At 43.8% G+C, this 206,550-nt stretch overlaps 5 protein-coding genes and 1 non-coding gene across 14 annotated transcripts; 3 read left to right on the top strand and 3 right to left on the bottom strand.

Annotated features, from left to right (window-relative positions):
* Positions 1-7,501: 7,501 nt before the first annotated feature.
* LOC144720637 (scavenger receptor cysteine-rich domain-containing protein DMBT1-like) lies at positions 7,502-88,997 on the top strand. 5 transcript variants are annotated; one of them, XM_078597537.1, is made up of 33 exons: positions 18,463-18,541; positions 22,284-22,592; positions 22,767-22,817; positions 23,039-23,350; positions 23,901-23,951; positions 24,064-24,375; positions 24,551-24,601; positions 24,714-25,025; positions 25,199-25,249; positions 25,471-25,782; positions 26,333-26,383; positions 26,496-26,807; positions 27,360-27,410; positions 27,523-27,834; positions 28,010-28,060; positions 28,173-28,484; positions 28,658-28,708; positions 74,506-74,817; positions 75,500-75,550; positions 75,772-76,083; positions 76,636-76,686; positions 76,799-77,110; positions 77,663-77,713; positions 77,826-78,137; positions 79,955-80,263; positions 80,391-80,541; positions 81,990-82,153; positions 82,645-82,698; positions 83,418-83,547; positions 84,892-85,151; positions 85,323-85,450; positions 86,261-86,463; positions 87,904-88,997. In XM_078597537.1, the coding sequence occupies exons 1-32, from the start codon at positions 18,478-18,480 to the stop codon at positions 86,423-86,425; spliced, it is 5,727 nt and encodes a 1,908-aa protein (XP_078453663.1). In that variant the 5' UTR covers positions 18,463-18,477; the 3' UTR covers positions 86,426-86,463; positions 87,904-88,997. The 5 variants fall into 5 exon arrangements, with proteins under 5 accessions (XP_078453667.1, XP_078453663.1, XP_078453664.1 ...); XM_078597538.1 differs by lacking the exon at positions 22,284-22,592; XM_078597539.1 differs by lacking the exon at positions 25,471-25,782.
* LOC144720639 (uncharacterized) lies at positions 9,690-16,136 on the bottom strand. The gene is made up of 2 exons (XM_078597545.1): positions 14,687-16,136; positions 9,690-9,909 (listed from the first exon to the last, which is right to left on the bottom strand). The coding sequence occupies exons 1-2, from the start codon at positions 15,956-15,958 to the stop codon at positions 9,898-9,900; spliced, it is 1,284 nt and encodes a 427-aa protein (XP_078453671.1). The 5' UTR covers positions 15,959-16,136; the 3' UTR covers positions 9,690-9,897.
* On the top strand, positions 52,006-52,077 carry TRNAA-CGC (transfer RNA alanine (anticodon CGC)). The gene has a single exon. It is a non-coding gene; the product is annotated as a tRNA-Ala (tRNA).
* Positions 88,535-98,717, bottom strand: LOC144720638 (uncharacterized). Of its 3 annotated transcripts, XM_078597543.1 has the most exons (4): positions 98,186-98,717; positions 97,619-97,738; positions 92,198-93,844; positions 88,535-91,814 (listed from the first exon to the last, which is right to left on the bottom strand). In XM_078597543.1, exons 3-4 carry the CDS (start codon positions 93,539-93,541, stop codon positions 91,275-91,277), a joined length of 1,884 nt encoding a protein of 627 aa, XP_078453669.1. In that variant the 5' UTR covers positions 93,542-93,844; positions 97,619-97,738; positions 98,186-98,717; the 3' UTR covers positions 88,535-91,274. The 3 variants fall into 3 exon arrangements, with proteins under 3 accessions (XP_078453669.1, XP_078453668.1, XP_078453670.1); XM_078597542.1 differs by having other exon boundaries at positions 92,198-97,738; XM_078597544.1 differs by lacking the exon at positions 97,619-97,738.
* Positions 98,718-113,063: 14,346 nt separating this feature from the next.
* LOC144720636 (uncharacterized) lies at positions 113,064-145,686 on the top strand. 3 transcript variants are annotated; one of them, XM_078597536.1, is made up of 8 exons: positions 113,064-113,233; positions 119,961-121,699; positions 129,730-129,882; positions 134,651-134,756; positions 135,857-136,083; positions 138,468-138,562; positions 139,923-139,999; positions 145,171-145,686. In XM_078597536.1, the coding sequence occupies exons 1-7, from the start codon at positions 113,197-113,199 to the stop codon at positions 139,972-139,974; spliced, it is 2,409 nt and encodes an 802-aa protein (XP_078453662.1). In that variant the 5' UTR covers positions 113,064-113,196; the 3' UTR covers positions 139,975-139,999; positions 145,171-145,686. The 3 variants fall into 3 exon arrangements, with proteins under 3 accessions (XP_078453662.1, XP_078453661.1, XP_078453660.1); XM_078597535.1 differs by lacking the exon at positions 113,064-113,233 and adding an exon at positions 114,507-115,052 and having other exon boundaries at positions 138,471-138,562; XM_078597534.1 differs by lacking the exon at positions 113,064-113,233 and adding an exon at positions 114,507-115,052.
* Positions 145,687-148,344: 2,658 nt separating this feature from the next.
* Positions 148,345-203,960, bottom strand: FRAS1 (Fraser extracellular matrix complex subunit 1). The gene is made up of 46 exons (XM_078597533.1): positions 203,215-203,960; positions 195,657-195,816; positions 192,602-192,783; positions 191,701-191,823; positions 190,969-191,080; positions 189,250-189,387; positions 188,945-189,076; positions 187,627-187,755; positions 186,759-187,009; positions 186,503-186,654; positions 185,605-185,767; positions 184,104-184,236; positions 183,307-183,485; positions 182,310-182,463; positions 181,946-182,206; positions 180,178-180,393; positions 179,743-179,862; positions 179,211-179,390; positions 177,771-177,895; positions 175,624-175,764; positions 174,843-175,091; positions 173,971-174,084; positions 173,042-173,192; positions 171,780-171,939; positions 171,161-171,329; positions 170,035-170,281; positions 169,424-169,635; positions 168,842-168,974; positions 168,370-168,530; positions 167,821-167,968; positions 167,087-167,292; positions 166,532-166,688; positions 165,705-165,905; positions 164,809-164,996; positions 164,067-164,342; positions 163,484-163,716; positions 162,106-162,257; positions 160,190-160,404; positions 159,150-159,300; positions 158,923-159,030; positions 157,723-157,882; positions 156,167-156,283; positions 155,129-155,295; positions 153,190-153,395; positions 152,915-153,061; positions 148,345-152,540 (listed from the first exon to the last, which is right to left on the bottom strand). Exons 1-46 carry the CDS (start codon positions 203,275-203,277, stop codon positions 151,899-151,901), a joined length of 8,184 nt encoding a protein of 2,727 aa, XP_078453659.1. The 5' UTR covers positions 203,278-203,960; the 3' UTR covers positions 148,345-151,898.
* Positions 203,961-206,550: the final 2,590 nt, after the last annotated feature.

The raw sequence follows: 206,550 nt of genomic DNA, 5'->3' as shown, positions 1-206,550 counted from the left end.
GTCAGACTTCCCACTCGATCGCCCGCCCGCCATTGTTTGAGACCCTCGTGTTGATAAAATCTTATTGCTTTTTTTGCAGTGATAAAGTGATTTTACTTCCCTCATTATCTCATCCAACCAACCATCGAGTGCTAGTGGCCTTATTGGGCAAGTAGTGCGGCATAAATCCATCTCTCTGGAAACGAAATTCAGATCATAAGGAGCGTAGAGGCGGGATAGATTAAAACGTAAGCAGCGCCTTCGTTAGGATTAGCACAGTCCACATCTTAAACGCCATTTTAAACCAAACAGACAGTGAAGGCTACTGTGCAGCAATGTTTTCCTATTGTACCTCCTTCTCTGAAGTCCTGGAACGCATCCCTATGCTTCCCATGTTATATCTATCTCTGGTCATGAAGTTTCTAATGACGAAGTGACACTGTGGAACGCATCTACTTCGTTAACCGAGGAATACCTGTATTACCAATTGCAATTACCATAGACCTGAGTCATCATTCAGGATTTGATGATGGGTTAGGGCAGCTTCATGTGAAATGCTGAACATGAGGACCAGTGCCCAGGAAACATTTTTGTTTTTTTCTGTACCAATTTTCCACGACTAAACGTGAAATATGTATTCAAGGTTACAAACCACGGAAGAACATGAAATATATATTTGTTTACAATATGCAAGAATAATGATGATTTGCAAATGAGGAGAAAGAACACAGAGATATGCACATTGAAGGAGAAAAAAATACAGCCTGGCACCCAGCACATGTGTTTCACATCAGAAAACTCAAGGCAGCGCAGGCCATACGGAAGAGGCCCTAGTCAGACCGGAGCTGAGCTTCATGAGAGGGAATAATACACCACAAGAAGCAGTTAAGGGAAATCTGTGTTCACACGGATTCTGGAGAAGAACATACTTTCCCGAGGACCTCCTCGTAGGATGTGTCAATTGGAGAAAACAAAGCCGCTTCATAGCACTGGGTGCCAAAAAGTCTGGAGAAGCCAACCCAGAGATCAACTTAACACGTAGGCTTTCACGACCAAATTATCCATAATAGGGGTTTTTGGGTTATATTGCTTAAATATAAATGTGTCGTTACGTAAACAAAACATAACATTTGGCTGTGTTGGGTGTGGCTTGCTGGCCTTGAAATTTGCACTTTAACTATTTTTTACCAGTTACGGCCCACTGAGATACGTATATATTTTTTGAGAAGCGCCACAAATGAGAGCTCAACGAAGTGGCTTATCATGTGGAAACTTAAAGCAGCCAAATACTCTAAACACATGTGTCTAAATGTGGAGGGAAAAACCAGAGGACCCGCAGAAAAATCCACGCAACTACGGGGAGAACATGCAAACTCCACATATCCAGGCGTCAGTCGGGATTGAATCTACAACCTCCTGTATACCAGGCGAGGCAGTTAACATCTCGCCACAGTGGCGCTCCAGATGAACATATTTTGCCATACACAAGAATAGAACAGAAGTGTATTCTTGCAATAGTGGTCGGATAATAAGGTTTACTAATAAACCAAATACAAAGCTTGCACTGTTAAAGAGAATCCTTCATGAATTGTCATGTACTCATGTCGACCAATACATCAATGTTGTACAGCTTTTAGGTGGCTTGCCTGACATACAATCTTACAGTTTCAGGATACTGTTTACTACTAGACTTACATGTTTAAATGTAATTGAATCAAGTAAGAAATTAGACACTACCTTATTTCTCAACTTAGGAAACTTAATCTACTGGGAGATGTACTTGAAACAACATGGGTATTGCTATGAAATTGAAAGCTATTTAAACGAAAAGATAAAACTATGCCTTAATAATAACATTATTATCAACATTATTGTTAGTAATTAGCAGCCCCTGATCAAGCCACTGCTGGATAAAGGCCTCCCCATGCTGTGAAATGTCTGTATAGGTAATACAGTAGGTAGGCTGAATAGTAATGTTTTTAGTACTTATGGCTAATGCCACCTCCATTTCCACTCAGTGTGTTCAGAAAATGTTGTAAGATATCTTTACATATAATTAATATTTTCAGTCCTGTATATCCACAGCTGGATGACCGCATCCCATCCATATGCATCATGAGGGTTGTTTACAGGTTGGTGAAAGGTAGGGGAGGCCCAGGATCTGTTCAGATATCACTTACCGCTTATGTTAACCATAGCTGGGAATTTCACTTATGTCCCAGAGTTCATAGCGTATTGAAATTACTGCACCGCCTCCCCACCCCAAATTTCTTTAGGTAACCAGAAACCTAAAGGGTCAATTTGCATGACCAGTCAGCTCTTTTCAAAGTATACAAAACTAAACACAACAATACTGGTTGTGAAAGGTTCTGTTCGCAGAGGACGTTAATTATTTTGTAATTCTAGTAGGTGTTTTATTTAAATGCAGGTTTTGTTTGCACAATACAGTTTTTCACTTCCTAAAACATAGTGTTCCACTGAATGCTGAATATTGCTAGGCAACACATTTCCAATGAGGAAATATAAAGTGTTAAAATGTAAATGTGTTTAAGACATGATTGATACACTGTTTATTTGAAGGAAGTAAAACACATATTAGAAGGTAATTTAAATGAGGAAACGTGTTTTGGACATGGCCAACATTATTAATTGTGACGTTATAGTGTTTTCAGAAAAATCCGTTGGAGAAACATAGGTATACAGAAAAATAGAAAAAAATGCTACAGAGTGGAACTAGAGCGAAGTAAAAGCAAAACGAAAGCCATGTGCAACACGTTTGCTAAACAACTGAAAATATTTTTGCCAGAGGCACAAATGGAAACTATTCAGAGTATATATATTGAAGGCAGACCACAATCACCATGATAAAATAAAGAGATGGAAAATTGTACTTGATAGTCAAAAGCAACTTCGCAACGTGCCTAACGAAGAATTTGTTTAATCAGTATATATCATCTGCTATGACATATGAATCACAAACTTCAACATTGACAGGGGAAATTTTTTACAAAATCTGAAGCATGTGCCAAGTAGAGTGGAGTGATGCATGTTAGTTATTGTACTGAGAGACATAGTAATACATGTGTAATGCGAGCGCAAGCGGGGTTCGCTGTTGGCCTTTGGGCCAATCACATGGGCCGGGGTATTGAGGGGCGGAGCCAGTATGGGGGCGTATGCGAAGGTCCCCGCTTACCTCGGGTCCAATCGGAAGCGAGGTGAGTGGGGGCGGAACCTAGGGGCGGAGCCAGCAGGGCGCGATGGAGGGGCGAGATCTGGAAGGTTCGAAGGCACGTGGTGTGAGGGAGGAGACAGGGTCACGTGGTGAAGGGGATATAGGTGGGAGCCCGGAAGGGCTCCGGGTCAGTTGTTGGAGTGAAGAAACGGGACCACGTTGGGTGGCCGGAGGGATTCTGCGCCATCAGCCACGTGGCTGCACGGGCTCAGCACACCGTCGGCCAGCGGTGTGCGGAGCGAGGGGAGCTGAAAGACTGACGGAAGAGCGCGTGCGGGGCGCGTCGCGAGGAACAGCTGGTCCGGTGTTGGGACCAGCGGGCTGTGGGTGTTGACCTCATAAAGAGTGGACGGGGACCAAGCGAAGCGTGGCGAAGTCCTTTATTACACATGGTTAGTAATACCTTAGATACATCGTATTCACTTAATGCAGGCAAGTCACCTTTGGAAGGACACATCGCTAAAATGGATTATGGCTGACATGAATCACACCCAAGACGACATTCAACGTGGAGATGGAGTTATTAAATTCGCTTGCATTGCAGGAGCTAGATGGATTGTTGCATCACAAAACTATGAGAGATGGTTATGGTTTTGATAGAGTCAATGTGTAGTGTCTTCAAAAATTACTCACACCGACACGTTGTAACAGGTCACCTGCTTACATTTTAGTCACCTATTCTTGCACCAGTTGTAGGCACTCCTGCAACTAACGGTCACTTATGTTTAACTTCTCCCTACTCTTATCTACCTTTCGCCTCCCTTATCCTGCGCTCAGCAGCTCTGCTCTCGGAAACTTCACACCCAGCGACTCCGCACAAAGCGTCTTCGCACAAAGCGTCCTCGCACGCAGCGTCTCCGCACACAGCGTCTCCGCACACAGCATCTCTGCACACAGCGTCCTCGCACACAGCATCCTCGCACACAGTGACTCCGAACACAGCGTCTCCGCACACAGCGTCTTCACACACAGCATCCTCGCACACAGTGACTCCGCACACAGCGTCTCCGCACACAGCGTCTTCACACACAGCGTCCTCGCACACAGCGTCCTCGCACACAGTGACTCCGCACACAGCGTCTCCGCATACAGCGTCTTCACACACAGCGTCGTCGCACACAGCGTCTCCGCACACAGCGTCTCCGTACACAGCGTCTTCGCACACAGTGACTCCGCACACAGCGTCTCTGCACACAGTGTCCCCGCACATAGCGTCTCTGCACACAGCATCTCCGCACACAGCGTCCTCGCACACAGCATCCTCGCACACAGCATCTCCGCACACAGCATCCTCGCACACAGTATCCTCGCACACAGCGTCTCCGCACACAACGTCTCCGCACACAGCGTCTCTACACCTCCACCGCTGCCTTCACCTACGCTCCCTCAGACCCGCTCACCCGTCTGTGCTGGGCAGGGGGATCAGCCAAAACCCGCCCTGCAATGACGTGAGGGTTGAGGTCCCATTGACGGCTGGAGCGGCAGCGGCGAGATGCCTTCACACTTGGTCCCCGGCAACAATTCCCCGCTCCGCTCACGCACACGCCCTTATATTCCTCTGCTAATTATCTGAGACCTCTCGCGCGTTTCTTTTAGCTCTCGCCAGACTGGCGCCTGTCGGCCCATCAATCAACCCTTATCTCCTGTCTCCCTGGCAACACCTCCGTGCAAACCTCACGTGCACCTGTTTGCCCTCAGTTGCCCTCAGTTAACTATGCACCGCGTATTTCATTACAAATGTAATGTTGCCTTGAGTGATTAAGGACTTTACCAAAGCTCATAAAGCCTGGCAGGAGAAGTGAAAATGCTATGCGATATCACTATTGTTTAATTGGTGGTGTATTAATTGCATTGCATCAGAATTTAATTGTTGGGACTTTAATTGTAACTTCAATTTCAGTCGAGCCCCACTTTTGTTGACACATACAAAGTACCTGTATGGCTTTCATGTTTGTAGTCTTTTGCTCATTCATATCTCATAATAAAACATGAATTGTTCATATGTAACTAAGTACATGTTCTTGTAGGTTCTTTGGTAATTATTATGTTATATAATTCAGATGCTGCCATGGTGTGATGGATAGCACACTTGAGTTGCAATTCAGAGAACACTGGTTAGATTAGATATCCCAACTCAAAGGCAAAAACAATCAAGTGCTTAAAATTCCCCCAAATTGGTCCACCCAGCAGTATGAATGGGTACACCACAGTTAGTCAATCAGCAGGTCGTGTGTGGTGGGTTACAAGGTGTTGTGTTCCCACCTCTTGCAAGATATCTTGCCAGCGTGGAAGAATAGGCCAAATACCTTCTAGAGGGGCTCTCTAGAGCAACTTCTAGTGAATGTTGTGCCAGCAGTGGTAAGAACAAGCATTTGCAGAGCTGAACCTTTGTCTTTTATAGAATGACAACATGCCTTATGATTTTGTGTAAGTACAATGCTGAGTTGTTGGAAGGAGGAATAACAAACCTGTAAGATTGGCGTTATGGCTAATTTGAGAAGTCCAGAAAACAAATGTTGTCGGAGGGCTGAGATAAAAATGTAACTTCATTTGTTCTGAGTAATTAGTTTGTAGAGTGGAGAAGTGGTGCAGTAGTTCAAATGCACTACACTATAACATGGCCCCTTGAGTTAAATTCTTGACAATGGAAAGTAATCCCTGAACCAGTCATAGGCCTCCCTTTTACACCAACTTGAACTGACCAGCATGGTCAAGTATGACAAAATAACCCCCATGACAAAGAACCTCAATCAGGAGTGGACTTACAAAGAGCTGAAAGTTGAAGTGATACAGTATTTTTAACTACACATACTTGGCTCACATTGCAAGCCAATTAGTTGTCGGTTGACTTAGAAGAAGTTCTGTTGGCTCTAAACAATAGTTTAGCAGGTGTCGGCAACTTGTGGCTCCGTAGCCGTATGCGGCTCTTTAAGGACTGCTTCGTGGCGTTATTTATTAAGGATCGCCGTCTCACATTCGAATGTCTTTAAAAAAATTTGATTTTTTCACAGAAAAAATGGTTATTCTTGTTATTTTGTTGTTGCCGAACCCTGCACATGATGAACAATCTCATATTTGTTAAATGTGGTTTGTATGTGACTTATGAGTTTCTTCACAATATTTATCTATAAATATAAAAATAGGCAAACGTAAAAATAAGTAAAAAAATTGACTGGTTGCTTCAAGGAGACTTCCCAAAGAAATTGTCAAAGAAACTTTGACAGGCCAAAACATTCCTGGCTGCTGCCATTATGTGAAATATTATAGGAGATTAAGACTTATTTTGTTCTATAGTTGTGTGACCATACTACCCCATTCTTGGAAATGCACAGGGCGCTATATACATCCGAAATAGAATAGAATTGGTGGAGAATGGGGCGGGTGAGCCAAGGACCGGTTTAGATCTCAATCGCCATTTATATGCAAAGTCGGGTGACGTACATGCAAAAAGACCTGGCTCTGTGATTCGTCTATATAAACAAGGCAGGTGAGAGGAGCAGCCAGAGCATCCGACGTACCTGATGCTCTTTCAACACTACGTCGTCAGGTGAGCGTTTCATTCGGACATAAAATAGAATAATCTTCACACAAGCTAGCTGCAATCAGGCACGCAGTACTATGTGTGTATCGAGCATGTAGTACGTGATTTTTACCCCTCATGGTGAGGTACAGGAATTAGTAATATTTCAATGAACATCTGTTTTTATAAATTATGTTTATATCTCTGTTTCAATGCCATGATACACTTGAGTGTATGTGCTAACTATATCTTAGCATGCACTGTGTTCTTTAAGCCATTCAGGAGGGAGATTTGATTGCATTCCATGAATACTTATTGTATTTTATCGGGCAATCACCTAGTTATAAGATCGTGTATGTTATTTATATTTGTATTTATTGTATTATTTTATACGTAGTAGTTATAACAATTCTAAGTGCTGAGTCGTTATAATGTAGATAACTTAGCAATTTGTATTACTATTTAAAGTGTATATCACAAAACATATGATGTATCATGGCTTGCCATGCTGTTTTGTTGACACCATGTATACATTCTTACAGGCTATATAAGTATGCTGCATAGATATCGCATACAGTGTGAAACTAGGTGAAAGCTCATTGAGCTTAATAAAGTAAATAATGGGAGGTAAAGTAATTTATGTAACAGATGCATGCAAAAAAGTGTGTCCCAAGCATATATTTTTTGTACTCTAGATATTATTATGATTTTCCACTTGTTTGTAAGTTACGGTTGCACATCAAGCGGCTAATTTTTTGTATTTCTTTCAGTGGAAAGGCATTTCCTAAATTTGTACTTCCTCAACAAAGATGTATGTACAAAATCAATAAGCATAAGATTCAATATTTAAACAAACATACATTTTCAATGTGATAATTTGCAACACTCATCTGCTCTTTATGTGATACATTTTTTAAAGCATTAAATAAGTGAAATATAAAGTTGGAGTAACAAATTTAGTATCTTCATTCTAAACTTAATTGTTGTTAGAGTATTTGTGTACGAAATTAAATGAAATATTGACCATAAATGTGAAGGTAATTGTCACCTCCTTTGTATTTCTATCACTTTACCTTGAGTGATTACTCCTTTTCTCTCTCAGATATCAACTTACAATGTCCGTGGATGTAGAGACATAAATGCCTAAATATTTCCTTCTTAGGAAGTTGGATAGCTTCTTTGTTAACACAAATTATCAACCTGTGCAGTGCAAACATCACATCTTTTGGATTTCCCACTCGCTTAGGCACAATCTCTAGCCACCACCCTCTTGCCCGATGCGGCAACACCCCCTCCACCCCTCTCGGCTCGAAATATAAGGGGCCGTCCATAAATGACGTCACACACCTAGGGGGGGAGGGGGGGTCAGACATTTGTGACGATGTGTGACGAGGGGGGGAGGGGGAGTTTGAGAAATGTGACGTCACGTAAAAATGTGCAACTTTAAATAAATATGAATTCAATAGAATTCATATAACAACACTAATTTTGATTAATTTTCATTATTAACTATTTTATTATTTTAATTTACTAAGGTCACCTTTTATTTATTCCATGAAGCAGCATTTTGCTTCGCCATGGGAGAATGGAGAAGCATACATTTTGTAAATGTTTTCATGATTGTTATTAAACATTTTGATTTTAATGATTCTACCAGGGCTTTTCATTATGTGGAATGAATATGTGATTATTATAATTGTACTCTCCATTTTGCTTCGTTCTACTACAAAGTTTCAAGTATTTTTGTATAGTTATAATTTTTTTAAATATTTTATAATTATAAGATAATTTCAATATAATATTCTGAACATCTGCAGTATTAGTTAGACGAATATTTTCAAGTGAACTTTATGCTAAATTTCAGCTTTCCAACGCCTCCTTTTTAATACGTGTTTTCTCCTACAACATCAGAGTGCAGCGCCACATTAAATACGCACTACAATGACAAGAGTTTAAAGCGATTTGGAGCATGTTTTATTTTCAAAATGGAAATATGGTTTGGGGGGGGGGCAGAGCTTCGTGACGTTATATTTGAGGGGGGTCTGACTTTTTGTGACGCCGTGTGACTAGGGGGGGAGGGGGGGGGGGTAAAAAATCGGCCAAAATCGCGTGATGTCATTTATGGACGACCCCTAAGGATTTGTTTCAGCAACCTGTTTCTCTCTCCCACCTGAAGACGATTGCTTGTGTGGCGATCGAAACATCATGATCTATTATAAATCTAGCGAGAGAGCTACTGCAGCCAAAGGTTATATAGGTTTGTTAGCAGTTATTTCCGACTCTCTGAGTTACATTACCTTGGTAAATGTCTTTACATTAACAAGCTAAATGTCGCACTAACATCGCTGCTGCTCCCTTTTCTTCGATGCGGCGGTGGCGCTCGTTGTTTAATATGCTGAATATCTCTCATTAACACGTTCCTTCGGAGTGGGCAGGTAGGAACTTGGTTGGACAGCGCATTCGTGCACGACAGACAGACAAATAATCCCTGGTGGGCAGTGTGGAACCTGTTGTTCCTACCTGTATGTATAACAGGACCCTGCGGGGTGGGCTGGTAGGAATAATACTAATACCGGTACAGGGATATCGACCGCACACACACGCGCACACACACACGCACATACACGTGTAGAGAGGAGCCGACACGAGATTGCAGGGGTCTCGTCCTTTATTCCTTTCCTTCCATTCACACCTGTCGCCAGCCGTCCCAATCCCGTTCCCGCCAAAGGCCCCCCTTTCCCGCCCGTTCTCTCCTTATATCACCTCGATCACCCCTCCCCCTAACCCATCTATTGGTGGGAATCCTTCCCCTGACACCCCTACATCACCCCCCCCCCCCCGGAGAAAAAATAACCGTCCTCGGTTCTGCCTCCCCCATGGACCATTTAAGTCTCCCCATGCCTCCCACCACTGACAGTGACGACAGCCCTTACCCCCCCCCACAACCATAAAATGCAATATAACACAACAAATCAATTGCGCGGCCTGCCCAGGTCTCCAGCCAGCATCCCGTAACAGCCCGGACATCCACAGGCAGCAGATGACCGTGGCGGCCCCCTCCTTCGAAGGCCCTCTCGTCGCGGTCCCTGGTTCGGTGGTGCCGGTGTCGCCTTGCCTGGCGCCGCTGTCTCTCCGGCCCCCGCTCGTGCCGCCGCTCCGTCAGGCCTCACATGGGGTGCTGTAGGTGACAAGGGAACACAGGGCACCGAACCCCCTGCCGGTCGGCGCGTGGTGGTCGGCGACCTTGGCCTGGGTAGGGATGATGATGATGTTGGCAGTGATGTTGGTGGTGATGTTGGTGAAGATGACGGTGGAGAGATGTATGGCTTAAGGCGGGTGGGGTGTACAAACCATCGTCGCTTACCCAGTTGGACCTGGACGCACTGCGGTCGGAGTGCTTTGATGACCTCGAACAGCCCTTTCCAGGGTCGGTGCAGCTTTGGTGAGAGGCCAACCGGCACCTGAGGACAGTGTAGCCATGCCTGTTCCCCGACTTTAAAGGGCTTGGCTGTCACTGTCCTCTCCCGTATCCGTACATTACTCTCTTGGCTCGCGGCCGATGCGGCCTCGGCTGCTTGGCGGGCCTCTCTCAAATAAATGAGGGAGGTCTTTAGTGCCTTCGGCCATGCGTCGGCTCTTGCCGGAATGTCCGTCAGCTGCACCTCAATAGGCGGAACGGGATCCCGTCCGTACATCAGGAAAAACGGCGAGAACCCCGTCGCCGCGTGTGGGGCCACCCTGTACGCCGCTAAGACCGATGGAATGTGGAGGTCCCAGTCGGAATGGTTTTCGTCCACCACTTGGGACAGCATGGCCGCTATGGTGCGGTTAAGCCGCTCTACCATCCCATCGGTCTGGGGATGATATGGAGATGTTCGGACCTTTTTAGTGCCCAGGATAGAGCAGACGTCCTTCAATAGCTGTGAGGAGAAATTCCTGCCCTGATCCGTGAGCAACCGCTCCGGTGCCCCCTTATCAAGGACATAGCCTCCCACGAAGGCATCGGCGATGGTCTGTGCCGTTTGGTCCGGGAGGGCCCACGCCATCGGCCACCTCGTGCAGTACTCGACTCCGACCAACAGGTATTTATTTCCCCGTGGCGTGACCGGCAGCGGTCCCAAGATGTCCAACGCAACCAATTCGTTGACCCTGGTCACCGTGATGGGCTGTAGGGGCGCCCGGCTTACCCGGGGTGGCGGCTTTCGCCGCGCACATTCGACGCAGGTAGCGACCCATCGATGCACGTCAGCGGTCATACCTGGCCAAAAGTACCGACCCTGTAATGTGTGCAGTGTCTTCCGCCCTGCCAGGTGCAGCAGCTGGCGGTCGTGTACGTCCATAACCAATTGTTGACGCAGCGACTCCGGAACTACCAGGCATCGCCGGCGCCCTGTCGGGTCCCATCGCATGAGGAGATCCTCCCATACGATGTACTCCTCCCCCCCTGCCTCTGCTGAGGCGCGTAGTGTTCACAGTGGGGCTTCCTCCAGCTGTAGCCGTCTCCAATCGTCCAAGGTCAGCCCCAGGTCGTGGTCGGTCAGCTGGACCTCACCCTGTGCGCCCTCCGCCGTGCGTACGGGAGCGATGACCGTCCCCTCCGGCCTCGCCTCCTTGCAGCGTGCCCCGCCTGTGGTGCATGCACAAGGGCCCTGGGGCACCAGTCGGGACAATGCGTCTGCGTTGGCATGTCTGGTCCCTTTGCGATGCACTACTTGGTACCTGTACTCCTGCAGGCGTTCTATCCATCTGGCCAGCTGGCCCGAAGGCTGGTCGATGCGGAGCGAATACTGCAAGGCCGCGTGGTCAGTGCGGACCGTAAATTTGCGACCATACAGGTAGGGTCGGAATTGCTGCACAAAGTGAACGACTGCCAGGAGTTCCCTACGTGTGACGCAGTAGCGCTGCTCCGCTGATGAAAGCACGCGACTACCATAGGCGATAACCACCTCCCGACCCTGCTGGACTTGCGACAAAACACTGCCGATGCCCACATCGCTGGCGTCCGTGTCCAGGATAAAGGGGAGGCCAAAATCCGGAAAGGCCAATGGTGGTGCATCTGTCAGACGTGAGCGCAGCTGCTGGAATGCCTCTTCCTCCAGAGGGCCCCAATAAAACCTCTGGTTCTTCGCCGTCAACACGTGCAAGGGCTTGGCAATGGTTGCGAAGTTGGGCACAAACCGGCGGTAGTAAGAAACGAAACCCACAAACCGGCGTACCTCCGGAACCGTTGTGGGAACAGCCCAGGCCCTCACGCAGGCCGTCTTTTCCGGGTCTGTAGCCACTCCCGACTCACTGACGACGTGGCCCAAGTAGCGTACCGACGACTGCATAAGGTGGCACTTCGACGGCTTGAGCTTCAAGTTCGCGTTCCGGAACCGCAGGAACACCTGACGCAATCGGTCAATGTGTTCCTCGAATGATCGGCTGAAAACAATGACGTCGTCCAGGTAGATGAGGCACGTTTCCCATTGGAGGCCTGCCAAGGCCAACTCCATTATGCGTTGGAACGTTGCCGGCGCCGTCTGGAGGCCCATAGGCAGGCAGTTGAACTCGAACAGGCCCTGTGGTGTCCGGAATGCTGTTTTAGGCCGGGAGTCCGCGTCTAGTGGGACCTGCCAGAACCCGGACAACAAATCCAGCGTACTGAAAAATTTTGCTCCCGCCAGTGCATCCAATGAGTCGTCGATACGTGGTAGGGGATATGCGTCGGCCAGCGTGACGGCATTGAGGCGTCGGAAGTCCACACAGAATCTCAGTGACCCATCTGACTTCTTGACTAGGACCACCGGTGCCCCCCAGGGACTCGAGGATGGAGAAATTATGTCGGCCCGCAGCATCTCCTGCACCGCTTGTTGAATGTGCCCTTTTTCCATTGGGCTCATTCTATATGTGTTTTGGCGCAGGGGTGCGGCATCTCCCGTGTTGATGTGGTGCTGTGACAGATTTGTGCGCCCTAGGTCGAACGGTCCCCGGCTGAACACGTCCGAGAACTCCTGCAATAACGAGTGCAGCTGCTGTTTCTGGTCGGGCGGCAATCCCGGCTCAGGCCCCGCCAGCTGGTCCATCCACGATTTGGCCCCTCTGTCCTCGGACTGGCTGATGCTGCCTACAAGCTCGGGCTCTGTCCCTGGGGCTCCTAGTGACAAGGGACTAACGTGGGCCAGAACTGTTCCCTCCTGCACCGTCGCTGTTCTATCGGAGGTGTTCAGCACCTGAATGAACAGATGCTGGTTCCTCTGTACAATAGTTTCGGCTCCCACCAGCGCATGACGATCCATGGCCGCTGATGCCGGAGACACCAGGATGGGTGAGTCTGGTCGGGCTGTCACGAGGGGGGACCGATATTGCAGCGGAACCAGCATCTGGGCTGCCGGGGGAATGGAGACAGACTTACTGACCAGAGCCTGCACGTAGGGTACACCCCGGCTGGCCCCCTCCGCCTTTAGGAAATGGAGATGCGTTCCCTGGACTTCCACCCGCCCATTGGCCAGATCGATTTTCATTGGCATCCGCCTCAGAAAGTCCGTCCCCAACAGGCAGGGTACGGGCAACGTTGCGGAGACAAGGATGGGTCCTGCTACCGAAAGCTGCCCAATCTGTATCGGGGCTTCAACCTGGCCCAGGAAGCCCATGCTGCCTCCATTTGCTGCAATGAACGTTGTCTTGACGGGGACTAAAGGTCGGATTTTATCCGGCAGCATCTCATGCATGGTGCTCGAGATGATCGTGGCTGATGCCCCCGTATCGACCAAGATACGTGCCGACACTCCCGCGATTTCACCGACCAGGACCGAGGTTCCTGACGTGGCCGCTACCACCCGCCTTGCCAGCTTCCTCCATTGTGTGGCTGAGTCCGGCCACTGACCAGGCGGCGTCTCGTTATCCTGTGGTGCATGGTGAAATGATGGGGGATGGGTGTGGATGGACTGAAGATGGGGTTCCTCCCTTTGGAGTGCGTCACAGCAGGGTGAACGCGCCCTTGTTACATAGTGTGGGCTTACCCCTGGGTTGCGGGCTGGGCTCTCTATGTAGTGCAAATTGCCCCCCCTAGGTGACGTAGGATGGGCCCCCCTTGTGGTGTGGGGGGGCCCCCCCATTGTAGGGGGCGGTGGGGACTGGGGGGTGGGCCTTCCCGTGAGCCCCTCCCTTTCCTTTGTCACGGGGGCGTGGTCCCCCTGGTTCCGTCTCGCTCTGTCGCAAAGCGGTGGTGAGGCGGGTCGTGGAATTGCTCCAGGGCGCAATGTCAATCGTGTGGGCTGCCTCCGCCCCCGGGCCGTTGCCCCTGGCAACTCGCCGGCGTTGCAGGTAACTGGTGATGTCACGCCCGCCGGCGACGTCACGCCCGCCGGTGACGTCACGCCCGCCCGCGAACCCACGCCCGCCCGCGAAACCACGCCCACCCGCGACGTCACGCCCGCCCGCGACGTCACGCCCGCCCGCGAAACCCCGCCCGCCCGCGACGTCACGCCCGCCCGCAAAACCCCGCCCGCCCGCGACGTCACGCCCGGCATCGACGTCGCTGCCGGCCGCGACGTAACTTCCGCCCGCGACGTCACCTCCGCCCGCGACGTCACCTCCGTCCGCGACGTCCCTCCCGGCGTCGGCGCGACTCCCGGCGCGGTCCCCGGCCTCGGCGCGATCCCCGACGCGGTCCCTGGCCCCGGCGCGATTCCCGGCGCGGTCCACGGCCCCGGCGCAATTCCCGGCGCGATCCGCGACACCACTTCCGGCCGCGACGTCACTTCCGGACGCAACGTCACGTCCGTTCGCGACGCCACTCCGGGTCGTGATGCGACCACAGGCCCCGGCGCTATCCCCTTCCCCCGACCAGAACAGCGGGGACCGGGAAACGACACCTCCGGCGCCCACCCCGAGGAGACTCCCGGTGAGTTTGCGGCGTCGGAATTGTAATTACCCGGCCCGCCCGAGAGGCCGGGTGGGACGGCGTCACTCGCCTGGCTCCTGTCGGCGTTCGGCCCCGGCAGGTTCCAGGTGACGTTGGCGGCCTCCGGCTCCGTGCGGCACCCCCTCGCCACATGCCCCTCGCGACCACAACGGTGGCAGACCCACGGGGCGTTGCGTCGGGGGGGCTCGGCGCGATGTTGTAGAGGCGGCTGCCAGCGACGCGGCGGCTGGTCCCTCTGCTCCGCCAGTCCCCGGATCGCCGCGTACACCTCCCGCAGCGATGGCTCCGTCTCAGACGTCGGCGGTCCGTCCCCAGATGCCCCACCGGCAGCCTGTGGTGACGGTGCAGGTTCGGCGGTTAGTGTCGCTGGACCAAGTAGCGCCGCGGCAACGGCTCGGCTGTTCCCCCCCGCCGCGCCAGCCACCGGGCCCACGGGTGGCGCCCGGCCCATGACCTGCTCGTGGGCTTGGATGGTCCGGGCAGCCCACAGCGAGGTGCGTTCTTCCGGCGTCACTACGGGCATTACAACGCCGGCGCGGCAAGCGTAGGCGATGAGGTGCTCGACCACGAGGTCCTCGAGCGCTTCTTCAGCCAGGCGAGGGAAAGCTCTCCTCGCCAACACGAGCAGCGCCCCCCTGTAGGCTAAAGGGGATTCTTTAGCCCCTCGCTGGCGATCCTGGAACCGTTTAAAGGCTCCTTCCGCCGGGCAATAGATCTCCCCCAAAGCCTCGTAGGCCGCCTGTAGCGTGGACTTGCTGTGCGAGGGAAGGGAGGTGTAAGAGGAGAGTGCTTCTTTGCCCAGAACAGATGGCAGCGCTCGTAGGGCCTCTTCGTCTGTCCACTCGAGAGCGTGGAAGGCAGCCTCGAATCGGCGGACAAACTCCTCCCAATCTTCTTCCTCAGCCACAAACTTGTCGACGGGCCCCAGCCGACGCGGCCGTCCGGCCACCTGCTCTCCGTGTTGGGTGTTTAGCCCTGGGGGTTTTGGCGGGAGCGGCGGCGGCTGGCGTGACGAGGTTGGTTGCGGCTCCTGCCCGGCCGGCTGGTCGGCGTCCGGTTCCCGTGGCCTCTCCTCCCGTAGTACGCGTGGGGGTGGGGGTCCCGGTGCCGGCGGGCCCCCCATAGGGAGCCTCTGCAAGAGCTCCTGGAGCGCCCTCTCCACGCGGGCCATGCGGTCCTCCATGCGATCCTCCAGGCGATCCGGGCCCCCTTCTGCTGCTTCTGACAGCAGGCCCCCTTGTTGCCCAGGATGTGAAGGATCCCCGGCCCCTGCTTCCTCCTCCCTCGGCTCCCTCCCGCGAGGATTCTTCTTTGTAGCCATTAGTATCCCACCGCTGCCACCAAATGTAGAGAGGAGCCGACACGAGATTGCAGGGGTCTCGTCCTTTATTCCTTTCCTTCCATTCACACCTGTCGCCAGCCGTCCCAATCCCGTTCCCGCCAAAGGCCCCCCTTTCCCGCCCGTTCTCTCCTTATATCACCTCGATCACCCCTCCCCCTAACCCATCTATTGGTGGGAATCCTTCCCCTGACACCCCTACACACGTACACACGCACACACACACACGCACACACACCGCACGCACGCACACACACACACGTACACACACATGCAGGCACGCACACGTAATGAAGTTGTGTTGCTACGCTTCCAGTTCGCCGTGAATAACGATCCGAAGCCCAATAGCGCCTATTCATCACGCCGCTCGAGTGGGCCGGACACGCACACACGCACGCACACACACGCACACAGTCACACATATACACACACGCACGCACACACGCACACACAGACACGCACACACACGCGCATACACACGCGCACGCACGCAAACACACGCACACACACGCGCATACACACGCACACACACGCACACACATACACACGCGCACACACACACACGCACCTCTCACCTGCAAGGCAGCGGTCGCCGCTTCTCCTCCCACATCTCTCGTCGCGGCAGCTGTAACGATGGTGCAAGTTTGTTTTTATCATCAATTCCTCCTCCACCCCTCCCCGCCACTGTTCACCCACCAGAATAAATGAGTTCGCCCATAGTCAGTCGATCAAAAAGTTTCGCCGTGAGGCGCCGGAAGCGACGGCCATCTTGTTTAATTCACATCGCAGGGGGAGCGGGCGGCCATCTTGTCGGACAGGGTCATGCCAAGTGTTTGCAGTAGGGGGCGATGTTGATACACGGACGGACGGACGGACGGACGGACGGACGATATAATCTATTGGTGGTCTGGTCCACTTCGTTCCTACCAGTAAAAGATAACTTGACTTTAGGTAGCCAGGCAGACAGCCCCTTAACTATCGCCCCCCCCTCCCTTAGGCACCTCCCCCCTTAGGCCCCTCCCCTGACCCCCCTTCTGTTAGGCCCCTCCCCTGACCCCCCCCTCCCTCAGGCCCCTCCGCTGACCCCCCCCTCAGGCCCCTCCCCTGAACCCCCCTCCCCCTCAGGCCCCTCTCCTGACTCCCCCCTTCCCTAGGCCCCTCCCCTGACCCTCCTCCCTTAGGCCCCTCCCCTGACCCTCCTCCCTTAGGCACCTCCCCTCTCCGTACCCGGCAGTAGGTCTCCACCAATCAAAGAGCTGTTTGTAAGGTCTCCACCAATCAAAGAGCTGTGTGTATTATATATTTATTTATGCACGACAGACAGACAGTCAGACAGACAGACAGCTAATAATCCCTGGTGGGCAGTGTGGAACATTGTTCCTCCCTGTAACATATTGTTCCTACCTGTAACACAGCCGCTGCTGCGGGAGCCGTCTCACATTGACATGCTAATCTCTAATCTCGAGCAATACAATGGCTTCTTCAGCACCGTGGGGTTACATTAACAGATTGAGATGCTAATCTCTAGCAACACAATAGCCGAGGTATACCTAGCTCTGCGATCTTACATTTACTTGCAAATTCCATCTCTAGCCCCGCCCACTTACCCTTGGGTTGTACCCATCTCAAACCTATATAACCTCTTGTTGCAGCAGCTCTCCCGCGATATTTCTCCTGCCTCAGCAGTTCACCTGTTGTATTTTTTCACCTGAAGACCATTGCTTGTGTTGCGATCGAAACGTCGTGATTTTTTTCTTTGATTATTTTTGTATCTACGTGACTTTACCGAAAGACCCAAAGAGTATGAATTCCTGGAGTCACGAAAGCTTTAAGTCGCTATTCCAAATTAAAATTGAAGTATTTCATAAATTCAATCATCGATGTTCATTGTACATTCAAATTAAGCGAGGATGGTGAATATGATATATTGATGCTTTTCATTGCAGTTTAAGGTAATCTACCTGACTAAACCTCGAACCACGAACAAATAATTTGGCATCACTATTGAATAATTTATAGAGTTTGATGTTCTGAGATGTCGATATCCAGAAAGGGTGCATTTTTCAATAATCTTATCTCTTGCCATAAATCAACAATAGATTGCCCAAGTGGTTTCCAATTTCCTAGATTCATGACAACCAAACATGGCATTTTGAATCCCATGAACATTGGCTCAATTGAATGCTATTTATTCGTCCAATGTGGATGTTTTCTTAACATACTTCTCTCAGTAACTAAAATAATAATTGTGCTTTTCTATCTACATGATGAACAAATTAATATCAGTGACTGATATCTGATCCGGTTCTGGGCTACCTCGATCGACTCAGCCTCAAATGAGGACCTGGTGGGGTGTATAAACATCAGAACTGGGGAGAAAAAAGTGGTGCTGACCATCAACCCTCTATTGTGCCGTGTCAAACTTCATAGGTGATATGTAACAGTGCTTGCCCCAACAGTGGGGGTCTTTGTTTAAACCAAGGTGCGAGGAAAACGAGGGCATGATGTTATCTGGTGTCATTTTGCTCCTCGTCCTCACGATCCAGGCTGTGGCAGCTCAACAAGGTATGATTATACAATCCCACCACTCTGAAAGAATGTGCAATTCACGCTCTATACAACACTCATAAGGATGTTCGATTTCACGGGACAAGTTATCACAAGCCTACTGGCTATCAACAAAAATTCAAAGATCTGTTCATGAATCCATACATATATACATACACAGAGACAATTTCAACCGAGAGGAAGGTTATAGACTGAGCAATCATTGGAAATATGTCATCAACCACTTTGGGTCATGACTTGATTTGTGTTTTCTTGTCAAACTCCACCGTCAGCAGTGTGGGTGTGTGGAGCGCGGTGCAATGCTTTGATTGGTGTAGACCTACTGCCGGTGTAAAAGCTTTCTTCAACATTATCATTAGCTGCCCCACCCATCTCTAAACCTTTATAAGCAGCTTGCCCTCACAGGCTAACCTCCCTATTCCTGATGACGATCGCTTGTGTTGCAATCGAAACGTCGTGATATTTTTATTCACTTTATTTTTATTATTTTATAATTATTTTTTCTATCTACGTGACTTTACCGAAAGAACCATAGAATATAAGTTATCACAAATCAATGCCTTTATGATACAAATATAGAATTCATAAAACCATGTACAAGCAATCCACCACATAAATTACAATAAAGCAATATAACTTTTTCCCCTTAGATTCATGCTAGTATCAGATATTGACATGCACTTGGACAACAGATTGAAAAGTATTTATTTAGAACAGATGTTTGTGTTTAGTTTGTTTTCCTTCCCCCGCGCCTCTTATTAGCACGGTTGGCTACGTACGGTGCGAAAAGAAGTTCAACATACATGCATACAAGATGCTTGTAATTTGCAGGGATATGCATGTAATTTAAACCTATGCATAATACATATTAAAGATTATTCAGATTTTATCAATGTACAACTCAGTTACAGACGAGTCATCCTTGGTAACTGTATTGTTGCATGCAGCACAATGCATACTCTTGTATAAGCTCACTCTTCTGTGAAAACGCCCTAATCACACGTCACACCCCCTTTGTATGAACTCCTCGATCCTTTTGGAACATTCCGGAAAGTCCTTCTACTCTTCTCCATCTCTTTTCCACCAATCATGTCCCTACTCCGTCTCTCACTCTCCCCTCCCTATTTTCTCTTTCCTACCAAATCGCATTCTCCAAGTCTTCAACCAATCCCATGCTTTCCTGCGCCTGGCTATGCACCAGCTGTCGTTGATTCATTATTTGTTCAAGGTGTCCTTACATGACCCTTTCTCAAATATGACTCAACAACTCTATACCTCATGAAAGTATACATTTTATAGGTTTTCCGGTTAGATTGTGTAAATATAAATGTTTTGTTAAACTCACCACCACCTGACACAGACAATTCGTAAGGCTTGTTACAAAAAACAAAACGATGTGTTACTATTTAGATTTACAGCTTTTGTGACTGCAGGGATTCAAATTCTTGGTTATTTCGGTAAAGTCACGTAGAAGGGAAACAAACAAGGATGTGTTACTAGTTCAGCACACCGGTGTTGAAGAGTAAACCCACAACATTTACCATTCGAGTACAAAGTTCCGTTGGTAATTACAACCAGTCTCATCAAGCGACAGCCAGAGTTGCGGATGCATCCTCTTTTTCTCTTAAATAGAAGAATACATGTGATGTTGTCACTTGTGAGCCAATCGGGTGCAAAGAAAATAAGGGAGAGGGTTAATGTAATCCTTTAAATTGCAATGGATCTCTATTATTGGTTGGGTTATGCACAGTTAATCACCATAATAATTTGCATGCATGACGGGCATGCGTGATGCACATGCACACAATGCATGCACATCCGGCCGTTTTTGGGTGCAAAAAATCGCAATACCTGTTGCCTTGTATTGTGATCAAAACGTCGTAGTTTTTAGTTTTCTTTCAACCTATCTACGTGACTTTACCGAAAGACCCAAAGAATATGAATTCCTGCAGTCACGAAAGCTTTAAGTCAAGATTTTTTGCTCACAGTTAATCACCACCGGCGTATGGTGAGCTGTAAAGGCATGAAGTTAAACAGTGTATGACTTAAATTTCGATTTAAAGCTTTCGTGACTGCAGGGATTCATATTCCTTGGGTCTTTCGGTAAAGTCACGTAGAAGGGAAATAATAAAATAATGCAAATAAAACAATTAAATTATCACGATGTTTCGATTGCAACACAAGCAATCATCATATCAGGTGTGAAAACCACAGCAAGAAAATAAAAAAGTGGCGTTTTTTTCTTAACGTGTATGACTTGATAATATGCTTCCAAGCAGCACTAAGCCTATATCTATCAAAACAGTTAACATAATTTTAATTTCTCTCAATTTCAATAGATTATCTAATTAGTCTTGGCTATTTGTAGCTATCTTCTTGGTTCAGCGTCTGAATGTCGCCTCGACAGACCTGGTTTCACCTGAGGACGGCTGCTTGCGTTGTGGCCGAAACGTCGTGAGAATTATTTTATTATGTTTTATTTTTATTATTTTATTACTTCCCTTCTACGTGACTTTACCGAAAGAACCAAGAAGATGAATCCCTGCAGTCACGAAAGCTTTAAATCGATATTTGTAACTATATTCTTGGTTCTTTCGGTAAAGTCACATAGAAGGGAAATAATAAAATGATAAAAATATAAAACAATAAAATTCTCACGACGTTTCGACTGCAACACAAGCAATCATCATCAGGTGTGAAACATTTGAAAAAAGTGGCGGTTTTATTTCTAACTTCAGCACCATGAACAGGGATTTGCCAGTTGGTCAGATGGACGAGTCCATCTATGTTCGGAAAAGAGGAGGGGGAGAAGAGAATGGAATGTGGTCTAAAAGTCACCACGGTCGGAAAGTCACCGCATTCTATTCGAAAGAACCAAGAATATGAATCCCTGCAGTCACGAAAGCTTTAAATCAATATTTGTAACTAGTTTTGCACAAAACCTCAATATTATAAAAATCAATAAAGACAGCGTAATGATTAATGACACTAAATCATTTTCCAGTCAGAACTTGCTCAGAGTTACGTGTTGGGAAAAACCGTGTTCGACAAATAATAAACCTTATGGGAACATTTGGTTTGTGTTACAGAGTTCTAAACGACCACCCCCTCCTTCTTTATCTAATTCTATATGATTTCCGCCCTTGATATTGTTCTAAAAGATACCGAGTCTCTATTTTTTGTGTGGGTAAACTCATTATTTTTCAATCACACCTCAACACAAAATTCATCTCCATTACTCTTCCCACTCCCTAGCACTGAATTCCCAGCTAAAAGATCGCCCCTAATATTGTCACTTGAACGTTCATGATTCACCACCTAGTTTTCTGAATGACTAACGTCTTCTACGAAGGGGCAGCTAGATGCGTGTTGAGTGTTACATTATCACACGAAAACAAAAAAAGTATACACTGCATACATTGTAAATGAATCGTTCTCAGTCCAATTCACACCTTTCAACAGATTCAGCACTCTCACAGTATTACTTGTCAACACGAAGATGAGAATAGATGAAACACCAACATTGTAGTCCGAAAAACATACCTCATTTGGTAAACTGTGTATTGCAGAAAAGCGCATTTTATCAAAACGCGATGGGCAAGGAATTCCTGTATTTGTATATTAAATACATGTGATGTGAGAACCAAACGACAACATTTTTTAACAAGTATATTAACATATTATTGATGAGTGTATTGAGGTGACAATTATTTTAATGCATTTCACACTTCCTCTCCAGAATCAGCCATTCGCCTGGTTGGAGGAGGCCCATGTCAAGGCAGAGTGGAGGTCCTCTATGCTGGTTCCTGGGGCACGGTCTGTGATGATTTCTGGGACATCAATGATGCCCAGGTTGTCTGCCGCATGGTCGGCTGTGGAGCTCCTCTTTCTGCCCCATCAAATGCCGACTTTGGTCAGGGCATTGGAACCATCTGGCTGGATGATGTCAGATGCAATGGTTCTGAATCCTTTCTGGGACCATGTTCTCATCGCCCATGGGGACAGCATGACTGTAGTCACAGTGAAGATGCTAGTGTCATTTGCAGCGGTGTGTACTTCTCAAAATATATTTTAATAAAAGTTCCAAATGTTATTTGTTCTAATATTAAATGGTAATGATTTGCTGTATTTTATATTAATGACATAATGTTAATTCAGTTTTTTTACTTTTGTTGGTAAATTAAATACAACTTTTAAAGTGAGAAATCTTAATTGGTTACAGCTCAAACAAGTGCATCAACCACGACAAGGCAGCCAACAACTCAAGCCCCTGGTGAGTATAAATTTGTCAATAAATGGCGATGCAAATTCATATATTTTTCAAATCAAAAGATGGTTGCAAATGGAGGTCTACGTAACATGCGAAACAAAAACACATTTTAAAAAGGTTGACTTTCAAATCATCAAAGTTAGGAAAGAATAAACATAAGAATCTCACAATGGTATATAGTGAAGCTTGCCAATTTATTCAGTGTACATTTATTTAATCCACAGAGACAGCCATTCGCCTGGTTGGAGGAGTAGGCCCATGTCAAGGCAGAGTGGAGGTCCTCTATTCTGGGTCCTGGGGCACGGTCTGTGATGATGGCTGGAACATCAATGATGCCCAGGTCGTCTGCCGAAAGCTTGGCTGTGGAACTGCTCTTTCTGCCCAATCAAATGCCTACTTTGGTCAGGGCAATGGCACCATCTGGATGGATGATGTGACATGCAATGGGTCGGAGTCCTCTTTAGGAAATTGTCCTCACCTGCCATGGGGGCAACACAACTGTTTTCATGGTGAAGATGCTGGTGTCATTTGCAGTGGTGTGTACTTCTCAAAATATATTTGTTTAACGCTTTAGGTGCGAAAATGCGTCTAATATATAAAGGTAACATTACAATGACAGAGTTTATTAAATATAGTACTGTAAATATGAATGGCATTACTTTTTGGTTCTTTCAGTAAAGTCAGGTGAAAGAAAATAAATGAAATAATAGAATACAACGTTTAGATTGTAACACAAGCAATGATCATCAGGTACGAATGAATGAGAAAAAACAAACCTAATAAACTTAGAAATATAATGCAATACAACACAGAGAGTCGGCTAACATAACAGTCAACACCCTACCTGGTTGATTACGTTCTTCCAAAGAGTGTTAAATTGGAAGTTAAGTGTGACATTTTAGAGAGAGACAAGACACAACACGGAGACACATAGACAGACACACAAGCAGAGAGAGACAACACAGAGACAGAGAGAGAGAGAAAACTAAATTAAATCCTCCCCATAGAGGTGGTTTAAATTTGATTTGGATTTTCTTAACCTCAGATGAAGGAAACACATTTTAACATTCACTTTATTGGTTACAGCTCAAACAAGCTCATCACCCACTACAAGGCAGCCGACATCTCAACCGATTGGTGAGTTTATACTTTTGAATTTATGTAAAAATGAAACGTCCTGCAATGAAAGTTTGGTTCCAAATGGTAGCATGTGTGATATATTGACTTTCTACAATCACTTTCTCTCCAGAATCAGCGATTCGCTTGGTTGGAGGAGGAAGCTCATGTCAAGGCAGAGTGGAGGTCCTCTTTGCTGGTTCCTGGGGCACGGTCTGTGATGATTTCTGGGATATCAATGATGCCCAGGTTGTCTGCCGAAAGGTCGGCTGTGGAGCTGCTCTTTCTGCCCCATCAAATGCCTACTTTGGTCAGGGCATTGGCACCATCTGGCTGGATGATGTGACATGTAATGGGTTGGAGTCCTGTTTAGGAAATTGTCCTCATCTGCCATGGGGGCAACACAACTGTGGTCATGGTGAAGATGCTGGTGTCATTTGCAGTGGTGTGTACATCTCGAAATATGTTTCGTTAAAACTTTAAGTGCTAATATGTTTCCAATATAAAAAGGTTATATTACAATGACAAGTTTATTATAAATAGTACTGTATATATGAATTTCATTGGGCATATCTCAGATAATGGAAAACACATTTTAACATTCACTTTATTGGTTACAGCTCAAACAAGCTCATCACCCACTACAAGGCAGCCGACATCTCAACCAATTGGTGAGTTTAGACTTTTTAATTGATGTAAAATTGATAGGTCCTGAAAAGAAAGTTTGGTTCCAAATGGTAGCATGTGTGATATATTGACTTTCTACAATCACTTTCTCTCCAGAATCAGCGATTCGGCTGATTGGAGGAGGAAGCTCATGTCAAGGCAGAGTGGAGGTCCTCTATGCTGGTTCCTGGGGCACGGTCTGTGATGATTTCTGGGACATCAATGATGCCCAGGTTGTCTGTCGCATGGTCGGTTGTGGAGCTGCTTTTTCTGCCCCATCAAATGCCCACTTTGGTCAGGGCAATGGCACCATCTGGCTGGATGATGTCAGATGCAATGGTTCTGAATCCTTTCTGGGACCATGTTCTCATCGCCCATGGGGACAGCATGACTGTAGCCACAGTGAAGATGCTAGCGTCATTTGCAGCGGTGTGTACTTCTCAAAATATATTTTAATAAAAGTTCCAAATGTTATTTTTCTAATATTAAATGGTAATGATTTGCTGTATTTTATATTAATGACATAATGTTAATTCAGTTTTTTTACTTTTGTTCGTAAATTAAATACAACTTTTAAAGTGAGAAATCTTAATTGGTTACAGCTCAAACAAGTGCATCAACCACGACAAGGCAGCCAACAACTCAAGCCCCTGGTGAGTATAAATTTGTCAATAAATGGCGATGCAAATTCATATATTTTTCAAATCAAAAGATGGTTGTAAATGGAGGTCTACGTAACATGCGAAACAAAAACACATTTTTAAAAGGTTGACTTTCAAATCATCAAAGTTAGGAAAGAATAAACATAAGAATCTCACAATGGTATATAGTGAAGCTTGCCAATTTATTCAGTGTACATTTATTTAATCCACAGAGACAGCCATTCGCCTGGTTGGAGGAGTAGGCCCATGTCAAGGCAGAGTGGAGGTCCTCTATTCTGGGTCCTGGGGCACGGTCTGTGATGATGGCTGGAACATCAATGATGCCCAGGTCGTCTGCCGAAAGCTTGGCTGTGGAACTGCTCTTTCTGCCCAATCAAATGCCTACTTTGGTCAGGGCAATGGCACCATCTGGATGGATGATGTGACATGCAATGGGTCGGAGTCCTCTTTAGGAAATTGTCCTCACCTGCCATGGGGGCAACACAACTGTGTTCATGGTGAAGATGCTGGTGTCATTTGCAGTGGTGTGTACTTCTCAAAATATGTTTGTTTAACGCTTTAGGTGCTAAAATGCGTCTAATATATAAATGTAACATTACAATGACAGAGTTTATTAAATATAGTACTGTAAATATGAATGGCATTACTTTTTGGTTCTTTCAGTAAAGTCAGGTGAAAGAAAATAAATGAAATAATAGAATACAACGTTTAGATTGTAACACAAGCAATGATCATCAGGTACGAATGAATGAGAAAAAACAAACCTAATAAACTTAGAAATATAATGCAATACAACACAGAGAGTCGGCTAACATAACAGTCAACACCCTACCTGGTTGATTACGTTCTTCCAAAGAGTGTTAAATTGGAAGTTAAGTGTGACATTTTAGAGAGAGACAAGACACAACACGGAGACACATAGACAGACACACAAGCAGAGAGAGACAACACAGAGACAGAGAGAGAGAGAAAACTAAATTAAATCCTCCCCATAGAGGTGGTTTAAATTTGATTTGGATTTTCTTAACCTCAGATGAAGGAAACACATTTTAACATTCACTTTATTGGTTACAGCTCAAACAAGCTCATCACCCACTACAAGGCAGCCGACATCTCAACTGATTGGTGAGTTTATACTTTTGAATTTATGTAAAAATGAAACGTCCTGCAATGAAAGTTTGGTTCCAAATGGTAGCATGTGTGATATATTGACTTTCTACAATCACTTTCTCTCCAGAATCAGCGATTCGCCTGGTTGGAGGAGGAAGCTCATGTCAAGGCAGAGTGGAGGTCCTCTATTCTGGGTCCTGGGGCACGGTCTGTGATGATGGCTGGAACATCAATGATGCCCAGGTCGTCTGCCGAAAGCTTGGCTGTGGAACTGCTCTTTCTGCCCAATCAAATGCCTACTTTGGTCAGGGCAATGGCACCATCTGGATGGATGATGTGACATGCAATGGGTCGGAGTCCTCTTTAGGAAATTGTCCTCACCTGCCATGGGGGCAACACAACTGTGTTCATGGTGAAGATGCTGGTGTCATTTGCAGTGGTGTGTACTTCTCAAAATATGTTTGTTTAACGCTTTAGGTGCTAAAATGCGTCTAATATATAAAGGTAACATTACAATGACAGAGTTTATTAAATATAGTACTGTAAATATGAATTGCATTACTTTTTGGTTCTTTCAGTAAAGTCAGGTGAAAGAAAATAAATTAAATAATAGAATACGACGTTTAGATTGTAACACAAGCAATGATCATCAGGTACGAATGAATGAGAAAAAACAAACCTAATAAACTTAGAAATATAATACAATACAACACAGAGAGTCGGCTAACATAACAGTCAACACCCTACCTGGTTGATTACGTTCTTCCAAAGAGTGCTAAATTGGAAGTTAAGTGTGACATTTTAGAGAGAGACAAGACACAACACGGAGACACATAGACAGACACACAAGCAGAAAGAGACAACACAGAGACAGAGAGAGAGAGAGAAAACTAACTTAAATCCTCCCCATAGAGGTGGTTTAAATTTGATTTGGATTTTCTTAACCTCAGATGAAGGAAACACATTTTAACATTCACTTTATTGGTTACAGCTCAAACAAGCTCATCACCCACTACAAGGCAGCCGACATCTCAACCGATTGGTGAGTTTATACTTTTGAATTTATGTAAAAATGAAACGTCCTGCAATGAAAGTTTGGTTCCAAATGGTAGCATGTGTGATATATTGACTTTCTACAATCACTTTCTCTCCAGAATCAGCGATTCGCTTGGTTGGAGGAGGAAGCTCATGTCAAGGCAGAGTGGAGGTCCTCTTTGCTGGTTCCTGGGGCACGGTCTGTGATGATTTCTGGGATATCAATGATGCCCAGGTTGTCTGCCGAAAGGTCGGCTGTGGAGCTGCTCTTTCTGCCCCATCAAATGCCTACTTTGGTCAGGGCATTGGCACCATCTGGCTGGATGATGTGACATGTAATGGGTTGGAGTCCTGTTTAGGAAATTGTCCTCATCTGCCATGGGGGCAACACAACTGTGGTCATGGTGAAGATGCTGGTGTCATTTGCAGTGGTGTGTACATCTCGAAATATGTTTCGTTAAAACTTTAAGTGCTAATATGTTTCCAATATAAAAAGGTTATATTACAATGACAAGTTTATTATAAATAGTACTGTATATATGAATTTCATTGGGCATATCTCAGATAATGGAAAACACATTTTAACATTCACTTCATTGGTTACAGCTCAAACAAGCTCATCACCCACTACAAGGCAGCCGACATCTCAACCAATTGGTGAGTTTAGACTTTTTAATTGTTGTAAAATTGATAGGTCCTGAAAAGAAAGTTTGGTTCCAAATGGTAGCATGTGTGATATATTGACTTTCTACAATCACTTTCTCTCCAGAATCAGCGATTCGGCTGATTGGAGGAGGAAGCTCATGTCAAGGCAGAGTGGAGGTCCTCTATGCTGGTTCCTGGGGCACGGTCTGTGATGATTTCTGGGACATCAATGATGCCCAGGTTGTCTGTCGCATGGTCGGTTGTGGAGCTGCTTTTTCTGCCCCATCAAATGCCCACTTTGGTCAGGGCAATGGCACCATCTGGCTGGATGATGTCAGATGCAATGGTTCTGAATCCTTTCTGGGACCATGTTCTCATCGCCCATGGGGACAGCATGACTGTAGCCACAGTGAAGATGCTAGCGTCATTTGCAGCGGTGTGTACTTCTCAAAATATATTTTAATAAAAGTTCCAAATGTTATTTTTCTAATATTAAATGGTAATGATTTGCTGTATTTTATATTAATGACATAATGTTAATTCAATTTTTTTACTTTTGTTGGTAAATTAAATACAACTTTTAAAGTGAGAAATCATAATTGGTTACAGCTCAAACAAGTGCATCAACCACGACAAGGCAGCCAACAACTCAAGCCCCTGGTGAGTATAAATTTGTCAATAAATGGCGATGCAAATTCATATATTTTTCAAATCAAAAGATGGTTGTAAATGGAGGTCTACGTAACATGCGAAACAAAAACACATTTTTAAAAGGTTGACTTTCAAATCATCAAAGTTAGGAAAGAATAAACACAAGAATCTCACAATGGTATATAGTGAAGCTTGCCAATTTATTCAGTGTACATTTATTTAATCCACAAAGACAGCCATTCGCCTGGTTGGAGGAGTAGGCCCATGTCAAGGCAGAGTGGAGGTCCTCTATTCTGGGTCCTGGGGCACGGTCTGTGATGATGGCTGGAACATCAATGATGCCCAGGTCGTCTGCCGAAAGCTTGGCTGTGGAACTGCTCTTTCTGCCCAATCAAATGCCTACTTTGGTCAGGGCAATGGCACCATCTGAATGGATGATGTGACATGCAATGGGTCGGAGTCCTCTTTAGGAAATTGTCCTCACCTGCCATGGGGGCAACACAACTGTGTTCATGGTGAAGATGCTGGTGTCATTTGCAGTGGTGTGTACTTCTCAAAATATATTTGTTTAACGCTTTAGGTGCTAAAATGCGTCTAATATATAAAGGTAACATTACAATGACAGAGTTTATTAAATATAGTACTGTAAATATGAATGGCATTACTTTTTGGTTCTTTCAGTAAAGTCAGGTGAAAGAAAATAAATGAAATAATAGAATACAACGTTTAGATTGTAACACAAGCAATGATCATCAGGTACGAATGAATGAGAAAAAACAAACCTAATAAACTTAGAAATATAATGCAATACAACACAGAGAGTCGGCTAACATAACAGTCAACACCCTACCTGGTTGATTACGTTCTTCCAAAGAGTGTTAAATTGGAAGTTAAGTGTGACATTTTAGAGAGAGACAAGACACAACACGGAGACACATAGACAGACACACAAGCAGAGAGAGACAACACAGAGACAGAGAGAGAGAGAAAACTAACTTAAATCCTCCCCATAGAGGTGGTTTAAATTTGATTTGGATTTTCTTAACCTCAGATGAAGGAAACACATTTTAACATTCACTTCATTGGTTACAGCTCAAACAAGCTCATCACCCACTACAAGGCAGCCGACATCTCAACTGATTGGTGAGTTTATACTTTAGAATTTATGTAAAAATGAAACGTCCTGCAATGAAAGTTTGGTTCCAAATGGTAGCATGTGTGATATATTGACTTTCTACAATCACTTTCTCTCCAGAATCAGCGATTCGCCTGGTTGGAGGAGGAAGCTCATGTCAAGGCAGAGTGGAGGTCCTCTATGCTGGTTCCTGGGGCACGGTCTGTGATGATTTCTGGGACATCAATGATGCCCAGGTTGTCTGCCGAAAGGTCGGCTGTGGAGCTGCTCTTTCTGCCCCATCAAATGCCTACTTTGGTCAGGGCATTGGCACCATCTGGCTGGATGATGTGACATGCAATGGGTTGGAGTCCTGTTTAGGAAATTGTCCTCATCTGCCATGGGGGCAACACAACTGTGGTCATGGTGAAGATGCTGGTGTCATTTGCAGTGGTGTGTACATCTCAAAATATGTTAAAACTTTAAGTTCTAAAATGTGTGAAAGTTTGGGATATATTTGGTACTGTATATATTAATTGCACTGTCTGTAGCTCAGCTAAAGGGAAACACATTTTAACATTCGCTTTATTGGTTACAGCTCTATAAGCACATCAACCAATGCAGGGCAGCTGAACACTCAACCTATTGACGAGAATACATTTGTCAATAAATGTACATGCAAATGTATTCATTTTTAAATCAAAAATTGGTTATAATTAGAAGTATACGTCATATCTGTAAGAAAAAACCACCCATGAAACATCATTAGCAGCCAGATTTCTATTTATCATTGTCAACATCATGCATAATAATTGAATAATGTATGGCCATTCTCAATCCACTGCTGGATAAAGGCTTCCCTTTGCCATGTCAGTTATTGGGTTATTTGACAATCCATGACCATCTTCGTTCATTTTGGTTAAGTTCTTATTCACCTATAATTTTAAATAGTATCTGTATAATATCACTTAATATTATATGCAATTAAAAGCCCTGCTTTAAATTTGTATTCTAAAATCCCTGTGAAATGTGCTTATAAAAATATCCTATTCTGGTCATTATCTTTAATGGTTTATGATGTAAAATTATACATAAAATGCAGAATACAGCAGGAATCCAATAATCCACGTTGGTTTGGGGAGAAATAATTGCAGATCTTGTCATCGGTGCCCCACCAACATTCAAAGAAAATATTTTCGCGCCAATGCGGTGTGGTGTGAGTTGTGTGATGAAAGAGCCACGTGATTCTACAAATACTAAAAATAAAAGATGGATTACAGTGCAAGCACGGCACATGACTAGCGGCTCCAATTAATCTTCTGTAAATTTGTGGGTTGTAACATTTTATAAGACCCAATTGGTGCAAATCGATCATGAGCGTATGGTATAGAATTTTTTTAGCATTTTTTAGACCTCAAATCCAAGATTTAGAAATGCAAACAAATATTTTCTCCTAATAATATCACATCAGCACGACTAGTTTCTACAGATGTAAAACTAAAATGTCGCTGAATAATGTTTTGCCAAAATCTTAGCTCATTTCCCTGCAGCTCTGCCCCTGCAGTTCCACGTTAGCTCTGGTCACTTCGGGAGAACGTGGTTCGCAGTGCCACGGTATTCCACGGATTCCAGGAGCAGTCACAAATCACCAATAATCTGTGATTTACAGGGATTCACAGATCATTGCATTTCTGCTCTATAGTAAAGAGCTGTTTACCTTCGGTCGAATACGGTCACATGACAGGGGGTACATGACTCCATGTAGTTTTGATGCTCGGCTGGTTTTATAAAGAAAAAAACACGATGTTAACCTTTGGATCGTCTGCGTGTTATCATTAGGTAAAATTAACATCAATAAAAAGGTGTAAAAATTGTTGTAGTTAAATGTTTGTTCGTATCACGGTTGGCTACGTATCGTACGAAATCAGTTCAATGTCCATCGTGGCTCATTGACATGTTATCTAAGCAATAACTTTTCTGCATTCTGTTTACTCCAGATTCAACCATTCGCCTGCTTGGAGGAAGCCCATGTCAAGGCAGAGTTGAGGTCCTCTATGCTGGCTCCTGGGGCACGGTCTGTGATGATTATTGGGATATGAATGATGCCCAGGTCGTCTGTCACATGCTCGGTTGTGGGGCTGCTATTTCTGCCCCACAAGTTGCCTACTTTGGTCAGGGCAATGGCACCATATGGCTGGATGATGTCAGATGCACTGGTTCTGAATCCTCCCTGGGATCATGTTCTCATCGCCCATGGGGGCAGCATGACTGTAGCCACATTGAAGATGCTGGTGTCATTTGCAGTGGTGTGTATGTTGCTAAATCTTTCACTAGAATTTAACTAAATGTTCGTATGTGATAACTTAATTTGCATGTTGTATTATTTCGGTGTCATTCAGTAATGATCGTAATCTTTTATGCGTTTGTCAACAGCCAATCGCTGGTGCTCTACATATCTTAGTAATGCAAATGGAAGCATTCTTTCAAGTAACTTTGGCAGCCAGTGTGGTGCGAGTACCCCTTACACGTGGATGATAAAAGCATCTCCTGGCAAAGTTATACTTCTTCAGTTTAACTTGTTTAGGTTTGTATACAATACACCCCAAATGTCACGTTTTCCTATGGCTAAAATACTATGTACATGCCTGTTCTCTTGCACATCTTGGAAGCGACTCAGGGTTGAGCCTGGTTAACATTTGGATGGAAGACCACCAGTGCATACAAAATATTGTAGGTGTGGGGCTGCAGGTCGCCAACATATTTCAGTTGAGCAATGGATTGTTAAATCTATCAGTGCAGAGCTTTGAATTGAACCCTGAATTGAAAAACAGCATTCTCATGCTCAGCGATCGTTTCTTGTTAATTAAATAGCATTACTTGGATTCACACCGTTTTACAGTTTAGAAGAATGTACTTGTTTATTGTAAATTTTTACAATATCTTTTTCTATTCAACTTCAACGTTTCTCACGATAAATAGTGAATATCAACTTCCCTTGTTAAAATAACATTTTAACAAAATTACATTTTAACGGAAAAATAAGCTCTGCATTTCACACATTAGCGCTTCAGAGCAGAAAAAGGCAGGAATATTGACTGGCTTGTCGATTGAGTTGTGTCTTGAAAACACTGAAGTTGCAAGAAATATTTTATATGAAAGGTCTGATGAGTTTGTTTCTGTACGTTTTCATAATTTTGTCACACGGATTTGCAAAAAAATGTATTCCAACTAATTAATGTACTATTTAGATTGTCGCCCAAACATTGTACCAAATTGGTGGAACCCCATGAGCAGAGCCCTTACAAAAACAAATTCAGAGCCAATCGGTATCTACGGGATTGCTGAGGAGATTCTGCATATTTGCAGAAAATGTAATCCACCATAAACCACTTACTTTGAGCCATTCCAAAATTGTATCATAAGCAATGGCAGAATGGTTAGTTTCTTTCGTAGAATTGGCCATCATAATTCCAAAAAAGTGATACAAAAATAGATGATACCCAAAATAGATAAATTAATCTTGATTTAAAGCTTTCATAACTGCAGTAATTCATATTCCTTGGGTCTTTCGGTTAAGTCACGTCGATAGGTTCAAATACATTTTGTTGTTATTTTCTTTGAACCTATCCACGTGACTTTACCGAAAGACCCTAAGAATATAGATAAATGAATCCTGAGCTTTGTAAAAAAAGAAAATAATAGGCTTTACCCTTTTTGGAAATAATACAGGTATTAAGATGTTCATAGACATTTTAGAGTTTTAGTTAGTAGCGAATTCAGCATAAAGCAAAGACTTCAACAATAATCCTAACAACTTCAGTCCTTGTCAAATATCTGAACTTGTCTCAGATCAATTTTGCCTTAAATGAGCATCTGGCATGGCATGTAAACATCAGCACTGTGTCGTGGTCTCCAGTTTCTGTGCAATATCCGCAGCAGTCGGTGCTTGCTATTCGCATTTCCCTCTATAGCCTATTAGGCTAAATGGCGGATCTCTGTCTGAGTTTACGTGTGTTTGTGTTGTAGTCTATCCAGTGACTGCTTGAATGAACGTGTGGACATTTACGATGGAAACATCACAACTCCTGACACTAAATTGGCAACATTCTGTGGATCAGATGTCCCACCTGCAATCAGATCTCTCTACTCTAACGTAACTTTGGTTTGGACTAAGCAACACGTATTGGCAGGTTTGTTCCATAACATTTTCCACATTTTTGGCACTTGATGTTATTCACTGTGACTGCGTTAATTATTACAATGACAATTATGACCCCATCGGTAGGAAACAATGGAATTTTTCGCATGTGAAAGCTACACACCGACTGCCTTATAAAATGTATCGATGTACACCAGGCCTTTATCATTCACTCACTCTCCCCCAGCAGATTAATTAATTGTCACGATCTGGGGTCAAGAGTCGATTTAAGAACCAATTTGTTTAATCCCATGATTAGTCTTGTTTGTATTGTTTGTTTTTATTTCTGCATTTTTGTTTGCTCAAGTAGAGTAAATGCAGCATGAGTGTAATTTATATAATATACATAAATAATGTATCGATTTCCATCAATGCATTGTTACATATCCAGTTTGTACATATTCATTATTTTCATTTGCAGGTGTGTATATGTTTTCATGTTTTTTTAAATTTGTTATTCTTATTTTGTTGTCTGATTCTAGGAAGGGGGTTTCAAGTGTCATATACGTCCGTGACACCCTTGGATCCCATTCGTGGTACGCTCTTTATTGCATATAATTGTAACATAATATCAGTCTGCACAGATAATATATACAGGTGCCATTAGTCTGTGGTTGTAATTCAGGTGGAAATGCAGCTCTTGTATTAGACGAACATAAGCATCATGGTCAATTTAATGGATCTAGTGTCATCCTCATAACTGAGCATTGATGCCTAATGACAGATACTTTCCACCATTTATGAGATTCAGCACCACACACATTTTCCACGAACTGGTCTTCTTTTTCCCCTTTCCGATTATAATTTCTCTATATAGAACCATACTCATAATTTTTAAAACACTTTAATAATGTTTCCTGCTTTTCCATTTGTTTAAAATCAGACGACAGCTTTTTCTGGTTGTAGACATTCTCTCTCAAAATGTATTTCATGATAGCAGATAATTTTTTCAATGTTTCTGTAACATCACATTTCAAACACATGACCTCTTTTCTTGTCACACTTGCTCCATGTTAATGTGTTATGGCATATCCCGCTACAATTCACACCAAAGCCTTCGTATCGTAAGTCTCACTTTCCAATTTATTTGTTTTGATATGTAAAATATGAAACCGTTTCCAATATTTAGATCAATAATTTAATATTTTAAAAGGTAGCTGGACATTTAAGGGTTATGGTTAATGAATGGCCTTTGAATTGTTAATGTATTTTCTGCTGACATCACTCAATCTTTTTTATTCTTTTATTTTTCAGCATGTGGCCAGGGCTCTCTCATTCAGACTCCTTGGCTTGCCAGTCTAGTCAATGGAAACGTTACATGTGATGCAACACTCATCGGTGATAGGTGGCTGATAACAGCCGCTCACTGTACCCAGAATACCAGGTATTTTGCCCCTCTTCTGTAACTCTTTATGGTAACTCTTCATGGTAACTCTTTATGGTACACGACCATTCTTATTATACAAATTACTCATGTACTTTATATTTTATATATGTGTAGGGGATTAACGCGCTCCAAGGGGGGAAATTGGAAAGACGTGTGGGTTATGGACAGTGGGGTCGCATCAGGGCAAGCAGGTGTTGCTGGGGGATAATGGCCGGAGAGAGACGGCTCGTTAGGTGATTATGGGATGCAGAGCAGTGATTGGCCGGATGTTGTTGTCAGGGACAAGCACGTCTGGGGATGAGAGCAGGTGGCGGTGGGGACCGCAGTCGCGGCGCGTCGGTGGGGACGCCGGGTAATTAATTGGTAATTAAGAGGACGGGGATAAATACGGGAGCGGCAAAGTGAGACGAGGAGTTGTGCTGGGAGCTGGACGGAGACAGTCGAGGACAAGAAGAAGAATAGGTTAGTAGTAGAGACGGAGAAGAAGAAGATATGAGAGATAGAATAGGTTAGCAGTGGAGTAGGAGAAGAAGAAGAGATGAGAGGTAGGATAGGCTAGCAGTGGAACGGGAACAGAGAAGACACGAGAGAGGGAGAGAGACAGTCGGAGTGAGATGGAAAAGCCGAGAGAGAGCGACAGTCGGAGTGAGATGGAGAAGCCGAGAGAGAGCGAGACAGTCGAAGCCGAGACAGGCGAAGCAGAGAGGAGAGTCGGGGAGAGAGAGATGGAGAGAGAGAGGTAGGGAACGGAGCGAGCGAGGCGAGCAGAGAACACGCTGAAGTCTCGGTTGTGGAATGTAAAGAGTTTTGTGAGATAAAGTGACGACGGAAAAAGAAGAAGTTGTCCGCGTAAAGTTCAGCACTACATATGTGTAATACATAGTTTCGAATAGCACAGTTAAAATGGACACTAATTATTTACTGCCCTATACATCACATCAAACATTTTAAAGGGCTTCTCCTCTACAGTAGCAGCTGTCACTGTGGACACAAGCTGATTCGCTAGTTATAATCCAATTTGGTCTTTAAACGTGCAAAAACTCACTTTGTCATCGATAAGTGGCAGCCAATTGCAATTTAAGACATTTATGGAATCTGTGCTTTGCAATTAGCAGAAGCCTCTGATAAATGCAATGTCAAATGTATTTTTTTTTTGTAAAAGCTGGAAACAAATGTGGCTCTTCAGGTGTGGTCTTTTTGGTGAATCTGTGTGGTGAGCATATCTTCTCTAAAGTTTTTTCCACGCACTACTTCGGGCATCGTCAGGAGTTGAATGCAGGTGAAGTGAAGATGTCCACAGTAGTGCGTGGCACACGCTTTAGAGAACATGTGATCAACACGCTGTCTAACATGGAAGACCACACTTGCATTAGGAGTGGGTGAAAACACCTACTACGTGTTCTAATGCAGTGCTGTGTTGTAGCCTGCAGATTCAAGGTTGGCAGGCTCTGCTGGGCCAGTACCCAGTCAGAGGTGTCATTCGCTTCCTACACAAGTTCGCCGTGCAGAGAATCATCGCACACGGGCAATTCTCCACATCACTCCCACAGGACTATGACTTGGCACTGGTGGAGTTGGCACGCCGTGTGCCAATCTCAAACATCACCTCACCGGCTTGCGTCCCATCAGACAGCCCCAGTTTCCCCAGCAGCACAACAACTTGCTACTTGACCTCCTACCCCGGTGAGACTTCGCTCGGTCAATGTCACCTGCAACTGAACACATACAGCACGAGAACTGCAGCACCTGACTTGCTGTCAGGGCTTGAGATGTGCAATTGAAAGACGTTTAATTAATTTTGTGCCGTTTATGCATGTGTAATGCGAGCGTATGCTGGGGGGGTCGCTGGTTGGTGGGGTGGGAACCGCCGCCTCAGCCTCTAAGCCAACCAGGCGACACGCGGGCGCTAGGGGGTGGTGCTATCTGGAAAGTTCTTAAGGGGCGTGACGAGGGGCGGAGTCTGGGTGACGCGGGAAGGGGATATAAGGGAAAGCCGGAAGGGGCTCGTGGTCAGTAGGTAAGGGCTGGAAGCGGGGCCACGTCTCGGGTCTCCACGAGCCATCGGCCACGTGGCGACGCGGAGACGGCTCTCAGCGCGCCGTCTGCCAACGGTGCGCGGGAGCGGAGGAGCAAGAGGGAGAGCGGCGTGAGAGCGGGACACCAGCTCACGCGACGCGCCGCGGAACGACGGAACAGAGCGGAGCGCGAGCTGTCCAGCAAACGAAGAAATAAACACGGAGACACAGTCGCTTATCGTTGACCTGGTTTATTACACATGCAGTAATTCATGCTCGTGTAAAATGTAATATTTTTCAGCCTTTACAAGCGGTGTTACAGTTCGCATCGTCCCACAAACAACCTGTGCCTCGTCGAGCAATTATGGATCATCGGTGAATGTGAGGATGCTCTGTGCTGATGTATCAGGTCACCCATCTGCATGTTGGGTAAGTCACATCTTAGATGCTTTTTAAACAAAATCCCTTAGCTCAAAAAACTGTGTTGTAATTGTGTTTGTAATTCTACACGCTTTGAGATATCGGCATTTTATAACGATTGTTATTTTTTTGAAGTGCTGAAAGGATGGTTCGTTAATCAAAAGTTAACTTTACGGTTTGTAAACATTCTGTATGTAGTATTCACTTATTTAAATCAGTGCACGCCTTTACAATATCACACTACTTGTCGCAGCATCTCATTATGGCTCCTAGCAAAAATATGCTTTATTTTGATAAAATATGCATACATATATAAAGGTCTAATGTGATAGATCTAAAACGCATTTAACATTTATTTTGGAAACGCATTTACTTTGGATGGTCAGATGATGCTGCTCATCATTAATGTATTTTGCCATTATTTCCCTTCTTGGCACAAAGAGCCCAACTGCTATGTAATATTGCATGCAGTGTAATACTGCATAGAGTTAAACTTCTCTCATTCATGTCGTAGAATTTCCCACTACTGCTGGATGACTTATCTTGTCTGTGCAGAAAAATGCACATAGTAGGAAGAACACAGCACATCAGCGTGACTTATCTATGGATAAATGAACAATATAGATTTAATTTCCCACCACCTCCTGGTGACTCATTTGCAAAGTTACACAGATGTATATATGTTGAACTTATTTCACACCGTGCTAATCGGGGGTGCAATTAGCAAATATAATTTCTCACATATCGTGCTTGTCCACGGATAATGGGAGTTGTGAGTGATAGGGCCATGGATAAGAGGAGTGTCACAGTATTTCTTTTTTGTCATGGCAGGGCAACAAAGGAGGGGCAGTCTCCTGCTTGAACACTGATGGGCGGTTGTACGTGGTGGGGCTTGCCAGCTGGGGCCGGCAGTGCTCCCAGCCAGGCACTCCAGGAGTGTTCACCTTTATCTCCAAGTACAGCACCTGGATTAGCCAGCAGCAGCGGCAGGTGTAGAACAAACATTGGTGGAATCCACCTGCAGTACTGCACATGTAAGTATGTGCTCTAATAATAATGATTCATAATTTAAACTTGTGTTGCGGTGCAATTTACGACTCGGAGGCAGGTTCCGTTAGGGGCTCACGCCAAGTTTATTAAGAGCTTACGCCGAACCATAATCACCCTAGCCTATAACTCCCCAGGGGAAAGGGTACTGTGATCCCTACAACCCCGGCTAACTCGGCTCTCCTCCCTGCCCCGGGCCGGGACTACCCCAACCTCGGCCGGTCGGGCGGAGTAGCCTCCCCTAGCCTCGTGTGAGGATCACCTACCCCGAGTCCCCACTCCTACCCCCGACGAACCCCGGTTACATCCTGGGTCCCCCTTTAAATACCCCCCCCCCCCCCCCCCCGGGGGCATGATGTCACCATCCCCCAAGGTCCGCCTGACGTTACGTTCTGCGACGCCACTCTCTCGGATGGCGAGCGTGACATAATGTCACCCACTACTCCTCTACATTACCCCCCCCCACCCCCCCGTGAAAAAAAACAGCTGACCCGGCTGCAATCATCATGAGAGCGGGGACATGCGTGTGCCCACTAGAAACCCACAACATTAGGGCAGCACGGCACATGATAAAGTCAGGACAGGGCACCCCCCGGACCATGGAAAGAGGCCACGAGGGTTGGGAATGGAGAAGCCGGCCCGCCCCCGGCCGTCAGTGGATACACATGCCCCTCGAGCGTGTGTGAGCCGCCGGCCCGCCACCCCGTGCTTCCCCGGCCGTCGGAACTGGCGGCGTGCCGGCAGGAAGCGGGCGCGCCGCTGGCACATCCGCCGGTGTAGGCGCCCCTGGCGGCGCCGTCGGTGGGGGCACCGGCGATGCATCCACGGGCAGGCCATCGTCGGAACAGGCGGATCGCCCGCCGGACCCAGGTCCGTTGCCGGCACCCCCCCCCCCGTGCGGCCCGACGCTGCCGGCTTCACCTGCGGGGGCTCTGCAGGCGCACACACGGGCAGGGCATCGCGCTCGTCATCAGAACCCACTAAGCCCGGCTTGTCATACGCATCAATCGGCGGCCGCTTCAGAAGTGGGGATGAATCCGGGAGGCCCGGAGGTACAACCCGCTTGAGCTTAGACGGGTGAACGATCCACCGGCGGTGAAACAACCTAATACGCACACACTGTGGCCGACGAACCTCCACCACCTCGATGGGACCCTGGCAAGGGCGATGCAACTTTGGGGACGTGCCAACAGGTACTTGGGGGCAGTGCAGCCAGTCCAACTGGCCCCTTTCCCACGGAAGGCCAGCAGCCTGGTGTTTTAGCTGCCTGCCGGCTGGTCGAATTCGCCTTGCGCAGCCGATCGAGCGCAACCCTCATGGACGCAGGGACAGGCGAGCCCTTCCTGGAAAGCCCCAGGTCCAACTGGACATGCATCGGAGTCTCGGGTTCCCTCCCGTACATGAGATAAATCGGGGAGAACCTCATCGAGGCATGAGGAGCCAACCTGTACGCGGCCAGCACCCCAGGATGAACAGGTCCCAGTCCCATTGGGACGTGCTCACGTGATGGCACAGCATAGAAGTGAGCGTACGGTTCAGTCGCTCTACCATCCCGTCGGACTGCGGGTGATAGGGCGAGGTAAGGACCTTATTCATCCCAAGGAGGTCTGTGACCTCCTTGGGACGAAGACAGGAGGTCACAGACCTCCTTGAGCAAACGGGAAGAGAAATTCCGCCCCTGATCCGTCAAGAGCTGTTCTGGCGCCCCCTTATCGAAAACATACCCCTGAACGAACGCCTCGGTGATGGACGAGGCCGAATGGTCCACCAGAGGCCACGCCATAGGCCAACGTGTGAGGTACTCCACCCCCACCAAGAGGTACCTGTGGCCCCGTTTGGATGCAGGGAATGGCCCCATAATGTCGAGTGTCACAAGCTCATTCACATGAGAAACCCGGATGGACTGCAGCGGGGCCTGATTTTGACCCACTGGGAACTTCTTCCGCGCACAGTCATGGCATCCTTTCAAAATAAGGGCCACATCATCCTCCACTCCCGGCCAATAGTAGTCCCATTTAAGGGTCAACAAGGTCTTATGGTAGCCGAGGTGCATAAGCTTCTCGTGAATGGCCCTGGTCAACTTACCTCGCAAGCCAATGGGCACAACCACACAATGGCGTTCCAACTGGGCATCCCAACGCATGAGGAGGTCGTCATGTACAGCGATCACCGGGGCGGCCGACGGAGCGGAACTCCGGGCCTTTGAGCCCACCCGGCGTCGCAGCCTCAGCAGAGAGGAATCCGCCATCTGCAACCTGGACCATACCTCCCGGGGGAGTCCCAGGCTGAAATCAATAGGCAATGCCACACCTGGAGGGGGTGACCATACAAATACGGCTGGTAGAGCTGGACAAAAAAAACAATAGCCAGCAGCTCCTCCTGGTCACGCAATACCGCTGCTCAGTGAGAGACAGTACGTGGCTGCCGTAGGCCACCACCCTTTCAACCCCGTCGATCACCTGGGCGAGAATAGCCGCAATGCCCGTGTCACTGGTATTGGTGTCGAGGAGGAACGGCCTAGAGAAATCTGGGTACCCCAAAGGCGGCGCACACGCCAAGGCCCTACGAAGCGCCCCGAAAGCCGCTTCCTCCTCCGTCCCCCAGCGAAATTTCTGACCCTTGGCGGAGAGAGCGTGCAGTGGCTTCGCAATAGTCGCAAAATCGCGGACGAAGGGGGGATAATATGACGCAAAGCCAACAAAACTACGCACCTCAGCGACAGATGTGGGAGTCAGCCACGTCCGAACACAAGCAGTCTTTTCCGGATCCATGGCCACACCTGACGCACTCACAATGTGTCCCAAATACTTCACCGATGGCTGCAACAAATTACACTTCTGGGGTTTGAACTTCAAGCCCGCGGCACGTACCTTGGCGAACACTGCCTCCAGACGAAGCAAGTGCTCGTCAAATGTGCGACAGAAAACAATCACGTCGTCCAAGTAGATTAGACAAGATTCCCACTACAGTCCCGCCAAGACCATCTCCATGAGATGCTGGAAGGTGGCCGGGGCCGAATGAAGACCCATAGGAAGCCGGGTGTGCGGAACGCGGTCTTAGGTCTAGAGGCCTCGTCAAGTGGCAACTGCCAGAAGCCCAAAAGCAAATCTAGGGTCGAAAAGAACCACGCACCCGAGAGAGCGTCGAGGGAATCATCCATGCGAGGCAATAGATATGCAGTAGCCACTGAGATCTTGTTCAATTTACGGAAGTCGACGCAGAAACGGAGACTCCCATCCCGTTTCTTGACCAACACAAAGGGGGCACCCCATGGGCTGCCAACATCTCATCAACCGCGGAGGGGACATGATCCTTTTCCGCTGGGGTAAAGTGGTGTGAATTTAGCCGAATAGGGGCCGAATCGCGCATATCTATGTTATGTTCCAGGAGAGTGGTATGTCCTAGTTCGAATTTACTCTGGCTAAACACATCGGTGAACCTGACGATGAGATCGCGGAGCCGCTGGCGCTCCTTGGAGGACAACGAGACATTCTCGTTGCACAACGCATCGATCCCCGATGCGTCGGTCCTCCCTTTGGGCAGCACGCCTGCCACAACCCCTTTCGGCGGCCTAGCGCCATCGGCCGGAGGACCTGGGATGGCGTGCGCTAATACTGCACCCACTGGAACAACGACCGGCGAGGGCCCCAAATTCAGGACCTGTAAAAAGGGGTCCCGGCTTGCCGACACGGCCGTCAAGGTGCCCAGCAACCCGTCGGACCTAGAGAAATAATTGGAGGGAGACAGGAGGATACCTGTCCCCGGGGACTCCAATTTCAATGGACTGTGCAGCCTGAGGGGTACAAGACCTGAGACCCGGGTGGAACGGTGACAGACATCGTGGTCAGGGCCCGCACACACGCGGTGAAGGATGGCAACCCAGAGGGGGGTTGCAGAAAATGCAACCGCCTTCCCGACGGCATCTCCACGCACCCCTGGTCGACCAGGATCCGCACGGGCATCCTGGCCAAAAAATCTTTCCCTAGAATGCACGGCACCGCTAAGGTCTTTGAGACCAGAATGGGCCCCACTAATTCAATTTCGCCAAGTGTGATGGAAGCGACGACGTGACCCACAATACCCAGGCTGCCGCCGTTCGCGGCCACACAAAACCCACGAACCGGACACAGCGGGCCGACGCTGCGTGGCAGCAGCCGATAAATGGTCTCCGAAACCATGGTGGCAGATCTGTATCCACAAGGATCCGCACGTCCACCCCCTGCACGCGTCCCGCAATGGCCGAGGACCCCGCAGCGGCAGCCACAATGCGATGTGTGAGGGCCCTCCACTGGTGCGTCCATCTGGGCCACCCAACCGCCATGCCCGACCACGCAGCCCACGAGCCCGACCCCTTCGAGATGACCCCCTGAGGATGAACCCTAACTCCGCTAAGTGCGTGAGGTGAAGGGAGTGGCCGCGCGATTGATGCGTCGCGACTCACCTGTGGGCGCCAAGGCCCCGCCGTCGGAGACCCGGTGGCAGAAGGGGAGGCCCGTACGAAGGCCCCGAGGGCGTAATTACAGCCCCGCTCGAAGTGGCCCTGCTGGCCACACCGGAATCAGGTGACCTGCCCCATGACTTGCGGACGAGGAGGTCCCGCCCGCCACTGCCTCTCCGGCTGGCGAGCAGCGGCACCCCTCCCACGGCGGTCGAAGATGGCCACAGCTGCGAAGGTGCCCCCACCCTGGGTTGCGACCCCCGCCGCCGGCGCCGCCGGTAGCGGGACGCTCGCGCATGCCGCCACCACGGCCGGGCATCGCAGAGCGAGGTGAAACTGCATGTTGTGCACCACAGCCAGCGAAGTTATCTTGGCCTCCTCCGGGATGGACAACACGATGCCAAGCTCAGCCATGAGGGCCAACAACCTGTCGAGGGCCAGGGAGTCCAAGCCCTTTCCCTCCAGGTCGGGGTAGGTGGCCTGAGCCAGCGCCAGGAGCGCACACCTGAAGGCCAAGAGCGACTCCCCCTCCTCCCGCCGGCGCGTGGAAAATTTGAAGCGTGCCCTCGATGACGGCTCAAATACAGCAGTCATCTGCTGACAAGCCGCCTGGAGCATTGCCCTGTCAGCTGGCAGGATGCTCCGGTATGCCTGGAACGCACGCGCGTCTAGGCAGGTTGGCAGAGCCCGCAGCACCTCCTACATTGGCCAACCCACTGACTTGTAGGTGACCTCAAAACGGCCCTGGAAGTCAAGCCAGTCGCCCCCCTTCACGGTGAACGGCGCGACAGGGGGCAGCCGGTGCAGCTGCGGCCCTCACGTCAACCCACCCGGCCGCCACTCACCTCAAGACCCGCCCGACGCCGTCCCCACAGCAGCAGCGACGTCGGACCGCCGGGTCGCCTCTGGCCCCGCGTCCAGCTGGGAAGCCGCGGCGAGTTGCGGAGCCGTGGTCGCGTACGCGGCACGAACCGCAGTCACGGTGCGCCGCGCAGCCGCGCTCATACCGGCGGCGCCGGAGGGCGAAGCGGCGCTCATGGGCGCGGCCATGACAGCGGACATGGCGGCCAACTCCGGCGTCGCACGCAACATGGCCGCCGGGTTGTGCGCGGCACGCAAAATGGCGGCCGGTTGCGGCGTCGCTTCCAAAATGGCGCCCAATTCCCATGTCGCGCCCGCCGATGAGCTGGCGCGAACCCTGGATTGGCTGGGAGACGAACCGGCAGGAACTCCGCGCAGTCCGTCGAACCCCGTGGCCGGTGTGGGTACGCGACTCCCCACCTCGGCCATGGTGATAACGAGCTGGCCCAGCGTGTGCTGGAGCATCTCCAGCTGCCCCGCGATAGCCCCCCACGCGTCTGGCGACGGTGCGGCAGCTTCGTCTCTTGCCGGATCGTGACATAGTGGCGAGGGACGAAGCCACACCTGACACCAGTTTTTGCGGCGCAATGTACGACTCCGAGGCAGGTTCCGTTAGGGGCTCACGCCAAATTTATTAAGGGCTTACACCGAATCAAAACCACCCTAGCCTATAACTCCACAGGGGAAAGGGTACTGTGATCCCTACAACCCCGGCTAACTCGGCTCTCCTCCCTGCCCCGGGCCGGGACTACCCCAACCTCGGGCGGTCGGGCAGAGTAGCCTCTCCTAGCCTCGTGTGAGGATCACCTACCCCGAGTCCCCACTCCTACCCCCGACGAATCCCGATTACATCCCGGGTCACCCTTTAAATACCCCCCCCCCCGGGGGCATGACGTCACCATCCCCCAAGGTCCGCCTGACGTCACGTTCTGCGACGCCACTCTCTCCGAGGGCGAGTGTGACGTGATGTCACACACTACTCCTCTACACTTGTAATGCACTGCACAGTATTCACTCGCTCTCGAAGAGAGAACGACTCCTGAGGCAAGAGGAACCACAGACGAGCGGGAAAGCATCCAGGTGGTGAGCCGGTGCCAAATTACCCCCCCCTACCCCCCCAGCTCTGTGGTCATCTATGTATTGAGATGTTATTGTCAGTTCGTAAGGGTTTATATGCGGGAGGAAACTCACCTCCATACTGCTGGTATACAGACATGCACCATCGCTGCACCCAATTGCACTTTGCACTGTGAGAGCTGACCAAATGGATTGTAGCTGGCATAGCATATTATCAATTAATTACTTCTGAGAAATGAATGGAATAGTGGTGGACATTATCCGTTGTTGTTGGTGATGGTGAATGCGTGCTATGTCATGGCCATGGAAATGCCATAATTTAAACACAAAGAGTCTGCAATTTGTTTGATCTATTATGTTCACCACTATATGTTATGTAGGTGTAAGTGTCTGAACTAGTTTTTAAAGATCACTCGATAAACCGCATGATATTTTTGCTAATGATTGCCAGTCAATACGTGAAAAATTTTCATAAGTAGACTGTAAATTGCCTGATGCTGTCTTGTCCCTGAAAAAGCCGTTACTAATGTCAACAAAAAGTCGATTATGTATGTATTAACTTGTGCGTGTTAAGAAAAGGTTGATCGCAGTAGATCAGAGATCATAGCCTGCATATATTGTTGTTTCTTGATGAGGACTTTTCTCTAATTTTGTTTTGTGTTGTTCCTGTAGTCATTTTCCGTCGCTTGGGGTTGTGGATCAAGTACTCGGACAGCAAACGGAATAGCAAAGAATGTGCACTCACCACTCCCTATTACAACGTACCCCTCTACAACATTGCTTATTGCAATCACGCCCTTGTTGTGCTGCACACCTCAAACTCGTTTTAGTAAGGCGTCATGTCTAAATGTTAACGATTGACAGACTAACCAACTATAACTGGTCGAAGGTTAAAAACAATAAACGAATGCATGATCAACCAAAATACTGAAAACGTGCAATGTCAAAGTGTGCATTAAGTATATATAATGCTGCTTGTAGACTAGTTGTTTGTTAAGATATGTTTGACACATAATCGACATTTGCATCCTTGTTTTCGCACGATATGCTTGATTATCTAAGAATTATCTGTCATTGTCAAAACCCATTTATCTACTACCCAATTTACAAATTCCTCATCAGTGCTGTGACGGATGTAAATTCTGTAACTAAATGCAGATAATGCCATCCAATTTAAAATAACTCAGTCACTCAAATGTCACCTTACATTGCGTCGTATTACATTGTATAATACAATTAACTTTGAATACATGTAAGTAGCCATTCGACATATAATGGGCACCACGAAATTATCTACATAAAATTATATTATCCACTCAGTGCAGCATATTCTCACAGTAAATAATTCTACATCAGACATGATCCACTTCACTGCTACTCCATTCTAGTCTTTTGATGAGGCAATATATAGCATTGCCATATGCAATTATTACTTAGATTTACGTAAATGTAGCATGTAATCCTAATTAACCCAATTTAAACCTTAAAATAATCTTGAAGTACTATATTTCACTAACTTCCTTATGCAATTCGTTTTTGTGAGGAAGTAAAGGCATCTTAAATCATGTCAAGCATGGTATATTTTGTTCTCGTGTGATTTCACAATGAATATATTCTGTCGTTTAGTGCATCCACTGAATCTGAAACGTATATGTTTACTATGATTTTACGATGATTATTGGTGAGGGAATAAAATAATATATTAGTTTTTAATAATAATTACATAATTCAGTGTATTATGAATATAGAATAAAGCAATACAAAACATTGGTGTGTGTCTTCGCGTCTCCATGGAGCAAAATAAGGAAAATAATAATGGAAAAGTGAAATAGTTGTTAAATATTTAAATTCACCAAGTGTCGCATTCACCAACTTCTCTTGTAAGCACCACAACAACAGTTCCCATTAGCCACTAAGTGGCGTTGTCATTACCATGGTGTTTGTGCCAGGCGATATGCACCTTGAGGCCATGTGAAAAGTATTAACGGCTCACTGGCAAGAGGCTATGAGACAGACGCAGGCTTTATGCGTTAACTGAGATGACCGGCATTTGCAACAACCCCACACTCGCCACTGCTGGCTTGCTATGATGTCACCACCAGACACGGCAAATTTCTGCGAGTATTTTATTCACATAGATATAATTTCACCTATAGAATAAAAATGTATGTTTTATGCATTAAATATCATTTGAATACCGATTAGAAATGCTATGACAATAACACAATTAAAAACAGAAGCTTTAAGGTATTTAAAAAATGTAAAACGTGTAAATGCAATTGCTATAGGCTGCAAAAATATAAATATATTAGTATTAACACTCAAACTAAATATTGCAGAAATTTAAAAAAAAATACTTTAATAGAGCAACACTGTTATAAGTTACAATGTAAGTTAAATAATATGTTTAATATATGAAAAGTGTAATCAAACATACCTAAATGCGATAAACATTTGCAACTTAGGATGGTATTAAAAGAACGTGACACCAAGTGAGCCGCGGTGTATTTTGAAATACGACCCTGAACATCTGATTTACATTTTGGTTAAGTGCTCTGTTTTGTTGAAGCAAATGTAGAAACATAGAATGATCCAGCAGACTTGAATGGTCGCATACCAACATACGTAACCTCCACTGTAGTTATATGAATTTGATTGTGTTTCAGGCACATTATTTTTGTATACTGGTAGGAACCTCCTGGTTACACCAGCCCATCGGGGATTATTGTGTCCGTCCGTCGTGCAGGGAGGGGCTGGGTGGGGAGAGAGGAGCTTGGTGGGGAGGGTAGGGTGGGGAGGGGCCGGAAGGGGAAGGTGGAGAAGGGCTGGGTGGGGAGGGTGGGGCTGGGTGGGGGGTGGGAGGGGTGGGGCTCAGTGGGGAGGGGCTGGTCACCCCGTGGTGCCCTTATAAAACTCAACGTTTAACCTACTCACTCCGGCTCTTGCTCGCCCTCACAGTCGGGCATATTTGCGGAATACACCACGCCGCCGTTGACCCTGGCCATTGACCGAGCAACCCAACGTTCCTACCAGCTCCCTCCGCAGGAATGTGTTATATCAGCACATCTTTCAAATTGGCACTATATTTCGTCTGATTTGTGATAGATTTATTGGGCTAGACCAGGGGTCCCCCCAACGCCCGGGTCGCAGACCGGTTACCTTTTAGGAATCGGGCCTCAGCAGGAGGTGAGCGGTGGGCGAGCGAGCGAAGCTTCATCATCTGTATTGACAGCCGCTCCCCATCGCTCGCATTGTCGTCTGAGCTCCGCCTCCTGTCAGATCACCGTCGACATTAGATTCTCATAGGAGCGCGAACCCTACTGTGTAAACTGCGCATGCGAGGGATCTCGGTTTCGTCTGATTTATGATAGATTTCTTGGGTTAGGCCACTTAATTGTCTGACAAAATTCGTGCTGTTAAGAAGCCCCCACCACCTGACACAGCCAAACAAATTGTCACGTTGTCTACTCGCATCTAACTTGCAAATGATTATTGTTTTGGCTCACCGGTGAGTTCAAAGGAAATTACTCACAACCAATTTTAGCAATTTGATATAACGCTTTGTTTGAAAATATATCACAATTTAAAACTTTTTAATTACCAGGTAGGCTCACTGAACTATAAGCTCTTTTTCAGAAGCGACCTGGCCACAAATGGTAGCTCAACGAAGTGGCTTACACGTGGAAAGTCATAACAGTCAAATACAGTTCTCTAAACGCATCATCAGGACAACATCCAGATATTCAGAGTAGCAATCCATATAAACTCAAGAATGTTTTGACTTTCTTGGTTGTGGTAAACATCATTATGTGGCCTTACACAAATAAAAAATATTATCGTAATATTATATGGTTCTTTCGATAAAGTCACGTAGATAGAAAAAAATAATCATACATTTATTATTTTTTATTCACTTTATTTTCATGTTTATTATTTTATTGTTATTTTTTTCTTATAAGCTGGGTTAGAGGAAGAGAGTGCTTAAATATACGCTGCCAAGCTTGGTGGTGTTCATTCGGGCGCTGTCTTTCCGACAGCCCTGTTCTTCACCTGAGGACGGCTGCTTGCGTTGTGGCCGAAACGTCGTGAGAATTTTATTTTATTATGTTTTATTTTTATTATTTTATTATTTCACTTCTACGTGACTTTACCGAAAGAAACAAGAAGATGAATCCCTGCAGTCACGAAAGCTTTAAATCGAAATTTAACTCGCTGAGAGTTGCCGCGTGTGGATCAAAACAGTGTTCGACAAACACGTTCCTTCGGAGAGAGCAGGTAGGAACTTGGTTGGACAGCGCATTCGTGCGATCCGTGTCACCTGGCGCAAGCTGCGTGGGGCGGCGCGTCACGTGGTGCTGAGCCCGCCCGAAGCGCTCTAGGAAATACAAATCGAGGGCGTGGCTATGCACGACAGACATACAGACAAAACACGTTCCTTCTGAGTGGGCAGTAGGCCTCGGCAAGGTAAGGTAAAAGTTAAAACGTAAAAACAACGAGCCGACCTTTACCCTACCTTTTACCTTACCACAATACAATCACTCTACCCTACCTTTTACCCTTTAGCAGGTAAGGTAAAAGGTAAAAAGCAACGAGCCTACCTTTACCCTACCTTTTACCCTTACCCCATACAAATTACCCCATTACAGGGTAATTACTGGGGTACTACTACACATGTAAAAGGTTTATAACGGTAAATGCTAGGTAGAGCGCTTTATACATATAAAATACTCTCGATGTTTCCAATTTTATACGCTGTTGTTGTCGTTGTTGTCATTGTTATATCCTCAAATTTTGTAACTCAATTTTTACCCACTTCCTAATGTGGTATCGACTGCAAACTTGGTATACTTATGTCGTACTAATGACAATATATTCTATCATAAAAATATATTTGTAAACATTCTTTTTTATATGTTATGTTTCGGCTTGGGTCTAATTGTCCACGCTCAACTGACGTTGGCTGTAATTGGCCACGGCCCCTTACGTTATGGCAAGCCTCGGGGCCACTTCCTGGAGTCGTGGAGTTTTCCCATTACTAGTACATTTCATTAAAGCGTGTTTTTTTTAAAAGTCTAAAAAAATATTACTTATTAAATGGAGGCCACGGACTGTGCCACGGAGCTTTTAGCGGTAAACAAGGTACCGTATTTACTGGGTAATATTTCGCGCTACCTTTACCCTACCGGGTAATTCTTCCGAGCGACCTTTACCCTACCCTTTACCTTACCCCTTGGCATGTCGACACCTTTACCCTTTACCTTTACCCTTTTACCCGGTAAAAAGGGTAAATTACCTTACCTTGCCGAGGCCTAGTGGGCAGGTAGGAACTTGGCTGGACAGCGCATTCGTGCATGACAGAAAGCTCGCGGTCACGTGATGCACTTCAACCAATCCCGGAACGTACATGTTTGGGAGGGGCTATGCACGACAGACAAATAATCACTGGTGGGCAGTGTGGAACTGTTGTTCCTACTTGTATAATTCAACTCGTTGAGTTATCCTTCAGCGATGAGGACTCCAGACTGATTTTGGTCTCAACCACTCCGTTCGACCACCACTCGGCAGGTCATAACATTTTCTCTCGGCTTCCTCCACGCACTGCTCGAATTTGGAAGTCCATCCTACAGTATCAAGTCTAATAATACAGATAGGAACAATATGTTCCACACTGCCCACCAGGGATTTTTTGTCTGTCTGTCTGTCTGTCTGTCGTGCATAAATATAATATAAACAGCTCTTTGATTGGTGGAGACCTTCTGCCGGGTTCGGAGAGGGGACGTGCCTAAGGGAGGAGGGTCAGCGGAGGGGCCTAAGGAAGGTGGGAGTCAGGAGAGGGGCCTGAGGGGGGGGGGGGGGTCAGAGGAGGGGCCTAAGGGAGGGGGGTCAGGGGAGGGACCTAAGGATATGGGGGGGTGGTCAGGGTAGGTGCCTAAGGGAAGGGGGGTCAGGGGAGGGGCCGAATGATATGGGGGGGGGGGTGGTCAGGGGAGGGGCCTAAGGATATGGGGGGGTGGTCAGGGGAGGGGCCTAAGAGAGGGGGGTCAGTGGAGGGGCCTGAGGGAGGGGGGGGAGGGGCCTAAGGGAAGGGGAGTGGGGGGAGGGGCCTAAGGGAGGGGGGGGTAAGGGTAGGGGCCGATAGTTAAGGGGGTTGGCTACCTACCTGGCTGCCAGCGTGGTGGGGATGTAGCTCAGTGAGAGAGCACATGCTTTGCATGTGTGAGGGCCCGGGTTCATTCCCCGGTATCTCCATATTGGAAGCTTTTATTTATTTATGTTTCCAACAGAGGTTGATTTCCAAAATTAATTGGCTGTGTCCATGTCCCTGTAATCGGGGTACACGTGAACTCTCGTAAATATTACCCGATATGAACGATACCTTCAGATGAATTTGTCTTGATTTCCGGAACTTGCTGTTTGTATAACTACCGATGCACACAGTGATCAAATGGTTTACTTAAACATTTGGAGATGAAAACAAGTGCTTAGAAGTATCCAAAACACTTTTTTATTTCCGAATAAAAAATTTCCAAGAATAAATAAATTGGGAAAGCATTATAGTATCCATCCACATGTATTCTTGTTATTTATTTTTGTTTCAAATAAATACATTTTGCTTGGACTCTGTGCAAACACGATATGTACAGGGCCCAGGGCCAATAGCAGAGTGAGTGGGGTGACAAGGGAGAGGAAGAAGCTGATGACGAAGTACCCCGGATTGAGGTGGAACTGCGCCCAGGTAGAACCAGAATGGGGATGTAGCTCAGTGGCAGAGCGCACGCTTCGCATGTGTGAGGCCCTGGGTTCAATCCCCGGCATCTCTACTAGGTGATATTTTATTTAATGTTAACACAAAAAGGCCCCTTCTGATTGGAACCACGTTGACAACATTGCTTCTGATGACTCGCTGTCAGCCAAATGCAAAGCTAACTTGATCTCTAAATTCAATCTCCTATCAAATAACAAACCAGAGCCACACATCACAAAGCTGGATGTCAACAAGACTGTTATTAATCAGAGTAACATCCCAATTTCTGACCATCTGAAAACGGTATTGGCCAAAGGACTAAATTTCGCTGTCACCCCTAAACATATACCAGTAAAGGATGTGATTTCTCAGGTTGATGTAGCCCTCAGAGGTATAGGACACATCCATGCGGATGTAGCAAGAGCTGAAATAGCCACTATTCTTAAGAACGCTAAGAAACCCACTAGCAACATTAGCAAAAACGAACGCTCTGAACTCGCGAACCTAAAAAAGAGAGATGACATAGTCATCCTCTCAGCCGACAAGGGCAATGCTACGGTCATCATGGATAAAGGCTCATACAACAACAAAATCCTGGATCTACTCAATGATGGGAGTTACTCCAAAATTAAAAACGATCCTACTAATAGTCTAACGACAAAAACCAACAAGATCAGTGGCGGATCAAGCCCTACCGTTCAAGACATCCTCAAGCATTGGGCAAAGTGTCATCTGTACTCAAGAGTACAATAAGATCCTCATTTGACCCACAGCTATAGAAACACCAGTATAGCAAATCTGGGACTACAAGCCTTTCTGAACTCATGCAGAGACACTCCTGTGGGCCCAGAAGGACGTCGGTGGTTGGTAAACAAACGCTTTTCTGCAATGACCCTGACAAGGAACTTATTGGATACAGGAATTGCCTGGCAATGACCTGTGCATAAACAAGTTTGAACAACACACAGCAGGTGCAACGGTTTCTATGACATATCGAAACTTAAAGTCACCCTAGTTGAATGAGGTGAAGTCTAATCCTGTTCATCACGTAGTTGACAACTGCTCAATATACACTTATACAAGAGTTATGCATGCTATTCATCAAGCAACTCCTGATGCCATTGAATGGATTAAACACAACTCCTTTTGCCGCAAAAATGCATAGGGGCTGTTTGACCATGCTTCACCATGCAAATGTGCTACATAGTTGGCTCATATTTAGCACGGTTGCGAACGTAGTTCAACGGAAGTTCAACACACACATAGTATGTTAAGATGTAAATGGCCAGAGCACTACACATCCTTTAGGTTACCATTTAATGCATCCAATTAAATGTTTGGCTCTTTGACACTTGTGGCCCCATAGTTTAGGATTATAGTCCCCTTTTTCAGAACTAATATGGCATGCGAGCTTAAGCAGAGTGTACAGAGGGATGTTTTAAAGTAAGAATGCCAGTTTTGTAAGGTTGGCTCTTGTCCAAGAACCCTTTTGTTCTTTCCTTGTAGATGTTTAATGCTAATTGGAGTGTGGAGTCGTGCAAGGACTGAAGCGATGTACCTTACCTATAGCCCATTTGTAATAAATGCCCTTATACTGGGATATGTGCCCTCAAATAAAGGGAATAATCTGTTTGTGAACGCTGATTTGGTTGAGTGTTTGCTCTGTAAATTGTCAAATTTGGACCACGTTCATTCAGATGGTGTATCAACTTCTCGCTAGACTGGTGGAAAAGTTTCAGTTTCAGTTTTTTCATTTATTTGGTATAGCCCTGTGAGCCATTCGGCTCTTGAATCGGGTGCAACTGCAACAAACGAAAAACAAAAACATGAACAAGAAAACATTTTAAAGTGTAAGTATTATTGTACAACTCCCATGACAGATGCTCTTATACCACAACCCCCATCTCAAGTTGTCTCTGATCGCAAGCCATGGTGTCTGCTATGGTGAAAGAGAGCAGGAGTGATACTTATTACTGAATCTAAAGTCTGCTGGATTTGACTGTAAAATTTCACCTTTTGCTCATTGTTCTTGTATAATATAGATATATTTGTAATTCACTGTTTGATATGTCTTGTAACATGGTGATTTACAAATTTGACTTGGTGCCACACCACTCGGTGTTGGTTTGGTTGAGCATGATATCCAGGAGTGGTTCACACATTCTTGGTCCTTACCGGTTGGTCTAAAGTACGATCCAAGATTGTAAAATGAAAGTCGCCTTGCTGTGAGAGTGAAGTGCAACCTGACCCTGAAATGACCACTGTCCAGGATGTACAAGTTTAATTCCTGGCTATGGCTAACATCCGTGGCAGGTAATATTGGTCCTGGGTCCATATGACCAATACAACATGGGGATAAACTCATCCGGTAGTGGACTGACAATGGGCTGTAAGTTTACACTTTCTGTTAATAAGTTTATAGACTTGGCATATACATTTGCAGTACAAGTCAAATGGTTGGCTACATTGTGAAAAGGAATTTAACACGATTTGGCCTGGAAACGGAGCTTTATTGTGCCATGGAAAGTGTGCCTCACATTTAGTGCTGATAGCTGATTTGGATGTTTGGATGCACACATTTGAGTATTTTTTTTTCAATGTACTCAGGAAGATGTGTGGTCCGTGTTGGAATGTGCCTTTGCAAAATGTTCACAATCTAGCTCAACATATCTGCCTTTAAGTCTCAAGACAACATGCCTCGCTGCAAATGTTAGTGACTTGTCCCTGATCTCATTTTTTAATATTTTATTTTACCCCAGGTATATTTAAATTGTGATCTAGGTGTCATGTCACGTAGAGGAGGTTGCCATTCAGAACTATGCAGTGAATCAAAGTGTCAGGTCTTGCAAATATTAGTTTTTTATTACATTGATTAGTACTTGTTTACTTAGTCTTCTTCACTCCCTGTGGAGCATAAGGCTGCAACAAGCCCACGTCATGCCAGATGGTCTTTAGCAGCTTTCTCTGCTTCACCCCAAGACAGCCGAATGGTCTTTAGTTGGTTTTGAATGATGCATCGCCAGGTGGTCTTCGGCCTACCCCGTGGTCCCATGATGTAGTTGTATTTACAAATGAAATATCAGGAAATGTTTACAATGTGTGGTGCATTATTTTGCATTCATTTGTATTGTTTGAGTGGGTTTGGGGAATTTGTTTCTTGTTTATATGCTGCCATCAAACATTCGGCAACATCACTGTATTCAAGAGGACAGAGGTAGTCCTCTACTTACGATGGAGATGCGTTACGACGACCCCATCGTAAGTCAAACATATCGTAAGTCGAAGATGGCCTAGCCTACCCAGGAGTCTTAAAGAATGGTGATAATTTAGCAAAACAGAGCAATTTACAGTACCGTACTGTATAGACTATGCACTGTATGTATTTATTAATTACAATACTGTATTTCACAGTAAAATGTAAAGTAAAAAAAACAAGGTAAATTCTTAGACTACCTATATGAACTGCAATTTAATATAAAGTTTTTTCAGGAAACAATCCTATCTGCTATAAAAACTTTTAACATGCATTGAACGTATCGTATCGTGGTAACCTTAAAATGAAATCGCTAAAGCTACGTATCATACATGCATTGACCGTATCGTAACGTATCATATTGTACTGTACTCGCCAAGATGCTGTCCGTCGTCTGCATACTTGAACGATGTTAGGTTGTTGATGACAATTTTGTCGTATCGCTATCGCCATCATAAGATCGAAATATCGTAAGTCCGACCATCGTAACTCGGTGACTACCTGTGCAATTATAAGGACGGTATGGGGCCTAGTGGCCGTAAATAATGATTGCAGTGATGAGGACAGGCAGGGTCAAGTGAGGTAACTGGGTGAGGAGTCGACACGGGGATAGAGATAGAACCCCCGGGGTGTTATATTGAGGCAAAGGAGAGAGTTCGGGGAAAGGGGCGAGGCAGAGTCGAGGGGAAATAAAAGGCAGCGCGGAACGGGGCTGCTGTTGGGATGAGGGGGTCCGGACCGTCGTTGCTGTCATCACGGGGGATCGCCCTCATCGTCTTGGAAGGCTGGGAAGGAAGTTATATTTCTTCGCAGTGGCTACTACATCGACGGCTCCTAGATAGTAGTCGAGACAGCTATATAGTGAGCATCGTGTAGCAGCTACATAGAGTCAACCTGCGTCCACCTGAAAACATTTCATCGAGTCGGGTGGACTGTAATATATAATAAATATATACATAACTTAAAGCAAGACAGCGTCTCTGAGTGCTACATTACACAATTATAAATATACTAGGAGATCAAACATGTGACTACCGAGCCAGCTCCGATTCACACGGTTGGTTACGTATATGGTGTGAAAGAAGTTCAACATACGTACAGCTGAATTTCTGCAAACCTTTCTGGACGTATGCAGGGACACTCCTGTGAGCCAAGAAGTACGTCTGTGATCTGTGAGCAAATGCTGGTTGACCTGAAATGGCACACGGACAAGAAGCTCGTCGAAGATCGGATGCAGGAATTGCCCGGTTTCAGCCTGCGCAGAAGGGAATGGGCTGCGCATCATTGAGTTTGAACAACACCGGGGCGGCTAATTCCTCAACATATCTAAAGTGACAGTCACCCCCAGTTTGAATGAGGTGAAGTGCAATCTCGTTCATCACATAACTGACAACGGCACTTCCATGGGTCAGTCATACGGGTTGTTTTACCATGCTTCACCACGCTGGTGAATGCAAGTTGGTTCAACGGAAGCCCAGGTCTAAATATCACTGATCAATGAAGATAGCCATGGTTGGGAATCGAGCTTATGTGGCCAGACTCCGAGTGCAAGTGTCACATGATTTCATTGTCCTATTAATTTATTGTAGACCTGTATTATTAATCAACTCTAATACCCCAGATTCATAATTCTGGCTGGCGGTGAAACTCATTGGTTGATGATTAGCCAACTGTCACAGTCGGAGGGCATGTTATAGCCAAACCTGCAACAAAACTCCATGAATCTAATCTATCACGGCAATTTTATTAGACCCCTCAAAACACTGCATAACATAGACTATAATTCATATGATGCTATACAGCATGCTAGCTACTGCGCCACCATTCCACTCAATGCCGACATATTTACTCAATTTAATATTACGAAACCGCCTATGTTTGCTATTTAAGATTTTGATTAAATGTGCTTGTGGATCACTGCCATTCAACATAATAAAAACGCAAAGTCTATACCTTAAAATTACATGCAATGTATGTGATGTAAGGGAATACTATTTTTGAACGAACGAGACCTTCCATTATTGTACAAAAGGCGTGTGTCCATATAAACTTTTAAATACAAAAAATAATTTTGCTTGGATGGCATAGATTGTGAAACCCTGACCACGGCCATTCAGAGGGGTAACAGTCCCGAATACAATTGACAACGTAGTCACCAAACAAAACGCACTTTGTAGAACTTAAATGTTAGTAATAACTTACAGAATCATTGCAACTCCATTCTGAGTCGCAATGTCTTCTTGCTCTGCTTGCCAGGCTTTCACCCATCATGACTCCCAACTGGCTCCTGAACAATTCGGATTTTTAACTGGCCGTAGCTGCTACGAACAGGTTGTTGCTCTTACATTTCACATAGCATGAGCAGAAAACTGGTACAACAACGATTGACCTCTCTGCTGCCCATGATACTCTTTACCGTCATGGCCTGCTGTTGAAGTTGGCCAAATTCATCAGACACCGTTTAACTGTACACCTAATCGACGTGATGCTCCATCAAGGTTCAATATCAGCACCGGAACCTTTTAGCATAAAATATCAATTACCTGCCATGTACATCATCTTGCAAGTTCATATATGCAGATGACATAGCCGTTGCTACACAAGGCACACACCTAGAACGTTGTCAATCTAACAGCTGATATAATTTTATTGGAGGCTTCCGTCACTGGAGACTTCGACCAAATCTTTCCAAAATCACCACAAGCACTTTCCATTTGAATAATTATGCAGCAGACGCCATCCTTGATGAGTCCGTCTGTGGTATCCTAGTGTGATTTTACCTCTTGCCAAGATATCTAGGGGATATCTTGGACAGAAGGCTGACCTTCCAGCCCCACATAAAATATTTACGTGAAAAAACAAATTGCCCTGCTATAAAAACCTACAGGAATGACCTGGGGTACCTTAGCTGATGTCTCAAATTGCCAGCCTGTGCTGGAATCTCGTTCACAAAACTTATAGATGCACAATTCAATTAAGAAATGCGTTATTAGCCATAACACTGAAACCGAGACCAATCTGCGAACATTCTGCCACCAAATATCCACGTAGACATTCAAACTGCAAGGGAGTTTACACGTTATTTTTCCCAACGACAACCAACTACCCATCAACCAAGACGTCAATAATGTACCTCGCCACCAAATCAAGTCCCGATCCTTCTTTTCAGATCACACTGTCACCATCCTTGAATCTCATCCATATCCAGAATAACACTAACAGAGTGGAATAATGCAGATGTCCAGAATAAACACTTCATTCTAAGACCCAAACATCACACCTTCTGACTTTAGAACGTTCTCCAGTTCGCCTTTAATGTCGCTAAAATTTGTGCGTACGAGTAAAATAGCAGTGCTCGGCAAACTGGAAAACGTAAGAGCTACCCGGGATGAGGTGATGCAACGTTTCTGTGTGCAAAGCTCCCAGTGCGACACAGGGCCGTATTATCCAATAGGCACAGTAGGCACTGTGTCTAGGGCCTACGAAAACTAAAGAGCTGACGAAAAAAATGTGACTGTTTTTTTGTTTGTATGATAAAAAATGTAAACAAGATTTTTTCTTAGCAATGATAGGCACAGTGTATATACAAACAGGCAGAGCCATGTCAATAGTTTATTTTTTATATAGGGTGAGAGAAATTAACAACGGAGATTAATTTTTCGAGATTTTGTTATTGCATAACTATGTTATTGTTGTCTTGGCCAGTAGTAGCTAGATTTTCACAAAACTTCAACATTATCAAAATCAGTTGAGTGACCTTGTTGGCACGCGTGTTCTGCTACTGCTGACGGTTGCATTTGGGAGAATTTAATATTTCTCTGATGTTCTTTTAGTCTCGTGCTGATCATTCGTCCTGTTTGCCCAACATAACATTTACCACACGTGCAGTTAATCCTGTACACACATTCTGTTGATAACTTCGGTAATACATCTTTTGTACCAGATATAAATTCTGTATTTTATGAACCGTGCCAAATCTGACTCAGATGTTTTGTTTTTCCAAACATCTGGCTAGTTTATCAGTTACTCCCGCAATGTACGGTATTTTGATCGTTTTAATTACTTGGGTAGTTTCAATGATCTTGCTAGTTGAACAAAAACCTCCATTATGGATATTGGTCGCGAAAGCCTACGTGTTAAACATCTTAAAATGGTGTCTTTCGCACAATCTCATTCTCATTAGAAAGTAGTGCGAGTGAAGACAAGCGTTGTCTTCTGTTTGATCGGAGACAGTCACACGGGTAGTATAATCTGTAGATAGTTATTATTGAAGGCCTACGAAACAGAGGTGACTAGGGCCTATAAGAACATTAATCTGGCCCTGGTGCGGCGTCAGAGTCACGGCTCTGTTGTGCTGCAGATTCCCGAGGACTTTACAAGCGGCTATTTTTTTGTGTGCACCGCTACAGCTGCGGTAGCAAACGAGACTCGCTCAATAAAAACACGTTCCTTCGGAGTGGGCAGGTAGGAACTTGGTTGGACAGCGCATTCGTGCACGACAGACAAATATGCACGACAGACAAACAAATAATTCCCGGTTGGGCAGTGTGGAACCTATTTCGATTTAAAGCTTTCGTGACTGCAGGGATTCATCTTCCTGGTTCTTTCGGTAAAGTCACGTAGAAGGAAAATAATAAAATAATAAAAATAAAACATAATAAAATAATTCTCACTATTATTTTATTATGTTTTATTTTTATTATTTTCCTTCTACGTGACTTTACCGAAAGAACCAAGAAGAGTGTGGAACCTGTTGTTCCTACCTGTAAAACAATTCAAAAGCAGCCCGCTGACATTCCTCAGATACTTGGTGTAAACTATCATCCACGTCAGAACATCAACAGGACCGATGCGCACATCTGCTTCCCGAATGGAAAATTTAAGACAAACCACAGTGTGATTGTGGCCATGTAACAAAGGCCATGCGCCATGTAGTACTGTCGTCGGCGCTCCTTCAATGGAGGAGGAAAAGGAAAACTACACGAACTCCATTCTGAAGTGCTCTTGTGACTTGCTGGCCTTGAAATTTGCACGTTAACAATTTGTTACCACTTTCGTGACTGCAGGGATTCATATTCTTGGTTATTTCGGTAAAGTCACGTAGAAGGGAAATAATAAAATAATATAAATATAAAACAATACAAATTATCACGACGTTTCGACTGCAACACAAGCAATCATCATCAGGTGTGCTGTGGATTTGATATTTATATTATTTTATTATTTCCCTTTTACGTGACTTTACCGAAGGAACCAAGAATATGTTTTACCAGTTACGGCCCACTGAGATATATATATATTTCAGAAGCGCCACAAATGAGAGCTCAACGAGGTGGCTTATCATGTGGAAACTTAAAACGGCCAAATACTCTAAACACATGTGTCTAAATGTGGAGGGAAAACCCAGAGGACCCGGAGAAAAATCCACGCGACCACGGGGAGAACATGCAAACTCCAAATAGCCAGGCGTCAGTCGGGATTTAATCTACGACCTCCTGTATACCAGGCGAGGCAGTTAATATCTCGCCACAGTGGCGCTCCAGATGAACATATTGCCATACACAAGAATAGAACAGAAATGTATTCTTGCAATAGTGGTCGGATAATAATGTTTACTAATAAACAAAATACAAAGCTTGCACTGTTAAAGATAATCCTTCATGATGTGTCATGTACTCATGTCGACCAATACATAAATGTTGTACAGCTTGTAGGTGGTTTGCCTGACATACAATCTTCCAGTTTCAGGATACTGTTTACTACTCGACTTGCATGTTTAAATGTAATTGAATCAAGTAAGAAATTAGACACTACCTTATTTCTCAACTTAGGAAACTTGATATACTGGGAGATGTACTTGAAACAACATGGGTATTGCTATGAAATTGAAAGCTATTTAAACGAAAAGATAAAACGATGCCTTAATAATATTATTATCAACATTATTGTTAGTAATTAGCAGCCCCTGATCAAGCCACTGCTGGATAAAGGCTTCCCCATGCGTTGAAATGTCTGTATAGGTAATACAGTAGGTAGGCTGAAGAGTAATGTTTTTAGTACTTATGGCTAATGCCACCTCAATTTACACTCAGTGTGTTCAAAAAATGTTGTAAGATATCTTTACATATTATAATAATATTTTCAGTCCTGTATATCCACAGCTGGATGACAGCATCCCATCCATATGCATCATGAGGGTTGAAAATTGTTTTTTTTAAACCAATTATCATATTTTTTACTGGCAAATGAGGTTTCAATGGTGTAAATCATGAGGGTTGTTTACAGGTTGGTGAAAGGAAGGGGAGGCCCAGGATCTGTTCAGATATCACTTACCGCTTATGTTAACCATGGCTGGGAATTTCACTTATGTCCCAGAGTTCATAGCGTATTGAAATTACTGCACCGCCTCCCCACTCCAAATTTCTTTAGGTAACCAGAAACCTAAAGGGTCAATTTGCATGGCCAGTCAACTCTTTTCAAAGTATACAAAACTAAACACAACAATACTGGTTGTGAAAGATTCTGTTCGCAGAGGAAGTTAATTATTTTGTAATTCTACGTGTTTTATTTAAATGCAGGTTTTGTTTGCACAATACAGTTTTTCACTTCCTAAAACATAGTGTTCAACTGAATGCTGAATATTACTAGGCAACACATTTCCAAGGAGGAAATATAAAGTGTTCAAATGTAAATGTGTTTTCGACATGATTGATACACTGTTTATATGAAGGAAGTAAACACATATTAGAAGGTAATTTAAACGAGGAAACATGCTTTGGACATGGCCAACATTTTTATTTGTGACATTATAGTGTTTTCAGAAAAATCCGTTGGAGAAACATAGGTATACAGAAAAATAGAAAAACATGCTGCAGAGTGGAACTCGAGCTAAGTAAAAGCAAAACGAAAGCCATGTGCAACACGTTTGCTAAACAGCTGAAGATATTTGTCAGAGGCACAAATGGAAACTATTCAGAGTATGTATATTGAAGGCAGACCACAATCACTATGATAAAATAAATATATGGAAAAATGTACTTGATAGTCAAAAGCAACTTCGCAATGTGCCTAATGAAGAATTTGTTTAATCAGTATATATCATCTGCTATGACATATGGATCACAAACTTGAACATTGACAGGGAAAATTTTACAAAATCTGAAGCATGTGCCAAGTAGAGTGGAGAGATGCATTTTAGTTATTGTACTGAGAGACATAGAAATATATGGTTAGTAATACCTTAGATACATCGTATTCACTTAATGCAGGCAAGTCACCTTTGGAAGGACACATTGCTAAAATGGATTATGGCTGAGGTGAATCACACACAAGACGACATTCAACGCGGAGGTGGAGTTATTAAATTCGCTTGCATTGCAGGAGCTAGATGGATTGTTGCATCACAAAACTATGAGAGATGGTTATGGTTTTGATAGGTCTTCGTTGAATAGTTGATAGATCGTGGCTGGTGGTGAGTGCTTGAATATTAAAAGAGGGTCAGAATCCACAAAAAGGAAATTATATAAATAGAGTCAATGTGTAGAGTCTTCAAAAATTACTCACACCGACACGTTGTAACAAGTCACCTGCTTACACTTTAGTTACCTATTCTTGTACCAGTTGTAGGCACTCCTGCAACTAACGGTCACTTATGTTTAACTTCTCCCTACTCTTATCTACCTTTTGCCTCCCTTATCCTGCGCTCAGCAGCTCTGCTCTCGGCAACTTCACACACAGCGACTCCGCACAAAGCGTCTTCGCACACAGCGTCCTCGCACACAGCGTCTCCGCACACAGCGTCTCCGCACACAGCGTCCTCGCACACAGCGTCCTCGCACACAGCGTCCTCGCACACAGCGTCTCCACACACAGCGTCTCCGCACACAGCGTTCTCGCACACAGTGGCTCCGCACACAGCATCTCCGCGCACAGCGTCCTCACACACAGCGTCTCCGCACACAGCATCTCCGCACACAGCGTCTTCACACAGTGACTCCGCACATAGCGTCCTCGCACACAGTGGCTCCGCACACAGCGTCTCCGCACACAGCGTCTCCGCACACAGCGTCTTCACACAGCGTCTCCGCACACAGCGTCCGCGCACACAGCGTCCTCGCACACAGCGTCCCCGCACACAGCGTCTCCGCACACAGCATCTCCGCACACAGCATCCTCGCACACAGCGTCTCCGCACACAGCGTCCTCGCACACAACGTCCTCGCACACAGCATCTTCGTACACAACGTCCTCGCACACAACGTCTCCGCACACAGCGTCTCTACACCTCCACCGCTGCCTTCACCTACGCTCCCTCAGACCCGCTCACCCGTGTGTGCTGGGCGGGGGGATCAGCCAACACCCGCCCGGCAATGACGTGAGGGGTTAGGTCCCATTGACGGCTGGAGCTGCAGCGGCGAGATGCCTTCACACTTGGTCCCCGGCAACAATTCCCCGCTCCGCTCACGCACACGCCCTTACATTCCTCTGCTAATTATCTGAGACGTCTCACGCGTTTCTTTCAGCTCTCGCTAGTCTAGTGCCTGTCGGCCCATCAATCAACCCTTATCTCCTGTCTCCCTGGCAACACCTCCGTGCAAACCTCACGCGCACCTGTTTGCCCTCAGTTGCCCTCGCTTAACTGTACACCGCATATTTCATTACAAATGTAATGTTGCCTTGAGTGATTAAGGACTTTACTAAATCTCATAAAGCCTGGCAGGAGAAGTGAAAATGCTATGCGATATCACTATTGTTTAATTGGTGGTGTATTAATTGCATTGCATCAGAATTTAATTGTTGGGACTTTAATTGTAACTTCTATTTCAGTCCAGCCCCACTTTTGTTGATACATACAAAGTACCTGTATGGCTTTCATGTTTGTTGTCTTTTGCTCATTCACATCTCATAATAAAATGTGAATTGTTAATATGTAACTAAGTACTTGTTCTTGTAGGTTCTCTGGTAATTATTATGTTATATAATTCGGATGCTGCCATGGTGTGATGGATAGCACACTTGATTTGCAATTCAGTGAAAGACTGGTTAGATTAGATATCCCAACTCAACGGCGAAAACAATCAAGTGCTTAAAATGCCCTCAAATCGGTCCACCCAGCATTATGAATGGGTACACCACAGTTAGTCAATCAGCAGGTCGTGTGTGGTGGGTTACAAGGTGTTGTGTTCCCACCTCTTGCAAGATATCTTGCCAGCGTGAAAGAATAGGCCAAATACCTTCTAGAGGGGCTCTCTAGAGCACCTTCTAGTGAATGTTGTGCCAGCAGTGGTAAGAACAAGCATTTCAGAGCTGCACCTTTGTCTTTTATAGAATGACAACATGCCTTGTGAGTTTTTGTAAGTACAATGCTGAGTTGGTGGAAGGAGGAATAACAAACCTGCAAGATTGGCGTTATGGCTAATTTGAGAAGTCCAGAAAGCAAATGTCGGAGGGCTGAGATAAAAATGTAACTAAATTTGTTCTGAGTGATCAGTTTGTAGAGTGGAGAAGTGGTGCAGTAGTTCAAATGCACTACACTATAACATGGTCCCTTGAGTTAAATTCCTGACAATGGAAAGTAATACCTGAACCAGTCATAGGCCTCCATTTTACACCAACTTGAACTGACCAGCATGGTCAAGTATGACAAAATAACCCCCATGACAAACATCCTCAATCAGGAGTGGACTGACAAAGAGCTGAAAGTTTAAGGTATTTTTTATCACTATACATACTTGGCTCACATTACAAGCCAATTAGTTGTCGTTTGACTTTGAAGAAGTTCTGTTGGCTCTAAACAATAGTTTAGCAGGTTTCGGAAAATTGTGGCTCTGTAGCCGTATGCGGCTCTTTAAGGACTGCTTCGTGGCGTTATTTATTAAGGATCGCCGTTTCGCATTCGAATGTCTTTTAAATGTATAGATTTTTTCACAGAAAAAATGGTTCTTCTTGTTATTTTGGTTGCCGAACCCTGCACATGATGAACACTCTCATGTTTGTTAAATGTGGTTTATATGTGGCTTATGAGTTTCTTCACAATATTTATCTATGAATATAAACATAGGCAAACGTAAAAATAATTTTAAAAAAATACAACTGGTTGCTTCAAGGTGACTTCCTAAAGAAATTGTCAAATAAACTGTAATAGGCCTAAACATTCCTGGCTGCTGCCATTATGTGAAATATTATAGGAGATTAAAACTTATTTTGTTCTATAGTTGTGTGACCATACTCCCCCATTCTTGGAAATGCACAGGGCGCTATATCCGAAATAGAAAAGAATTGTTGGAGAATGGGGCGGGGGAGCCAAGGACCGGTTTAGATCTCAATCGCTACTGATATGCAAAGTCGGGTGACGTACATGCAGAAATACCTGACTCTGTGATTCGTCTATATAAGCAAGGCAGGTGAGAGGAGCAGCCAGAGCATCCGACGTACCTGATGCTCTTTCAACACGACGTCGTCAGGTGAGCGTTTCATTCGGACATAAAATTGAATAATCTTCACACAAGCTAGCTGCAATCAGGCACGCAGTACTATGTGTGATTTTTACCCCTCATGGTGAGGTACAGGAATTAGTAATATTTCAATGAACATCTGTTTTTAGAAATTATGTTTATATCTCTGTTTCAATGCCATGATACACTTGAGTGTAGGTGCTAACTATATCTTAGCATGCACTGTGTTCTTTAAGCCATTCAGGAGGGAGATTTGATTGCATTCCATGAATACTCATTGTATTTTATCGGGCAATCACCTAGTTATAAAGATCGTGTATGTTATTTATATTTTATTTTCTTATTGTATACGTAGTAGTTATAACAATTCTAAATGCTGAGTCGTTATGCTGTAGATAACTTAGCAATTTGTATTACTATTTAAAGTGCATTTCACAAAACATATGATGTATCATGGCTTGTCATGCTGTTTTGTTGACACCATGTATACATTCTTACAGGCTATATAAGTATGCTGCATAGATATCGCATACAGTGTGAAACTAGGTGAAAGCTCATTGAGCTTAATAAAGTACATAATAGGAGGTAAAGTAATTTATGTAACAGATGCATGCAAAAAAGTGTGTCCCAAGCATATATTTGTTGTACTCTAGATATTATTATGATTTTCCACTTGTTTGTAAGTTAGAGTTGCACATCAAGCGGCTGATTTTTTTTATTACTTTCAGTGGAAAGGAATTTCCTAAATTTGTACTTCATCAACAAAGATGTATGTACAAAATCATATAGCACAAGATTCAATATTTAAACAACATACATTTTCAATGCGATAATTTGCAACACTCATCTGCTCTTTATGTGATACATTTTTTAAAGCATAAAATAAGTGAAACATAAAGTTGGAGTAACAAATTTAGTATCTTCATTCTAATTGTTGTTACAGTATTTATGTACGAAATTAAATGAATATTTGACCATAAATGTGAATGTAATTGTCACCTCCTTTGTATTTATATCACTTTACCTTGAGTGATTACTCCTTTTCTCTCTCAGATATCAACTTACAATGTCCGTGGATGTAGAGACATAAATGCCTAAATATTTCCTTCTTAGGAAGTTGGATAGCTTCTTTGTTAACACAAATTATCAACCTGTGCAGTGCAAACATCACATCTTTTGGATTTCCCACTCGCTTAGGCACAATCTCTAGCCACCACCCTCTTGCCCGATGCGGCAACACCCCCTCCACCCTCTCGGCTCGAAATATAAGGGGTCGTCCATAAATGACGTCACACACCTAGGGGGGGGGGGTCAGACATTTGTGACGATGTGTGACAATGTGTGACAATGTGTGACGGGGGGGGGGTTAGAAATATGACGTCACATCAAAATGCGCAACTTTAAAAAATATTAATTAAATAGAATTGTTATAACACTAATTTTTTTAAATTTAAATTATTAACTATTTTATTATTTTTTATTTACTAAGGTCGCCTTTTATTTATTCCATGAAGGAGCATTTTTCTTATCCATGGGAGAATGGAGAAGCATAAATGTAGTTATTTTTTTAATGATTGTTATTAAACATTTAGATTTTAATGATTCTACCAGGGCTTTTAATTCTGTGGAATGAATATGTGATTGTTATAAGTGTACTCTCCATTTTGCTTCGTTCTACTACAAAGTTGAAAGTATTTTTTTATAGTTATAATTACTTTTAATATTGTATAATTATAAGAGAATGTAAATATAATATTCTGAACATCTGCAGTTTTAGTTAGACGTTGAATATTTTCAAGTGAATTTTATGCAAAATTTCAGCTTTTTAATACGTATTCTCAGGTTTTTTCGGTAAAGTCACGTAAAAAAACCTGAGAATATGAATCATTGCAGTCACGAAAGCTTCAAATCTAGAATTTTTTAATACGTGTTTTCTCCTACAACATCAGAGTGCAGCACCACATTAAATACGCACTACAATTGCAATAGCTTAATAGTTTAAAGCGATTTGAAGCAAGTTTTATTTTCAAATTGGAAATACGGTTGGGGGGGGGGGAGCAGAGCTTCGTGACGTATTATTTGAGGGGGGTCTGACTTTTTGTGACGCCGTGTGACTAGGGGGGGAGGGGGGGTCAAAAATCGGCCAAAATCTCGTGACGTCATTTAAGGACGGCCCCTAAGGACTTGTTTCAGCAGCCTGTTTCTCTCTCCCACCTGAAGATGATTGCTTGTGTGGCGATCTAAACATCATGATCTATTAGAAATCTAGCGAGAGAGCTACTGCAGCCAAAGGTTATATAGGTTTGTTAGCAGTTATTTCCGACTCTGAGTTACATTACCTTGGTAAATGTATTTACATTAACAAGCTAAATATCGCACTAACATCGCTGCTGCTCCCTTTTCTTCGATGCGGCGGTGGCGCTCGTTGTTTAATATGCTGAATGTCTCTCATTAACACGTTCCTTCGGAGTGGGCAGGTAGGAACTTGGTTGGACAGCGCATTTGTGCACGACAGACAAATATGCACGACAGACAAACAAATAATCCCTGGTGGGCAGTGTGGAACCTGTTGTTCCTACCTGTATAAAAGATAACTTGACTTGAGGTAGCCAGGCAGCCAGCCAGGTAGCCAGCCCCCTTAACTATCGGCCCCTCCCCCTTGCTTAGGCCCCTCCCCTTACCCCCCCCCCCCCCATATTCATAGGCCCCTCCCCTGACCCCCCCTCCCTTAGGCCCCTCCTCTGACCCCCCCCCCCCTCAGGCCCCTTTCCTGACTCCCCCCTTCCTTAGACCCCTCCCCTGACCCTCCTCCCTTAGGCACCTCCCCTCTCCGTACCCGGCAGTAAGTCTCCACCAATCAAAGAGCTGTTTATATTATATATATTTATGCACGACAGACAGACAAAATATCCCTGGTGGTCAGTGTGGAACATATTGTTCCTACCTGTAACACAGCCGCTGCTGCGGGAGCCGTCTCACATTGACATGCTAATCTCTAATCTCGAGCAATACAATGGCTTCTTCAGCACCGTGGGGTTACATTAACAGATTGAGATGCTAATCTCTAGCAACACAATAGCCGAGGTATACCTAGCTCTGCGATCTTATATTTACTTGCAAATTCCATCTCTAGCCTCGCCCACTTACCCTTGGGTTGTACCCATCTCAAACCTATATAACCTTGGGCTGCAGTAGCTCTCTTGCTATATTTTTTCTTGCCTCAGCAGTCCGCCTACCGTATTTTTTCACCTGAAGACGATTGCTTGTGTTGCGATTAAAACGTGATTTTATTTTATTTTATTATTTTTCTATCTACATGACTTTACCGAAAGACCCAAAGAGTATGAATTCCTGGAGTCACGAAAGCTTTAAGTCGCTATTCCAAATTAAAATGAAATCATTTCATGAATTCAATCATCGATGTTTATTGTACATACAAATTAAGCGAGGATGGTAAATAGGATAAATTGATGCTTTTCAATGCAGTTTAAGGTAATCTACCTGACTAAAGCTCAAACCACGAACACATAATTTGGCATCACTATTGAATAATTTATAGAGTTTGATGTTCTGAGATGCCGATATCCAAAAAGGGTGCATTTTTCAATAATTTTATCTCTTGCCATAAATCAACAATAGATTGCCCAAGTGGTTTCCAATTTCCTGGATTCATGACAACCAAACATGGCAGTTTAAATCCCATGAACATTGGCTCAATTGAATGCTATGTTTTCGTCCAATGTGGATGTTTTCTTAACATACTTCTCTCAGTAACTAAAATAATAATTGTGCGTTTCTATCTACATGATGAACTAATTAATATCAGTGACTGATATCTGATCCGGTTCTGGGCTACCTCGATCGACTCAGCCTCAAATGAGGACCTGGTGGGGTGTATAAACATCAGAACTGGGGAGAAAAAAGTGGTGCTGACCATCAACCCTCTATTGTGCCGTGTCAAACTTCATAGGTGCTCTGTAACAGTGCTTGCCCCAACAGTGGGGGTCTTTGTCTTTGTTTAAACCTAGGTACGAGGAAGACGAGGGCATGATGTTGTCTGGTGTCATTTTGCTCCTCGTCCTCACGATCCAGGCTGTGGCAGCTCAGCAAGGTATGATACAATCCCACCACTCTGAAAGAATGTGCAATTCACGCTCTATACAGCACTCATTAGGATGTTCGATTTCACGGGACAAGTTATCACAAGCCTACTGGCTATCAACAAAGATTCAAAGGTTTGTTCATGAAGCCATCCATATATACAGACACAGAGACAATTTCAGGAAGGGAATAGACTGAGCAATCATTGGAAAGATGTCATCAACCACTTTGGGTCATGACTTGATTTGTGTTTTCTTGTCAACCTCCACCGTCAGCAGTGTGGGTGTGTGGAGCGAGGTGCAATGCTTTGATTGGTGTAGACCTACTGCCGGTGTAAACGCTTTCTCCTACATTAACATTAGCTGCCCCTTCCATCTCTAAACCTTTATAAACAGCTCTTTGCTTGGTGTAGACCGAGGCCTCGTCAAGGTAAGGTAAAAGTTAAAAGGTAAAAACAACGAGCCTACCTTTACCCGACCTTTTACCTTACCACAATACAATTGTTCTACCCTACCATTTAGCAGGTAAGGTAAAAGGTAAAAAGCAACGAGCCTACCATTACCCAACCTTTTACCCTTACCTCAAATTACCCGATTACAGGGTAATTACTGGGGTACTACTACACATGAACAAGGTTTATAACGGTAAATGCTAGGTAGAGCGCTTTATTCATATAGAATTCTCTCTATTCCAATTTTACACGCTTTCTCTGAACTCACTGTTGTTGTCGTTGTTGTTGCCGTTGTTGTCATTGTTGTTGTTGTCGTTGTTGTCGTATCCTCAAATCTTGTAAATTAATTTTAACCCACTTCCTAATGTGGTATCGACTGCAAACTTGGTATAATTCTAGATTTGAATTTGAATTTCATTTTTTACCTACGTGACTTTACCGAAATAACTAAATTTGGTATACTTATGTCATACTGATGACAATGTATTCTATCATTAAAAAATATGTATTTGTATTTTTTTTTATATTATTTTTAATTTGTTATGTTTCGGCTTGGGTCTAATTGTTGATGGTCAACTGATGTTGGCTGTAATTGGCCACGGTCCCTTACGTTATGGCAAACTTCGGGACCACTTCCTGGAGTCGTGGAGTTCTGCCACTACTAGTACATTTCATAAAAGCGTGTTTTTTAATAAAGTTTGTTTTAATATTACTTATTAAATGGAGGCCACGGACTGCGCCACGGAGCTTTTAGCGGTAAACAAGGTACTGTAGTTACCGGGTAAAACTTCGTGCTTCCTTTACCCTACCGGGTAATTCTTCTGAGCTACCTTTACCCTACCCTTTACCTTACCACTTGGCATGTCGACACCTTTACCTTCACCCTTTTATCCGGTAAAAAGGGTAAATTACCTTACCTTGCCGAGGCCTATGTAGACCTACTGCCGGTGTCGAGCCCTCTCTTACATTCACATTAGCTGCCCCGCCCATCTCTAAACCTTTATAAACAGCTCTTTGATTGGTGTAGACCTACTGCCGGTGTCGGAGCCCTCTCCTACATTAACATTAGCTGCCCTGCCCATCTCTAAACCTTTATAAGCAGCTTGCCCTCACAGGCTAACCTCCCTGTCCCTGATGACGACCGCTTGTGTTGCAATCGAAACGTCGTGATATATTTATTCACTTTATTTTGACTTTACCGAAAGAACGATAGAATATAAGTTATCACAAATGCCTTTATTATACAAATAGAGAAATCATAAAACCATGTACAAGCAATCCACCACATAAATTACAGTAAAGCAATACAACTTTTTACCCTTAGATTTATGCTAGTATCAGATATTGACAAGCACTTGGACAACAGATTGAAAAGTATTTATTTAGAACAGATGTTTGTGTTTAGTTTGTTTTCCTTCCCCCGCGCCTCGGATTAGGATGGTTGGTTACGTACGGTGCGAAAAGAAGTTCAACATACATACAAGATGCTTGTAATTTGCAGGGATATGCATGTAATTTAAACCTATACATAATATATACGAAAGATTATTCAGATTTTATCAATGTTCAAGTCAGTTACAGACGAGTCATCCTTGGTAACTGTATTGTTGCATGCAGCACAATGCATACTCTTGTATAAGCTCACTCTCCTGTGAAAACGCCCTGATCACACGCCACACCCCCTTTGTATTAACTCCTCGATCTTTTTGGAACATTCTGGAAGGTTCTTCTAATCTTCTCCATCTCTTTTCCACCAATCATGTCCCTTCTCCACCTCTCACTCTCCCCTCCCTATTTTCTCTTTCCTACCAAATCGCATTCTCCAAGTCTTCAACCAATCCCATGCTTTTCTGCGCCAGGCTATGCACCAGCTGTCGTTGATTCATAATTTGTTCAAGATGTCCTTACATGACCCTTTCTCAAATATGACTAAACAATTCTATACCTCATAAAAGTACACATGTTATAGGTTTTCCAGTTAGATTGTGTAACTATAAATGTTTTGTTAAAACCCACCACCACCTTACACATACAATTCGTAAGGCTTGTTACAAAAACAAAATGATGTGTTACTATTTTGATTTAAAGCTTTCGTGACTGCAGGGATTCATATTCTTGGTTCTTTCGGTAAAGTCACGTAGAAGGGAAAGAACCAAGGATGTGTTACTAGTTCAGCACACCGGTGTTGAAGAGTAAACCCACAACATTTACCATTCGAGTACGAAGTTCCGTTGGTAATTACAACCAGCCTCATCAGGCGACAGCCAGAGTTGTGGATAAATGATATTTTGCTCTTAAATAGGATACATGTGATGTTGTCACTTGTGAGCCAATCGGGTGCGAAGAATGGAGGGGGTTATTGTAATCATTTTAATTGCAATGGATCTCTATTATTGGTTGGGTTATGCACAGTTAATCACCATAATAATTTGCATGCATGACGGGCATGCGTGATGCACATGCACACCATGTATGCACATCCAGCCGTTTTGGGTGCAAAAAAATCGCAATACCTGTTGGCTTATGTTGTGATCAAAACGTCGTAGTTTTTTGTGATTTTCTTTCACCCCATCTACGTGACTTTGCAGGAATTCATATTCTTTGGGTCTTTCGGTAGTCACGAAAGCTTTCAGTCAAGGTTTTTTGCTCACAGTTAATCACCACCGGCGTACCTGTAAAGGCATGCAGTTAAACAGTGTATGACTTAAATTTTGATTTAAAGCTTTCGTGACTGCAGGGATTCATATTCTTGGTTCTTTCGGTAAAGTCACGTAGAAGGGAAATAATAAAATAATAATAAATTATCACGACGTTTCGATTGCAACTCAAGCAATCATCATCAGGTGTGAAAACCACAGCAAGAAAAGTTTAAAACAAGTGGCGTTTTTTCTTAACGTGTATGACTTGATAATATGCTTCCAAGCAGCACTGAGCCAATATCTATAAAAACAGTTCACATTATTTTTATTTCGCTCAATTTCAATAGATTATCTAATTAGTCTTGGCTTTTTGTAACTAGTTTTGCACAAAACCTCAACATTATCAAAATCAATTAAGACAGCTTAATGATTAATGACACTAAATCATGACAATGTCCAGTCAGAACTCGCTGAGAGTTACGTGTTGGGCAAAACCGTGTTCGACAAATAATATACTTCGATTTAAAGCTTTCGTGACTGCAGGGATTCATCTTCTTGGTTCTTTCGGTAAAGTCACGTAGAAGGGAAGTAATAAAATAATAAAAATAAAACATAATAAAACAATTCTCACGACGTTTCGGCCACAACGCAAGCAGCCATCCTCAGGCGAAGAATGAAACACCCCAAGCTTGGAGCGTATATCTAACCCAGCTTAAATATACGCTCCAAGCTTGGGGTGTTTCATTCTTCGCCTGAGGATGGCTGCTTGCGTTGTGGCCGAAACGTCGTGAGAATTGTTTTATTATGTTTTATTTTTATTATTTTATTACTTCCCTTCTACGTGACTTTACCGAAAGAACCAAGAAGAGAAATAATATACTTTATATGAACATTTGGTTTGTGTTACTGAGTTCGAAATGACCACCCCCTCCTTTAACTAATTATGTATGATTTCCGCCCTTGATATTGTTCTAAAAGATACCGAATCTCTATTTTTTGTGTGGGTACACTCTTTATTTTTCAATCACACCTTAACACAAAACCCGTCACCATTACTCTTCCCACTCGCGGCCATTGCTCCACCCTAACATTGAATTTCCAGCTCAAAGATCGCCCCTAATATTGTCACTTGAACGTTCATGATTAACCACCTAGGTGTCTGAATGACTAAAGTCTTCTACGAAGGGGCAGCTAGATGCAATGTGTGAACATTTGCTTTGTGCCATTATGCGTGTTGAGTGTTACATTATTATACGAAAACATCAAAAAATATACATTGTATACATTGTAAATGAATCGTTCTCAGTCGAATTCACACCTTTCAACAGATTTAGCACTCTCACAGTACTACTTGTCAACACGAAGATGAGAATAGATTAAACACCACCATTGTGGTCCAAAAAACATACCTCATTTGGTAAACTGTGTATTGCCGAAACACGCATTCTTATAAAGACGCGATGGGAAAAGAATTCCTGTATTTGTATATTAAATAGATATGATGTGAGAACCAAACGACAACATTGTTTAACAAGTATATACACATATTCTTAATGAGTGTATTGAGGTGACAATTATTTTAATGCATTTAACACTTCCTTTCCAGAATCAGCCATTCGCCTGGTTGGAGGAGTAGGCCCATGTCAAGGCAGAGTGGAGGTCCTCTATAATGGCTCCTGGGGAACGGTCTGTGATGATTACTGGAGCATCAATGATGCCCAGGTTGTCTGCCGAAAGGTCGGCTGTGGAGCTGCTCTTTCTGCCCAATCAAATGCCTACTTTGGTCAGGGCAATGGCACCATCTGGCTGGATGATGTGACATGCAATGGGTCGGAGTCCTCTTTAGGAAATTGTTCTCACCTGCCATGGGGGCAACACAACTGTGTTCATGCTGAAGATGCTGGTGTTATATGCAGTGGTGTGTACGTCTCAAACTATGTCTACTTTTAATAATTTTTGCATGTTGTCCAGTCTGGAAAGAACCCACATGGCAAATTTCAAGTTCGTTGCATGTCAGGAAGTACGCTAAACATTTTGAACAGACACACATTCACAAATTTCCCTTTTATATACTTAGATAAACTATTGGCTTTTTACAATCACCATCCCTCCAGAATCAGCGATTCGGCTGATTGGAGGAGGAAGCTCATGTCAAGGGAGAGTGGAGGTCCTATATGCTTGTTCCTGGGGCACGGTCTGTGATGATTTCTGGGACATCAATGATGCACAGGTTGTCTGTCGCATGGTCGGTTGTGGAGTTGCTCTTTCTGCCCCATTAAATGCCTACTTTGGTCAGGGCAATGGCACCATCTGGCTGGATGATGTCAGATGCAATGGTTTTGAATCCTTTCTGGGACCATGTTCTCATCGCCCATGGGGACAGCATGACTGTAGCCACAGTGAAGATGCTAGCGTCGTTTGCAGTGGTGTGTACTTCTCAAAATATATTTTAATACAAGTTCCAAATATTATTTTTCTAATATTAAATGGTAATGAATTGCTGTATCTTTTATGAATGACAAAATGTTCATTCAGTTTTTTTTACTTTTGTCGGTCAATTAAATACAACTTTAAAAATGAGCAATCTTAATTGGTTACAGCTCAAACAAGTGCATCAACCACGACAAGGCAGCCAACAACTCAAGCCCCTGGTGAGTATAAATTTGTCAATAAATGACGATGCAAATTCATACATTTTTCAAATCAAAAGATGGTTGTAAATGGAGGTCTATGTAATATGCATAACAAAAACACATTTTAAAAAAGTTGACTTTCAAATAATCAAAGTTAAGAAAGAATAAACATAACAATCTTACAATGGCATATAGTGAAGCTTGCCAATTTATTCAGTGCACATTTCTTTAATCCACAGAGACAGCCATTCGCCTGGTTGGAGGAGTAGGCCCATGTCAAGGCAGAGTGGAGGTCCTCTATAATGGCTCCTGGGGCACGGTCTGTGATGATTACTGGAGCATCAATGATGCCCAGGTTGTCTGCCGAAAGGTCGGCTGTGGAGCTGCTCTTTCTGCCCAATCTAATGCCTACTTTGGTCAGGGCAATGGCACAATCTGGCTGGATGATGTGACATGCAATGGGTCGGAGTCCTCTTTAGGAAATTGTTCTCACCTGCCATGGGGGCAACACAACTGTGTTCATGCTGAAGATGCTGGTGTCATTTGCAGTGGTGTGTACATCTCAAAATATGTTTGTTTAACGTTTTAAGTGCTAAAATGCGTCTAATATATAAAGGTAACATTACAATGACAGAGTTTATTAAATATAGTACTGTAAATATGAATGGCATTACTTTTTGGTTCTTTCAGTAAAGTCAGGTGAAAGAAAATAAATGAAATAATAGAATACAACGTTTAGATTGTAACACAAGCAATGATCATCAGGTACGAATGAATGAGAAAAAACAAACCTAATAAACTTAGAAATATAATGCAATACAACACAGAGAGTCGGCTAACATAACAGTCAACACCCTACCTGGTTGATTACGTTCTTCCAAAGAGTGTTAAATTGGAAGTTAAGTGTGACATTTTAGAGAGAGACAAGACACAACACGGAGACACATAGACAGACACACAAGCAGAGAGATACAACACAGAGACAGAGAGAGAGAGAGAAAGCTAACTTAAATCCTCCCCATAGAGGTGGTTTAAATTTGATTTGGATTTTCTTAACCTCAGATGAAGGAAACACATTTTAACATTCACTTTATTGGTTACAGCTCAAACAAGCTCATCACCCACTACAAGGCAGCCGACATCTCAACTGATTGGTGAGTTTATACTTTTGAATTTATGTAAAAATGAAACGTCCTGCAATGAAAGTTTGGTTCCAAATGGTAGCATGTGTGATATATTGACTTTCTACAATCACTTTCTCTCCAGAATCAGCGATTCGCCTGGTTGGAGGAGGAAGCTCATGTCAAGGCAGAGTGGAGGTCCTCTATTCTGGGTCCTGGGGCACGGTCTGTGATGATGGCTGGAACATCAATGATGCCCAGGTCGTCTGCCGAAAGCTTGGCTGTGGAACTGCTCTTTCTGCCCAATCAAATGCCTACTTTGGTCAGGGCAATGGCACCATCTGGATGGATGATGTGACATGCAATGGGTCGGAGTCCTCTTTAGGAAATTGTCCTCACCTGCCATGGGGGCAACACAACTGTGTTCATGGTGAAGATGCTGGTGTCATTTGCAGTGGTGTGTACTTCTCAAAATATGTTTGTTTAACGCTTTAGGTGCTAAAATGCGTCTAATATATAAAGGTAACATTACAATGACAGAGTTTATTAAATATAGTACTGTAAATATGAATGGCATTACTTTTTGGTTCTTTCAGTAAAGTCAGGTGAAAGAAAATAAATGAAATAATAGAATACAACGTTTAGATTGTAACACAAGCAATGATCATCAGGTACGAATGAATGAGAAAAAACAAACCTAATAAACTTAGAAATATAATGCAATACAACACAGAGAGTCGGCTAACATAACAGTCAACACCCTACCTGGTTGATTACGTTCTTCCAAAGAGTGTTAAATTGGAAGTTAAGTGTGACATTTTAGAGAGAGACAAGACACAACACGGAGACACATAGACAGACACACAAGCAGAGAGAGACAACACAGAGACAGAGAGAGAGAGAGAAAACTAACTTAAATCCTCCCCATAGAGGTGGTTTAAATTTGATTTGGATTTTCTTAACCTCAGATGAAGGAAACACATTTTAACATTCACTTTATTGGTTACAGCTCAAACAAGCTCATCACCCACTACAAGGCAGCCGACATCTCAACTGATTGGTGAGTTTATACTTTTGAATTTATGTAAAAATGAAACGTCCTGCAATGAAAGTTTGGTTCCAAATGGTAGCATGTGTGATATATTGACTTTCTACAATCACTTTCTCTCCAGAATCAGCGATTCGCCTGGTTGGAGGAGGAAGCTCATGTCAAGGCAGAGTGGAGGTCCTCTATTCTGGGTCCTGGGGCACGGTCTGTGATGATGGCTGGAACATCAATGATGCCCAGGTCGTCTGCCGAAAGCTTGGCTGTGGAACTGCTCTTTCTGCCCCATCAAATGCCTACTTTGGTCAGGGCATTGGCACCATCTGGCTGGATGATTTGACATGCAATGGGTTGGAGTCCTGTTTAGGAAATTGTCCTCATCTGCCATGGGGGCAACACAACTGTGGTCATGGTGAAGATGCTGGTGTCATTTGCAGTGGTGTGTACATCTCAAAATATGTTAAAACTTTAAGTTCTAAAATGTGTGAAAGTTCGGGATATATTTGGTACTGTATATATTAATTGCACTGTCTGTAGCTCAGCTAAAGGGAAACACATTTTAACATTCGCTTTATTGGTTACAGTTCTATAAGCACATCAACCAATGCAGGGCAGCTGAACACTCAACCTATTGACGAGAATACATTTGTCAATAAATGTATATGCAAATTTATTCATTTTTAAATCAAAAGTTGGTTATAATTAGAAGTATACGTCATATCTGTAAGAAAAAACCACCCATGAAACATCATTAGCAGCCAGATTTCTTTTTATCATTGTCAACATCATGCATAATAATTGAATAATGTATGGCCATTCTCAATCCACTGCTGGATAAAGGCTTCCCTTTGCCATGTCAGTTATTGGGTTATTTGACAATCCATGACCATCTTCGTTCATTTTGGTTAAGTTCTTATTCACCTATAATTTTAAATAGTATCTGTATAATATCACTTAATATTATATGCAATTAAAAGCCCTGCTTTAAATTTGTATTCTAAAATCCCTGTGAAATGTGCTTATAAAAATATCCTATTCTGGTCATTATCTTTAATGGTTTATGATGTAAAATTATACATAAAATGCAGAATACAGCAGAAATCCAATAATCCACGTTGGTTTGGGGAGAAATAATTGCAGATCTTGTCATCGGTGCCCCACCAACATTCAAAGAAAATATTTTCGCGCCAATGCGGTGTGGTGTGAGTTGTGTGATGAAAGAGCCACGTGATTCTACAAATACTAAAAATAAAAGATGGATTACAGTGCAAGCACGGCACATGACTAGCGGCTCCAATTAATCTTCTGTAAATTTGTGGGTTGTAACATTTTATAAGACCCAACTGGTGCAAATCGATCATGAGCGTATGGTATAGAATTTTTTCAGCATTTTTTAGACCTCAAATCCAAGATTTAGAAATGCAAACAAATATTTTCTCCTAATAATATCACATCAGCACGACTAGTTTCTACAGATGTAAAACTAAAATGTCGCTGAATAATGTTTTGCCAAAATCTTAGCTCATTTTCCTGCAGCTAGAGGTGGGACAAAGTCATTGTTATGCAAGTCCAAGTCGAGTCGCAAGTCATCAAATTCATGACTCGAGTCTGACTCGAGTCCAAGTCACATGACTCGAGTCCACATCTCATAGGTGGGACAAAGTCATTGTTATGCAAGTCCAAGTCGAGTCGCAAGTCATCAAATTCATGACTCGAGTCTGACTCGAGTCCAAATCACATGACTCGAGTCCACACCTCTGCCTGCAGCTCTGCCCCTGCAGTTCCACGTTAGCTCTGGTCACTTCGGGAGAACGTGGTTCGCAGTGCACGTAGCATTTTTTATTTGCCACGGTATTCCACGGATTCCAGGAGCAGTCACAAATCACCAATAATCTGTGATTTACAGGGATTCACAGATCATTGCATTTCTGCTCTATAGTAAAGAGCTGTTTACCTTCGGTCGAATACGGTCACATGACAGGGGGTACATGACTCCATGTAGTTTTGATGCTCGGCTGGTTTTATAAAGAAAAAAACACGATGTTAACCTTTGGATCGTCTGCGGGTTATCATTAGGTAAAATTAACATCAATAAAAAGGTGTAAAAATTGTTGTGGTTAAATGTTTGTTCGAGATAAAAAAAAAAACTAATTGTATCACGGTTGGCTACGTATCGTACGAAATCAGTTCAATGTCCATCGTGGCTCATTGACATGTTATCTAAGCAATAACTTTTCTGCATTCTGTTTACTCCAGATTCAACCATTCGCCTGCTTGGAGGAAGCCCATGTCAAGGCAGAGTTGAGGTCCTCTATGCTGGCTCCTGGGGCACGGTCTGTGATGATTATTGGGATATGAATGATGCCCAGGTCGTCTGTCACATGCTCGGTTGTGGGGCTGCTATTTCTGCCCCACAAGTTGCCTACTTTGGTCAGGGCAATGGCACCATATGGCTGGATGATGTCAGATGCACTGGTTCTGAATCCTCCCTGGGATCATGTTCTCATCGCCAATGGGGGCAGCATGACTGTAGCCACATTGAAGATGCTGGTGTCATTTGCAGTGGTGTGTATGTTGCTAAATCTTTCACTAGAATTTAACTAAATGTTCATATGTGATAACTTAATTTGCATGTTGTATTATTTTGGTGTCATTCAGTAATGATCGTAATCTTTTATGCGTTTGTCAACAGCCAATCGCTGGTGCTCTACATATCTTAGTAATGCAAATGGAAGCATTCTTTCAAGTAACTTTGGCAGCCAGTGTGGTGCGAGTACCCCTTACACGTGGATGATAAAAGCATCTCCTGGCAAAGTTATACTTCTTCAGTTTACCTTGTTTAGGTTTGTATACAATACACCCCAAATGTCACGTTTTCCTATGGCTAAAATACTATGTACATGCCTGTTCTCTTGCACATCTTGGAAGCGACTCAGGGTTGAGCCTGGTTAACATTTGGATGGAAGGCCACCAGTGCATACAAAATATTGTAGGTGTGGGGCTGCAGGTCGCCGACATATTTCAGTTGAGCAATGGATTGTTAAATCTATCAGTGCAGAGCTTTGAATTGAACCCTGAATTGAAAAACAGCATTCTCATGCTCAGCGATCGTTTCTTGTTAATTAAATAACATTACTTGGATTCACACCGTTTTACAGTTTAGAAGAATGTACTTGTTTATTGTAAATTTTTACAATATCTTTTCCTTTTTCTATTCAACTTCAACGTTTCTCACGATAAATAGTGAATATCAACTTCCCTCGTTAAAATAACATTTTAACAAAATTACATTTTAACGGAAAAATAAGCTCTGCATTTCACACATTAGCGCTTCAGAGCAGAAAAAGGCAGGAATATTGACTGGCTTGTCGATTGAGTTGTGTCTTGAAAACACTGAAGTTGCAAGAAATATTTTATATGAAAGGTCTGATGAGTTTGTTTCTGTACGTTTTCATAATTTTGTCACACGGATTTGCAAAAAAATGTATTCCAACTAATTAATGTACTATTTAGATTGTCACCCAAACATTGTACCAAATTGGTGGAACCCCATGAGCAGAGCCCTTACAAAAACAAATTCAGAGCCAATCGGTATCTACGGGATTGCTGAGGAGATTCTGCATATTTGCAAAAAATGTAATCCACCATAAACCACTTACTTTGAGCCATTCCAAAATTGTACCATAAGCAATGGCAGAATGGTTAGTTTCTTTCGTAGAATTGACCATCATTATTCCAAAAAAGTGATACAAAAATAGATGATACCCAAAATAGATAAATGAATCTTGATTTAAAGCTTTCATAACTGCAGTAATTCATATTCCTTGGGTCTTTCGGTTAAGTCACGTCGATAGGTTCAAATACATTTTGTTGTTATTTTCTTTGAACCTATCCACGTGACTTTACCGAAAGACCCTAAGAATATAGATAAATGAATCCTGAGCTTTGTAAAAAAAGAAAATAATAGGCTTTACCCTTTTTGGAAATAATACAGGTATTAAGATGTTCATAGACATTTTAGAGTTTTAGTTAGTAGCGAATTCAGCATGAAGCAAAGACTTCAACAATAATCCTAACAACTTCAGTCCTTGTCAAATATCTGAACTTGTCTCAGATCAATTTTGCCTTAAATGAGCATCTGGCATGGCATGTAAACATCAGCACTGTGTCGTGGTCTCCAGTTTCTGTGCAATATCCGCAGCAGTCGGTGCTTGCTATTCGCATTTCCCTCTATAGCCTATTAGGCTAAATGGCGGATCTCTGTCTGAGTTTACGTGTGTTTGTGTTGTAGTCTATCCAGTGACTGCTTGAATGAACGTGTGGACATTTACGATGGAAACATCACAACTCCTGACACTAAATTGGCAACATTCTGTGGATCAGATGTCCCACCAGCAATCAGATCTCTCTACTCTAACGTAACTTTGGTTTGGACTAAGCAACAAGTATTGGCAGGTTTGTTCCATAACATTTTCCACATTTTTGGCACTTGATGTTATTCACTGTGACTGCGTAAATTATTACAATGACAATTATGACCCCATCGGTAGGAAACAATGGAATTTTTCGCATGTGAAAGCTACACACCGACTGCCTTATAAAATGTATCGATGTACACCAGGCCTTTATCATTCACTCACTCTCCCCCAGCAGATTAATTAATTGTCACGATCTGGGGTCAAGAGTCGATTTAAGAACCAATTTGTTTTATCCCATGATTAGTCTTGTTTGTATTGTTTGTTTTTATTTCTGCATTTTTGTTTGCTCAAGTAGAGTAAATGCAGCATGAGTGTAATTTATATAATATACATAAATAATGTATCGATTTCTATCAATGCATTGTTACATATCCAGTTTGTACATATTCATTATTTTCATTTGCAGGTGTGTATATGTTTTCATGTTTTCTTTTAATTTGTTATTCTTATTTTGTTGTCTGATTCTAGGAAGGGGGTTTCAAGTGTCATATACGTCCGTGACACCCTTGGATCCCATTCGTGGTACGCTCTTTATTGCATATAATTGTAACATAATATCTGTCTGCACAGATAATATATACAGGTGCCATTAGTCTGTGGTTGTAATTCAGGTGGAAATGCAGCTCTTGTATTAGACGAACATAAGCATCATGGTCAATTTAATGGATCTAGTGTCATCCTCATAACTGAGCATTGATGCCTAATGACAGATACTTTCCACCATTTATGAGATTCAGCACCACACACATTTTCCACGAACTGGTCTTCTTTTTCCCCTTTCCGATTATAATTTCTCTATATAGAACCATACTCATAATTTTTAAAACACTTTAATAATGTTTCCTGCTTTTCCATTTGTTTAAAATCAGCCGACAGCTTTTTCTGGTTGTAGACATTCTCTCTCAAAATGTATTTCATGATAGCAGATAATTTTTTCAATGTTTCTGTAACATCACATTTCAAACACATGACCTCTTTTCTTGTCACACTTGCTCCATGTTAATGTGTTATGGCATATCCCGCTACAATTCACACCAAAGCCTTCGTATCGTAAGTCTCACTTTCCAATTTATTTGTTTTGATATGTAAAATATGAAACCGTTTCCAATATTTAGATCAATAATTTAATATTTTAAAAGGTAGCTGGACATTTAAGGGTTATGGTTAATGAATGGCCTTTGAATTGTTAATGCATTTTCTGCTGACATCACTCAATCTTTTTTTATTCTTTTATTTTTCAGCATGTGGCCAGGGCTCTCTCATTCAGACTCCTTGGCTTGCCAGTCTAGTCAATGGAAACGTTACATGTGATGCAACACTCATCGGTGATAGGTGGCTGATAACAGCCGCTCACTGTACCCAGAATGCCAGGTATTTTGCCCCTCTTCTGTAACTCTTTATGGTAACTCTTCATGGTAACTCTTTATGGTACACGACCATTCTTATTATACAAATTACTCATGTACTTTATATTTTATATATGTGTAGGGGATTAACGCGCTCCAAGGGGGGAAATTGGAAAGACGTGTGGGTTATGGACAGTGGGGTCGCATCAGGGCAAGCAGGTGTTGCTGGGGGATAATGGCCGGAGAGAGAAGGCTCGTTAGGTGATTATGGGATGCAGAGCAGTGATTGGCCGGATGTTGTTGTCAGGGACAAGCACGTCTGGGGATGGGAGCAGGTGGCGGTGGGGACCGCAGTCGCGGCGCGTCGGTGGGGACGCCGGGTAATTAATTGGTAATTAAGAGGACGGGGATAAATACGGGAGCGGCAAAGTGAGACGAGGAGTTGTGCTGGGAGCTGGACGGAGACAGTCGAGGAGAAGAAGAAGAATAGGTTAGTAGTAGAGACGGAGAAGAAGAAGAGATGAGAGGTAGGATAGGCTAGCAGTGGAACGGGAACAGAGAAGACACGAGAGAGGGAGAGAGACAGTCGGAGTGAGATGGAGAAGCCGAGAGAGAGCGAGACAGTCAAAGCCGAGACAGGCGAAGCAGAGAGGAGAGTCTGGGAGAGAGAGATGGAGAGAGAGAGGTAGGGAACGGAGCGAGCGAGGCAAGCAGAGAACACGCTGAAGTCTCGGTTGTGGAATGTAAATTGTTTTGTGAGATAAAGTGACGACGGAAAAAGAAGAAGTTGTCCGCGTAAAGTTCAGCACTACATATGTGTAATACATAGTTTCGAATAGCACAGTTAAAATGGACACTAATTATTTACTGCCCTATACATCACATCAAACATTTTAAAGGGCATCTCCTCTGCAGTAGCAGCTGTCACTGTGGACACAAGCTGATTCGCTAGTTATAATCCAATTTGGTATTTAAACGTGCAAAAACTCACTTTGTCATCGATAAGTGGCAGCCAATTGCAATTTAAGACACATTTATGGAATCTGTGCTTTGCAATTAGAAGAAGCCCCTGATAAATGCAATGTCAAATGTATTTTTTTTTGTTAAAGCTGGAAACAAAATGTGGCTCTTCAGGTGTGGTCTTTTTGGTGAATCTGTGGTGAGCATATCTTCTCTAAAGTTTTTTCCACGCACTACTTCGGGCATCGTCAGGAGTTGAATGCAGGTAAAGTGAAGATGTCCACAGTAGTGCGTGGCACACGCTTTAGAGAACACGTGATCAACACGCTGTCTAACATGGAAGACCACACTTGCATTAGGAGTGGGTGAAAACACCTACTACGTGTTCTAATGCAGTGCTGTGTTGTAGCCTGCAGGTTCAAGGTTGGCAGGCTCTGCTGGGCCAGTACCCAGTCAGAGGTGTCGTTCGCTTCCTACACAAGTTCGCCGTGCGGAGAATCATCGCACACGGGCAATTCTCCACATCACTCCCACAGGACTATGACTTGGCACTGGTGGAGTTGGCACGCCGTGTGCCCATCTCAGACATCGCCTCACCGGCTTGCGTCCCATCAGACAGCCCCAGTTTCCCCAGCAGCACAACAACTTGCTACTTGACCTCCTACCCCGGTGAGACTTCGCTCAGTCAATGTCACCTGCAACTGAACACATACAGCACGAGAACTGCAGCACCTGACTTGCTGTCAGGGCTTGAGATGTGCAATTGAAAGACGTCTAATTAATGTTGTGCTGTTTATGCATGCAGTAATTAATGTTCGTGTATATTTTAATCTTTTTCAGCCTTCACAAGCGGTGTTGAAATTCGCATCGTCCCACAAAGAACCTGTGCCTCGTCGCGGAATTATGGATCATCGGTGAATGTGAGGATGCTCTGTGCTGATGTATCAGGTCACCCATCTGCATGTTGGGTAAGTCACATATTAGATGCTGTTTAACCAAAATCCCTTGGCTCAAAAAACTGTGTAATTGTGTTTGTAATTCTACACACTTTGAGATTATTTCCATATCAGCATTTTATAACGATTGATATTCCTTTTGAAGTGCTGAAAGGATAGTTCATTAATCAAAAGTTAACTTTACGGTTTGTTAACATTCTGTATGTAGTATTCACTTATTGAAATCACGCCTTTACAATATTACACGACTTGTAGCAGCATCTCATTATAGCTCCTAGCCAAAATTTGCTTTATTGATCAAAGATGCATACATATATAAAGGTCTAATATGATAGATATAAAACGCATTTAACAATTATTTTGGAAACGCATCTCCTTTGGATGGTCAGATTAGTTCAAATGGAATCACCATAATGCTCACAATTAATGAATTTTGCCATAATTTCCCTTCTTGGCACAAAGAGCCCAACTGCTATGTAATATTGCATGCAGTGTAATACTGTTAAACTTCTCTCATTCATGTCGTACAATTTCCCACTACTACTGGATGTGCAAAAAAAATGCACATAGTAGGATAAACAGAGCACTTCTGCATGACTAAATGAACATTATAGATTGAATTTCCCAACACCTCCTGGTGACTCATCTGCAAAGTTACACAGATGTTTTTATGTTGAACTTATTTCACACCGTGCTAATCGGGGGTGCGATTAGCAAAATTTTTTTTCTCACATACCACGCTTGTCCACGGATATTGGGAGTTGTGAGTGATAGGGCCATGGATAAGAGGAGTGTCACAGTATTTATTTTTTGTCATGGCAGGGCAACAAAGGAGGGGCAATCTCCTGCTTGAACACTGATGGGCGGTTGTACGTGGTGGGGCTTGCCAGCTGGGGCCGGCAGTGCTCCCAGCCAGGCACTCCAGGAGTGTTCACCTTCATCTCCAAGTACAGCACCTGGATTAGCCAGCAGCAGCGGCAGGTGTAGAACAAACATTGGTGGAATCCAGCTGCAGTACTGCACACGTAAGTATGTGCTCTAATAATAATGATTCGTAATTTAAACTTGTGTTGCTGCGCAATGTACGACTACGAGGCAGGTTCCGTTAGGGGCTCACGCCAAATTTATTAAGGGCTTACGCCGAACCAAAACCACCCTAGCCTATAACTCCACAGGGTACAGGGTACTGTGATCCCTACAACCCCAGCTAACTTGGCTCTCCTCCCTGCCCTGGGCCGGGACTACCCCAACCTCGGCCGGTCGGGCGGAGTAGCCTCCCCTAGCCTAGTGTGAGGATCACCTACCCCGAGTCCCCACTCCTATCTCAGACGAACCCCTGTTACATCCCGGGTCCCCCTTTATATACTCCCCTCGGGAGCATGACGTCACCGTCCCCCAAGGTCCGCCTGACGTCACGTTCTGCGACGCCACTCTCTCCGAGGGCGAGCGTGACGTCACACACTACTCCTTTACACTTGTAATGCACTGCACAGTATTCACTCGCTCTCGAAGAGAGAACGACTCCTGAGGCAAGAGGAACCACAGACGAGCGGGAAAGAATCCAGGCGGTGAGCCGGTGCCAAATTACCCCTTTCCCCTACCCTCCAAGCTCTGTGGTCCTCTATGTATTGAGATGTTATTGTCAGTTCGTAAGGGTTTACATGCGGGAGGAAACTCACCTCCATACTGCTGGTATACAGACATGCACCATCGCTGCAGCCAATTGCACTTTGCACTGTGAGAGCTGGCCAAATGGATTGTAGCTGGCATAGCATATTGTCAATTAATTACTTCTGAGAAATGAATGGAATAGTGGGAGACATTATCCGTTGTTGTTGGTGATGGTGAATGCGTGCTATGTCATGGCCATGGAAACGCCATAATTTAAACAGAGAGTCTGCAATTTTTTTTATCTCTTATGTTCACTATATGTTATGTAGGTGTAAGTGTTAAACGTCTGAACTATTTTATAAAGATCACTCGATAAACCACATGATATTTTTTCTAATGATTGCCAGTCAATATGTGAAACATTTCATAAGTAGACTGTAAATTGCCTAATGTTGTATTGTCCCTGAAAAAGCCGTTACTAATGTAAACAAAAAGTCGAATCATCTTCTTGGTTCTTTCGGTAAAGTCACGTAGAAGGGAAGTAATAAAATAATAAAAATAAAACATAATAAAACAATTCTCACGACGTTTCGGCCACAACGCAAGAGAATAGTTTTATTATGTTTTATTTTTATTATTTTATTACTTCCCTTCTACGTGACTTTACCGAAAGAACCAAGAAGATAAATCCCTGCAGTCACGAAAGCTTTAAATCGAAAAAGTCGAATATGTATGTATTAACTTGTGCGTGTTAAGAATAGGTTGATCGCAGTAGATCAGAGATCATAGCCTGCATATATTGTTGTTTCTTGATGAGGACATTTCTCTAATTTTGTTTTGTGTTGTTCCTGTAGTCATTTTCCGTCGCTTGGGGCTGTGGATCAAGTATTCGGACAGCAAACGGAATAGCAAAGAATGTGCACTCACCACTCCCTATTACAACGTACCCCTCTACAACATTGCTTATTGCAATCACGCCCTTGTTGTGCTGCACACCTCAAACTCGTTTTAGTAATGCGTCATTTCTAAATGTTAACGATTGACACACTAACCAACTAACTGGTCAAAGGTTTAAAGCAATAAATGAATGCATGATCAACCAAATTACTGAAAACATGCAATTTCAAAGTGTGCATTAAGTATATATGATGCTGCTTGTAGACCAGTTGTTTGTTAAGACCTGTTTGACACATAATCGACATTTACATCCTTGTTTTCGCACGATATGCTTGATGATCTAAGAATTATCTGTCATTGTCAAAACCCATTTATCCACTAACCAATTTACTAATTCCTTATCAGTGCTGTGACGGACGTAAATTCTGTAACCAAATGCAGATAATTCCATCCAATTTAAAATAACTCAGTCACTCAAATGTCACCTTACATTGCGTCGTATTACATTGTATAATACAATTAACCTTGAATACATTTAAGTAGTCATTTGGTTTACATTACCACTCAAAATGATCTACGTAGAATGTATTGTCTCCACATAGTGCAGCATATTCTCACAGTAAATAATTCTACATCAAACATGATCCACTTCACTGCTACTCCGTTCTAGTCTTTTTCTGAGGCAACATATTACATTGCCATATGCACTTATTACTTAGATTTATGGAAATTTAGCATGTATTACTAATTAACCCAATTTAAACCTCTACATTATCTTGAAGTACCATATTTCACTAACTTTCTTGTGCAATTTGTTTTCGTCGGGAAGTTAAGGAATTTTAAATACTGTCAAGCATGTTATATTTTGTTCTCTCGTGTGATTTCACAATGAATATATTGTCGTTCAGTGCATCCACTGAATCTGAAACGTATATGTTTACTATGATTTTACGATGATTATTGGTGAGAGGGATTAAAATTATATATTAGTTTTAAATAATAATTACATAATTCAGTGTATTATGAATATAGAATAAAGCAATACAAAACATTGGTGTGTGTCTTCGCGTCTCCATGGAGCAATACAAGGAATATAATAATGGAAAAGTGAAATAGTTGTTAAATATTTAAATTCACCAAGTGTCGCATTCACCAACTCCTCTTGTAAGCACCACAACAACAGTTCCAATTTGCCACTAAGTGGCGTCGTCATTACCATGGTGTTTGTGCCAGGCGATATGCACCTTGAGGCCATGTGAAAAGTATGAACGGCTCACTGGCAAGAGGCTATGAGACAGACGCAGGCTTTATGCGTTAACTGAGATGACCGGCATTTTCAACAAACCCACACTCGCCACTGCTGGCTTGCTATGATGTCACCACGAGACACGGCTAATTTCTGCGAGCATTTTATTCACATTGATATAATTTCACCTATAGAATAAAAATGTATTTTTACGCATTAAAATATCATTTGAAAACCGATTAGAAATGCTATGACAAATACACAAGTAAAAACACAAGCTTTAAGGTATTTTTAAAATGTAAAACGTGTAAATGAAATTGACATAGTCTGCAAAAATGTAAATATATTTGTATTAACACTCAAACTAAATACTTTATATTTGAAACATAACTTGAAATAGAGCAACACTATAATAAGTCACGATGTAAGTTAAATAATGTGTTAAATGCATTACAAGTGTAATCAAACATGCCTAAATGCGATACACATTTGCAACTTAGGGTGGTATTAAAAGCACGTTACACCAAGTGAGCCGCGGTGTATTTTGAAATACGACCCTGAACATCTGATTTACATGTTGGTTAAGTGCTCTGTTTTGTTGAAGCAAATGTAGAAACATAAAATTATCCAGCAGACTTGAATGGTCGCATACCAACATGTGTTACCTACACTGTAGTTAAATGAATTTGATTGTGTTTCCGGCACATTCTTTTTTTTTTATATCAGCACATCTTTCCAAATGGCACTATATTTCGTCTGATTTTTGATAGATTTCTTGGGTTAGAGCCAGGGGTCCCCAACCCCCGGGCCGCGGACCAGTTACCGGTCCTTGCCCTGTTAGGAACCGGGCCGCACAGCAGGAGGTGAGCGGTGGGCGAGCGAGCAAAGTTTCATCATCTGTATTGACAGATGAAGCTTCATCATCTGTATTGACAGCCGCTCCCCATCGCTCGCATTGTCGTCTGAGCTCCGCCTCCTGTCAGATCAGCGGCGACATTAGATTCTCATAGGAGCGCGAGCCCGACTGTGTAAACTGCGCATGCGAGGGGTCTATGTTGCGCACTCCTTATGAGAAGTCAGAATCCGACACTTATTTTAGTCCGCGCGTGGCCCGCCCATTATTTTATTAACCACTTCCGTCTTCGCCTCTTTCCCGCACTGCGCACTCGTCTCAATCACAGTTTTGGTAAGCCCACAAGCTAACCCCTAGCCTGAGAGCTTATTTGAAAAGGGGGAAAGACCCAATGATGACCCCCCCCCCCGGTCCGTGAAAAAATGGTATTCCACGAAATCGGTCCCTGGTGCCAAAAAGGTTGGGGACCGCTGGGTTAGGCCACTTAATTCTAGATTTGAAGCTTTCGTGACTGCAAGGATTCATACTCTTAGTTCTTTCGGTAAAGTCACGAAGGTAATTTCATTTTTTACCTACGTGACTTTACCGAAAGAACTAAGAGTATAAGGCCACTTAATTGTCTGACCAAATCCATGCTGTTAAGGGGCCCCCACCACCTGACACAGCCAAACAAATTGTCACGTTGTCTACAAGCATCTAACTTGCAAATGAGTATTGCTTTGGCTCACCGGTAAGTTCAAAGGACAATACTCACAAACAATTTTAGCAATTTGATATGACGTTTTGTTTGAAACTATATCACTATTTAAAACTTTAAAAAAACACTTAGCAGGTAGGCTCACTGAGTTATAAGCTCTTTTTCAGAAGCGACCTGACCACAAATGTTAGCTTAACGAAGTGGCTTACACGTGAAAATCTGTAACAGCTAAATGCAGTACTCTAAACGCAGTATCAGGACAACATCCAGATATTCAGAGTAGCAGTCCATAAAGGCAAGATCATTTTGACTTTCTTGATTGTGGTAAACATCATTATGTGGCCTTACACAAATAAATCAATTATCAATCGTAATATTTACTGAGAAAAACCTATGCTTTAAGTATAGATTGTTATATCTTTCATTTTAGTTTAAACACCATGAACGGATTTTAATGAAGATATTTTAATTGAGGAGTAATTTATATACAGCCATGGAAATATACTCTCTTAGAACAAGCCATGCTGGAAAGTCATTTTCCATTCCCGACACCATCCCCATCACCGACGTCATCTGCAGAGGGATTCTCATTTCCTTTGAGCTGCCCCGCAATGTGCATCTCTCCCAGCCGTACAGCGATCCTGTCGCTCAGGTGCAGGTAGTCCGCACGGAGTTGCTGAAGTTCCAACTCCATCATTTCCTTCTCTCGAAGTGCCTCCCGAGCCAGCTCCTCCTCCTGAAGCAAAGCCTCCCTGCTTCGTTTAGCTTCAGCTTCTGCCTGCACCCTGGCTCTGTTGGTCTCAGCCACCTCTCTCTGCAGAAGCTGCTTGTCTTCCTTGAGAGCCTGCACGAGTTTCCCTGTGGCCCTGAGCTCCTCACGCATGCCCTGGGCACTCTTTGCTGCGATGCTCTGCCCTAGGCGGGCCTCTTCCAGTTCGGCTTGTAGTTTCTGCTCCGTGGCATTGCACCTCTGTCGTAACTCCTCCAGCTCCTTCCGTGCAAAATGGTTGGCCCGTTCTTTTTCCATCATTGCTGCTTCCAACTGCTCATTCTCTTCTCTCTCTTTCACCATCTATATGCGAAGATTGAACAAAACGGGCAGCGCTCAAATGCAATATTATTACATTGAAAGATCAATTGACAAGTTGTCATATTCGTAATTTATATACAACCGTAGTTTTTTTTTTATTTGGTAGATTATTTTACTTAATAATGTTGCATATGATTGACCAAATCATGAAAATCAGAATTAATTAATAACCTATATTGAACTGATCCGATGAAAATGTTACAAAAGTATTAACCTCGTCATAGAATTGTATATATACATGTGTATATGGCAATCATTTCATTAATGAAATGGACAAATTAGATATTGAAAACATACTTTTTTTACAACGTAAGACTTAAACAATGTTTGTGGTGAGTGGACGTACGGCTCAGTGACGGGCTTACCTTTGTGAGTAATTCCTTTTTTTCAGCTTTGAGTTGCTGTTCCTTCTCACGCAGGTCAAGGATGTCATCGTCACTCTGGTGCAGCCGATGCCTGCAGTCTTCCAGATCTTCCCTCAGCTGAGCCTCCATCTCCCCCAGGAGTTGCTTCTCCCGGATCAACCTGTACGCTGCCTCCGTCAGGTGCAGGCACTCCTCCCGCGATGCCTGCGCTGCTTGATTTCCCCCGTTATTCTCCTCGCGAGCCCTCTGGAAAGCATCTTGCAGTTTTTCTTGCTTCGTTTCTCTCAGCGTCGATGACAATGACTCGTTCTCCTCCTGTCGTTTTTTTAGGCTCAGGAACAACGCGTGTTTTTCCTGCAGTGCTCGCTCGAGTGCAGCGTTCTGCTCATTGAGTTGTTCCCTCGACTCTTCGTATTTATGCACCAACCTTCGCAGGTCTCTCAAGCAGGATTTCTTTTGCTTTTCAGTTTCAGAAAGTTTTCTTAGCATTGCCATTTTGTCAGAATCTCCATTACTCTCTCCATCTTGATTTGCCATGTTTTCACTGTGCATTTTCTGACTTTGCAAAGGGAGCATATCTTTGCTATTTTCTGAAGCTACACACTTTAGTTGCGATGGAAAACGTAGATTGTCTCTATCGCTATAATCATTAGTGGCTCCGCTTGTGGACGTATCACTTTCCAATTCAACATCAACAGTTTGGTCGTTGATCTTTAGTTCCCCCATCTTCAAATGTGAATTAATCTCACAACCCTGCCTTGTCATTTTGGAGTCACAATTCGTTTCTGGAAGAATGTGGCTATGGGAATTCGACGTCACTGTATATTCCCATGGCCTATCATATCCCGCTACAGTTTTGTTGGGACACATCTCGGATGCGTTCATACCTGTGGCTACTCTCTTGTCCCTGAGTTCTCTATGGAGACTTGTGTTTTCTTCTTCCAAATATGAAATTGAATTTTGCAAGGCTTCCACTGTTGCTTTTAATTCTAAAACATTGTCTGATGTTTTTCTTCCATATGAATATTTAATTTCCTCTCCTTGTTCCATGTCCTCGATATTGTCATCGAAATATGAACAACTTCTGTCCGTTGATGCCTGCTCAAGATTGTGGAAGTTTTTTCTGCGTGCCCAACCTTTTCTCTCGAGTCCAGACTGTTCATTCGTAATCTTGGTATCTATTTTCCACCCCTGTAGATCATCTGCAAGCCTCGCTTTTTGCAAGTACAAATTGCCCATCGATTCATAGACATGGTCTCCAGTGCTCACTCTATCGCTCAGGCTGCTTTGCAGCTCATCTCCAGCATAAGCAAATAATTCTGGTTCATGCTCTAATATGGACATCTCCTTCAAGGCGGAGGTGACACACGTAACTTGTGTTGTAGGGGAAACACAACCTCTTTGCAAAACCTTTTCTCTCACAGCTGAATCTTGATCAACATTCAGCACATTGGATGGTGAAAGCAAACCATACCATTGTTGTTGTCCATGCGTGGATCGGTCGCGATTGCCAGTGAGATATGACGGTTCAAAGATGTGATTGGGAGAATAATTTTCCTGCGTCTATAAACTTGATTGGGAAGAATGTTATTTTGTTGATTGATTTAGTTTAAAAGTCGAGTGGAAGGCAATACTTCATGAACCAGCCTGAAAAACAAATGTAGGCATGTGTCATTGTATCTTGACTTAAAGCTTTCGTGACTGCAGGAATTCATATTCTTTGGGTATTTCGGTAAAGTCACGTAGATGGGTACAAATGAAAAAATAATAAATATAAATATTTTGTTTATTTTATATATTTTTTTATTTGTACCTATCTACGTGACTTTACCGAAAGACCCAAAGAATATGTGTCATTGTATTTTCGGCAGTTAATTTGTATTACAGTATCCCGGGATGGAGCGTTGGCACAGTGGTTAACACACTTCGTGGTGAACTTGGCAACTTGAATTCCGTGACTGGCCATTAGTGGCGAGTAATTTTAAATGTTTTCTGGCCTCTATTATACAAACACGCACTTGCCAGCATGTGTAGACATGGTCCAACAAACCCCCATGACTGATAGGGTGTAGGGAGGCATTCCTTCAACATTCGATTGACAAAGGGCTCGAACACATTATTAATATTGTATTGCTTGTTTGAGTGTGGAATATATTTTCCCAGCATACTGCTGTAAAATAAAAAAATTCCCAATGCTGGCACAGCTGCCTCTAGTTGGGTACAGCCATACAACTTTGCTTTCTTTTCAAATAAAATCACAAAATACTTAGTCCACATGATGAATTTAAAATAAGAATGCTCCGGAAGAAGGTGTAATGCCGAATTTAATGGCAACGTGCACGAAATGACCTACACATCACCTAGACTACAAAATATGTCCGAACAAATGATGTGAAATGCACAACATGATTAAATGACATTGAATACTACATCTGACGCCACGCTGCTATTGTGGACTACAAGTTTTTCTCGTTCCTCAGCAGTGGGCCCAGCACCTCAAACCACTCCCTGTTATTCAAAGGGAACCACAGACCTCCTCCCTACAACAACATCAAGCAGCAGATAAGGCTCACAAGTGACGGACAACATTTGCTTTTACCAACTTTCCCCTCCAGGTCAAAGGCTTTGGAGTATTGACAGAGTTTGACCAGCGGTTCACCAACAGCTTTTATCTGTTTGGTACTTTTAAACATACGTTTCCATCATCACGAGGATTAGTAGAAACAAGTGCTTGCGGAAATATTGATAGACTATAATTTAAGTAGAGTTTATAGTGCTCAGTAAGCACCTTAACTTTTGTAGAAAAAATATTTTACTCAATCTTTAATTTAAATTGATTTATTCATATCACATTTTCAATCCCTTTTATAAACTTCAGTAATTACAGCAGTCCCCCGCGTTACAGAATGTAGTAAATTATTCATATTAATTGACAGGCATGAACTTGTGGTCAAATTTACGTATTTTTCTTGTGGAGGCTGTCTGTCCATACCATATCGGTCCTATCAATAGCGTGACATCAAATGCCACGTTTCGGCAAATATTCTCTGGGATTAATTTAGCATGTAGTTTTTAAAATAATTCATCCACATAAAAAAAACGGAATCTAAATGTAGATAATAATATCCCACCTCCAACTCGAGTAGGCTCAAATAACCCTCAATGGCTTGGATTGACAAACAAGCTGTGCGTGTTAACAGAATGAAACTCATAATAAAGGTTTTTGGGTCGTGAACATTCCTCAAGCTTTTAGCTGAATCCTGCGAGACCGATTAAATCAGTGGCACGTGCATGAGAGCGGGCAACGCTCGTCGCTTGGCTGCGGCTGTTTCTTTTTTAAAGTCTTTGAAAGTTTACTAACCCTCCAGATTGCTCACGCTCAAACTGTGACCACTCACAAACTATAAAAACATTTTTTTCTCTCTCTCTCTCTCAACGCGTGGCGCTTGCCTTTGTGTCATTGTTCTACCTTCAGAGTCTAGGCATGTAAATTGATGAGAGAGAAAAAGCAAAGCTACCTCTGGGCACACTGTCACATTTGATGAATAATTTCTTGAGTTTCTGCACTCGTGCTGTAGGCTTAGCAGTAGGATATCTATAAGGCAAATGGCGCAGTTGACAGAGGCACTTGCTCAGTGTGTTTCTTTGGCTGTTTTGAATGCTGTCTTCGTGATTTTATGGCTAGCACCACGCGTGTGGGTTTGTTATAATGTACGTGGACTAATATTGACACCCCCTCCTTTTCAATCCAGCGCTAGATGAACGCTTCCCCGTGGTCTATTATTCATTGGTGTGCTTTATTAACCATACTTCACCACGTCATTGGCTACAGATGCCAACCATGGGCAAAATCAAACCAAGGTCGCCTGGCTGATAATGCAGTTTGCTAACTGCTGCACCTAAATACTCTCGCCAGTGCTCCATCCCCATAAATATATTAATATAGTAAACATATTGGTCCACTTCCCATTTAAAATATTTTCCAGCTAAGTTTGCTTATCATTCAGTAGCAGCAAGACAACTTTAAAATAGGTATTGCTATAAATGGCGTTAAGAAGTATCTCCACCAATGACGTCGTAAAAATGTTTTTTTTGGGTTGGATGAATGTTATATTACCTATTACTGATACTAAACTGATCAATTGTCACACATTTAACTGCAATACAACTTAGGCTAGAAGAAACATCATCATGAAATGAAACACATTAATGCAAAACAATTGTGAGATTTTACCCACGTGTGTCCCATATGTGTACACACTTGTAGTTGGTCGGTTTTTCTCTCCCTTTGTCAGATCAATGACCCCATTATAATCCCTGAATGCGTGTTTATCCTCTGAGTCAACCGACTGAGCATTTGACAGTTATTCGTTGGTGTGAGAGGCATGGTGCAAAGAAAATAAATAACAGCAATAGAAAGGAATATATTTGTAAGGTAAACACACAGATACACGGGAGCAGTCACCCATGCTTTGACACTGTCCCACATCCCTTTGGTCCAGTGTAGGCAGCTCGTGGCATGATTGACAATCCCAATTGTTAAAGTTAATCTATTGTTGGATTGACTACCGTGCCTTCCACCGCAGCACCAGGTGTGCATGTGTAACATGTTCAACAATATACACATTAAATGCATTGCACAAAAAAAAAACTTTCCCAAACAGACATTGTGCTCACTGCCAAAATTCGAGCCAGTTGAGTTGGTTAGATGTCGTGCCAAACATGTCAAGATAATAACTTTTGGATCTTTAATAGAAGAAAGTCTCCTAGTGTGTGAAACGCAAGCCCTTGGTTACAGTGAGCCCCAGAGTCCAGGAGGGCGAATGGAGGACCTTTGGATTTTTTGTAACTGTTCACTTTCCCTGTGCTCCGTTTTTTTGGAATGCACGCATTACCACCCGCAGCTGTGGAAAATGACAACAAATCTTGCCAAGGCAACCTTCGGGGCATTGTAAATACCACTCATTGTCTGAGTAAACGTATTTGTGAATAGATTTTGTTGTTGTTAAAACTGTTGTATAATGGATCATTGTGTTTGTTGACAGAATTATAATATGTGCTAGAGCTGTACATCATTATTAATATTATACTGATGAAGACACAGAGATGGGTTAACTTGTTTTTTCCTGACACTTGAATTATTATATCATGTTCATAGTTATATTATTGTGGATGTATACATAACATGTAACACGTAATTAATGCTTAATTTCATTGCTTGTGGTTACTATAGAATGCATACCACCAATAAAATTGAAAAAATACCTTGTGCTGAATTGCGATATACGATCCTCTGAAAACCGCTGCAATCAACAAAGTTAAATATTCCATTTTTACATTTAAATATGTCAGAAAGAGTGCTAAACGAAAACATGCTAGTTTGCCTTGCAGATTAAATTACGTGTGAAAGTAAATGTTTACCTTATGATATAACGTAAATTGCCATCCCACACTTCCAGGATGGTCAGTTATGTTCACTCAACATCAACGATCCGTATTGCGCGGGTGGGCCCTAATCCTGCAGTGAATTGTCAAAGGGCGCTGCAAATGACATAACACGATTCATATTTACATTATACCCACGTACAAGTTACAAGTTGAACTCACTTATTTTTACAATTGCACCTGTTGTCAGAATGCTCCCATCAAGCATTGTCCACACTGTGGTAAGCTGTTGCGTAGATCGTGTTTACTGGTCTTTGGCAGCCTCAGCCTATCATTATATAATACTGACAATTTAATAAAGCCACGTACGTCTTACCTTCGTGCATGCAGTTCGCCAAATATCATCAATGCTTACGTTCACACGATAAACTAAATCCCTTTCACAAGCACATACAAAAGATCATCCTATGTGCTGCATGCAATGTTGTAAGCTTTTGCCATCAAACAAAACACACACGTGAAAAAATACGAAACTACGTTAAAAAGATGGGGGGGGGTGTAAATACTAGAACTATTCTCACATATAACAAAAAATCCCCTTACCTCGAGAGACTTAATATCCAAGAGTTTCGAAGAAGTGTCGCCTTTACGCGCACGCCTGCCTTGTGAACCACAGCTGACGGCGGTGTTGCGAGCGAGAGGTGGGGGGGCGGCCAACTTGAGCACGCACGCCCGATGCATTCGAAGTGGCGCGGTTGAGAGTGACAACCCCAAATAAGCTTTCACCACTGACGCCCCCCGCATTGTGTGCGTGTGGCCCAGGCAACGAATTGCACGGTCCAAGACGCTCGCCCTCCCGCCGTGCACCCGAGTCCTCAAAACCCATCGCTTGGTGGCTTTTGGCGACCACTCGTTAAACCCAAACACCTACAGTGCAAGCATCGATAATCTCAGCAGAGTAATACTGAGAAGGCTACCGATCAGAATGTGAGGAATTTGTGGTGAAATGTAATCCTCGAGATGTTTTTTTCTTTTATTCGAGCCACCCACTTGTGGCTGGTTTTAATATTTTCTCAGAAAAGCCATCCTGATTTCTTAAGACTTCTCGGGGTGGTCTGGTGCGGCGTGACCTTTCACGTCATTTTATTGGCGTTATTGTTGTTTAATCAAGGTGTTAACCCTGTCCTCGCCAAGTCGCTTCGCTTTCCTCACGATCGGAACTAACTTTAAAAGTAGATAAGGACCATTTAGTCACCTTTCATCTGCAAAGAGAGCAGAGATATTTGGATAAAATGGTAAAATACACAAAAAATGTGCAAGATGTGTTGTGTGTGTGGATTTGACGGTGACCAATTATGATCGAGGTGCTTTGGAGGCAAGGGTTGAAGACGTGTTAAACTCTTAAACTAGCTGGGATGCAAGGTAGCCAGGAAGAGCAAGTGGGTTTATGAACGTGTCTCTTGCAAACCTTCGAGTGTTATCCCATCATGTATGTGAGTGTTCTCTAGGCATTGTGCTTTTCTCTCATTCAAAACACACTGTCAAAATGAATTGACCAATTAAAGTATTCCAATGCCGGACCCTCATGAAAATGTTTAATTAAGCTTTGCTAAGTAAATAGCATTATTGAGTTGGGTCCAGGATAAAAATTCTGAAATAAAAAGCAGAACTGAGTGCTTTTGGAATTGTATTTTTTGAATCATCATACCAATATGGTTAGTCCCCTCCATATATGAGCTCCCAGATTAATATGCCAGCAGTAAACATTGAGGAATATACTATACTGATTAGTCTTAATGAGGACAAAAGCCGTGTACACCTGTGTATTTATTTCACTGCTGCCCGTGGGTATGACCTAATCTCTCAACTCTTTGAGTCGGGGGTATAAATGAGAACATGGCCACACATTCAGTTATATTGAGCTGGTGGTCTGGATGTTTCCGAGAGCTTTTGTAAATGCAATGCACACCTTTGTGTGTGTGTGGTTAAATATACTGAGAGATAGAAAGAGGAGTAGATGAATCAGAGATTAGGGACATTACATTGATAAAAAAAACAAGTGAGTTTGGGAAGGAATCTGTCGCCGAAAGAGATTGTAACAAACGGACAAGACTGGCAACGGAATGACATCCAAAATAGGGATCATGCCCGAGTTCGGAAAGTCCAGCGCAGAGATGGAGCGATGAGATAAACTCCTGTGCAGGAGTGAGGTAAATCACAAAACTGACGGATGGTGATGGTGACATCCAGCAATGAATAAAACGCATCTGAATATGATGATGATGGAATATATTGCTGCAACAGGCCTATACTGTTGTTAATGTTAGTACAAGTGTCTTTAGAGTTGATTACAATATATTAGAGTATTTACAATTGAGGAATAATGGATGATTGCATGCCTACTTAATAGGCAAAATTATTCTACGAGGTGGATGAGAAATTGCGATAGTTCTTAACGTCTATGTCATAAAAGCTTTCAACACAAGGGTGTTTAGGATTTTCCAGCCCACCGTGTAGAGTGTTCAAAAGAATACAGCTTTCTTGTATGTGTAGCTGCCACACGTTCCCTTACTACGGCAATGCCGCTCACGCTTCAATAAATGATCTAATGTAAAGGAACAATCGACCACTTGAATGTTTAAGTCGAGGAAATAGATTGTAACCTTGCTACCGTCAACTGGGTGAGTTTACATGTCAGGCACACGGCCCCTGAATGCGGTTAGTGTCGAAAAGCCCTCTTGTTTATTAAAACAGCCAATAGATGGGGCTGCAACACAAGTTTAGTTTGTAATGCAGCATGGACTTCAGGGCCGTCCATAAATGACGTCACGCGATTTTGGACGATTTTTGACCCCTCCCCCCTTTGTCACACGGCGTCACAAAAAGTCAGACCCCCCCCCTCAAATATGACGTCACAAAGCTCTGCCCCCCCCCCTCCAAAATTAAACATACTTCAAATCGCTTTAAACTATTGTCATTGTAGTGCGTATTTAATGTGGCGCTGCACTCTGATGTTGTAAGAGAAAACATGTATTAAAAAGTATATTTGATTAAGTAGAACGTGTTTTATTTATTTACAATGAGTTGTGTTAAAATATTTTTGTGGGACAATCGCATAAAGTAGAATGTTTTTATTTATTTCCAGAGGTGGGACAAAGTCATTGTTATGCAAGTCCAAGTCGAGTCGCAAGTCATCAAATTCATGACTCGAGTCTGACTCGAGTCCAAGTCACATGACTCGAGTCCACATCTCATAGGTGGGACAAAGTCATTGTTATGCAAGTCCAAGTCGAGTCGCAAGTCATCAAATTCATGACTCGAGTCTGACTCGAGTCCAAGTCACATGACTCGAGTCCACACCTCTGTTTATTTCCATCTCGTTTTTTTATGATGGTAAAAACTGACCGTGTAACTGCATTGCGGACGCATGGTATTTAGTTGAATGCTGAGCTATAATTCTGGGCATGCATCTCATGCTTCAAAAAAGTTTTGGTTGTGAAATGATTGGTCAGAAACAGGCAGATAGGCATGTATGCGTGTGTGCTTTTTTTAAGGACAACCGTGCATGGGCTTGGATTAATCCAACATAACTGGACAGAACCAGCTGTCACATTATTTTTATTCTTGCCATACTTGAAGATCAGTGTTTGCTAATGGTCGTCGGGGAATGTGTGCAATTGTAATGCAATTATGTCAAGTAATTTGTATTTCATTCCATCTCCGAGGTCAGAAACTAACACAAAATAAAATGACACTGAAATGAAATGTGCACATTGTTATATGTTCGATTAAATCTAGAAATTACGAGGAAAAAAATTATCATAACGGAATGAAAGTGCAGGCCAGAAAACCAAACGTTTTAAACAACAGAGAAACGCGTGCAAAGCATTCAGATTTAGTACATAGTACAGGGTGTCCCAGATGTATTGTGACCCCAATTAATTGGCCCCAAGCATGATTTTCCTCTGCATATTAATTTCTGTTTTAAATAAACCTTACTTAAGAACAAAACATATAAACGTTTTAGAGAATGAAATTGGGGGGGGGGGGGGTGTGCAAGACATCTGGGCCACCCTGAAGTGGACGAAACCGGTTTACAGTTGTCGAGCTCTGTGTCACTGCTGCTGCTATCAGCCGATCTCATTTACTGAACATTATTTTTAAAGTGATTTAATACAAGACTGCAATGCACTTCTTCAGGAACTGTTGATGGATTTTGTGTGCTGCTTGAAACTAATTGCGCGTGTGCAATGTTTATATGTAATAATGAGCAAATTTCTACAGCGACATACCAGTGTTCCATTTGGTTTTCACATTCAAAGTGGACCCTTATACAAAAGGGGGCCTCTTCAAAGGTCGCATTATATATAATTTCCATTGGGTATATCAATCCACTGGTGAATGGATGACTCCCGATGCCATCTCGATCGTGAGGATTGTTTGACCATAATTCACCATGTCAGTCAGTGGCGGGTTGGCGAAGAAGGGGTGTAGGACCGGTTCAGTTATCACGTGCCACTACTGTTAGCCATGGCAATTTTTTTTAAATTTAAGGTCGCCGGGATCATAGGGCAGTGTGAACATACTATAATTGTGTCCTATCCTGTGTGTAAAGCGATGTTAATTATTTTCTCGGATTTCGTTTCGGTGAGAACTTGTTCCTCTCTTGAAAAGTTAAATACACACCGGTTATGAAAAAGAGTGCAATGGCAATGTACCAGTAATACGTGTTGTCCATGTCCAGGTATTGCACGATAACTAACAAGTGTCACCTTTTGTTAAACCTTTAAAATGCACACAATTTTACATCACTGTTTAGAAAGTGTGCATTAATAATGGTCGCTTTCCTTAAACAAATATGAAGCATAAAAGCATATTATTAGCTGTCCAGTATTTTACCAGGCGCACGTCTCAATATTGTACGTATTGATTTAAGTTAAGATAAAGTAGAATTTTAAAATCCTGCAATTAAAATCAATACGATCACCACTCCTTTGAGTATTCTTGGTTCTTTCGGTAAAGTCACGTAGAAGGGAAATAATAAAAAAAAAATTCCTTTGAGTGTTATATATTTTTTAAAAAGTACTTTGCTCTAAAAACAAGTTACTATATGCATTTTTGCAACAACAAAAGGTGGTATGTTCATATCACATAAATATATTAATATAATCATACTCATATTTTATATCGATGCCACACATTGCACCTTGTGCATTTTACTGCATTCATAAACCATTCACTGCTCTTACTATATGATGTTTTATATCTGTATATATATATTTTCATTTAACTGCGTATATATTTCCAAGCCAGACGACGTATTTTACCTTGAACATTTAATTTTACATCTATCTAATGATACTATAACGTTTATTGTATGTAAACTGTTATGGCAACACGTCTATTTCCTGCAATTACAGCTTTAAATCTCACTCTCTGAAATCTTTAGCTCCAAGGTCTAGACAGAATGATGGCCAATAATACTAAAAAGAGACCAATTCAATGGAACGTTTAGCCAGTTCCACCAATAATGGTTGATTGTTTATTTAGCCTTCCCAGATTCTACACACCCGGACCTAATTACACACACACGTGAGTGACCTTTGATATGGTTGTAGGGTTTTACCTACACGAAGTCTGTTTACAAACTGCCACACTTCACGTGCCTTTCTTCATAAGTAGAGACTTAAGAGATTGTGTTTTTGTTGTACCTACATCTAGTTTCTAAGAGATTTTATTAAGTAAACTAGATATATGTATACACAGTGGTATTTTTACCCAAATGAATTCATAAAGATCTCTGGCACACATTTACTGGCATTTGCAGACAAATTGCAGCTTAGTTAAATAATTTGTTGAGATATACAGAACTGATTGAAGTTGCATTTAGGTGACATGGTAGTCACTTTATTTTATTACTGGTCACTTTGAATACATTCCAGAGATATACATACTGAATTTACATTGACCTAGTTGAGTCTCTATCACAGTTATTTTATGTCGTTTAGAAAACTTGTTGTACGTGACTTTTGTATTGCTTGTACTTATATTCAGCAAAACTTTAAGGTATTGTTTAAGTTGTTCAAGAATTGTATTTCCATTATACTCATTGGTTTTTTCAGTAAAGTCACGTATGTAGAAATAAAATAAAACTAAATAAAATTAAATTGAAATAAATCACGACGTTTCGAACGCAACACAAGCGTTCATCATTAGGTGGAAATGTGGTAAAACACATAGCGAGGGAACACATAGGGGGACATCACGCACATAGCACACATCTGCAGTCACGAAAGCTTAAATTCTATACATATATTTCCATTGTTTGTTATAATGACTGTCGTCTGCAAATCTGACATGATCAACTCATGTAATAAATAAATAAATACGAATGTAAGAGGTTGAGATCAAATCACCTTATGACAATAAAAAGCAACATGCCAATGTGCCTAAAGATGAATCGTTTTCCATGAGTGCATGTTGGCTTCTTTGACACGGATCAGAAACGCATACAAAAATAAAATATAACAAATCTGAAGAGTACACCGAGAGGCACAGAAACCGCGGTGCAAGCTGGGAAGGGGACTAAGGGTCAAAATCGGGGAACTCATGGATCAAGTAACTCATGCAAATAAACAAGATCATTTTGACTTCAGAAAATTAAGTGGACGTTGGCATCACGCATTCTTAAAAAGGATGATGGCCCATGAACAAGACTGGTGATGGAATGGCAGCCAAAGAAGGGGTGCACCTGTGAGGAGGACCACCAGGGACATAAAGCCATGAGATTCGCTCACGAACAGCATCATGATGGATTGTGGCACCACAAGACCATGAAGAATTACAACAATGTGGAGAGGCATTAATCTAGCAGTGGAAAGATCATGGCCGTTGTTGACGATGACGATGACGAGTGCACAGTGATACAAAAATAAAAGCTCCACTTCATAACTAGGAAATACTCACCAATTCTTCATTGTACTTGACTATATGTAAGCAATATAAAAAACAGAGAGAATGGCAACTTCATTTTGAAAAAAATGTGCACTGCATATGCGCAAAAATGTGTTTATACTACCTTGAATACGTCAGACTTGAGATCCTACTGTGGGGGAGTGTGGTGCTCCAGTCATCTTGATGGGTGGCCCCACAATCCTGCTCGCCCACCCACGCATGAGAGCCAGTAATCTCGATCAAGCAATGCATGCTCACAGGCCCTTTGACCTAAAATTCACTTACGTATTGCGCCAGGTTTTAATATACCTCTGTATTCAACTCCTCTTAAACTACTGGACCGGTTCTAATTATCAATAGTCCATTTGGAAGGTCATGGCATATGATCGTCTATAGCCTTGGAAGCCCCAGAACTTTTGAGCCGTACAATTTTGTGTTGGGTATGGCTCGAAACGTACCCAAGGGGATGTCCACCCTAGGAGATTGAGCGATGAAGTCAGTTTTTGTTGCAGGTGTTAGGTGGATGGTTGCATCACAAGATCGTCAGAGATGTCAGTTGCTTGGGGAGCCCTTCATTCAACGGTGGATTGACCACAGCTCATGGTGGTTACACTCTTCACTTCAAACTTGAATATTTGTACAGAGCACTTGAATATGTTGTGCGATGAACGTGTGACGTTGCACTCGCATGGGCTTTTACTGCTACTGCGTGAATTTCATCTACATTTTTTAAAGGTTAGGCTTAGCTAGGTGACAGTGCATTGTGTTAACATCTGGATTAATCACATTGGATAGGTCACTTGGCTTAAATTACTTTCATACATTTTCACCACCCGTAATCAAAGTGCGAACATGACATGGTTCTGAATACAAATAATTGAAATGTTTATGCTATTCATGAGCATACTGCTTTGTATGCATACTCATAATGAATTGCAATGCCTGTTATAACCGCCAATCTGAATATGTATAGCTCACTACAATGACAGCTGATTGCTTTTAAAAGAAAGGCGATACTCATGCAAACAACCCATGCTAATTTGCTTTGACTCTCTCTCCAATCATTTGAAAAGAATGTGTTCTCTTTTGAACGCTTTATTTTAATTTATGTAAAGTGCACATTCCACAGTGATGAGATTGCCTTAGGCTCCTTGTGATGAGTCAAGGTCATAAAAATGGTCGTGCAATTTCGTTATCTACTTGGTGAGATGTCACAAAAAATGGGCACATTACGGAGCTGATATTTATACGAGATCATTGTTTAATAGCCATGTTCCCTAATTACAAAAAAATGTGAATCTTGTTTATGGGAACTTCTTCACTATAGGAAGTTGAACATCATTAAGCAAATGTGCCGTATTATTCAGATTCTAAGTAATTTCCAGCAAACATTTTCGTAAACAATATCCAAATGAGCACTGGTATGCCATCTCCAACCACAACAGACCCGACACAGTTTGCTGTTCAATGTGACAAGATGCCTGTTGTTTATTTCACTGGCTAACATGGCGAGACAGATAGTACCTGAATCTATTTGGCTAGTATTTACCCTGAAATCTATATAACAGAATAAGAAAAACACGTAATTTTTAACTCTCTGTCAATTTACTGCTGGATGGAGAATTTCTCACACTGTGTCAGTCATGGGAATTGTTTCACCATACTTCACCACACAGGGTTGGTAAAGGAAGAGGCCCAAGACTGGTCGAAATATTACTTGCCACTGATGTTAGCCATGGCCCATAATCAGTGAGATATCCACTGCATCACCACTTCACCCCTGTTAAGAGTATTTTATAATGCATTTCCAATGTGCATGATTACTATTACAATACTTGATCGCCTTATGTTAAGCAGATTTAGTTGCGGATAAACTTCACATGTCTTCAACCAAATCACCCTGAATGTACTTGATGTTATCAGAGCTCAGAAGCTAAGCAGCGTGGAGCCTGGAATGTACTTGGATGGGCTACAACCACCCATTAAACAGTTGTTGTCGGCTTCTATTGGGCTACAGGGTTAGCAGATGACAGTGGAGATACAGGGTTATACTGAATTCCCGCTCACCCTGTGAATATGGCTTCTAGTATTCAAACATTTTAAAATTCGGATATCTTAAAAGCGTAACTGACCTTAATGGAGTGGCACGGTAGTTCGTGCACTGCGCCATAACCCAAGCTTTTCTCGAGTTCAATTCCCAGTCAGGGTAAATAATAGTGGCACCTGATATGAGACTCCCATCGGACGACTCGGCCTTAAACAGATGCCCGGTACACCATGCACACAACATTGGCGGTTCGTTGCGTATGAGTTGCTTAAGGTTGCTCTGATTGGGTGTTGGTTCGTGGATTATCCAAAATCATTGGGAAGTGTTTTTTGAACCTCTGTTATACATTGTTATTTGATTAATTGTTATCGGGTATTTTTATGAGCTTAGGAGTTTTCTGGACCACTCGTGAGATTTATGGCAATTTTAGGAACGCTCATTCGTCGGTACTAGAGATCGTGTCTTATACTGAACTTATGACATTGCTTTGATTTTCTCATTCATTTTTTACGCTGGTCCATGGATCTCCAACTCCACCAAAATCAATGAACCAGTATGAGGAAATATGGTCAAAACAAACTCCACTATGACCAACACGGCATGGGAATATTTATTTATTATTTTGCAGTGACAAAGGGGCAGTAAAGTAGTAAATTAGTTAGTAAATCATCGTGTCTCTTCATCGGAAGTGTAAAAGTTGACCAAACTTGGAAGTGGCGTTGGTGAACATATCATCGCCGTGCGTGGTAAATCTTTATAGACTCTGCACTTTAGCATACTTATATACCACGCCTTCTTCCCCTCCTACTTTACATTTATATCTCCGGGGGTTATGGGGGGGGTCCACCTTCAGGAATGATGGTCCCGTGGTTGCTGCAATTAAAGACAATTCGTCGTCACAGAAGCACTCGGTGTTCTTGTTGAGTCGTGACGCTCTTGTCCCAAACCAGTTCGACATTGCTCAATGGCATGCTGGGTCGCAATCTGTTTGAGGCGTGCGTTTACAATCGAAGAATGACCGTGACACACTGCTTGACAATCCCCCCCACACCCACTCTATTACGTAATGCCAACCTCGGAAGAGAATGTGAACGTGTACGAATGCTTGCATACATCAAATAACGGATATACGTGCCCATTGGCAACATACCATGTACAACACCAAAGAGCGTATGAGATAAAAACGATTTAGAATGATGACCAAATCATCTGGAATGCGGATGATGTTATCAGATCTCATAACATATGCAGGCTTGAACCGGCATAGTGCCTGAATGGGTGACCAGCATGCACACACACGTGATCCAGGCTGCGGGCTCTTTATTTGCTATTTTAAACGATTTGATTTTAACAGGTAAGTCCCCACTAAGCTGCTATCCAGCTCTTTCTTTAGAAGCGACCTGGCCATCAGAAATAATAGGTCAACGAAGTGGCTTACCGTGTGGACATTTATCGGAGCCAACTACTCTTAAACGCACGTCTAAATTTGGAGTGAAAAACCGGAGGACCCGGAGAAAAATCCACACGACCACGGGGAGAGAGACACGCAAACTCCAAAATATAGAGCAGGCGTCCGAGTCGGGATCCAACCCGTGGCCTCCTGCATACCTGGTGAGGTAGTTAACATCTCGCCATCTTAGCAGAGGGCAGTTAAACAAAAACAATTGTAGTGCTGTATAGTTCGATGTTCGCTGTCTTCACCAACCGGCACTGACCAATATGGTGAAGTATGATTCTAAACACGACTATGATTCTATAGGGAGGCCTTCATCCAGCAGTGGATTGACAGAAGGCCCGTTCTGTACATGAACAAGGGGGAAGTATGGTCAAATAGCCCCCATTGGCCGGTAGGGCGTGGAAAGGCCCTCAGCAGTGGATTGATTGACGGAAGGGCAAACATTTATGACTGTGCAAAAGAAATGTTAAATGTTGATGTACAAAATTCCAATGGCCGGTGGAAAAGTACACACGGCTGACGTGCGTTTATAGTCGGTGCAAAATCCAATGCCGTACTGGAGTGACTTCTTGAAAGCGCATATACAGTTTGGCGTGTTTTACATGTATAGAATAGAGTTTCACAGACACACGGGATATTAAACGAGTCGCCAAATGTTTGAATGAATGCTCATCATTCAAGAGGGAGGGCAAAAAAAGACGAGTCTGCGAAACTAGACCGAGAAGCGCTGTCTCGATGACATTCTCAGATGTTCTGCACCATCTCAAGCGGCCTCTTCAATCAGCTACGATAAGTACAGGTAGTCCTCTACTTACGATGGAGATGCGTTACGACGACCCAGTCGTAAGTCGAAAATATCGTAAGTCAAAGATGGCCTAGCCTACCCAGGAGTCTTAAAGAATGGTGATAATTTAGCAAAACAGAGAAATTTACAGTACCGTACTTTATAAACTATATGCTGTATGTATTTATTAATTACAATACTGTATTGCACAGTAAAATGTAAAGTAAAAAGAACAAGGAAAATTCTTAGCCTACCTATATGAACTGCAATTTAATAGAAAGATTTTTCAGGAAACAATCCTATCTGCTATAAAAAAAAAAACTTTTAACATGCATTGAACGTATCGTAACGTATCATATTGTACTGTACTCGCCCAGATCCTGTCCGTCGTCTGCATAATTGAACGATGTTAGGTTGTTGATGCCAATTTTGTCGTATCGCTATCGCCATCGTAAGATCGAAATAGCGTAAATCGGGGACCAGCGTAACTCGAGGACCGTCGTAACTCAGGGACTACTTGGAATTGGCTCGCGAAGTCCACGGCGGTGACTCTGCGACTCGAGCCAAGTAAGAATGCACATTGCCACTGCGGTGATTCAACGCACTGCTGTGATCCTATACATCGCACTGATCCTATACATCGCACTGATTCTATACATTGCACTGATTCTACACACGACTCTGATTCTACACACCACACTGATTCTACACACGACGCTGATTCTACACTACACACTGATTCTACACACGACACTGATTCTACACACCACGCTGATTCTACACACGACTCTGATTCTACACACCACACTGATTCTACACACCACACTGATTCTACACACCACACTGATTCTACAGACGACACTGATTCTACACACCGCACTGATTCTACACACGACGCTGATTCCACACACGACTTTGATTATTCACACCACGCTGATTCTTCACACGACTGAACCTTGACCGACTATGTGACGGGGGGAATCACCGTGGCCTGTTTGTTCCTAATGCCGTGGCGCCGCTTAGTCTTGCGTGTTTGATCATACCCAGATACTAACATCGCATACACATCGAGCAGTTGCTACACTGTTGTTGTTGATCGTGAGTAGGCAGCCAAAAAATGTTCATCCTATTGTGTGCTTATCTCTTTGTTGCAACGATACCACAAAAGCCAGAATAAACGAGTGCATACCATAGGTCATCATCCCGTGTTTACCACGTAGGCTTTCGCGACAAATGTAATCCATATTCTTAGGTTTTATTGGTAAAGTCACGTAGGTAAAAGATTAAAATTAAAATTAATAAAAGTAAAATAATGTAGACTAGCCGTAGTCTCAAACCGCCGTTCCTGGCCCCCCCCCCTCAACCAGTATATATACGGGGTAGTATCCCTTGGAATCTCTCATTTACTTGATACAGCTATCGTGCTGTGACGGTTCCACCTGAAGACGGAAGCTTGTGTTGCCTCCGAAACGTCGTGATTTTTATTTTATTTTACTTTTTTTTATTTTAATTTTTTACCTACGTGACTTTACCGAAAAAACCTAAGAATATGAATACTTGCAGTCACGAAAGCTTCAAATCTAAAATGTAATCCATAATACAGTTTTTGTTCGGTTTCGATCGCGTAAATATACGGGATGTGAGCAGCAACATCAATCAAACAGGAGAGGGTGGCAAGTTTGTTCAAGTTGATTCTTTTTAACTTTGCCACGTTTACATCTTTACGGGATTTTTTTCAGATCTATGATATAACCTGGCCCTTTTCTGGTTATCACATCTCATAGGCTCACGTCATTTATAACTTTTGTATCTCTCGCCTTTTTTACAATCATAATATGTCTCATATGTTACGTACATAATATGTAGTGCACAGTATGTAGTCACATACTATATGTGACCGTCACTTGAGCATTATCTGACAGCTATAAATCAAGTTCAGCAAAAGTAGTAACTCAACTTCAGCATCACATTGTACGAGCCGATGAAATAGCGACTGCAGTACTTCTTAATCTTAATTCAATTAGTTGATTCAAATACTGCTCGAGAAAGAGAAATCGGAGCTATTGTTCGTGGCTTCTGATAGCTGGCAAGAGTATTGTTTTAATTCTACAACAATACCAACATGGCCACGTGACCAGGGCATGGACACCATGCATCTGTTACGAGTAAACAGATGGAGGCTATCGCTAACATCACGGGATGATTCAACACATTCTGTGCACTCCATATGCCTCGGTGATGAGACACTGTGATGAAATGCATCGACTCTGGTGTGCCAGGGAACGCATCTAAGATTAATTGCATGGTATGACAACACCGTGGATATGATGGTTCTCATGATGTAAGTTACTCAACGAAGACAATTGCCCCTGCTAAGTGGTGGCATGCAGGTGCAACTGTGCGCGATTTGTGGAGCGGTAGTGTAGTGGTTTAGCGCTACGAACCCACACCTGTCAACCCATACGGGTTTAACCCTGTATTCTTGTAGAAGGAAATTTAGTTTTCAGGTTCATACGGCGTAAACCCGTTTGAATACGAGAAAAAAATGTGTTTGTCTATTTGTTTGTGTGTTTCTCCCTTGTAATTGGACTTTGTAGGATGAACGTTGAGATCTATAAAGGCACGGGGTGACCAATAGGGTCTGAGTTGGTCTGTAATAAGGTAGGGCACTGATAAGGGGTTGTTAATGAATGCGATCCTGGCCACCCGAGTTCGATTCCCGCTCACGGCCAACACTGGTGACGATTATTTGAATCTGTCGTGGGCCTCCCCTAGGTCGATTCAGCCTCAAATGAGTAACTGGTGCTATGTGAGACAAAGGCGGCCGGGCGTGGATGCTGGCCACCCACCCCCTCCTCGTGTGCCACAGTGCCGGCCTTTGTAGGTGCTCGCTAACAGTACTTGCCCCAAACAGTCTGTTAAGGCTATGCGGGGGATCTTTGTCTTTGATTTGAGTGGTCATTTAAATATTGGGTATTCAGTAGTTGGTTGTAAAGCTGACGAGCATGCAGCTCTTTTGCCCACTTCAGCAATTGTTTCTTGCTGTGGTTGTCCCACCTGATGACCGACGCTTATGTTGCGCCCGAAATGTCGTGATTTACTATTTTATTTCTATTATTATTTGTATTATTTTATTATTTATTTTTATTATTTATTGTTACCTACGTGACTTTACCGAAAAAACCTAAGAGTATGAGCATGCCTGTGTTTGTGAATGCATAATTACGAGATCTGCATTGTCCCTCCTATGAGAAAGGCCGCTGAAAAATATTCCAAATCGGTACAGGTTTAACGATGTTATCGATTCTTAGGATAATATCGATTAATAAAGCTGACGAAATATACCTAGTGTTTATATATGCGTAGAATCGCGTAAGAATCTATGTTTTTCTTTTTCAATTTAAAAGTGTAAAGAACTAAAGATATCGCAGGGTCGCGAGAGGTGGTGGCGTCTTGGGTCAGGAGGCCTTCATCGAGCAGCGGATTGAGCATGGCTGATGATAATATGCCAATCCAAATTCTTGGGTTTTTTCGGACTTTACCGAAAAAACCCAAAAACCCAAGAATATGAATCCTTGCAGTCACGAAAGCTTCAAATCTATGCAAATCCAAGTTTGACTTACAAACATAGCTTCTAAGTGAAACCGCATTTCAAGAGACTTGATGGCAACAGTGAGACTTGAATATCCTTGGGAAATCCGTGTACTACTCTTTGTGTCTTTCGATAAAGTCACCTAGATATAAAAATAATAAAATAATAACAATCACGACGTTTCGATCGATTTTTTTTATATCTACGTGAATTTACCGAAAGACCCAAAGAGTATGAATTCCTGCAGTCACGGAAGCTTCAAGTCAATATTTAATTGTGTACTGTTTAATGAATGCATATTAAGTCATAACCAGGGAAGGTCTCAGGGCGCCACCAAATATGAACAGCTGTGACAGAGCAAACGAAACGCGACTCAATACAAAATAAACCACAACAATAACAACAACAAACGATCCGATCAGGGATCAATCGTTGAATCTAATCGCGGTGCTGAATGTTTTGTTTGTTGCTCCGATTGATTGAATCGCGGTGAGAGGAGTTGGGAGGGCGCTGTGAGTTTCTTCGCTTGATTGGTGATCGCACGAAAGGCGAAACACCTGCCAGGTGGTGTGTCCCGGTCGCGTCCTCATCAACGCCGAACTTTTAAAAGCCACGAGGAGGCGTCGATTGAGCTCAGCATCGTGTGCGAGGCGCGCCGATCCGGTTTTTATTACCCTCCCCCCGCGAAGATTCACTGCGCCCCGAGGTGAACACGTGGCGTTCTTGTCCCCATTTTTTTCATAAAAAAGAACAATTGGGAATACATTTCATCCGCGAGCAAATGGTGCTGCACTTGCAAAACGATTTCCAACTTAAAGGTGAGCGATGATTGTTATCCAATGTACCGTAAGGTGAGCGTCCAACTCGCCTGATAAGGATTTTTTTTGTAAATCCAGTGACCTTTTTATGTCGAGATTCGGCAAGAGCTGCTATAAACATGTTGAGCAATGCTTTGTAATTGTGTGCTTGTAAACACGCTTGCTTGAATTTCGTGTGCGTGGTTAAAATTGCACGTTAAAACTACACGTTAAATGACTGGTACGCACAACTGTATTCCCGATTACTGTGGTAATTAAAGCATTCAATTTCGATGGGTATCTTTTAATGACGCAATTAAAAAAATTGGGTAAAGCTTCCGTATCGTTTTAACCCTACGAACACCGGGCCATGATTATATTATTGAGAAATGGTGTGTGTCTATTAAAACGCCGTTGCTGGTTACGGGATGAGATATGAAGCCTGGTATTAAATTCCAAATTATTGCCAAACTCCCAAACGATAACTCTTGACCAAAGATAAATTACCACGGACCGCGTGAAATAATGGCGTAGATTTAAATGCACGCTTTGGCTACATCTTGAAAAAGAGCTGCTTAGCCTTCTGATTATGAAAAGGCAGCTCTTGAAAAAAGTGTCACCAGATTTTTATTACGTTCGTCCCGCTTCCCGTAAGGATCTCTTTTCTGTGCGTTTTTTTAGACGAAAACTCCAATGTCGCCAACATCAATACGCGTTACAGCGAACATTAAAATAATCCCATGGGATTTGTTTGACCATATTTCACCACCCCAGTCGGTGCGGGCTGGTGGAGGGTGGTGGTATGGGGAATTCCGGACCAGTTGGGATATCACTCCCTTAAATGATGCCAGCCGTGACCCAGAGTCGAACTCGTGTGGCCGGGCACACGGATAGCTTGCGGTGGTTGCGCGAACCACCACTGCACCACCGCTCCAACCCTTCTTTCCTAATTATATTTACAAAAGCCCAGGCATTAAGAAATGCCCCATAGCTTTCCGGGGAATATTAGACGTGATAAAACCTAACAGGGGTGGAGGGGTTTCAACATGCCCTTTAGTAATCGGCGGGGGTTGCGCCTTGGATGATTATTGCAAACATTGAGAAAGGGGGGGGGGTTTCTCCTGTTATCTGTGGGACCCCCCTAAATCTCGGCTGCCCTCCCCTGCATTCCACTGTGAAACGTCCGCATCGCTCACGATGTGCGGGGCTGGTCGCGAGGCTCCGCCTCTCCCCCCGCGGAGGGGGCCTCTATGAGAGATTCCGCGCGCACGGCGGGTCCACCAGTCGGTCGGTGGTGGTGGTTTGTGTTGCGTGCCATCGTCGGAAGAAGAAGCAGCAGAAGTAGCGAGAACTGCTGCCCTTTTTAACACTCACGGCAACGTATCGGTTGCATATTCGGTATTAGTAGTATTACATTTAATGAGTCGGGTTTTTTTTCAGGATGTATGTGAATCGCTTGTTTTCATAATAATGAAATTCGTTTAACGTGCGTAGCACGTGCTGCTTGCTGCTTGCCGTTGGTGTAGGCTGCTTAAAGTGGATGTTTCTGATTTTTGGAGATCCATAGCCGGCCAAAATGCAACACGCGTGTGCTCGTCGTTGCAAGGTAGATTAGACATGCTCTCGAGAGCGCCCAGTAGCGGAGGTAGGGCTGCACCTGCCTGAAGAATCCAAAGACGACTGACCAAGCTTTGCTTTTCCTCTCCGATATCACCCTTACACGTGTCCCCTGCGCTGCCGCGCGGTCACGCACGACTGCCAGTGACGGCAGCAGCAGCAGCAGCGCACATGTGGACCAAGCTGCGCCAGAGCTACCAGCTCCATGGCTCCTCGGTTAAAGGTACCGGGCCTGCTTTGCAGTGGCATATCGCACCGTCTTGGCATATTATAGGGCTGCTGCATGGCAGGGCATTGATGTTGCCTTATTCCCGGAGCGTCGAGGGGGGCTATTTATGCTGAAGACCCCCCCCCCCCCCACTTCGCAATTGGTATAGTCAAACGAATTGGTCGTAGGTGAGATCAGGATGTGTGATGGGCAAAAGCAGGTCCTGTCTTTACTCGTTCTTTTCAGCGATTGAGGTTTGTTTAAAAGTTTGTTTTAACATAGACTGTCGGGCTCCCTTGAGTTGTTTGTCTGGCTCCCCTTTAAACAAGGTCACGCTTATAGGGTTGTGTTGCATGCAGGGCATTTGCTCTAACAACGTTCGTTGAAAACGTCCGACACACTAATGTGTGTGTGTGTACATATATGCCACGGTGAAAGACATACTTCTGGGCTGTTAAAGAGCCATTTAGTTGCGCAGGACGCGTATCTTGGCCGGTGGTCGAGACTAATAATGGAGTATCTGCCAAAAGGGGGAACGCAGTAGATGCATTCATCACGGAGATGGCACAATTAAATCGTGTACAAGTGCTAGGGCGTATTTGTTGCACAGAAGCACTGAAGTATTGCAAAAGGGTTCACACTTAACGTTGGGTCAACGTTGATCCACCGCTTCCAACCACACGGCACAACGTTGTACGTTTACGAGGTCGGGGAGGCAATCGTCCAACAGTAGATAACATCACGGCGGACGATGCTGGCGCTGTAGGAGCTTGACTCGGGAGTGCACCGGTAGCGCAGTGACTGGGGAACGCTGTGGCGAAGGAGCTCATAACTTGGCCATCCGATGTTGGATTCCCGGCTTCGGCTGTTGTCATCAGTCCTGTCGCTTCCCACTTCACCAACCCGCACTGAGACCGGCGTGGTGAGGTTTGGGTCAAACGCAACCACGGTGTGCCAAGGCATCTTAATCCAGCAGTGGATTGTGCAAAGGGCCCTACAATGTTATTAGTATAATGTTATGGTGGTTTTGATTGGAGTTTGAAGGTGTTTCCCTTTTCACATGTCAAACCGTAAATTATGCCCTTTTTATGAAGATGCTAAAGTTTTGAGTCATTTGCCTGTGTCTTGAACTCTCGATGCACTCTTACAACAACATGCATGAGAATAAATTGTGACCGGTTGGCAGTATATTTTTCAGGAATATGTATGGGTCTTACCATCGCGTGACTAGAAAACAATGTAGTCTTTAATGTCTGCACGGTACATATGTGAAATATGCCAATGAGTCATTGTGGTTATTGTGTTGTGGATTAGGCCATAAAGTGATCTTTCAAATAGGGCATTAAAATAGAATGGCAATCACATGCTGTCATCTGTAATTACGGTAACAAAAATTCACGCCTAGAATGGAATCGCATAATTTATACGCTGGATATATTAAAAAATACACTTTAAACTACTTTATTAAGATGCATATCAGGTTTTGCCTCGCTGAAAAATAGCTTTCCCTAAAAATGGTAACACTGCATCGTTCCTTTATATCTCGTAGTGTACAAACGTAACAACAACAACCCTGTTATATAAGCTGTGCATTACTTAAGACCATTCCAAGCTGCAGGGTATTCTAAGGCAATTATAGATTACTCCGTGAGTTTCGTATTTGGTTTACATGATTTTAAACATGATCACGCTCGGTGGTAAATGTTGGTCCTGACATTCTTATTTCCAACGTCTATGTATGCACATTCTGCTCGCAGATCATTATGCCTGACATTCAATTTCTTGATGACTTCCACATTTTTGGCTGAAATGGATCATTCAGATTGATGCATATTTAGACATGGCCAGGAGGGGAAATTTGCTGTGTTATTTCAGAATGATTATTATGTTGGCACTTTCTGTTGGTTTATTGTTTAGTACACAGCGCCAGGAAAGGAAAAAAAAGCCTTTTTAATGTCACTATTCGGGGTAAATTAGCTGACTGCCAGAACTTTATGGCGTGTTGCCTTCACAGCACTGTACACAAGAATATGCACGAGTTCTAGAGAAGGCGGGCAACGTACTTCACCAATATTCTTGTTCAGCAGAATGTTGGTGTAACGTTACAAAGTTTGGACGGACAAAGGGTTTTCTGTTGTGTATTCTTGACCCAAGCTAAGAGATATCCAAGGAATGTGCTGCCCCCGTGAAAAGAAATCTGCCAAGATGTATTAAATTAGTTTCAACATTATTACAGTACTCCTGGGGGCCTTCAACATTAAAAAGGGTTGCTACAGGGAAAACTTGTGTTCAGTCAGCATTACTGCAGTGGTGTCGCTGCATGCCGTTTTCTTGCTCCCTTCATTGCCCCTTTGGCGAGCAGTAACGCTGGACGTTGTAGCTATATTTGACTCGATGCCACTGAAACCACTCTTCATTACGATAGAGGGGCTGTTTTTATTGTTGAAAGCTTTCACAGGTTAAAAACAAGTACAAGTAAGTACATTTTCACAAGAGAGTAATATATGAAAATCATTCGTATATTCATAAATATCATTTAAGTTTTTATAGTGAAGAACAATGCACTGTTGTGCCACGTGATACGAGGGCTATAGCTGATGTAAATACCAATACTGCATTTTTATTTGTTCATGGTAACCTAGTAGAATATTGAGACTGCTGTTATTTTGCATTTGGAGACAATTGGAGTGTTTTGAGCTGGCATTGGTCCTTGTAACTTCCCAGTTAGTAGGAAGTAGCCCAACAGGTGGAAAAAATTCGTTTTAGATGGATCAATCAACATGCAGTTTTATTATGACTGTGGTTTCTTGAAACAATAATTTGGTTGTCCGACTGGGTCCCGCGATAGCATCTGTTAGGTCCCAGTTTGAATCCCTGATGTAAGTCGCCAACATTTAGCCGTTTCTACGTGCTCTAAGTAAGACTAAACTATTCTTATTTTACTAGGTAAGGTCCACTGAGCTATACATCTCTTTTTAAGAAGCGACCTGGCCACAAATGATAACTCGACACAAGTGGCTTACGTGAAAATATTTTAGCAGCCAAATACTGTAAACGAATGTTTCTTAATCGGAAAGGGGAAAAAAAACCGAAGGACCTGGAGAAAAATCCACCCGACCACGGGGAGAGACATGCAAACTCCAAATATATAGCAGGCGTCAGGGTCGGGATCGAACCCACCGACCTCCTGTTTACCAGGCGAGGGGGAGCTAACATCTTTCCCCCGTGGCTTAACAGGTGGTGAGATGCTGTGAGCTGGAGCAACTCGGTCCGTGCTCGTGCACTCATTGCTCCCTGCTTTGATTTTTGACATCTAGAGTCAAATTTCAGAGATATGTATTTTTTCCTCTTAAAATTATCTCAAGGAAGCTTTGTTTGGGCCCTCCATTTTACGTTGAAATATTATGAAAATGAACTCGGCTATGTTAAAATCTGCTGTGCTACGGCTTGCTGTAATGAACATCATTATACAAATTATTTTAAACCATTTTCAGTAACACGTTACTTAGGGGTGTCTCGAAGGTAATATATAACAGATCTTCAGGATATTTGTACCGTGTTAAAAAAAAATGCACATAAAACACTGAAAAGTTTGGTTAATTATTACAATTCTTGATTAAATTAGTGTTATTCACATTAATGTAGTTTTATATACAGTACTGTATATATAATAACACGTATTTGGCATGACAAACACTATGATCGGACTGTGGAGGGGGCCACTAATATTTTACACGCTTGAGTATAAAACATTCTCCTGACCTACAGATGTTTTGAAATGTAGAGTCTGTTTATATTTCTGGTGAAGGATCTATTTCCAGTCGAGGCTCCTTTTTTGACCCGTTTCATTCTGAGTGACGGTAACAGCTAACCCCACATACCCTGACAAAACCCAATTGTTCCTTGCCGCAAATATGCTATGTATTTGGGAGCGAGGTTCCACTTTATACTTTTTTTATATTACAGAAATCATTAGATATACCGTGCCTACGTTTTATTCCAATCAGGAATGTTTAATAAATTAAAAAAATTCGTAACAAAACAGTAATTGAAAGTAGATTGAGTTAGTAAGGGTTATTGGGGGCCAAAGTCTTCCAAGTATAAATATTGTTAGGACACAACACAAGCATTTTCATTTCCAGTAGTGCCAAACTCTTGCCAAACTTTACAATGTTATAGAGCTGTTTAATGTCGTGGGGGAGGGGAGGTCGGATAAGCAGGAGCAGGTGTTTTTTGCACATGTGGGTTTCTATCAAAATCATCTTAGTATAGCACTTTGTTTCCTGTCAATCGGCAATGAGAACAAATCTCCCTCGGACAATTTTTTTGCTAGTCAATGTCTCTCATGTATTCTTCATGTTCTCCATGAATGCATGACACATGCCCATACCTGCTTTAAAGCAGGTAAGTATGGGCATGCATTCCACTAAGGTGGGGATGGGAATGCTGTTTACATTAAATCCAAGTGCAGTTGGGAGTGGGACTTCTCAGAGGATAAGTACAACCTTTGGAAATGCGGTGAAACTATTATTTGAAAGTGACGCTACTGACGCAGTTCTCATACGTTGCAAATGAAAAAAAATGGACTTTAAAAGTTAATTGGAAATATTTTGATTAACTTGAACTGCTACAATTTGTAGAAATCATTGTCCGACTGTACAGACTGTACACGAGAGATGTTCTGGTAAAACTTCTAACCCAAATAAATATTTTGAAAGACCCTGTGCATTTCCCCACATGTGGCTACATGGTGAGCTAAAAAATATTTATTGCACCCACTGTCGGACTACTTTCTGGAAAAAATAGATTGTGGGTTTTAAGTTTTCCCAGGATTACTCTAATTTAAATGACTAATATACAAAATCTCAATGGTTGTGCTGATTTCACATTGCTAACAATACCAATCTATATCTGTTTTTGCAGACAAAGAAGGAACTACAGGAAATGTGATTCTAAAAAAAATCACAGAGTTGAACCAAAGCTTGAGTGAGACTTCCATCAATCGCAGGAGGCAGATGGGGAATTCTGCTTCTATCCACAATGACTCGCCCATTAAGCAGCTGAGCGGCAGCGGATCTCAGTCTTCGGGAATCGCAACGGATGAATCGGGCACGATGGATTCGTCGCCTCTCAACAGCGACGTGGAGTTGAGCACGCCGGAAATCTCTCAAAAATCACAGGAGCCTCCTGTGAACAATGGCAAAGACAACTCGGCAATAAAAAATCACTGTCCTTTAAATTGCTGCTGGGATGCCGGAAGTCCACGTGCCAGCTTGGTAGGGGCAGACATTTCGAAAGTTGATAATGGTGGTGGTGGTACTCTTAAAAGTTTGGCTCTCAAACAGGACGATCCTCTTGACAAAGAAAGGAATGGGAAGATTTTGCCAAAGAATATGTCTCGAGATTCAGGACTGGTACCTTCGGACAATGAGAAGTCTCCATGTTCACCTCACAAACCTCTGAATGGCCGATCTGCATCCCTTGACTCTGGCAATGCACTTACGCCCACACGCACACTGAACGCAGGACTTCCCCAATGGCCTTTATCGCCTCCATCTAAAATGATACAAGGGAAATCCAAGTCATGTTTTGATCTCGGATGTAACTTACGGAAGTCTGACTTGGCTCTTTCTCCGACAAATGTCCAATATGCTGGCCTGACTAAGTCTTGCAGCAGTGTGCATGCAACTTCATTAGCTGTGGTCCCAAAAAACACAATCATTCCTGCTATTTCCAATGATGACATCCACGGCAAACATCATTCTGACCAGAGCCTTGCGCTGTCGGCCAAGTCTGGAGTAATTTCTGCACCCATGTTCCATAATCGCAGTAGGACAGCTGTAAGTACAAATTCGGCTTTGCTACTGCCACAGGCCAAGTGCCCCCCTCGCAGCTTGTCTTCACAGGCATTGAATGTCAACGGGTCAATCGTTGCCTGCAAGCCACGCGAGTTGCTTCAGCACACATTGCCACGCACTCGCTCTCGGACGTCAAATCATTTGCTGTTATGCGGAAGACCTCTAAAATCTGAAGTTTCGGAAAAGTCGTCTACTCCAGATATCCACAATCGTAATCTAACGAACACAAGCAGCAACTGCACTGAAACCTCTCCCACTTTAGTTGAAGGATGTCCAGATGCACTGCCAAAAGAACCTGCTTGCCCTCATGTCACAACTGCGTCCAACATGTCATCCAAACACCTCATTATGGAAGCCCTGAACAGAGCCACTTTCCGCCATAGCTCCACAGCATCACTCGTCACGTCCAGTACCAAAGTAGATGACTGCCCATCCAGTCCAACGAACCAAGAACACAAGCCAAGTGATGCTGCCAGCGAGCAGAGTGGATGTTCTGACATCACAGATGGTAAAGTCGCAAGCTTGGCGGACTATAACCCAAGCAATGACATCATCCAAGATGCAGCTGTGCTGCCCAAACAGGAAAGTGTTGCACTACAACAGCAAGGGCCTCTTCCACGGGTGATGGATGACCCAGTCGATGTGGCTGCTCCGACTGGGACCTCAAAGGAGAAAACGATGGAAAAGCAACCCTCCGAGGTGGTTGGGGACAACTACGAAGCCATCATTCAGGACTGGGAGGAGTATCTGCAGAATGCACTGCCACAAACAAATCAAGCAGTCACGGACAACTCCACGAAGCAGGTGAGGCAGGTCTCGTGTATTTACAGCCGAATTCTCAATGGAGATTTTTCCGTTTTGGGTGACTCGGTGCCCGGTGTGGTAACATGGTCAAAGAATGCAGTTTAAAATTGGGTCCCCCATTCATTGCAGCCTGTGACAATTGTGACATTGTAACACTTCAATACAGGAAACGGACGCTTTTATTCACCGATGATGAATAGATTTTTTTTTTAAGAACCACTTGTGGATAATTCATCGTGTCGATGGTGGATTACCAAATGTCACCGAGGCACTAATATTTACCAAAGCATTTTTTGAATCTGTATAACAGTAATGTAGACTATGCATACAATGTGATTGTTACCGAGCGAGTTGATGTTAAAGGCATGGTATGCAGATATTCTTGTTTAGGCAGATGGCGGTGAATGGTGCCTTGTGTTTAAAAGAGTTTGCGATCCACTGCATAGACTTGAGCATGGAGGGTAATGAGGCATGGAGGTCCCTGCTGGAAGCAGAGCTGCTCTGATGAATGATTTCCCTGGATTTGGAAGTGTGTGTGTATAATTTGCTGGAATACAGTTTACCTTGTGTGTGTTGGGAGCTGCAGAGTGCAAGGGGGAATGTACCCGTGCAGTGGTCCTCTACAAATAATGTTCACTTTGGCCTGCCAACTGTGAGGGGGCTCTCATAATCACAGAGGCGTAGACTCATTCACACATTCAAATGATTATTTTACACAGGCTTTTGTGATCAATATTCATAGCAAAGGTTTTTGGGTTTACCCGCAATCAAACCGATGTACTGAAGTAATAGCTAATTTGCACATTTTTGTTCACATGACAAACCTTACTAATTGGCTGTGCCGGGTGGTGGTGGATTAACGACACTTATATTCATGCGATCTAACTCAAATTAGTAGTAATAAGTAGATATTCCTTGACCCGAAGGACATGGTTAATTCAGCTTAGCAATGGGCTGCGAATCCATTTACAGTATTATTTTAATGTAAATGGGTGTTAAAATGTTTTGCTTTTTGGAGAAATTATTTGCTGCCCAATATAGTATATACTGCAGTAATCTAAAACTCTTTCAATATCAGTACAAAACTGTTCATTTGGTCATGGTCCCACGTAATGTACAATCTCTAACTGTCAAGTCGGTACATCTCTGCTCTGAAGGAGGAGCCGTTGTCTGAATTATTAGCCTACTATATTTTACTTGTATGGCAGTGCAATTGACAAGTGTGGTGGTGAGCTTTGTTTGTGATGTATTCCTGTGCGTATGTACCAATGCAGTTCACCGCTGCAGTTGCCATCACCTTGATGATGTATTCTTGGCACTTTCGTGCAGGTGCTGAGTAACAGTGCTTTTCCATTAATGCCACATTCCTCTTGTTGCCGTGATCAGAGCCTGGTCTAGGAGCTGCTGATAACCCTAATCATTTGCAAGGAATTGTTGCGGACAGGAAGGGGTTGGCCTTTGTTGTTTCATCTGCGCACAGATAAACTTTTGTCCATCTCTCTTTCCATCCTCGCATAGCGGCCTATCTTGGTAGCAACTGATGACTGAGCAATAGGTTAATTAAAGGATTTTGACTTAATCTTGATACGTCTCCAACTATATGTAGTGCATGCTCAGAATAAAATCTTTACAAGGGCTAGCAATTTCATCATCTATTTGTTTTTTGTCTAAAAAAATACTGGGTAATACCTAAACTAACCTATTTAATACGTGTATTTTACCAGCTAACACACACTTGGCGACATGGCTCTTATTCAGAAGTGACCTGGCCCCAAATGATAGCCCAACAAAAAGTGGCTTATTGTGTGGGAAAGTTATAGCAGCCAGACACTCTAAACGCATGATTCTAAAATGTGGAAGAGGGAAACCCAGAGGACCCGAAGAAAAATCCACACAACCACGAGGAGAACGCGCAAACGCCATATTACCCTACATGAAAGGACAGCTATCTAAGTGTAATACACGAACTGAAACTTGAAATGTAGCTGTAAAATGGGTTTCTTGCACTCATTTCTGCAATTCACCATTTTTTACTTCACAATGCCCTTCATTATTTATATTTTGTTACTTTGACAATCTTGTTTAAAATGGTTGTGATGCATTGAAAAGGAGAGCACTGGTCAAGCTTAACCATCGAGTAGTGTGTGGATCTGACGTTTAGTGACGAACATGAGGTTGATGGCGTTTCACCTAAGTTCTGATGGCAAATGGTTTAGCCTCTTTTTTGGATTGTGCATAATACTATAATTGTACATCGATATATTTTATAGAACGATATTAGCTTATTTTAACATTATAGCTTGTTAAACATGCGATTATTAAACGAATGACTAATTGCAAATAGTTTACAGGCAAAATTTTTTTACATTTAACTTCTGGATATAATTTTTAAATGAAGTGGAAAAAGTGAAACCCATTTTTGAGAAGACCTTTCCTTTGCAAGGGAACTGGGAAATGTTGTTGGGTGGGGGGGGTGCAAGCACAAGGAAGAGAGAAACACGATCAAAAACAATGCAATGTATGCACAATTGTGTACTAATATATAGGATGTGAAGACTAATAATTTACATAAAAATGAATATGTATAGGGTGTTACAACATGAATCGGATTGCTGCGTTGTCACACGGGTTGAGAGATTTAAGCCGTGTCAGTGTGAGTGCTATTCGGCGTCAAGTTCCAGTTTTTCCAGTTGAATTGTTGAGGATGATCTCACCTGAGGTATGGGGGGGGGGGTAGTTCTACTGACAAGTGCGAGTCTGCATGCTGCTCTGGCAAGTAATGGTTGTCTTCCCGTGCTGGGCTGTTTGCTTACCAGCGTGGCCTGCTGACATTTATCCAAAGAGGCACGAGGCATTTTCTGTTACTGTACCGATTGCCTTTTTGTTCTCTTTTTAAAATTTCATAACGGAACCTTAAGCTGCATGTCCCAAAGTCAAAGTAGACCTGTTCCCCCTCCATGGAAATATTATTATTATAAAAATGTTTATGCTGTTTTAGAATGTCATGCTTAATTTGCAAATGTAGTGTGTCTACCTCCCATAAATGAGAAATGCGTGTGTCATGCAATAGATGTGCCAAACATTGTTGTGGATGTGGAAGGGCAGGCCGATTTGGGGCCCATTTTATGGGTTGAGCTGAGCTCTGTCCACATACCCAGCTGTGTAGGCTGAAGTTCAAAATTAGCATTGTTATAAATCTGTTGGAATAAGATTTTCATTGGTTCTGTTGATGGTGATCTTTTGACTTCGTCGTTGTCACTGAAAATTTAATTTGAGCCTATTTTTCAGATTTTATTTTGGGAAAGACCATTTGTTATTGGTGACAAACACAATTACAAGGCAGTCACATAATTTTATTCAAACTAAATAATACACTGAGACTGGTGGACACTTGCAATTATATTTATAAGTGATTTACCTCGTGACTAAATTGTCCGCTGCTCCACCCACATTTAACGTTTTTTTATTTACAGATCTTTACCTTTGTAGATGCTATCATCTGTGTAAGTGTTTTCTTGGAATTCGGTACAGTAATCACCGAAACGAAGTGCAGGAAAATAGCAGTTCCATTTTTTTGTGCTGTGACGCACGCACAAATACAAAAACATCTCAATTAATGTCTTCCTTTGAGCCCCTAACTTCTCCCTTTTTGGACACTCCTCTGATTAGCCACTCATGTGGTCCTGATGTAAAAAAGAATATTACTTCATCTCCCAAAGAAATTTGCCTTAATTCTGAAACCTTGTTATGGTTTTGAGAAAGCAAATAAGGATTTGTTTATTAGGCACTTAATTTCTGCAGTATCTCCTACCGGGAGAAAAATTAAGAGAAAAAACACCAGGGCAAATATGGGGGATATATGAAGGAGTTGAGATGCAGGGGGCAAATAAACGACACGTCCCAGGAACATTTTGGCAGCAGCACCACGGAACAGAGGGAAGCCCAGACCTCCATCCTGACACCCACCTCAATCGCCTTAATGTCCACCTAAAATGAGTCCTCCCCCTAAGTTATTCAGACTTTTTTTTGTTAGTAGCTGGCCTCTTGGCAATATTGAAACAATGGCCATAACTGTGGGCATTTAAGCCAATGAATACTGTTAATTAACAATCAATAAGGCTTTGAGTGTCTTCCATGCCATTTCAGTAACTCGATACAGATTGCTATCGAGTGCTCCTTGCAGGATTGGCACTGTCCATCGGAAGCTCCTATTGTTGGTTAAGTCGTTGAATTACTCGGCTTACATTCTACAATCGTAACTATTGTCCTGCTAACCTGCAGATGGAGTGCTTTAATTATGGCTTGATAAAGTTCAAAGTTATAGGGTGTTGAAGATTCTAGAAATATTGCTTCCTTAGTTTCATGAAACACTGGCCTGTTTATTTGAACCATTGTTGCCTTAGCTGCTTGGGCTGCTTCGTATGCCTTGAGCATTCTTTGGAACGTATATAGAGCTGAGCAAACGGTGGCAGAATGTGGTTAAGGCCAGTGATGGTGGAGCGAACATTCTCGTTTGTTTTTGCGTCGTGATGAATGTCAAAGATAGTGGTCTTGTTGGGTTATTTTGATGTGAGGCTACGTGCAAAGAACTTGGCCCGTTGTCTGCGTGCATAAAACGGGCATGTGAACTCCCACAGCCCCTTAGCCCTGCCTGCCCTTGCTCACCAAGGACCCTGCTGAGGAGTAAGGGAAGAGGCATTCCTGTGTTCTCTGCCATGTGGCATCATCTGGCTGCTTTGCATTATTCCACAAAAATGTTGCGGTCTCTTTTCCACCAACCACAGTTGGGTTGAAATAACCTATCTATTGAGACAAAATTTCAGAGGTCAAAATTCCCAGATGTTACTGTTCATTGCAAAATAAATGTTGCATTTTTGGTGGTTTTAGGACTTTGAAATACCCCATTTTACTTTTCAATATCTATAGCCAGTGTTTAAAAAAATAGATATATATTGTCCCTTACTAAAACTGAACATGGTTATGATCAGTAATGACTAAAATTTCACCAACGTTCATAATTTAGACAACATACAATTATACATTAATAATCATTTTTAGCAGTAAAATGACAGCTTGGGTTTTATATATTGCCCACAAAGTCAATTATTATTTAATATATAAAGTTGTTGTGTATTGTGACTTTGAACCACATTATTGAAAGTTCCAAATAGCTTTATTCAGCAAAGTGCATCTTATTTTGCTTGGTCAATACTGCCATAGTTGAATCCCCATAGCAATTGTTGTATTTTTTTGTAAACTCAAGACCGTTTTTATGTAAATAGAAACATTGGTAATACTGTAAGTTGGTAGAACTAAAGTTATCCATAAACATTCATTGAAATTGGCAGCTCCAATTCCAGTCCATTGAGTGTACATCACATTTAAGTTTGGTCCATCTTTAGTCAAGCAGCTAAGCAAGTCTCCATGTCCAAATGGAACGTTGAAGCTATTGGTACCAATGTTCATTGGGTACATGGTTTGGGGCCACTATGATCACCTCGTGCTCAGTTTGTGAATGTAGGTAAGTAAAGTGTCATTTTGAATTGGTTTTCCCCCCAAAGTTGCCAAACTTCAAATTCAAAGAAAATAACGTGTTTAGCTCTGTCCTTTATAGACTTTTAAAATGTTAACATTTTAATGCAAATTAAAATGTGTATATCCAAATCTGTATATCATATTATATTTTACTTTGCACTTGATTGAAGGTTATTGTATCCAGACCGCAAATCCAAAGGTGATCACACACAAGTTGGGCTTCATGTTTTGGAAGCCCTTTTAGCCAGTGGCCCTACCAAAATCCGTCGACACAAACATGGCTATTTTAAAATCTCATTTTTGTTCTATTATGCATTCGATGTGCCTGAAGATAACTCTAAGTTTAGTTTGTGCGAGTAGGTTTGACAGGATTATCCACAATTGATCTTGTGAAAAATATAGTTCAAAATATGTTGGATTTAACTGTAGTATTTGCTTTCATCCTTCGTAGCGCTGCGTTATTGCTTGTTTGATTTGGATAGTTATTTAGTGGATTTGTTCACACACACACGGAATGGTACGGGTGTTTCAGCGGTTTCGTCTATTTTTGTAGACTTATAGTAACGCCAGTGTGTGGCAACGCTAACCCCTTTTTTTGTTCAAAGTGTGAGAGGTTGTTCCACCCAGTGCTTGCATTGTGACTCCTGTGCAGTCGGTTCATAGAAAACTCCAAAAGAAACAGTGTGAAAAGCAGCTGTAAGCCAAGCCGTACCTGCAGGCAAACACTCGGCCCCCATGGCAGGTGTTGCATTGTGCTCTGCATAAACTGTTTAGACTGCAATTCTGTCTTTTATAGCATGTCTAGCCAATTTAAAAAATGCTGATGTTGTTTCTAAAAGGGAGTCCTGTTTTACCCATGATATTGCATTTATCAAAACTATGAAACTCTTGATTCTCTAGCATGCGTTTTCGTCTAGCTCCGCGCCATGTTTGGTCTGTATGCTTCGCTCGGCATCCTGGGAGTTTCTCGAGGAAATTAATTTCTCTTGGCACATGGAGTAAAATGTCACACTGGATGCAGAACAACATGGAAACGCATTTGAGGGCTATTCAGCACAATCGAGAAACCCAAAGTAGCAGTATTGATTTTTTTTAAATTCGAATTGGTACTTTTAGGCACATGGGAACAAATCGAATGTTCTTAACCATTTTATTAACTTCCAGACACTTATGAAGCGAATGCATGTAATCTTACTTTATGCTTGTAAACCAGTGGCTGGAAAATGCAGTTGCTCCTCTATATTTTAGTTCTTGTTTTGATGACATCACAAAAGCCACAGGAATTCTGGCCAAGAAAATGCTGTCGTATACGCCTCTTCGATGCTGTGCAATTAAAACATTTGATTAAATCATATATTACCGGAAAGTGTGCATTCCTCTGTTGCATTGCATAATGATAGAAATAGCAAGAGTAAATTTGCTAAAAATACATTATGAATATTAGGTACAAATTACATTTGGCACCCTTTTCTTACTTTACCATTTTAATCGAGCACAAGATGTCCTTGTAGCCAAATCCATTAATAACCCCTGTATAGGAATTGTAATATTTTCAGTCCATTCACTACTGGATGAAGGCCTCTCCACATTGGTTGGGTGTGTTTCACCATGCTCAACTCTGAAAGTCTGTGTGGGTTGATGAAGGCTATGCACAGGGACCAGTTCTGATATCAATTGCCACTGATATGTGTTACAATCTATTCCCTAAATCCCTATAATTCAAGGCACCAAATATAAATATTGTCCTGCAGTTAATGCTAGTTTTTCTTGGCAGTTAAGTCCGTGTGTTTCTTATATGTTTCATCGACATCACTTGTGCTGAAATCGTTTCCTTTGGCCAAAGAAAATATAAAAGCTTTTAAATTAATCATGACCCAATAAACGTAACGTGAGTGTTCACAGTTTAGACTTGACGGCACCAATGGTGTGCAGCATTGCAGAAACAAAAGCCTTGTCCTGAACACTGGCTCAAAAGAGCTGAATGTGGCCATGTTGTCGTTTAGACCAGGGGTCCCCCAACCCCCGGGCCGCGGACCGGTACTGGTCTCGTGGCCTGTTAGGAACCAGGCCTAACAGCAGGAGGTGAGAGCGGTGAGTCCATGCGTGTCCCGCCCATTATTTTATTATTCACCACTTCCGTCCGCGCCTCTTTCCCGCACTGCGCACTTGTCTCCGTCACAGTTTTGGTAAGCCCACAAGCTCTAACCCAAGCCACAATGAGTAAAAAACAAACGTCGCTGGAGAGCTTCTTTGAAAAAGGGGAAAGACCCAATAATGAACCCCCCCCCCCATCCATGAAAAAATTGTCTTCCACGAAACCGGTCCCTGGTGCCAAAAAGGTTGGGGACCGCTGGTTTAGACCACCAACTCAGAGTTTAGAACGTGGCGTGGCCATCCCAACAGTTCGCTTTAGTTCGTAAATGTCTCCTCTTCAATGGCCAATCTTCATTGAATGCAGACTTTGCAATCTCATGACAGTCTTTTTGTTTTTGCAGCCGTGCGAGCCAGCAGCTGCTGCTGGCACCGGCTTTGTACAGCTGCTGGAGATGGTGCGGTTCCTGGAATGCATCTCGCGGGTTTACGACGAGCGGGCTCGGAGCGGGGACTTCCGTGCACAACAGCTGGCTGGCCAGGCTGTACCCGGCACCGTAAGTCTTTGGTTTTTATACGCACAGATAGTGTGGTGTGCTAGGAGGTCAGCTTGAGAAGGAATGTATTGACGTGCGTATGTGCGTGTGCATGCCTGTGTTGATGTGGGGAGCGGTGGCGCAGTACTGCAATGTGCTAAAAAAGTGACCCCAGATCAATTTCCCACTCGTGTTCAACATTGGTGACGAATATCTGAACCTGTCCTGGCCTCTCTCCTCGGTCGTTTCTGACTCGCATGATTACGTGGTGCGGTGTGTATACGTCATTACTGGGAAGACCAAGGCGGCCGGGCATGATTCTGGCCACACCACCCCCTTGTGCCGTGCTTGCTTTAAACAGCGCTTGCCCCAAACAGTCTGCCTAAATGGGGCGGGGGGGGAAGGGGGGGACTTTTGTCTTGTTTCTGTGTGTGCGTGATGATCCGCATGTGTGAGATTCCATACGTGTATGAGTGCATGTCTTTTTCTTTGAGACGTTTATCTTTTAGTGTGTGTACAATTGTGTGCACGTGTGCATACTTAACACCTTTTTGAATCTGCCCGAATAAATACATTTTGTGTGAGATCATCTGCTAACCCGTGACAAAAACAGAACCCACCAGCTCAACATATAATTATGAATGGGGGACTTTGTGTGCACCACTGGGCATGCGTGAAAATGTTTAGTGGTGCGCTAGCCAGCAAGATTTTAAATGAACGTTTTGTTTGTCTTTATTTATCATGACTTTAAACTGCCCCATTTTTCTGCTTTTAAAATTACATTTTTCTATCCTTAGTTATTGTTCGGTCACCCTTGCATTAGTTGTTTTTTTTCAATCTGTGTAACACTAAATGAGGTATTCATTTACCACATTTACAGTTCTGCCAGCAAAATAGAACTAGATTCTTGATACATTTTTTGTAGTTTAAATCTACCTGGTTTTGCAAGAAAGAAGAATAGTCTGAAATATCAGACATACCAAATGGGTCCAAATTTCACTTTATTTGAATTCAAAAATCCCTGCTGCTTTACTTTCGCAAAGTAATGAAAAGGCATCCATCCTTCACAATCTACGCTAGAGCTGGATCCTTCCCTAGCAAAGCATCTGCCAAATTTGTACAGGTACGTGCAAGGTTGGGTTCGAGCATTCTCGTGCCAAGCCCAGATGAGTCACTCAGGTTTACGAGGTAAATGGCGCCTGAAATAAACAGGTGGTGTGTATTTTTAACAATTGCATTCTTTTTTTGTCCGAAATACAATTCGTCATCGGGTTGTATGACGTGTTTCCACCTGTGCTGTCTACGTCATCCCCCACCACATCTACCGATCATTGCCACCTTCTCTGTAGTTTTGTATTTACATCATGCTGAATATATTGTCTCCTGTCTTCCCATCTGCTCCTAGGTCTTCCCCATTGCATCAGTTTTTGTGGGAATCACTTTTGTGCTATCCGTCATTGTAGACTCCTTGATAATAAGATTGATATTATAATAAGAGTGACTGACTTATGCCATTTACATGCAATAAATTGTTCTGCTTTCAGAATGGTGGAATAATTGTACTAACTGTTCGCTATGTTTCTACAATTGCGAGTATTGACATGATTGATTACGCTTACAAATCAGTGGCAATGGAATTTCAAATTGACCTGGTGCCCTCTTAGATTAACCGAGCCTAAAAGAAAAAGTGCTGCACATTGTTCGTTGTGAGCACCAACACTTATGATACATTATGGCTGGTTACAACATTATGCTGGTTACAACACCGCTTTGTATGCGTTGGCACAATCAGCAAGTACCAGCTCACAGCAATCGCCCTCGGTACATGATGCAATGTGTGTGGTTTTTTATGAATGAAACCAGTAATTGGACCCTGTATGCAACTAAGGCATTTGATTACCCTTTTGCAGGATTTAGCAGCCTTTTTCTGGTTATGGTCAAGATTGTGCTCGACAGGTTTCAGCCAGTGGAAAAAAAATGACCTGTTTATTCCACGGGCATACTTAAGGGCATTTGATTAGTAAGATAACCCACAAAGTCAAAATAACCACATGAAAAGAGCAATCAAGATGATTAGTCTACTTAATTGTGCAGTGTTCATTTAACATAACCATTTTAAGTACTGTAAATATTACCTTCGTATCTAATTGTAGATCTTGTAAAATGAGACTTGTTTCCGGTTGTCTGTTTTCAGTCAACGCGGAATTGATGCACTGTAATTACTCTATTTTATTTGTGCATTAAAAAAAACCCTCCAATTTTGCCCACTCCCAAAGGGCTGTAAGGTATCATTTAACTTGCTAAGTAGAAGCAAGAATGTTTTCTGAGCAACCATTCTAAAGTAAACCGTGAATATAATGTCGTTGTCCTCTTACTTCCCACCAAATCAAGTTGTGATGGAGGCTTTTTTCTTTCTCTTTTGGAAGTCGAGCAGTGCCAAAATAATTACAAGGTCTTGAGTCCTTAAACGGGATTTTAAAAGAAAACCCTACAATCTGCTATGACTGCAACAGGAGCATGCATAGTTTTAATAAGGTGACTTAGTGAAACGTGATCGTATAAGCCATGCAGCAATCTCGGTCCGGACTCTATCCTAAACGGCTCTGTGTGTGTGCTGCATGATACCACAGGGAAGTAATTTGAGTTATCATTGTCACATCACTGTGTGGGCTCTCTAGGGTCCTCCTCTTTTCGTACAATGTGCCCATTCTTTTGGGCTTGGCATGCAGTGAGGGCCTTGTTATGACTTCCGCCCATAGCTTATTTCATGCCACTCCATTTCTTGCTGATGCCGCAGCAGAGTTTTTTTTTGGTTCAGATGACTTGGGAATAGCGATAAATTAGATGCATATCCACAAGCATTGCAAACAAAAACCTCTTGCGCTTGTTTTGCATTCTTGATATTCGTAGTCTGTGTTTTGCTTATCAACATACTGCGTGTGGGTGCTGTATTGTAACTTGTTTTATGAGCAACGATGAAACACTTTGCCCGTAACGGAGAATGCTGTATACAGTGTCAAAATTCACAACGATTTGTGTGGAATTTCAAAGCATATTTGTTTAGTTGTAGACTCGTGAAGTGATTTTACAACTTTTAATTGTCCGTTATGTTACATCCATTGCTGGATGAAGGCCTCCTCGTGGCTTTGCCATACTACTCCGCTATTACATGCAATTTCAAGCTCCAACAATAATCTGTTGTTTGTCTGTGGGGCTCTAAACGATTTCACTCCATTCCTCAAAAAGGCCATACCAAGTGATTGTATACACAACATCTGCTAATCGCTTTTTAAGCACCAATGTAATATTAAAGTTTACTTATTTAAGAGTTCCTCTTGGCCGATATTTACATAACTCTAGTAACGTTTTAGTTGTAATATGAATGTCCATGTCGTATTCAATCATAGATTGTGTAAATTGCATTTGAACAAAGTGTTTTTCAACAAAAAATATTGCCCACACTGTTTCTGAGGCATTTGGAACGTGACGGTTGCTTATCCTCGCATTGTAAAACATGCACAACCACATACCTTTTGACTTGGTTATCGTTTCATGATGTACAATCACTAAGCAGCAATCATCACACACAGAGCACCCTGACAATCAAGTAAAATCATGTAGATGATGCCAGATCTAAAGGGAGCAAACTCAAACATTATTACAAAACAATGTAATTCTAGGCATAGCCTTGAATATTGCATGTACCACTGGCTTTACCGCACTGCAGTCTGAATCTTCGAGACCTCTCTCTACTGCCTTATGTTACTTGCATGTTAATCGCCTGAGATCTTATCCACAAAGTCAAGGTCATTATGTCTTGAAGTGGTGGTTTGTCATTGTGTTAAGCGCCACTGCAACACATTCCTGCGGAGGGAGCTGGTAGGAACGTTGGGTTGCTCGGTCAATGGCCAGCGTCAACGGCGGCGTGGTGTATTCCGCAAATATGGCCGACTGAGGGCGGGCACAAGCCGGCGTGAGTAGGTTAAACGTTGAGTTTTATAAGGGCACCACGGGGTGACCAGCCCCACCCTCCCCACCCAGCCCCTCCCTCTCCACCCAGCCCCTCCCTGCACGACGGACAGAATAATCCCCTGTGGGCTGGTGTAACCAGGAGGTTCCTACCAGTATAATGCAACACTACACATCACACACTGCTGTACAAATTGAATGATGTTCACGTACATATGTTTTTCTCTTAGTGGAGGGTAATAATTTTTTGGGTGGTGAAGGGAATGTGATTGTACATACTGAGGGTATGAATGAAAACTCACCCCAGAGAGAAACTGATGGTTATAGACAGAGGCAAATATGAAAGGCTTAAGCCTGTGGATTGGAAGGCCTTCCTTGGGCACCAATTATTCAACACTTAAGTTTTGCCACCTACAGTGAAATATATTTCGTATAACATCATTGTTCGTCAGCTTAAAATGCTAATGGCCTAGTTGAGGGTTATGATTGTGCCATAAGAAATGCACATGGCCCATCAGTTTATTTTGATGATCCTGAGGAAAGCTTTCAAATTAAGAACATGAAGCGGCTTGTGAAAGAGGGACTCCTTAATATTCCATTTAATTATGGATTCAATTTGCCTACTGGAGGCCCGTTTACCTTGCACTACACAAGGAGCCACACGACACTATGCCAGACATCCCTTTGGCCAGCAATTTTAGACGACAACCAACTTGGGATGATGTTGCCCATTTCTCCCCAACAAGGATGGTGTGTTTTATTTTACATGCATTGAGAAATCCAGCTTTTAAAATGTTCTCCTCTGTCATTTCATTTCCAGAAAAAGGCAACAGAGGTTGCTCACACCAAAGTGTTTGGGGCCCAAGACCCACAGAATCGAATCGCCAAGATGAAAATATTGCCAATGACCCAGGAACTGGTTTCAGGTGTATATGCACTCTCAACCACACATGCGCACAAAGCAGCTTGACGTCATGTTGTTATCAGAGGTTTAGGTTATACAATGGTTTTTAGCATTTGCACAGTTCAGGCGGTTTTACAGCTAAGAATGTTGACCTTATGAATTTTGGAATTTTATCAGGGTACATACAGCACCTACTGATTTATAATTGAGAAAATGACATATTGTTGATGTGCACACACAGGCAGGGAAAAAACACCCAAGGCATTGACATTGCTTCATCAGTTTGTGATCCCCATTCAGATCATTAGCCTAGCATGTGACACTGTGGCTTTCTTTGAGACCTATTGCCTTTAATGCAGCGGTGAGAACAATGATGGGGTTGTGCTTCAGGTAGTGGTGTTCTTTTACGGGGTAAGAACGTTTAGCACATGTCTTAGTGGTGACATCACTTGGCATAACGTTGGTTATTGTCAATATATCTGTCCTTCAAAGAGGTTTACCTTGCACACATCCTAGAATACTTTGTCATAATTTTTTTTACAAGGAACTTGCACAAATGTGTTTTTGATTTGGTATATCTGTGTATGATGTGCATACATTTTCACTCCATTTACATTAATACTGCAGTACTGATGCCAAAGTTGGCATGGTATTTTACTACAAGTGCTTGTTAACATTAATCCTGTTTTTTTTTGTCATGCTTCACGGTATTCCTATGCGAAAATAGTTAAATGCTAGAAAGAATTTTGGTCACTGTTCACTGGTTATCATTGGTGTGTGGAATAGTTAGTACAATGACAAATTCTACGATTAAATTATAATACAAAATTTGATATGGTTTTTTAAAATCTTATGTTGCATGAAGCACAATCGGCCAAATTGTCAATAATTCAACAAGCATTTTATCATCTTTATAAACAAAAAAAACACACACTTGCCTTAATTACGTGATCAACAGAAACCTCGACAAAATATTCCGACACTGCATAATTCCACGTCTTTAAATTCCAGTGACTACAAAAATAAAAACTTGCGTAAAAAAAAATACATGTAACACGAGCACCGACCGTTTACTGGCGATTGCGCAAAGATGGCTAATAGAGTGCGCGCGTGCTTGTCCAGGTTTGAGTCGCGCGACCGTGGCTCGCGACGGCTCGACCCAGTGCCAGCAACAGCAACAGCCCAACGCCGTGGCTGCAGGTGCCATTCCCAAGCGCCGGCATCACACGCTGTGGCCGGCCTCTGCCAAGCGCCACAGCGATCCAAACCTGCGACCGCTGCATCTGGAGGCGTCATTCGCGGGCATGCAGCCGGAGGACTGCATTGACGGGGCAATGACTCTTAATCGGGTGAGGTTCCTCCCATTGTTTGTGTTGAAAATTGTACATTTTGACATTTTGGTTGCTCGTATTTGTTCTTTGTGACGCGTGGCTATTATTATTATGAAATGCGATGACATGTACAGCGAAAGTAAGGCATTTACTTCACACAATAGGGTTACATTTGAGGTGGGAGCATAGAAGTACAGTACAGAAATTGATGTTGCTTCACTGCTCTCTTGCCCACCTTATAACCCTAAGACAAACCCTGTCTGTGCTTGGCAGTCTCCCATCCAAGGACAAACCTGGCTTATCCCAGCTTAGCTTCTGAGATATGACTAGATACAACGCACCCCACGTGATGTGGTATTAGGCGAATAATGTGTGATGAACAAATAATTGTTTAGTAGTGGTTTCAAAGTGTGACGAGTTGGTTAAATATGATGCTGAACCTCCGTGTAAACACATCCGTAACATGTGGCTGAGCCATGTTTCTAAAAGCAGGTAATGGGTTGTGTAACACATCACACTTCCCCATAGCGGTATATGCTGCACGGTTAGTCATTAGCAAGTGTGGTGCATTCCATTCACATGGTCATTGAATTTGAGGAAGTTGAGCAATAGTGGTGGGATGTTTATAGCCTCAGATACTTGTTCTATTTTCATTCAGTTAGTGTTAGGGATTGTAAGTAATTGTAATTTATATCCCTTTGTTAATCCACTGAAAGAAGGCCGCTATGCTGTGTTGGTTAATAGGGGTTGTTTGACCATGCGTCACCATTCTTGTCATTGCGGGGTTAGCAAAGGGGGAGGGTGGATGTGCAGGACTGGTTCCGATATGAATCGTCAATGCTATTAACCATGGCTGGGAATTTTTTAGTCTAGAATGTCCAGTTGGGTTTGTAAAATATCCCAGGTTGATTGATTTATAATTAAAATATATTTAACAAAAGGCAAGGGTAAAAATAATGTTGATAGAAGCCAAATAAACCAACGTTCTAACATCTAACAATAGCCATTTTCATCCAACAATGCCAAACGCAGTCGTATTTTTCCACAATTTGTTCCTGGTATCGACTGTTTTAGAAGGGGTGTAATTGATAGCGTTTGTAAATACTCCTCATGCTGCCCACCGCTTTGATATTGTATGAAGGATGTGGAAAGAGTGTTTTGTCACAGGGCCATGTTTGTACGAGCAAGCTGCCGCATCGCACAAGTGCACTTTAACCCCGCGTTCTGCCGTTTTCTGCCAGGCCACATCAGCTGTGTAAACCATCTGCTGTGCAGCGCCCTGCTTATTGCAATTAAACCTATCTGATTTTATCGAGGCAGATGTGAAAAAATTTACTCCAAGTTTTTAATTAATACTGTTTGATGTTTAAAAAAAGACGTGTCCATTAACCCTTTCCCGTTCCGAGACGACTGCAAGTTGTGGGGTGGGTCACGTTCACCGCTGAATCTCGCAACGTGCAAGCGATTTAGTGTTAATATTTTTAGAGGGGTATAGCGCCGTTATTTTTAAAGGGATTGCCTGTTGCCAAATTCTGCCACGCCCTCCCGCATGGACTTGTGGGAGCCTCGGTACCGATGAAGTTATTTTTTTTTTTAATCCTGTCTGATTACCTACAGAACGGTGAAATGGTTAATAATGGCGTGATGTATTTCTAACCAAGAGGTAGCATACGTGTGTACTGACACACTGACCTATTTTTGAGTGATTCATGCACTGCTATATGATTTTGCTAGCTCGGGTTCAATCCCTCGTGATTATTAGTATTTGAAGCTGACCTGATTGTTTTTTTTTCCCACGAGGATGACTGCCTTTAATGAGGAAACTTATCTTGTGCCAACATCAGCAAGGGGTGTGGACATAGCTTTGTGTGATGGTGGTCACTGGACCTTTTTGGAAGTTGTGCTTAATTTTAACAGGTGCTCACGAAGCAGCACTTCCGATGGTTTAAAGGCTGAATGGGGATCCATTCGACTTCATATGTGGATCCAATCCCTAGCTATACAGGCTGTTGGGAAAAGTGCTGTTTGCAAGCACCTCCTAATGAAGTCTGGAAAAATGCAAATTAGAGGGTGGTGCTGCCAGGATTATATCCTGCCACCTTTGTCTCCCGAGTGCTGATATATACACACCACCACACCAGGCACGTATTTCAGGACCTAAGGATGGCCCCAGGAAAGTTTCGGCTAATCGCCACAGATTCTCAGCCATGCCAAACATCAAACTCGGGCTCCCACGGCTCGTAGTGCAATGTGCAAACAACTATGCTACCGCTTCCCTAGATATATATACCAACATATGTGTGTGCATGTAGGCTATCAACGTGGTGTGTGTAGCTGCATTTTGCCATGCATAGTGTGACGTTTTAAGACATTGCCCGATTTTATCCCCCATGTATCTTTAGCAGCATTCGAGAGCACCTTGGAAGAGCCTGAGGGCTTTGTTCAAGCGAAGCAAAGCTGTCAAGCAGAGCCACTCTGGGGACAGCACGTACAGCAGGTGAGGCTGCCACCCGGGACCACACTTATCCCACCTTCCTCGGCGAGTTAACACGGCCGGTGATGGGGGTGCGCATTACCCCGTAGCCCAGTCCAGGCTGTCCTGAACAATCGCATTCCAGTTGTCTGTTCTTGGTGCTCGACATTGACTTTGAGCCAGAGGCCTTCTGTGGATTTGGGGGCTGTAGGGACGTTTTTTTAGGACCACACAATTTCCTCACTGTTTACGTGTCCACTTCACTTTAACGTTTCTGGCATTCGTTAAACTTGTGCCCGTTGTTGCAACAACAAAAAAGAAAGACTTGTGACATGTTCCCATGTTGCTTTGGGACTGTTTAATGTCAATTCCGGTTATGTTCGTTTTGCTTTTGGCATATCCGAGAGGGTGACGTTGACCATGTGCCCTCGATGTGCTGTGTGAAGTGTAATAATTTGACTTGATGAGGCACACAAACAGCATAATCCTGTACCATGGTGTGCCCTGTCAACCCTTCACATGCTGCTCCTATGCTCATATTCAGTAGCCACACACCTGTAGATGGCAGTGAACTTGCGAGATAAGATTTACAATTTCAATTCTCGTTCTAATGCACTGTAAAGTTGCATATTTGTCTTGCCCACATGGGAGAGATGCACGTGATTTTAATCGCACAGCAGTTAATTTGCTGTGCGTCTTGTTTATCCCCGGGGCAAAAACGGTGACACGCTAAAGGGGTAAGCTATCGCTTGTGGTCGAGTTTCATTATTATAATTATTGCTAAGATGTGTATAGTACAATACCCATTATTCGTATGTGTTTAAGATTCCATCTCTAGACAAGTAAAATAATGCCTTTCTTAAGGTCATCTGTGACCATTATGTCCATGTTTCTGCTGGAGGTAAGGAAGTACGCATTATGTTGCTTAGATCAGGCTTTAAAAGAGAAGCAGTTTAGTGTTTTGTTTATTAACTTTACATGGCAAAAATATAGGGCATGCGCCATTCCAGAAGTACACTGGAGAAATGATATAAACATTGGCAAGAGCACAAGTAAATATAATAGTTAATTACAGTGAAGAGTAAAATTGTAATGGCCAAGGACGCGCACACAAACTGCAAGTATTTTCTTAAAAGTGCATGTTGCCGTGAAAAATGTATTCCGTGAAGTGTTTTTTCTGTGCAGACGAAGCATGTACTGTGTCATGTGTATCTAAATTTTTTTTTAAATTAGTGGAAGAATAGGCAAAGTGTCAAGCTATCTAGAATAGTTGAACATTTGAGATTTGAAAGTATTCGAAAGGGAGGTTTGCACTTTGAATCTTGTCACATTTGTCTACCCACCCACGTGGTCCTCACCACAACATGCATCTTGCTTTTTCCAGAAGCGAAGAAGTTGATGACATCAAAGAGACGGAGGAGTTTTCTGCCAGCTAAAAGCCTTTTCGACCATTTTTAACCGGTATGTTTATGCAAACTTCACCATTTGTGCCACGTGTTGACATTTGCTTCTGTTTTGAACGGTAACAACGACCATACAACCGATGTTTTATAATACATGCAGAGTACATTCAATGCACAGTTGCTGTGCGTTTCTTTCTCACAGAATGTATAATTAAACTCACATTTTTTTTAATGAAATATAAATTAGTCTGCCTTAATTTTGTCCAATGTATTGCAGCACATTTTGAATGTTATGCAAACGATAGCAGCCAATACCTGCTTTGGATTTATTTATATTTACGAATAACCATACGCTTGAGGGTGGTAGAGAAAATAAAACAACTGTGGCATGTAACGTCCATTCCAGGCAGTTCTCCTCCACGTATTTATTTTTCACTTATTACATAAACTACACTGACCCTGTTTTTTAAATGGCTGGCTGCATTTCAGGGTTTAGTCCTAGTATGCGCGTAAATACACCTGGTTGTTTCCTGGGTTACAGCCGTGTTATGAAATACAGACACAGCGTCGCTTCATTCCTCGCTCTGTGTTTAGGCTGCGGTCTACATGCAGCCTCTGCCGCACAGGCCCTCAGCCAAGGGTGGTCAGGGGGGGGGCAGGGTACCTCGCCAGAGCTTGATCTGTCAATGGGCTGTATCTGCCGAGTGTTGTGAGCCCAAGTAGGAATTTGTGTTATGGGCTTGGAATGTGAAGGAGGTGGGATCCAGGGTGTGTTTTTTTGCTTCACGTCCTTTTAAAAATGTGAGTTTGGCCGTGACTCTGTTTTAAGTAATGCCGCCCATACAGGCAAATGTTCAACTACAATTTTTGATGTCGAAGTACACTGGAGCTGCACCGTCATGCGATGCTGAGTTACCAGTGGGCCGCTTGGTTAGAGATGCCAGGCAGCTTGTTTTTTAAAGAAGCGAGAGTTGGTCGCATTCTTCATGTCCGACTGCTGAAGTTCTGGGTTTGAAACCGGGCAGTTGTCCAATTTATGTGAGGTTCTCATGTGTGGTAAGCTGATGGTATCAGCCCAGTTGCCAATGATGGCAACAACAGAAAATCGCATTCAATTTGGTTATGCACTTAAATTGCCGAAATTCCAGTTCCAGAAATTAAAACTGCTTGTTTTTTTGTCATTTACACTCGGTGGAAGAACGGGTAGGGGAAAATGCTGCCCCCTACGGTAGTGTGGATCCGAGGTCACGTGGCTTCATTTCAGCGGGTAGCTCTTGTGTCCGCTTTGGTGGGGCCATTCTCTAACACAAGGGGATTGCACTTCGCTGAGAGTGATCTGATACCTCGTCTCACGACATGGCACCAACAGCACCATCTCGATATGTTGGGGGGTGAAATACAGACATTCTCTTTAAAGAAAAAGGACCAAGAGAAGCTTGACACATTCCTGCGGAGGGAGCTGGTAGGAACGTTGGGTTGCTCGGTCAATGGCCAGGGTCAACGGCGGCGTGGTGTATTCCGCAAATATGCCCGACTGTGAGGGCGGCACAAGCCGGCGTGAGTAGGTTAAATGTTGAGTTTTATAAGGGCACCACGGGGTAACCAGCCTCTCCCCACCCAGCCCCTCCCTGCACGACGGACGGACACAATAATCCCCTGTGGGCTGATGTAACCAGGAGGTTCCTACCAGTATAATTCAGCCTTACTCTCAACACATTTCAATTCCTTCTTAAATAATAAAATAAGCGACCTTGGTAGACTGGCTATCAATCATAGACAACTTCTGCTTCATAACAAAATAGATAAGCAGTCTACTAAATATAACCTGTCTCGCCGCATAAAACATAAAGCATTTATCGCACAATCCATGGCCCTCTGGGAGTGCATAATTTAAGCAGCGTTGATTCTATACAAGCAAATTCTGGACTAGTTTTTGACATACAATGTCATCGGCAGAGATTGGCTTGCTTGAATTATTGCTGGTGAACTACCAGTTAATGTAAGCAAGGGCCCTCTTGAAGATGTGGGTCCTAGTTTGACACTAAATGATATGCAACACAAATAAATCATTGGTACAGTATCATTATTTATATCCTCCAGAGACAACGATAATGATTATTCTGCTTTCATGCAATGTTTAAACTTGATTATTTATAGCTTTAAATGATCATCTTTGCTTGTAATATCAACTTGAGCCTTTTAAATTCTGATTATTATGGTTATTTTTTTCAATGCTTTAATGCTTATAAATTGTGGTAATAACTCATCATATTAGCTTAATCCATAATGGAGGTTTTTGGGTTAGATCGCGTAAATATATAAATGTGTCGTTAAAACCCGCCACCACCCGACACAGCCAACTAGTAAGGGTTGTCACGTAAACAGAACGTGGTCAATTCGTCACTAGTACAGCAACACCGGTGTGTTGGAGAGCCAAGCCACAACATTTACAATCCGAGTACAACGTTTTGCCAGTAATTACAACTAGCTTCATCAGGCGACAGACAGATTTGTGGAGAAGTCTTACTGTTTCGTTCCTTATATAGAGGCGTAGATGTGTTGACCACGCTTCTGTACTCTTGCACAATGTGGGGGGGGGGGTTTACTGAGGCAACCTACATTATGCAAGTGCATTATGCGAGCCCTTTGAACTTGTCCTTCTTGTCTATTGTGTTTATTAAAACAGCCCTACCAACGGTAATCCCGATTGAAGTACGCTGCCCTTTGTAGGCATGCATTTAATTAATGTATTATTTGATGTTCTTGGTTTTTTCAGTAAAGTCACGTAAATAGAAAACAAAAAATCTAAAATAAAAGCAAAAAACCCACGACGTTTCAATCGCAACATCAGGCGGAGAGAAAATGTTTTTTGCTTTAATTTAAGATTTTTTTTTCTATTTACGGGACTTTACCGAAAGAACCAAGAATATGAATTCCTGCAGTCACGAAAGTTTTAAGTCTATTATTTGACTATTCGCTTCCACACAGCACTAAGACGGTAGCTATCCGAACGGGTAAAGTTATTTTGATTTCTTTCAATTTCGATAGATTATCTAATTAGTCTTGGCCAATAGTAGCGAGTTTTGCACAAAACTTCAACATTTTCAAAATCAATTGAGTGTCCTTGTTGGCACGCTTATTCTGCTACTGCTGACAGTTGCATTTGGAAGAATGTAATATTTCTCTGATGTTCTTTTCGTCTCATACTGATCATTCGTCCTATTTGCCCAACATAACAATTACCACACGTGCAGTTAATCCTGTACACACCTTCTGTTGATAGCTTCGGCAATACATCTTTTGTACCAGATATTAAATTCTGTATTTTATGTACCGTGCCAAATCTGACTCGAATATTTTGTTTTTCCAAACATCTGGCGAGTTTATCAGTTACTTCCGCAATGTACGGTATTTTGATCGTTTTAATTACTTGGGCATTTTCAATGCTCTTGTTATTTGATTTGGTTTTGGTATTCAGTGCCCTGTTGATTTGTGCTTCATTGTAACCGTTAATTTGCAGCGCTTCTTTAACATGTGGAATTTCAATTCTCAGGCTGTCACCATCTGACACCTGCTTTGCTTGATGAATGAGCGTCTTGATAAGAGCAGATTTCTGTGCGGGGTGGTGGTGTGACTGCATTCAGATAGGCGTCAGTATGCGTTTTCTATCGGTAAACACTGTTATTTTACCATTTCTACCCCATCCGAGCAGTATTAGCTTTACATTACCAACTCGTGTCTTCCATATACTTAGAAGAAAATATTACCTGATATTTAATATTCATACAAATTGTTTCTCTTCCAGGAAATTTTATTTTTAGTGCGCTGACAATTAATTCCTACATAATACTTTTCTTTCTGCATAGCTTCACCGATGGTTTTTGCATCTTCTGCCTCTTTCTGTGCATGTAGCCTTCTTACAACCTAGAGAATGAATGGATACCAAACTCCCACCTTGTTTATACATGTGCCCCTTACATCAGGCAGACCTAATCACTTGTATTATGTGCTAGTTTCCGATCATATTTGGTCACCAAGGATTTGCCTGCAAACAAGGGGTAATTGTCTCTATCATTATTCAGTGTTTGTCCCTTTGAAAATGTGCAATTCATTTTGTCTTTCTCGAAAAATGTTCACAAGGAACGTTTTAAAAACACAACGTCAATTCCCAGGACACTTCACTGGTTTCATTTTGTTATTTCAAATCTGGAATGCTTTCGGCTGAGTGGATTTAATTTATTCTCTCTGCTCCTGCTCATTCTTTCGATGTTAACATTCCTTTGCCTCACTGATGCTTTTCTAACATCATCTTGGGTTAATCTCCGGCAAGTCTGTTTGCCACCAACGTGCTTTGCACTTCAAAGTTTGATTAATTGCACACAAGGGCAATTAATACTGTAGGGACTTATTAAGAGTACACCTCTAAATATTAAATTCACCCTGGATACATTCGCACATAAGATGTTCCATCTTAAGGGATTTCGCAAATAAACTATATTAATAATAAAAAGAGTCTCAAGCCTAAACTACATTTTTTACTTGTAAAAATGAATAAAATGTATTAAAGAATAGGCTGCTGCATGTGTATTATACACATGTAAAATGCGTTTGATTAGTAGCGCATAATGCTGTTAATTGTAATTTAATGGTGAATAGGGGGCAACGATTCACATCCCCCACGATTAAATTACTGCGATTAATGTTCCCAATTCAATAATATATCCATGTTTTGTAATGATGAATGTTTTGATGACCTCGTGTTCTAGGGGGGGTTTTGTTATTGCATATGACGTATACTTATTTAAAAATCATTGATCCTGACAGAGCAATTGTGTGCTTGCATCGCAAACAAAACGTGCCACTTGGTTACTACTTCAGCACATGGCTGCTGAAGTCGTAACCATTTTTTGCCAGAATTCTGGCAAAAATCGCCCGATGAAGCTGGTTGTAATTACCAGCGAAAACGTCGTATTCAAATAGTTAATGTTGGAGGTTTGCGCTCCTGAAGTAGTGCCTAATTGGCACGTTTCGTTTACGTGTCAAATCTTACGAATTGACTGTCGGGTGGTGGCTCAATCTAGCCCCAAAAAACCTAAATGGTGAATAATATTGGTCGTGAAAGCCTACCTGTTTACAATATGATGTACTCTCCTGTAGCTCGTTTTTTAAATGAAACCAAACGTTGCATTGTTTCTCATGATTTTGTTATTGCATTTTTTTTCTCATCAGCTATGGAACTTTACGGCCGAGAAACTCTGAAGCTCCACATCTTATCGTGTGTATCTTGTGCTCGCAAGCCGATGTGCGAGTCAAATGATGGGCATCTGCACCAGGAGTGAAACGTACCCGGAGTTTTGCAAATGCTTATGTGATATAATTTGTCGTGCACTCTTACATTTTATACATAAAATATGAATTATTATGTGGTTTTGCATTCATGTATTTTGTAATGCTCACTTTTATTTACACCTGTAATGCGCTATATGGATGGTACAGTATTTATATAAATGTATGTTTTGAGGGAAGTATATTTTACAGAGGTATAGATTTGTATATGCTTTGTGAACATTACATATGTAAGGTTCAAATTATCAGTATTAATCTTTAAAATGCAGTATTTATTGATATTTTACAAAATGATTTATTTTGTGCTGAGTTTATTTTACGAACAACTCTGAATAAGACTCGTACTGTTTATAATTTACACTCTGGTCAATGTCACCAATAAAATGCTTTTAAACCAAATACTCTTTTTGTTTTTCTATGGCTGAGTTAATTTGATTAATTTTTTAACTATCAAATAATTTGATATTTAAGCAATCTTTTAGGGGGTTTTTTGGCCTGATACATTGGATTAGTAAGTTTAAATTGTTGTACAAACAAGCTTACATTTCAACAAGGTTCACTATTTTATTCTGCATGCACATTTCTGTTGAGAGTTTGACCAATAAGACGAACGTTATTCTTCCATTATTTGCCAAACATGTGGACATGTTGTGGTAGTCGCAAAAGCCCATTTGTGGAATTTTTCAAATGTTCCTCCAGTTGTGATCCCTTCCTCCTGGCAAGGCCGCCTGCATAGGCTTCATGTTCGCATCATCGAGCGCGATAAATCCGTGACCACCAGGTTGAGCGTGGGGGACCAATAGGACGAGCCCACGTTCGGTCGGGTTTTATTCTGAATCTATTTTTGACACTTGACCACAGGACAAGTGTGAGGCCAGAACCTTGTGGTTGAAGAGACCGAGCTATGCTTCAGAATTGACCCAGACAATGGATGAGGTCCTCTGTTGTTGGTAAGACCAGTGCAGGATGTCAGACCTCTAAGTATATTACTATATTTGAAACCTTTTCAATTGAACACTATAAGTGCCATGATTATTTTCAGTTTTTATTATCAGTCGGATAATTCTTAGATCTTTATGAATTACGACCATGACCAAGTCACGTTCTACAGTGGTGTTTTTCCAGCTTGTGCACATTTAATGTTTTTAATAATACCCGAAAGTATATCGGTAGCTTTTCAATCTTGCTCTTGGAAGCTATCGTTTCAAAGCTTTGACACGATAGCAAGCTGTACGTTGGCTTCACAATTGTCTCTCAATTGTTTCATATTAATTAACGAATGTTGATTCACTGCTTTGCTACATCACCACCCGACCAGATGAATATCCTGTGGAAATATGGACACCATTTGTTGTATGTGTCGCTGAGAACCTGGATTCAAATCCAGATAGCAGCCTAAATTTTTTAATGGGTTCTAAAGTGCAAGTTAGTGGTCTCGGCCCCAGTCATCGACTGCATAAAAAAAACATCCCGTTTAAAATGTGGGCATTACTGAATTCCAGCACTGGGGGATAATTATTTCTTGAAGATCTCTGCAGGCTGTTAAAAGTTGTCTCGAGCATGGATTAATCGGCCTATTAAAGTTATTTCATATGTAATCTGATTTTTGGATGCAGAGTGACGGGACTGCGAGCTCGACTTCATGCAAATGGAACAATTATAACGTAATTGTGGAACCTTTTAAAAATTAACACTAATCTCGATGCTGCGCTTAACTGATTTTATTGAACCAGAGGGATCGTTGACAGGCGTTAATCTTAGGGATGTGTTCCAATGTTTCGATCACTCGTCGTTTTTCTGGTACAGTGTCGAAAAGAAGTTAAACCGTAAATTAAAAAATCATGGCCGAGTGGACGTTATTTTGGAACATTGACCGAGTTCAAAATTAACAAACCAAGTGAAGGCGTAAAAGCAGAAAGCTACACGTTTAAACATATCTGTCAGTTTGCTTTGTCATGGCCTTTATCGTCGAAATAATATCTAATATTGACAGGTGAGCACAAACTAATAGCGTGGCACCTGATCCCTCTGGCTTAAAGCCATCAACATCAATCAACAGAGCTATTGCCTGTGTCACGTTTGAGTGGCAAAGCTTTCAAATAACATCTCACCGATTTGCAGCTCTGATTTACAACTTTTACAAGTTCTGATAAGGTGTATGCATTCCATGTACATACACCAACTCCGGTTGGTTAGGAATTCCTGGGTTTTAACAGAATCCACCCTCAAGAGATTCGCCCTCTACGCATTCCATAACAGCTTCTCACATAATGAGCAAAAGCGCATCCTATGAAACATTTTTGTTGTAAAAGCATATTTGCTTTTTCAGATTCGCAACCACGTGTAATCATGTTATACACCGATTATAAAATGGCACAGAGGATAATGAGAAATGGATCAAAAGGGAGCCCAGTGTGAAGGCCTCGTGGGTGCCAAATGGATTTGTGGCTGCCATACTTATTCACGCTTTCCCGCACACCAGGAATTGCACGAGGACAAAACAACAAAAAATGACCGCACAATTTGGTGACATTTTAATGTCTCTCCGTGTTTCACGTGTGGGCTGGAGCTGCCTCAAAGCAAGACGGGGCATCTCTGTTGTAAAGACTTGCGGCGTCTGTAGCTTTTACTGTGCAGTGCCCATAATAGAAGCTTTGTGAGAATAGAAAAAAACGGTGAGGTGCAAATGTCACCTGTGTAAGTAAAATAAAATAAAAAGATTTAGAAAGCATTTTAAAGCAAACGCATTCCTTTTAACTGTAAATAATGTAGCTATATATCTAACACCCTTTTGAATCCAAATTAAAACTGCAGGCACGAATTGGTTAATGTACTGTATTGAGATTCGGCACCTGACACCGGTCTGAAATAACGTGAACAAACTCGACCGTTGAATCGACCGTCATTCTACAATATGCAAATCTTTGCCATTGTGACAGAAGGCATTTAAATTGTTATTAAAGCAAAACAGCAACCTTAGAAAACTATGCACCATCGTTATATGAAAGCCACAATTAAAAGTGTTTTTTTTTTTAAAGCAATGCAAAACACCAGGAAGAAATCCCACAAAATATTCCTTTAATGTATAAATGCATCTACATGTGCCACAACAAAATAATACCACAACTGAAGTGACACAATTTGTATTGTAACACGTGAGTATTGGAACTTGTTGAACAGGGATAACTGAACGTTGAGCATGTAAATAACTTCATTGCATATGAAGAGTTCGCAGAAGCAACATTTCACACATGCCCGCACAATGTATGCACCAGTAAACCAAAATATTGCAAAACATTTTATTCAGTACAAATTAAATGATGCTTTACCCATGTTTATGGAGGTGGGTACATAATATACAAAGTTAGAAACTTAGCACCATCTTGAAATCCATTATTAGTAACACTCCTTTTTAGTGTATATGCCTGATTAGTTTGTCTGACATTTGACAAATATATAGAAGCCCTGCACTACTTTGTAATGAGCAGGAGCATACAAGGGAATATGGGATTTTCTGGATGGCATATACATCACCAGGATATGGGGCAGTGAGAGACAATGGTGCAAGCTGTGCTAACACAATTTTCCTTGTTACCCCAGGTAATGAGGGCAAGCCATTTCTGTCTTTAGATTGCTTGCAGCTGCGCTTCTAAAACTGTTCTCTCTCCATCTCAGAGCATCCACTTTGGTACTTCCCGCCCCTAATTGTATGACCAGACTTGTCTCAATGGTTGCTTAGACTTTAGAGTAAAAATTCAGGCTATTAATTAGTGGTTACAATACAGTATTACATACAACATTTATGGCTGCAGTCAATATAAATTAAAAATAAACAACATGAACAAAAAATCTGCAAGGAGTAAAATATTGAGAACATTTTAAGTGGCTTCAATTCAGGAGGGTTAGTTGTTTTACATGGAATCCTTCAGCTAAATATCTGGCGACCGTTACTATTATAGCATGGAAATGGTTGAAATTAATCTTGGTAGGATTTGCCAAAGTTAATATCCAAAGTCCTCAAGATTGTACACGCAGCAGTGCACATCAAAGCTAACCAGCATGCCTCGAGCTTTTATCTTTTTGTTGGTGGTATAATTGGAAAAAAAACTTTGAACAAAGGTCTCATGTAATTTTTGATGCGTTATGAAATGTTATTACCATCAAAATTACATGAACCAATTTTTAGCATGGCTTATATAAGCATTCACAGGAAAATACAGGACTGCATGTAACACATTAGTAGACACTCAGAAGTTATTATAGCACCGAAAGTATGAAAGTATAATGTTTCGTACAAAGCCATCTGGTGAGTTACATTATAATTAAATGCACAAACATGTACTATTACACAACTGGATTATGCATAAGATGTTAAAATCAACGACAGTTCATGAGAGACGTTATTTTAATCCCACAATAAAAGGCAACATTAGCTTGGCATTACTCGTATTAAAACCAGCCAGTTGGCAAGCACAAGCAACATGTTTAATAAAAAAAAACCCACAATGTGGCATTATTTCAGTACACTATAGGTGTGCATGGCCGGGCACATTGTAAACACCAAACCAATGTTAAAGGGTCTGAGGTGAACCGATAGCTCGGATGCCAGGGCATCCAGTCCAGTAACATTGAGATGATGGGTTTGAATGCAGGCAGCTGCCCGCTTCAACCGGTTTTACAAGTGTAGCAAAAAAATATCGTTGATATTTTTGCTATTTATTTGGATTAGCAACATTCCAAAAATATATATTGGTTTCAATCGTTAGACAACTTCTTTGCAGTGTATGTGGAAGTATAACCCCGGTTGTAAAAAAGAGATAAAAAGGCCACTTGAAGGAGTTTTCAGGAGACGCCATGTGAAATCTCTTCCCCAGGCACTCTGACACAGCAATGCTGATCTGTGAAATTTCCAAATAGTTGCCTTATCTCGTGACATGATACTGATAGCACAATTGGAATAAATTGTGCGAAAAAAAACACATTTTTTTTATTAAAAGGGTCTGCAAACATCAACACTTGTCCCTTATTTAATTTTGAGCTTTGTTCATGTGTAGAATTGGTAGATAGATTGAGCAACACTAACTGCAGCCTACATGGAACAAGAGTTGGTGCAGATCTGTACTTTCATAGCCCCCAAGACATCTTCCATTTTGAGAAAAGCTCAAAGGAAACACCTTTTAATTCTAGAGTTACTCATGTTTTTTATTACATTTGGCTAATTTCAGCTGAAGGAAATTCTGCGATTGGCTAACCTTGATTTACTGAGTGCTTATTAGATAGCTTGAGGCCAACTCGCCAAACTAAAGTACAATACCTCCTGAAGCGGCACAATAATTATCACTAAATTGAACAGATATTCGGTATGATGGGGCTTTACATGTGCCATACCCACTCATGTATCCCGAGTCTAGTTTGTCCCTTGCTTCATGCATCATTGGTCAAAGGGGGTGGCACACAGTATAACGTCAGTGCCCGACAGATGGGGATTTTTTCCCCCCCTGCTCTAAACCTTGAGCAGGCCTGAAAAAATAAACACAGTTTAGTGCGGTATGGGTGGTTGTGCAGGTGCGATCGTGTTGATGTTTTTAAAGGCCCGATCGGAACTGGGGTGGATCTGCATGGGTCTACCAATGGTAAACACTGGTAAACAGCCATCACCTGGCCCCATGGAAGCATGAAATGTTTGTCATGCTCTTCCTTCAAAAATACTAAAGTGTTCATTGATTGTACATTATTTGCGCATTCATTTGTGGAAAGACCAGGTGTGTTTTTTTTATGTTAAACCATACCAAATTAAAATATACAAATATGAATGGAATACTTTTTGTAGTTTTAAATACACAGCCTTGTTTTATTTAAAAGCCTTTTTTTCTCTTGAGATGAGGTTGAAAAGCTATTGATAACAACAAACTTGTAAAATAATATAAACTCAAAGTAATAGTTATCAAGGCTCACGTAAACGCTACCGAGCTGGTTAACAGATTACATTTTTTGCGACTTGGCACAAATTCGCTTTTTTTGTGTCACGCAGGAGTTTAACAATTGCCAAGATGCATTTACTACAGCGTACCTTAACTGTTTGGTTATTGGTAATTGTCAGCATTGTCTCCATGCCACTTCGGAGCAGAAAAAGGCCATTGTGAAGCAGCAAGCTATTTACTTCTCCAAGTGCATCATTTGTATTCTTCCTCTGACATTTTTGCATAAAAATTCACTTTTAAAAGTTTTTTTCTCAAAGCTCCAGATGGACAAGTTCATCCTGGTTGAATAAGTACCATCTATTTTACACTTTATAAAGGGTCAGAGAAGCCCTTTTGTTTTAATACAACTAATACAAAGTTAACATTGATATGCAATAAGATACAATAAAGCATTTAAGGTTAATGTCCTGAAATTGGTCAAAGCACTTATTTTCAATTGTTGACATTGATACCAATCAATGCTACTTTATTCGCGACTTCAGAATTTCCCAATTTCCCAATTCTGAAGTCAAATCAGGGTGGAGACCGGTGTCTGTCACTGCGTTGAACAAAGACTACTGCTCGCACAATACATTGGCCTTATAGCACAACAACAAGCACACCTGAAAGAGGGGAAAATATATATATAATTCACACCTCTGTGCCATCATGCAAGTTGTTCTGAACTTTGACCTCTAGGTTGACCCTTTTGACCTTGACTCCCTTGACTCGAGCGAGCTCCACGTCGTCGTTCTTGTTCAGGAGGTTGACGTTCTTCACCAGGGCGCTCGGGCGTGCGGGGTTGAGCGGGCGCTCCGACTCATCCACCTGCTTGGCGTCCGCCGCCGCCGCCTTGGTGTTGAGCGGGTAGTCGACAGGCACCTTCGCGCGCCTGCCCGTGCCGCCTTCCTTGGCCCTGGCGCGCCTGCGCCTCGCCGCCACGCACACCAGGCACGTCGCGACCGCCACGGCGACGGCCAGGGCCGAGACGACGGCGGCCGCCGTCGCGCCGCTCGAGCCGGGCCCCAGGGAGGCAGCCGCGCCGCTCTGCTGCAGCTGCAGCGTCTTCATGTTGGTGCCGTTGCGGACGTCGGTGTCGCCGGCGCCCAGGCTCTCGTCCTCGTCGTAGATAACCGAGTCGTGGAGCGCCAGCTTGCCGTCGCGGTCCAGCAGGTCGCGGCGTTGGCGGCGGCTTGGAAGACCGATGGACGCCGAGCGGCGTAGGCGGGGGCCGTGCGACTCTGGCCCGATCAGGTAAATTACCTGCAGGTACCACTGGTGTCCGGCGGCGACCTGCAATGCCAGGGAGAGCACCGGAAGACGAATGGGAACCGGTTGGTAAAACCCAAATGCTTGCCAGAATGAACTTGACGATTCACAATGATGGAGTGAAAAGTGCACTCATTAGAAGAATGTACATGACTAATCATGGCATAAGTAATCGCATCATTCACAAAATAGCACAGTCAAAGATACAAAAAATGTATCCAATAACTGCAGAGGCAACATTGTGCGTACATACATACATACACGTATGTAAAAACAAATTCTCAAGAATCTGCTGAAGATAATGCAAGAATGCACTAGAGATCCGCAAGCCCTATGACCCGAGTAGCATCGCAGTGTGTTCGTGTGAGTGCGTGCATCCCCTCGCCGTGTTCTCACACCTTGTAGAGGGCGTCCACCTTCATGCTAAATCCATCCACTCCGGGCATGTCCCACAGCGCCTGGAACTCCGGCACGTCGGACGCGAAGCCCGCCTCAAAGGGCACGTCGTGGAAGTAACGATCCACTGCCTCGGGGTGGTTCCGGTCCTGCGAGCGAGCATTACGAGGACGCACGGAGGAAGAAGTTTAACGATGAGCCTATGACGGCATCGCAGTTTATGAAAGGCATTAAGAGGAGTGCCATGGCAGTGATCATTGCAATGTGCTGCAGGTACCAGCAGCAGGAAGCGGTGCTTCAGGTGCTTGTTGGGCTGAATGCAGCCATACTGCGGCCCCTCGTTGTAGATGGTTCCCGTCGGGTCAAAGAACGGGACATATCCGTCGCGCCCCGTGCACAGGTACACCTTCTCCAGCTGCAGCTTGTAGGCCGACTTGAGGTTTTGGTCGGGGTTCCAGAGCACACGGCCATACAGCGTTTGACCTGCAGCAGGAATGTGTGAAAAACAAAAGGTTATTGTCCATTTTGCAGTGCAGCTTGAATGACGAGCCGGTGTTTCTGGTGTGACTTGAAACATTTATGATTGTTTTGTCTCTCTTTTGGGTAGTTACTATACACTGGGATTTACATAAAACCATAACAAGTTATGGACCCATACTCTTTGGTTCTTTCGGTAAAATCACGTAGATGAAAAAATTATAAAATAAAAATAAATAAAAGTTAATTAAATCACAACGTTTCGATTGCAACACAAACAATGAAAGAACCAAAGAGTATGGATCCTTGCAGTCACGAAAACTTCAAATCTAGAATGAAGTTATGGACCATTTATTCATTACCTCTACATTCTTAATGTTAATTTTATTTAGAGACATAGAAATGGTAACAAATTTTGTATGCAATCCTGTCTTTTTTTTATTTGTCAAAGGTATTCTTAAGTATAAATTGCATGGCTGTTGTACAGAATTAGAGGTATTATTAGCTTGTATAGTGTAGTATCAATAGAAATAACAGTTGCAACATTATAATTTTTGCCGCATACAATAACTATATTATTTTAAATAACATACAAATTATGCTGGGATCACCTTCAGAGCTGAGTACACTGACATGGTCATCTCACCCCTACTCATAGTGAAGGGCTTAACTCCTGGGAGTTTAGCAGATGGGAGGAATTTGCAAAGGTGAAAAAAATCTTATTTGATCTGTGGTGGGATATTAGCCAGGACACTCGGCTTAACACCCATGCACTTTATCGAAGAGCATCACTGAACATTTAATGTCTGAAGCGTGGACAGTATCTTGGCTTAACGTTTCATCTGAGAGATGGATTGACATTCTCTAAATGCTCGCCGGCATTCCTGATCTCTCTAACTATACCAGATGGTGTGGAGTGGAGGTGATCGTTGGGGTGGGAGGGGCCAGAATGGGTGGAATGAGAGAAGGCAGTCAAAAATACGGGTGGACTGTCCAATGATGTCATTCAAGTTGCTCAGTCGTACGGTTTAAAATGCAACCCATGCAGCTGCTGGAAAAGCACTGTAATGTCACAAATAGAAAGAGCACTGCTCGATATATTAATAAGACCAGTGCAGTTAATCCTCAGCACTCGCAGGCCTATCAAAATCCAATTTTTCATGCTTTTCATATCAACAAAATCTGTGTAAGGCACGTCACCAAGAGGGAGCAAATTGGTAAATGTTGATCTTTGGGCGAGACAACGTAAGAGCCCATATTGTTATACGAGAACACCTGGCCATCATCTAATCTCACAGCTGAAAGAAGGGATAACACAACTTCATTCAGACACATACATCATTTAAAATGGGTTTTTTTTTTACGTTGAAAGGACAAATGCCATAACTCCCACCACCTGACCTTTTTAGAAAAACAACACCCAAAGCAGCTACGACTGCGCAGGTTTTCACGATTGTGCTGCACAGCTCTCCAACGTGTTTACGGCTTGTACCGAATGTTGTTTGGCCGCGATGTCTGACAATCGGCTCCACGTGCCGAGAGCTTTTTCACAAACTGAACCTCAATCCAGTTTGCGAGGAAGCTCCCTGTAACGCGAGTTGAAAACCTCGGACAACGTGTCGAAGCAGCACGCGCTCACAACCCTGAAAACACATCGGGGGGAAGGCATCTGTAGCCACAGGTCGACCTCGTCCGCTTGAGAGCCCCACCCCTCTTTTATCCCCTCCGATGAGACTCACCCATGGAGAAGGCGCCCTTGTAGTCCATCTCGGGCAGGGCCACGTCTGACTTGCCGGGATCCAGCAGAAACACCTTGTCGTTGTTGCACAGGTGGAACTCGGTGTTGAGCGAGTACACAACGGGCACCGGTCGATTTGTCTGCTGGAAGGAGATGGGCAGCAGGAACCTGCGTGCGGCAGCGATGGCGGCGCAGAAGAAACAACGGCATTGAAATTACTGATGAAACATCGTACTCGAATTGTAAATGTTGTGGGTTTACTCTCCAACACACCGGTGTGCTGTACGAGTAATGAATTGGCATGTTTTTTTTACATGACAAACCTTACTAATTGGCTGTGTCGGGTGGTGGCGGGTTTAACGACACATTTATATTTATGCGATCCAACCCAAAAATCTCTACTCTAGAGAGAAAACTTTACTTCAAACATGCAGGTGAATTCATGCACTGATGCACGTATGTATGCATGTTGAACTTCTTTCGCAGCGTACGTAGCCAACTGTGCTAATCGGAAGTGTGGGCAGCACAGGTGACAATTACTTAGAACGACACGGAACATAAGCTCAGCTGGTGGAATAGACACTCCCAAAGTTGAGGATTGCAGGTGCAAATCCAAGCCAGTGTCAATTTAGCTCGTCATCCCAATGGGACTTGGAAATAAGTTCCACCTGTTCAGCACAACTTGAATTGCCAACAGTGGTTTCCTCGCGGAGGGACTGGTCTTTGCCACCAGGCATGTGGAATTTACAGTACTGGCTCATTGCTGCCATTCTATGTGAGCATTGCCCAAAGCTCGCTTTAACAGACAATATAGTTTGTTAAATTAAGCATATTTATTACATCGCAGGGTCATGAGAAATGGCGACAGCTTGGGACAGCCTTCATCCAGCTTTGAATTGATCATGGCTGATGATGATGTTGGTGATGATGCATCAAATGCATACCATAGGTTATTTGCATATATCCCGCGTGGGTTATTCATCTTCACATTTGTTTACGTCGTCATTTGGCTGAACTCGATTTTGAGTGTCCAACTTACTTCTCTGGTGCCTGTGCCGTGCAGGACAGGGCCTTGGTGCCTGGGTCAACCCACGGCTGTGTAGGCTGCACTGTGCATGGAATCAGATACACGGTGTACTCCCCTGAGTAGTCCTTCCTGCAGAGAATAACAAAACAATGCAATTTATTGATGACAAGAAATAGGATAGCAAAACCAACATTGCTTAACATAAAGAGGAAAACACTTGTCTTTCTGTTCCCTATTCCTCGCACTGCTCAATTTGGAATTTCCTCTAATATTTTTGTTCCAAGTTTTTAAACTTTCTGAATTAAAGAAACCGATTAACGCTTATCTCGGCTTTGGTGTTTTGGGCCTCTGGGCCTTTGCTTAGCAACTGTGATTTAAAAACATGTGCACTTTTGCAAATTGCTCCCTGAATATGCAGTTCACCCCTTTTAGGTTCACCGGGGTAAACGGGTCATTATAATAATAAGGGTGGGAAAGCAGCCGAAATTATTGAAAACACTGCAGAAGACAAGTAAAAGGTAATGGTGCAGACCTACAATTACTCGCGAACGCCATTAATGACGGAGAGCATCCGCCAGAGGGAGCTCAAGAGAAGCCCCCTGTTGAGGGTATTTGACCTACTCTGCCACCATGGCCAGATGGCCTGGAAGAGGTGGGTGCACCCGCGTGGGTTATTCATCTTCACAGTGTGCTGATCTTAAAGGTGCATTGAAAAATGTTGATACTCCGACTGATGCTCCTACTGTTGTGGAGTGACTCATGCAGCCAGCTATGGCTGCAGAGTTTGGTAGTACATGTTGTTTACGTCGTTTATTGTGAAAATTCGGTCACAGTTCCTATGACCACTCTTTCATTGCTTTTATGGCTTTATTTTGGTGATTTTCGATAAGTTTTTTGGTTTGGCCATGTTTGTTTGTTGTAGTACAGAGTTAGACTGATGGTCTTAATCTAAGTTGTCTTGTGGTTGTTGTTTGACTTGCATCCCACTGGGGTTTTTGCACATTTTTGTGTACGGTGCTTTTTCTGCAATATTGTACTGTCTTTACTTGGATTTTCTGTTTGCATTCAGTCACATATTCACTTTAAGATGTTTTTTGTTCATGTTTTTGTTTTTTTGTTTGTTGCAGTTGCACCCGATTCAAGAGCCGAATGGCTCACAGGGCTATACCTAATAAATTAACTTGAACATTTACCCCACCGTGCACACAAGCTGCCGATCACGGTGCACCCGTTGACACTCCCACACCTCCGAGTTAGCATGGTTGGCCTACGTACGGTGGGAAAGAAGTTCTACATACGTAGTTACACTGCTGGGTATACAGAAGCAGAAAATGTTCGGGTAACTTTTCAATCATTTCAACTGACGTGCCGGGAGAACACTTAGAAACCCGGTGACCTCCAGATGATTGCAAGGCCAGTGTGCTGACCATTACACCTCGGCAGCAAACGGTACAGCCTGAAGCTAACAATAACGTTTCTTTGCCTCTCCGCCAAGACTGCCGCGGAATGACCATGTGATGGTTGCTGCATTTGGCGCTGGCGGTTAGGCACAGCCGGGCGGTGGCCACCTGTTGTAGGAGCTGGTGGCACGCCACAGCTGATAGGGCGAGTCAAAGGTCTGGGCACTCCACACCAACTCCAGCTCCAGCTCGATGCCCCCCAGGTGATCGGGTGGAGCCAGGTGGGACTTCTGTGCCGGCAGAGTGTGGTGCTCCATGACGAACTGGCCTGCAGAGAGCACGCACCAGGGTTCGACTGCCTGCCCCAAGCCACATCGGACTCCAAGATGTTGCATTTCAAACACCGTTATCACATATGTTTACATTCGTATTTACGTTTATCCTGTTAAAACTGTAAAAATAACTTGTAATCAAAATGCCATGTCAAAAATCAAGGTATATGCTGTTAAGGGTATTTGTGTTCCTAATTTATACCATTATTAGTCATAGATTAAAATATAATTTGTGCATCTTATTTTAGGTTGCCTATATTTTTTAATAGGTATTATTCTTCAAATTGGCTTCAATTTTAGATAGAGAAAGGTCACTGCTAACGAGAGGTGGCCTGACAGGATGACGGTAAAGTGGAGACAGGAGTGCTGAATGTGGCACACACAGCGCCTCCTGCTGGAGCGGTAAAGACACTAACACTCCTCGCATGCCATTCAATATGCATCACAACTCCAATTATGTATGGCCGTATTGCACGCGACTCCTATTATCTGTAGGGACCAAACAATCATTTTATCCGTGAAACAATCATTTAATCCATGCCCCTAATTTTTCCATTATCTGTGGTTATCTGCATTTTTACCTGTCGAAAATTGTCAAATACACTTTCTATTATCCACACATTTTTCTTTAAAGGGGCATGACCTAAGATGACAATCATGAGTGCATAGTTTTAATTATGAGTATAATTACAATAGTTTTTATTAATCAATATCATTTCTGAATGTTACTTTGTATTTATTTTCTAGAGGTGCACGGTTCGGGATTGCTGGAACAGAGTAGCATGTTGCCAATGAGACCCAATCAAGTTGGAGCGAATGACGACCCGGATCTGATTCCAATCCGAATTGATCGTGCATCCCCCTTGTTATCATATCAAGTCCTGATTGCAAAGATACAAAATGTTATATGGTCAATATTGATATTAACCCATCGATAGAATAGCATTTTCTTGCAGTTGGTGATCAAATGATTTCCCATCAATGTTGATTCTGCAACTGTCAATAGGCCAGAGCCCAGGGAAATTGAGAACCTGACCTCTGAACTTTGCGTGTGTCTTGAACTCAATCACGAGTCGCCCATCCTCGCGGATGTAGATGCGGATGACTTGGAGCCTTGCAGAGAGGACGCTGTCCGTCTGGATACCTGAAGCAAGCACAGCAGAGCATTTTACGCCTGCACATCCAAGACACGGCACGGTACGTTATGCATGACGTTTTTATTAAAAGTTCAAATTATGTATCTCACGATGCCCAGATACGCACCGGTCCTCCAGAGCACAGTGTCGTAGAAGAATGAGAATTCCATCTCGGTGTGGTGCTCCAGCGAGGCCCAGCCGCGTGGAGCAGTCACGTAGATGTACGAGACGTAGAGAGGCACTGTGACCGTCAGGAAGGATTGTGCCGAGTCCCGCACCTGCAAGAATAATTCAACGCGTGGAAGCCTTAAATATTTTCCATCATTTTCATAGGACTCAGACCAGAGCACCTTATATCTTGACCACAAATCAGTTACTTATACATAGGGCTCAGTAAGTCAGATTGCCAAGATCAGGAATTATAGACAAGTATGATCCGGTCAATTTGGGAGGATGATGCCCCATTTTGGCATTTACGTCACCCCTAGAATTCCCATACCGCTCACCCGTGCAGCTCAAGAAACCGCGTTACACCGGGAACATCCTGAGCTGTAATGGTGTATTTCGCATTGTGCGAAAAGTGTTCCCTAAAAGAAGAAAACCACCCGATTTTTTTGCGAAAACGCGTCGTGTGAAAATGCATTAAGCGATGATTGGTGTACTCTATGTGCATGGGACACCTCGTGACATGAGTTGTAAACTCAATCTCAATCGTGCATGGCCACATTCTGTAAAAGTTGTATTGGTATGCTGTAGTATTTACCTTAAAATTATTGTATTTTGAAAGCATTAGTTGGTGACAATTAACTATTTATGAATCTGTTCCTTTACGTATTAACGTCAAACATCTCAATTATATATTATATCTATTTAATCTACTTATATAGTCATCCTGTATTAATCTATCATCTTATATCTTTCCATGCGATTAACATCTATATAATGAACATCTCTACAATAATTAACGTGCGGATATATTCATAGGAGAGACTGCATCTGAACAGCCTGTTAATCAAGGACCGCAACAACACGACGCATCGACTCAATTCAAATCGGGGGGTTCCTCATCGTTCCGACCGCGCAACCGGAGAACCCGGGAAGTCCGCGTCGCGCTCCGGCCGTGCTGCCCGGAGCGCGACGCGGACTTCCCGGCGGCGAGCATCGTGCCTGAAAGTCGGCGGTGACGGAGCCCCCGCACACGTCGATGAGCTCCGTCATGTGGTAGTAGGCGTCGAAGGTCCAGATGCAGCTCTTCAGATTCAGGTGACGGTAGAGCTGGATAGTGCGCGGCTCGCGCACGCTCCCATCGAACTGGTACGGCCGGTCAAAGCCCGGCCCCAGCACCAGCGTCTCTGCCTTCTCTTCGTCCAGGAATCCAGCCTCTGTGGGGTCGGCGCAAAGCATTGGGGGGGTGGGGGCAGGGAGGGGTTGGCCACAAACGTGCAACGCAGTCGGCATCGCCAAGCCCATTGTCTCAACGGCCACGAAGGCAGGCCCGCTAACAGGCACTTAACGTGATGGGACGTATAAGTCCAAAGTAATACAAGTACAGAAAAGTGATGTGTGTATGAATAATGATAGTGTATACCACAAGTAATGTGGAAGAGTAGCCCTCTAGAGCTCCCCTGTAGTGGGATGCCCTTCTACCAGCAGAGGTGTGAGTGAGCAATTGCAGGGCTGCACCTTGACCTATTGCACTATTACTGTACTGTTACTAGACATCACTATAAAAAATATCATACCATATAGCATTGTGTGCAAACAGATAACCTTCCAATGACACCATACAAGGATATAAACTGCAAAGAAAGACTGTCAATAGTTTGTTACCATTCTAACCATTGAATAAGCTTCTGCTGTGTTTTTACAACATACATAATATTATTACCGTTGATAAAAAAATAAGTACCATAATAATATTTGGTCAGCCCTTTGGCAATCCATCACTGGATTAAGGCCTCCCCACACTGATAAATACTGCGGGTGAATAACCTGGAAAATATGCAGTCTGCTTCAGAGCGGATGGTAAAGATCCGGTGATGTTTATCCAAAACACGGTTGGCCGATGCGTGCCGGCGTTTCGGTAAAACACGTACTTGTAATGGTAGGTTTTTACCCTTTTAACTGGTACAAAACTGACACCTTTATTCAAGGCATCATGTTTGCAATGACCACAACACAAGTAGTCAATAAAGCAAACAAAAAGAAGCAACTCTGATAAGGATAATAATATGCACTGTCCTTGAAGTTGATTGGCCCACACCGGAGACGGCTTTCTTTAGAGCCTAGTCCCCATTGGTGTAGGGCCAGATGACACCAGAAGGCGTACAACTCAAAAACAGTGCAATATCAGAGTATTGAGAGTTCGGGGTAAACATTTACACTATGAGATCTCTTTTACCAGTGGCAAAATATAATGGTAGGTTTTTACCCTTTTAACTGGTACAAAACTGACACCTTTATTCAAGGCATCATGTTTGCAATGACCACAACACAAGTAGTCAATAAAGCAAACAAAAAGAATCAACTCTGATAAGGATAATAATATGCACTGTCCTTGAAGTTGATTGGCCCACACCCGAGACGGCTTTCTTTAGAGCCTAGTCCCCATTGGTGTAGGGCCAGATGACACCAGAAGGCGTACAACTCAAAAACAGTGCAATATCAGGGTGTGGGCCAATCAACTTCAAGGACAGTGCATATTATTATCCTTATCAGAGTTGCTTCTTTTTGTTTGCTTTATTGACTACTTGTGTTGTGGTCATTGCAAACATGATGCCTTGAATAAAGGTGTCAGTTTTGTACCAGTTAAAAGGGTAAAAACCTACCATTATATTTTGCCACTGGTAAAAGAGATCTCATAGTGTAAACGTACTTGTAAGTTACCGAGTTGGGTGAAAGCCAACAAAGAAACAAAACCCCTACTGTGAAATTACTGCAAGGCCATACTCGTCTGCCAAACGACGGCATCATGGTAGCCTTGTGCTATGAGAATAGCACCGATGATTTGATTTTCAACAGGCACGCCCCCCCCCCTCCTGCGAGCCACGTGGGGCTGTGCTTGCGATGCGAACCCGTCGCACCTCGGAGGTTGCGCAGGGAGACGAGGTTGGAGCACACGTGCTGCTGGCGGTAGATGGACTCGGAGAGCAGCAGGTGCAGGTTGTGAATGGGCATGGTAGAGATGAGAGGCAGCATCCCGTCCTGGTGCGGGATCTGGATCGAGATGTGAATCCTGCGTGCGCGCGCGCGTGAAGGACAGCATGAGCACACTCGTTGTTGCCGATGATTGATTTGCAGCACGTTTGTTGTCCGCTGCTGGATGAAGGCTTCACCCCCGTGCCAGTCATAGGGGTTGTGTGACCATACTTCACCGTGCTGCTATGTACTGTATATTGTCGCCGTTACCGTTATTTTTACGACTTGTAGGATGCAGAAACAGGGATGTTTGGTTGTCAAGAACTGCTTGTGCCCCTTCTGTTAAGGTAGAACATTCCACTGCTTCCCAAAACTGCACCTCCTTGTGTTGGGATATCGTCAGCCATGCTCTATCCACTGTTGGCTAAAGGTCTCCCCAAGTCATCACCATCGTTTCCTTGGTGTAATACAGAGCATGCACGCCTCTATGCTTGTGCTCTAGCTGTCATAGTGGGTAATATACAATGATAAAAACGGTCTTCTTTCGGCACATCGGTATGTTGCTTGTCATTATAGAATTCACCGATCTGAAAGCGCTTGTCTGCTCTTGATCACCGCCTTTAATTAACCATTTGTGATCATGGCCAACCTTCACAAATAGCCCTCGATCTACATGTGGATGTGGTTCCCCCCCCCCCCCCAATCGTGTAAACCAGAATGAACGGCATGTAGGGAAAATGAGGACATTTCATAGATGTCTATTGTCCGCACGGGTGGCTACGTACGGGTGCGAAAGAAGTTCTACATACGTACATTACGCGTATACAGCACATCACAACAATAGATCTGTTTAACACGTAGGCTTTCACGACCAATATCATCCATAATATAGGTTTTTTTGGGTTAGATCGCGTAAATATAAATGTGTCATTAAACCTGCCACCACCCGACACAGCCAATTAGTAAGGTTTGTCACGTCAACAGAACATGAGTACGACGTTTTGCCAGTAATTACAACCGGCATCATCTGCTTGTAATCATGATGCTGGTTTTAATTACTGACGAAACGTCGTACTCAGATTGTAAATCTTATGGATTTACTCTCCAACGCACCCGGTGTGCTGTACTAGTAACGAATTGGCATGTTCTGCCTACGAGACAAACCTTAATAATTGGCTGTGTCGAGTGGTGGCGGGTTTAACGACACATTTATATTTACGCGATCTAACCCCCCAAAAAAAAACCTCTATGATGACTAATTATGTGGCGACAGCTGCATTGACATCGTTTAAACACGAGGGGGCGGTGGCGGCGGCGCTGCACCTGTTGGGGTGCTCCTTGTGCTTGACGTCCAGGTACTCGAGGTTGGCGATGAAGGACTGCGCCTGCAGGGCACGCGCCGAGCCGGCCGACACGGGCGTGTGGCAGATGCTGTTGTCCGTGCCGACGGTGACCGTGTTGCTGCGCAGCGGCGTGCCCGCCTGGCCCTTCTTGTCGCGCGCCTGCGCCACGCAGCGCACGTGGAAGCGGCGCCCGAAGTAGACGCTCTCCAGCACCTGCGCGCGCCCGCGCGGGACACGCAAGAGGACGACGACTGTAGGTTCCGTTTTACCGGGACGTCGCACTGTGTAGGATTACATTTTAACAAATGTTTTTACTAAGTAATGAAGCAGCGGTAATGCCCATTGCCTCCGTCAACCCTCAGTGACCATCGGGGTTTTGCATGGCCAAACAGCCCCGTGATCCCTGCACATCATGGGGAGGCCTTCATCCGGCAGTGGACTGACAGCGCGTTGTACTGCTACTGCTAGATGTTCAATTGTCACCAAAAGGCACGAGTTAAAAGCGAGCAGATTCACCCAGGGAGCGGCCTCTGTGTTGGGTATTTCCACTCCCCCTCACCCACCTTGTGGTTGACGCTCGTGAACGGAGTGTGGTCGGTGACCGTCTCGAAGGGCGAGCGAGCTCCGTTGGCGTCCGTGGGGGACGACACCTCCCAGCTGAAGTACAGCGCCGACTGATTGATGCCCGCCTCCTCGCAGCGCTCGCGCGTGAGCGAGTACTTGGGGTAGTGCGGGTCGCACGGGGTGACGCACACCAGCGGGTAGCCCGGCGACGGGTCCTTCTTGGAGCCTTCCTTCATCACCTCCTCGACGCTGTCGTAGTCGGCGAGGGAAACCACCTAGGGTGGCGAGAGCGGGCGGGCAGGGAAGGTGTTACTCGGTGAAAGTTATATGGGGGCAGCAGCGCTTTATCTGTAAGAGGATGTTCAAACGTAGCAATCTACGAATCGTGATAAAAAATCTAAACACAGGTATTTGTCATCTGGTGGATGCACGCCAATAACTGTGTTCTGCCTATCCAATGTGAATGTAAAGATTTGTTCATGACAAAAACCAAACACTTTAAAATCAGTCAGATGCTCCATCATAGCATTGTAGATATGTCAATGCATTGACAATGCATTAAATGTAAGGGAGTGATATCTCAGTGCCCTCACCAATAATAATAATAACGGCAACTTCTACAGCGCCATAACATAGCAAGCCGTGCGTTACAAGTGCCATTTATGACGCGCTTGCCCGTGACTTAAAAGTCTCGTGCACGACCAAATATGGCTAGCAGGGAGGCCGCGGTCCATCACGTACGATCGGTGGGGCTGGCAGAATGAGGCTGCCTGTGGCCTCCTGGTCCAGGATGGTGACCGTGGCCGTGGTGATGTCTCCCAGCACGGCCTCCACGGGGTCGTCTGGCCCCAGCACCACGGAGAAGGACTCGTGCCACTCGCGGTCCTCATTGGCCAGGATCTCCACGGGGAACTCCATCTGCTCCACGCCTGCATCACGCGGAGCGACGACAAGCGAGGAGGATGAGGCTCTCTTCAGGATTGCAGTTTATATGGGTGGGCAGCAGCGGTGGTGTCGCGCTACGAACCCGCCGACCGGATTATGATTCCCGCTCGTGGCCAACACCAGGTGACGATTATCTGTACCGGTCCTGGGCCTCCCCTGAGTCGACTCAGCCTCAAATGAGTACTCGGTGTGGTGCGTGAACATCGCCACTGGGGAGACGATGACGGCCATGCGTGGTGTTGGCCACCCACCCCCTCAATGTGCAGGCCTTCCTTAGGTGCTCGCTAACAGCACTTGCCCCAACAGTCTGTTAAGGCTATACAGGCGTCTTTGTCTTGGTAGTTTATATGTGACAGCAGGCTGATTTGTGGGTACTTTCATAAACTATAAAAGCTCATATGTTACTTGTGTTACATTTTGTGATTGTCATGTTGTGTGTTCTTTGCTATGATTCCATTGCCATGGAATTGACCATATCAGCAAATGTTTTACATTGGAAAGTATTTGTCAGAGAAGAATCTTAAATAAAATGCCAACCTTTGGGGAGCCTCTCACACAACATAAATAATGATGCCTTTCGCAAAACCACTTTACACCCACTACAGTCAAGCTTGTAGACATAACTATGAAAAATCAACAAAGACCACCGATAGAGTTATCTGACACATACTTGGCCACTCGTGAAGACCCACCAGGCAGGAACTTGAGGATGCGGCTCTTGGGGTTGTAGTCCATTCCGGACTGAGCCGATCCATCGCGGGTGCTGCAGCGCACCTTGGAGGTTTTGTTGCGGTCGCCCGAGCGCAACACGAGGATGGTGAGGATGGCCATGCCGTCTGGGCCGGACGGCTCGCGCACCTGGTAGCTCGCCTCTTCAAACTGAATGGTGGGAGCTGCGTCGAAGAAAGCACGGCGAAAAAAAGTCGAAATAACAAATTAACCGGGACTGTGTATTTTTTCAAATTCGTGAACAGTTAGGAGACGCTATTGTACGTGATTATATAATGCACTTGGACCCCTTGGTGGCCTCTTTTGGGAAACGTTTATAATTTTCTTGATTTGTGAACGTTATGGATGTTTTAAGTTTCAATTTATGACACCACTGTTAGGCCAATCAAACCGAATTGCAAACACTGCACAGATAAATGTATCTGTCAGCTGACGGCAAAACCATTTTAAAAGGTCCAGTCATCTCTGCCATTAACTGTTTGTCAAATGCTGGTTCATAGAAAGCGGCCAGGATCAACTCAGTCCCATGGTCATCGTCCAGTGGTTAATAAAATAAGCACTGCTTGGTGAAAAATCAACAATGATTTTAACAATGAATCAAAATGCACTCTGAATGCTAAACTTTCACTATTAGCAAGAAATATTGAATACCATAAACGTATATTAATAAGTGGTCTCTTGATTTTTTTTTTAGTTAAAGTTTGCATGAAATTCAGCCGTTTCCAAACAGGCTGAATATATAAAATCATAAGTGATAGATCCTTGGCAATCAAGCAAAGAAACTTCTTACCATCTTCCTCGTTGGTGATGGTGATGATGGCGACATCGTTCTTGCCGATCTTGGCACCGGACGATTGTGAGCCAAGCGCCGAGCCGAGGTGCAAACGGAATTCCTCATCGCCCTCAAACTCCGTGTCGTCCACAATTCTCACAGTGCAATTTTTGGTCTAAAAAACAAACAGAAAGGTGAAGAGTGTTTTAGCTCACAGTCTCATGGGATAATCAAATAACTCTCACGGTATGTATAAACAGCACCTCCATAAAAAATACATTTACATATAGCGACTGCAGATATCAAAGATCCAATATGCCAGTACTGCAGGCTGCACAAGACTTTACCGAAAGAACCGAAGAGTATGCACAAGACAGTACAACTTTGCACACGAACCAGCCGTATTCCCACATCCATTTACTCACGAAGGTTTTGATCAACCTTGCCAGTGGTGCTCTATTCACATATTGCGTCCACATTGTACACCCGTGGCAGTGCATTTGTTCGAGACTCAACAGGTCGCAGCAGTATAGTGGTTGGCTCCGGGGCGGAAGTGCCTAGCGAGTTACCCACCTTCTCGCCGGGCAGGAAGGTGATGCGGGAGGCATCCGTGTCTGGCCGCTCCGTGTAGTCGTGATCGACGCGCGCCGAGCCGCGGCGTGTGAAGCAGCGCACGGACGACTGCGCACTGAGATCGCCACTGCGCAGCACGGGCACCGAGATGGAGCCCTCGCTCTCCTGCACCGCGTAGCCCTCTTTGCCAAACTGCACGCTGGGAACTAAATCGAATAAAATAAAATCGTTAACACATTCCGTATCGCCGCCATACTTAGGGCTACCACGGAGACGCTAAGTGTCGCAGAGGATGAGTATGAAGTAGTTGCACAGTAGGGGGCAATGTTGCTGCATGGTTTTATTTTTTTTTACCAAATTAGGTCACTTGCATGATATTTTTTGTTGTTGACAAAATTGGACCGTGACGCTGGCACATTTTTTCAAATAATGTCATGAGGTCCTTAACGACCGCTGCAAAGCAAGACGGCTCGTACTTTTCGGTTAATACACCCGCGGTATAAACCAGGGGGAGCCGCACGGCTCGAACAGCAAATATCTCCAAAAGCGGAAAACGCCCCAGAGACACGCAGGCGAAACGGAGGATGAGTGCAGGTGCTTTTGGAATGGGGTTGACGCAAGCTGGATTGGGGATCTCGTGTGCATGTCCGTGTGTGTGTCCCTGTGCGTGCCCGTGTGTGTGCCCGTGTGCACAGAAGTGTGGTTGTGGGCCTCTCTCGAGGTAAGGAACTCACTGTCCTGATAGGTGTCATTGATCAGCACGGTAGCGTGGGACGGTTCTGTGAGCTGCACGCCCTGCGGCGAGCTCAGAAACACCACAAACGTCTCGCCGCCCTCGATCACCGGGTGCTGCGTGTCGTCCAGGATCGTGATTGTGCAGGTCTGAAGGAGCATTAATATAACTCATTAGAGTTAAACAAAAGCAGCACATCGTGAAAAGTTAAAATAACGATGGTAGTAAAACTGTTGATCATAGTGTTTAATGTTTAACTATACTAAATTAATGAAACAGTTTCCATATCCGTAATAACAAAACACATTTAAATGTCTTTTTGGAAAGGTTTCAAATGTACTTACATTGAACCGCAATTTCCGGTACAGTACAATAAAGCATTGTACATCATTCCCATGCTAATGTTCTATCAACAAACAACGCACACATTAGATCTGCCGCGCATCGCCAATGCGTTTCATCACTCCACTTTCTCAAAACATTCCCTGCTGGTAACACGACCGAGACGTGTCTGGTTGCACACGACGGGGTGTGTAAATGGGCATCTCACCCCGTCCCGTCTCCCGGGAGCGAAGAGGACCTGGCGTGAGGTGGCCACGTAGTCGATGGCCGGAGTGGCAGAGAGGGGCTCCGAGGGACGGGTGGCGCACCACACCGAGGCGGCCGCCGACAGGTCCGATCCCTCCCGCACCACGGGAATGTCCACCGTGCCTGCGTGGTGGTGACACGCAGATCGTCATCATCATCGTCGTCGCCGAGACAGAAATAAAATTAACAAAAGGGTCGGCGAGCGATGGGTGAGTGGGACAATGGTCCAATCCTTGACGTGCAGGTTATGTCCACAGGCACCACGAGTGAGTCACCAGCTGAGATATACAAAACTGTTGTTATTAATTAAAACTACTTATCATAGAGGAATATTTTAAACAATTTTACACATTTAATTTTGCCAGGTGTGAATCCCCTCGAATACAGTACTCATCAGCAATCGGAGATTACTCGTTAATTATTAATTACCGTACCTGCGTCTTCGCTGACGCTGAACGCCGAGTCTCCCAGGTGGACGAGGGAGGCGTCGTTGGGGCCGGCGATGACGACGCGAGCCGTCGTGCGCTCTCCCAAACGCGCGTTGGGCGACGGCTCCGCCAGAGCCACCTAGCAACAGAGGCAGCGGCGCCCTCCGGTTAGCGCGGTTGGCTACGTACGGCGCGAAAGAAGTTCCACACGTGTACGTGCAAACAATGAATGCACACACATAGCTAAAGAGAGGGAGCTCCAATGCATTTCTCATTTACACATGGACACACAGGTGCAGCACTAGATAGCACACACGCAATGAGAATTAACACCTGCTGCACAAAGAAAAACGACTCGTTCCAAGAACACAATCCACTCTGTTGGACTGCACTCATCAATGTCATGGGTCCCGTGTTGGAGGAGATGTGACTCACACACACACTGGGTTGTGTAGTGGCCCAGGAGTGGATTCATGAACACATATGTGCGGATCATTTACTCTGTCGTCAACTAATAGACAAAACACGCACGCCAATGTAACGTGCACAGGGAAAGGCCAGAATCGGCGGGGGCCACCCTCCCCGTACCTGGAAGTCCTCCTCGGGCTCGCTCTCACTGTCATCCACGATGGTGACGGTGCAGGAGGCGGCCGTGACGCCGGGCGCGAGCACGAGGCGCGACTCTTCACCGCGCTGCCGCGACACGAAGTCGGAGCCGCTCGCCAGGAGGCCTGCGCCGCTGCCCCGCGCGGAGCCCGACACCGTGTGGCACACGGCCGACACCGTGCTGCTCGTGTCGCCTGTGACAGGATACGGAGGATGGGCCGAAGATGTGCGGTGCGTCACGAGGGTCAGAGTCTCGCGCACTCCCTTCCCAAACTGCTTTTTGTCGTAAGTTTGTTGTCCTTCCCCCCCCCCCAAACCTCCGATGAGCGCAGTTGGTTACGTACGGTGCAAAAGAAGCTCTAAATACGTACGTACTGTAGCCCGCCTTTCCTGGTTACCTTAACGTTCACGTACATGTACATCCCTTGTTAATCCACTGCTGGATGAAGGCTTCTCCACACCACGTGATTCGTGAGAGGAGGTGGGTGAGGTCATTTAACCGAAATTCACCATGCCGGTCAGTGCAAGTTTATGAAGGCGGAAAGCGTAGACGTGGGAGCGCACAATCGCAGCAACAACAACAACGGGCGCACCCTTGCGGATGACGGTGGCCTGCAGGGTGCCGTCACTCTCGTTGACGCGGTAGAGGCGTGTGTCGAACTGCAGCGTGGGCTCGTCTTCCGTGTCGTTGATGGCGACGGTGGCGCGTGTGCGCTCGCCCAGTAGCGCGTACGCCGGCATGCTGAGCTCCACGCCGAAGCGCTCCTCCCCCTCGAACACGGCGTCGTCGTTCACGATGATGGTGCACGTCTTGGTGTCCTCGCGCTCCTCGAACTGCACCTGCACTCGTTGAGCGGGTGGGGGGGGTGGCGGGCGCACCCGTGTGAGAAATATTCCCGTGTTCGCGTTTCAGGGATTATTCAGCTTTATGTGCCAGGCCAAGCGTCTCGTTGTGGATGCCAGATCTGAGTCGGTGCTTTTTGTGTGGTAGCGATGCAATGATGGATCCCACAACCACTGCATGTACCAGCCTCAACGAACCCCAATTGACGCCGCCTATGATCCGCAGCCCATGGTGATCTACTGCGTACTGCTGTACCCGAGCGTAAACCTGTGCAGTAAACCTTGTACGGCCAGCCGCAGTTTCAGGCACTCCGGCCCAAAGACCTGGAACTGGTCACTAGCAGATGTTTGGAATCCATCCTTAAGTCTGAGTAAGTTTTATCAATCGCCTTAAAGCAGTGTTATTCCAATGAGCATACGGCTTGTGATCGGCATACATTCATGATGGACTGGACCCCTAAGAGTGCACGATTAACTAGCGTTCAGACTTACTCCGAATTGTGCGTGCATGACTGGGAGGGGGGCTGATGTTGCCGTGTGCCGTGCTGTGGGGTCCTCGCCACGGTGGCAAGATGTTAACTACCTCGCCTGGTATACAGGAGGTCGTGGGTTCGATCCTGACACTGACGCATGTATATTTGGCGTTTGCATGTTCTCCCCGTGATCACGTGGATTTTCCTCAGTCCTCCGGTTTTTTCCCTCCACATTTAGAAACATGCATTCAGAGTATTTGGCTATAAATTTCTACGTGATAAGCCACGTCGTTGAGCTATCATTTGTGGCCAGGTCACTTCTGAAAAATAGCTGTACAGCTCAGTGGGCTTCACCTGGTAAAATAAAAAAAAATAGTAAAAAGAAATTGTTTTGTTTCCTCACCTGCGCCGCGTACTCAACGTAGTCATGAGCGCCACGCCGTGAGCCGGCGCCGGAGGAGGACGTGGCCGTGCCGGGCTCGGTGCGGCACAGCACGATGGCGTACTGGTTGAGGTTCCCTCGCCGTTTCACCGTCACGCTGACCGTGCCCGCCGTCTCGCTCGCGTTGTACCTAGACGAGACGAAGACGGAGTCAGCGAGCAGCGATTAACATCTAACGCGGGAGAAATCTAATTGACTTTAATGTCGCATTAAGAAGACTTTTTTTCTTCTTCAAAGATCATGTAAATAATATTTTTAAAAATTGCAGCACTTCTAATGCTGGATGGAAGCCCTCTGACGTCATCATTCATGGAAGCTGTTTAACCATACTTCATATATATCACTATAGTCTACTTAAATACGGTATTCCAGTCGCATCAATTAAAATGTAGGTTTTCACCACCAATATTACAATTGGTAATTGATTTAGAGTTAGCCCACATAATGACATGGCTACATTTCTGTACAAAGAGCACCTCCCACTGCCTTCACGGGTGCCCGTTAACAGCACTTGCCCCGACAGTCTGCTGAGGCTATGTGGGTGGGGGGGAGGGGCGATCTTTGTCTTTGTTTATCAAACCTGCGGTGCTGGAAGCTGATGATGGACCACTGGATGTGGAACACGTTGTCGCTGACCATGTTGGGCTTGCTGTCACGCACAGAGAAGCGGAACGAGTCCACGGTCTCCTCAACTTTGCCTTCCTCCAGCACGTAGCGCAGCACGCCCAGGTTCACCTCCTCTGTGTGGCCGAGAAAACAGCTGGGGTTCAGGCAGGTGGCACCTCCAACTCGAGGGATACATGTATTCGCTCGCCGAGTTCGTATGTACGTAGTGTAGTGTCCATTGCCAATGACAGCGGCATTGTACAACATGGGCTCACGCAAAGCGGCAGACACATTAACCCACATAGTTGCAGGCAAACACTGAAAATTATCTCGTACAATGACTCGTGTATATTTTTCTAAAGAGAAGATGGAACTAAGTAAAAGCAAATAACTCTTATCTCGTAGATACGTACCCAGAATGTCTGTTCGGGGATGTCTATCGCCAGTTCAAAGCTTCGTTAGTTAAAAAAATAAATGAAAATTTCGATGATACTATGTAGTTTATACTTTAGTTGTTTACGTGGTGGTTTAGTTACTGCAGATACATACTATTAACATTCCTTCTCTTTATTAATGCTACCCCTACCCCCTCCCTTTGATGCTGCTAATCCTGCATAATGCACGGGCATAATGACTTTAAACCCCTCGCCAAACCTCCTACGCATTTCACAAGTAGTACTAATCGCATATCTGCATTTCCCATAAATATGCTAAATTCCTATTGATATGCAAATTATTTTGTCAAGGCGCTCTCCCCCCCTCCAACCCAGCTTAGAAAAGACGCTCCAAGCCTGGGGTTGTCATTCAGACTCTGTCTTCTCGACAGACCTATTCTTCACCTGAGGACGGCTGCTTGCGTTGTGGCCGAAACGTCGTGAGAATTATTTTATTATGTTTTCTTTTTATTATTTTATTATTTCCATTCTACGTGACTTTACCGAAAGAAACAAGAAAATGTATTTAAATCACAGTCGTCTGTACCCTGTTGATGTCACTGGGGTGATATTGCTGCGTTAAAATGTTTACATGCTCCAGCAGTGGTGACAGGAGAGCACACCTGACCGAGATTTTTGTTTCTTTTTATCCTCACTAACGAAGCCCCGCACTCGTCAGATTTCCTGGAACTCACAGCGTATGTATCCATCTACAAGAAAGTACATTTTGGGCTGTGTTTTTCTTTCAAGGATGCTCTCTGCACACTAAGCTTGTGTTGATGTTCAAGAGTAAGAATCACACCTTGGGTGAAGGCTTTCACGGGAACGCCGAGCTTCAGCTTGTTCTCTAGGTGTCCATGCTTGGGGTTAGAGGTCACTTCATACACCAGCTGGGTATCATCCGTGTCAGGGTCAAGGGTCAACAGCTCCTTTTTGGTGATGTGATTGGCTGCCTGTCAATGGTAAAAATATACACAGTATTTTAATAACACCTCCATTAACTCCTGTCCACACTCCACACCCGCAAATGAGCTGGTAATGGAAATAATTTACAAGAGCACACAGTTTTGTTTTGACCCAAAAGCTACAATTTTAAAATCACCTGCAATTATGAATTTATGCAATGTTGATAATGACCAAGATGCCTCTGTGTTACATTGAGAGGCCTCCATGTTGAGCTGGTGGCATTACCCCTCCGTGAACTCAAAACAAGGCAAGCACTTGCATGTGAATTATGGGGTAATTGGTGCCTTCTGCTAAATTTCCACAACCATTTTCCAGAGCCCACTTAGTGAATGGCTCACGTAGTGTTCAAAGATCAAAAGCGAAAATGATCATTTAATGTCCCCTTCGCTCCGCCAGCCGCAACGCCGTGGCCTCGGTCTCTCCCCCGCTGGCTCGGGTGAGGTTTTGCTATCTCTCGCGAACATCTATAACTTTTGTAATTTTCCAGCATGTGTTTTATTAATACAAAAACACAACCCTAAAATTGATCTTAGCGAGGGATGCTACCCACTGTGGATCTCAGTTCTACATTGACCCTTTGGCACCACAACTGGTTCTGAGGGTGGCCCAGATAAAAGCCTGCTAATCCGTCAGCCAGGTGAGGGCAACAGAGAAAATTTCTGATTAAGGCAGCCTGTGAACCTAGCCAGCACCCTTCATAGTGGTGGTCGACATGTGGCTTAAGAGCAGCCTCCACAAAAAGGTGGAAACCTTCAAGGCCCTCACCTTGCCCTCGATGTACTCAAGCCACTGCAGGCCCAGGTTGGTCACGATGCGGGGTGTGCCATCATCCACTGGGAGGATTTCAATCTGGAACTTCTGAGGCAAGGCCGTCACCACCTGGAACAACGGCGCACATGTTCACCACAAGCAGTCACACTCAATCCTCTCCTCGCCGATAATTATCAACCGCACTAACGTCAGTACACCGAGTTATCACTGGTCAATTGCACTGATCTGTCCTCATAATATTTATTAGTGGCTGTGGGAGTTCAAAGCAAGACAGTGAGCTCACAAAACAAGGATTTGTAAATAATGTGCATACAAAGAGATTACTACATTTGCTGCGAGTTTTTTTGTTGCATATGTTTAAATATAAAAAATGTACTATACAGAAAGCTACTGAAACAAAGGCCCAGGCCTTATATATATTACATATATAATAACTGCCTTCTTGGCCTCGCACTATGTCAGTTGGATTGCCATGCAACAAACACCCAAGACAGGTCATGCAGGAGGGTGCACCACTTAGTGAGGCCTACTCTTCCAAACAGGCTAGATGTCTTGGAAAAGGTCAGAGTCCCTACCCTTGACCTCACTGCACGAGACCTAGCGATCGACTGCGGTGTACCCATTTACAATGCTGGGTGAACAGAGGTGGAAGGATTTAAGAAACTTGCCCCACTGTTTCAAGTGCTGCACCAGAAGATTGAACCGGCCACCTCTGGAGCGTAAGTCCAGTGTGCAAACCATTACACCAGGGCAGTATCCTGTGCCTCAACAGAACCCTTCAATAAACGGTTACGGTCGATGGAAACGTAACAACGCGGTTACGACGACGCAGCTAAGAGCGGCCCCGCAGTGACCGATCCACCCACCTCAGCACTGCCCTCCCTGAGCACGAACAAGGGGTTGGTGCCGTCGCCGACGGTGAACGCGAAGTTGTCGCGCAGCGTGTTGGAGCCGTCGTGGCTGTAGCTCACGCGGCCCTGGTACACGTCCTCCATGGTGAAGGTGGAGGCCGCCTGCCAGCCAGCGCCGGCCAGGCCCCCTGCGCCTCCTCCGGTCCCGCGCTCGATGGCGCCGTGTCGCGGTGGCTGCACCACCGTGAACGTGATGGAGTCCGGCTGTCGGGTGATGCAACGCGGGTGTCCGTTAATAATGAATACAAAAAATGGTCACGTTTTAAATGTAGTATACGGATGTGGAAAATTGTACGTGGGTTATACTCGACTTCGAGTGTTTGCCGTGTTAGTTAATTCACCGTAACGTGCAACCATCGTGTTTGATAAATCCTCTCGTGCGTAAATACAATTGTCGAATAGTCCAATAATAATTATTAGCAGTAGCATAGCGTGGTTGGCATTGGCCCTGGTGCAAGTCATCAAAGGGGGCCCCCACCTGTCAAAATACACCCCCCTCATCATAACCTGGTAACCTGGACTCATCTGCCTCGTGAGCTCAAGCGCAATTGCACCTCCTGCACCCTTGATGGCTACGCCACTGCTTATTACCATTGGATAGCTCCGATTAGCATGGTTGGCAACGTACGGTGCAAAAGAAGTTCAACATACATACACACGGCAACAGCTCGTACTTTTCAATTCCACCATATTACCACAATGGTAACTACTGGAGCTGGAAGGCAGCGGGGCCAACCTGCGTGTCGGCGTCTGTGGCCTTGAGCTCGAACTCGGTGATGGGCTTGCGCACGCCCTCCTGCACACGCATGCCGAGGCTCTGCACCACGGGCAGCGAATCGTCTATGGGCGCGATGCGGATCCGCATCGTCTGCCTCACCTGGCGCACGCACACACACACACATGGTCAAAGATCCCCCCCAAAAAACCGTTGGCAGGCTTGATAGAGCAAACACCGTTAGCGAGCACCTATTAAAGCCAGCAATAGCGCCGCACCGTACCACATTGATATCAGGTATTCATTTTATGTCTGGTTCAGCCTAGAGGAGACCCAGGATTGGTTCCGGTATTATCAAACTCGGGATTTGTAGCGCACTGCTCGTGTTGTTTTGGCGCTCGCTGTGTCTCTTGCCACTTTTGCAAGACGTGTTCGCATTTGGTTATGTTTCACTGTTGTTGTTGTTGTTGTTGATTTTATTTGTTGACGCAGATAAGAAACATTCTGCCGTCAGCTCTTTAACAATAATGACCCGCGGAAGACCTTGGTGAGAAAAAAAAGTAATTCAGCACATAAATCATAACACTGCAGACACGGAGTCGCAAACGCATTTGAGGAAAACAACATTCAAGTAATGCGCCAATCAAGTAACACACTGGCGGGTAATGCGCGTCAATACTGAAGCACCAAGTCGCACCGAGTCCACCAATCACACGTGCAGGGATGTTTAGTGCATATCAGAAGTATAACACCACATTGCGCGGGTGTTCGCTCATCACATGTGCAAAGAGAAGGGATATCGTGAATTCACTGACTCCACTAGATGACATCATCACCTAGCAGCATGCATTGCATGACCACTTTCCAAACGGGGGCCCTGTGTAATTGCATTTGCGTGGCCCCACTCCACCAATAAGCGCAATTTGAAGCGCTTGAACGAATGTGTAAAAAAGAAAATCAGAAACCTCCCACCCCCCAATATACTATGACAGCTGCTTTCCTTTTAAAACAGTAAAGGATCGTGTGATAAAATTTATTTAGAAATGTGGCCACCGATACGTTTGGCACATGCAGTTGGACATTAGCATCCTTACATGGGATTCAAGTCACAAGCAACATCACCCAGTGTGACTCCCGGTGCGATGCTGAAAATAGCCAATCGGTGGGAAGATGCGAGTGATGTAAAGAGACGTCGACGGAAGAAACTCAAGAAAATGAAACTAAAAACTCAAGTGTTTAAGTCGGAGATGCAGGCCAAATTCCAAGTACTAATTAGCAAAAATTGTAACATTAGCCATTCAAACCAAACGTGGGACACTATAAACGTGATATATATCCTTTGATCCAGCATAAACAATTAGTTTAGTAAACGAAATTTGTGAGATTACTTGCATACCACCTGAAAGGGCTGGATTGGTTTTAAGACGCTGAGGTCATGGATCTGCTTGGGTTACGGATCTGGCTATTTCAGGCAGAGGTTTATTGGGAAAGGGTCTTGTGAAAAGGCAGCCCCAGCATTTCAAAAATCCTGGCCGCTGTACATTTTCCCATGTAGTGTAAATCAAAGGCTATGCGCTGCAGGATATAAATACTACGGTGATGACTGTGGTGCACTTCGCTCACGTCATGTGTCACTCCTCAATGACCCTCTGGATAGTGCCAGCTGGTTATAAATGGAACAGCTTGGCAACACGCGTAAAAACAATTTACTTGATCTGTATATTCATTTCATTTTTATTTTATCTGATGTCTACGCACTACACCGATTTATGTAACGCAATTTGTATTTATGGGACAACAAATATAAATGATATAATTATGATTATGTTAATGTGTTTACATCTTAATATATTACGTATGTTTACGTTGGTTTATACTTGTGAATAATAGTAATAATACTCTGTAAATGATTAATTACACCGGTCCTGGGGCTATTTTAAAACGGGAGAGAGGGTCAATTCGGTGCTGAAAGTCTTCTCGTTTTTCAGTTTTTTGCAACATCCGAAAAAAAAAAATCGCCCATCATCCGAGCCAACGCACTACTTTTGAGCGAACGTGTATGGAATGGGTGGCGGTTTCGTGCCCAACGGCCCGCTCCCCGCGGTGGGCCACGGTAGGCCACGGTGGGCCACGGTGGGGCGTGTTGTTTGCCGCGGCGGGCCGCTCGCCTCGTTGCTGCCGTCAGACACGGTGAAGGTGAAGTCGTCATCGTGCTTCTCCTGCGAGCTCGTGTGCACGTACTGCACGCGCCTCGCCGCCAGGTCTGCCTGCGAGAACGACGTGACCGCCCGGCCTGCGAACAGAGCCCACACATGCACACAGTTAATTCGCGTGTGTACACAAAAAAACAAGGATTCCCCCCCAACCCCCTCGCCCCTCTTACAGCCCAAACAAGCTGTTGGGGAAAGTGCTGTTAGCGACCACCCATGAAGTTCCGGAGAACGGGCACACGAGGGGGTGGGTGACCAACACCTCGCCCGGCCATCTTCGTCTCCCCAGTACTGACGTTTACACACCGCACCGAGCACTCGTTTTTAAGGCTGAGTCGACCTAGCGGAGGCCCAGCACCGGTTCAGATATTCATCACCGATATTTGCTGTGAGCGGGATTCAAACTCGTGTCGCCGGGTTAGTAGCACAGTACGCTATCCACCTTTACGACTGCTCCACACAATATACACACTCACAGGCGCACACACAAAGGCACACACGTGACCCCCCACAACCCTCCCATTTTGTCTTCCCTTAACACCCCCTTCTCCCTCCAGTTGTAAACTGTTCTTCAGTGTTTCGCCAAGCTCGAATGTATGGCCACAATGTTCTGTCACCCGAGTAAGCGACTGTGTCTGTTGTTGAATGTATGTTTTAATTTAAGGTGTCAATTACTAGTTGATTTGAAGATTTCGTGACTGCAGGAATACGTACTCTTTGGTTCTTACGGTAAAGTCACATAGGTATAAAATAAAATAAATCACGACGTTTCTGGATTAAACAGTCTGCCTCAGCAGCAGACCATGCTTTCCCACCTGATGACGGACGCTTGTGTTGCGCCCGAAACGTCGTGATTTATTTTTATTTTATACCTACGTGACTTTACCGTAAGAACCAAAGAGTATCAATTACTAGTTGTTTTGTTTTATTGTGAGCATGGCCACGTGAATCAACTGTTCATGTTAATTAATCCTTTCCCATTTCATGTACGTGCATGTACGTCATCATTTTTTCTTCTGATTCCGTCCCTATAATGTACACGTACGTCATTTTATATATTAAATAACTTTATCAGTATGTCTTCAGGTTGAAACACGTACCGAGGTTCCCACAACGCCATGTGGGAGGGTGTGTGGCACAGTTTCGCGCCAGGTAACAGAGTTGCGGTCATGTCGCCACAGTTCTCTGCGGCGAATACAATGCCTTTAAAAACAACGGTGCCATGCCCCTCTAAGCAAAATGTGCGCGAACCGTTTGCGGATTCCGAGATTCAGCGGTGAACGGGACCCACCTTGCAATTTGCAGACATCTCAAAACGGGAAAGGGTTAACTGCTCGTGCCTCTGTTGTTGTGCACAGCACAAGGCACCCCCCCTCTCCCCGCCGGGTGTCTCCATACCCGGATTGGCGAGCATCTCAAGGCGGCCGAGCGAAGGCCCCCGAGCGACGCGGTAAAGCAGCTGTCCCGGCTCCGTGTCCGCGTCAGTCACAGACAGCACCTCCGTGCCCAGCTTGGCCACGGAGTTCTCCTCCACCACCAGCTCCTTGTTCACCTCCACCACGGGCGGAAGGCGGTCCTCTGTGAGAATAGATTATTTAGTCGATTCGTATACATTCTACGCGATCGGTTCACGTGGACCCCCGGCAGCCGCCGGAGCTTCTACATTCACCCTAAAGACAAAATAATAAAAAAATTAAGTCAAGACACCAAGAGGTGAACACCAACGTCAAATAGAATGGGGAGTGAATCATTACATAACTGAACCCTACGTCTTTGAAAAATGTCCAAAAAGTTGCTCGTAAAAAAATTTACATAAAGAAAATGCAATTGCCGATACTATCGCTGTTCGTTGAAACATGGTGTGAATAGGCTGTAGTGCTGATTTGCAAAACCAAATAATCAGGGATGTATGTGTATAAACATCTCAGACCTAGGATGGTGATGTGGAAGGACTGATCGATGAGCTTGTTTCCCTCTTGATCCACGATGTCAAACTTGAAGGCAAAGCTTCCACCATCCTCCCCCTTGTTGTGTCTGTATTCAAGCAGCCCTGCCAGAGAGGAGAAGCACAATCACCAACAATGGCAATAACTAACTGAGCAACGTGTCGCATCAACTGAGAGCAATCGATTATACTGAGAAATGAATGTTTCAATAATCTGGCCAGAAGGTTTCTCTAAATATGACCATTACAATGGTGTTGCTGATGGTGATGATAGTAATGATGAAATCAACACAACTGCAAAAAAACACATGACCATGACCGCAATTACAATGCATTCATAAGCGAACGACTCCACAGTTGTATTGGGATAGATGTGCATATCAAAAAATCACTGAGTCGCAAATGCCTTCCCGCTGATACCTTTGTTGATATCGGCCTGCGTGAAGCTCTTGACGGGGCCCTTGGCAGAGACCTGCTGTTGTGTTTGCTGGCCCTTCGAGCCAGCTTTGGGCCCGGCTTGGGCGAGCAGCAGATGGCCCACGGGCGCGTCACGGACCACGAAGAACTTGAGCTGCAGAGTGTCCGAGTCGACGTCCGTGGCTTGCAGCTGCTGGGCCGTGATTGTAGCGGCCGAGGCTGGGGAATGCGAGCAGCGGCAGCGCTTACAGACGAGCACCAACATCAATCATGCCGCGTAGCACACGGGGGTGGTGGGTTGGGAGTGGGGGGGGGGTGCAGAAGCTTTACTGGAGGTGTTCATTCCGGGAATGCTTTCGAGTTGACAAACGCAAGCTACTGCGAGGGCTCCAGTGAGCTAGTGGAGTAGCACCAGTCTCTATGAAGTATAATGATATACATTGCAATGTCCATTATCCGTGGTCCTAATCGATCTGTTAAAAAGAATACAAATGTCTGTAAAGGCTTCTTCCTCTTATTCACATCTTCTGCGGACCAAAGAAAATACCTGGAATTGATGGGAATTAATTATATTATTGGTTTCTAACCATGAATAACAACTGCCCAGAAGAAGTGTGTCAGAAGTGATCAAATAAACCTATTATAGAAGGTGTTTTGCAGATAAGACCCAGAAAATGCAGCAGATTAATCTTACTTTTCGTGTTTATTTTTGGACACCTTTGTGGATATCAGGAGTTATTTTCATGAATATGATGCATCGACAGCACCCCTCTATAGATGCAAATAAGCAGAGTTTATTACAATTAATATTACACTTAAATAAATGAACCAGTAAATAAGACCCATATGAGTAATGTAATAGTCAATGCCAAGCAGACATCTGTTGCTTTAACATTAAAGTAGATTGAAGTAGTCATGCATTGGTATTAAATACGAATTCTCCATCAAACCAAATTCATATATACAAAACAGCACTTCTCAGCATAACAAACTGCAATGACAATATACATTTGTAGATTAAACATTCTTAATCTACGTCTACAAGATTAACTAACACAAAGATCCCCCATATAACCTACATACACTGTCAGGGCAAGTATTGTTAAAGTGAGCACCTATGAAGGTCGGCACAGTGCACAAAAGGGTGGTGTGACCAGTGCCACAAATTGCTGCCTTTTTCTATCCAGAGCTGATGTTTGCACATCAAACCAGTTACTCATTCAAGACTGAGTTGATCTGCACGAGGCCCGAAGACTCGTTTAAATATCGCTCATCACTGACATTAGCCAGAGCTGGGAATCAAACTAAGGTCACCAGATCTGCGGTGCAGCACGTCAACTACTGTGCCCCTGCCTCACCCAAACATTGCAACACACATCTTTCTGTCTCCATCTATATCGACGATCCTTGCCGGGACAGTGGCTGCCGTTTTTGTTGCTGGGGATTCTCTGATGTCCACCTAGGCCAGGGGTCGCCAAATCAAAATAACCAGAAGAGCCATTTTTTTTTATTCGGTAAAACAAAAACAAAAAACCTCAATATTTCAAAGCCACAATGCATGTGAATAGCGTGACGAAGCAGCCCTTAAAAAGCCACACGCGGCTCCGGAGCCGCAGGCTGCTGACCCCTGACCTCGGCCGAAGCGGGAAAGGCAGGGCCTCCCACACACCATGTAAACGGAATGTAGCATACACACAAACACACGCACACACACTGCCAGACACAGGTCGCAGGAAGCCCACGCGTGAGGCCCGCCAGCACCGTATCTCACCGGCCTGGATCTGCAGCCCACGGTTGATGGCCATGCGCGGGATCTCGGAGCGCGACTGCTCCACGGACACAGCGACACGGCCGTTCTGCGAGTGCGCTCCGTCCGACACGGACAGCCGAAACTCGTCCACCGCGCCGTCCGTGCCGTCGTGCGTGTAGGACAGCAGCCCGTCCACCACGTCCTGGAACGTGAAGGTGGAGCCCTGAGCCAGCTCCCCATCGCCGGCTCTCTCTGACCGCCGAGCCTTGCGGCTCAGCTTGCCTGTGCAGCAGCAGCAACAACAACAACGCGTTTGTGTCACCTTGGGCTATGGCCGGGAGGACAGGGTGTGGTATGAAAGAAGCAAGTGCACTGGCGAGCGTACCGTGCTGGGGTTTGTGGGTGATGGTGAGCACCAGCTCGGGGCCCGGTGTGTCCATGTCCTTGACGGAGATCGCGTCTTCCCGCAAGACGATGGCCTCGCCGGGGCGGCAGGCGACCGTCCCCGTCACCAGCTTGGGAGGCTCATCGTTACTGCGCTGTAAGTAGAAAGACAAAGATCCCCCGTATAGGCTTGAACAGACCGAAGGCTGGCACTGGCATACAAAGGGGTGGGTAGCCAACACTACACCTGGCCGCCTTTTTCTCCCGAGCGGCGATATTTATACACCGTACCAGGTATTGTACTAATCTGAGGCTCAACCGACTTTGCGGAAGCCCAGGACCGGTGCAGACAATCGTCACTGGAGTTGGCTGTGAATGGAGTTCGTAGCGCAGCGCGCTAACTGCCACACTGTTGAGTCACCAGTGACACCATCTTCATGTGGCATTGACCAGGTTTTCATGATACCCTATGTAGTATAGTGTTACAAGTCACCGTGTTAAAATCTATCTAAATGCATTCGGTTTCATACAAAAACACACATGGTGGATACAATTGCAATTGGACCCCTCCAGTATATATGGTCAAAATAGTTGACAAAATACATAATCATAAAATAAGACCTTTCATATTATCAAGACAACAGAACCACATTTAAATTCTATCGGATCTTTTGGCATTCTTCTGAGCTAATGAATATGAAACCATTCAGTAACGAGGTCTTCTTCCCCATACCTCTCTGATAATATAACCTATCACCCCTCCTCTTTTAAATACAGCATCTTGAGATGCTTTACAAACCCAAAAAGTATTGTACTTTAGAATTCCTGAGCCTAATTGGTTCATCATTTTTGGCTAACAAAGTTGCACATAAAAAAAAGCAAAAAAAAGGTAACCGTAGTTTATATATTTTGTGAGATCGGCCGTGTGCCTCGTCACAGCTTTTTCCACCCCTGCCAAACGTCGCGACGTGGCTCTCCTCGCCGCGGCCGCCGCTCGCCTGTATAGAGATGTTGAAGAGGTACGAGGGCGAGGCGCTGTGCCCGTCTGTCACATGGAGCCGGAACGCGTCGTACACGGGCTCCGTCTCCCGGTGCACGCTCTGCACGTAGAACACCGCGGCGTCCAGCACGTCCTGCATGGAGAAAGAGCTCTCCGAGCGGCGGGCACTCGCCGGTCCTGGGAGCAGCACGAACGCACGCACGCACGCACACAAGGCACGTATGTATGTATGTTGAACTTCTTTCGCACCGTACGTAGCCGACCGTGCTAATTGCAGCGGAAGGGCCGTGACCATCGAAGAAAGCCGTTTGTGGAGGTCTCTACTGAGCAAAGAGTAATGTACCCTGGCAGCAAACACCCACAAAATAGTTTATTTTTTATTTTTAAACAGGGCTGTTGAACACCAGCCTCAAATGCCCCAAAACACCAGCCAGCAACACACGGCACTAGTGAAGCAATTTAAGACGCAACCTAGAAAAAAAAATGCTGTCATCTTGTTGACATACTACTAGACTGTGTGGCTTAGAAGCTTTGTTCATGAGAAAAATAGGGATCGAGTAAATGCACTGTGGCATCACCTGAGTAAATTCTAAGGCGATGTCACTGGAGTGACGTCACTCGAGCACTCCCGAACCGTGGTTATTGTACTCCCAACATTAATGAAGCTTCACACTTTGGATGGACAGACCTGGACACATTGCCGATAAAACCTTGTCTTCACAAATGCTCTATTATGAACACTTAAAGCCACACACATCAGTTTATACCCTTCAGAACACTGTGTGCGGGGCATACCAGATTTGGTGTTTACGATATAGCCAAGTTTCGGAGCATCAGTGATCTTCACCACCAATTCCTGCTTGGGAGTGTCGGCATCTGTTGCCATGATGTCATTGGAAGAAATCATGACTTTGCCTCCTTCATCTACCTGCAGTCACACATTCAAGAACAACAGCCGTCCCCGAGGTGGTCATGCTGATGAAGAGGCCAGAGAGCACCGAGCCAGCACCGCACAAAACCCTAAGTTCAAGTTCGTCACGATCCTAATAGCACGACTGGAATAACTTTGGGAATAAAAAGATAAAAAGGCAATCCTCTTGAGCAGTCAGAAAGAAGGATACTCATCAACGTACTGTGCTGTTAATTTGATAAAAGCCACACACAGTGGATTAACTATGAAAAGTTTGTAAATATGACTGGAAAAAGAGATACACCCGTAATATACGAGGTAATGAGTGTAAAAAATGAATGCAAAATGCACCTCATTAAAATGTACACATGTGAATGGAAATATGTATATATGAACTTTAACTTGATACTATGGGGCACCATGTTGTAGGAAGTGTCATATTTTAGCTAAAATGTAAAATTTAAGTTATATCTTGAGAATAGGTGTGTAGTGACATAGAATTAGCTATGTAGCAGCATAGCGCTGGCTGCTGGTGGAGAAGGGGATCTGCAGCTTACAGCAGCCCTGACAGCAGCAGGCCACGTGATAGACCAGAGGGGGATCTAGGAGAAAGGTCACGGAAGGGACACACCAGGAACCTACGGGTAGGTTCTAGAAAGGGGGCGTGGCCAGGGGCAGAGCCAGGCCATGCTGACAGTATAAGAGGGGCCCCGGGAGGGGACCTCGGGGCTGTCGTTTGGAGTGGGATCCTGTCGTGCTGCTGGAGTCTTCGCCATTCTTCTCTCATCATCTCTGTCTTCACCATCTCGGCGTCGCCAGTCAGGCAGTCTACCAACTGTCCTGACTGGGAACCGTAGTCGGCTATAGAATAATTATTCGAAGTGTTAACTCGTAAGGCCGTGTTAATAAACAGAGTGCCTCCAACTCTTAGTGTCGCCGAGTCAGTCACGACAGGTGTATAAACTTAAAGGTCACTTGCATAAAACACCATCAAGTGACATTTGACCTTACTTTGTCATTTAAAGCACTGCAGCACACTGCACTGTTCCCAGCCATGGGCAACTCCAGTGGTGTGTGACATCTGAACCGGTCCTTGGCTTCACCAACTCGCACTGACCAACACGACGTGGGGTGGCCTTGACCCAGCAGTGGATTGACAAGCGGTGTGAATTATTACGATAATGGAAGAAGAAAAAAATAATCACCGAACGTATTTTACGCAAGTCTTCCAGGTTAATATGAATGCTATCATTTAAACGGCGCTTGCTTGCTTAATTCCTAACGTAAAAGTAATCCCCTGTGGAACAGGGGCAAACCTGTAGACAAGACGAGAGCAGTGCGGATGATGGAACAGCCTAGGCAGGGCGGGGATATGGTTTTGTGTACCTTGAGCGAGGGTGTGAGTGTCAAGCTGGGCGGCTGGTTTCCTCCAGGGGTGATGGTGAGTGTGAAGATCTGATTCTCAAGCCGATTTCCCTGCCCGTCTGTCACTGAGAAGTAAAACAGGTCTGTGATGGGATCCCCTCCCAGGTCAAAGTCAGTCTTGTACCTGGAATTAATGAAAAACACGAAGACACGTAAGAACAATGTAGAACCAAGCATGTGAGTGTCAATGTAAACGTTGTATTTATTTGTTCAAATACTGCATGAGTAGTAGCTTCAAATGTTGCTATTTCTATACGACAGAATAAGTACGTCAATTTTTGATTTAGAATTCCAGAGTCATTTTATGTCATCTACTTTTCTACTGTTATTATACCAAGCTGGAGAAACAACCCACTGTGTGATGGTGATGGCAGATGCATATTTGCCAATCGTATTGTGAGAACTATATATTACACATACATATGGTGCATATTATGGATGAGTGTCAAATTACAAACACTAACATTTTCTATATTTTTGGATAATGTTGGATATTTTTTGGATTTTCAAATGAATTTACATTATATAATTTAATTAACATTACTAGATTTAAAAAAACGGGCTTAGACACAACTTTTGTGAAAACAAAAGCTGCACGTGACACCACTATTGGCAGGAAACACAGAGACCTGACGCCAGAGAAGTGACATCACTTCCTTCCACGTGATATTTTCAGATCAATTCAAAACAAATATTCTTTGGAGAGTCAGAAAAAATTCAGTATCTAAGCCCGTTCTGTAGGTTTGTACAGATATATCCCGAAAATCGGGAACATCTTTTGTGCGTCTATTTTTCCTTATAAACAGCACAGCCACATCCAGCATTTGACTTATTTGACAACGGGCTGCACACAACTTGCTTGATTCTGTTGCCGTTGATGTCTTCCATGGAGAAGATGGAGAAGTCTGAGAGCTCGTGCTCCACACCGGGGGCTGCGCTGATCACCAGCAGCCCGTACATGGGCACCGACGTGAGCATGAAGCGCACCTGGCCTGCTGGAGAGTCGCCCGCCTGCGTTTAAAGAAATTGAAAATTGCGTCAGGTAACGTTCGGAATCTGCGTTCAAGCGCGCGTCTCTCGAGCTTCCAAAGACGACATTTTAAGCCACGACGTACGGAGTAAGCCAGCTCCGCCGCAGTGATGGTCGCGGTGCCTTTTTCGGGCAGCGTGATCGACAGCTGTGTTCCGGGGGCCTGCCGTGGTCCTTGGCCATCGGTTGGCGCGACGACCACAGTCACTGCGACAGTCGCCGTGGCAACGCCGTCGGAAACGCTGAACGAGGCGGCGTCGTCGCCGCTCGCGCCCGTCCCATCGTGCACGTAGTGCAGGGCGCTCCTCGCGAGGTCGTCGTGGGTAAATACGTCGCCTGGAGAAATAAACCAAACAAACAACGGCAGCAACAAAATAACAGACGCACAAAACGAAAGTTACTTTCGAATATTTACCCAGCTACACCATATATAGATAACAGGTTGCTGTGTCGCCTGCGTGGTGAAGCCTGTGTGGTTGGCAGGGAGGTGAAGTTCAGCAAAAATCTATTCACTGTACTATACTACCACATCCGCGCTTCCGTCCTTCATCAACCCGCACTGGCCAGAGTGGTGAAGTATGGTCAATTAATCCCAGCACGGCTTTGGGTCGCCCTCATTCAGCAGTAAATGGGCAAAAAGACAGTACATGTGCTAACTATTTATATAATACGAACATACACATGTTTTCGGAAGAATAGATAGAACTGCTTTCTGCTCTTGATTTTCACAAATTGTTGTTTTTTTGCGGACAAAGTGTTTTCCATGTTGTTATTTACCTCAGACCTCCCTCATGAGGGAAACTACATCTATGGGCTCTTACGTAGTTAAAATAAAGGCAAATTTATCAACAAAACTACAACGTGGCTCCATAAATACAGGGGTCCCTTTTCAAGCCGCTATGTCGAATAACTGTGGGGCACGTGGCCATGTATGGACTGCCCCGAGCGCTTGCCTGAAGCCAGGGTTAGATGCCTGCCAGCTGTGTATTTAGTCAGAAGTCCGTGGCTCGGTGCCTCGAGAATGGCGAAGAGAAGCTCCTCCGGACCCGAGTCAGCATCATCTGCAGACAGCTGCTCCAAGCCTAGCATAAACATAAAGACAAAGATGCCATGTATAGGTCAGAGTAGCCTAGGGAATGTTCCATCAGAGGGGAACTGGTTATTGGCAGCACAGCACAAGAAGAAAATATAGGCACCAACGTAATGTGCGATTGTCACTTTCACACTGGAGGTGTTGCTTTAACACTGCAACACAGCAGTCACTCACTGTAGTCGTTTAAGCTGGTGGTGCAGTGGTTAGCGCATTTTCTACGGTCATCTGAAAAGCTCCTTCTTCCTTTACTAGGAAGCCAATGAAGCTATGGATATTTAAATCTAGATTGAAAACTCATTCCTTTAGAACTGCTTTTTGTGTTCAGTTTGTTATTCTTCCCCCGCACCTCCGTCCGATTAGCACGGTTGGATGGCGTGAGTTAAATTCCCAGCCATGGAAAGCATCGGTGGGGAGTGATATCTGAACCAGTCCTGCGTACCTCATCCTTAGCCCACATTGACCAGTGTGACGAGGTGTGGCCAAGCATCCAGCAGTGGATTGACAAGTTTAAATCCTGGTTCTCGCGTGAAATCGCTCAACACACGCAAATATGAACACAACCTCTTGAGATATCTCTAAGCTAAACCCAGCCACATAATTATTTTATTCCATTTAAATCAAATGTGCTCTCTGCTGTGAAATAGGTGTTAGATTCATGGTCACTATTATTATCAACAGTATGTTCCCTTTACCACTTTTAACAGAGCTTAAATTGAAATCCATTTACAGCACACATATAAATCAACGTATCATCCAGTTGTACACCAATGTCAGATCTCCGAAATTCAGCAGGTGTGAGCTCAGTTAGGACCTGGATGGGTGACCACCAGGGCTTATCAGCTGTTGTAGGAGTGAGAGTGCAAGGAGGCCAAGAGAAAGCAAGATGACCAAGTGTTGCCCCTCACAATATGCATGGGTTTTCTCTGAGTACTCTGGTTCCCTCCCACATACCAAACACATCTTAATCGTTTTGGCCAATCTTTCCAATTTAGGACCCCCTCTGAAATAGCAGCTTGGAGATTCAGTGAGGCTTTCCTGAGTAAAATAATTTGCATTATCACATTATTGTCATCGAGTGCAAAACATTAGTTCATGGAGCCCCATACGTCAACGCGATACGGACCAAGTGCTCATACAAATCCTCACCAACAGGCGACATTTAGACTTGCGGTGCTTACCAATAGGTGCTGTGCCGCCCTGTGAGAGGTGGATGGCGGGGCTGGCCTGCTGGAACACTGGCGGTAGCTTGCTGGGAGTGTAGAGCTGTAAGGTGAACTCGGTTTCCGGGGAGGTGTTAGCACCGTCAGACACTGTAGCACAGAAAATGGGGCACAGCACAGACACAACCGAACACGCAGAGTGTCATGACACTATAATAATCGACATTTGTTGCAACCCAAGCAATGTATTAAATGCAGCACTGCCACTTGATGCTGTAGCAGGTCACACTGATGCAATCTCAGAAAGGCCCTGCTTGTCTCACCGGTGAAGCGGAAGGCTGTGGCGGGCCCTGGGACGGTCCGTGCATTCCCAGGGCGGTACACAATCTTTCCCATGTCGACGTCGGCCTGCGTGAAGAGCGTGACGGAGTGGCCCGGCCTGTCTGCATGTTCCAGCGCCCCTGCGTGCCCACACAGCCACAGGATTAACTCGCAGCATTTCACACCGCCCGCTCGCTTTGCTTCGCAGATATGCCCTTATGGCAATAACATCTAAAAATGCATTATTATAAGGGTAAAAGGAAGCTACCGTAGTGTAATGTTAGACACACTAGACTTGGAATGCAGACGTTACCAGTTAGATCTCCCGGCGTTGGAGTGGAAACAATGGGAATATTTATAAAATCTTTCCCAGTCTCTGTGTAAATGAGTACACCATAATTAGTCAATTGGCAGGTCTTGTGAAGTGGGGTCAACTGTGGGTACACCTTCCTCTTCTGAGATATGAGGCCGGTGTGTAAGATTAGGCCAAAATACGGTCCAGAGGGGCTGTCTAGAACTCTCTCTAGTGGGGGCCCTTCTGCCAGCAGTTGCTTGAGAAAGGAATTTCATGGCTGTACCTTCTTCCCTTTGAAAGAGTAAAATGTCTCATTAAAAACTTAGCTGGTGATGTGAATAATGTAAGTTTGTGTGTGTCTCTATGCAGTGCTTTTACTAGAATACAACATTCACAGAGTGTGACACTGCTATGAAATAAATAGAAAATTTTAAAATGTGGCATGTTTGAAAAAAAAGTATAACAAAAAAAATACCCTTCTCCTTATCATAATTACATCTCTTCAGAGATTTCTCATTTTGTTCTTTACGAATTCTTGAGGTTGACCTTGCGAACCAAAGAAATATTCAGTAAATCCTAAGATAGCTGCAAGCCTAAGGCAAAGTAGTGTAGTCTCCTTCTAAACCATAATTATGCTGCCATCGCAAGTATCACAGTAGCATTTTGAGCTTGAATGTCATTTCAAATGCATTTAAGAGGACATGGAAAGTAATCATGAGATCAGTTCAGCACATGAGTAAAACTGTTGTGTATTTGTGAAATCGTTTCCCTACCATTTAGTAGCCAGCTTTATATATGCATATATATCAGCATGTAATTCAAGGTTATATTATTCCTTAATGTAAACGATTCATTGGACTAAGTCACCAAGTTATGCCAATATCATCAGATCTCTGATCTCATTAGATCACAATGCACACCAGGTTGTCACAGGAGGCTGTGGGTATGTGCTACGTGGTGGTCAATAGAAAGCAGTGGATGTTAAATCCATTGTTGTGCTGTACTTGTACGCCCCCACGTATATGCTCCGCACTTCACACACGCCGATTGAAAACAAATTTCTTTAGAACTGCTTTGTGTGTTTAGTTTGTTGTCTGTCCCCGCACCTCCGATTGGCATTTGGCTACATACGGTGCAAAAGAAGTTCAACATACATACCTCATTAACCCACACTGACCAGCATAGTGAAGTATAGTCAAATAACCACCTCGACCCACGTGACGTGGGGAGGCCCTCACCAAGCAGTCGATTGACAAAAGGACTGCAGATGTACGTGCAAAAGTCGTGCTTCTCAAAAACCAAGGTATGCATTACACTCTAGCGGGTTAACAAAAAGCTGCAGTTTACATCGTGATGACACGCCTGGCACATCAGCAGCTTCGAGGTAAATACTGCCGGCTTAGTGTCCCCTGCACTTGAGGCTTACCATACTCAGGTGGGATGAGCTGGGTTACGTTGTACAGCAGGTATTCACTGCCAGAGTTATCCACAAAGGAGAGGTAGTTTGACTGAATGACAGTGATTTGGTCTTTCGCTGCCTAAGGGAGGAAGCAAACAAACCATTTTAACGAGCAAATATTTACAGGATGTTACAACAGTCGTTTGAATTTATAAAATAATAAATGTAAAAACCTTAAATGGCATGTCTCCAATGAAGATATTTTTACATTAAATGACTAAAGTTGGTCATTATTTACTGTATTACATCCTAGCCGCATGAGAGATGAGAGACAAAATGAACTACAAAATGTAGACTGAGAGAAGGCAAAACAAGCAGAGGAAGTCAGGGGAAGAGATGGCGAGATGACGAGAGATGAAATCAGAGATGGCATCAGAGGGTTCAGAGGCCACGACTGGACAAGAAAAGAAAGGGGTCTTTGGCCTGCAGTGGGAAGTTACACGCCAACAACAATGACAACATCATAACCACGATTATCATTTGAGGCAAAATAAAATCGCATGCACACAGTTAACAAAAGGAACAAAAACGCTTCAGGAGATATAAAACACACGCGGAGAAGTGCTTGCATGTCACCAGCGTAGTGAAACGTGGATGTCAACAGCTGAATAAAAATGTCACAGCAAGTGGGGGGGAACAAGAGAAAGGAGTGCGGCGCGACGGGTCCGATGTGGTCTCCTGCTGGCATCCCCGCCTCACCAGCATGCGGAGAGGGGAGGGCACGCCGGGAGAGAGCTGTGGGGGTGAGTCGTGCTGAGGGATGATGCCAACGTGGAAAACTTGGCCCGACAGCACGTGGGGAGGCTTGGCTCCGTCCGTCACCTGCCAGGGTATAACCATCTCGCTCTCAGTGTCGGGTTTCCGTAAATGTTTTGATATCACCCGAACGCCACAATATTTGCCATGTGCCCTAATGATGAATTTGGTCTCCCAGTACACAGGACATGCGTTATTACAAGTGCAAATAAAAAAGCTGACCACATTCGGCATAAGCGCTGCCTTATGACAGATAAATATACCTACCATGCAGACTTCCCTGGCATTGGCCCTTCAGCTGCTTTGAAGAAAGAGCAATACCCATATTGTCAGCAGTGTTAATGATAAATGTGGCAAGTCATTTGCTCTGTGCACCACTGTCTATGCAGTTCATTGTGTTTTTTTATGTTATACAACATTTATTATAATGAACACATTAACATACACTGTACAGTAGTTGTATCTTAAAGTATAAAAGTATATTTTGGGCCTGATGCGTGATCCAATTTTTTATCTCCTGTCCTGGTTTTTCCAGGATCAGTCTTTTTTTACGTAGGTGTGCTGGGAAATCTGTAAGACTTCCCAGAACACTAAACATTACCAATCCTGGCTTTTGACAAATACCCACAGTTCTCCCTTCTTATTCAGACAATATGTCCCTGGTTTCTGTACCTCGGACATGGCTACCCTATGGTCTTCCAAAAACATTCTGCCGGAACCCGATTAGATGAAGTGCACCAAAGAGCGTCACTCAGATGCAGAGGGCTACTGGCGGACAGGCCCTCAGACAATACGCCGGTCTTTAACGGCATGGGTGCGATGGGAGGGCGAGCGAGGGACCAACCGTGAAAGTGAAGGCGTCCCGTGGGGAGAGCGTTCCGGCTGCGCTGCGGTACCAAACGATGCCCTCGTTGATGTCCTGCTGCGTGAAGGACGTAGTGGGGGTGGCTGCGCGTCCATCGGGAAGCAGCTCCCAACCGTCCGACGGGCCGTCCGCCGGCATCGGCACCAGCAGCACCACGTCGCCTGTGCCCACCAAAGAGAGGGGTTGCAGGGGACGGGGCGATGGTGCCAACGTGCGTGCAGCCGAATGTGTCGCTCTCGCTTCCAAGTGGCGTTCGGAAACGCGATTCAGTGTTCAATATTCTGCTGAACACTGGCTCCGTCAAGAGTTTATTGGTGTGAGCATGTGATCGCACAGAAACTGATTCACTGGAAAATGTTATGTCCTTCCACTTATAACCAACACTCACCCTAGCGATAGCCCTAACAATAACAATAGCACTAACACTAGCCATAACACTAAGCCGAGCCCTAACGCGAACACTTAACCTAATGTTGAAGTGCAATACACCGAAAGCCAGGGGAACAAATGAAGGTGTGATTTTTTTTAGAGGGCATGACCCTTCTAGGAAGGACAGCAGATACAAATGTTTAATGGTGTGATTGGTTGATTTTAGCTGCTCACTGGTGACAACTATTGATTGATGGCTTCTTCACTGTACATGATTATAGCATTGCTCATGGTGTACTGAAAAATGTTTGTTCCTCCGTCATTTTTGCTTTATCTCCATAACCGCAAGCACGAAACGGATGAACCCCCGTGTGTACGTCTCCTTCCGAGGCGTCTGGCCAAAGTGGCAAGATGGTGCCAAAGGCCCCTCCCAAAGACAATTAAATAGAATAAACATACTTCACCTTTTTATAAATAAAATCCTCCATTGGGTCCCACTCAGCATATTAAGTTTAGAATTGTATTAATGATGATGGTTAAGCTCCATACCATCTCCAAGTTGACATTTCTATATGCTCCTGCATGAAACTTCCATCCCGCATAGGTCTGTTTGCTTTTGAAAGACACACCGCTGCACTTTAGCACTTGATTCATTCCCTGTTTTTTTTTAGTTCACACAAATAATTCCCACGTAAGGCTTTTTTAAACATACATTTTTCGTTAATTTTACTTGTTAAAAGTTTGTAATTTAGCTCATGATCAGCACTTTTCCTCCCCTTTGTTGAGAACGGAACAGAATTTAAATCGCAGAGCACTGCATGCATAAGAGGCAATGCTTGTTTGTTGGAATGGCACGAACCACTGCTTCGTACACCCAGGCACCGACTACAAATGTGGTTTCAATTAAAGCCCTTTAAAAATCCAATTGAATGTAATTTGGTAAGTGTACGTGCATGATTTTTAACCTCTTAAAACTGTGCCAAAAATCCTATCTAATTTCCCTCATAGGCGTGTTTTGAAATCTTTTCACAAATTAAAATTTCCGAAAAATGTGTTATGAATTACGGGAGTTCATAACCTCCCTGCTGTGCCTGAAATCTTAAATGCTAGGTATTTATTATATATATAATATATATATAAAATATATATATATTATACATATAAAGAGGATTATTTGCAGCCCTTTTGTCAATCCACTGCTGAATGAGGGCCTCACCGTGCCGTGAGGGTCATGTGAGTTATTTGACCATACTTCACCACACCGGTCAATACAGGTTGATGGAGGTGGGGAGCACACAAATGTTGGAGCATGGTAGAGGACAAAAGCAGCTTTTGCTTCCCTGCTCTGTGCTGACAACATAACCACAGCTAGATGTTTCCATAAAAAATACAAGGGGCACTATTCCTGCACCTCTGATTAGCACGATGGGCTACGTATGGTGCGAAAGAAGTTCAACATACATACATGGGCACACAGCTTAATAATAAAGGGTAATACACCTCGGCAAACATGTACAAATAAAATAGAAGAAATTTGACAAAGCAGTTTGTAAGTGACGCCTGGGTGTGGGAGGTAAACACCACGAATCAAAACCTAACAAGGTTAGCAAACGGCTCAGAGGACCGTGCATTCTTATTCATTCTATTACAGGAGAAACCTGTCCATCATGTCAACTGTTTTACATTTACCTTGGAAAAAAGTTACGAGAATGGCATATATAAATTACGCAATTTAAACCATTGTTATTTTTGATTGACTTGATATGTAACAATAGTTAACCCAGTTGACAAAGGAGGGTTTCACAATAGAAGTGCAGTACAGTGTAGTACATTTTACAACGAGGAATGCGTGCATGATTTGTTGAATGGATGCCCAGCTGTGCTGGCATGATGTGCCTCAACACTGCAGCAGTTGAAATTCATAGCAGCTCTTCAAATTGTTTTTGCGCTGTACTGTGCGTTGTGCGCCATGATGTCCAACATTTTGCTCCATGTCCAGGAAGCTTCTTAAGAACCCGAATAAATCGTGGTACCGAGGGAGAAAGGCCCTGCTCAATTCAGTTCCTGTACAAGCTCCCTGGATGTGAGCCGAAACATCGGACATTCTGCCGGACAACATGTAGTACCGTACGACCCATAAAACACACCGCAGCGAAGACCTACGTAATAGTCGTAGTAACATCTCCCAATGGTGGCGAGATGTCAACAACTTATCCTGGTACGCAGGAGATCGTGGGTTCAATCCCGACCCTGGCGCCTGTATATTTGGAGTTTGCATGTTTACCTCGGGTTGTGTGGATTTTTCTCCAGGTCCTCATGTTTATCCCTCCACATTTAGAAACATGCTATTTAGCTGCTATAAATGTCCACACGATAAGCCATTTCGTTGTATGTATGTTGAACTTCTTTAGCACCGTACATAGCCAACCGTGCTAATGGAAGGTGTGGGATTGGTTTGTAATCTGTTCATTGCGCTATCATTTGTGGCCAGGTCGCTCATGAAAAAGAGCTATATAGCTCAGTGGGCTTTACTGAATAAAATAAAAAGCAGTTTCGTTTTTAGTTTAGTAAAAACGTCGGCTCTCTTTAATCACGCTCTGGGTGTACTGGTTGGTCATGCACAGCAGTTAAATGAGCAGTCCACGCTCTGTGAGGAAGCTACTACCGAAGGGAGGGTTGTCATGCTCCGGGGTGAGCATGAAGAGGATCTCCGAATCGCTGGCGTCACCCGAAGCGGCCCGCAGCTGCATGTTGGTGATCTGAAACATGCCGCCTTCCGGCACGTGTACGAGAGCGTTGGTGAGCAGCACCGGGCCATCGCCAGCCTAAGAGAGGGGGGAGAGACGTGGTCACGGTGGTCAGGGTGGGTGGCAGGTGTGGAGGGAAACAGTGGGAAAGCAGAGCTCCAGTGGAGGGGAGTTGGTGGGTGGTCAACCAAGTCGGGTGGAGCGAAGTGGGGAGGGGAGGGAAGTGGGCAAACAAGTTACACAGGTGGATTGATCCTAGATGAATGCACGAACCCCATTCTGGGGCCTCCTTTCCCACTATGCCTAATAGTACTAAACAATGTGCTAGGACACGATCCGTCAAAACAAACTGTCACTCACACGTGGGTTTTTTTGTAACACTCTAATAGCTATGTACTAACAATTCTGGGAAGTGTCTATTGACTGACCACTGAGGAATGTGATTTATATCATGGACACACAAACAAAATCTAACACCACAGACCTTCCCATCAATGAAGTATTGTCAAAAGTACTGATACAGAAAAAAAAAATATGAACCATATTTTCAGCAACTGGCTTTATCACACAGTATGTATGTTGAACGTCTTTCGCACTCTACACAGCTAAACGTGCTAAGCAGAGGTGCGGGGAAGGACAACATATTCAATGGTTGCTGTTTAACTGGCATTCACAACCCAGTAAACATGTATTCCACAAACAGTGCGTTTACATTACTCAAATCGTCCACAGGCCGAGTGGACGCTGGATTCAGAATATTCCAAACTGCACGCTGAGTCTTAGCACCCAAACACCTAGGTGACCCCCCCCCCCCCCTTGTACCCCGAGACATTGAATGGCTGCATGGACGCCACTGAAGAATACAGATGCCAGTACAGACATGCACTGCTCAGGTGCAGAGTGTGGGTTTGAGACTCTCACTGCATCGTAGAGGAATTCCCACAGAGTGCGGTACTGTACGGTAAGCTGCTATGCAGTATTGTTCGTGTATGACCTCCATGGTGTGGAAGTTGGTTGATAGATACAATAATAAGGGTTAAACATATAGTGCAATGAAGAGGCATTTGTCCTTAAATATATATGGTAGACATACCTGCTTGTGAGCCATAAGAACACATGGTTAGGAGCATCTCAGTAAACCTTAATTAGAATTACAATATCAAGTAGCTTACCATTTGCAAATACAAAGCTGTTCGTTGAAGAGACACGCTAGGTATATTTTTTATCAGCAAAATTGATTTCTGATTCAATATCATGATTATAGCCGTGATCAACACACTGCTGCCAGAAGCCCTGGAATTCGTTATTACACAGTAAATTGGTCTCAAATCCCATGTCTAGATGTATGATTTATCAAGCGTGTCGAAATTGTTGGTCGGTCCAAGTTCTCAACAAAAGCCTTATGCCGCAGGTAGCATATAAAAGAATGTCAACTTTTCACTTTCTTTTCGAGCGTCATTTACAGGAAAACACTCACTTTAAAAAAACGTTGGCAGCTTTGTTCACATCACAAGGGGAACTTTCACCCGTCGATCAGTTGTCTGCATTTTCAATGATCAGTCGTCTGCATTTTCAATGATCAGTCGTGTCGGCGTATATCGAATGGCAATTAATAACAGGGAGGGGGACAAGCCGGTTTAATTGTTGTCACGGCTCTTTAATGTAAAGCACACGATTTCCAGCTGAGACAACGGCTGTATATCTGCTGTACGGCAAGAGCTCCCCCTCCCCCAGATGGCTTGCGAGCCACCCCAGGAATGCAGGCACCATTCAGAGCAATATAGCGTAGCGTGTGAGCCACCGGCATTTTTGTGTCCTGCTCTTTGGAAAGTACCTGGGGACAGCTCTCGCACTGCACTGTACAACATTAAAGCACTATTTGCGTGTTGTTAGTTTTTAGATGATTCCTTCTCCTTAATTGGTTACCCTCGACTTACGTAAATATATCTGTGACATATTGAGTTTCGGTTATGTGTTTACGCGATTTATTGCGTCCATGTGTTTAAAAAAAATATATCGCACGTATAACATTTGTACGTGAACAAAGTCCAAGCAAGATTGGTTGCGAAGCGTGTCACACTGCACGTGGGATTATTTAGGGTTGAGTCCAGGTTCACACCACGTTTATATTTTTTTAAAATCCTGTTATTATTTAAATGTCGAGGTTTGCTCACTGCACGACGAACGCGGCAACCTGAATTATGAATCGTGGCCACATCGAACATTCGTGGTGAGTGAGATCTGCTACTTGGTCTGGGCCCCCCTTCACAAACCTCCACTGACCAACATGGTGATGGATGGTCAAGCAACTCCCAACTTCAACGCCTTGAACAATCAAGATCCAAACGCTCTATAAAAATATGGTTATATTTAACAAATTATGTATCTTGAACTTGGTTTGCACCGTACGTATTCAACAGTGTAATGGAAATGCATAGTTCGGTTGTGATATGTAATATTAACACGACGCTAATTGTTTTCACCAAGTCAAATGATGACAAATGTAAATGCCTCCACTTAAATTTTTCACACTCCTCATCAGAATGAATAAGCCAAATGCAGAGTGACGCAATTGCCACGATTCTTAATTGAGAAATCCGGCAAATCTGATTACATGTGACCCCTGCATTCAGACATCAACCGAAGTATTAATGACTGAGCTCTATTCACCCAACATGGGGTCACTATGTACATCAGGTCACATAAAGTTCACATTTCTAGAATAGTCACCACTGTGTACAGCCTCTTTGTTAATCCACTGCCGGATGAGGACTTCCCCAAGCAGTGCAATCCGTTGGGGCTTATTTGACCGTACTTCACCATGCTGGCCAATGTAGAGTGATCAACGGCAGGAGCGCAGATGCAGGGGAGTAAAAGTGCAGCATGACATTGTATTTTGCCGCAATGCCCTATTGCTGCCAGCCACACAGCCCCACAGCCTTTACCAACTTGTTAACGGTCACCGATCCAAGCACTCTACAGACTCAGAACTGCTCAGCTTCTGAAATCTGACGCAATACCAGGTGATTTAGTCACAGTTGCAAATAATAAATGGGCCAGAATTTACCATCCAGTATGGTATTTACCATGCTTATCAGATTTATTTTGGCCTGCTAGTTTCCAATACGAAACACAGCACCCAAAGCTGGGGTACATGACTGACTGCCTGCAACAACTAAGCTCAGAGGAGTGTGATTAACAGTCAAAAAATATAAGGGTTGTTCTCGGTTTCTTCTCATAATATTTGCACCATAATTTGAACACTGAGTGCCCTCAGGTCTCACTGAAGAGACATAACTCATGCAGGCAGACACTGAATGAAACCGAATGCAAAAAATTCTGCAGGCTTTTCACTTTAACCTTCGTGATTGTTTTTATTCATTTTTTTTGTTCGAGAGATTTTATTACGTTTTACTAAGCATATATGTACAAAAGGTAAAGGTGCAACCCTGCATTTGCTTGCTCACACCAATGCTGGTGGAAGGGCCTCTACTCGACAGCTCCAACATACCCTCTAGCTCCTCTTGAGGACATTGTTACCCACTCTTCCACGATAGAGGCCACGGAAGAGGTGGGAGTGCCCACACTTCATCCCACCAAATGCAATCTGCCGATGGACACACGCTGTGATGTAGCCATTATATCGCTGGGTGGACAGAGGCAGGTTTGTTTCAAATGTCGTGCCAAGGGATCAAACCGGTGGCCTCTGGATCGCAAGTTCAGTGTGTTAATTATTATACCATGTCAGCATCCAGCCAAGCACTGATATCTCAAATGACATTTACATAGCACTGTAATGAGAGCATCCCAAAGAGAATGGATATTTGAGACTTAGCCTAGAAGCACTTAAAACAAGATTCCGATGGTGATACCTAAAGGCTAGAGATCTGCGCCTTCATCGAAAGCCCGCGGTGAAATGAAAATCAGAGCTTGAGATGTCTGGCAAGAGTAATATGATCTTGGTCTCATGAGCAGTGAGGATATTGCATGGGCTACAGGTGTTGTGAGATAACGTATGTTTAGATATATTCAGGTTATTCTGAGCATTTGCAATGCATATTCAGGAGGGCTACAAGCAGAATGAGTTCATGGCAAAGGCCGCCTAACCTTGGCCTGGATGGCCTATCTTTAACGCTTTCTCCTGTTACAGAATGCCATTGTTTTGAAACTTCATCTAGAGTCCAGGACCCTCACGATGAATTACAGGCATGGCACAATAAAATCAATGCACCTTGCCCAGTAGGGGGCATATCATATGATCGTTTGTGGTCATGAGACCTCAACAACAATTGCTTTAGAGTAGGCAATTGTGTCGAGTCCCATTGCTGTATTGAATTTCGTTTTGTCTCAACAAAACCTGATTTGTATTGAATTGCCTGATAGTTGTACACAGTTCAGTGGAGCTGTCTTTCAAATATTTCATAACCACACTTCTTCTCAGGTCACCACAAGCTTACGTAGTATTTTTTGTAAATACAAAGTGTGTTAACTTGCATCACATTATCGGATTACGTTAACATATAACAAATATATGCTGCCGAGGCATGTAACAAAAAGATAAACTCAGTGACTTTTTTGTTTGACAACTTAGTACGTTTGCCATTCGGGGGTGACAATGAACAAACTCACATAGTGCACGGAACACTCTAATGATGCTCTTTGGGTCTTTAGGTAAAGTCACGGAGATACCGAAAGACCCAACGAGTATGAATTCCTGCAGTCACGAAAGCTTTAAGTCAACTCTAATGATGATTGCGCAAAGCATGGCTGCGCAGGTGATGATAGCACGGGTCAGGGGTGTCCGATTTGACTTGACACCTGCAAGCTTTCCAGTGAACATTCCTGCAGTGAAAACAACAAGCTTCTCCATCTATCATTGCACTATTCTCGCAACGAACCTGTAGACACTTCTCACCAAATAGATTGTCGTACATTACGTTCTCTGCTTCTGAGCAGTGCGGGCGACTATACAGGGTGGTAAAAAATAAGTTGACAAATTTATCTACTTAATATATATGTCCCTCCACGTAAACAAATATTAGTTTATTTTTTACACTTCCCATCAACTGCAAGGTTTTCTGGGAGTGCATAATTTCAGAATTATCTTGAATTTAACCAATGCTGCTGAAATAGTGCACTCCCAGAAGGCCTTGTGGTTGACTGGAAGTGTATAATATACTTTTATATTTTACGTGGATGAATACATATATATGATGAAGATATTGCCTGCTTAATTAGTTTGCTTCTCTGGGTTCTCAAAAAAAATGAAAGGTTTTAATGAATACTGTACCTGTGTGCATAGCATCAGAATTGCATGCGTAGAAAATGTGCATTAAAAACAACATTTCGTATTTTTAGCGCAATGAAAATTCCTGAAGCTTATTTGGCTTGTGTGCACAATAAACTGTATATAAGAATAGATTTTTCCACTTTTTTCTGGCAACAAAACTTAAACCGTTTTACGAGGAATCATGTCTGCATTAACCACAATACTTGTGGTCAGAATGCAAACAAAAAACATAAACTGATAATATATGCATTGTCCTTGAAACTGATTGGTCCACACCAGAGACAGCTTTCTTTTGAGCCTCGTCTCAAAAAGTGCTAGACCAGAGGACGCTAAAAGGCGTACAGCACAAAGACAATGTACTATCAGAGTAATGAGAGCTCAGGTGGACATCTACATCATGAGAGCTCCTTTGCCAGTACCAAAATATAAGAATAGGTTTTTCCCCTTTCTGGCAACAAAACTGAAACTTATTATCAGAGTATGTTTTTTGTTTGCATTCTGACCACAAGCATTGTGGTTAATGCAGACATGATTTTTTGTAAAAAGGTTTCAGTTTTGTTGCCAGAAAAAAGGGGAAACCCCCTATTCTTATATTTTTGTACTGGCAAAGGAGGTCCCATGATCAATTGTATATGTTAATTGTAGGGCTTTCCTCCCTAGCCAATATATCTAATGCTGTATCTTTATCTACTTGGCAAGGCACCTATAGTTTAGTTATGCACATCTACTTGGCAATGTAACTATAGTTTAGTCTTACAATATCATCAGACATTAACAGTGCTGATGCCAAAAGACAATCTTGTTGTAATAATTTCCTGACACCGTGATGAACATTTCCAAATAACAATATCAATATCACCATTTCCACTAAACTCACCAACGTGGATGCTCATCATCATTGCTGCTCTCTCTCTGTTCCTTGTGGCCGATAGTTTCGGTACGTGACCAATAAACCAGAGCTACTGGCAGCAACAAAAGTGGTGTCATTACTTTCTCTCTCTGCAGTCCCAGATTAAGTTATCTGTCAAATGTGCTGCTCCCTTCAGATCAACAGCTCAATGATGCGGCAATCACAACCTTGATTGTTTGACAACGGGAAATTGCAGAGACTTGAGCAAACATACTGAGCTTTTTCGGATGCTATTAAAATAAATTAAACATATTTTCATACGTACATTCATCAATTAAATTTCTCTAAATCACTCCATTTGTCTAGTTAATGGATGAGGAAAACAGATTATAATCTTCGATGACAACGCACATTTAGAACTTTTACAACTCTTTGTACTTATTACTAAAAGTAATTGAAATCTAATTATTCAACAATCTCAAATTCAATTTGTAATTATATGACTTAATTATTCACCCTTCTTGAAAAAAGATTTTTGCTTATTTGTAAAAAAAATTGCTGGATGAAAACGGAGAGGAGTTAATCTTAACAACTTAGAGATAAAACACTGAAGCCCCCGTGATAGTGTCACTTCTGTGCTTAATATAATACCTAGACACACGTGGGCCACAACTACAATATTACAAATATTACTTTCGCATATCACAAAGCACCCACTGAAATGAAGTGTCCTTTCGTTAAAAAAATGTCTTAAAATACACAGATTTTAAATCGGCTCACTGACTAAAGTGGAATATAATTTTTTTCAGTTAAACCTGTGCCCCTTGTCATTAACCATTTAACATGAGAACGAAGCTTCAAAACAATACCATACATCTGCGAAGATATTGAGAGTGTGCTTAAATTACATTTTAAAAATCTACACAGTATATATGTTAATCAGCCAATGTTTGCGAAGCAGTGATTGAAATCACAAATACAAATGGCAGCTTTAAGTTGGCAAAATTTAAAAAAATAACAGTTTACTTCTTGCTGGTATTTTTGAAGATACCGTTATCCTAAATCACATCTTACAAGATCTTATGAATAGTTACGACATTTTTTGCCCTGAACCTGACAGATTTATATCCGCTTTAAAAGGCATGCAGCTTGAAGTCCTGCAGTTGTTTCTATTTTTTCTCCTCTAGACCATTTATTTACGTTGTATTTTTCCACAGTGCTTTGTTAAGAAAAAAAAAGTTTACAACAATGCGAACTTAAACAATGGCTTTCCTCTAAATCAACTGTAAACCAAAAGAAGTTGTGCAGAAATCATACAAGTCGTATTATTCAATACCTTTTTTGGTTGAGCTCCAGTGATCACAGCAAGTGTCCACAGCAAAACGAGTGTCATCTGCATGGCTCTGTAATTCCCAGTGCAAAATTCGGAGAAGTAACAATTTCACAAGAGGCAGAGACGACTGGCTTATCGGGGGGGGGGGGGCTGCTCGTCTCTAGGCAGGTGCTAACATCCGCAGGACGAAAATCCGGCACATCTGTCAGCTCTCCGTGGCCACTCGAGTTTCATAGCCCCCGGGGCTGCCAGAAACAGGTTTCCCCTTGTCTTCATTCAAGTTATCGCCTAGCGTTTCGTGGCTCGAAGTGGACACGGAGAAATCCTTTGCCCAACAAGGAGTGAGTTCAGACGGCGTTTTTCTTCTCCGCCTATTGAAAGTCGCTCAAATCTGTCCGCATGTTCATCCCACACCGGCTGGCTTAGGAGTAGCAACAGCAGCTATCAGCAAAGTCACACGAGATGAAATCCGCAGCCTCTTGAGTCAAGTCTCGTCCAGCCCCCTTTGTTCGTCGCCTTCCTTCCAGGTACCGGCATAATTCCAGGCTGTGGACATTAGCCACCCATCGCTTTACCCCCGGGGGACTCCCTCGCTTAGCCGCCCCAAACAACAAAACGGGGCTTTGTCTTTACGAAACGTGTAGCGACCCTCTTTGGTCAACGCGATGCAAAAGTGGCACCACCCCCTATCTCTCTCTCTCGTCAACGGTGGCAGGCGGGCACGCGCGCACTGCGCTCTGGCGGCGTTAGCGAAGGGGGAGGGTGGGCAGGGCCCGTGGTGCACTGGCCCGGCCCTCTGTCCCTCCCTCCATGCCTCCCTCCCTCCCTCCTCCTACTCTTGAGCCGCACCAGATTCCTGCCAAGTTCAGCAAAAGTATTCGTTTCAGCACCTCCCCACCCTCCAATGAAGCCTAGGGGACACGCCCCACCCGCACACTTTACAAACCCCGCCCACAGCTGCGCCAATCATTGGAGCCCGCTTGCTAAACCCCACCCCCTTATCGCCCCCCCCCCCCCGCGCAAAGTCGGCGTCAGCCAATCGTGAAAGGGCAGAGGCGCGGTAACGCGACACCGAAGGGCACTAAGCGAGGCAGCTTTGCCTGGACCCCCCTGGGTGGTGCTGCCACTGCCCCCTGGGAGCTGTCCCACCAACCCTCCCCCCAGCGCATCCCCCAACCGCTTCAGGATTCCACACCACCCCAACTCCACCCTTGCTTTCATGCACGCGGCAGCTCTGTCCAGCCAGCACTTGGGCTGTTTCTATAAAAGAAAATATCCTGGTATTGCAAAACGGTTATGATTTATAGAGACTGATTAATGTACAACTTTCTTTGCATCACATGCGATCCCATATGTGCCTATTAAATGTGGAATGTGTGTACGAGTTTCCATTTGTGGCTGTCGATGTAAAAACATGTACTGTTCTAAACTTAACAGCACTGTCCAGTGGGAACCAATTTATGTAGTTGAGGGATGTGTATCACCATTTGAATATCACAATAAAACCAAATGTGGATGTATACGTTTTCACGTAAATACATCGCTCAGCAATATAAGCCATTTATTTTTCATGTGAATTACATTTTTTTTTATAAAAATGGTTGCAGCGTACAGACAATAAGGAAAACTAACAAAATACGGGGGAAAAAAACAATGAAACAGTTGGACGCTCAACGAATAAAAAAAAATATTTTCGACACATTCCAACACAAGCCCATGTGTCATTAAACTGCAATGTTAGCCAAACAAAATACACACAAGGAGACACAAAACTAATGCAAAACGCATATCTTGGGACAGTCCCAGGACAACTGCAAGTCCTTGTTTTTGTCAAAAAATAATACAATCGATGGGTTTCTTGTTACCTCATATCAGCAAATGCCACAAAACTCTGTCGAACAAAGTTGGTTTGTCTTCATATTGCACGCTTTGGCAACACCTACCAGGCCTCATCTGTCTGTGTGTGTCGGTATGAAAGTTCAACAAGGTAGTTCGATCCGTAATTTTACACTTGCCAGTGGTGTATCCAAGCTGAATAAATGTAACCATTTTTGGTAACTCGATACGAAATGGGACGCGATACTGTTTGTATCATACGTGCCGCTGTGCGAATGTGTGAGTGAGTGTTCCTGGACACGAAACAATGGTCTCCTTCCAAAACTGTGGTTTGGCCAGAAGTGTTTTTTCTTAAAAAATGCTTATTTCAGACCTTGTTTGGAAGATGAACATCTGAAGTCGCCACGTGTCCAACAGACAAACGTTTCCCTAGCACCGCAGTAACATTGTGACCTATGTGTGCACCTATATGAAAAGGTTTATGACCTTCGATCTGTGGGAAGTTTTGAATGTATTAATTTGCGTGCGAAACTCTAGTTTCCTCCCGTACACAAAATACTCAATGATTGGCCAAACATTTAAAATATCTATGCAAAATTAAGGATGACGATATTACTATGAATAAAAAGCGCACCTTTTAAACTATTTCACCACATTCAGTGCTACAATTAAAACCTGCATAATATAGTTTTTTTGGATTAGATCGCGTAAATATAAATGTGTCGTTAAACCTGCCACCACCCGACACAACAAATTAGTAAGGTTTGTCACGTAAACACAACATGCCAATTCGTTACTAGTACAGCACAACAGTGTGTTGGAGAGCAAATCCGGTGTGCTGCACTAGTAACGAATTGACATGCTTCGTTTACGTGACAAACCTTACTAATTCGCTGTGTCGGGTGGTGGTAGGTTTAACGACACATTTATATTTACGCAATCTAACCCAAACAAACGATATTATGGATGATATTGGTCGCGAAAGCCTACGTGTTAAATCAAAACCTTATTGTGTAGTGAATAAAGTTTGGTCTTTTAAGTTGTCATGTCAGACAGCTGTCAGTCATAATTGTACAGATAATAACGGCTTCTTAAAAATAATCATCTTTTTCCCAATATCTTTTTCAGGACGTTTTGAGTAAAATAACAGACGCACTATGTACAACTTCAGAATGGTACATTAGTCGACATAGTTTATTAACAAGTGCAAATAAATAGTCAATGAATACATGTCAATACAACACAAACAGGGCATGCATCGCTCGAAGGTACAATCAAACACACAGACAACGTTAATACAACGTAAAAACGCAAAACATTCCAAAATATAATCTGAAACATTATAAAAGGGTAAACAATATTAACAACACAATGCAGGCAAGTGAACTTTTTTTCTCTCTCTCTCGAGTTTGCACGAGGACAAACATTCCTGTGGCGAGGTAATCCTGGTTTGTCCCATCGAGGCGGTAGGTAATAAGCATGTTGTTCAGCTGCCAATGGAGA

The sequence above is a fragment of the Lampetra planeri genome, chromosome 9 (assembly GCF_965212315.1).
Source record: "Lampetra planeri chromosome 9, kcLamPlan1.2.h2, whole genome shotgun sequence".
Classification (NCBI taxonomy): domain Eukaryota; kingdom Metazoa; phylum Chordata; class Hyperoartia; order Petromyzontiformes; family Petromyzontidae; genus Lampetra; species Lampetra planeri.
This window is presented reverse-complemented; position numbering and strand designations above follow the sequence as displayed.

Coding starts and splice junctions, on each gene's coding strand:
- FRAS1 (XM_078597533.1), bottom strand. CDS start 203,277: ATGCAGATGACACTCGTTTTGCTGTGGACACTTGCTGTGATCACTGGA. Junction 182,464..183,306: donor TCTTCAACATCTCTATACAG/GCGAGCGGCGGC, acceptor TTCTACTTACAG/CGCAGTAACGATGAGCCTCC. Junction 175,765..177,770: donor TGTCTGACGGCAGCAACGAG/GCGAGCGGCCCG, acceptor TGCGTGCGCCAG/GTGAGGCAGACGATGCGGAT.
- LOC144720637 (XM_078597537.1), top strand. CDS start 18,478: ATGATGTTATCTGGTGTCATTTTGCTCCTCGTCCTCACGATCCAGGCT. Junction 22,593..22,766: donor TGCTAGTGTCATTTGCAGCG/GTGTGTACTTCT, acceptor AATTGGTTACAG/CTCAAACAAGTGCATCAACC. Junction 80,542..81,989: donor CTTCAGTTTACCTTGTTTAG/GTTTGTATACAA, acceptor TTTGTGTTGTAG/TCTATCCAGTGACTGCTTGA.
- LOC144720639 (XM_078597545.1), bottom strand. CDS start 15,958: ATGGCTACAAAGAAGAATCCTCGCGGGAGGGAGCCGAGGGAGGAGGAA.
- LOC144720636 (XM_078597534.1), top strand. CDS start 115,001: ATGTGGACCAAGCTGCGCCAGAGCTACCAGCTCCATGGCTCCTCGGTT. Junction 121,700..129,729: donor CGGACAACTCCACGAAGCAG/GTGAGGCAGGTC, acceptor TTGTTTTTGCAG/CCGTGCGAGCCAGCAGCTGC. Junction 129,883..134,650: donor GCCAGGCTGTACCCGGCACC/GTAAGTCTTTGG, acceptor TTTCATTTCCAG/AAAAAGGCAACAGAGGTTGC.
- LOC144720638 (XM_078597542.1), bottom strand. CDS start 93,541: ATGTCCATATTAGAGCATGAACCAGAATTATTTGCTTATGCTGGAGAT. Junction 91,815..92,197: donor AAAAGGAATTACTCACAAAG/GTAAGCCCGTCA, acceptor CTTCGCATATAG/ATGGTGAAAGAGAGAGAAGA.